This window comes from Scardinius erythrophthalmus, assembly GCF_964197995.2.
Source record: "Scardinius erythrophthalmus genome assembly, chromosome: 9".
Lineage (NCBI taxonomy): Eukaryota > Metazoa > Chordata > Actinopteri > Cypriniformes > Leuciscidae > Scardinius > Scardinius erythrophthalmus.
Window position 1 is genome coordinate 8,723,067 of NC_138229.1, and position 258,611 is coordinate 8,981,677.

Consider the following 258,611-nt stretch of genomic DNA (forward strand, 5'->3'; position numbering starts at 1 on the left):
TCAGAGTTGAGAAGAGAAGAAACCTTGTTAAACATTAAGACTTCAAGCCTTTGTTTAACTTAATTCAATACCATGATAAAAGCTACAGCAATTATCGCGATATGAAAATGAGATACCGTCACATGCCTAAGTGTGAACGTGGCCTATGTGAAGCATTATGTAGGCAATAACAGATGAAGAAGAAAATGTGGCAGTACTGTAGATGGAAGCTGTTTTCTGTGCAGCCGGGAAAAGGCTCGTCAGCTCTGTGATCTTCATTGGCCTCTTCATCATCATTGTCCTCCATGTTGTGTCTGACCGAGGAGATGCTGAAGACCGACTCCTGTAACATGACATGTTTTTTCATTCAGACCCAGCATCCACAAAACCTACCGCGGCCCAGTCATTTAGTTCTCACGTTACATAGCAAAACAACACATGCAAAAGGATATGAGGCACACAACAAAATCAGCTCCGCTGTGCGTGTCCACGTGAGCATTAATAATTGCTGACTCTTAACAGGAGAAGTTGTTTAAACAGAAATTGCATAAGCTAATTTTGACATGTTGTGTATGAATGAAGGAGGGAAAAGTGAAGGGTAATAATGTGGTCAGAGAGTGTCACTGACAATCAAGTACTGTCTAATGCCGTGAATTTTCATCCAAATGTCACCTAAAATGCAGATCACTTGTGTGTGTTACCTCATGCAGTGATGGATGGGATGATGAGAGAGGGATATTTTCACAAGGAGGAGGAGATGGAGTGGAGGATGACGACGGAGGATAGTAAACATGGCAGACGTTTCTGTCTATCTGCTCTTTTATGTCCTCCAGGTGCATGCCTATCCTGAAAATCTGCCCCTCGACCTCCCTTAAACACAAACGTGAATACACAACACTTGCAGGTTGACCCTTTGACCCATGACAGTTTCATTTCCTTGTTTAGACTTACAGGAATCAGTCTAAATACAATTACGCTACCTGTCAAATGATTGGACACACTTGAACGAGTTTGTTTCTGAAGGTTTTTGAAACCTTTTAATGTAAAGGCAAATGCAGACAGTATGACTGAAATTAGTTTTATAAACAAATATAAATTTTCCCTTTGTACAGTATGAAGTTTTAGTTTTAGTTTTAGAGACTCGTTTCAAACCATTGTTTATTGATTGGATTTTGAAATTGTTGCACTCAATGAAAATGAGCTTGTGGTTAATTGTGGAGGGTGGGGTTTAAGCAGACTAAATACATTCATCACAAAAACAAGTTATGATAATATGATTAAACATTACATGGCCTAACCTTTTTTTTTTAATAAAACTTACACAGATCGTTCACAATAACGTGTGTTTACTAAATAGGGGGAATTTTCATTTCTTGCCAATATTACGGTGGCCAAGCGAGCCCAAGCAAGAAAACATTTGGAAATAGAAAAAAACACCAACAAAATTAAGAAAACATCTTCATCAGTTTGACAACACATGTGCTGCAAATACTCACAACAACCACAGGGGGACCAAAGGAGACAAAACTGGGGTGCGTTTCCCGTACAACTATATAGCTCGCTGCTTAACTACCATAGTACGATGCATTGTTGGAGAAATCAACTAGCTAGTCACGACTGTTTCCCAAAACCATATGTCGCAAAGTATCGTTCAACCACGTTGGTTTATGATGTCTCGCACGTGGACTAATAACTTATTTTAATTAATCTGTTTGAGATCGAATTAACGCTAGATTTTGTCATATAAGTTACAGACATGGCATCTGAAGACCATTTCAAATTTTTCTCAGTTATTTTGCTTTATTACCAGACTCAATATTTGGCTCGTTCTTACATAGTAGAGCACCTTCGCACATGCGCATTAAATCTCTTGACAAACTAAAAGACGTAAATTACATTTGTATGCATTCTAAATAAATAACACGGGTTGCACTGAATGTCAGCTTGCTTATTTTGCTAAAGATAAGGATTTATTCAGTCTACATCTCATGTAAACTAGAAACTATGCTTCTAACCACAGCTCGAGAGCTGTCGTTCCAACCACACCAGTTGGCGATGCTGTTTGCGAACGTTCGTTGGAACTATGGTTTTGGGAAACACCAAATCGTTGAACTATGCTGATAACGACGGAACTTGCGACTATAGTTGGCTAACGATGCTTTTGGGAAACGCACCCCTGGCTGGGACATGCTTATTGTTCAATGTCTATTTGTCAGTGGTGTTGTCAGTGACCTGAAAGGTGAGTTTTTTTTTGTTTATTTTAACATCTGATTATATGCGAGTTGTGATTGTTTGCAGCGCATTTCTGTATTTGGTTGCGTTGTGAGTATTTGCATCACACACTAGATTTTATTAATTAGTCTTTTTCTATTTGCATGTGTTTTCTTCAATTGAGCTCTCTCTGCCACGGTACAATATCCATGACTTAAATGTAATAGAATTTACCATCACTTGCTTATAATTTGAAGTTTTCTTGATTATAACAAGAGTATTCTAGTTTTTTGAAGTTTCTAGATCATGCTGTGTGTTAGTAGTAAAACACAGTCCAATCACATGACATGTCTACCTGTCAGGGTCAAACTCTCCTGTGTTTCTGGCTAGACCCCTGTAGTTCTGCATCTCCAGAGCACGATGCTCCTCCCTCTTTGTGAGGTAATTCCTCTCCAGCTGATCCTGGGCCTCCATCATGCTCTTCAGCACCTGTGGTGATATCCAACAAACAAGATGAAAAGTTTACATTTTTCCCCATTTAAGGGCTATAAACCTAAAACTGCTTGATTTCGTTTTTTATCTTATGATAAAACAGTGTATTATAAAAATGGTTTTGTGCAATTCATGATTAAGTATGTACAGTTACCATCTGTTGCTCCTCCACATTCATTGACATGGTGGTGACACATGTTTTGAATTCATCCACCTGGAAAAGAAGAGAAATACAGATGCATCATGCAGCAATCAATGCAAAAGCTAAATGCATGTTAAAGAGAACTAAAAATATAAGGCACAGGGCAAATCTTTGAGGACAGGTCTTGCTAACTCATCTGTACCTTCTGCGTAAATGATCTGATGATGTCTCTGAGCTCAGAGGTTAGTCTTTCTCCATCTGTCGGGCTCTGTGATTCAGTCTGCACAGGTACAGAGTTGTGAAGACTAAACTGCTTCTCACTTGGACCTGTTGAACATATACTCAAGATGTGAGGACACAAATGTAAATGTAAGTGTAAAATATCTAAACACAAGTCATGCATCTTTTATCTTTTAGCACTTTTGATAATTTTGTACTTAAGTATAAACCACCTGATGATCTCTTAACAATGTTTCTTGATTCACTCTCTTAGGAGGAGGTCTGTTAAATGCTAGCTCAAATTTCCCTGGCAGGGGTTCTCTGCTGCCAGGGTTACACTGTACTACAGTATTCAGCTGGAGAAAGAAATACAATAGCTTCTTGCCTGCGGCTGGTGCTTGTGGGATATTTGCTATCAGTTTGGTGTTGTCATTGTTGCTAATTGCATCGTTCCAGTCGATGGATACAGACGGCTCACTGGAAGCATGAATCTGCTGCTTAAAAGAAAGCAACAATATAACACGCTCAAATTGGGCTGCAAATCAGATTAAAATGAGGACATGTTGAAATGCGGATCATATCTGTATACTATGTAAGAGCAGATATTATACAGGCATATTGTGTACTTTAGGTATTCTGCCTTTTGTTTGAGATTATAAAGACATATGTATATACATCTAAATGTTTCAACATTAATGGAAGATCCAACTTTAAAAAAAATCCTCTTGAGTCTCACCTGACCAATTAGGTTTTCAGCTTCTGAGTATTTAGCGAGCAATCTGTCATATTCAGCCTGTAAACAAATGAAAGAGTCACTTTTTTAAAAAAAGTTTTAACCTTTTGATGAATTTTTATTCATGCAATGAAAGTCAATTGGGTCCAAAACAACATTAGACTCCAATGACTTTCATTGTATGAACAAAAAACACTACTTTACTCGTTACATTAAAAAAGTAATCTGATTACATGTAACTCAAGTTACTTGTAATGCTTTACCCCCAACACTGCTATTTACACAGTTTACTTTATACACTTCTCACGTTCTTGTAAGATCACCTTTCTATCACACTTCAGCGCCTTTTATATTAAGGTCAAAACAGCTTGATGCCTGACTCGAATCATGTAAAAGATCTTCTATTCATCCTAAGGAGTGTAACATAGTGTTGTAAATATAGTCACCTGTAACTGATGCGCTACTTCCTTGTCTGTAAACACATTGTGCTTCTCCGGTGGCATGGAGTCCTCTAAAACCCTGCTGATGATATCTGCTGTAGCTTTACAAGAGGAGGTGGATTTACCCAGAATGCCTGGGGACGACTGGGCTCGGGCCATAGCTGGTGACTGACTGACGGGTTTAACGCTTCCATTACCTTTTGGTATTTTGACTTTAGGTGCCACTTTAGAGAAGTCAGGAAGGGGGTAATGCACCTTTCCCTGTCCGTATTTCAGCTCACTGTAAGACCTGGTCCTGCTGAAGGAGCACTTAGGATTCTGTGCATTTGCTTTAGATAGATCTAGAGAGTTGGCACTGCTGTTCTGCTTAGGACATTCATTATCATCATCATCAATGATGCGAGTCGTTCCAGGTTTCTTAGATGAGCTCGACTCAACTGGAATGTATATTTCAACCAGTCCATGACTTCCAGAAGTGCTGGGATCAGGTTCCTCCATCACATCCTGAATCTTCTCTCTCTCTCCTATGTCGATCTGTGGAGCCCGAGAAGCTTTACTCAGCACGGTTTCATCAATGCTGTCCATCAAAGACATCTCAGGTAGGGTCTCTGCTTCAATGATCCTGCTTGAGTTAAGCAGCTCCTCCTGGGAGAAGTGTCTGAGCAGGAAGTCAGTGATGTGGTTTGCAGGTTGAATAGGTGTGGCTAAGCGAGGAGCCATGTCCTCTATTGCTTTATGATTAGATAGAAGAGCATGAGTAAGATTAGACTGGCAGGCCTCTGTTTCTTTTGCATTACCAATTTGCCTACTAAACTTATCAAGTGTAGTGAAAGCCTGACTGGACATCACGGAAACCATTTCACATGGAGATGATTTTAAATTCATCTCTGTTTTGTTGTTGGTGTGCGTACCATCATACGGGAGCTCTTCATGTTCTTCATCACTGGTGTTGACAGCATCATCCTCATGTGTTCCAATGATTGGCTTTACTGCAGTTTTGAGTTTCTGCACTGGCCCCATGATTATGTTTCCCTTCTTGTTTCTGGTGTTTGAATGCTCTGTGCGTTCACTATTGACTGATTCGACACTCTCTGATGATCCCTCTTCAGTCTCACATGACTCTGACAGCTCTGCATTATCTGTACACAAAATAAAAAGACAGTGGTTTTGTTAAAAATTTTAATGTCTTGGTAAAATGTTATAATTTAAAGCCATTAGGAGACACTAAAACAGGATTTCACTTCTCAAGCAAATGAGTAGTGTTAAAGTGTTTTTGGCAAAACTGTATAAGGAGATCTAGCTGGCATTGGGTCATTATGACATCATTGCTGGCAATCAGGTTTTAAACGCATTCAGTCAGTCAGTGGGAGTTTTTATAACTTAAATCATAAATTCTGAATGATTACCATACTCATTCAATACCATTCAGAAGTTTATTGGGGTAAGTTTGTAAAATAAATAAATGAGTAATAATTTATGAGAACATATGTTACACTATATCTTACACTGTTTTAACTCATCAAAATAAGTTAAGAATTTTCAATTTCTTTAAATTTGTACAAGATTCAACTCATTTTTTTTAAAGTCAGCTTAATGTAATTTAAGTTGAAATGGCTGTGGTATTTACCTGATAGCCTCCATGGTACTGAAAACTAGGCTACTTGTTGGTAATTTTTTATCAGTGACAAAAAAACTGTTATTGCCATAGTGCATGTGCAAAAAGGTGGTATTATGGTAGGCTACTATGTGCAAAAACCATGGAAGTTCCATTGTTGTTAAAAATAAAATAAACCGTGGGGATTTCATACAGATCTAAGTATTTCTTACCAGTGAGTTGCGGGCTATCAGGTGCACCAGTGTCCTGTGAGAGGTGGACAGTGAAGGCGCCATGCATGTCGCTGAAATGCAGGCTGTCATCATCACTGATATCCACAAATATACTTTGCTCAATGTGTCTTTCCCACAGCACCGATGAAGGTCTGCTGTGAGCGTCATCTTCTCCGTCCATATCCTCTGCGTCTCCCGCTGACGCTCCATCAAACCTGCTCCGCGCTTCTCTATTCATTTCTTAGCAACAAGAATACACAAAAAGTAAACTGTTACAAATGCAAGTGCATTTGTGTTTTTCAATCACAGGATATATCTTGTAATTATATTTATATTATAATAAATGGTAATGACTGAATAATTTGCAACTATTTATGATGCTTTCTAAATAAAAAGGCCTATCAAGAAGAAAATTAACACTACACCGCTAGGTTCCTCTAATAATATGGCATTGCACTTACTTTTTATGCTTGTTCCGTGGGTTTCTAAGGGTCAAGTATTTGCGCACTCCTTTTGCTTGTGTTCGGCTGTCTTATAAATGGATGACATAACAGCTTATTGGGAAGCTACAATGAAGGCTCTGTCTAGTTTCTCAAGCCTTTGGCGCTGGATCATCTTGAGCATTTTAAATAATAAATGCCGTATCTGATGCTGATTCTTTGGGCAGGTGCTACACGCGCACGGGGGTGGGATGATGAACAGTGGTTGATATGGGAACGTGAAGACTCAAGATCAGCTGTCAGTCAGCCCTGCTGAAAAACTGTTTCGTTCATTTAAAGATAAAATAGCTAGATAATTTTTTATCTTGCCGTTTTATTATTTATTTAACACCTGTTGTCTTACTCGACAATTAAAGCTAAATAAAAACTGTCTATTCTCTTGTTGAATGAGTGGAGTTATATAAAAGTGTTTTTCGACAAAAAGTAGAACGATAAAACATTCAAATTTCATTGGCGATTCAAATGGGGAGTGGTTATATTTGAATCATGTGCTCTGATTGGCCAGTCGAGTTACAACCACGCATCGGCAGGTACGCCCCCTTTGTCCGGGTTTGTGTAAAGTTTTCTCCCTGAATCGCTTTGATGAGTCAGAACAGTATTAATTTAAACGTGAACACTTTTAGTTAATCGGCTCTTACATGTTCGGATTTAACTGATTTGTTTGTTGGTTGTAAGACGAGGGAACCGAGAGAAGGATTGGTGGGGAATCGGAGGAGTTTAAGTGAGTATGACTGAAGTTTGGCCCGTAACGGCCGTTAAGACAGAGCAGCACGTCACAACAAACTGATCATATCAAATGAAAAGCCGAAATTTAAACTTCAGCGCGCGCGGAGATCTTACATATTATGATTTCATTACAATGGAGCACGGGTTGTTTTATTTATTTAAAAAAATAATTTCTCCTGTGCCCTAAATCGATAACATGGTAATACGTTTGGATTATTCTACAAGCAATCTTGCAAAGTTTGTGCTTTTCCTCTCTGGTTTTGTTTAAGTTTGTACAGTACAGAAGTCAGTGTTACGCATGTTCAGGCTTGGTGTTTTTACGTGCTTTATACCTCCGGTATGGATTGTATAAATATTGTTCTTGCTTAATCCTGGGCTTTCTTTTGCTATTTGCTTTGGGAGTGAGACATGGGTGAGACTAACTGCTTTATGAATGACGACTGCCACCGTGTTATTGACTTTTTTTTTTGCTGTTGTTTTTCCAGAGTTATAGGTTTTGCTTAAGCATACAGTACAGTTTCTATTCATTATTAACTTTTAAACATCTGCCTGTCTATCCAAGTTATCTTTATTCAGACTATATTCTTATTCACAATGCTAACATGGCCAACATACCTATCCTCCTGGCACAATGCAATGGAAAACTCTGTTGAATTTGACGAATGTTTACGTGTAGCCTAACTGCTTACAAGTGTGTATAAAGGGTCTTTAAAAGCTACCTCAGTAACAGCTGTCAAGTGACCGTCATGCATAATGTGATAACAGTGCAGTCATCATAACTTCCTGTGTGTCATGGAAGGTGCAGCTTGTGTCTGTCTTCTTTCTAACCTTTATTCATGCCTCATCTTGTCAAGCTAACCTGCATCTGAGCCACACTGCTGTTTTTCTGTTAGAATTATGACACAACAAACCAGTTTTGTAACTGACTCTGTGTTTTGTTGTCATTTTGTTCTTCAGAATGAAGTAAGAGAATACAATGGATTTGAAGGTCTTTGGCACAAATGTTATGACATGTTTTAGCAGGCAGTTTATTAGTTCTCTTGATTGAGACTGAGTGTGTGTGTGTTTCTCTTTTGTTGTTGTTGTCGTCATCAAGAAAATGTTGCTCTTGCCCTAGGGTTATCTTCTTCTGATTTATGCTGTTTAGACTTAGGCTAAGTCTGGGAGTTTTTTTTTTATTATTACAGAGACCAGTGTTTCTGATCTAATAAATACATTTCTGATTGATTAAAAAATAAAAAAGAGAGTGCAAATGTGCCTGCCCACTTTTTTTGGTAGCCTTGATTCCAGAAGAATTTTTTCCATATGGATAAAAATAAATAAATAAATAAAAACTTTCCATTTAAAGAGTTATAAGCAATGAGGTGAATCTCAACTTTACAAACTTAAAAATATTTGAAAAAATGACTGTATACAATTGCTTTAATGAGGGAAAGAACTACAATTCCATGAAGCATTGCACACACATATTGAAGTAGTTTGAGAAAATAGGGAGGGAGACTATTACATAATTTGCAATTCTTCATGAGAATGGGTGGGTGAGTGTTAAAAATATATTTTTATTATGTGATTTACTTGTCTCAATTCTCAGATTGGTGGAGATTTCTCTGCAGAATCAGAGTTTCTTATCATTCTATACATATTTTAGTTTCTTATCAGCATTCTGTTGTTAAACACGATTATTTTAAAATAAGTTGAAGTAATGGGGGCAGATGGCTTCAACAAAAGCATATATCGACTAACAACCTTGTAGCTTATTTTATTTGACCTCGTAATTTTTAATTAAAATGTCATAACTTTTAAGGAAAATAACAGACTTCTTTCTGTGGTGACGTATGCCGGACAATTTTTCAATCTGCTTACACCTTGCCTCTCCACAATCTACTGTAAAGTGCGCATTCAATTTTGAGTGCAGCCAATGGATAGAAGCATGTCCTTACCCTAATTGTTTTCATTTACAATAATCTGTTACACTCAAAAGTATGTCACCTTAAAGATCTGTCGCAAGTTCCATTTCGTTGTGACTTTATGCATAAGAAAATATGACAGACCACAACAACATTGTGAATTATTTGCACAAATATAAGTATATAGACAATGTTTTAGTGAACATGTCTCTATGGTTCCTCAAGCTGATTATCTTGTTTCTGGATTAGTTTGTCAATGACAAACCAGCTTTCCCAAATGTCACAGAGGTGTAATATGTTTGAAAGTCACCGACACTCACCATTAGAGTTGAAAATGGTATTTCTTTAACTATAGGCTAATTCTTTTACGTCTGTGTGGATTTGTAAGAGAAGGGTGAACAAAACTCTTTTTACAAACAAGAAAATGTTTGTTCATGCTTTTGTACGGGTATACATGCATGGCAGATAATCAGCTGTGTTTATGGGCTGATTGCTCTTGCTTTCTCTCTTGTTGTTGGGTCCCCTTGGTTTAGCTTTCACATACACAACGCTGCTGTGCTGACACACACACACTTAATATCTGCCTCCCTTGCATGTGTCTGCCGCTCAGTGGGTGTTACCATGGCATTACGCACAGAATGAGGGTTCACACTCGACATGTTCTCTTCACAGAGAGCTCCGGAAGAACATCCTGGACAAAACACACAACAACACACACAAACACACACTTCCCAGACCCACTGCTTTGGTGAATATAAGTCTGGATAAACTCTTCTGTAGCGCACTGGACTCCACCACTGGAAAACTTCAGAGAGACTTCGGAAGTGTTCGCAAAATCTAAAGTTCCAAAAAAAAAATTTGGGGATTCGATTCACTATTCTTCTTTGATGGATTACTTTCTGGACTTGGCTGGGATCAGTACTTCATAATGCTCTTCAATGGCTGTGAGCAGTGCAGTGCTTAGCATGCAGAATGAGAACCAAACCTTTGTCCACTACAGGTAGGCATGCGACACTTGAATTACATTTTATTGTAGTTGTGATGCGCCTTTTAAGGTTTTTGTCCGGTATTAACTCATTTGTAAAGACACTTTTTCATGCTTAGGATCAGAAGTGGACCAAGATAGTATTTACATACCACTTAATCATTGAGTTTTTATTTTGCACTGTATTAGATTAACAGGCTACAAACATGTCATTTGTCTCCACCTGAAAAATATAAGGAAATTAAATTGTTCATTAATTCAATAAATCATTGCTAATTGCGTGCCTTAACTTCATCTAACTTCATTTTTGAAAATTAAGTTTTAATTGGGAATGTGTTTGACTGAACTTGAATCATCTGATATTGTGAAAGATCAAGTGGCGAAGTAAAACCAAATGTTGGATCTGAAACAAGGTTTTCGTTTTGACAATTTCAATGGTGGTTTAAATGTGGAATTTTATTGTCGTGTGTGTGTGTGTGAGAGAGAAAGAGAGAGAGAAAGCAAGTGTGCCTTAATTTGCTCAATATTTAATAACGGTTGAATAATTTACGATGATTGTCTATATTCTGTTCTGCAACCCTTGAGTTGGGTTGTTTTTTATCTTTTCGTCAGTCCATGGCAAACATCTGTCACTCATAGCAATTAAGCCAATTTTAGCCTAGGCCATCTCTAAGAGCATAGACTTACACTTATTTAGTTTGTGAATCCGTGGTACAAACTAAATTGATTTGAGTTTCGTCAAGTTTATAATAATAATAATACTAATTTGTATTAATTTTCATAGATCAGTTTGTAACTGCATTGACTGTTTCTGAGCGTCTTTTATGCAAATGATTATTTTTTTTATCTTCTAGATAAACGCACTTGACTCTAAATGGTGTAGTGTATTGATCAGTCCTGTGATGAAATGATCATTGCATTGCAAGTTTCATGACATCAGACGCGAACGCAGCGGGTCTAATCTCACTAGTGTTCCTCTCTCGGTGTGCGCTAATCACACACGACAGTGGAAAGCAGAAACACAATCAGATTAGCTGTGAAGTGCTGAGCATGACAGTTTTTGCCAAAGCCATCTTCAACCTCTGCCCTCAAAGACGTCCAATGTGACGTTGTATGATGGACAACTGCTGTGTAGAATATTCTATTTAAAATCATTTGAGTCTGTAGTTGTGCAATTCCTGCTTGAAGAATTTGGTTGATTGGCAGCCTCATCGTGATGTATGTATGTTTGGGACGGTTGGTTTTGGAGATTACAGCCCCATCAGAGGACTTTTTAAGGAGACAACAAAGCATTTTAGATGCCTTTCACATGTCCAGTTTTCTTTGGTTGTGTGAAGCGGGGAGGCACCAGGTAGGGCCTCTACAAACTCTAGCGGACTAGTTATTATGTGTAGGGATTAATCTACCGTAAAATAGTGGTTAAATATTTGCAAGGCCTCGTATATTGTGCAGTATCAGGTTGATTGTTGAAGGATTTTTCTGTTGAGTCTTCTTACCATTTAACTTGTTAGATTAGCCTAGAGTTTTAAGGACCCTATGCTGACCAGTATTAGATTAATAATACTAACATGAGAATAATCCATGAATGTGGGATTTTGACGTATATACCATAACATATCAGTGGCACGAATGAATTATGAAAAGCCTGAAATCAACCTGAAATGTGTGCAAAAAAAAACGTTGTTATTCTTTGATTATAATCTATCCTATTATAAGGCCACAATAATACTTTTTATATTTCCTTGGTTTACATAAGAAATGGAGAAAAAATTAAACCTTAGTCTCTCATTTGGAGTTTCAACTTTTTAATATATATTCAGAAACAGATCTTGCATGATGAGCACATTTCCCAGCATAAAGGAATCAATAGCTTGTCATGGCAGCCATTTCATGTCATCTTTAGTTGAATTTTCCCAGTGTTTGATTATGAATATGTCAGACTCATAAATGGAGTGTTGTCCTTTGCACTGTGTGGGTATTTTGTATGCTTCCATAATGACCACATCCTACCTTATTTTATTTCTACTGATGTTCATGCTGAGACATTAAAAAGCTTGTCAACAATAAACAATAGTTTGTGCTGCCCTCTGCAGGATGGAGGCATCCTGTTTGGACCTGGCTCTGGAGGGGGAGCGTCTGTGCAAGGTCGGGGATTACAACGCCGGCGTTTCTTTCTTCGAGGCCGCCATGCAGGTTGGCACAGAAGACCTGCAGGTTCTAAGTGCCATCTACAGTCAGCTGGGCAATGCCTACTTCCACTTGCAAGACTACAGTAGAGCTCTGGAGTTCCACCACCATGATCTTACACTAACTAGGTATACTCACACAACTTTTTAGCAGTTGATGTATCTAGAGACCCACAGTATACTACACTACTGTTCAACCGTTTGGGGCCAGTAAGATTACCAATTGTTTTGTTTAATTAACTGTATGAAGGCAAGGCACTGAGTTGTATAATGTCTGTTGCATATTTCAGTGTTTTTCTCTAGGTAAAATAATTAAATACTTGCCAAAACAAGATGAAACCTGTACAAAATATAGAAGGGCTCGACTGTCCTGTGCCCGCATGAACGACGCTCAGGACAATTGACGGAACTGTCACAGTCCCGATCGGGCCAGTGCTACATCGTCACGAAAGCCTTATCTTTTGCATGTTTTTAAGCCTTGCCAATTTAAATAATAAAGCACAAGAAGATGCGAAAGAGAACTAAATTTGGTACTCTGTGTGAAGTTTTGTGTGTGCGCCCGATTTCGACATCACAAATTCGGAATCGACCCCCAAATTATTGTTTTTAATGATAATTGTGTAATATTTGTATTGAACGATAATGATAGCACTAAGTACTGATTTGTTCTCTCAGGACCACCGGGGATCGGCTTGGTGAGGCCAAAGCCAGCGGTAACCTGGGGAACACATTAAAGGTTTTAGGACGCTTTGATGAGGCTGTGGTCTGCTGCCAGAGACATTTAGATATTGCCAGGGAATTGGGTGACAAGGTGAGTGATCTATTTAATCAACACAATAGACCATAGCTTACCATAATGGAATATATTACATTTTACATTTATTTATTTAGCATTATTCAATGATGCTTTCATCTAAAGCGACTTTGCAAATGAAAAACACTATGACTAACAATTCCTCCTGATGAGGCAATAATGTTAGTGCTGCAACAGAAAGCTCCGAAATTGTTTGGAAAAATGAACTTGCAAACTGACAAACAAATCAAATGTGTTAACAATCAGTAAATTAATAGATTCAGACAGGATCTGGTTAAAGGGATAGTTCACCCAAATGTGAATAAAAGCTTACATTTTATCTGTTCATCATATAAAGCGATCGAGTCTCATCCAAAAACAAATTGGACTAAACTGCTCAATTCATATGGATTCGTTTTACGATCTCTTTATGAACTTTTTAAAGCGTTGAAGTGGTAGTTGCAGAGCTGTCAATGGAGGGACAGAAAGCTCTCAGATTTCATCAAAAAGATCTTCATTTGTGTTTCGAAGATGAACAAAAGCCTTATGGGTTTGGAATGACATGAGGGTGAGTAATTAATGAAAGAATTTTTGGGTGAACTATCTCTTTAATGCTTTAATTATATAAAACTTGTTGTAAATGCAAAATAATAATCATTACTGAATATTTCAATCATACAGTTGTGTGAATCTCATGAATAAATGACTAAGTTGTGGTTTACCCTAAAGTCAAAGTAGTAAATTGTTAATGAGAAATTGATTTTTGTGAGCTTAATGCGAGCAAGGTCTGTGAAGTGCACCTGGGTACTTGGAGATGAACATCTAGGTTTCACATGCTTAGTAGTACGAAGGGTTTTTGTTTGTTTGTTTGTTTGTTTCTCTTATTTAATTTGCTTTTTTACTGCAGGTGGGGCAGGCCAGAGCACTTTATAATTTTGGAAATGTGTTCCATGCCAAGGGAAAGAGCGTCTGCTGGAGCGGAGCAGAACCTGGAGACTTCCCTGAGGAGGTCACGACAGCACTTCAAAAAGCAGCTGAATACTACGAGTAAATGTCCCACCAACACTCACATAAGTGGACATTGTTTGCATGTGTGGTACAGGGTTTTTACATCCTTTTTCCTTTCTTCAATTGTTTAGGGCGGACCTGTGTATTGTTAAGGAGCTTGGAGACCGAGCAGCACAGGGGAGAACTTACGGAAACCTGGGGAACACATACTATCTGCTAGGAAACTTCAGGAATGCAGTGGCCTCTCATGAACAGGTGTGTGTTCTGTGTCATAAATTAAACTGTGTAAGGCAGTGCAAAAGCACTCACTCTGCACTGTGTGTGAACTGTTTGTCTTCCAGCGTCTGCTTATCGCTAAAGAGTTTGGTGACCGGTCTGCAGAGAGGAGAGCCTACTGCAACCTTGGAAATGCTTGCATATTCCTTGGGGAGTTTGAGAGGGCTGCAGAACATTACAGGTGAGGGTGATATTTTTAAACTTTTTTTTTTTGAGAGAGAGAGAGAGCGCATTACAGGCCATTATAATCAGTGTCTACACTTGATGCGGTGCGACAAGATAAATTCCCCAACAGTAAACTCCAAGTGTTTGCGCTACGACGACTTTCGCTTCTGAGAAACCCGGAAATGTGAAAAGGATATGTTTCTCAGAAGCGAAAGTCGTCATAGTTGGGTAACCTTCTATAGCGGTGAAAAAGAGACTACAATAAAAATTAGAGAAAGATTGATAACGGCAATCAGAAGAGAAAGATTTCAAATTTACCATCACTCCCACAGCTGCTGTATTTAACACGCTTTAACACGTTTGATATATGTAGATTTTACTAGCGTCAGAACAATAACCTTTGAATTGTCTTTCTTTAAACACGTTATCATATTAGCAAAATACAATATTCAACCTCTCATTCATATATATTGATATACCAATTTCAATACATAGTATTCTGTATTGAATAAAACATGTCTTGAGTATTTTAAACTTGCGGTTACACAGTTTTGTAGTTGAATGTGTGCCCCAGCCTGTTTATTTAAGTTTAAGATATGTAAATTATTTTGAGATTGTATGGGTTTTTGTTTGAACATACAATATTATTGTTTTTGTGCAGGTCTTAAAATCTTATATTTGATTTTAAAAACCCTGTGCTGTGGTTGTGGCTGAGCTCTGACAGTGATAGTGTTCTGAGTGCAGGAAGGCTCTGCAGTTGGCTCGGCAGCTGAAGGATCTGGCGGTGGAGGCTCAGGCCTGCTACAGTCTGGGTAACACGTACACACTGCTGCAGGACTTTGAGAGAGCTATCGACTACCATCTCAAACATCTCATCATCGCTCAGGACCTCAACGACAGGTGCTTTCACGCATTAGTAGTGGTAGAAGAACTGAGAAATGTGTGCAATTATCTATTCTTGAGGTGTAATTATTTGCATACTAAGGATGGAGAATGTGTTTTTTTTGCAGGATCGGTGAAGGAAGGGCCTGCTGGAGTTTGGGAAACGCACATACAGCACTAGGGAATCATGACCAGGCCATGCACTTTGCAGAGAAGCACTTAGAAATCTCAAAAGAGGTACGTAAAGCTACAGACTCATTGGTAGCTAGACATTAGTATTTTTTGTCATTTAAAGGTGCTCTAAGCGATGTCACATGTTTTTTAGGCCAAAACATTTTTTGTCACTTACAGCAAACATCTCCTCACTATCCACTAGCTGCATGTCCCCTGAACACTGTAAGGAAACGCGGTCTCTGTAGACACAGACAGCCCTGGCTCCACAAATGGCACCAAAAACACACTGGCCCAGCCTGGACCACGAAACATAACAAACAGTGTTCCAGCCAATAACCGACAAGAATGATTTGGGGATGGGGGTTGGGGGGTTAGTGCGCGTGCACATGAAGGGGGGTGTGGGGAGTGGAGGAGAGAGAAGCATGAAGAGGGAAGTTAGCTAGAGGAGAGATGTCCTAGACAACGACTAACGTTAAAAATGTATATTCTTGAGAATTTTGATATGGCCGACACATGACCAAAGAGGCGACGTTCCGATGAACAAATAACAAAGAACAGGGAAAAGGAAAAGCAACGCGCAAAGTCCCGAATATACATCGGAAAAGCGTTCAAAACGTGGCGAGAACTCTACCGACAGAAGGGCCTCTAATCCGACATTCAGGTGGCTCTGTTTTTGCTGGACAGGTGTGTAAATCCAGTTTGGTTTTTCTGAATGGTTCATGACTGGTTCAGGAAGCACGGAAGGTAGTGGGGTGGGGGGACTGGATGAGGAGGAGGGAGGGTCTAGCAGCGCTTTGTTTGACAATACTTTGAACGTCAACAAGAAGTGACTTCACCCAACATCGCTTAGAGCACCTTTAACTACAGGCAAACACAATAGCTAAGGTTAGGGATGGGAATTGATAAGAATTTAACGATTCCGATTCCATTATCGATATTGCTTATCGATCCGATTCCTTATCGATTCTCTTATCGATTCTTATTGGGTGAGGGAATAAGTACAAATTTGTTTAATTTTCGCTTTAATATCTGATCAGAAGACACAGCACAGAGTATACACAAATTATGTGTAGCAACCTCAGAACAAACCTAAAAGTAGGTGAGCTACTTCTCAAAGTAAAGTCCAGGGACCTATAGCCTAGGGCAGTGTTTCTCAACCAGTATGCCATGCCACGCTAGTGTGTGCCTTGAAAGATTATCAAGAAGAGTGCCTTAGGATTAGGAAATTGATCATTTTCACATTCATTGGTCCGGACAAAAAAAATTAATAAAACTGCCATTTATGTGCCATAAAAACTAAAAACACAGACTGAAAACAGTTTAGGAAGAGCTTGTGCCTTTTGGAATATTAACAGTGCTCATGTGGATTAGGCTATTGAGTTACTAAAACAATCTTTGTCAAATAATACACAGGTTTTCATCACATTTTGAACGTTTTAGTTTCCATTTGTTTAATTTCAAGATCTGATGTGATGTGACTAATCCATTGTTGTTTTTACAGCTACAAAGCTGGGAGCACTAAATGATATTCAGTCACATTATACACTATTAAATAGTACCTGATATTATCATTGTCACACTTTGAGATTGTTGTTCCAGCGCGACGTCGCTGTAAAATAGGATCCGTTTCAAATAGGATCGTCGCGTGTCGCGGCTGGTTAAACTTCATTAACATGGAAATTAACATGGAAAATGATACTTTTTATCGCGTGTCGCGCCATATGTAGTTAGGACGCGGTCAGAGCGCTTCTGCCTCGATGCCATGTTTGCTCATAGTGTTTGCTACGTTCTGAACCAAAACAACGCAGCACGTGTGTGACGTCGTGTCACATTTGAACGAGCGGAACCGATAAGCGGAATCGTTAAGCAGGCATGCTAACGGTTCCAAGGAATCGATTCACTGGGCACCGGTTCTGAAGAAGAACCGGTTCTCGGTTCCCATCCCTAGCTAAGGTGATGGTTTTTTTTATAGAAATGCCCTTATTGTCTTTTATACAGACTGGAGATCGTAGCGGTGAGCTCACTGCTCGCATGAACGTCTCCGATCTTCAGATGGTCCTCGGCCTCAGTTACAGCACAAACAATTCAGTCCTTTCGGAGAACAAAGAGATCGACTACAACCTGCACGGTACAGCACTTCCTTCAGAAGTAGCATCTCAGTCTCTTCTGTATAGTTGTTCTCTACAATGAAGTTGTAATGAAGAATAAACAAGTTTTTGGCCATTGTCTTGAGTCAGTATTGTTGTTTTTTCCAGGAGCCAGACCCAGGATGAGCCGACGACACAGTATGGAGAACCTAGAGCTGATGAAACTCACACCTGACAAGATCAACATGAATGTGAGTGCAGATGAATGTTGAAATCCTTCTTGCGCTGTACCTTTATCAGTTCAATCAGTAGTGCGTTTATTTGATTCATAATCTATATGTATAGTCGTCATCATCAAGCATAAATCCATGTTTTCTGATCTCAGCATTCATAGAGTAATTGAATCTCTGTCCAGCAGGGTCAGAAGTGGACAAGTGACATCCTCTTCAAGCAGTCCAAATCCACAATGGCCAAGTCATCCTCAAAGCTCTCTTTTGTCAATCGTTTCCGAGGAAAAAAGCACAAGCTACAGAGCAGCTCCAGTAAAATCCTGCAGGATACCAGCAACACACGGGAAGCTCTGCAGAACAAAGTACTTTCAGCACATTTACTAAAACAAATAGAATACTCAAATTACGGTAACAATACATGTACAGCATTTATTAATCATAGTAAATGTTAATCTCAGCATTTACTGATATATTTTTAAGATCAAAAGTTCTATCTGTTAACAGACAACATGATCACGTTAACTAATAACCAAAGTCAACCACAAACTTGCATTCAAGTTAAGGTCTCCATACTGGTTTGTAACGGCCACTTTTCACAATTCATTCGACTACAGACATTTTTTGTCATATTGTCAGAGCCTTGTTGGGTAGTAGTGTTATTTAAGTATTGTTAATTTACTATTATTGTATTCATATTTAGAATTATTTTATTTTATGCATTTTGTTGTTCGTCATTTTTCCTAGTTTTTGTTTTTATTCTCTATTTAGCTTTAATTTATTTTATTTCAGTTAGTTGCCAATACAACATTTTATAATTTTCATTCAAGTATAAGTCTATTATTTATATTTTATTTCAGATTTATTTTAATTAACAAACAGATTGAGTGAACATAAATGAAAAACTTTAAAGGTAATTTTCTCAATGTTTAGATTTTTTTGCACCCTCAGATTCCAGTTTTTCAAATAGTTGTATATTATTCAGATTTTTCGTGATGTATAAAATCTCAATTTAAAAAACAATTACCCATGTGACTGGTTTTGTGGTCCCGGTAACATAAGAAAGAAAGAAATACGTCATATTATGATTTCTGTGGAGAGTAACTTGCTCTAATAATATTTCTTTGTGTTAAATTGTTAAAATTAGGGAACAGTTTGTTCTTGAGAACAGTTCATAAATCGAAAGTACTGGTTACAAAATTTCGCACGTGTTCTCACTTCTTCATAGAGGACTGAGAGGTAATTGTTTTTTTTTTTGTTTTTTGTTTTACCTTTGACCTTTCTGCCCTCAGCATGGAAGTACAGACATGTTAGGAGACGAGGGTTTCTTTGACTTACTGAGTCGTTTCCAGAGCAACAGGATGGATGACCAGCGGTGTGCCATACAGGATGGGAGGAGCCATCTGTCTGTCAATTCTAGCTCCTCCTCCACATCCACCACCCCTCCCACAACCACCACCCCTCCCACAACCATCAGGAAATGTTAGGCACTCTCTTTTCACATTATTTTCTTTAATTTGACAATCAAGTGGCAATAAAAATATAATTTTCTCTGTCTCTCGGTAGCGTTCTCAGAGTCAGCTGCAACTCCAGGTCAGGAGCCGTTTCTCAGACTGTTGGCGAGTGCTCAGGGCAGGAGGCTGGACGAGCAGAGGGCAGGAACAGGAAACAGTTTGCCCGGCCTGCGCACCCTATCCGAACACAGCAGCACTAGCAGCAGACGGATGATCCTCAGCCAGGTCATGGCCAGCACAGACGCCACCGAACCCGACGACCAGTTCTTTGACATGCTCGTCAAGTGTCAGGTGAGACGGTGTTTGTATTAACCAGAGACGGGCGTCTTGTAGGAAAATAAATGGGGAAAATTTGCTCTCATCTCATTATCTCTTTCTGTCTCTTTCAGGGGTCCCGTCTGGATGATCAGCGGTGTGCCCCTCCTCTGCCCTCCACCCGTGGCCCCACCGTCCCGGATGAAGACTTCTTCAGCCTCATCATGCGCTCACAGGCCAAGAGGATGGACGAGCAGAGAGTCACGCTGCCCTCCTGCCGCTGATCAAACATGCAATCCCTCTTTTGAACTTCATATGTAGAAATGAGCTCATTTTCATGAGTGCTACAAACCTCACGCTGGTAATATACAGTGATGGTCTGGTTACATGCCATCAATCTGAACTGTGTCCTGTCTGCTAAATGATTATGGGTGGCATTCCGTGTACAGCTGTAATGCGCAAAAAATACTTTTGTTGTAAATAACACATTTTAATTTTTTACTAGATTTAAACTCTTTGTACATTTGCATTTGTTTTAGTTTAGGATGTATTGCTTTGATTATGATCACCATAGTGAATCACACAAATGTATCTTTTGATACAACACTGCAGGTTTGTTTGTATTTATTGAATTAACATTGTTTCTACTAGTAGTTACCTTACAGTCAGTATGAGATGTGTAATTATGACACACATATTACTGTATTATTTTTTGTAGTTACATTTAGTTTATTAAAGAAGTGGTTAAACTAAAAATGTACCTAAAATGTCAAAGTATAATACAGTAAGATTAATTTACTACACAACTGTATAGAAATAAAACATGTACAGAAACATTTTTTGCATTCATTCACCTTATTCAATGTTGTTATCAGACAAGAATACATTGCAGCAATCTTAGTGATTTGGTTTTTTATCTCATTTTTACAGGCAAGGAGACCATTTGCATTTTCTTTAATCCCAACAATGAACATGTTTTGACTAAAATAGTCAAATACTCTGTAGTAATTTCTCCAGTTCATCACCTGTAGTTTTCATGTCATTTCACAAATCATGTAAAATACTACATGTACAGTCATCTAGAAAATGAGTTTAGTCTGATAAAGGCAGATGATTTAAAAGGTTGGGATTTTCTTCAAGAAGAACAGAGATTAAAATTTCCTTCACAGCAACACTGCCTTTACGCACAATGCTGCAGATCTTTCTCATGCTTTCTTCTTCGGTTGAAGTCGGATGTGTGATTTCAGAATATATTTCCTCATGAATGATTTGTTTCTGAAGCAGTTCGTCTGCAATGGTTTTCACATTCTTAACGCTTCTGATAAGACCACTCCAATTTCTATCAAAAAACTGAGCTTTATCAAAGTTGACTGCCACTTGTGGAGTCTTATGTTGTACATTTTGAAACCAACTAGACTCAGCTTTGTTTGGATCGATGTTGGTTAATTCTTTCCAAATTGTTGCAGTCCATACTGGTTTCTGATCATCCACTCGGCTGAGAGTCATATTGATGTCATCGACCAGAGTTTGTTTGACCTGAAAGAAGTTTGGCTCGATGTCACCTCTTAGCTTGATCTCTTTCGGTTGGACAGAAGCACCAGGAATCTCAAGACTGTGTTTTTTCATCATCTGCAGTGGGGTTTCAGGTCTTGAACACTTGATTTGATGACTTGGCTTTTCCTCTGTTTTAATTTTTTTTGCAAAAACAGAATCTGATGGAAAAAAATACACATGGAGAATGATGGGGTTCTTTTTTGTCATGAAGATAAGTAGATCACAGTGCACTTTCACTGCAATCCCTAGTTTCATAAGCACTGTTTTAGGAGAAAAATATGGTTGGAGTATTCTGACATGAAAACGGGTCAATTCCACTGATTCCAAGGTTATTCCCTCATTTTCAACACTGAGGAGCTTCACAGCATCTTTGAGAGAGGGGTCAGACTCTGCTAAACAGGCGTAATGAGGCAGATGGGCCTCCTCCAGTTTCCCTGAGATCACGGTCACATCGATCACTGGACCAATTCGCTCACACTGAAGCCTCTCCAGCTCTTCACTGAGGAAACGTCCATCCACTGCACAATACTGGAGAGTGACGTCACCAGCACAGACCCATCGCATTCTGGTCCTGCTGCACTCGAATCGACCCGCCTGAGTGCTGATCCTGAACTTTGACCCTCCTTCATCTGTACAGACTGACGGCTCCACCTGAACCCACTGATCACAGTCGACAATGTGAACACAAGACTGACAGTGAAGATTCATTTCAGAAGGTTCAGGCGCAGAGATGTTCAGCCTAGAGAACAGAGATGATAATGATAAATGAATTGACCAATGTATGAAAGATCGACATACAAAAAAATTTTTTTGTTTAAAATAATAATAAACTCACTCTTTCAGCTCTTCCAAAACCTTTGGTTTGAAGTGAATCTTCACTTTCTCGTTACAGCTGTGACTCCAGTCCTCTTCTGTGCACTGGTCAGTGAGTTTACTGCACTTCCTCCTTTATAGACATTGAGGAAACCAGAATAAATAAAAAGATGCTAAACTAGATGTACCGCATGGCGGTATAAAATATGACCGCCGCTCAGGCCTTCACTGGCTTTCCACAAAAATAAATGACGTGGAGCAATTTGGCTGTATTGCATGTTTATGTATACCTAAAAAAAGTAGTAGTATGTGCATGTCTGTCTGTGTGTGTGTGTTTGTGTATGTGTGTGTCTGTGTGTGTGTGTGTCTGTGCGTGTGTGTGTGTCTGTGCGTGTATGTATGCGTGCGTACATGTGTGTGCGCGTGTGTGTGTGTGTCTGTGCATGTGGATTTGTATGTGTGTGTATGGGTGTGTGTCTGTGCGTGTGGATGTCAGTGTCTGTGCATGCTTGCGTTTGTTTGTATTCCTGCATGTGTGTGTGTGTGTGTGTGTGACAGTATCATCCTAAACCAGCAACCCTTCGCTCAACACCACCATCTACAGGCCGATGAGTGTACAGTCACTAAATGTGCACATAAATGAATTTATTTTAGACCCCCCCCCCCCCCCCCATGGATAAAATTCTACGAAACTTAGCATACCCCCAGAGGATGTCAAGTTAATCATACACATGAAATATGGTGCAGTTCTGAACATCTCAACTGAAGATAGGGGTGATTAAAGCAGAATAATATTGCATTTTCATTTTTTATGGGAGGGGCGCAAATCACAAATGAGTGATTATGGGCTAGATTGATGTGGGCCCTTAAGACCAACATACCATAAAAATGTCTTCATCCTCGGTGCCACGGTTCAGGTAGTTATTTAGGAAAAACTGCATTTTTGGGGTTTCAGGGGGCCCAGTGCAGGGGGGAAGTGGCCCCCGGGGACCAAACAAAATTTTTCTGTAAAAGTCTAGTGGGGCTACATGCCCACCAAATTTCATGTTCCCCGGTGTTTCGGTGTCCCTGGTATCGTTGACGAAAAATTCACGGGGGGCCCAGCGCGGGGGGGGGGGGGTGTTGAGTGGCCCCCGGGACCAAACGAAATTTTTCCGTAAAAGTCTAGTGGGGCTACATGCCCACCAAATTTCATGTTCCCCGGTGTTTCGGTGTCCCTAGTATCGTTGACGAAAAATTCACGGGGGGCCCAGCGCGGGGGGGGGAGTGGCCCCCGGGGACCAAACGAAATTTTTCTGTAAAAGTCTAGTAGACCAACATACCATAAATATTTCTTCATCCTCGGTGCCACGGTTTAGGTAGTTATTTAGAAAAAAACTGCATTTTTTGGGTTTGGGGGGGCCCAGCGCGGGTGGGGGAGTGGCCCCTGGGGACCAAACGAAATTTTTCCGTAAAAGTCTAGTGGGGCTACATGCCCACCAAATTTCATGTTCCCCGGTGTTTCGGTGTCCCTGGTATCGTTGACGAAAAATTCAGTTAGATGATAAAAAAAAAAAAAAAAAAAATTGATAATCCCTATATGACCGCTTTCGCTAGCTACGCTAGCGGCGGTCATAATAAATTACAAATATAAAATACTGTAATATTGTACTATTTATTTAGGCACATATCTACTAAATGGAATAACATTTCAAAAATTAGATATTAGATATTCTCAGTAATGGAAGTTTCGTAGATTTTATACTCAATAATTAATAATCGATCTACTTTGTATAAGCAATTCACCTTTTTTGTGATTAAAATGAAATAAAGTGAGCTTCCTTATTCATCATTGGATAAAGTCAAATGCACAAACCCTTCAATGGTCACAGTGCAGTGTGGATCCATCAGTGATTTCTTCAGTAATACGAGTCCCTCCTCCAAAAGCAATCCAGTGACACTGACACTACAATATTGCAGTAACACAATAAGTAATAAGCAAAAATTCTCCACAATACATGCTATAATTTAGTTAATGACTTTTTAAAGTATTATGCGGGAGAGTTTAAAGTATTATTTATGATGAACAAATCTATAATGGCTACACAGATTTATAGTTTGTCCAATAAATAACATTCCGTTCAGTCAGTTATCATTTGCTCATGCAAATCCTCGTACCTGAGCTCCTGTAGACTGGTGCAGGTCTGGACGAGGGAAATGATCCCAGAAGCCCAGCTCTCATTCAGACTGAACGCCTTCAGATCCAACTTCTTCAAACCCACAGAGTGAAATGAAGACAGAAGCAAACTGACATGATCCTCAAGAGCTGAAGAGCTGCAAAAATATATTTTTCCACAACATGTTTGAATAACAGTAAAGCTACTGATGCGATATATAATGGCAAAGCGAATATTTTTCTTACTCTTGTGCCAGTTTTCCAGCCTTGCTGAGTGTCTGTAAGAAGAGTGTCCAGTCAGTGCCGGATATCTCTGAGTGTGAACATGTAAGACTGATGTTGAAGACTGCTGGAAATGATGGATTCTTCTCTGAGGAACTCAAAGACAACCTGAAACAGACAGAGGCACAGAGGAACATTTGATAACAGCATCATACACTCACCGTGAATATACTCTGAAATATAAATTATACCCCCCTCCTTGAACTGCCACCTTAACGAGTACCCGAATGACCCTAGGAGCTATGTTGTCCGGGGCTATATGCCCCTGGTAGGGTCTACCAAGGCAAACAGGTCCTAGTAGGCGACGGGTCAGACTAAAGGCGGGCGTACACGGTGCGATTTTTGCTGTTTTTACGAGCTCGCAGATGATTTTTTTCACTCGGGAGAAATCGAGTGGAATCGGTGATGCTCGCATGGTCGTGGCTCGCAGCGTGTAAGAGGAATTACGAGCCGCGCCGAGCACGTTATGAGCACCGCCCCGACCTCCCGATCATTTTTAAACATGTTTAAAAAATTCGGGGAGTCGGCCCGATTTTCACCAGCTGTCCCCTATTACCAAATCATACACAACCACGTGGGGATACCTCAGTGGCAGCAACCATACAGGTGCGCATACACTGTCTCTCTCTCTCTTTCTCTCTCTCTCTCTCTCTCTCTCTCTCTCTCTCTCTCTCTCTCTCTCTCTCTCTCTCTCTCTCTCACACACACACACACACACACCCACCCTCTCTCTCTCTCTCTCTCTCTCTCTCTCTCTCTCAAGTTTGTATGTTGAAAGGCTACTGTTCTCTGCTTTTCAAAAAATCATTTGCACACACATTTCTGTCATTTTTTTCTATCTGAAGCTTTGCCCGCATGCAACATTGACGGTCTCTGTGTTTAGCGCAAAAGCCCACATGATTGCTGACGGCTCGGGATAAAATTCGTGCAGGACAGTCGTGCCGTGTACCAGCTGCTTTGACGCGATTATGAGTTAAACTGACTCGCAACGTGTGCAATATCTCACAACCTCCCGAGTGTCCGATCCTGGTCCGAACTCGCACCGTGTACGCCTGCCTTAAGAGTGGTTTAAAAAAAAAAACTTTATGAGTAATAATAAATCGAGGACCGTGACGTCGCCCGGTATGGCGCAGCCGGGGCCCCACCCTGGAGCCAGGCCCGGGGTTGGGGTTCGTATGCGAGCGTCTGGTGGCCGGGCCTCCCCGGGGTCCGGCCGGGCTCAGCCCAAAGGAGCGACGTGGGGCCGCCTTCCCGTGGGCTCACCACCTACAGGAGGGACCGTAAGGGGCAGGTGCTTAGAGGATCGGGCGGCAGTCGAAGGCGGGGGCCTGGACAACCCGATCCCTGGACACGGAAACTAGCTCTAGGGACGTGGAACGTCACCTCGCTGGTGGGGAAGGAGCCTGAGATTGTGCGTGAGGTTGAGAGGTTCCAACTAGAGATAGTCGGGATCACCTCTACGCACAGCTTGCGGATGATGTTGTCGTGTTGGCCCCTTCAAGCCAGGCACTTCAGCATGCACTGGGACGGTTTGCAGCTGAGTGTGAAGTGGCTGGGATGAGAATCAGCACCTCCAAATCCGAGGCCATGGTCCTCAGTCGGAAAAGGGTGGTTTGCCCACTTCAGGTTGGTGGAGAGTTCCTGCCTCAAGTGGAGGAGTTTGAGCATCTTGGGGTTTTGTTCACGAGTGAGGGAAGGATGGAACGAGAGATTGACAGACGGATTGGTGCAGCTTCTGCAGTAATGCGGTCGATGTACCGGTCTGTCGTGGTAAAGAAAGAGCTGAGCCGCAAGGCGAAGCTCTCGATTTACCGGTCAATCTACATTCCTACTCTCACCTATGCTGCCCTACAAAGGCTAAGAGCAGTATCAGCAAAAACACCAAACTGAGAAAAACAGCTTTTTGTGTTTTTCTTACACCAAATATAAGCATCCAATTAAATTTAACAACAAAGGGTACAATTAGATAGATCAGAGGGAGGTGAATATTAAACATTTAGTTTTTTGACAGTCAGGCAAAAATTTGGTAGTTTTATAGGCTATACTGCGCTTTGCCTTTGCATTACTGCGTATACTTACATGGCCATACAATAACAAATAGCAGTAAGTGTAGCAAGTCATCATAATCACTTGCTTATATCATAAATCATAAATCATAAATCAAATAATTTTTTATTACCGTGAGTCTGGAGAGAAGGGGGTAGGGGAGACGACTCTCTCCAGTATTTTGAATTTGTACTGCAGTAACTATTTTAAACACTAGCTGTCAGTATTACAGATTAATTTTGACCTTTAAGGTTATTTCTCTAAGGTATTCCCCAAGGTATGGTTGCTATCCCAATGTTGTAAAAAAAGCTAATGCTAGCTAGAAAGAGCTAAACAGACAAAATTGACAACAATAAAAAGGTTAAGAGGTTTAAAACTTAACAATTTTTGGTGACTTGTTTAAGGCAAGTTTCACCAGCATTTTTCCACGTAAAAGTGAAGCCATTTTGACAGTTCCTTTCTTCTCTGAGAGAGGTTTTATAACATACTGTATGCTATAAAACCTGACTCATGCCACTTAGCTAGCTGCAACAATGTTCATGCTGACACAAAGGCAAACTGCAGTATCATAGTGAAACCAAGGCAGTACGGGCAGATACTGCATTCTGCCTTGGTTTCACCCTACTTTTCAATACAATACTGCAACTAAAAATGTCAATTTATATAAGAAATTTATTAGGTAGCCATATGAAATTTTAACAGATTGAAGAGCAGATCCTGCACTTTTTATTTGTGCAAAAAAATTTTTTTTGAAAAATTGAAGATACTGCTCTTAGCCTTTGTAGGGCAGTATGGTCATGAACTGTGGGATATGACCAAAAGGACAAGATCCCGGATACAGGCGGCCGAAATGAGCTTTCTCCGCAGGGTGGCTGGGCGATCCCTTAGAGATAGGGTGAGATGCTCGGTCACTCGGGAGGAGCTCAGAGTAGAGCCGCTGCTCCTCCACATCGAGAGGGGTCAGTTGAGGTGGCTCGGGCATCTGTGCCGGATGCCTCCTGGACGCCTTCCCGGGAAGGTGTTCCGGGCGCGTCCCACTGGGAGGAGACCCCGGGGGAAGACCTAGGACACGCTGGAGGGACTATGTCTCCCGGCTGGCCTGGGAACACCTCGGTGTCCCCCCGGAAGAGCTGGAGGAAGTGTCTAGGGAGAAGGAAATCTGGGCATCTCTGCTTAGACTGCTGCCCCCCGACCCGGCCCGGATAAGCAGAAGAAGATGGTATGGTATGGTATATAAATTATACCATCTTGATAAGAAAGATTACAGTATGTGCAATAGATTCTTACAAGACATCTCCACGAGTGACTGACAGGTCAAGCGTCCATCTGAGACTCTCAGCGCTGTATTCATCCTCTTGAACTCTACCAAGTCAGAAGAACAGATACCTTGTTTAAACAACTAGTCATTTAAAATGGCAATGATTATGAAAGTAATTTACTTCAGTTCTCTCAAGATTTTTGATTCCCCGAGAATCTGGATCAAATCTCCAACTTCTGACAAATGCTCCACTGAAAACCTGAAGTCAAAAACAAAAATCATTTATAATATTAAATGTGTTACATAATGTTTTATTAAAGTAAGCCTTGACATATTCGTGATATATGGGCCACATAAAAGTATGGCGAATATATGGCAATTAAAAGTGTCCATGAAGAAAGTGAAAAATTACAGAGCCCCGCACATGTTACAGAGCCCCGGCTAATTTGTGCGCACGATTTACTTTTTATTCTTGCATGTCATGGGCAGGGCTCCATACAAATGTTTTATAAAATGTAGTTAAAAATGCATGTGCAAAGAAATGTCATCACTCTATTCATGTTTATTTCATATGTTTTTTCATCAATTTGTCTGAATTAATTAATTATCCTTAAAAATGTCAAGTAAATTTTCTTGAATACAAGTGTGTGTACACTTGAATCCTAATCATTGAAAATGCTGTAAAATTAAACAATTTATCCAAATTAACAACAACAACAAAAACAATCATGCATCACACTGACCTCAGAGTCTGACACATACACAGTGCTGGCTGAAGAATCTTGAGTTTATCAGCTGTTAAATCACAGTACATGAGGTTCAGTTCTCTGATGTGTGGACAGAACTGTAGACAGTACAGCAGCGCCCAACAGTCTGTGCTCCTCAGGGAAATGTTAGACAGATCCATGAAGCTGTGAGTTTCCAGAGCTTTCCTGACAAACTCCTCATCCTGGAGCTCGAACAGACAGTGGAGAGCAAACAACTCAAATCCGTACTGGCGTGTCATTGCATGAATCCTTTTTATCAGCTTTTTCTTTAGTTCACTTTTCTTTAGTTTTATGTTGTGAGGAACAGTCCAATTTATCTTTTCAAAGAGTTGGCTGCTCACCTTCTCGTTATAGAGACCACAGAGAAACATCATGACTGAAGGGATGGGATTTGATAGTCTACCTCGGAAAATTGGAGATGATCTGTAAATTATAGTGTCTGATTCCATCAAGTTAAACAGCTCACTGACTTTCCAACAAGACTCTTCTTCATCCAGCAAGACATAATAAAGAGCAGTGAAGAACTCCTGAAAGCTGAAATGGATAAACTTGAAAAATGGTTCATGTTTTTCTTTTCCTTTAAGATCATCTTTATAAAAGAACAGAGCATTAGCAGGACCTTGGCCAGTCACAGCCACACTCTTTTCATCAAAAAAGACTTGCTGATTCTGTATTCCTCTCTCTGCCAGCTGACCCAGACTCCTCAGCATGGTGAGGACAGAATGACTCTGGCCATGATGCTTCAGTAGAGTGGACACAAAGTGAACATATATGGAGGTGGTTGTCTTTAGTTCTGCCATCACATGATCACCATCTGTAATGTGCTTCTTCAGACAAAAACAGACCATCCAACACAGCAAAGGCACAGAGCAAGTCGTCAGGAGGCCTTCATTTGCTTTCACACTTTCATATGTTTTCTTGAAGAGTTGCTCATCCTGAAAGAACTTGTGGAAGTACTCCTGCACCCCTCTCTCAGAGAAGCCCACAATCTCAGTGAAACGCTGAGGTCCTTTGAGGAGATTGCTTAATTCTGCAGCAGCTGTATATCTAGTGGTGGCAATCACAGATGACCCCAACAGTAAGAGATCCCTCAGTAAGCAATTAAGGATGTCCATAATTGGGGCTTTCTGGTATGGATGAGTAGGCGATAATATTTGAATGTGTGGATTAAATGAGAACTCATCCATTCCATCAATGAGGAAGAGGACCTTCTCTGGTGTTAACTCTAGTATCTGTGAGATCTGATCAGATGTTAAACTGCAACTCCAGCTCAAGAGCTCAATCAAGCTCATCTCCTCAGAAATACATTTCAGCTCGTCACTCTTCAACAGAAAAATTTGATAAAAGTGTTCAGAGTAAAGTTCTCCAGAAGCCCAGTCCAACATGATCTTCTGTAACGTGAAGGATTTACCTCTTCCAGAATCACCACAGAGAATCACAGATTTCGGTGTGTTTCCGTCACTGTCGGGACTGAACAGCTGGTCTATTCTGATGCTGTGATTCTTGTCATTTGATAACAGTTGAGATGATGTTTTTGTTCCAGAAGTGTGAGCAGACCTTACATAATCTTGACAGTATTTCTCAGTCTGCTCTTTGCTCCTCTGAATGATCACTGGTTCAGTGTAATGGGCGGCCAGTTCCACACGTTCAAAGTTAGATATTGTCACAAACTTAAATATGTTAAAGCTGTTCATGCTTTCATCAACAGCAAAATGGATTGTTGTCATGGGCTCCTCACTGGCCTTCCCAAAAAGACCATAAGACAGTTTCTGCAGAACGCTGCTGCCAAGATTCTGAGCAGAACCAGAAAATAGGAACATATCACACCAATCCTCAGGTCTTTACATTGAAAGTGAAAAGTGAAAGTGACATGTGATGGCCAAGTATGGTAACCCATTCACATTAGGATTGATTTTAAAGTATTATTACTGGAATTTAAATCACTCAATGGCCTATTGTAGATATGCTCGCTGAATATAAACAGATCACTCAGATCATTAGGATCACATCAGCTAGAAATACTAAGGGTTCACTCAAAGTCCATGTTTTATCCACTTGAGAAGTTTATATGCATCATCTTTTTACTCTTTTAATTCCTTAACTGTATCTTCTTTATATCTCTTTTAATTCCTTGTATAACTGTTTTAATTTTCCGTGCTTTATTTTGTGATTATTTTTATTCCTTTCTGTGTAATGTACTTTGAATTACCATAGTGTATGAAATGTGCTATATAAATAAACTTGCCTTAATGAATGAAGACTTGTCTTTTGGATCCACGATTTTATAAGCAACAGAAAACGTGAAACAAAAACAAGTTTAAATTAATAAAAACAGAAATTACAAACAAGGACCTGTAATCATGAAATGCATTAGAAGTTAAAATAACATGTGCTGAAAAATACCTTTAGGCTATCACTTTAATAAAAATATTAAAAACCAAAGGATTCTATAGGCATCGAGTCAAGGTAAAATATATGCATATGAACCAGTTTAAAATTGTAGTTTTGGTTATTTACAGGTCATAGAGTATGGGGCGCCGTTTGTAAAGCGGCTCACGCTGAAAATAACAGCAACATTTTGTCACATTTAGCTTCAAACAATGTTAAAAAAAACTGGTATGAATTTTTGATGGTCACTTTTTACCACATTTACAACAATATTTGTCAACTTAGAGATATTTTAAATAGTTAAATCTAAATATTAAATGTTACACCTAAATGTTAAATATTAAATCTAAATGCTAAATCTAAATCTAAATGTTAAATCTAAATCTAAATGTTAAATCTAAATCTAAATGTTAAATCTAAATGTTAAATGTTAAATCTAAATCTAAATGTTAAATCTAAATATTAAATCTAAATCTAAATGTTAAATCTAAATGTTAAATCTAAATGTTAAATCTAAATATTAAATCTAAATCTAAATGTTAAATCTAAATGTTAAATGTTAAATCTAAATCTAAATGTTAAATCTAAATATTAAATCTAAATCTAAATGTTAAATATAAATGTTAAATCTAAATCTAAATGTTAAATCTAAATCTAAATCTAAATGTTGAATCTAAATGTTTTGGGTGAAACTAAATATTTAACTAATATGCAAATTCAAAATGCCGGAAGTGGCAAAATAAAAGCTCGAGGTGGTCAGTGTGTGTTTATAGCATGGTTTAATAATGGTCAAATAATGAATAAAAACCATCTCATAATAATAACTATAATATAACGATAATAACTTCCTAAAATAATAAACACGTTTGGAGAAACTGTAGAGTTTCGTGATGAGAGTAATGACATGACATTCAGTCAAAGTGAGCCCCCTAGTGGCTGGCTATTATGGCTACAGGTCATAAGTCCCGCACTTTTCATAAAAGTGACACTAGCCAACTCTTCAAATACAGTTTCTCCAAACGTGTTTATTATTTTAGGTAGTTATTATCACGATAATCTATGTCCAAGAGTCCATTTCCTCGGATGAGATGGTTTTTATTCGTTATTTGACACTATAAACCATGCTATAAACACACACTGACCACCTCGAGCTTTTATTTTGGCACTTCCTGTTACCGGCTTTTTGAATTTGCATATTAGTTAAATATTTAGTTTCAACCCAAACATTTAGATTCAACATTTAGATTTAGATTTAACATTTAGATTTAGATTCAACATTTAGATTTAGATTTAGATTTAACATTTAGATTTAACATTTATATTTAGATTCAACATTTAGATTTAGATTTAGATTTAACATTTAGATTTAACATTTAGATTTAACATTTAGATTTAGATTTAACATTTAGATTTAACATTTAGATTTAGATTTAATATTTAGATTTAACATTTAGATTTAGATTTAACATTTAACATTTAGATTTAACATTTATATTTATATTTATATTTAACATTTAGATTTAGATTTAACATTTAGATTTAGATTTAGCATTTAGATTTAACATTTAACATTTAGGTGTAACATTTAATATTTAGATTTAACTATTTAAAATATCTCTAAGTTGACAAATATTATTGTAAATGTGGTAAAAAGTGACCGTCAAAAATTCATACCAGTTTTTTAAACATTGTTTGAAGCTAAATGTGACAAAATGTTGCTGTTATTTTCAGCGTGAGCCTCTTTACAAACGGCGCCCCATAATAGAGGACATGCATATAAAACTTGGAAAATGACTTTGTTGTGCATCTGTTGTATGATTTGTTGTATATCCCTTTTTACACTCCTGTTAATAAGCAAAATTCTCAATTAGTACAAAAACACTTTGTTAACAGGAACTTTTGACACAACAGTGGCACAACTAAATGACATGCTGTAAATAACACTTTCATCATTGGTTAATCGCGGTATAACTCTAAAAACAATCTGTAAAAATAGGGCAGAATGTACTGTATTAATTTGACAGAATTTTCCCTGTTTATTTTGTAGAGGTGTTTTACCTGTATTTTGAATTTTGAATTTCATTGCATTGTGGGTTTAAGGTTAACGTAAATGTCCGTAAAATTACTGGATAATGTCCTGGTAATTTTCTGCCAGGTATCTGTTATCCTTTTTTCTTTTTACAGTGTATGATGAACTGTAAATCCCTAATGTCATTTCTGTTTTCATACACTATTACATAATGCAAGACTCCTTTTGTAACAGTGAACATTATGTACCGCAATGTAACAGTAAGTAAAATGATCTCTTCTGTTTATTACCTGATACGTCACCATCCGATATATTTCTCAATGCATTTACTATTTCTTCAGTGTGCTGGTCTGCAGGTACCAGGTCTGCAGAGAGAGACTGGAAACATGAACATGAAGAAAAATATTTCAGAACAATTTCCTTTCTTTTTTAAATAAATGTTTTTCCAGAGATTAAAAACAGAACTTGGGATGGTTCATAAAGAGCACGTTTACACTGTGTCTGTTTAAATGCAGTGAAATTCACCATTATTTAATAAGAGCATCACAATACTCAGCATCGTCTCACAACATCCCTAACAACACTGAAAAGCTCTCATTTGTAGTCTTAGGGAACATAAGTAGTGTAAGAAAAAAATATGCAGACTTAATCTCAAAAATGAAGTTTATTACAGCATAGCAGTGGCAAGGTACGCGAAGCACCTTGGGTTCACAGGCGTCAGAATGAACCCAGAACATCCAAATCTCAAACCTTTTATCCCGTTACAGTTTTACCACTCTTAATGTAAATGAAGTTGCTCTTGTTGCAACAGCTGTGATCTGTATGTTAATGAAGTTGTGACACCCCATTGTCTGAGAAGGTTCTCTGTTTCCTACACCCATTCCCATTCTACAATTGATAATGACCATTTGCTCAGGATGTGATCAACCCAAATGGTAAAGAAACAATATAACTTGACTTTCTTTTATCTCTATGATAATTACGCCATTTTGGGGATGAGCTCATTCTAAAATATAGTTTGTAGTGGAATCTGGGTCGAGGGCGACTACAATTTCTTACAGTAGTTGATATAAGGGACCATGTGTCACTTTTGATTTATGACTTGATTTATAGTTTTATGGCATATGTTTATGACTGGATATGTCCAAATATGGGGGTTTTATGAAGCCCTATATGGTATGTGTGCAGACAGCATAACAGCATCTGTTCAAAACTTTACAATTTTAAAGCAAAAACTGTGCTTAGTCATCTTAGATCTTATTTATCCAAAGATATTCAAACAGTATTTTGTCCACCGACACACACCAGCATGATGTATTCGTGTGGGATGATTTTTGATTGCAGAATACTCTTTCACGTATGCTATCTTAGCATGTGGGGGGCGTGCGTATGTAACGTTATGTATTTGTATATGCGTGCGTGTATGAAAAAGTATCCTAAATGAAAACCGTGCAACCCAGTGTCAAAAAGAATACTTGCTGGCTATATATGCATTATAATTAGATTTTCCACTTTAAAGTGTTAGTTTCTTTTGATCGGGATTTTTTTTAAAGATTTTTTCTAAATGAAAATCTGTACATTTATTCACGTTTCTATTATTTTTGTCTATTTAAATTCTATTTACAAACTCACCACACACACACACTAATGGCCAATAACTGTAATTTTTTTTCTGAAAAAAAATGACACCTTACACTTGAAGAGAGCACATTGTTTTAGAATTTTACAGTCAAAAACAAATAATGTGAAAATCACCAATTGTAGCTTTAGGTTCTAAAGTGTTAATTCACTGTTCTCAAACCAAGCTCATGCTCCACTCGTCACAATGGTGGTAAAACCCATATAAACAAAATACCAGAAACTTTTCTAAACTAGCACAACAAAACATTAAACAATACTAAATCTCCCACTTAACATTAATCTGGTACAAAACAATTTTAACATTTACTCTCCCTTTTAAGTGTCATGGCAAAGCATGCGGGGGAATAGAGATCCCAGCCCAGTTTCAGTTAAATTTAAGTTTGTCTAAATTAGTTCATAGAACTCAAAACAATTAAACAATTCAACATAATTAAAATGTGTAAGTTTTGTGAACTCAAAAGAAAAGAAAGTTCTAGATACTCATAAAAGTTCATTTGATTGAACTAATTTGTATAATTTAAGTTGGCCCTGCTCAACCAATTAATTATTTTGAGCGTTATGGTTTACAGTGTATCTTTTAGAAAATCAGCACACATACGCCTCTGTAGTCCATGACGCAGCATAAGTAAAGTTGTCTTGAGTGGATATTTAATTGTACTCATTTTAAGGTCTTCAGAAGTCATAACTTCAGGGGTCCGTGGGGATCCCGAGAATATTTAATTTCCCTTAAAACCATAGATTAAGCTAAAAGACACAAGTTTCCAGTGTTCCCTACCAAAATCAAATAGTGTATACAGTTTGTATTACACTTTTTGTTGTGTTCTGACACAATGTCATTAATTACTTTTTCTTTTATAAAATGTACTTTTCTTATGTCTACAAAGTTTCAATTTTAATTCATTTCCTAGCAAATATAAAGTAAAAAATATGATAAATATGCATGACGCAATATTTTTAAGAAATAGCTGTTGCAATACTCCAAAAAGTTCCTCACACAATGACACCATTAAAGATGGTCAACGGCTCACGTCAATCGGTGAAAACACAGCGTATGTAAGTTTCCAAATATCCCCCCAAAACAAAGACTGTATGTTTTGTATTATACTTTTCAAATCTAGCTTTAAAGTTAGAGTAAAAAAGTTAAATACAATCATAGCTTCACTTGGTGTGTTCTGCCACAAAGCCATTAACAGGTTATTTTTGTGTTATAAATGTAGCCTACTTATAAATATAGAGTTAACACACGATGAAACAAGTGAATAATGCTACCAAATACGTCTGACACAATGTTTTTAAGAAAAGCAGTGTTTTAAAATACAGATGATTTTTCTTTTGACAAACATACATTTTAAATTATACCCCGTGGGGTTTAACATCCAATAAGTAGTAATTTATGCAAAGGCGAATTAATTTAAAAAACAAAAAACAAAACAAAAAAACAGCAACAATACAAATAGTTTGTGCTTCTTTAAGGGAAAAAAACAGTTTTGTCCCTCATCAGCAGAATACCAAATGATTATGTCAGTGAACTCGAGGTCTTCTCGTCTTCTATTTGTTCATATACGACAGTATTCACATTAATTTGCTTGATTTAATAACTCTGAATGCTGTGTATTATATCCATATATGTGTTACACAACGCCAACATGTATTGAAAAGACCATTGTGTTACAGCAAAACCACTATTTGTAGAATGATATTGTAATGTATCGAGTTTTGTCTCTGTTTTTGTGTTACTCGACATTATCTCGGTGTTTCTTGCAATATATGTTTATTTGTTTTTGTTTAACCGCGATCCAATTTTCACACCTCAAAGAATCTTACAGACGTAATATGGTTTATTCAGAATTTAGACTACCGTTAAACAAAAATCTAATATTTTAAAATAAATATCATACTGATGACATCACTCGATTTCCTTCTTCCAAATTCATGAATATCTATGAAGAAAGGCCCATGGCCTCTTTTCAGTTATCAAAAATCTTCTCATTTATCTCATGATTTCATATGAAGCTTTAGTTGAACTCACTGGTATGACCTACTTTACTGTTAGGGAGTTGTAAAAAATTAAAATAAAAAAATTAACTAGAATACTTATGGAATAAACAACTTCATTTAGTTAGTATACCATGATTGACAAGATGTGGTATTTTTCATGAAAATGGTCTTATGGGAAATGAAACTGGTGTTACTGTCACTGGTGTTTCTTTTCTTATGGGAGAACCCCCCGTGACACCCATTTATAGATAAACTTTATTCGAAGCTATTCATTTAGATTGTATACCAAATGTAACAATTTAGTCTCATCTACTTAGTTAAAGAATAATGATCTTTGGTCTTATGTGTGTTATTGGTGATTCATTGTGTCATTGGTGTCACTGTCTTAACGTGTCATGTTAAATAAAATGTCACATGTGATAAGATAACAATTTTACATCCATTTAATTCTGATGCACTCAACATTAAGATTTAAAGGAGTGCATCATTACTTGATTTTAACAGGTTTTTCAAATATTTTCATTGTTAAAGCAAACACATGGTAGCGCAGATGAACTAACATCATTCAAGCATATTTTTAACAAACCAGATTCAAATAAATAAAACATAATCTCCTTTTTTGTTGCACTATTATTATTATTTTCTGTAACTCTGACTACATGTGCTGAAAAAATTAGAAATAATATTTCATAAAAACCTTTAATATTGCCAAAGAAGTAAGGTAACACGTGTCAAAAATGGTAGGCCTACATGCAGTCTTCAAATAAATGCACAAAATATAAACAATCATTAAGCTGTCATTTTTGTGTATTCATAAAATCAAAGGGTGTTCTAATACTGTGCTCTAAGTTTAAATGTTAGAAAAAGAAATCTGATCTTCAAAAGGTGTCAGAATTGTGGTGTCATTTTTGTTGTCAAAAAATTGTGGTGTCAAAATATTTCTTGTTGTTTTGACGTGTTTAGGTGTTACTGTTATCATTAGCATAACCCCAACTGCTTACCTGGTTCTCACTCCTCTGCACTTCAGCTGATACAGTCTTGTGTTTTTTGTGCTTGCCCATTATACACAGGTAACAGATAAACTGCAGGTCAGTCCAACAGAAATATTCCAGTGGTTTATTATGTTGAGAGCAGATCATCTCCTGCAGTCGTTCATTGGCATCTGTTACTTCGTGTCTCTCATCTTGAAAGAAACGGTCATGTTCTTTGAGGTGAATTTGACAGTAAGATTTCAGACACACCAGACAAGACTTGATGGCTTTGTTTTTGTCCCCAGTACAGACGTTACACTCACACCAAACAGTACGAGTAGCTTGTAGTTTTGTCGTCTTGAGTTTCTCCAGCGCTTGCATGGTGTTTTCCCCTAAAACAGGTCTTGGAGTGAAGGTCTGTCTGCACTGAGGGCAGCTGTAGATTCTCTTCTGATCTTCTTTATTCCAGTAGTCTGTAATACAGCGCATACAGTAACTGTGTCCACAGGGAATGGTCACTGGTTCCTTCAGTAGATCCAGACAGATTGGACAGATGACCTGATCCTCAGCCACAGAAATACTGGCTTCTGCCATTTTTCTGCAAACACAAATACACACAACAGCCTAAACAGCGTAACAGTCAACCATTCCAGCTAACATGCTTTATTCTTAAATAAAAGTGAAAGTCCCAGTAAGGTCAGGGTATATTCTGGCAAACCGTTTGCCAATCACGTCTAGCAAACGGCAAAGCAAACTGTGATACACGCCAGAGACTATTTGGACTAGACCATGCAAATTTGTATATATTAAACTTGCATCTGTCTGCTAATTACCCATACCATTTAAATATGATTATATATGACATATCGCTCACAGTATTTATTTGAATGGAAGAAGCCAGATGTTGCAACTGACCCCAACCAAGGGGACAGTTGCAACACAACCCAGGGACGGTTGCAACATGTTAAAAATACCTTAAATTTCACTAATTAACTTGAGCTTTTTGTATCAATGAGCATAGAATTCTGAAAATATTAACTGTTTTAGGCCTACTATAATATTATAGTATTATTTATTTCAATAATATTATTGTAGCCTATAATTTATTTATTTAGTCATATTTATCAAATAACAGTTATTGAGTTTTGTTTGTTTATGTGTAGAACATAGGCCTACATAGATTCAGTGTGCAGGAATTACAGATGCTATTCAATCCCTCCATATTTCAATGTCAGACAGGAAGAATTGAACAATTTGCAATGCAACAAACTTTTATTAAACATGCAATTTATAACTTGTTGCAGCCGTCCCCAACCCTATCAGCCATGACAGAACATCATACGCCTGCTAGACACTCACTCTGACACATGACATGTCACTTAGAAGTCAACAAAACAATAATTCAAACTAAGTAAGTTTTGATTAATTCATACAAAATGTCAGGACAGTATGACAAAATATATCTCATGAAAAAAATTACTTTCATACCTCCACAACAAGTTTTGTTCAATAAATGCAGCAGATGTTGAATATGTCTACTGTCTTCTTGGTGGGGGGAGGGTCTAACTGTGCATGTACAGTATGAGTGTCATCACTCAGCTTGTTTCTGATTGGAGAACATTTTCATGTTGCAACCATCCCCTGTTGCAACTGTCCCCGGTCTCCCCTAACTCGCAAAGCACAATGTTCCTTCCTGATTTCCCAGCACGATAGCAGAGAACAGCATAAAGTAAGAGGGTTGAGAAGTAAGAGGCGGGGCACCAGTTGAAAAATGTCTATAATGCTGCGTCCCAATTCGCCTACTTATAGGCTACTACGCCCTAAAAGTATGTACTCTTTTTGTGAAGAAAAAGTACATACTTTTGAGTGTGTAGTTAAGAGTAGGCAAGCTTTGGGACATAGTTCTTAACGGACAAATCTGTCGCGTGCATCCTGTCACCAAAAACTGCCCTGTCAATCTTCTTGTCACAGTTAAAATCCTCCATTCAATCTAATTTAATTTCCTACCGTTTCGGAGAGAAATGTACGTTTATCTGCCAGTCGTGGGTCTTTCATGCCGAGAATCTCCTCATGTGCTTGCAATATGAATATAGCCTAATGATGCATTTAAAGGTTAATGGCTAAACGTAGCTTTACAAAAGTTCACAATGCATCTGCAGATGCAATACGATTGTTGTAAATTATCAGTTGTTTATTTGTGTGAATTTGCTAGCTCCCCGTTGTAAAAAGATCCAAGCAATCTAACTTACTTCCAATCACCACCTAGCGTTAACTATTAGGCCATTAGCGACTTACAATAATAAAGTTAATTTTAAATTACACCACATGAAAAGCGCTATCTCTACTGTATTATTCGGCGCGCTCCGCTCGTCTGTTTACTAGTGCAGTTGTCACTTTAAAAGGGTCCTAGTACTATGCACTTTTATGAAGTCATGATTTTGTTTTTGGAGTGTACTAAAATAGGTTTTCATTCTTGAATGTTCAATAAAACTCATTATTTTTTAACATATTGTACTTTTCTTTTTTTTTTTTAAGAATCAGACAAGTAGGCAAAAAGTACAATGCAAAAAGTAGGTAGCCTACAGTTCTGTATTGAACAGAGAATAACAGCAACTAAAAGAAAAATTAACATAGGGATACAAAAGTGCTATATAATATTAGGGCAGTTACATAATTTTGAAAAGCTACATTTTGTATTGTTTTTATAAGCTTTTTGTTTTGTGATCTCATGTTTGAAAGGGTTTCAAAGTATATGTGGGATTACAAAATTAATTTATGAGGGTTTCTTTTGAGTTTGGGTTTTTTTTTTGTCAACTTACCAACATAATTAAAAAATTAATAATGAACATTTTCTGAAAAATATGTTTTTTGAAAACAATGTAAAATGTCATAAGGTTCTAAATTAAGAGTTTTGTTAATTTTTTTGTCATGTCTATTTTAAAATCAATCCAAAAATAAATAGGAAAGTGTCATAAAAAATAATAGTTCAGTATCTTCAAATGATGTGTTACAAAAAGTAAATTTATCACAAACAGTATGAACATATCTGGCTGCATTTATAACATTAACATGAATCATTTTGTAAATTATTACACAAACCATGTTCCCGTTCACCATCTCAGAGTCAGACAGCTGCTCTCTAAAAATCAGCAACCTTAGAAACACTTTGAACAACTTAGAATGTCAGTGGAGAAGCATATAGGCTAGTTCATCATAACATCGTAATATACATCATAAACATAATTCACCGGCTATATTGCTAAATGTTGGCTACCTGATTTTTCATATCAACAGAAAAATATACCGGGATAACTTTGCTTCTCTTGAGACTCCACTGCTTTGCAGTTAATGATGTGTTAAAGCCCGACCACAAGTTGACGTGATTGGTGATTGGTTGCACATACTTTGTCTTTAAGCATATTAAAGACACCACATACACATATAAAACTTGATTTTGAGGGGGTCTTTAATATTTCTTTTCAGTTTACAAATCAGTTTATCTTGCATTCTAGCATTAAACAGTTAAATGATTTTATAATTTAGTTAGTTATTTTGCTGTCCATATGCAGGTGTTGTTCTAAAGCAATAAATTCTCTAAGAGATTCATTAAGAATCAGAATGCAGCAGTTCTTCAAAGAGGTAAGGCTCCTGTTTCTGAAGAATCACAATGAATTTAACTTTTGCAATCACACCACTTGAATGCACCGTGTAACAGATCTTTCTCACACTATCCTGACTGGTTAAATTAGTATGTGTGATTTCAGAATATAGTTCCTCATGAATTATTCTCTGCTCACGCAGTTTATCTGCAATGCTCTTCACGTTTTTAACCCTTTGAATGAGAGCCGATCTGTGTTTATCAAAAAACTGAGCTTTCTCAATCTCAGAATTCAGTTGCGGCTCATCTTGCCTTTGATTTAACTGTGCAAGTTTGGCTTTCCATATTGTGGCAGTCCACACAGATTTCTTGTCCTCTTCTCTGATAAGATTCATCTGTACGTCACCATCCTGATGTTGCATGATCTCAAAGAAGTTTGGATCGATATCTGTTCTAAATGAAATCCCCTCTACAGGATGAACAGAAGCACCAGGAACCTCAAGAAGGTGCGGCGTTTTCATCCGAAACGGTCTGTCAGGTCTGGGATGGCTGATCGGATGACTTGATTTTTCATTCTGCTCAACTTTCTCTTTTGAACAAGTGTCATTCACTGGAAAAAAGTAGATGTGAAGAATGAGAGGATCTTTACAGCACATGTAGAGAAGAAGGTTACAGTGTTCTTCCCACTGTGTGAACCAGCTCATGATTAGAGTTGTAAGAGAGAAGGATGGTTGGAGTATTTTGGCATGATAACGGGTCAACTCTACAGATTGTAAAGATATCCCTTCATCTCTTTTGCTGAGAAGCTTCACAGCATCTTTGAGAGAGGGGTCAGACTCTGCTAAACAGGCGTAATGAGGCAGATGGGCCTCCTCCAGTTTCCCTGAGATCACGGTCACATCGATCACTGGACCAATTCGCTCACACTGAAGCCTCTCCAGCTCTTCACTGAGGAAACGTCCATCCACTGCACGATACTGGAGAGTGACGTCACCAGCACAGACCCATCGCATTCTGGTCCTGCTGCACTCGAATCGACCCGCCTGAGTGCTGATCCTGAACTTTGACCCTCCTTCATCTGTACAGACTGACGGCTCCACCTGAACCCACTGATCACAGTCCACAATGTGAACACAAGACTGACACACTGGGAGCGGGTGAAGATCCAGTGCAGACGGTTCAGAGACGTTCAGCCTAGAGAACAGAGATCTTATGATAAAATGAGATGGAATGTCACATTTATTTTATAAACTAAATTAAAAAAAGACTTAATTAGCTCAATAGCCACTTAATGAAATAACAGATCAGAATGTCTTCAGATATTTTCAGCAATAAAAGTTCTGTACATTTTTTATTTATATCCTCATTCCTAATTAAGTAATTTATCATTTGTTTTGGGGTTTTAATCTGCTTTACAAAATAAGGCATTAGACTAAAAAAAGTTTCTCACAAGATTTCTCCAGGAGTGACTGACAGATCAAGCGTCCATCTTGGACTCTCAGCGCTGTATTCATCCTCTTGAACTCTAGTCACAGGAGAAGATAACTTTTCAAACTATTTATTTAAATTCAATCATTTATTAGTTGTTTAAAAATGTCATATGGCTGTATTGGAAGTAGGTGTTTTTGTTCAAATTACTTCAGCTCTTTCAAGATTTTTGATCCACCAAGAATATTGATCAAATCTTCAGCTTCTGGGAGGGTTTTCACTGACAAACTTGAGTCAAAAACAAAAGTCATTTAGAAATTAAATGTTTTGCTGAATAAAATATTTAAGCCATGACATAAATATGATATTTGGGTCAATGTCAAATAAGCATGTCCAAGATAAAGGAGAAATCTCTTAAACATCTATTTTAAAATACCTCTGTTTAGAGATCTCATTATTTGTTGATTTCATATGAGTTAGAAAATTTCAGCAAATTTTCTGATTTAATGTATAAAAAAGTAAATGATATTTCCTGTTTTATTATTGTTGTTGTTATGTCACTGACCCATATACCACAGACACACTTGCATGTACAAGTTATTTAGGTAAAAAATATTAATTATTTGTATTTTTAGAAGAGTTTCAATCAATCATGAATTACGTTTCAAGCCTTTCTCCATGCATCACACTGACCTCAGAGTCTCACACATACACAGTGCTGGCTGAAGAATCTTGAGTTTATCAGCTGTTAAATCACAGTACATGAGGTTCAGTTCTCTGATGTGTGGACAGAACTGAAGACAGTACAGCAGCGCCCAACAGTCTGTGCTCCTCAGGGAAATACAAGACAGATCCATGAAGCTGTGAGTTTCCAGAGCTTTCCTGACAAACTCCTCATCCTGGAGCTCGAACAGACAGTGGAAAACATATAGCTCACATCCATGCCATGTTGCCATTGTAAGAATTCTTTGCTTCAGTGTTTTCTTCAGTTTTCTTTTCCTCAGTTTTATGATGTGAGAAACAGTTAATTTGATTTTTTTAAAGAGTGAGCTGATCACCTCCTCATTTAAGAGACCATAGAAGAACAGCAGAAATGATGGGATGGGATTTGATCTTCTTTCTAGAGATAGCCATTCAACTATAGCTGAGCCCATCAACTTCAACAGATCACCGACTTTCAACCAAGACTCTTCTTCACCAAGCAAGATGCAATAAAGAGCAGCAAAGAACCATTGAAAGCTGAAGTGCATGAACTTGAACACTGGTTCCCGTTTCTGTTTTCCATTAAGATAATCTTTACACAAGAACAGACACGTGGCGGCATCTAAGCCAGTCTCGGCCACACTCTTTTCATCAAAAAAGACTTGCTGATTTTGTATTCCTCTCTCTGCCAGTTGGCCCAGACTCCTCAGCATGGTGAGGACAGACTGACTCTGGCCATGATGCTTCAGAAGAGTGGACACAAAGTGAACATATATGGAGGTGGTTGTCTTTAGTTTTTTCAACATAACCTCACCATCAGTTGAGTGTTTCTTTAGACAAAAACAGACCATCCAGCACAGCAAAGGCACAGAGCAAGTAGTCAAGAGGCCTTCATTGGCGTTCACACTCTCATATGTTATCTTGAAGAGTTGCTCATCCTGAAAGAACTTGTGGAAGTACTCCTGCACCCCTCTCTCAGAGAAGCCCACAATCTCAGTGAAACGCTGAGGTCCTTTGAGGAGATTCATCACTGCATCATCAGCTATAGATCTCATAGTTACAAGCATGAATGATTCAGGCAGCAAGACTCCCCTCAACAGGTTCCTAAGAATAACCATAGGTGGCGCTCTCTTGGATGGATTAGTGTGACGTAACATGAAATTAATTGGAGGATGAGATACATACTCATCCGATCCATCAATGAGGAAAAGGACTTTCTCTGGTGTTAACTCTAGTATCCGTGAGATCTGATCTGATGTTAAACTGCAACTCCAGCTCAAGAGCTCAATCAAGCTCATCTCCTCAGAAACACACTTCAGCTCGTCACTCTTCAACAGAAAAACTACATCAAAGTGTCCAGAGTAAAGTTCTCCAGATGCCCAGTCCAACACGATCTTCTGTAACGTGAAGGATTTACCTCTTCCAGAATCACCACAGAGAATCACAGTTTTCGGTGTGTTTCCGTCACTGTCGGGACTGAACAGCTGGTCTATTCTGATGCTGTGATTCTTGTCATTTGATAACAGTTGAGATGATGTTTCTATTCCAGAAGCGTGAGGAGACCTCACACGTCCACAATAGTATTTCTCAGTCTGCTCTTTGCTCCTCTGAATGATCACTGGTTCAGTGTAACGGGCGGCCAGTTCCACACGTTCATCATATAGAGGGTTATACTCTGTCACAAACTTGCATCTGTCAGTGACTGTTGTCCTGTACTGAAGATTCATGCTGCTCCAATCTACATGAAAAAAATACAACAGGGAAAATAGGTGTGCTGAACGCTGTTTCCCCTAAGGCATAATAAGTAGAACAAGGAAGTTGTTGAGTGCATATGTTGCACAATCCCTTTCTATGCAACAATCCTAAACATACTTTGTAAATAGAAAAATATGATTCAACAAAAATAAAAAATAAACGCTGTAACTGACACTTTCATGACTAGTTATTTGTGTAGTTATGTTGAGTTATATTTGTTAACTGTGAAGCCTTATTGTTTGTTTTAACATAGTATTGTACAAAACTCCTTTCTAAATGTATATAAACAATAACAACCCTAAATTTACCCTTTCCATAAATCTTCTCTTTTTGCCATCTATCTTGTTTCTCTTTCAGCTGAGAGGCAGATTTTTGTGCATCAAAAGAGAGGGGATAACTGACAGTGATGCTTGGTGAGTCTGGTCCAAAAGGGAAAAGGAGAGGCTGGACACTCTACATGAAGACAAAATAATTCACAGTTACAATCTGCTTCAGAGATACATTAATACATATAATATATATCATTATTTTGGAATATCATATATTAAACATAAATTAAATTTTTTAAATTATAATTTCACTTAGATCTTTCCAGTACCTCTGACTGACTAAAGTAGTTCTGCAACTGTTCTTTCAGCTCTTTTCAAAACTCACCAGGTCAGAATAAGCTCCTTGAAAACTCTCACACCCCGTCCTTTTGTACTCGATTCCCTCATGGAATTGTCTCTGTGTGGAACAATGTAGGTTTTAATCAGCTTTGATAAAATCACCCAAATTTATAGATAGTGAGCAAAAATATTCAGCCATAGATTACAGTTGGTTTTTACTTTCTAGAAATATGATAGAAGATCATAGTTTTAATAAAATAAAAATCATAAAAAATTATGTCAAACATCATGTTCAGGTGTTCAGGTCATATCCACATACCAGTTTCACATTCCTCTCTGCTTCAGCTGATACAGTCCTGTGGTTTTTGTGCTTGTCCATTATACACAGGTAACAGATATACAGCTGGTCAGTCTGACAGAAATATTCCAGCAGTTTATTATGTTGAGAGCAGATCATCTCCTGCAGTCGTCCTGTGACATCTGTCATAAAGTGTCTCTCATCTTGAAAGAACCTGTCATGTTGTTTGAGGTGATTTTGGCAAAAAGATATCCGACACTCCAGACAAGACTTGATGGCTTTGTTTTTGTCCCCAGTACAGACATCACACTCACACCAAACAGTACGAGTAGCTTGTAGTTTTGTCATCTTGAGTTTCTCCAGCACTTGCATGGTGATTTTACCTAAACGTCTTGGAGTGAAGGTCTGTCTGCACTGAGGGCAGCTGTAGACTCCCTTCTGATCTTTATTCCAGTAGTCTGTAATACAGTGCATACAGCAACTGTGTCCACATTGAATGATCACTGGTTTCTTCAGTAGATCCAGACAGATTGGACAGATGACCTGATCCTCCTCAACCCATGAAAAACTGGCTTCTGCCATTTTCCTGCAAATACAAATGCACACAACAGAACAACAACAGCCTAAACAGCGCAACAGTCAACCATTCCAGCTAACACAACGCTTTATTCTTAAATAAAGTAAAAGTTCCAGTAAGACACTCCCTGCAAAATGTGTTCAGTCACTGGGTGTTTCCAGAAATGGATTTCTTAAGACCTGGGCAAAATAGGTGTGTCCAATGACTGAAGGTTTGACATGTTAATTTCAGAAGATTGTCTCTGGTAGATGTCGTAACTCCATTCTTTCTCTATTGACAATTGATGATTTTGAATACATATATGTATGTATGTGTGTGTGTGTGTGTGTGTGTGTGTGTGTGTGTGTGTGTGTGTGTGTGTGTGTGTGTGTGTGTGTGTGAGACGTACATTGTATCCCACTCTTCACAAAAACATTTTTACAATGTACATCAACTTCTGATCTTTTCAGCATTATATAATGAAATATATATATATATATACATACCTATATATATATATATATAAATGTATTTCTCTCTGCACTTGTGGGTTTAAATCACATTTACTAGAGATTAAAGCTAAGAGTTGGATACATGCAAATCATTTAAAAGATTGGGCTCCTCTTCCCGAAGAATAGAGATTAAGAGGTTTTTCACAGCAACGCTGCCTTCACGCACGATGCTGCAGATCTTTCTCTTTGGTTGAAGTCGAATGTGTGATTTCAGAATATATTTCTTCATTAATAATTTGCTTCTGAAGCAGTTTGTCTGCAATGGCGTTCACATTCTTAAAGTTTTACCAATTTTAAACCACACCAATTTCTATAAAAAAATCTAAGTTTATCAAAGTTGACAGGCTAAACATGAACATGTTTCACAAATTTTGACAACCAGAAAGTGATTAAGACATTTTGTTATTATTTTAATAGTAATTTGTACGTATTTTACGAGTTGGCTAATTCGTACGGATGACCTACCCCTGACCCCGCCCCTAAACCTATCGCGGTTTACAAATCTTACCAATTGGTGCGACCTCACTCAGATAGCATTGGTCTAACACATTTTCTTCATATTAATGCTTGTATAAAGTCAGTTAAATAGCTTGTCAGTAATAGAAATCTCATGATGTACAAATACTCTTTAGATGAGGCAGTCTTGTGCTTCTCTTTATTTCGTGTTGTTGATAGCCTATAAAAACTACACATACAATAATAAAGATAATCTTAAATTAACTTTAAACTACACCAAATGTAAAGCACTAACTTATTCGATGCGCAGATTTAGTACAAATCACTTTATCTTGCATTCTAGCATTAAACAGTTAAATGATTTTATAATTTAGTTCGTTATTTTGCTGTCCATATGCAGGTGTTGTTCTAAAAGCAATATATTCAGTAAGAGAATCATAATCAGAATGCAACTGATTCTGTAATACAGCGCATACAGTAACTGTGTCCACAGGGAATGGTCACTGGTTCCTTCAGTAGATCCAGACAGATTGGACAGATGACCTGTTCCTCAGCCACACAAATACTGGCTTCTGCCATTTTTCGGCAAAGACAAATACACACAGCAGAACAGTCGACCAATCCATCCAACAGCATTTTTAGATAAAGTGAAGCTCCTAGAAAGACACTTAACATAAAAAGTGTGTCCTCTGGAAGTGGTCACTGGATATTTCCAGCCATTGTATCTGACTGGATCTCAAGACATACCTGCCTCAAAAACTGAGATACACATACAAAACGCAGGTTTCGGTTTCTCTCTCTCTGCTGAGAAACTGAAATAGCTTCCTGGTTCTGTATTTGAAAGAAGTGTGCAAAAAAGGCGTGTCCAAGGGTCTGTTCCCACCAGAGTTTCTAACTGTGAATATATAAGACCCAAGTTTACAAAAGCAGGATCACCCACCTCAAGGACCACAAGAAGTAACATTTCTCCCAAGACAACATCTGGCGACTATTGGGCATTTAAAATGAACAAAAATTACAGAAACTATTTTCTAAACACTATTTTTTAAACATCATACAGTACAGTAACACAGTAACTTGGGCTCCTCTACAGTTTACAGTAACTTCCCTTAAAACAGAATGTACATGGGTGCAGTTAATACTTGAGAAATACATTTAGGTCTACTGTATTTTAATCAGGAAGATATTTGCTGTAAAGTTTCAACAGGATGTGAGGATAAAAAAGTAGAAAATAAAAAAGACCACAGATCACACTGAATTCCGTTACCTGTACCAGTTCTGCACTTCTCTGGTCTCCTCTGTTGTTTTGCCTTTGCCCTGCAGCCTTCTGCAAAAATTGTGCACTGCGTCTTCCTAAAAAAAATATTCATTAGGGATGATTACTGATAAATTCTATAAAATTCTCAAAATTCTAACTGTTAAAATTGCTTTTATTCACATAGGGCCCTATCTTGCACCCAGCGCAATTGACTTTGTACACCGACGCATGTATCATTCCTATTTTGCACCCGCGCAAAGCGCGTTTTTTCCTCCACAGAAGCACGTCGCTAAACTAGGGAATGAACTTGCGCTCCCTGGGCGGTTCAGCGCAAAAAAGGAGGCGTGTTCCAGCGCAAACGTTCCTTCATGCTATTTTGCAGGTTTAGAAAACAGTTGCGCCACTAACCAGGAAAAAATGGTTTAAAGTCAGTGGCGCGTTGCGCATGTTATTCATATGCTATTTTAAGGGTGCATGCTTGGCCATAATCAGTGTAGCATGTGCACAACATACACTTTGATTCTCTCATCTACACAGAAGCAGCAGTTTTCATTTTTGCAAATCATACATTATTACGATAGATAGATAGATAGATAGATAGATAGATAGATAGATAGATAGATAGATAGATAGATAGATAGATAGATAGATAGATAGATAGATAGATATACAATTTATTATAAAAGCATACATCTAGCTTACACATTTACCCAAATTATCATATGCCTTTTTAACCGAAGTTAATTTGGGTGGGTCATCCCCAACGTCCCTGACGAGAGCGTTGCTCTCCTCGGCTGTCAACCGCTCCTGGTGTGCGTCTGGCAAATCCGCCGTTATAATAGGAATCCGCTTTAGAACAAGCGCGCCTGCTCTTAAAGGGAATGTGAGATGACGCTCTGATTGGTTTATTTCACGTTACGCCCAAACCACACCTATGAATAATGAAGCTACTTCAGACCAACCCATTTTAGATTTGCGCCTGGCGCAAGAGTCATTTATCCCGCCGGGAAAATAGCAACAGCGCCAAGACCCGCCCACAAAGTTACTTGTGCTTTGCGCTTTGACACTTGAGTTTCAGATCGTTAAAATAGGGCCCCTTGTCTCTTCCTTTCCAACTTGACACCAGCAAATTGACCCATCACCTTATAGGCGTTGTGTTTTTTGTTTGTTTTTTACGTTGCGGTTCAGGGCTTCCGCAGCCATTAAAAATATGTAGCCTACTGTAATTCAAATCTACAGACGCAAATATATAAAGTGCAAGAAAAAATACTTAAAAGTGTATTTTGGATGTTTCCTTTCCACCAGTCCGAAAAAACACTTTATGAAAAGCCAAAAATCTCATAAATCGACAGGTGCATGAAAAAAACTGTGTTTTTGCCTATACTGTCTCACCTAAAACAATTTATTAATTTAAGGCAGAAACAATGAGCTCAGTGAAGTAATGAATACATGTTGTTAACAGAATGATTTGGATATATATAAAAATGTAGCATTGGTGCATGTTGATTCAGAGTTTGCTTCATCTGAAGTCCTTGCAGGAGTTGGAGTCCTCTCTTCACAGGAGTTGGGGCATCTGAATCTTCACAAGAGTCTGGATTGTACTAGACAGAAATGAATGTGGAAAAAAATAATACAAAATACTCTGAACCTCAAATGAATTTACGAAAATGAAAATGAAGTTTGAAAATATTGATTTATAAAGAAAACATTTTCCTAATTCTGAGTATGTGAATTTTTGTGTTGTCCACTGGTACAATTTACTTCAAATCTGCTTATCTCTTTCCCAGCCATTGACAGAATTATTGGAATTTTCCAGCAATTTTCCAGGAAATAGTTAAAAGGTATATTTTAAGTATAAAAATGAATACCCACCTAAATAGGAACATAGTAGTATACTTAGTGCAAAAATACTATATAAATGGTAAACTATGTTTGATGTTAAATTCACATAAAGAAATCTTACAAGTATATTTGTAGCATAAAACCACTAAAAGTGTACTTTTTAGTTACAGTAAAAATGAAAACATAGTTGTCAACTAGTTGTATTTACTACTGTTACACTTAAACTTTACTTTAAAGTATATTTTGATAAACTAAAAAGTGGGCTAATTTAATACGAAGTATTTAAAGTAGTATTGAAATAGCACACTTACTAGTATACTAGTACATTGATATTAGTATATCAAGTATACTGTACTTAAAAATATACTTGAACTTTAGTATAAAGTATACTTAATAAAATAAACTTGAAGGATACTTATTTTTTGTAAGGGATAAAGCAGTGGTTCTCAACTCCAGTCCTCGGGACCCACTGCTCTGCACATTTTGTATGTCTCCCTTATTTAACACACCTGAACCAGATCATCAGCTCGTTAGGAGAGACTCCATGAACTGATTTGAGTGTGTCAGATAAGAGAGACATACAAAATGTGCAGAGCAGTGGGTCCCGAGGACTGAGAACCACTGGGATAAAGGACAAAACAGCCATGTTCATTTAGGCTGTGTGTTTTATCAAGGATTAAATATCACGATGATAATCTATAGTATTAGAAGTTTCCATAAACATGGTGCAATTCATTTTTTTCAACACACTGTCTGTAAATTTACAGTCAGCATCAAGAGGTTCAGCTAAATAGCCTATTATATGTGCTGTTTTAATGTCTGGTCATTTTCTGTTTGTTGCAGCCTTAATTTGAGACGTGTAAATAAAAAATAGCTTTGTTATTATTATTATTACTACTATTTTATAACAGCCTATACTCTATATATAATATAGTAATAGAGATATTATTATTTATGCATTTATTTGCAATGTCAAAATTCAGTTTACAAAAGAAGTGATTATTGGTTATTGGCATTTTGATACAGCAAAATTCATTTAGAACAAGAACGTATAGAAATAAAACCTGTAAAGTACAAAAATATATTCATTCAACTTATTCAATAAACTTATCAGACAACAAAATAAATTTCAGCAGTCTAGATGCTTTGTGCGTTTTTATAGTTGAGTGGACCATCTTGAGTGATGTCTTTGCAAATATACTTTTACTAAATTAGTAATCTGCAGTTAATCTGATCATGTACTTTTCAGTTAATCAGTTTTTCTTTGCAGTGCAGAAATCAATTTATCTTAGATTCTAGCATTAAACAGTTACATGATTTTATAATTTAGTAGATCCCAGCTGTCCATTTATGCATGTGCCAAACTAAACTATAATATATAGAGATCATTAAGAATCGGAAAGCACCAGATCTTCAAAGAGGCGAGGCTCTTCTTCCTGAAGAATCTCAACGAATTTAACTTTTGCAATCACACCACTTGAATGCACTGTGTCACAGATCTTTCTCACACTATCCTGACTGGTTAAATTAGTATGTGTGATTTCAGAATATAGTTCCTCATGAATTATTCGCTGCTCAAGCAGTTTATCTGCAATGCTCTTCACATTTTTAACCCTTTGAATGAGAGCCGATCTGTGTTTATCAAAAAACCGAGCTTTCTCAATCTCAGAATTCAGTTGCGGCTCATCTTGGACTTGCCTTTGATTTAACTGTGCAAGTTTGGCTTTCCATATTGTGGCAGTCCACACAGATTTCTTGTCCTCTTCTCTGATAAGATTCATCTGTACGTCACCATCCTGATGTTGCATGATCTCAAAGAAGTTTGGATCGATATCTGTTCTAAATGAAATCCCCTCTACAGGATGAACAGAAGCACCAGGAACCTCAAGAAGGTGCGGCGTTTTCATCCGAAACGGTCTGTCAGGTCTGGGATGGCTGATCGGATGACTTGATTTTTCATTCTGCTCAACTTTCTCTTTTAAAAAGTGTCATTCACTGGAAAAAAGTAGATGTGAAGAATGAGAGGATCTTTACAGCACATGTAGAGAAGAAGGTTACAGTGTTCTTCCCACTGTGTGAACCAGCTTATAATTAGAGTTGTAAGAGAGAAGGATGGTTGGAGTATTTTGGCATGATAACGGGTCAACTCTACAGATTGTAAAGATATTCCTTCATCTCTTTTGCTGAGAAGCTTCACAGCATCTTTGAGAGAGGGGTCAGACTCTGCTAAACAGGCGTAATGAGGCAGATGGGCCTCCTCCAGTTTCCCTGAGATCACGGTCACATCGATCACTGGACCAATTCGCTCACACTGAAGCCTCTCCAGCTCTTCACTGAGGAAACGTCCATCCACTGCACGATACTGGAAAGTGACGTCACCAGCACAGACCCATCGCATTCTGGTCCTGCTGCACTCGAATCGACCCGCCTGAGTGCTGATCCTGAACTTTGACCCTCCTTCATCTGTACAGACTGACGGCTCCACCTGAACCCACTGATCACAGTCGACAATGTGAACACAAGACTGACTGTGAAGATTCATTTCAGAAGGTTCAGCCGCAGAGATTTTCAGTCTAGAGAACAGAGATGATAATGATAAATGAGATGAAAGATGTATAAAAGAGAAAAATTTTAGTATTAAATTTTACTGCACTTTCTCCTTTAAAAGATGGAGGAAACAAAATAAATAAAGGTACAAGAGATATGAAATAATGATAAGAAAAGGAAACTGTTTTTCACTTGTATTGATAGTATTTCAAAATCAGTTATTGGAGACTAAAATGGGACTTGAGGGAGATTATGGTTTATTTTACAACAAATTTTAAATAAATATTTTATTCTTATTCTATGGGTTTTTATTGTTTTGGTTGTTTTATTAATTAAAGTCCCATGTAGTCAATACTTTTATCCCTTAAAGCTTATATCTTTGTTCACCAAAATGACATATTTAAAAAAAAAATCCCTGTGAAAATAATTTCTTCATGCCTTAAAATAGCTTGAATGTAACTACACCCTTGGTTCATTTAGTATACGCAGATCCATTTGCAAATTGTTCCTGCCTCCACTCACTCACACCAGTTTAGAGATCGACTTACTGTATCAGAATGGTAATGTGTTTTATGTGTCGCTCTCTACAACGTCGGACCCATAACACTAATTGATATGATTAGCCTTTGACTTGACTGTTATCAAACAGATAATAATTTGTTGCTTCACTTACTTGGGTCCTCGGGTCTTCCCTTTCTTGGGTGCTTGGATCTTCACTTTTTTGTTCATGATGGCAATATTGTTCATGTAAGTACACAAATCATATTTAAGTGGTGTCCACACAAATACATACACATTGTGTATGTAAAATTAAATAACAATAGATTAATTTTTTATCAAGATAAATTATGACAACAAAATTAATGTACTAAACAAAATACTGTTTATACATTACACTATACATTATATAAGCTTATGTACAGTTCATAAATTACGTTGGGTATTACGTTACCAAGCATAGTCCAAACTATCTTTTATCCCCCAAGCAATTACATTTTTAAGTTCTTCTTCTGGTGTTAATTGATGGTCAGCTTGTCTGGTTATTTAAATTAGATTTATTTGTATTAAAGTATTGTTTATGCCAACTGTGATTGTTTTCTACATGTCTATGTGAGTATGCTGCAAACTTACTTTCCCTGCAGGGATAAATAAACTGACTACTACTATAAAAGCAAGCATTCATGTTGTACATATTAAGGTATTATGAATGTAAATATGAATACTGTTGGACTTATACAATGTGATAACTGTCAAGTAAAAACAAGTCAACAAATATATAGCTTTAGACAGAACCATAAATGGAGTCTAATAGTGGTTTCCTTGTTCTCTAGCCTTTCAAAAAATTCAGATGTTTGAATATTGTTCCCAAAGGTAATTGATTTACATTTGTAAGCATTGAAAGTTGATAGAGAAGCAAGAGTACAGCTGTAACATCTTTTGCTTTTTGCTGTACTACTATACAAATCCTATACGATTATTTTCCCTGATGAGATGCGTTTATCTGTCCACTAATAAAAATGTTGTCCCCCATGTAACACTAGCCCAGGACGGGTAACACTCATTTTTAATGTGTTAAAAGATATTAGGCCTACATCCAGAAACATTTTACACTGATTGTTTTCAAATATTTTTAAAGTATGCATATATATCAGTTTCGTTTTTTTTTTTTTTACTTTATACTCTTAATCATTTTCACAATTGTGGTAGACATAATTGGTTCCACTACCAGTACAGTCAACATGGGACTGTATATATTATCACATGTTTTCTCATCATGCGAGCAAAAAGACATCGTATCAGTAATTACAACTGGCACAATTTAACAATTTATGGGGAGGAAGAAAATGTCTCTACCAATAAAAAGGTAAACTCACTTTTACATGGTACTGGTGATTCAGGATCAGAAAGATTGCGTTTTCCTGTTAAAATCAACCACAGTACAGGTCATAGATTACACCTGTAGCTGAATGTTGAGCTCATGAATCTCTTTCATAAATGATTGTTCTCTTACCCAGGTCTTCGAGGAGCTTTTTCAGCCGATTATTGATTTTGTCGGCTTCAGATTTTATTGATTCAATCAGCTTTCTCATTTCATCCAGGCTGTTTTCTTCAGCTTTGATCTCATCATATTTTTCTCCATGTAACACACCCTCCTTTATTAACTCATCTTCTATTGGCATCACTGAAGTAACCCGTTGAATAAGCGCTACAGGGTTATCATCCACAGACTTGGCCTCTGGGGACAAATGAATAAAATGTATTACACTGCAACCTTTGCTGACATTGTTTATACGTGTTTAATGAAAATTACAGTAACAGTTCATGTTAATATTAATAATAAAATGTAAAACACTGTATTACTGTATACATACAGAATTCTAAACATACAGTGGATAATCTATAAAATATGACAGATCACAAAAATACCCAGGACATGTACAGGACAGCTGCCCTCTCCCACACTCTTCTATTTAAATATCTTTTATGCAAATACTCTTTTGTTCAGATCAGCCACCTCAGGACTAATAGAACTAAGCATTAGAGGGAAGTATCTTATGTTTAGTGACATAATTATTTTAGTAAATTGGAGGAACATTCAGCATCTGAGACTCGTGCAGTCTAGGCTACATCAGCCATGTTGATGTTTCCAAATATTCTTCCCCGTAACAAATAAAAATACCTTGTTTTCTTCAGCAATCCTAAAGCATTATTGATAAGCACTTCCATTAGCCAATAGTTTTTGTTTGTTTGTTGTCAAATTTCTTTTTTTTTTTAAAACAAACAAACCATTTGTTAATTTACATACAAATTTAGTTTCTCTAAATAGATAGATACCTTTGCATCTCTCCCGCTGCTCTCCTTCAAGGTTGCTCTCGCTCATTTTTGTGGATAACCCCAAAAACACGAATTCAGATGATAATCTAGGGCTAGGCTATTGAAATATTTTAATTTGTAAACCTGTCGAGACTGTTTCAAAGTTTCGTTGTTCATTGGCACGGAAATGAAGTGGGGTTTAGTCGAATAAAACGAAAGTAATGTGTTCAAGGTAAAAGACAATATGATTGGTCCACGTAACTGAACCACGTTACTGAACCTCTAAATAAGATATTAGGCCTACCTCCAGAAACATTTTACACTGATTGTTTTCAAATATTTTTAAAGTATGCATATTTATACAGCTGGAACAGAGAGACATTAGGGGGGTGTGGAGTAGCTTGAAGACCATCTCAGGTTTTAAATCACCCCCCACACAGGTCGAGGGGGACCTTAACTGGCTGAATGATCTGAACCATCACTTCAATAGGTTTGATCAGCCAGTCACCCCTCCCCCACACCTTCCCCCACACAACTGCACCTCATCCCCACACCATCGGGACAAGTCACCTCCTCTGCCTTTCATACCTTTCACACCTCTCACACCTTCGGTTCATCTCATTTTTCACCCATTACTCCTCCAGATGGACTTTCTCACATCCCTAGCACTGATCCGCCCTGCCTACCCCTGTCTTTCACAGCAGTACAGGTGAGACAGGCGCTAAGGAAAATCAAGGGGAGGAAAGCAGCAGGTCCTGATGGCATCAGCTCCAGGCTCCTGAAGTCTAGTGCAGACCAGCTGAGTGGAGTAATGGAGAGGATCTTTAACCTGAGCCTGAAACTGGGAGTGGTACCACAGTTGTGGAAAACGTCCTGTGTGGTACCGGTGCCAAAAACATCGCACCCTAAAGATCTCAACAGCTACAGGCCAGTGGCTCTTACATCACACCTGATGAAGACGCTGGAGAGATTGGTTCTGCAACATCTCCGCTCCACAGTGGGCCCCTCCATGGACCCGCTACAGTTTGCCTACAGGCCCAACATCGGGGTGGAGGATGCGGTCATCTTCTTGCAGCATCATGCCCTCGCCCACCTGGAAAAGCCCGGCAGCACTGTAAGAATCATGTTTTTTGATTTCTCGAGCGCTTTTAATACCATCCAGCCGATGCTTCTGAAGGATAAGCTGGAGAGGACTGGTGTGGACCATCTGCTGTCACAGTGGGTTTTGAACTATCTCACGAACCGGCCACAGTTTGTGAGAGCACGTGACGGCGTGTCTGACCGTCTCATGTGTAGTACGGGTGTCCCCCAGGGAACTGTGCTGGCCCCCTTCCTCTTCACCCTCTATACGGCAGACTTCAGACACAACTCGGACAGATGTGTTCTGCAGAAGTTCTCTGATGACTCTGCCATTGTTGGCCTCATCACTGAGGATGTTGATGCAGAGTACAGAGGACTGATACAGAACTTTGTGGACTGGTGTCAGCGAAATCACCTCCGGATCAACGCGGGGAAGACCAGGGAGATGGTGGTCGACTTTCGCAGACGGCGGCCTGCTCTCCCCCCATTGGTGAACATCCAGGGAAGGGATATTGAGAGAGTGGATACTTATAAGTACCTGGGTGTTCACTTAAATAACAAGCTGGACTGGACTCACAACACTAATGCTCTGTACAAGAGGGGTCAGAGCAGGCTGTACTTCCTGAGGAGGTTGAGGTCCTTTGGAGTGACAGGGCCTCTCCTTAAGACTTTTTATGACTCTGTGGTGGCGTCAGCCATCCTCTATGCTGTGCCTTGCTGGAGCAGCAGCATTACTGAGAGGGACATGAAAAAGTTGGATAAGGTGATCAAGAAATCCAGCTCTGTCCTGGGCTGTCCGCTGGACTCAGTGAGGGAGGTAGGAGACAGTAGGATCTTGGCTAAATTGACAGGTATGCTGACCCATGAGTCCTACCCACTGCACTATACTCTGTCAGCCCTGGAGAGTAGCTTCAGTGACAGGCTGCGTCATCCCCGCTGTGTGAGGGAGAGGTACCGCAGATCTTTCCTACCAGCGGCCGTCAGACTGTACAACGAACACTGTTGACTTTGGACTACTTTATTTTATTTTATTATTTTGGATTTTTATATTTATATTTACATTACATATCCCATATAGTGTGCTATACCTGACTTATGTGCACTGATCTTCTAACTGTACATTTATTTATTTCTATCTATCCTGTTTTATTGTTGTAAACCGTAATTTCCCCACTGTGGGACAAATAAAGGTTTTTCTTATCTTATCTTATCTCTTATCAGTTTAGTTTTTTTTTTAAACTTTATACTCTTAATCATTTTCACAATTGTGGTAGATATAATTGGTTCGACTACCAGTACAGTCAACATGGAACTATATATATTATCACATGTTTTCTCATCATGCTAGCAAAAAGACATCCAGTATCAGTAATTACAACTGGCACAATTTAACAATTTATTCAAAAATAAAAGTGGAGGAAGAAAATGTCTCTACCAATAAAAAGGTAAACTCACTTTTACATGGCACTGGTGATTCAGGATCAGAAAGATTGCGATTTCCTGTTAAAATCAACCACAGTACAGGTCATAGATTACACCTGTAGCTGAATGTTGAGCTCATGAATCTCTTTCATAAATGACAATTGTTCTCTTACCCAGGTCTTCGAAGAGTTGTGGTTGATGCTTTTTCAGCCGATTATTGATTTTGTCGACTTCAGATTTTATTGATTCAAACAGCTTTCTCATTTCATCCTGGCTGTTTTCTTCAGCTTTGATCTCATCATATTTTTCTCCATGTAACACACCCTCCTTTATTAACTCATCTTCTATTGGCATCACTGAAGTAACCCGTTGAATAAGCGCTGCAGAGTTATCATCCACAGACTTGGCCTCTGGGGACAAATGAATAAAATGTATTACACTGCAACCTTTGCTGACATTGTTTTTATGTGTTTAATGAAAATTACAGTAACAGTTAATGTTAATATTAATAATAAAATGTAAAACACTGTGTTACTGTATACATATAGAATTCTAAACATACAGTGGATAATCTATAAAATATGACAGATCACAAAAATACCCAGGACATGTACAGGACAGCTGCCCTCTCCCACACTGGCTCTTCTATTTAAATATCTTTTATGCAAATACTCTTTTGTTCAGATCAGCCACCTCAGGACTAATAGAAGCATTAGAGGGAAGTATCTTATGTTTAGTGACATAATTATTTTAGTAAATTGGAGGAACATCCACCATCTGAGACTGGAGTCTACATCAGCCATGTTGATGTTTCCAAATATTCTTCCCCATAACAAATAAAAATACCTTGTTTTCTACAGCAATCCTAAACCATTATTGATAAGCACTTCCCTTAGCCAATAGTTTTTGTTTGTTTGTTGTCAAATTTCTTTAATTTACATACAAATTTAGTTCCCTTTCGAAAGGGAACTCTACACTATGTCATGTGACGCTTTGGGGAATGCCTCAGGCGTGACAGGTGTCTGAAATCAATATCAACTCACGGCAATCATGTTGACCGGCGACAGCCCGTGAATCATTAGCATGAATGATTAACGCGCGACCTGGATGTATATAAGGGTGCCTTGCAAACATCTTTTCGTCTTCAGGGACTGTTTTGTCTGGTTTAACGTCTAGCGAGTTAACGGCAATTGAGAGAAAATGAAGCACACATCTAAGCTAAAGAATTTCATTAAATGTGTCGACCCGTGCCCAAGGTTTTTGTCGCCGGGTGACACACATGAAATGTGTGTTTTCTGTCTGGGTGAAGAGCACGCACGGGATGTTCTCGAGGGAGCGTCCTGTGCAAACTGTGAGGGTTTCTCTATGAGAACGCTCCGCTCCTGTCTGGCTCTCTTTTCTCGAGGGAAGAGAGCTCAGCATCTGGACCTTGTGGTTCGGGTCCCGCTCGTTCCAAGGCAGAGCGGCGACTCGCTTCATGGGGCTCCCAGATAGAGCTCGTTGACAGTCTCGAGAGGTGTGTAAACCTCTCAGACGCGTCATCGACTGGCGAGAGCGAGCTGCAGGTGGATGACGGAGATGATTCTCCTACTGGTACTGCAGCGAGTGCTCTTCAGGACGGACAAGAGATGGCTGATGAGGATGAATTAGATCCAGAGCCTCGTCAGCCATCCTGCCCCGTGTATGCTGAGCTGGTGGACATTATGGGGTGCGCCGCCGACAAACTTCAGTTGCCATGGCAGCGCGCTCGGGGAGAGATTGCTTGCGGCAGGCTTGACGATCGATTTCTCCCTGAACATAGGCCACCAGCTCAGGTGAGCCTTCCCTTCCTTCCTGATCTCCACACTGAGATCGAGAGGGCTTGGAAGAACCCATACTCTGCCCGTATTCAGGCCGGCGCTGCTCTCCATACCATGGCAGTGCTGCAAGCATACCAGGCTGACCTGCTGCGGGATCTCGACCAGGGGGCGGGGCTGTCCCCTGAGATGGTTGCTGAGCTGCGCCGAACCACAGATCTGTCTCTCCGGGCCACTAAACAGACTGCTGCCGCGATCGGTCGATCGATGGCGGCAATGGTGGCCACGGAGAGGCATCTGTGGCTTAACATGGCTGATATCGGGGAGAAAGAAAAATCCTTTCTCCTCGATTCACCAGTTTCACCATCTAAACTTTTTGGCACCTCCGTGGAGGCGGTGGTTGGAACGTTTAGAGAGGCGAAGGCGCGCTCAGCTGCTTTTAAAACATGTATACCGCTGAGATCCGGGTCCAACCCCAGGCAGGTGGGAGGCCCTGATCCCTCTCGGTCCGAGGACCGTAGGCAGGACCAAAGGTCCAGTGTCGCCTCTCGTGCGCCCCCTCCATGGAGGAGTAGGACACAGAGAAGGCGAGCCACCCGCAAAAAGAGGGATCTTAGGGAGGTCATCCAGCGCAAACTGTTTAAGTAAGTGTTGATCTCCCTGGAGGGCTATTAGCCACCCAGGGGTAGAGTAGTTGGTCTTTCTTAAAAAAAAAAAATTAAAAAAGAGAAAAAAAGGGGATTTTTGCTTTTAAGTATAGACTGATGCAAGTGCTTCAGATAGGTCTTATATCCGACCTATCGGTTCGTTGACATTGGTATCCTAAGTATATCGCTCCCCTGAACTCTGTAAAAGAGCGAGTTTCAGTAGGTTGAGTGGTTTTGCAGCCCCCAACAAATTAGGCTGTGGCTCCTCTGAGCCCTCAGGTAGATCTATGCTTGTAGGCTAGCCCTCACCTGGGCCGCCTCTGTAGCTGGCCTAGGCTATGCTAGGGATAGATGGAGGCGTTCTGCTAAGCATAGCTGCCGCATTCCTATGTGTTTTTGGCTTCCTCCCCTAGATTTCAGCCTCCTCCCATAAATGGAGTTGTTGGACAAGGCCCGCCCCTGCATTCAGGGGTGATAGAGTAATGCAGGGTGGTAGTTGAGGTATGATCATTCGGGCAGGGTTAGGCCATCTTTCGCTCTGCGATGTGATAGCTTGCCGAACAGAGCTAACTTATGATTGGGCCTCTACAGCTGGCTCCACTCAGCCCGTTGAGCTAAACCGCTCAAACGATGGGTGGAAGTTGGTTGGCTTGCAAGCAAGCCCCCGCTCCCCTAGGCTGGGCGCAGGATAAATCCCTGTCACCCTTTAGAGCCACTTGCAGGCCCGCTCCCTGTATAAATTTTCAGGGGCATATGGTTGTTACTCCCCCGTTAACTCAGGGTAGTTTTGAGTACTCCTTTCTCAGCTCTGTATCTATCTACCTCACACCACGATGGCTTCGGTTGAGCGGGGAGTTCCAAACTCATTTCATTCGGGTTTTTGAATTCCGCTCCCTTGAAGCCAGAGCATTGCCATGAGCTGACGCCCATGCATATAGTAGGTAGGCCCTTAATGGGGCCTCCACTAGGCAGAGTGGCGTATGTTGTACTCCCCTGCTATAAGGGTATTGCATTTTGCTGAGTACACTGCCTTTGGCAATGTGATTAGGTACCAGGATGCTGTAAGCGCTGTAGTAACAGCTTTCTGCCACGAAGGCTGCATGGTTAGGTAGTAGGCCCCAGCAGGCCTCCTTGACTGGGTAGCCCCCAATAGGGCTCTTAGGCTAGCTCACCTTTGGTGGTTGGCCTTGGTAGTTCGGGCAGTAGGCTCACTGATGAGCCTTAACAGGCCTACTCTAAGGTGGGTCCCAAAATTGTGGAACATACACTAGGACAAAACTATAGGAACGTTTTTTTAAAAAAAATAGTATGGTTCCAGCAGTGTTCGTTAAAGTAGCAGAATAGACTCGCTTTCAGCTAGTAGGCCTGACCAGGCCTCCTTGTTAGGCGAGTCCCCAGCAGTAGTCACCATGTAGCCCAGTCTGGCGGGCCTTAGCAGGCCGCCCTGGGACTGTAAGCACCCGGATTTAGGGCTCTTAGCATCCAGATGTCAGACTGTTTTCAGGTAGTAGGCCTCTTCAGGCCTCCCTGAAGGTGGGCTCCCACTTTTTGTGGTGGTCAGGTAGTAGGCTTCACTAGGCCTCCCTGAGGGTTAATTCCCACATACTGTGGTTACTAGGTGGCAGGCCCCACATGCCTCCCTGAAGTTGAATTCCCGTTTTTTTAACTATCAACTAGTAGGCCTCACCAGGCCTCCCTGAAGTTGAGCTCCCACATGTCTTGGCTGTCAGATAGTAGGCCTCACCAGGCCTCTCTGGAGGTGAGCTCCCTCATACTGTGTGTTTTCACTTAGCATGGTTTTCAGTAGGGCTGAACGATATTCTGTTTTAACATCGACATCGCGATGTGCGAATGAGTGATAGTCACATCGCCGGAACATGCGATGTGAAGGGTAGTAGCACCCATGGTGTATTAAGAGAACGGTAGCACCAGGGTAGCACACAGTAAACACGAGTTTGTTGTATGGCTTGTTGCTGGGGTGACATACACGTTTTGCGTGCCTGCACAGTGATTTCGCTGTGCCGCTGCTCACCGCTCACAGCCAACATTCACTGGCAATCCTATAGCTAAAAATGGGCGACGAAGAGGCCGCCGCAAAAAAAATAAAAAATAAAAAAATAAATAAATGATTTCGTACCAAAAAGAAAGTCAAAATCAGCTATTTGGGACTATTTCGTCTACAAAAAGGAGGATGTTGAGCAAAAAGAGGTACTTTGCTGGAGTGTTATAAAGTTGTGGATGGTTGTCTTTTTTAAAAAGTCTTTTATTTTTCGTGTTCGCATTCATGAGGAAAAAACAATGTTACGTGACAGTTCTCCGTTACGGACGTGAGTGCTCTGAAAGCGGCACTAAAAGACTGCTTTAAAACTTTCACAGAGACCTCAAACAGAAAGCACAAAGCATTTCTTTAAAACGAATTTCGTTTTGTATTAATTGTATCTTAATTTTAATCAATGTTTCATCATCCAATTTCCTGGTAAAAGTAAATATAGCAGACAATCACGTCACAGAGGCGCCAGCGCCTGAACTGGAGCTTAAAGGAGAACTCCGGTCAATTTTAATATTGAGCTCATTTTTTTGTACATTTGGAGTGCTGTCAGTACAGAGAACAACGACAAAAATCGGTGTTGCCTACACCGAGTTATCCTCTTTTTAAAATTTGCACCCTGTTGACTTGTATTTTTGTTGTATTTTCTTCCTGTTTTCGGTCGAAGTCCACAGTAATCGATTGTCAAGTTCACGCGCGTGATCATAGGTACTAAACCTATGCGCGTGAACTCAACAATCGATTACTGTGGACTTCGACCGAAAACAGGAAGAAAATACAGGTATGTGCGCTAGCTTAATAAACATCATTTTTATTCATATCTTCACATCTACTGCAGTCAGATTAACCCGCATTCACCCCGAAGGAATCACTCACATGACCTGTGCACTTGTAATGACACATCAAGGATGTTAAGAGGCTAAAAGCAGGTTTAAAACTTGCCCCATTGAAGTCAACAGGGTGCAAATTTTAAAAAGAGGATAACACGGTGTAGGCAACACCGATTTTTGTCGTTTTTCTCTGTACTGACAGCACTCCAAATGTACAAAAAAATGAGCTCAATGTTAAAATTGACCGGAGTTCTCCTTTAAGCTATCATCCATGAACCGAAATCTCTACCTTTAAACGGAACCATTCAAAACAAAATAAAACTATGTAATCCGTATGAAAAGTGCATTTCTCTCCTGCGCGATCACTACTGCGAAGATCGCGAGTCAGTATCGTCAACTTCATCTTTACAGAAAACACTTGTTTTTTAATAAAGAATTAAAATGTCTCGTAATATTTTACATATTCATAATCATTACTTTTGCTGGTTCTTTGTGACAGCTTTTAGGTGCCGTTTACATGAACGCGTCACTGGATCAGCACCGAAAACAGAGAGAGAGAGAGAGAGAGAGAGAGAGAGAGAGAGAGAGAGAGAGAGAGAGAGAGAGAGAGAGAGAGAGAGAGAGAGAGAGAGAGAGAGAATAATATTTTTCTTTTTACTTATTTTGGGGAATTATAGCCTAATGAACAACAAACATCTGTTAAGAGCGCCGCCACGTTGGATTGCGTAGAACATTCACGAATTCTGACAGAAATATGTTCTAATTTTGGAATAAAAATATTAAGTGGCCTTTTTGTCACTTGTAATGAAGCTTGCTTATTAGTGAAATAATTAATATCATGGAATGGTAATTATTGACTTTAGCCTGGATTGATGGCTCGCAATATTGCAATATATATCGTTGGGGGAAAAAATCGCAATATAATTTTTTTTCCAATATCGTGCAGCCCTAGTTTTCAGGTAGTAGGCCTCTCCAGGCCTCCCTGAAAGTGAGCTCCCTCATGTCATAGTTGTCAGGTAGTAGGCCTCACCAGGCCTCCCTGGAGTTGAGTTCCAACATACTTTGAGTTTCAACTTAAGGTGGTTTTCTGGTAACAGGTAGTAAGCCTCTCCAGGTCTCTCTGTAAGTGAACTCCCATGTACTGTGGTTATCAGGTAGTAGGCCTCACCAGGCCTCCCTGAAGGTGAGCTCCCACATACTGTGGTTGTCAGGTAGTAGGCCTCACCAGGCCTCCCTGGAGGTGAGCTCCCACATACTGTGCGCTTCTACTTAGCATGGTTTTTCAGGTAGTAGGCCTCTCCAGGCCTCTCTGAAAGTGAGCTCCCACGTTTTGTGGTTGTCAGGTAGTAGGCCTCACCAGACATCCCTGGAGTTGAGTTCCAACTTACTTTGAGTTTCCACTTAAGGTGGTTATCTGGTAACAGGTAGTAGGCCTCTCTAGGCCTCTCTGTAGGTGAACTCCCACATATTGTGGTTGTCAGGTAGTAGGCCTCTCCAGGTCTCCCTGAGAGTAGTTTCACAGTGGTGCTGGGTTTTGTAAGCTAGTGGCTGCTTACTATCAGTTTAGCAGTCCTTATCAGACAGCTACCGAAGGTGAGCTTGCACCCTGTCTCGACTCCAATTTTTATTCTCTGCTACGGGTTCCCTCCTGGAACCTCTTTATCCTGCTACAGCCTGGTTGCCTACCAGGTAGATCTTATGCTCCCCTCCCTGAGGGTCAATATGATTATGTGGTCTCCTGAGTTTGGCCAGTCGGTCGTAGGCCTCTCATGAGGCCTCCCAGTTAGATCAGTCCTTAGGCCCTCACAGGCCTCCTCAGTGTTTTGAAACACAAACACTGGGTAGATCCGTGGATCGAGTAGAGAAATTCCCCTCGCTGGCAAGGGTTGTAAAGCACTATGCAGAGTCATACTCTCCAGGATATCCCGTCTCTGAGATCCGGGCCGAGTGGTTCACTGCCTGCTTCGAAGTCCTTCGGGTTGGATGCCTTACTTAAGGCAAGTGTCCAGAGGCTCTGTCTTCAGACAGACAGGAAGTGGCCAGACTGTAGTGTCATATGTAGTGACACCAGGTTAGGCCTGCCTGGTGACATTTCAGGTGGCACGTTCCCCTGAATAAGTGACTGGCTGGGGTTCCCTCGGGTTCCCTAGCCACATTCCCTAGAAGGGACCCCTTCTAAGAAGTTGAAGTTGTGGTCCTAGGCCCTTGAGCAGGCCCAGGTAGACCTTTCACTAAACTATGTTTATGGAGGTTGTCTGTGGTATCATATAGCTTGGGCTATGACCGTAGGGAGTGCTGTCACTGACAGCCCAGTGTGACCTGAGGGTGAGTTGTTCTAGCGTTCATTTGAATTGCTGGTTCTGACAGTTGTCACTGCCATTGGGCATGCACTCCCCTTAGCATGGCGGCGTGGGTATATCGTTCCCCAAAGCGTCATATGACGTAGTGTAGTTCCCTTTCGAAAGGGAACGTCTCAGGTTACGACTGTAACCTATGTTCCCTGAGAACAGGGAACGAGACACTATGTCTCCCTTCCATGCATCGGGGCCTGCCTACCAGACAGTCACTTCAGACGAAAGGATATTGTCATGTTTGCAAGGCGCCCTTATATACAACCAGGTTGCACGTTAATCATTCACGCTAATGATTCACGGGCTGTCGCCGGTCAACATGATTGCCGTGAGTTGATATTGATTTCAGACACCTGTCACGCCTGAGGCGTTCCCCAAAGCATCATATGACGTAGTGTCTCGTTCCCTGTTCTCAGGGAACATAGGTTACAGTCGTAACCTGAGACGTTTCTCTAAACAGATAGAGCTACCTTTGCATCTCTCCCGCTGCTCTCCTTCAAGGTTGCTCTTGCTCATTTTTGTGGATAACCCCAAAAACATAGCCTGGGAAAACCCAGACTACTTCCGGCGAATTTTAATTCTCTCTCCAGGATAGTCTGGAGAAGAGCCCATTCAAACTCATTTCTGTGCCGCCGAAATCGCGACACCAATCAGAAACGTTTGGGGAGGGATTTACATGATGACGACAGCGCAGCGACGCTGAAGGAGTTCTCACGCAGTGAAAAATACATTGCGGAGCAGAGAGGAGACTGACAACACGCTGGCAGACAGGACAGAGCAGGCTACTTTTTGGTTACGTTTGATATTAAACATATTAAACAAAGTCAAGTCAAGTCAAGTCAAGTTTATTTATATAGCGCTTTTCACAACATAGGTTGTATCAAAGCAGCTTCACAGTAATAAATTAAAACAATACATCAATGTTTGTTTCTAGTGGAACGTCCACGTTTGGTAATGCTGATCAATAGTATCGTTGATTGATTAATTAAATTAAATATTCCCAAATATCCCCAACTGAGCAAGCCAAAGGCAACGGTGACAAGGAACCGAAAAAACTCCATCAGGTGACCTAATGGAGAAAAAAAAAAAAACCTTGGGAGAACCCGGGCTCAGTCGGGGGCCAGTTCTTCTCTGGCGTTTATGAACTAGAAGTCGGATTTAACTGTAAGATTAAAAGTATTATATGAATGCCTGGCTGAAGAGATGCGTCTTTAATCTAGTTTTAAACTGGGAGAGCGAGTCTGAGCAACGAACAGTATCAGGAAGGCTATTCCAGAGTTTTAGTGCTAAATGTGAAAATGCTCTCCCTCCTTTGGTGGATCTGGATATCCTAGGTATGACCAAAAGCCTCGAATTTAGTGACCTTAAAGAGCGCGATGGACAAAGTCTCAGCTTTCAAATTTGGTAATTTTTTAAAAGAAATTTAAACAATAAATACCGTTTTGTTGCTCTTTAATGTGCCGTGACAGATCGCTGTAGAGCATCAGTTAAAGCTGTTCTTGTGAACCGATCATCTCTTCCTTCTAGTTAATTTATAGCCTCAAATAAACATGAACAAACATAAGAAGGAATGTTGTTTTAACCACGGAAAGGCGTCAGTACACTCCGTTTTTCAAGTTCAAATCCTCCTATGTTAATCTACTCTCCTGACTGCTTTGTCGGACAAAATGGCGGATGGCGAAGTATGATTGGTCAGATCACCTGTTAATCAAGCTCCCTGCGAAGGGTCGGAATTTGAGCTACGTCGGTTGGTGACGCCCCTTTGGAAATGATTTGTCTACATAGCTTCTCCAGACCCTACACTCAGTTTCAACTGAGAAGGGTCTGGTTTTAACCAGGCTACCAAAAACACAAATTCAGATGATAATCTAGGGCTAGGCTATTGAAATATTTTAATTTGTAAACCTGTCGAGACCATTTCACTGTTTCGTTGTTCAACGGCACGGAAATGAAGTGGGGTTTAGTCGAATAAAACGAAAGTAATGTGTTCAAGGTAAAAGACAATATGATTGGTCCACGTAACTGAACCACGTAACTGAACCTCTAAATAAGATATTAGGCCTACCTCCAGAAATATTTTGGTAGATATAATTGGTTCCACTACCAGTACAGTCAACATGGGACTGTATATATTATAAGATGTTTTCTCATCATGCTAGCAAAAAGACATCCTGTATCAGTAATTACAACTGGCACAATTTAACAATTTATTCAAAAATAAAAGTGGAGGAAGAAAATGTCTCTACCAATAAAAAGGTAAACTCACTTTTACATGGTACTGGTGATTCAGGATCAGAAAGATTGCGATTTCCTGTTAAAAATCAACCACAGTGCAGGTCATAGATTACACCTGTAGCTGAATGTTGAGCTCATGAATCTCTTTCATAAATGACAATTGTTCTCTTACCCAGGTCTTCGAAGAGTTGTGGTTGATGCTTTTTCAGCCGATTATTGATTTTGTCGGCTTCAGATTTTATTGATTCAAACAGCTTTCTCATTTCATCCTGGCTGTTTTCTTCAGCTTTGATCTCATCATATTTTTCTCCATGTAACATACCCTCCTTTATTAACTCATCTGCTATTGGCATCACTGAAGTAACCCGTTGAATAAGCGCTGCAGAGTTATCATCCACAGACTTGGCCTCTGGGGACAAATGAATAAAATGTATTACACTGCAACCTTTGCTGACATTGTTTTTATGTGTTTAATGAAAATTACAGTAAAGGTTAATGTTAATATTAATAATAAAATGTAAAACACTGTGTTACTGTATACATATAGAATTCTAAACATACAGTGGATAATCTATAAAATATGACAGATCACAAAAATACCCAGGACATGTACAGGACAGCTGCCCTCTCCCACACTGGCTCTTCTATTTAAATATATTTTATGCAAATACTCTTTTGTTCAGATCAGCCACCTCAGGACTAATAGAACTAAGCATTAGAGGGAAGTATCTTATGTTTAGTGACACATAATTATTTTAGTAAATTGGAGGAACATCCAGCATCTGAGACTGGTGTCTACATCAGCCATGTTGATGTTTCCAAATATTCTTCCCCATAACAAATAAAAAATATCTTGTTTTCTTCAGCAATCCTAAAGCATTATTGATAAGCACTTCCATTAGCCAATAGTTTTTGTTTGTTTGTTGTCAAATTTCTTAAAAAAAAACAAAAAAAAAAACATTTGTTAATTTACATACACATTTAGTTTCTCTAAATAGATAGATATCTTTGCATCTCTCCCGCTGCTCTCCTTCAAGGATGCTCTCGCTAATTTTTTTGGATGACCCAAAAACACGAATTCAGATGATAATCTAGGGCTAGGCTATTGAAATATTTTAATTTGTAAACCTGTCTAGACTGTTTCAAAGTTTCGTTGTTCAACGGCATGGAAATGAAGTGGGGTTTAGTCGAATAAAACGAAAGTAATGTGTTCAAGGTAAAAGACAATATGATTGGTCCACGTAACTGAACCACGTTACTGAACCTCTAAATAAGATATTAGGCCTACCTCCAGAAACATTACACTGTTTTCAAATATTTTTAAAGTATGCATATTTATCAGTTTAGTTTTTTTTTTAAACTTTATACTCTTAATCATTTCCACAATTGTGGTAGATATAATTGGTTCCACTACCAGTACAGTCAACATGGAACTATATATATTATCACATGTTTTCTCATCATGCGAGCAAAAAGACATCCTGTATCAGTAATTACAACTGGCACAATTTAACAATTTATTCAAAAATAAAAGTGGAGGAAGAAAATGTCTCTACCAATAAAAAGGAAAACTCACTTTTACATGGTACTGGTGATTCAGGTTCAGAAAGATTGCGTTTTCCTGTTAAAATCAACCACAGTACAGGTCATAGATTACACCTGTAGCTGAATGTTGAGCTCATGAATCTCTTTCATAAATGACAATTGTTCTCTTACCCAGGTCTTCGAAGAGTTGTGGTTGATGCTTTTTCAGCCGATTTTTGGATTTTGTCGACTTCAGATTTTATTGATTCAAACAGCTTTCTCATTTCATCCTGGCTGTTTTCTTCAGCTTTAAACTTATCATATTTTTCTCCATGTAACACACCCTCCTTTATTAACTCATCTGCTATTGGCATCACTGAAGTAACCCGTTGAATAAGCGCTGCAGGGTTATCATCCACAGACTTGGCCTCTGGGGACAAATGAATAAAATGTATTACACTGCAACCTTTGCTGACATTGTTTTTATGTGTTTAATGAAAATTACAGTAAAGGTTAATGTTAATATTAATAATAAAATGTAAAACACTGTGTTACTGTATACATATAGAATTCTAAACATACAGTGGATAATCTATAAAATATGACAGATCACAAAAATACCCAGGACATGTACAGGACAGCTGCCCTCTCCCACACTCTTCTATTTAAATATCTTTTATGCAAATACTCTTTTGTTCAGATCAGCCACCTCAAGACTAATAGAACTAAGCATTAGAGGGAAGTATCTTATGTTTAGTGACACATAATTATTTTAGTAAATTGGAGGAACATCCAGCATCTGAGACTGGTGCAGTCTAGGCTACATCAGCCATGTTGATGTCTCCAAATATTCTTCAACAAATAAGTAACAAATAAAAATACCTTGTTTTCTTCAGCAATCCTAAAGCATTATTGATAAGCACTTCCATTAGCCAATAGTTTTTGTTTGTTTGTTGTCAAATTTCTTTAAAAAAACAAAAAAAAAAAAAACATTTGTTAATTTACATACACATTTAGTTTCTCTAAATAGATAGATACCTTTGCATCTCTCCCGCTGCTCTCCTTCAAGGATGCTCTCGCTCATTTTTGTGGATAACCCCAAAAACACGAATTCAGATGATAATCTAGGGCTAGGCTATTGAAATATTTCAATTTGTAAACCTGTCGAGACCGTTTCAAAGTTTCGTTGTTCAACGGCACGGAAATGAAGTGGGGTTTAGTCGAATAAAACGAAAGTAATATGTGTTCAAGGCAAAAGACAATATGATTGGTCCATGTAACTGAACCGCGGGAGTATGATGAGGTCTCTGCGGAACAAAAAAGGGGCCGTTTTCAAACGGGGATAGGTGTTTTTTAACCGCTTTACCTTATTTGCTCAAATCGAGAGGGAGATTCCCGGAAAAAATATTTGTGTGAATTTGATAGCAACCTGTTGATCTAAGCAATCTAACTTCGACTCACAATCTAGCATTAACTATTAGCCTAGGCAATTAGTGACTTACAATAATAAAGAATAGCAACAGTGAGAGTTGTAGCCTACAAAAATACAAGATTTATCATTATAATACAAATATAATTTAAAATTAGGCCACATGTAAAGCGCACTCCGCTCGTCTAGTGCAGTTGTCTCTTTAAAGGGGTCCTATAATGCCCTTTTATGAAGTCATGATTTTGTTTTTGGAGTGCACTAGAATAGGATTTCATTCTTGATTGTTAAAAAAAACGCATATTTTACTCTTTTTTTTACATTATTATTATTATTTAAAAAAAGAATCATAGACAAGTAGGCTACAGTGCAAAAAGTACAGTTATGTACTATGTGAAACAGAATAACAGCAACTAAAAGAAAAAATAACATAGGGTAAATACCGGTAAGTGCTATATAATATTAGGGCAGTTACATAATTTTGAAAAGATTAACATTTTGTATTGTTTTAATAAGCTTTTTGTTTTGTGATCTCATGTTTGAAAGGGTTTCAAAGTATATGTGGGATTACAAAATTAATTTATGAGGGTTTCTTTTTTGTTATGAATATACAACTTACCAAAATAATTAAAAGATTAATAATTTTTCAGAGAAATGTGTTTTTTGAAAACAAAGTAAAATGTCATAAGGTTCTAAATTGAGAGTTTTGTTTAATTTTTTGTCATGTCTATTTTAAAATCAATCCAAAAATAAATAGGAAAGTGTCATGAAAATAACTGTTCAATATCTTCAAATGATGTGTGTCACGGTGCTGCGTGGGGCAAATTCAAAGGAGTTCACAAAGACAAAGAGATCCAAACAATAGTGGTTTATTCCAGAAGATGAAGGTACACATGCGCACACACAAGGTAACACATACAATCACTGACAGTGCACTGACTGGCTCGAAGCAGGTGGGAGAGGAGACCAGGGTGGAGCCGGAGAGCCGACGAGCCCAGGCGACACAGAGGATCCGGCGGGACATAGCGAAGCCGCTGGCTCTGGTGACTGAGGTGCAGGTGGGGACACAGAAGGGTGCAGTGGAGACAGAGGGAGTGAGGACAAAGGAGGAAGCGAAGGGAGTGAGGAGTCCAATGGAGCCGGGGGGGGGGGGGGGGGGGTTGGGGGGGGGTGAACTGATGACCTGATGGGCCACGGTGGAGTTGAAGGAGGTAGGAGCCAAGTTGACGTTAATGGACCATCGGGCTGAGGCGGAGTTCTGGTCGCGGAGGTCAGAGACAGAGACCGGGGATCCACCGACCAGGCTGGAGCTGTATGCTGACAGACCCATGGTGACTCCACCTCCCCAAAGGCGGTTAGAGCTGAGGGGCTGACAGGTAGTGGTGGAAGAAGGGTTGAGAGGAGGCAGATGAGAGGAGGTGGGAGAGGAAGGCTGGGTGGAAATTCAGACACCGATTCTGGCTCGGGGACAGACTCAGGTTCGGAGAGAGACTCAGGCTCGCGGACAGAAGACTCCTTAGAAACACTTTGAACAACTTAGAATGTCAGTGGAGAAAAGTATAGTTCATCATAACATCGTAATATACATCATATACACAATTCACTCGGTAAATTGCTAAAAGTACCTGATTTTTCATATCAACGGAAAAATATACGGGGATAACCTGGCTTCTCTTGAGACTCCCTTGCTTCACAGTTTCTTATTAGAAAATATTATTCATACATCTTAAGTCGGTTTCCTACTGCTCACTTATACAAAAAAAGTGTAGTTTATTTTAGCCACTTCCATACAACTTGCTAAATCAGTGATAGACAGAAATCAAAAGGTCTTCAGATGACATGCCTACTGCTCCGTTCATACATACGCCTTTAGTTTGACCTATAACTAACATTTCCAACGGGAAAACACTGACACAGCACTGTATGGGTTTTATTTTCTGGTTACAGGTTCCCAAAGACTGCTCTGCCCACTTACCCTTAAATGCCCAGACCAGAACAAAGGGTTATACCAATTTTTTTTTTTTTTGGTGTGGGGGGGGGGGGGGGTCAATTCATGTACCCCAGGGGGTAGCAACTGGTTTCTGAGGAGAGGGGAGATATCTTGAAGAGATGTCACACAAAGAGAACATTATAAGATAAATACTCCTAAGTTTTCAAACTTTCTCATAATACCAATGACTGCAATGAAATTGAGACCATTTTACCAATCACACTGAGACATTTAAAATGATACCAAGCATGAAAAGGAAAAAACAATAGATTCACAAAATACATCATATGTGATATATAGACATTCTTAGTGAACTTTCAGTGAACACTTGAATCAGGGGGAAAGGAAGGGAGAGGGGGGATGCATATATAAACAAAGAGATAAGTTTGGGAAAGACAATGTCCTCTGCTCTTTCTTTGCGATCTTCTGTCCAGGGTACATTTTATTGCTTTATTGCAGGATGAGTTTTATTTCTGCTATTTCGGCAATTTCAAACGGAGAAAATACTCAGCAAGGGTGTTAACTTTTTTGTGGAAAGCATTTGCATTTGCTTAATGGTGTAAAGCATATTAAAAACACCACATAGACATATAACAACATTAAAAATTAGATTTTCACCACAGGGGGTCTTTAATATTTATTTTATAGTTCCTCATGAATTATTCTCTGCTCACGCAGTTTATCTGCAATGCTCTTCAAATTTTTAACCCTTTGAATGAGAGCTGATCTGTGTTTATCAAAAAACTGAGCTTTCTCAATCTCAGAATTCAGTTTCGGCTCATCTTGGACTTGCCTTTGATTTAAAGGTGCCATATGTCATGTCTGGCAAAAAAAAATCAAGTCATACTCCACATTCCATACCAGATGGGGGCAGTATACCTCCAGAAAGTGAATTGGTCTATGCTCCGCCCCTACCTTCTTAGCTGCACATATACAAGTTAAAATAGGGACAACATCTATTTAGAGTGTTACGCTGCCCGCCTGAAGCTAATTTAGCAGCATATATCAAGTTTGATTTTCATTAGCAATACCACTTCTAGCTAAGTTATCATTAGTCACCAAAAAACATTCGGTCTCATTACACCTTGCAATGTTTTCCGTTACGTTTCGTGCGTCCAGGGTGTGTAAAGCAGAAGCAGCCTGGCCAGCGGCGGAGTATGCGCGATCCGTGAGTGCTGAAGACGTTCTGCACGGCTTTGATGGGTGCGCAGGAGGACACAAATGGGCGGCGACAGCTTCTTCCAGTGGCGGGAGCTTTTTCCTCAGCGCCGTCAACAGATAGAGCGTTACTAAAACTGTATACACCGCCGCCGACTTGAGCTGCAAAGAAGCTCTGGCCGCCCTGTCAAGGACGCTTGTCAAAAAGTACGGGGAAACTTGACCGCTCTGAATATAGTGAGTGAGTGCGCGCGCGCGCGGCCGGGGCTCGCTCTCTCTCTCTGCTAGTTCTTAGAGGCAGAAGAGCGCGTGCGCGCTTAAAATGTCATATTTTGGTATGATCGTTCACCCGCCAGTGTGGCGGATAGCTTTTTGAGATTTTATTTGTGCTTCAGAGCGCGGTTTTTTCCCTGCAGCGGGTGGTGGTAGGGGTCTCTCTTGCCAAGGGCTTCAGCCATCCTTCCGCTCTCTTCCCTGAACTGAAATGTAGTAGTGGGCTGTACTTTCCACATCAGGTTCAAGTACGCCCACAAGCCGTGCGAGTTATTCGTGTATTGCATGTTTGGCTGGTGGTTATGTTGCCCGTATACCGCCTCCCATGGCCGAAACTGGTATTACGACACCTGTCGGGCCGTGGCTAGTAATGCTAATGCTAATTAAGGTTGATATCTCTGCAGCACTATAACTTGACATTTTTTTAATGACATCATCGCCCTTATTTCTTCTCATTCTTTTGATGTGTGTAGCTCATTTTTGGGATATTTTTACCTCAATTGTTACATATGGCACCTTTAACTGTGCAAGTTTGGCTTTCCATATTGTGGCAGTCCACACAGATTTCTTGTCCTCTTCTCTGATAAGATTCATCTGTATGTCACCATCCTGATGTTGCATGATCTCAAAGAAGTTTGGATCGATATCTGTTCTAAACGAAATCCCCTCTACAGGATGAACAGAAGCACCAGGAACCTCAAGAAGGTGCGGCGTTTTCATCTGAAATGGTCTGTTAGGTCTGGGATGGCTGATCAGATGACTTGATTTTTCATTCTGCTCAACTTTCTCTTTTGAACAAGTGTCATTCACTGGAAAAAAGTAGATGTGAAGAATGAGAGGATCTTTACAGCACATGTAGAGAAGAAGGTTACAGTGTTCTTCCCACTGTGTGAACCAGCTTATAATTAGAGTTGTAAGAGAGAAGGATGGTTGGAGTATTTTGGCATGATAACGGGTCAACTCTACAGATTGTAAAGATATTCCTTCATCTCTTTTGCTGAGCAGCTTCACAGCATCTTTGAGAGAGGGGTCAGACTCTGCTAAACAGGCGTAATGAGGCAGATGGGCTTCCTCCAGTTTCCCTGAGATCACGGTGTAAGGACTGATTTTCCTGCTAAAACAAAACTCACCCTGCAATAAAGCCAAAAAATCCACCCTGGACAGCAGATAGCAAAGACAGAGCACAGAACCTTGTCCTGCCCAAACTTATCTCCTTGTCCCTTTGTTTGACTTCAACTCATCCCCCCTCTCCCTCCTCTTCTCCCTCCTCAAGTCACTGAAAGTTAAATTAAGAATGTCTATATATCGCATATGGTGTATCTTGTGAATGTGTTGTTTTTTCCTTTTCATGTTTGGTATCATTTTAAGTGTCTCAGTGCGATTGGTAAAATGGTCTTAATTTCATTGCAGTCATTGGTTTAATGAAAAAGATTGAAGAACTTAGGAGAATCCTGTATCTCCTCTCTGGCTGATATCTCTTTACGATATCTCAAGAAACCAGGTGCTACCCCCCTGGGGTACATGGATTGGCCCAACCAACTCTAAACAACATTTGTTTAACCCCTTTTGTTCTGGTCTGGTATTTAAGGTGAGGGGACAGAGCAATCATTGGGAATCTTTTACCAAGATCACTCCCCCACAGTAATGTTTCAGTATTTTCCTGTTGGAAAGTCCTGACACATTACTGTGTGTCTTTGTCAGGAAAACCTTACTTACTTTTAGAGTCATCTTTGAGTAAATGATGTCATGTATTTTTGAATTGGCTTTTAATAATTTACTTCTGTAATTGGCATGATACATTTTTACCTGACAAATAAATGTTAACCTTGATTTATTCTGCATTCTTCTGAAATCATTTCCAGTAGATTAATGTGTAGTCTGGTGTTTCCGCAAATCTTTGTCCAGGATAGATCAAACTGAAGGCACTATGAATGGAGCATGGAGCACATCTTAGATGACCTTCTGATTTCTGACTATCTCCTGACTTAGCATGTTGTACGCTGCAAATATTATAAAAAATTACACCTATGAGTCTGCAGTGAGCGGCTGCATAGGGTAAAATACTTGCACTGCACCCTCTGACTATTTCAGGACTGGCTAGTTTGTGATCGTGAGCGCGCAGTCGCGACGTGACGTCTCAAAGCGACACTAGGTCCATAATGAACGAATAATTGAAAGTATGGGATAATCAGAATAATCAAAGATCTAAATTAATTCATAATCAATATTAATGAGTATTTTCTAATCAGAAATACGATCTAAATTCGATTATCATTTGAAATTGGAGTCAGATTACGCATAGAGCTAAAGTAATACTAAAACTAAGTTCCAATAAATTAAGTGAACTTCACTGGATCGCTGAAAAGACATACACGCTTTAAACCTTCGCCAGGCCGTTGGATTCCGTCGTTGGGCCAATGGATGGTCCTTACAAAGTTCTGTAAGGGTGGAATTCCTGCAGTGGTTCAGGCTGCAAGAACTGCCGAATGACTAAAGAAACGTTATTGGCAAGATGGTAGAAAAATGCACATTTCTTGTCTTTAACCACCCACTGCCACTTATACCAACGACGGAAATAAGTGCAGTTACAATAGCTTAATATTTGTGGGAGAGCGTTGCTATAGATAGTGACGATATTCTATTGCAAAATGTAGCACTTCAAAGTCAATACCAAATCAAAACTAGTTAGCACATTAGTTGCAACTGAAAAGGTTTAATGACAAAATATGGTTATGTTACACTTAAAATAGTTACAAAATATATGTATGAGATGATGATAACTTATATTATTAATTGTACCCAGCATATGTGAAAAATGTTACCTGAGAGAGAGAGAGAGAGAGAGAGAGAGAGAGAGAGAGAGAGAGAGAGATAGAGAGAGACAAAGAAAAGAAGAGCCCCCAAGAAAGGGACCCAGAGAAGAAGATAGCCAGAGCATCAAAGAGACAGAGCAACAGTTACAATCTTCTTTTATCCTTTCCTTGACCATGTGACTAAAACCCAACTGTGAGACATTCAAACTGACCAATCAGATAATTACACTTCCACCACTGTACTAAAGGTGTGACAATTCATCGACCCCCCAAAGTACAAACATTTGGCCTGCATGCCTAGATCACTATCAGCCCTTCTGTGCCTTAGGAACTCCAAATGGTCATTGTCGTCGGAAGAGGGGGTAGAAAAACAGTCAAGCAAATGTCTTTGTTCATTTAAAATATCTTGGATTATTTTCAATTCTACAATTCCCCCCTTGGCACCGTTGGCCACACACATGGAGTCCAAAGGTGACACAATCCATAAAGACATGCTTTCTGTTGTGTGTAGTTGTATCTTCAGACTTTTCGTCCAAGCTTGTTGCAATCTCAGTTGGTCAGTGTTCAGTCTTTGTTCTCCTTCAGCCCTGCATGAGGAGGCTCCATCAAATGGTTTTGCACCGTTCATAGAAATGCAAATCATCCATCGAACACTTCACACCTCCACAAGAACAGGCACTGAATCTTTGCTTCAGTGTTTTCTTCAGTTTTCTTTTCCTCAGTTTTATGATGTGAGAAACAGTTAATTTGATTTTTTTTAAAGAGTGAGCTGATCACCTCCTCATTTAAGAGACCATAGAAGAACAGCAGAAATGATGGGATGGGATTTGATCTTCTTTCTAGAGATAGCCATTCAACTATAGCTGAGCCCATCAACTTCAACAGATCACCGACTTTCAACCAAGACTCTTCTTCACCAAGCAAGATGCAATAAAGAGCAGCAAAGAACCATTGAAAGCTGAAGTGCATGAACTTGAACACTGGTCTTTTTCATCAAAAAGACCAAAAAGAAAAAAACCTTTTTTATTAAAAAAGACTTGCTGATTTTGTATTCCTCTCTCTGCCAGTTGGCCCAGACTCCTCAGCATGGTGAGGACAGACTGACTCTGGCCATGATGCTTCAGAAGAGTGGACACAAAGTGAACATATATGGAGGTGGTTGTCTTTAGTTTTTTCAACATAACCTCACCATCAGTTGAGTGTTTCTTTAGACAAAAACAGACCATCCAGCACAGCAAAGGCACAGAGCAAGTAGTCAAGAGGCCTTCATTGGCGTTCACACTCTCATATGTTTTCTTGAAGAGTTGCTCATCCTGAAAGAACTTGTGGAAGTACTCCTGCACCCCTCTCTCAGAGAAGCCCACAATCTCAGTGAAACGCTGAGGTCCTTTGAGGAGATTCATCACTGCATCATCAGCTATAGATCTCATAGTTACAAGCATGAATGATTCAGGCAGCAAGACTCCCCTCAACAGGTTCCTAAGAATAACCATAGGTTGCGCTCTCTTGGATGGATTAGTGTGACGTAACATGAAATTAATTGGAGGATGAGATACATACTCATCCGATCCATCAATGAGGAAGAGGACTTTCTCTGGTGTTAACTCTAGTATCTGTGAGATCTGATCTGATGTTAAACTGCAACTCCAGCTCAAGAGCTCAATCAAGCTCATCTCCTCAGAAACACACTTCAGCTCGTCACTCTTCAACAGAAAAACTACATCAAAGTGTCCAGAGTAAAGTTCTCCAGATGCCCAGTCCAACACGATCTTCTGTAACGTGAAGGATTTACCTCTTCCAGAATCACCACAGAGAATCACAGTTTTCGGTGTGTTTCCGTCACTGTCGGGACTGAACAGCTGGTCTATTCTGACGCTGTGATTCTTGTCATTTGATAACAGTTGAAATGATGTTTCTATTCCAGAAGCGTGAGGAGACCTCACACGTCCACGATAGTATTTCTCAGTCTGCTCTTTGCTCCTCTGAATGATCACTGGTTCAGTGTAACGGGCGGCCAGTTCCACACGTTCATCATATAGAGGTTTATACTCTGTCACAAACTTGAATCTGTCAGTGACTGTTGTCCTGTACTGAAGATTCATGCTGCTCCAATCTACATGAAAAAAAATTCAACAGGGAAAATAGGTGTGCTGAACGCTGTTTCCCCTAAGGCATAATAAGTAGAACAAGGAAGTTGTTGAGTGCATATGTTGCACAATCCCTTTCCATGCAACAATCCTAAACACACTTTGTAAATAGAAAAATATGATGCAACAAAAATAAAAAATAAACACTGTAACTGACACTTTCATGACTAGTTATTTGTGTAGTTATGCTGAGTTATATTTGTTAACTGTGAAGCCTTATTGTGTGTTTCAACATATTGTGCAATTCAAAACTCCTTTCTAAATGTAAATAAACAATAGCAACTTTACCCTTTCCATAAATCTTCTCTTTTTGCCATCTATCTTGTTTCTCTTTCAGCTGAGAGGCAGATTTTTGTGCATCAAAAGAGAGGGGATAACTGACAGTGATGCTTGGTGAGTCTGGTCCAAAAGGGAAAAGGAGAGGCTGGACACTCTACATGAAGACAAAATAATTCACAGTTACAATCTGCTTCAGAGATACATTAATACATATAATACATATCATTATTTTGGAATATCATATATTAAACATAAATAATTTTTTTAAATTATAATTTCACTTAGATCTTTCCAGTACCTCTGACTGACTGAAGTAGTTCTGCAATTGTTCTTTCAGCTCTTTTCAAAACTCACCAGGTCAGAATAAGCTCCTTGAAAACGATGCCGCCTCGTCCTTTTGTCCTCGATTCCCTCATAGAATTATCTCTGTGTGGAACAATGTAGGTTTTAATCAGCTATGACAAAATCGCCCAAATTTATGGACAGTGAGCAAAAAAAATTCAGCCATAGATTACAGTTGGTTTTTACTTTCTAGAAATATGATAGAAGATCAAAGTTTTAATATAATAAAAGTCATCAAAAATAATGTCAAACATCATGTTTAGGTGTTCAGGTCATATCCACATACCAGTTTCGCACTCCTCTCTGCTTCAGCTGATCCAATCTTATGGTTTTTGTGCTTGTCCATTATACACAGGTAACAGATATACAGCTGGTCAGTCTGACAGAAATATTCCAGCAGTTTATTATGTTGAGGACAGATCATCTCCTGCAGTCGTCCTGTGACATCTGTCATAAAGTGTCTCTCATCTTGAAAGAACCTGTCATGTTCTTTGAGGTGATTTTGGCAAAAAGATATCCGACACTCTAGACAAGACTTGATGGCTTTGTTTTTGTCCCCAGTACAGACGTCACACTCACGCCAAACAGTACACACCAGCTTGGTGTTTGTACCTAAACGTCTTGGAGTGAAGGTCTGTCTGCACTGAGGGCAGCTGTAGATTCTCTTCTGATCTTTTCTATTCCAGTATGTAATACAGTGCATACAGTAACTGTGTCCACAGGGAATGGTCACTGGTTCCTTCAGTAGATCCAGACAGATTGGACAGATGACCTGATCCTCCTCAGCCCATGAAAAACTGGCTTTTGCCATTTTCCTGCAAACACAAATACACACAACAGAACAACAACAGCCTAAACAGCGCAACAGTCAACCATTCCAGCTAACAGACTTTATTCTTAAATAAAGTAAAAGTTCCAGTGAGACACTCCCTGCAAAATGTGTTCAGTCACTGGGTGTTTCCAGAAATGGATTTCTTAAGACCTGGGCAAAATAGGTGTGTCCAATGACTGAAGGTTTGACATGTTAATTTCAGAAGATTGTCTCTGGTAGATGTCGTAACTCCATTCTTTCTCAACTGACAATTGATGATTTTGAATATGTGTGTGTGTGAGTATCCCCCTCTTCACATAAACATTCTTACAATGTAAATCAACTTCTGATCTTTTCAGCATTATATAATGAAATATATAAATATATACATGCATTTCTCTGCACTTGTGGGTTTAAATCACATTCACCTGGAGATTAAAGCTAAGAGTTGGATACATGCAAATCATTTAAAAGATTGGGCTCCTCTTCCTGAAGAATAGAGATTAAGAGGTTTTTCACAGCAACACTGCCTTCACGCACGACGCTGCAGATCTCGGAAGTCGGATGTGTGATTTCAGAATATAAAAATATATATAAAGTTTTACCAATTTTAAACCACACCAATTTCTATCAAAAATCTTAACTTTATCAAAGTTGAAAGGCTAAACATGAACATTTTGTGATGTTTCACAAATTTTGACAACCAGAAAGTGATTAAGACATTTTGTTAGCATTTTGAAAGTAATTCGTACGTATTTTACGAGGTGGCTAATTCGTACGGATGACCTACCCCTGACCCCGCCCCTAAACCTATACCTATCGCGGTTTACAAATCTTACCAATTGGTGCGACCTCACTCAGATAGCATTGGTCTAACACATTTTCTTTATATTAATGCTTGTATAAAGTCAGTTAAATAGCTTGTCAGTAATAGAAATCTCATGATGTACAAATACTCTTTAGATGAGGCAGTTTTTTGCTTCTCTGTACGTCGTGTTGTTGATAGCCTATTAAAACTACACATACAATAATAAAGTTCATTTTAAATTACACCAAATGTAAAGCACTAACTTATTCGATGCACAGAACAAATCAGTTTATCTTGCATTCTAGCATTAAACAATTAAATGATTGTATAATTTAGTTAGTTATTTTGCTGTCCATATGCAGGTGTTGTTCTAAAGCAATATATTCTCTAAGAGAATCATTAAGAATCAGAACGCAACAGTTCTTCAAAGAGGTAAGGCTCCTGTTTCTGAAGAATCTCAACGAATTTAACTTTTGCAATCACACCACTTGAATGCACTGTGTCACAGATCTTTCTTATACTATCCTGACTGGTTAACCCTCTGAGGTCTGAGCTGTTTTCTGGGCCCTGGAGGTGTTCTGACATGCTCTGACATTTCTGGTTATTTCTGTTACTTGTGACATTTTCATGGCTAAAGTCTAATTACACTGTATTCAGCACAAACTCTGCTACAAAAATATATCAACAGCATGTATGTAAAAGTTTGTAGTTTTGAGATAATGACATTTATGCGTGGTTTGTGAAAATACCAAAAACAATTCTCACTGAAATAAGGTCATGAAACCCCTACTGATTATTTCTTCACAAGACTTTTGAAAATTGTATGACGTAGCCTAGAATATTTGCTGCAAAACTATGTGAAAATCACCCTGACTGCTCATTCAGAGAAGACAATATATTGATTTAAAATTTTTACGACGTGTTTTGTGTGAATAAGCCTTATGCGAAGGGGCGGATCACCTCATTAATATGTAAGGCTTTTCTCACCTGAGAAAGACAAAGAACCTCCCCTAACGGCCCTATTAGGAGCTATCAGGCCCCTTTCATTTTGAGCAACCTTGCACAATACTGTGAATGAGGAGATTTAAAAAAGAATGGCTTTTAAATTGTTTGGATTTATTTACACAACATAATCCAAATAGATACAACAAATGGAAAAAAAGCACTTATTGAAAGACAGAGACCTTTGTGCCATTCCTAAAAACATTGTACATACCTTCAATTTCCAAGGTGTTTGATTTTCACTTTACCATGTTCATGTTCCAGAGACTCATGTGAATGTTGAAGTCGGCAGGACTCATCTGGGCCCTGAAAAAAAAGTGAACATACTGATATCAAGAGAAAGGTCTGCACAATTTTGGAAATAAATATTCGATTTTTCTGGTTAAAATTGCTTTTTAAAGTTCACAAAATACACACACACACACACACACACACACACACACACACACACACACACACACACACACACACACAATGTTTCCAACAATATATAGTAAATGAACACCAGGTTTGTTGTGCCTTGTAGGCATAGGCTATGCGCAGTGCTGGGTAAAATAATAATAAAAATATTTCAGTAACAACCAAGCTAGAGAAAAATATATTGATTATCATGTTACTTCAAATGTTTCCATTCATTATGATGATATGAAATGAGATAATAGTAAAAACATGAAGCCGTTTGGTGTGTTTTGCTTTTCAAATTTTCAAATGATACATTCAAACGCGATCGCGCTGCAAAATCTGATACATTCAAACGCGATCGCGCTCAAATATAAAACATTATGGTTACCATATACATATCTACGTTTGACCAGATATCCACAAACACAGTAGGCCTAACAGTAAACACGGGTCTAAATATTACAATATTCCCCATATATCTAGCAACAGTTCAACTGCAACGTGACATATGCAACAATAACAAACATGTAAGAATTTCTTACCTTAAATCTTTCTTGTCTTCAAATTGCGTTCTTCTTCTTCTGAGGTAGCCTAAATCCAATGTAAGCTCAGGCGCGTCTTTCAAACTCGACGAAAAGTGAAGTGAAGTGTTTTGGTGTTTTGTTGTTGAGGTAACGAGCGCGTTCGCGTTCCATGTGGAGATTTGCATGTGAATATCTTTTGCGCGAGTGGGCGTGGCCAAATTAACTGTAATGAGCAAGCGTTTGAGAAGCTGGACATCTTGTTGGTTTTATACAAATTACTTAAACAGAAAATATTTGTTTTCGTTTTGAACCCGATCATTTAAAAGTACACACTTAAATGTTTATAAAGGTGTATGGCTCATAAATGTGTGACAAGTATTCGCTGAGTTTTGTTTCAGTTTATAGACGTGCTCAAGAAAAAAAAGTTCACCGCGACGGAGAGGCAGAACGCACACCCTGTTTATATTCTTTATTTTACAAAAGCACAATGTTTTGATTTGATTGTAAGTGGACACATACAAAAGTAGAAATATCACAGATTCTTTTTTTATATTTCTTTTTTCTGTATGACCATAAATGACGGAGTAATTTAAGTTTATAGTGCTACAATGTGGAGAAAATCCAGCAAAACGCGCCGGCGCGTTTGCCGACCTCAGAGGGTTTTAAATTAGTATGTGTGATTTCAGAATATAGTTCCTCATGAATTATTCTCTGCTCACGCAGTTTATCTGCAATGCTCTTCACATTTTTAACCCTTTGAATGAGAGCTGATCTGTGTTTATCAAAAAACCGAGCTTTCTCAATCTCAGAATTCAGTTTCGGCTCATCTTGGACTTGCCTTTGATTTAACTGGACAAGTTCGTCTTTCCATATTATGGCAGTCCACACAGATTTCTTGTCCTCTTCTCTGACAAGATTCATCTGTAGCCTACGTCACCAAGATGAACAGAAGCACCAGGAACCTCAAGAAGGTGCAGCGTTTTCATCCGAAATGGTCTGTCAGGTCTGGGATGGCTGATCGGATGACTTGATTTTTCATTCTGCTCAACTTTCTCTTTTGAACAAGTGTCATTCACTGGAAAAAAGTAGATGTGAAGAATGAGAGGATCTTTACAGCACATGTAGAGAAGAAGGTTACAGTGTTCTTCCCACTGTGTGAACCAGCTCATAATTAGAGTTGTAAGAGAGAAGGATGGTTGCAGTATTTTGGCATGATAACGGGTCAACTCTGCAGATTGTAAAGATATTCCTTCATCTCTTTTGCTGAGGAGCTTCACAGCATCTTTGAGAGAGGGGTCAGACTCTGCTAAACAGGCGTAATGAGGCAGATGGGCCTCCTCCAGTTTCCCTGAGATCACGGTCACATCGATCACTGGACCAATTCGCTCACACTGAAGCCTCTCCAGCTCTTCACTGAGGAAACGTCCATCCACTGCACGATACTGGAGAGTGACGTCACCAGCACAGACCCATCGCATTCTGGTCCTGCTGCACTCGAATCGACCCGCCTGAGTGCTGATCCTGAACTTTGACCCTCCTTCATCTGTACAGACTGACGGCTCCACCTGAACCCACTGATCACAGTCGACAATGTGAACACAAGACTGACAGTGAAGATCCATTTCAGAAGGTTCAGGCGCAGAGATGTTCAGCCTAGAGAACAGAGATGATAATGATAAATGAAATGACCAATGTATGAAAGATAAACATATACAAAGGTTTTTTTTAGAAAATAAAAATGATCTCACTCTTTCAGGTCTCCTAAAACCTTTGAAGAGAATCTACATATTTTCGTTACAGCTGTGTCTCCAGTCCTCTTCTGTGCACTGGTCAGTGGGTTTACTGCATGTGCTCATTTATAAAAATGGAGGAAGCCAGAATAAATTATAAAAAATGCTTAATATATCACCAATATGCTTTTCAAGCTTTTGAAACATCTTGTTTTTGTTAGATTTGTAGTTTAATAAAAAAGTGGTTAAATAAAAAATGTACTTAAAATGTCAAAGTATAATACAGTAAGATTAATTTACTACACAACTGTATAGAAATAAAACCTGTACAGAACCTTTGCATTCATTCACCTTATTCAATGTTCTTATCAGACAAGAATATATATTGCAGCAATCTTAGTGATTTGGTTTTTCATCTAATTTTTACAGGCAAGCAGACAATTAGCATTTTCTTTAATTACAACAATGAACATGTTTTGACTAAAATAGTCAAATACTCTGTAGTAATTTCTCCAGTTCATCACATGTAGTTTTCATGCCATTTTACAAATCATGTAAAATACAGTCATCTAGAAAATGAGTTTAAGAGTTCGATAAGGGCAGATGAATTAAAAGATTGGGATTTTCTTCCAGAAGAACAGAGATTAAAATTTCCTTCACAGCAACACTGCCTTTACGCACAATGCTGCAGATCTTTCTCATGCTTGCTTCTTCGGTTGAAGTCGGATGTGTGATTTCAGAATATATTTCCTCATGGATGATTTGTTTCTGAAGCAGTTCGTCTGCAATGGTTTTCACATTCTTAACGCTTCTGATAAGACCACTCCAATTTCTATCAAAAAATTTAGCTTTATCAAAGTTCACAGCCACTTGTGGAGTCTTATGTTGTTGTACATTTTGAAACCAACTAGACTCAGCTTTGTTTGGATCGATGTTGGTTAATTCTTTCCAAATTGTTGCAGTCCATACTGGTTTCTGATCATCCACTCGACTGAGAGTCATATTGATGTCATCGACCAGAGTTTGTTTGACCTGAAAGAAGTTTGGCTCAATGTCACCTCTTAGCTTGATCTCTTTCGGTTGGACAGAAGCTTCAGGAACCTCAAGACTGTGTTTTTTCATCATCTGCAGTGGGGTTTCAGGTCTTGAACACTTGATTTGATGACTTGGCTTTTCCTCTGTTTTAATTTTTTTTGCAAAAACAGAATCTGACGGAAAAAAATACACATGGAGAATGATGGGGTTCTTTTTTGTCATGAAGATAAGTAGATCACAGTGCACTTTCACTGCAATCCCTAGTTTCATAAGCACTGTTTCAGGAGAAAAATATGGTTGGAGTATTCTGGCATGAAAACGGGTCAACTCCACTGATTCCAAGGTTATTCCCTCATTTTCAACACTGAGGAGCTTCACAGCATCTTTGAGAGAGGGGTCAGACTCTGCTAAACAGGCGTAATGAGGCAGATGGGCTTCCTCCAGTTTCCCTGAGATCACGGTCACATCGATCACTGGACCAATTCGCTCACACTGAAGCCTCCCCAGCTCTTCACTGAGGAAACGTCCATCCACTGCACGATACTGGAGAGTGACGTCACCAGCGCAGACCCATCGCATTCTGGTCCTGCTGCACTCGAATCGACCCGCCTGAGTGCTGATCCTGAACTTTGACCCTCCTTCATCTGTACAGACTGACGGCTCCACCTGAACCCACTGATCACAGTCGACAATGCGAACACAAGACTGACACACTGGGAGCGGGTGAAGATCCAGTGCAGACATTTCAGAGACGTTCAGCCTAGAGAACAGAGACGTTTATGATAAATGAGATGATAAATGTATAAAACAGAAACATACAAAATTATAAGATGGTCTCACTCTTTCAGCTTATCCAAAACCTTTGGTTTGAAGTGAATCTTCACATTCTCATTACAGCTGTGACTCCAGTCCTGTTCTCTGCACTGATCAGTGAGTTTACTGCACTTCCTCCTTGATAGACATGGAGGAAACCAGAATAAATAAAAATGATAACCAATATGCTAGTGAATCCTTTGTAAGAAACCATAATATTGTCCAATATGGTGATTGTATTTCAAAATATGCAATTGGAGACCCTAAAATGGAGACTCCATTTACACTAGAGCTAATAAATCGCTGGTGGTGTGTGTAACCTCATCCTTAACCTATAACATCAGGAAAATTTACAAACTAAATGAAAACAATATTTAATTAGCTCAATACCCACTAATGTAATAACATTTTCGAAATTATTTCAGATATTTTCAATTGATAAAAGTTATGTAGATTTTTTATTTACTATCCTCATTTAATATTTTTGTGGTTTGAATCTAATTAAAATGCATCTAAACCAGGCATTACACAAATGCATGCTGAACACACATACCCTTCAATAATCACAGTGCAGTGTGGATCCATCAGTGATTTGTTCAGTAACTTCAATCCCTCCTCAAGCAGCAATCCAGTGACTCGGACACTACAATATTTGTTACACAAACATAAATAAGCAAAGAACCATCATAATATCATGCTATTAAAATGTGTTTTGCACTGCTTTCATACAACCCCAAATCAGAAAAAGTTGGGACACTGTACAAATTGTGAATAAAAACAGAAAGAAATGATGTGGAAGTTTCAAATTTCAATATTTTATTCAGAATACAACATAGATGACATATCAAATGTTTAAACTGAGAAAATGTATCATTGAAAAATAAGTTGATTTTAAATTTCATGGCATCAACACATTTAAAAAAAGATGGGACAAGGCCATGTTTACCACTGTGTGGCATCCCCTCTTCTTTTTATAACAGTCTGCAAACGTCTGGGGACTGAGGAGACAAGTTGCTCAAGTTTAGGAATAGGAATGTTGTCCCATTCTTGTCTAATACAGGCTTCTAGTTGCTCAACTGTCTTAGGTCTTCTTTGTTGCATCTTCCTCTTTATGATGCACCAAATGTTTTCTATGGGTGAAAGATCTGGACTGCAGGCTGGCCATTTCAGTACCCGGATCCTTCTACGCAGCCATGATATTGTAATTGATGCAGTATATGGTCTGGCATTGTCATGTTGGAAAATGTAAGGTCTTCCCTGAAAGAGACGACGTCTGGATGGGAGCATATGTTGTTCTAGAACTTGGATATACCTTTCAGCATTGATGGTGCCTTTCCAGATGTGTAAGCTGCCCATGGCACACGCACTCATGCAACCCCATACCATCAGAGATGCAGGCTTCTGAACTGAGCGCTGATAACAACTTGGGTTGTCCTTGTCCTCTTTAGTCCGGATGACATGGCGTCCCAGTTTTCCAAAAAGAACTTCAAATTTTGATTCGTCTGACCACAGAACAGTTTTCCACTTTGCCACAGTCCATTTTTAATGAGCCTTGGCCCAGAGAAAACACCTGCGCTTCTAGATCCTGTTTAAATATGGCTTCTTTTTTGACCTATAGAGTTTTAGCCGGCAACAGCGAATGGCACGGTGGATTGTGTTCACCGACAATGTTTTCTGGAAGTATTCCTGAGCCCATGTTGTGATTTCTATTACAGTAGCCTTCCTGTATGTGATGCAGTGCCGTCTAAGTGCCCGAAGATCACGGGCATCCAATACGGTTTACTGGCCTTAACCCTTACGCACAGAGATTGTTCCAGATTCTCTGAATCTTTGGATGATATTATGCACTGTAGATGATGATAACTTTAAACTCTTTGCAATTTTTCTCTGAGAAACTCCTTTCTGATATTGCTCCACTATTTTTCACCACAGCATTGGGGGAATTGGTGATCCTCTGCCCATCTTGACTTCTGAGAGACACTGCCACTCTGAGAGGCTCTTTTTATACCCAATCATGTTGCCAAATGACCTAAGTTGCAAATTGGTCCTCCAACTGTTCCTTATATGTACATTTAACTTTTCCGGCCTCTTATTGCTACCTGTCCCAACTTTTTTGGAATGTGTAGCTCTCATGAAATCCAAAATGAGACAATATTTGGCATGACATTTCAAAATGTCTCACTTTCAACATTTGATATGTTATCTATATTCTATTGTGAATAAAATATAAGTTTATGAGATTTGTAAATTATTTCATTCCTTTTTTACTCACAATTTGTACAGTGTCCCAACTTTTTCTGATTTGGGGTTGTAGCAAAAAATTTAATTATTTATAATAAGTGAGCATAGTTTGCCTGTAGCACACATTTAGCAGGCAGAGAGAGTTTAAACTATTAATTATGATAAACAAATATATAATTTGGATTGGTGGCATATTGATTCGTAGTTTCCAATGTTTCTGACTTTCCTTGAAACAAAAGAACATGTACTGAAGAAAATAGTTACTGGTTATATTACAATAAAAGAAGACTGGAGATTCTTAAATATGATGCAAAAATACCATAAAATCATCATAAAATTTTGTCCATATTATTTGGCCCCTATATTGCAAGTCATCTGAAGTCATACGATATATTTAAGCCCTATAAACTAAAGCCCTCACTTAAACATCTGCACCAGGTCTTGGGTGAGCTTATGAAAGTTTGCTACGTGAAGATGCCTTGGTTTGATATTAAATGCAAACACAGCTGTCAACTAAGCATTCAATAACTTTGTAGGGCCACTGTACCTGGTATCAGAGGACAAAAATCAATTTCATAAATAACAGCAAATCCTCGTACCTGAGCTCCTGTAGACTGGGGCAGGTCTGGATGAGGGAAATGATCCCAGAAGCCCAGCTCTCATTCAGACTGAACAACTTCAGATCCATTGTCTTCAAACCCACAGAGTGAAATGAAGACAGAAGCAAACTGACATGATCCTCAAGAGCTGAAGAGCTGCAAAAATATATTTGACCACAACATGTATAAATAACAGTAAAGCCACTGATGAGATAAATAAAGTCAATATTAAATTAATACTTTTCTTACTCTTCTGATAATTTTCCTGCCTTGCTGAGTGTCTGTAAGAAGAGTGTCCAGTCAGTGCTGGATATCTCGGAGTGTGAACATGTAAGACTGATATTGAAGACTGCTGGAAATGATGGATTCTTCTCTGAGGAACTCAAAGACAACCTGAAACAGACAGAGACGCAGAAGAACATTTGATAACAGCACCGTACAATGCTATGAATGACATCTGCTGTGTTCTGAAACATAAATTATTCTATAATTATGCTATGAATTATTCTTGATAAGAAATATTACAGTATGTGCAATAGTTTCTTACAAGATTTCTCCAGGAGTGACTGACAGATCAAGCGTCCATCTGGGACTCTCAGCGCTGTATTCATCCTCTTGAACTCTACCAAGTCATAGGACCAGATAACTTTTCAAACATTTCTTTTGAATGCAATAATTTATTAGTTGTCTTAATATTTCAAATAGCTTTATTGGAAGAAGGATGTTTGTTAAAATTACTTCAGTATTTTCAAGATTTTTGATTCACCAAGAATCTGGATCAAATCTCCAACTTCTGAAAGGTGTTTCACTGACAACCTTGAGTCAAAACAAATCATTTAAAAATTCAATGTTTTACTGAATAAAACATTTCAGCCATGACATAAATATAATATTTGGGTCAATGTCAAATAAGCATGTCCAAGATTAAGGAAAGGAGAAATCTCTTTAAAATCTAGTTTCACGGGTTTGTGTGCCCATATAATCTTAGCGTAAGTAGTAAACGGATTTGGCTTGCTGTCTGCTATAGAGGGGCTCAGAGAGGATATTCTACTCGAGCTCCGATTGCCCCCTATTACACAGGCAAAATATGGTACAAAAGGAGGAGAAGGGGAGGAGGAGGGATGCCGAAAGAACTAATGACGAGAAGTGGTAAGAGGCTGGTTTTTATACCCTGGTATTAATTAGAAGATTAGATGGGTGTACTCTTCCCGAAATTACGTTAATAACTTCACTTAAACTTCGGGGCATAGAGATCTCATCTTTCTACTTCTGTCACGACAACTCTCTGAGAGATTGGCATGGTAATGGTAAATATTGCGATGTTAATGTATTTGGACTTGGCGGAATAGATCTGCTACACTGCTGCTGCTGCAGAGCAAGTACTGAGACTTGCTACTTCCAATAAATTCACAGACATTGCTGTGAGCATGTAAGACATTCTGCTGCTGCTGCTATCATTTACTGTTTTATTATTATGTCACTGACAGTTTCGATAAATAATTACATTTCATTCTACAGGTGTTTCTCCACACAAACACACTGACCTCAGAGTCTCACACATACACAGTGCTGGCTGAAGAATCTTGAGTTTATCAGCTGTTAAATCACAGTACATGAGGTTCAGGTCTCTGATGTATGGACAGAACTGAAGACAGTACAGCAGCACCCAACAGTCTGTGCTCCTCAGGAAAATGTTAGACAGATCCATGGATTCCCAATCTGCCAAAGCTCTCCTCACAAACACCTCATCATGGAGCTCATACAGACAGGTGAGGACAAGAAGCTCATAACCATGCTGTCTTCTCAATGTAAGAATACTTTCCTGCAGGCTTTTCTTCAGTGTCATGTTGTGAGGAACAGTCCACTTTTCAAAGAGTGAGCTGCACACCTTCTCATTAAAGAGACCACAGAGAAACATCATGACTGAAGGAATGGGATTTGATCTTTCTGGAGATGGTCTGCCAATTCTATTCTCCGATTTCAGTAAGTTCAACAGCGCACTGGTTATCCAGTAGGACTTTTTTTTATCCAGTAAAACATAATAAAGAGCAGTGAAGAACTCCTGAAAGCTGAAATGCATAAATTTGATTTTTATTTTCAAACTATCTCTAGTCAAGAACAGACTAGTAGCAGTATCTAGGCCAGTCTCGGCCACACTCTTTTTATCAAAAAGGACTTGCTGCTCCTTCACCCCTCTCTCTGCCAGTTGGCCCAGACTCCTCAGCATGGTGAGGACAGACTGACTCTGGCCATGATGCTCCAGTAGAGTGGACACAAAGTGAACATATATGGAGGTGGTTGTCTTTAGTTCTGCCATCACATGATCACCATCTGTAATGTGCTTCTTCAGACAAAAACAGACCATCCAACACAGCAAAGGCACAGAGCAAGTCGTCAGGAGACCTTCATTTGCTTTCACACTCTCATATGTTTTCTTGAAGAGTTGCTCATCCTGAAAAGACTTGCGGAAGTACTCCTGCACCCCTCTCTCAGAGAAGCCCACAATCTCAGTGAAACGCTGAGGTCCTTTGAGGAGATTCATCACTGCATCATCAGCTATAGATCTCGTAGTTACAAGCACAAATGATTCAGGCAGCAAGACTCCCCTCAACAGGTTCCTAAGAATAACCATAGGTTGCGCTCTCGTGGATGTATTAGTGTGTGGTGTGAAATGAATGGGTGAATTATATACATAATCATCCAATCCATCAATGAGGAAGAGGACTTTCTCTGGTGTTAACTCTAGTATCCGTGATATCTGATTTGCTGGTAAACTGCAACTCCAGCTCAAGAGCTCAAACAAGTTCATCGTCTTAGAAATACACTTCAGCTCTTCACTCTTCAACAGAAAAACCACATCAAAGTGTTCAGAGTAAAGTTCTCCAGAAGCCCAGTCCAACATGATCTTCTGTAACGTGAAGGATTTACCTCTTCCAGAATCACCACTGAGAATCACAGTTTTCGGTGTGTTTCCGTCACTGTCGGGACTGAACAGCTGGTCTATTCTGATGCTGTGATTCTTGTCATTTGATAACAGTTGAGATGATGTTTTTGTACCAGAAGTGTGAGCAGACCTCACATGTTTACGATAGTATTTCTCATTCTGCTCTTTGCTTCTCTGAATGATCACTGGTTCAGTGTAATGGGCGGCCAGTTCCACACGTTCATCAGATGGATGGTTATACTTGGGAACAAAGCTACATTTATCAATGACTGAAGACTTGTACTGAAGAATCATGTCACTCCAATCTACAGAAAAACACAAATGATTGACTTATCAATGGTTATTAATGGTTAAAATAACATTTTCACAAAACAGTCAGTATTAAGCTGCTGTCACATTAGCATGATTTTGTGGAAAAAAGGTATATTGTGTATTGTCAATAGTCTAGTAATGTAAGCTAAGCTCACACAGAAGTCACTTTCAAAACAAACATCTTTCCATTCTTCAATGCAGGTAATTCACGTGACCAACTTGGAATAGAGTTAAATCTGTGTGGGGAATATATAGACCATTTGGGTGTTTGCAAACAGCAATGACATGTTTTGTGGGCGGAGGCCTACCTGGTGGAAGAAAATTACAGTTCTGTAGCAGCCGTTTGTGGAAACCACGGAATAAAAAAATAAAAAGTAATTTCGAGGTTATACCACACTTCTGCTACCTTTTTTCCTCGCAATTCCGAGTTTATATCTCAAATTTCTGACTTTTTATCACAAATTTCAAGTTTATATCTCTTATTTAATCTAAGAAAAAAAGGGAAGGTGAGACATATTACAGTCCCTACTTCACTGTACCCAAGAAAGGCGGTGGGTTATGACTGATCTTGGACCTGCGAGTTTTAAATCAGAGTCTCCACAAGCTACTATTCAAAATGCTCACACAGAAACGCATTTTCGAATGCATCCGTCCCCGAGATTGGTTTGCAGCGATCTGAAGGATGCATATTTTCTCTCGATTTTCTCGGTGTCACGATTCTTCCTCGACACAGGCCGTTTCTGCACTTTGCGTTCGAGGGTCAAGCATAGCAGTACAAGGTCCTGCCCTTTGGGCTGTCCCTGTCTCCCCCTGTCTTCACAAAAGTCACGGAGGGGGCCCTTCTTCCCATTCCCTTGTTCGCATCCTCAACTATCTCGACGACTGGCTCATACTAGCACACTCTCGAGATCAGTTATACGAATACAGGGACCTCGTGCTCAGGCACCTCAGCCAATTGGGTCTTCAGGTCAACTGGGAAAAGAGTAAACTTTCCCCCGTGCAGAGAATCTATTTTCTCGGTATGGATTTGGATTCGGTCGCACGGTCGTACAGAGGAATGTGCTCAGTCGGTGCTGAACTGCTTGAACACGTTCAAAGGCAGGGTGGCGGTCCCACTGAGATTTTTTCAGAGGCTCCTGGGGCATATGGCAGCAGCAACAGCGGTAACTCTGCTCGGGCTGCTCCATATGAGATCGCTTCAGCACTGGCTTCACGGCCGAGTCCTGAGATGGGCGTGGCATCACGGCACTTACCGGGTGACAATCACACCGGCGTGCCTCCAGACCTTTTACCAGTGGTCAGACCCCTCGTTCCTGCGGGCAGGAGTGCCCTTGGAACAGGTGTCCAGGCATACTGTGGTGTCCACAGATGCCTCTGCCACCGACTGAGGAGCCACGTACAACGGGCTTGCAGTGTCAGGGGTGTGGACGGGCCCCCAACTGTTTAACACCATCACTTCAGAGCGGACGGTGCCTACGAGACATGCGTACGCCTTGAAGTGGATCCTGTTCGTTGAGTGGTGTTCTTCTCACCGAGAGGACCCCCGAAAATGTTCGATAGGGTCCGTTATTTATTTCTTGCAGCAAGGGTTGGAGTGGAGGCTGTCTCCCTCCACCCTCAAAGTACATGCTGCCGCTATTTCAGCATATCACGACCACATAGATGGCAAAATAGTTGGAAAGCACAACCTGACGGTTAAATCCTCCTCGACCCACCTCTATACCCTCTTGGGACCTTTCCCTGGTGCTTCGAGGACTCCAGGATGCTCCCTTTGAGCCTTTGCAATCAGCAGACTTAAATCTTCTCTCCATGAAGACTTCGCTGCTGGTTCCACTGGCCTCTATCAAGAGGGTAGGGACAAATCAAAGGCCAAGAGTTCGGGCCGGGTGACAACCATGTTGTACGGAGACCCCGGCCTGGCTATGTGCCCAAGGTTCCTAGCACTCCATGCTCACTCCACGAGAGGCGTTGCATCTTCCTGGGCACTGGCACGTGGCTCCTCGCTAACAGATATCTGTAGAGCTGAGGCTGGACGACACCTAACACGTTCCGTAGATATTATAGCCTACATGTAGAGCTGGTCTCCTCCCGTGTTCTCAGCCTAAACAGGTAGAAGCACTGAGAGGCCTGGCTCTGTCGGCTTACTGTGCCTTACTGCGACGGATTATCTGTTGAATCCTTGAGAACTGGGTCTAGGCTGGGACCCATATGTGTGACCCTGCATATGTGAATTCTTCCATGGCTGCTCCTAAACGGAAGCCCTTGTCTTTCCCTTGGGCTAAGTCACCCAGTATTTCATATGCAGTACAACCTTTGGGTTAGTCCATATGTATATCTCTACATAACTCCTTCGGGGAAGAATGTGGGTTCAGCAGAGTTCTCCTTCCTAACAGAAAGGGCACGCATTCCCAGTGTTATCCAATAATCTCACTGTATGGTTTATCACAGAACAACAGTGACATATATACTCTGTGTAAGCCCTCTCCTATCCTCCTATTTTGTGGAGGTGTACAACTTTGTCTCTAGTGTCTTTGGACAGCTCTTTGGTCTTGGCCATGTTAGTAGTTGGATTCTTACTGATTGTATGGGGTGGACAGGTGTCTTTATGCAGCTAACGACCTCAAACAGGTGCATCTAATTTAGGATAATAAATGGAGTGGAGGTGGACATTTTAAAGGCAGACTAACAGGTCTTTGAGGGTCAGAATTCTAGCTGATAGACAGGTGTTCAAATACTTATTTGCAGCTGTATCATACAAATAAATAGTCAAAAAATCATACATTGTGATTTCTGGATTTTTTTTAGATTATGTCTCTCACAGTGGAGATGCACCTACGATGACAATTTCAGACCCCTCCATGATTTCTAAGTGGGAGAACTTGCAAAATAGCAGGGTGTTCAAATACTTATTTTCCTCACTGTATATATATAAAACTGTTATTTTAAATTGTAATTATATTTCATAATATTACAGCGCATGTGCAAGTGACTTTAGCACTTGAAAGCAAAGTCCCCTAGATAGTGTGCATGTACCGAACGCATCTTTACATGCTCACGGCCAAAAGGGTATACTTTGAAAGGCTTGTGCACTCAACTGTGCAAGTGATTGAGTGGAATGTGAAAAATTAAGTATACCCGGGCATATCGCGTTACAAAATTGTTACATCCCACAAAGGTACTAACTATGTTACTTAATTACTTTTTATGGAAAGTAATGTTACATTACATTTTTTTACCTGAGACTTAAAAAGTAACTCAAATATTAATGTGTAAATTTATAAAGTAATGTGTTACTAATCTGATTATGTAACTCTAGCAAAGCACCAAACTGAGCCACTGACATCCTGAAGTAAACTATGAATTGCTCTGTATAACCCCGCAGCTCCTTGATAAGGAGGTGGAACTCTTTTTCCTTTCTACGCAATCTCAGGATTGGATGATGGACCCAATATTTCCTCTATCTTTTTCTCTTTTTAAGAAGAGAGAGGACAACTAAATCATCCTCACTGCTTGTAGACTCCATTTTTTTTCACAACGGATTAATATGCATCAGACTCAGAGTGCAAGGTTAATGTTTGTCGAATTTTTAGGATGACAAATATCCCTTGGCTGAAATTGCTTTTGGGGAAGGAGAATTCCCTACCTTTGCATGGCTTCTGCTTCTCTCCTTTATGGTTGTGCTTGCTGCTTTTTGGCTTCTGCTTTTCTCCTTTATGTTCAAGCTCACTCCTTTTTGTGGACAACCTGTCAAAACCCACAAATTCAAGAAAGATTCATATATATATTTGCAGTCTTGTTACTACAATTTTGGGAAAAAATATAATATAAGTAATATGTCGACTGGCATGGGTTAAAAATTAACAAAGACTTTTTTTTTCTGTTCCAAATCCATTCTTTTTATTTCCCCGTCTCCTCCATCTCTCAGGTAACATTCTGGGCTCAATTAACTGTACATGTTTCATCATTTCAGACATCTATTCTGTAATAGTTGCAAGTGTAACCATAAGTTATTATGACTTATGTCTTTAGGTCTTGCCACACACTGTACATTGTACACATTATTGAGAAATAACTGACAGATTCTGTAAAATATTGGCTACTACTCATGTGCTGGACAAAAGTATTTATTCTTCTTTAAATCCAAATATAAAAAAGTCACTAAAAGTAGAAAAAATATATTTAAAAGTAAAAATTTCGTCAGAATTCATAATAAAATAATACCCCTTATTTTTTAACTTCAACATTTCTCTGATATAGGCTATATGGAATATAGAATCACTAAATGTCCCAGCTAGAGGAAGCAATATTAAGGCCATCAGTATTTTTGTTTTATTCACGTCTGCAAAATATTACAACCATTCAAACACAATTGCACACATAGCTTGAGGTAAACCTCGCTCATAAGTAAAAGGTCATTCTACTTAGCTGTGCTCATTCATGCAAGTGAGGAGAAAGACAGAAATCTCCCAGATCAAGAGCCCGCTGCTTCATTCAGATGTATGTATACCTTGGGCATCGATGTGCTGTAACACACCAGACACCTTTCAACCTTCTAGAAATCAGAGTCTAGAATAATCACATTTAGCCATTTATTTGACAGGTAAGAATAATGCCATTTACAAAATGAAGAAATAAAAAAGAACAATGTAAACCAATTCACAAAGTGATACCTTTATCAAGGAGAAGAGAATCCTTATGGAATGTAAAAACGGATGCACAATAATTATGTCAATGTGTTGTGAAAGGAAATGAACAGTAAAGGCAATCAAAGGCATAAAGGCAGCTCTAATGACATGAAGGTGAATATATGACACTATTGTGACATCATCACTGATGTAAGTCAATGGAGGATTTTCAAAAAATAATCTCAAATTCATTTACTTTGCAAGCACTGTAAAATCATTCCTTATTTCTTTTTCTTTTTTAAAATCATCTTATTAATATAAAGGCTTTTTCATTTGAATATATTCAAGTCGAATACCTATAGATGATGATGTATAAAATGTTGACTTTATAGTATTAAAAGAGCAGCATAAAAATGATTATGGCTTTAAAATGTTCACCTAAAAAATAAAGCTTTTCTTCCATGTAACACAAGGTCAAATGTTCCAAAAAAGACAAACTTTACTTTCATACATTTCAAATGTGTAACACAGCCTACAAATTCTGGTATATTAAATCAAGACAATTAGAATTTTTTTTTCATGACAAAGTTGAACTGTTCCTTTCGTTTTTAACCTTCTTTCATGTTCACGTGGCTGAATCTTCTCTCTTTTTTCACATTAGGTCTGTAAAGTCTTGCACAGTACTGTCTGTTGTTGAGCATCAAGAATATCAGCAATCTGTAAACATAACATTAAAAGTTTGCTTTGCTCTCCAGTAAGAATATTCCTATTGTTTGATTTCAGAGCATAAGAATTTGACATGTGTATTAATACAGTAGGCCTACATAACATGCAATTGATATACTCACTGTTCAGTTCACTGTAGCTGCATTCTCTCCTGCAGGTTCTGCTCACTGCTGTCCACCTCACATGTGTTTTCAGTAACACCACCTGTTACCATCAACCACAGGACAGGACAGGTCATATTAGACTACCTGGTTTGAGTTTATCTCAAATAATAGCAACTGTAGATTCTCTCACCCAGGTCTTTGAAGAGGAATTTTTCATGAATTTTCAGCGCATAATAAAAATCATGTTTCACTCTGTCTCCTCCGGCTTCTAGTGCTTCATAGAGCTTTCTCATTTTTTCTGGATTGATTTTTTCTGCTCCGATCTCTAAATATTTTTCATCATGTATCATGTCTTTATTTTTTAGCTCATCTGCTATTGGCATCACTGATGTAACCCTTTGAATAAGCGCTGCACGGTTCCTATTCACAAACTGGGCCTCTGTGGATAAAAGAATGAATTAGCTATCACTGAAACAAAGGCTATTATTTAAAAGTTTTCGTAACTCAGTGTTATAAAAATAAACCGGTTAATCGTCTAATTGTACAAAATAAAGATTTGGATTAGTTTCAAACTATTTTGAGTTTGGCAACTAATCAAATCGCGCCGTTTCTCTCACTTACCAAAGCTGCTCATCCTGTTGAATAACTTGATCCGCGAATTAAAATATGCCGAACAGCCACGTAGGCTACTACTTAGGTTAGGCTATAACTCTTAAATAAAATAAAAAAAAACTTTTTTTAATCTGCCGCGTTGGCAAAATGAAGCCTATTTTCAACTGAACTAGTTTGATGTAAAGAAAGGGTTGCAGTTCCTGTTTAAAAACGAAAGCACTTCAATATAACATATAGGCTGGGCGTAGCCTATGACATTACGTCAATCACCCTTAGTACACTGTATATCTAGGCTATCTATGGTATTTGATAAAATAAGAGACTGGATGATTTACGTTTGGTCTACAACGTTTTTTTAAATAATTTCCACCCATAGCGGAGTTTCTGCATTGTGTAGCAACATCTGTCTGCATTTTTATTAACATAGGCTTTATTTCGTTTCTACAGGCAATAAGGAATTATTTAACTAAAAAAAATAGCCTATCGCATTTGGCGTGGAGAGTTTTGGACCGATACAGATACTTAATTAACGCGTAGGCTATCATACGTAGGCTATACGCGGTATAATTGTTGTCTATCACACAAGAGTAGCCTAGTAACTTAACTTGATTGTTCTTCTCGTACAGATAGGCCTAGTCAAGCAACAAAACTATTCCGGATATGGTTTGGTCACTGCCAACCTGACAGTCCAAACTCATTCCTGTGAAGCAGAATGCACATAAATGTTTGAATGTGCTTTCAGTCTTCTCACGTCTTTTCCACGCGTCCACTTGAAAGGGATATTGCGTCACTCAACACTCATATAACGACACATTTCATCCTCACATTTGTGTTTTTTATTAAAATACACTTTGCCTTAATATATAGTGATTTTTTGTCACAAATATTTGAACATATAACTAACAATTTCTTTAAAATAAACACTTTCTTGTGGGGAAAACAAAGACATTAATTGACATGCTTTAAACATGCTTTTTAAATGGCACATGAGTTTCGTTAACAGGACAGAGAAAACATGCGTCCATCTTCTGCTTAGAAACCTTGTAAAAAAAAAAATAATAAAGTTGCCTGAGATTGACCAATACACATTTTGATTAGTTAAATATTTGAGTATTAGATTCAGTGTTGAAAAACATGTTCAATAAGAGTTAAAACGAGCAAATGTCACCCATTCGGTGGAATTGCCCATATGTGAATATAATGCTGGCAGTGGCAGGTCGTAGCGCCACTTCCGGTGGCATCGCCAGATGCCGTGGCAGCTGCCAGTCGTTTCTGGCAGCTGCCAGATTTCTCGCGGCAGATGCCATGGTTTTTCTCGCTGTTTTTGCTGTTTGCTCGGTAAAAACTACACTGTTCTCAGTGGCGTGCGGTGGTGTTTTTTGTTGTAGTTGTTGTATTATTATTATACATTTTTATGGATCAGCTGCCAGAGTTAGTGCCAAGAGTCACAATCGTTTGTCGCCTTTTATTTTATTTGCAAGGGAGGTAGAGACCCTTTAGAGAAAAAAAATGGATGAAAAAATGATCGATATTACAAAAAAATCAATGCAAGTATTACAAAATATGACACTGAAAGCCTAAAAGTCACTATGTATAAAGTAATTGTCCAACATCGACACCCGCTGGTAAAGTTAAAAAGAACAGCTGAACATCAGTTGACAAAAAAAAAAAAAAATGTTTGTATTGTTACTGCCTTTTGTTATTATTTTGGAATAAATGTAAAAATACGTAAAAACACTAACTTGATGACATTTATTGGTTATGATAAACAGAACATTACACAGTGTAAAAATACAAAATATAATTGTATTTGGCCTTTTTAGTGTATTGTTTATTTAAGGGAAATGTGACAACATATACACATACACGAAGCCGGAGGGCTTAGAAAGTGCAAGACAGACTCATATTGAAGTAGGCCCAGAGCCCGTCTATTAGACATTCTCTGGTAGGCCTAATAACTTACAAAGTACCAGGAAATCCCTAATATGGACAAAAGCATCTAGCTATCACTGTATCTGAATAAAAGGCAGAAACCTTTGGAAACATGAAGGCATTAAACACACGATTGCGACCATATGGTTTATTTGTACTTTTTTTCAATCATCTCCAGGTCATTTTATGGTAAATTACAAAGTGTTTGTAGTACATTAACAAATCATTTATTGGTTATTGTCCAACAGTGTATCTGATTTCTAAGCCAATTAGAAGAAAGACATAAGAGAAAAAAAAAAGTTTCTATATTCTTATAAACAGTATAACATTTTTGTCCCACTCACTTCTGAAATGTTGGCTATGCACCATAGTAGGCTATACACGTGCACATTGATACAGCTAAGCACTCCTTATGTGTTCTTTATGGGAAAATGCTGTTTAGCTTATTGGGTTCATTCTGATCGCATCTGCTTGCTGGTATGTAATATGCATCATCAAATCTTTCATTTAAAAATAAAACTCTGTCGTTTACAGCAGAAAAACGGCGATAAACGATTGTGACTCCTGATACGAACTCTGGCAGCTGATAGGCTACATAGAAATGTATAATAATAATTAAAAAAAACATAATAACACACCTGTGGGAACTTTGCATTATTAAAACAAAATCGATCGCCACTATGAACAGTGTAGTTTTAAACAGCTCCAAAAACGGCGAGAAAAAACCGTGGCATCTGTCACGAAATCTGACAGCTGCCAGGAGAAACGTTTGGCAGTGGCGCTATGACCTGCCACTGCCAGGGAGAGCGCCAGGCCCTGCAGGAGAACTGTTTTCATCAAATTCACGTTTTAATAGGGTAATCGTCTAGTCAGTCTGTTTAATAGCTTGCATCCATAAAAGTCTGCGTTTAGCTTCAAAGGGCGTCTTTGATGACGGTATTCTATAAAAAATGAAGACCATCTTTTTTGCATTCCGATTCCGACATCCAGAATCATTTCGTCCGTCTTCTTCCTCCACTTGTTACCAGGGAGACCTAGGATTGTGACAATTTTGACCTTTCTGTCTATAGCTTGAAGTACTTTGAAGTCAGTGTGTTCAAAATGTGATCCAAACTAGTTACAAGTGACTGCTATTAAATGACATAGCTATTATCTTTGCAACACAAACAGAAAATGCATGGTTTAGTTTGTGAAATGTTACAATTCACCCCATAGTCAGGGTTAGTTGTAACATACCCTGGGGTGAGATGTAACATTATGATATCCACCGGGATGATATGTAACATAATGAAATAAGGATTTTGACAAAAAATATTTTGAAAGGTTTTTATTCAACACTGACTTTTCAGTATAACTGATGTGTGCATCACTCTTAGTCTCAGTGTGTTTGTCACTCTCAATCATAGTAATTGACCATTATAAATTGAACTTGAACACAAACATTGCTTGTTTGTAAGCATGTTTGTTACTGCCAGTGTTAGTAATGGCCATAATAAAATTTAACACTTGAACATTGTGTGTGTGTGTGTGTGTGTGTGTGTGTGCGCGTGCGTGACTCTGTTGTTTCTCTGTCATAGTAATTGACCATAATAAAATGAACTTGAACATTCTATTTGTGTAAGCATGGTTGTTACTGTAAGTCTATAGTATTGGCCATAATAAAATTTTGTTTCATTGTTGTTACAACTAACCCAGAGTCATGTAGCCATGAACTAGCTCACCTTACAGCTAACAGGGAATATATATGCACTAACAACTTGCATGGAAAATATCTACACAGACACACAATAACCATAATAAAAGTTTGAGGAGTTTAACTACAAAGCAGAAATTCCCATAACAAAAACAAAAAAAGTAAAAAAAGTAACTTTCTTATCTCAAAATTGTTTTTTCCACTCTAACATGTGCTGTGTCTGCCACAGGGCTCTACTTTATCACATGTGGAATAAGAACTAAACTGAGGATGTGCGAAGTGAATCAGGTGATTTGTAACTAGTTCCTGATTGGACAGATTGGAATTGTTACAACTGACCCGTGTTACAACCATCCCCGGTCTCCCCTACCACTGTTTTTCTTCCATCACTTTACGTCACTGCATTACTTTGTAACTGCATTCTCTCATTATGACTTCTGCTCCCAAATGGTCAGTTGACCAATGATGGTTCTAAAATGAATAATCTCAGTGGTGTGACAAAACAATCTAATATTTTCACTGTTAAAGTGAATCGATCAAGATCAAGAAGCTGAAAAAGTGTTCGACCCACTAGTGCTTAATGCAAATGAACAGAGCCATAGTTGAGAATAGGGTTATTTATTCAGACACAACAGCAGCAGACTTGTCCCATGAGCCTTTATGTAGTCACTGATGTCCAAATATCATTTAAGAAAGGAACACAGGAACAACACAATATTTCACTACATGACTTCAAGTGAGGGCTGCTTATTAGCATAAACGTGTCAAAATGTTAGTTTGGCTTCGATTTAAAATGAATAACATTAATAACAAAAATCTAATAAGATTAAATAATAAAATCTATATCATTAGAAAATATACAACATAAACAACCCAAAGAAAAAAAGTGCAAGATCATAGTATCAAACTATTTCACTTGTTAATTGAAGTTTAACAAGCCTATGTGCCAATGCCAATGTTTCTTTCAGCACTACATATAGACTGAAGTTTAGATTCCCTTCATAAATCTACATTTAAAAACTCAATACTTTGATCCATGCCATCAATTCAGAGGCACTCAAAAGGGCTGCAAACTCGTTCAAGCAAAAACAGTGAAATTCAAACATTAACCACTTTAAATGACGGACTTACTTGACAGCATTTACAAAGGCAGTTTACATTGACTTGGTTTTGATATTTGCACGAGCAGCTGAATTTCGATACAGTATTTGCAGCAGGCCATAAAAATATCCATATTTCAGCCAAGCATTGGACTGCATGTACATCTCACTCGAACATGTTCCACTCTTACAGTTTTCACTCAGCAGTTTGCAATGATACATCAGAAATGACTTAAATAAAGAAAACTGCATATATTTCCAGAGGCTAGATTCAAACAGGCAAGTACAGACGCACTGTGATTGTGGAAAGCGGACACTATATGCTATAAAATCTCAGGAAGGCCACAGAATAGATCACATGACACGTTTTTCCAATTATGTGTGGTGTGGTTCAGTGTTTGATAAAGGTTACTGAATGGAAGCGCATATGTAGCCAAGCACACACTACAGCAAAGCATCACATCCCAATACGGCTCAGGATCATGAGACACACAGACACATGGCACCGGCAGTCAAACAGTTACTATGTACATAAAAAGGGTTTGCATTTATCTCAGCCATACACTGTGAATCAGAACTCAAGGTCCAGAAACAAAATAAATACACAATCATACCAATAAAACAGAAGGGACAGCACAGCGCCACACATATGTAAATGCATGTGTTGTTTCCCTCTTGTGGCCAGAGCTGGCTCTACGTGGCCTGTGTCCAGAGTGTGACAGTGCGGTCAGCGGAGGAGGACAAGAAGGAGAGGTGGTGTGTGTGCCACCTGCACTGGATAACCTTATCCGCATGCTCTCCCGCTACAGTCAACGGCAGCGGCTTCGTCAGGTCACCTGTGCACACATACAGTACAATGATCAAAAACTCACTTCATTGCTTTAAACGTTTCAGAAACGTTAAAATACATATTTACACTGCATCATCCGGAGTGTAGCTGACACTTCCACAACCTATAAAACAGGTTCCCAACACCTTTTGACCATTGAACTTATTTTATATTTTACAGATAAAAAAATATATATAAATAAATAAATTATACATATATATATATATATATTTGATTGAGATTAAACTCACAAAGAGCAAACTGATTACTGTAAATATTGTACAGAACAGCATAACTAGAAAAATATATATTCACTATTATAATATTTTTCCTTTTTTTTTTTCTTTGACTGTGGAAACCTTAAATTGATAGTTAATAATTTGATAATTAATTTTGTGTGTGTGTGTGTGTGTGTGTGTGTTAACCATTTGGCACACACAGAATAAGTGTGTGGGGGGGGGGGGATACAGTATTAATAGTAAATACTTTTATTGTTTTTTCCATTTAAATTATTTTCCATTATTCACTCTTAACACTCTCTCAACTCCATGTAATCTGGATTTAAATACACTGATCATTTAAATAATTCAAATTCATTTCTATACTTTAGATAACTGGCCTGCAGTCTATGGATGTGTAAAATGTAGAAAAATAAATAAAAATGTAATAAATGAATATAAAATTAAGTTTAATGCAGGGTTATTATAGTTAACTAATAAATCTAAAACCATAAAAAATGTGTTACTTGAAATAAAATAAAACATTATTTTATATAAAATATAAACTTTTTATTTGAAATGTCTCATTTTCATTTCATTTAACTTGATGTACTAAAATAAAATTAAAATAAAATAAACTAAATCTATACAGACATAAAAAAAACACAACAAAAGTACTAAAACTGGTAAATAAAATTAAAATATAAATATAAATATATACTGTATATAAAATTAGAAAACTGATTCAAAATATTAATAACAGTATGTCAATGATACTAAAATAACACTGGTTTGATATATTCAGTTCAATGACACTGAACTGAGGGGCATCTGCGATCTCACCTTGTAGGTCAGTGACGATGACCTTGGTGTCGTAGGATCCAGTGAGCAGGTAATGTGCCCCGGGGGAGAAGCGCACCGATCGGACATCGCTGGAGTGAGGTTGGTACGTCTGAACCATGCGCCCGCCTCTGATGTCATACAGCATACAGGAACTGTCCTCCTGCCCTGTTGCCAGCAGACGCCCGCTCGGGTCCACCGCCACCGACGCCACAGGACTGCCTGAGACACACACACACCAGATATACACCACATCAACAATCACAAACTTAACATTACAATTCAACAACACTGACCAAAACTAATTACCTAGAGTGTAAATGTGGAGACAAGATTTATATTCATTTTATTTAGTCAAAAACTTCTCACAATATTTCTGAGTGGGGCATAAAGAGGCAATATAATGTCATACACTGTTGTAATTATTGCTTTAATTGTCCAACACACAATTTTGAAACAGGGTTTTTATAGAGGGTTTATTATAGTTAACTAAAACTAACTTTATTACTCAAAATAAAATAAACTTTAACTGTAATAACATTTTATTTCAGCTGGTGGCTGAGGCAACTTTGTCATTTTCATTTAATTTAACCTCATGTACTACAATAACCAAACCAGAAATAAAAAGTAATAAAAACTATAGAAACATATTTTAGAAAATAAAAAATATATATATATATAAAAAAAAATAAAAAATTACCAACACTTATATAAATAAAAACTGATTCAAAATATTAATAAAAACTATATAATCTCAATGATGCTAAAATAGCACTGGTCTGAAAGTGACTTAAATCTTGTAACATAATATCCAAAATTGCAAAGCACATTAGTATGTGATATGGCATGATGTTCCCAGTGAATCAGGTCAGATATACAGTTTCAGTGCTGGAAAAAACAGGTCAAGTGTTTTGTTTTTTATGTGATACTGTAGCTGTTTTGTTACCATTTCTAAATAGCTTGACCAAAATGGTCTACCAAGAAGATTTCAGCACCACCAGCATCTAATGAACCATCTAGACCAGTTTGAAGTAGCTAATGACCAGCGTAGACCAGCTAGAAACCATGTAAAACCAAAGACCATCAGAAACTGCTACTGGGTCATTTCGTGTCAAATCAACAACATTTTGGAAACTTCCCTGGCCTAAATTTGTTAAAAAAATTCTGAAGAAGGACAACATAGTGATGAAAACCAAAATATTATCTCTTTTCCCTCCATTGACAGAATTTCCCGGCTTTCTTTGTTTTCACTGTTATAAGGTAGGGGGCGCTATTGTGTTCAAATTGTCGAATTTTACTCTAACTTTGGGGGGGAAAAAACAAAAGTAATTTTTCCCAGTTTTGAACAGTCAACATTGGCATATAATGCAACAATGATTGCTTAAGTCAACAGATTTAACTTATAGGCCAACCAATATCTGTGTAAAAATAAAATAATGATTCTGCCATCTTTATCTTTATCTGAAGTAATTTTTACCCCCCTGTAATTTGGCAGATACAGATCTCAAGTGAAAATTGGCATTTTCACCCCCTCTACAAAAATATATTAGATTATTTAGTAAATATCAATCCATGATATTTAATATTTTGGCTTTCTTTTTCATTTATGTATGTCTTTCACCAGAAAAGATTTTTTTAGCCGGGGACCTCTGGTTGAGTTGACATGGAATGACATTTTAATTATGTGCATTTTTCAGCAGGCAAGGTGCTAAAAGAGTAAAATCTTAGGTAAAGAGTAAAGAAGGGAGTGAAGGAGGTGAAGCCCACCTGAGCCTTGGAAGGAAGTCCCCACCACTCTCACACAGCTGGGAACACGCAGGTCCCAAAAACGTACGGTCTTATCCTGAGAGCCAGACGCGATCATCCAGCCCCCCCATGTGTACAGAGACAGAATATGACCTGAGGAGAGAAAACACACACATCACATAAGACGGAAAATATTTATGAGGATCTGCGTGTATTTATAATATAAGGTTGTACCTGTGTGTCCGCTCAGTGCATGCAGTCCCTGTCCTCTCTGGCAGTCGGTGGTGTAGATGTTACAGTCTCCAGCTCCAGCACTGATTAAAATGGCCCCTCCGCTCTCAGGACCCTCCATAAACGCCAGATCTCTGATAGTCCCATCATGCATACTGAACTCCAGATCAGGACCTAAATTTAAATATATAAAGTACAAGTCATTCAACCAAACTACATTATGAATGTTGGTTTGCAATCTTTCTCCCCTCACCTGTAGCATTGCAGGTTTCAGGGTTGAAGGGCAGCACTTTGACGTATTTGTCGTTGGAGCCGGTGGCCAGTAACTGTCCACAGGGGCTCCAGGCCACACAATATATGGAGCCTTTGTGATGCTTGTTCCTCTTGAAGCGGATTGCAGGAGGTTTATTCGTGCCCGAGCCACTGAGAGAAACAACAATACAACTATATAAAGGTTCTAGTTCCCTACAAATTAACTGTCACACTTTGTTGATTCAGCCAGAACAAGTTACATTTGTATGAAAAATTACAAGGACAATTTTTTTTCTTTGGAATAACATGCACTGATGAATCGTTCACAATAAGACTGGGATAGGGTGATCGATATTGACAAAAAATGTCTCCATTTTCAGGGGTTTTGTTGATGAGATGATATTATTAAGTTAGATTAATAAGACACTTTAGGCTGTTACCAATCAAATGAAATAAGTATCAACAAAATCCATGTTTGCACTGCAGAATTGGCATAGAAGCTGCATCTAAAGCGGCATTAAATGTATTACACTGCAATTATGATTGCATTAATAATGCATTAATGTTTAAAAAATATATATTTTAAGTATTCAACTGATACTTTCCAAGCAATACTTTACACATGAAACTAAAACAGCCAGTAGGTGGCGGCAAGTAACTGTGAGTCACTGAGTCATTCATTCAAACAGCTTATTAATTCAGGGACAAAGCAAGTGGCTGTCTTTATTAATGGATCATTGAATCGTTCAATCATTTGGCAAAAACAGCACTCTTGCTCGTTTCTCAGACACTTCATAGTGTTTTTCATTTTCTAGTTTTTTAAATTAAAGTTGGGTGGCTGAAATGAGGATTTCAGGCCCTTGCTTGTATCCCATCATCTATAATGTATCTGATTCAGATCTTTTAAGCAGGTTTTAATTCAGTGTGTGGGCGGCTGACCTCGTGTCCAGTGTGTCGGGGTAGGCACACACGCGCAGAGTTTTAGAGTTGGACCCGACCGCATATAATGTTCCTGTGGGGTGGAAGGCCACGGCGCGGACCGCCTGCGTATCCTCCAGGGTGTTGACCATCACAAACTTGGCTTTAGGCGTCTCTTTCTGGAACATGCGCATATAAACACACATTTTGCATGTGAGAAGATTTATTTGAAGATTATGTTCATTTAATCTCAAATAATCCCTGAACATTCCCTAATCTGTTTTTGATCTGAGAAGTTTTAGAGCTGTAATTAAACCAACACTAAAGCCTTCAGTGGGAGAATGTTTTATTCAGTGAATATTAACCCTGTAAAGCCTGACATTAGAAACAAAAAAACTAATTTGTTTGGCATATTTGTTTTTTGTTGAGTATCTAATTAGACTTTTGAGCTCATACTCAAAGAGGGAAACAAATTTAATTCAAAATATGCAATTTGGGGCAGCTGTTATTTATATGGCCAAAAATATGTATGAAATTCTGATAGCTTGTAAATAATGAGCTCTTTATAACAGTGTAGCAAATTACTTTACACAAAATGCCTATAAATATCAGTTGCCACTCCACAACTCCCAATAATAGGTTCTAGTAAGATGATATTTATATGATTAGTTTTATGATCAATTAGTTTTCGTTTTAATTGTTTTGGGGCAAAACATATAATGCGTTCTAAAATGCTCAATTCTAAAATGCTCAATTCTAAAATGTTTTTACGCGTTCTATAATGGATAAAAACATACAAAACAATGATGATTGAAAGATAACAAATAAAAGTTCCTTAAAACCCATGCCATATTTGATGCTCTCATTTTAACATGATTGTACTAAAGAGTTGCATCAGTTGCATTATTAATATTTACATAATTATTTATATAATATTTACTTTATAAAAATCATTTTTCACAGCAAACGTGGACCACAACCTGAAAGGGGACATTTTTAGAATTACATTAAAAAGCCTTTTACTTGATATAAAGTAAGAGCTATCAATCAGACAAGAGAAGGCATGTAAACAGGTTTTTCAACAATGTTTTGATCATGTTGATATTTTTGAAGTAGGTTATAAATTTGTAAATATGACACAGTAGGCTTTATATGGTTAACTATGTTGAGCTGTAGGGGACGCTGTACCTCTGGGCCTTTAGAGCGGGTCAAACTGCTGTCATTCAGTCCAGTTTTGTCTTCAGTTTGGGCACTGCAGATGAAAACAAAACCTTTTTAGAACCCTAAACATTGGTAAATCACTAAAAACATTACCAAGCAAATTTCACGAGTTTGCTATGACAAAAAGCTAATATTTTTCTCGAAAAACAATCTTATGTTCCGGATTCACTAGGATCATTTATTTTTGAAACTCTTTGAATTATTTTGATGAATCTATTAAGTGTGACTTGAAAGAGTTAAAGAACTGGTGTCTTCTCACCTCTGGGGCAGTACAGGAGACTGGCTGGGCGGAGGGACGGCTGCTTGACCTGCTGACCTCTGAGGAGTGCTGGTGACCACATCGCTGGCTCCTCCAACCCCTTCCTGTGTCTGTGGCGTGGCTGAGGCATCTATCGCCTCGCTGTTGTTGTTACTGCCTCCATTACACTGCTGAGACAGAGCCTGCACCTCTTCTCCCAAATCATCCATTCCCACATTCAGCTCCTCCAGTCTTTGAATAGACCTGCACACATACATACAAAAACATGAAGCTTTAGAGCCAACTTGGTGCCCACAGACTGTTCACTGACCATGCAAATGCACAAAAAAAGAGCTTTCTCAAAATCACAAGATCCTGACAAAATACAATTTGGCTTTATGGAGTGTGTAAGTCAGTAACTAACAAAATAATTTTTTCAGTTGAATTTTAAAATGAACTTTATATCATTATTAGCTAGTAAACTGAGACCATTTGCGATGCATAAATGTGTCTTACAAGCCATGAAACCGTATTTTGCACTATTTTTACATGCTCTGAACCCTGGTTGCAAGTGGACCCAGGGTTTCATCTGAGACATTAACAATTACACTGTAGAGATATATGTAAACTGTACGTGATTATGACCACTGGTCATTTTACATGTCGCTCATACAGTTGCTTCCTGTCAAAGTGACCAGAATGAACTAATACTAATAGTTAAATGCCTGGCTAAATGGGACAAACTTTGAGCTTGCTCAAAAGATTTTATTTTTAAGTTCACATTACTGATGATCACAGTTGCTTTTTTAATAACACACACATCAAAGTGCATATAGCTTATGAAATGTATTAGTGTTTTCTTTGGGGATTTCTCCACCCACTTCAAGTTCCACCATCTGCAGAAGCCTGAGGTTCATCTCATTAGCCTTTCATTTGATATTCATCTTAATCTCTGCCAAACACAAACCACGATTAACACAGTTGGTCATTTCCCTGTGGTCAAGGGGGGTTTCCCCCTCAAAATCCCCTGAAGCAGATGGCATGAGGCCAGTGTGACCAGAATAGGTTTTTATTCGTCCTAATATAGCTATAATATACTTATAGTATAGTTATAGCTAGTATACTTATAGCTATACTTGTATTATATATATTCCAATTAACATCCTAAATTTCTTTAATAACTCACGACCAGTACGGCTTCTGTAGACAGAACAATGAATGTTTCTTGTGCCCTGCCCTCCCCTCTGACACACTGCATTATTTATGGTTGTGGCCTTTAATGATGACATCAGCAGTGGAACGGTACGGCATGGTTCTAAAACCTCCCTTTGTTATGTTTCTGTGTTACAATTGTGCCGTAACCACAGCAACAGAACTAGAGAGGTATCAAAGCCAAACAAGAGAACAGGGTTCTAAAATGACGTCAGTGTTTGTCAGATCCCTCTCTGATTGCATCGTTACATTTAACTAGTTTTCCTGTAGGGTTTCTTGAGGGGTCTGTAATTTGAGTGACTCTTGCAACATCAGTAAATAATTAATACAGTTCCTAAAAAATCCTTCAACATATTTATAGACTCTGAGAGAGAATTACTGACACATTTGGAGTCTGTTTTGTAAAATGGGAGTGATTTATTAAAATCTATTTTAAAAAAATAATCTAAAATCATTGTGTTTAGTCTATCACCTCTTCTTAATCTTTATGAATCCCTCATCTCTTGATGGGGGGGGGGGGTAGAATTCAAAATATAACTTGAAGGGATAGTTCACCCAAAAATGAAAATTCTTTCATAATTTACTCACCCTCATGTCATTCCAAACCCATAAGACTTTCATTCATCTTTGAAACACAAATGAAGATCTTTTTAATGAAATCTGAGAGATTTCTGTGCCTCCATTGAAAGTATATTCACCAAAAAATCTGACACTTCAAACCGTTTATAAATAGATCGTAAAATAAAGCCATATTAATCACGCAGTTCAATCCAAGGCTTCTGAAGAGACGATCGCTTTATAGCTTGCGGCCTTTTTTCACATATAAACATTGATCAGCGAACATACATAGAGCACATCAAACATGGTAAATGGAAACTCAACCATACTTGTTTGATGTGCAACAACAACTAGACTTGAAAAGTTGGATTAAACTGCTCAATTCCTATGGATTTCTTTTACAATCTCTTTATGAACATTTTGGGTGAAAAAACTTTCAGTTTTCATTAAAATATTTTCATTTGTGTTCCAAAGATGTTTGGAACGACATGAAGGTGAGTAATTAATGACAGAATTAAACATTTTTGGGAGAACTAGAAAAGATTTTGGGAAAAAAAGAAGAAGAAAAAAAACAAGCTTCAATGTCACAATTTCAATGAAGCAAAAGAAGTAAACCAAATATAAAATTCAAATATTTTATATTTTTCATACAAATTGTTATGCTGACAATAAAATTATTGTATTATATTAAAGATATTGACTATTTCAGGTATTAGAAAAAAGAAAAAAAAAGGTTGGGTCATGGATGGCATTGCCTACTTGTCAGACTGGAGGAGCAGGGCCACCCATTAAATTTGCCCTGGGAACTATGAATACAAGCTACTACCCTGTCTGGTACTAAATAAAACACTATGTAAATGTGAGTTGAAGGCACACAAATGTAAAACAGGTCATGTGTGTGTATATGTGTTTGTATTCCTTAGAGAATTCTCCACCCACTTCGAGTTCTGTGGCTGCTCGCTGCACCATCTGTAAAACCCTGAGGTCATTCTCATCTACATCTCATTAGTCTTTCATTTGATATTGAACATGCCATGCCTTTTTCTCTGCATCCCACCCTCTTGCTTCTAGCAGCATCAGATTTCACCTTGCGTCTTTGTGTTTGTACACTTCAGCTGGTTTTCTGTACATCAGTGCAGCTCTCAACACAAACGCTGACCTTTGGATGTGATGTTAGCGGTGACGTGGAGCTTGGCTGACCTGGTAAGGAAGGCTTCTGTGAGGTTGTGCTTGGCGGTGGGCGGAGCCTCGTGCTGCTGGACTCCGCCCTCTCGCAGCATCTGCTGGTAGAGTTCCCGCTGCTGCTGCTTCTGTTCCAGATGTTGCTGGACACGCATACGCTGGCGGTAGTACTCCTGAAACTGCTCCGTGGAGTCCCACAACTACACAGAAACAGAGGGGACAAAGATGAGATGAGATGTAACAGAGAGAGAATCTTAAAGTCACCATGAAGTCAAAATGGACAATTCTTATTTTTAGCGCAATTTTCCAACGGACAAAATTGCTAATTTGTTAACTCATGATTTCTGTTCTGTCTGTGCGCACCAATCTTGCACTTCTATCTCCTCCTCAACCAGACCACCTAGAGACTTCGGGTTTTCAGCATTATGTTAAGGAAGGTCTAATCTCAGGAACGCACACAAAAAAAAAAAAAAAAAAAAAAAACATAAAAAGATTTACTATCTCTTAGTGTTGTGATCCCATGACGTCAGAAAATTGCACTAAAACACTCACTGAGTTTTTATTACTTGTTTTATGGAATATAACAGTGTTTATTATAAATGGTTTATTCGTGGACATCATTATTTTTGTTTAATTTACGCCCTATAGTAATCTTTAACCAAAATAACTTCTCCTCCCTCTCGCAGCGACATCTCTTCTCTGATGACATGTTTACTGACACAAGGGCAGGACAAACCTGTCACTCACATGACATCTCAGCAATAGCAAGGCAATTTTGTCTTTTGAGACAATTATGTCTCACCCTAAATTTTTTCTTGTTCATGAAGCCCATTCACTCGGATATACAGTACATCACAATTGATACTTTGCAGTCACGTGATATCTGGCGGGCAACAAACGCGGTTAGTGCATCCAATCGCACAACAACTATCTGGCATGTCGTGTACACCTCAAAACACCAACTTTTGTGTATTAAAACTGGCAACGTCCTGGCAAGATCCTTGATTAGCTTACTGGTTTTCGTTGCTAGAGAATGACGTTCTTGCCCGCCAGCCAGTACAACTGACGTCACGTGCAAAGTATCAATAGAGAAGAAAAGACTATCACAATTTTCTATTTCTGAATTTAAAGCCTAATGCTGAAAAGTTACTCCCATTTCACCCTCAAAGCTTATGAGCAGACAGACACTTTCTGGTCTGGTGAACAGATTTAATACATCACAGCTCTACAGTGATTACTAGCACAGATTAAAAACCCAGACAGGAAATAAACTGTGTTTGTTGTCACAGAGCTCAGAGCCTCTGCAATCAGAGCTATCAATACATTGGCTGTTTCTCAATTCTAAGAACGCAAAGAACGGACTTGCGTTCTCCTGAAGACCGGTCTTGCCAGGCTACCTTAAAAGAACGAACTTGGAAGGACATGAGGAGATGTGCCGTGATCTTGTTTTAGATTTCCTTGTGCAGAGAACACAGTAGGTTAAAGTAAATGGCTGTCTTTCTGAATGTGTCCTCTCTCCTTTATTATTTACTTTGTATACAAATGATTGTAAAGAATTTTAAAAATAGACATATTATAAAATTTGCAGACAACTCTGTAATTGTTTAGTTTATTCAGTGAGGAGGACACAACACATGGACCTGAGTTTGATGATTTCTTTACCTGGTGTCAGGATGCTTAATGTTAAAGAACTTAATGTTCTTTAAACCAAAGAGATGATTATTGACTTTAGCTCTCGGAAGCAATCGATTCAGTATAACCAAACAGCTATAAATGGAATGGGTGTTGAGAGTGTTGAGCAGTAGAAGTATTTCGGCACTATTTTAGATAATAAATCTCCTAGCTGTTGCGGCACGGTGCAATGCGACAACGGTCGTGTGTAGACACGTTGTAACAGTCTCTTAACGATACTAAAACAACACTGTTCTAGCACGACATTCCAGTTAACTTTTTTATTTTCAGAACCCTTCGTACAACAGACTAATGCTGAACAATCTAGAACTCTTTTCATCACAACCTCTGACAGTCAACATTCTAGAACCCTTCACAAAAGAGAGATCTATAAAGGTCAACATTCTAGAACATTCTAGAATTTTTGCTCATACAGTCCCCTCACAAACTCATGCCTAGCCACTGTAGCTTGGAAACAGCCAATCCAAGCCCTCTGCTACTAACAGTGATACAGTACAGTGATAAATTGCAAGTGGTAACTGAGCTTGCCTGCACAGGGCTACAGGCTGTTTATGAGAGAGAAGAGAGTGCACACGCAAACTTCTACTGCTCACAGACAATTACAAGGCATGTTAATAACAACAGCTGGCGCTAATAAATCAGAAAGTCACTAAAGATTAACTTGAATTTGAATGCTAAATTAAAGTTTTACAACATTTACATCAATGCATTTAGCAGATTTTTTATCCAGAGAGACTTGAACAAAGCAATTCGTCAAGGAGCCAACAATATTTGTAAAATACAATGCCAGGTTTATTTGAAAACTAGATTAGGAAGCAAGCTAGAGAAGATGAGATTTTTTGTGTGTGGGAGTTATACTCACATAACTGAATTATTAAGCATGTTGCTTTTCCAATTATTAGTTAAGTAGCCAAGTATCGTTTTATCTAATTTTCAGGAGATATCAATGGATTTATTGACTGACAAAATACCTCATTCTTCTCTGCAGAACCAGGTGCTGGAGCATCTTGACCCGGGGCAGAGGCCGGGCGTGAGTTTTGAGGACCAGGTGAGCTCAACATTTTATCAGATGGAGTTTCAGTTCTGGAGCTGCAAGACCAGAGAGTCCACATTACTGTTTCAGACACACACCTTACACACCTTTGTAATGACTATGTTCTGGAAAGATTCTGCTTTCAAGTCATTCTTCTCTACCACACCCATCAAAGTTTCTCTGAATTGAAAAAGCCTTGAATATGCAACAAACATTGCCATTTTTTTTCACAGGGTGTTTTAAACAATAACAAAAAATTGGAATAATCAAGATTATATAATGCTTATGAAAGAAGTCTCTTATGTTCACCAAGGCTGCATTTATATACAGACATACAGATATACACGTGTATCAGATGATGTTTACCTCTCTGGTGACTCCTCAAAGATGCTGTGACATCCTGAATTCTCCATCATCACACTGCGGTTCAGGTGTTGAAAATTAGCAAACGAGTGTGACATGGGAGAGGTTTTCCCTCCGTCTGTTCCCGTACCTCTCTTCTCTTGGCCAGAGAGACCGTAGGACAGGCCGTCCAGTGCTGGGTTCAGAGAGCGGGTCATGTAGGTGTCTGCAGACTGCGGGCGCCGGAGAGGGGAAGCGGGATACGGGGAGAGCTTGCTGATGAGCGGGGTGAGGAGGTCGGCGTAAGTGGCCTTGGCAGGTTTAACAAGCCGATCCACGTGGATATTGAGCATCTTCTGCTCAAAGGCGCAAGAGAAGACGTTGGGCGACAGGTTCTGAAGCCAAGAAAGCAAGCTCAGGTCGAGATCATCGCAGCCGTTCCCGCACAGCATGTCTATTCCCAGAAGAACCTCACTCTCTGTGATCTCCTCTCCGGTGGCTTTGCTCTGGCAGAACTCCACGCAGCATTCGTACAGTACGCCTTTAATCAGAAGCTGGAATAGACGGTTGGCGCTTGCGCGGAACCCCGCCTCGCTCAGCTTTCGGTCAGCGGGAATAAACTCCGCCACCATGACACAGGCCTCCTCAAAACACTGCACGCGTGCCGTACTCGGATTCCAGTCCTTGAACTCGGCATGGTTGGTGAGGCGGGGCAGCGTCAAGAGAAGGCAAAGCTTGCTGTAGTCATCTTTAGTTGGACAAAACTCTTCCAGAGCATGCAGACACTTCACAGCCTCTTGCATGGTTAGCTCCAACTGAACATAGACAGATAGAATGAGAGAGAGAAGCTTAAGAAAGTTGGTCAGAGCCATTTGAAAACAAGCCCTAAGCAGTTTCTCACATGGTGTTACCATAGTTTTTTGGACATGAAAATCTCTCAAGATTTACATTCTAGTAAAATAAGCGGTTTCACTGTATTTTGATGGTCCCTTTAACACATTCTGTTGTCTAGAAGTAACATTGTACCTACATGTCTACTAACTCTCATTAGAGTATTAGTAGACTGGTAGGGTTAGGGTTAGAATAAGTTGACATGTAGTTGCAAAGTTACTTATAGTCAACAGAATGTTCAAAAGGGACCATCAAAATAAAGTGTTACCAAATAAGCTTAGCAGAAACAAAATAAAGTAAAATGACTTTACATACATGTTCCTTTATCTTCTATATAATATATTATATGATATATATTTATATTTTATATAATATAATATAATATAATATAATATAATATAATATAATATAATATAATATAATATAATATAATATAATATAGATTGGTATAGTTTAAGTTTTATTATAAAGATTATTATTATACATAAACTACAGTTCAAAACTTTAAGGTCGGTGAGGTTTTTAAATATTTTTGAAACTCTCATGCTCACCAAAACTGCATTTATTTTAATGAGAAATATCGTAAACACAGTAATATTGTAAAATATTATTACAATTTAAAATAACTGTCTTCTGTTTGAATATATTTTAAAATGTATTTTCTTCCTGTGATGGTAAAGCTGAATTTTCAGCATCATTACTCCAGTCTTCAGTGTCACATGATCCTTCAGAAATCATTCTAATATGCCAATTTGGTGCACAAAAAAACAAAAACAAAAACATTTATTCTTATTACCAATAATGAAAACAGTTGTGCTGCTTCATATTTTAGTGGAAACTGTGATACTTTTTTTTCAGAATCTTTGATGAATAGATGTTACTCACATGCTGTGGCTCATCCTCAGCAGACATGGCGTTGTTCACACACAAAGCTTCCAGAAACTTCTGTTTCAAAACAATGTAGCGGAACCTGAGAGGCCATGGAAAAATGCACATACAGTATATGTGAAGTTAAACCAGCAGTGTCTGATTTGATTAAAATGTTCATATACATAATTTACATTAAATGTAATATTCAGTGAACCCCTAATCAGAGTTCATGTACAAAATGATACAATTCTAAAGGGTAAAAGATGCCTTATTAATTTATTTTAAGCACAAGTGAGCTCCTATTATTTGGGTTGCAATTCTGGAAAGATTCTGAGCTGATCTCTCACCTTTTCCTGTCAAATTTATCCAGACACTCAAGAGGCTGAATAAACTGTAACACTTCATCCCACTGTCCATCCAGAATGAGCTGCCTGCAGGGGGAGAATGAATATTACCAGTTTCAAACTAAGAACATAAACAAGTTTAGACTATATTTAAAGGAAAATTTAAAATTTTTACCATCTGAATTGATGTTGTTTTACAATGTCTCAAATAGTGATAGTCTCTAGAGACAAACTACATGCAAATTCTTGCTGGTAAAACTCTGGAGTTGTCTTATCAGTCAGACTGTGGCCCTGTTTAGACCTGCTTTTAAGATGCGTATTGGTCGATCGGACCAAATCCATAAAGTTTTTGCTAATTTAATTGCGAATATATTCATGAATAACAAAACATGTAAGTATCATAAACGTTTGCTGGTCACAGAGCTTATTTTCTGCAATAATCCAAAAGCCAATGGAAAAATCCAAATGGGTTTATGTCGATGAAACCAGTGTGATGCTAACTTCTGGGTTGGCCTACAAAAATGTGTCCTCACTGCAGCACTCTAATAAAACAAATGCTTGATTTTCTAGCTTCAATGCAGAGTAAAACTGCTGTAAATTGGCAAAAATATAAGCATTATATTATTGGCTCATGTTAACGCCACATTAGGTGTCACATATATGCCAGTGGTCTTTTTGATTTGAATTCTGCCTGAGGTGTGTTTAGATCATACCTGAGGAAGAGCATGTCGTCTGAGTAGAGGCCATTGATGATCCCGCTCTCCTTCTCCAGGGCCAACATGCTAATGTGCAGCTTGCGTGAGTTTAGGAAGTCCAGCATCACCTTGATGATCTCCACTTCCTTTACATTTATGATCTCCTCAGCCGTCATGGTGGCAAGCTTTCACAGAAAGAATGAGAGAATGAACACTTCGTGTAGAATATGGTTTTATCCAAAAACAGTTATAGTTCACATTTGCTCAAGCGACCAGTGGTGCTCAGGCCTCGTGGGCTTAAACCAGGACCCACTACTAAGGGACGTGAAATTTTTTTTAAGGCAATCGTAATGTAACAGAAGTAGTACTGTAACTTTATTGTGACATACAATATTGTGACAACATCAGAGTTGTTGGGTGTGGTCTTGGTTCTATCCATCAGTTGTTGATTGGATGGAGGCAGATCTAAATGCAAGCTTGTGGTTAATTGTTAAAAAAAGGGGCGGAGTTTCAACGGGTTAAATGATTGGAGAAGATTTGATTAAATATTACAAGGTCCAAAAAACAACAACATTAAACACATGGATGAATCATTCATAATAAGATATAACATGCAAATGAACAGAAATTTGCAATAATTTAGATTGAAAAAAAAAAAACATCTGGCATGGATACTATTATTAATAATTAATTACTAAATTATTTATAATTATATTATATTTAGTTTTTTATTGTTGTAACATTAACAATAAAAAAATAAGTTTAAAGCATTTATTTTTATTATGTTAATTTTAACATTTATTAGACTATTGCATTATTAATATCAAAACTTATGTTAATATTATTTAATGGACCTGAGCTAACAACTAGTTGTATAACCTAATGTTAACAATGATTAATAAATACTGTAATAAATGTATTGCTTATTGTTAGTTAATGTCAGTCGTTGCATTAACTAACACTGACTAGCCTAATTGAAAAATATTGTAAAGTGTTACCAATAGCCTAATTATTTATTATTTCAGTGTATAAAGTCCTCTGATGTAGCAACTGTATAAAACACTGTATTGCTCGAAGACTGCAAGTGAAAAAGTGACAACAACCTTCTAATTAAAATACCAAACATGTTGTGACAAAGAAGAGACAGAAATTGCAGATGTAAACACACAAGCATGGGAGGTGACAGTGACATTCCACCCAAAACAAAACAAAACAGCCTGTTCCTCAAAACTATTCTCTTCACAGCAGATGTTTTCACATCCAAACCTGTTATAAATCACACATAAGAAACATGAGGAACACGTGAAGAAGAAAAATACAGTTCTGCAACAAGCACAATGGTAGTAGCTCACGAATTGGTCTTTTTTGGGGAACTTTAAACCCTTTAGTTTGAACCACTAAGCCACACCACCGGGCCCCAACCTTGCACTCTGGGAAACGCAGATTTGCTTTCTCATGCTTTCCCACCGCTGGATCAGGACGAGATCATTGCAATGTATTTATCTGACCGCTTACATTAATTATATCTTAGATAAGCCACATTACATCCTATGAAGCACCAGTGAGAGGGGACATCCACCCATATCTACATTATTCTGAAGCTGCGGGGGGAGAGTGTTTCATCCAGGCGGAGCAGGAGCAGGAGCAGCAGCCTCTCCGGCCTCGCCTATCCTCAAAACAACAGCGATAAGCGTCGCGAAGAGCGATTTAAATCTCACCTGATGAACTCTACATATACGCGAAGTGCAGAAATCCTCTGTGGGTCCACCGAGGGTGTGTCGACACGCGCTGTCTGGTGTTTTTTTCCTCCGTGTTTCGGGGAGAGAGGATCTTGTTGTCTCTGGCGCTCGCTGGTTGTCAAGCACAAGCTTCCTCTGCGCGCTCCACCAATCCGCGCTCACGCACACAAACCCCCGCAAAACCCGCCCCGGCCTGCGTGTTATTCAACAAACTGAGGCTTAATGCGGATTTGTGATTAGCAGCATTATATACGCATTATACTATGTGTGTAAACCTATACTAAGCCGAGAAAGTAGCGGTTTTTAGAGACTGTTTGGGCTTTGTATGATGTCAGGATTATTTTGTTCTTTTAATGAATTGTAAATTATTACGAACAATTCTCTGAAATAACACGCAAAAAAATAAAAAAGTAAGAAAATACAAGTTACAGAAGTTAAATACCGATATTTGATTCCAAATTCATTGTTCATGGGTTTAAACATTGTCATTTTTTTATGTGGTAATTTTATACAATTCATTTCAAGTTCAACTGACGAATCCAAAACCATAGTTTGATAAAAATTGAAAGAAAATTCTTTCTTTTTTTAGTGAATCTAAAGTAGTCCGACTCCCTAATGAGTCATTCTTGTGAAAAATCTGAATGCATACCATAGACTGTAAAAAATGATGCATACAGCACGGTCACTGTAATCTGACTCTTGAACGTATGACTCTTATGAACCGGTTCTTTTTAGTGAATCAAGCGCGACCGGTGAAGTCTGACTCTCTAATATTCATAATATTAGCTGGTTCTTTTTAGTGAATCAAACACAAGTCAAACGCTTTCAAATAAATTCGAGACGTATATAACTGTTATTATGGAATTTTCATGCTTTTCAGTCATTTTTATAGCCTAAATAACCTTTTCGGTTCCCTTCTATACCCATAATTACTCACAAAGTCATGAATGATGTTATAATAAATAAGTAGACAACAATATTGGATCATAACACAAGGGAAAAATGGGTCAAATAGGTCAATATTTTGGATGTAAATCTGTATTTATGTTAAGGTTAACATTCAAATACAAACAGACAAAGCATATGATGAACAAACACAGCGGACATGACCTGAAAAAAGATTAGACAGCGTGTGGAAATGAACATCTCTCAGAACAACTTTTTATCACTGACCCATACTTGCACCTGTTAAACATCATCTTTTTCATATGAAAAATATCAGTAATATTCAATGGCTTAAAAAATATGCTTAGTATGTAAAACTATATCTGTACAGCATCAATAAATTCAAACGATGATTTACTTCACTTAGTAAAAATAACAAATATCTTTCGATTCTTTTTGCACCAGAAGACAAAATGTCTTACTAGACAACAGCCTGACCAAATATCCCAGCTCTTTAAAATGCACTTCATAATTAAAAATGAGTAACAACATCATTTAGCATTAATACTCACCATCTCTTTGAAAGCTTCATTATATGATATTCAATATTTCAGTTTTTCCTCTGTATTATTTATATGGATTTTTACACTACTCAGTTAACTGATCTGTCTCTCTAAAAGGTATGTTTTAAACATACATGGCACACAGATATTCTGGGCCGTGACACGAGTGATGGCAACATGTCTAGGGACGTATAATTCTAAAGCTACAATGTGTAGTTTTGGTCCTCAACTTCATCAGTTGAAGACCCCATCATTACTTTTACATGACAGATATAGAGCAACACAAGTGTGTTCATTTTGTAGAAAGAGTCTTGAGCGAACCACTCTTACTGTAGCTAATTTTACACGAGTTCTTCTGGAGTAGCAGGTGTGCAACAAGAATTACGAATCCAACCCAAAATATAAAAACACAGACATTAAATAAAGCAAAAAAAGTCAGTTTCTGAGGTTCCAGTACATTAAATGCTTCAACTGCATGACCTTCTGAAAAGTTAGGCTTCAAGTGTAGTATGTCCCTAATATTCTTTTACACCTGCATTTCCACAAACACAAAAGAAGCAGATTGTGTACGATGAAATGACTTGTTCATAAACTCAGTCACTGTGCGTTAAGCATTGCATAAAAGACACGACAAGACAAGCATAAGGCCACAAAATTGAACATGTTTGAAATTAAAATTGGGTAAAAGCGCATCCGTCAAAGACTGTAGAACAGAGGGTCTCAAATTCGCCACAAATGACCATCCAACAAAGCCTGCAAAAGAGTTTTCGTTACATTCAGGATGTGCATTATAATGTCCGATGGGCAAGAACACTCAGTGAGCTGTGAACTTATTTGAGGAGTTTTTTGGGTGTGATTTGTTTCTTGTTCTGCCAGAGGTGGCTGTAGATGGTGATGGCATCCACACTAGCCGACATGGTCTTGGCGGGGATTTTGCTGAACTGTTTCTTATCCGAGCTGTATTTGTAAAGGTTCTCGATCATTTTGGGCGTGATGGTCTTGGGCCCGATGCCAGCTAGCTTGTTGATCTCCTCCGCTTCTGGATAATACGAGTACAGAGAGCGAAACTGGCAGCCAGAGTCTCGGAACAGAATTAGAAAGCTGTTGGCTTCGGTTTTCTCCATTTCCTGGGAAAAAATAAAGCAAATATTTAAAAATATGAAATGATTATTTTTTTCCCTTCAGGTTTAAAATGATAATCTAGACCTCTATACCAAGTAAATCAAGAATTAATTAAAACGGACTGATGTGATTTCTATATATTCCACAGTTCCAGGTGGAATATAAAAAAAAAAAAAAATTCATGAAAAACTATAAAATAAATAAATATTATAATAAAATGAAATAAATAACTAAATAAATATAATTAAATTTCATGTAAAGAATGATAAATAAAAAAATTCACATCAATTAAACTAAAATACAATTGGGCTCCTCAAAAGATTACTGTTTTTATATTAGCATTACACTGCACGCAGATCAAAACGCAGATAGAAAAAAAATATTTTCAACAGCAATGTAAAAAAAATAACATTTTCCCCCTCACCTCCAGGATTTTGTTCTTCTGTCCTTCATTGACGCGGCCCGCGAGGCAGCAGTGAGCCAGTGCGTTCTGGATGATGTATTTGTTTGATTTAGCACTGGGCTCCTTGTACAACTTTGGCCCTAGAGAGGAAGAGAAATAAGAATTAGAGGAGGCGATCAACATTTGTGAGAAGACTACTGTTGAGGTCAAAGTTATGCCATTTATAAGGGTCAGTACATTTATATATGTAATTCCATCCATTTTAAATGCCAAAGTTCAGTGTATTTAGTTTAATGTTGGAGTAAATGGTATATTACTGCATAAAATCTGTTTGTAGCTGATAAAATACAGTAAACACGTTCTTTCTTCTGCATCAAAATGTTTGTTTAAATGTTATTATTCAAACATTTTAATGTTTTTGCAGTTCATTAAAAACAAATTAAGTTAAAACAAATTAATTTAAAAATGTACAAACACTACTGTATATTACTGTTCTAAAGTTTAGGGTCAGTAATGCCCCCCCTTGAAATGAGGCTTTCCCATTACAGGAATAAATTACATTTAATGTATTGTGCATATAATGCATTAAATGCATTAAAGAAGAAAAAAAGTTATTTTGAAGTGCAATGATATTTAATATTAATAATATTTCACAATATTACAGTTTTTTTTATCAAATAAATGCTTTGAAAAAAATTACAAAATCTTACTGACGGCAAAGTTTTCAACAGTGGTGTAGTATCTGAATGAGCAAGTCATACAAAGTGCATGCATGCATAGTAATGAAAAAAGGCCCACCTGTGTATTCTGTGTTAGATGCTGCAGATGATGTTGATTCGAGCTCCCAGTTCTCCCCGTTTCCACTTACTGATGGACACGGTGACAAAAAGCCCTCTGCAGACTCCGGCCTGAGAATAAACAAACATAAACACTGAAAACATCTCTTTAATAAAGACTGAGGTACTAATTTAACAGGTGGGCCCTAATTGAAGGCTGGAAAATCACAGAAGCGAAGCATGGATGCAGCAGAGATATGCTACTCATTGCACTATGTTCTAACTAGGTGCAAGTTTCCGACGACTAATAAAGCCCAAAGTAAAAGCAAAAATGCTGCATGACTTGTCATAGAAGTCATAGCCAATCAGAACATAGGCTATGTGATGTTTTTATACAATGATGCTGAGCATGCTTCTGTTGCACTGAGATGTCAACCAAATGGATAAACAAATCCATGTTGCTTGTAATTTTTTCAGTTGCGGCAGGATTGGATATAAACTAACATGGAGGAGACAGAATTTACAGTCTCACTTGTTGCTTTATGACACTGCACCTGGTTAATACACAATGTTACACTGAGGACCTGTTTACATCTGGCATTCAGATGCATTTTGGTCGGATCACAAGTGCACGACACTACTGTAAATACAGGTGTAAACGGGGTCTTAAGTGCTTTGAGCTTGTTCACTTTCAACCACTTCCAGAGGTAGTCGAAAACACATTTGAACGGATTGCTTTTGTAGTGTAAAAAACACTCAAGTGGTCGAATGGATGCATTCAAACAGCCACAAAAGTGGACTTGCAGCTGTCAGAGCAGAAATGAAAGCTGCTGCAATCCATATGTTTTTCCGTAGTCTCCTATCGCGTTCATGTGTAAATTGCTTTAGCTTCTTTTGTCCATTAGATTGAAAGATCTGAAAAAAATATACACCCGCCCATAGACCCTCCCCTCAAAGAAATCAGGAGAGAAGTGGTTATAAGTGTACAAAAGAGATGGATTAAAATACCAGGTTAAATGGGAATGAGTCTCCCTCGACTACTTGTGATCCGATCGACCAAACAGCATCTTAATACCATGGCGTAAACAGGGTCTGAGTCTAATAACCAATTGCTTAAAAGATGAGCCATTTTCTGTCGCTGCAATGATAAAGTAGCTGATAAATAAACACCATTGCAAAGAAACATGAGAATCACAAGAAAATCAAGTAAACTAAAAATATTGATTGTTCTATAACATATATGGTTATAGTTCAAAGATGATAATTATATAACCGTTTATTATGTTCCACCAATGTGCTGATGAACCAGTGAACTGATCTGTCCAAGCGAATGAGTTTGTTCAGCTGAAATGACCGTCAGCACTGTGAGGTAATGACATGTTTGTGATGCTGTCTGCAGACTGACCTTCCCTTTCTCCCTTTAGGGGAGCTCAGAAAGAAACACAGATTGCCAGGAGACAGTCTGCTGCCTCTGAGCAACCAGCACAGAGAAAAGACAGAGATACCAAAGACAGAGGGAGGACAGAAGGTTATGAACACGACCCGTCTCACAGCAATAGAGATGTGTGCCAGTGTTGATTAACACAAGAACGTGTCGTTTGTGATCACGACAATAACTCATTATTTTCTCTGCTTTTGAATAATCTTTTACAGGGAAGGTAATGGTGAATTGGACATGGTCTCACCTAGAGGTCCTCTTGTCTGATTGGACGCTCTCATTGTCTGCCAAGTTAAGGGAGGCGAGTGATAAGCTGGACACGGAATATCCACGAGGCCGTGACCCTGGACACACAAATACACATATTTGCATATGCATACACGTAATTTGCATACATTTTCTGTAGCCAGTTTGAAAAGCTCTGTAGATATCACAACAGCAAATTAAATGTGGAATTTTAATATCATTAAAAATATAAATATCTGATTACAAAATAAAAAACATAGGTATATTATTAATTAATAATATTTTAACAAATAAAATAGAATTAATTTAAGAATTGTATTAAAATCACATATATTATTAAAACATAAATACTTTACAAAAATCAAAATATATTAATAACTATTAATAATATACAATAATTAGAATTAATACATTTTTACATACAAAATTTAAAATATAGATATACTATTAATATTCTTAATATTGTAAATTTAATTAGAATATTATTATTAAAATGATTTTCAATGATTAAATTAATATATTGAAGTTTAATAAGCAGAAACAAAAAGTAAGCCATTCATAGGTTCATATCTCTATAAAGTGTAACTGCTGTGGCTCTGTCACAGCAACACTGATTTCCCCTCGTACCTGTGGCTGTCCGTGCTGGAGGTTTCGGAGACTCCATGATGTCTCTGTGCATAGATTTGGGGCGTGGCTTCTTTTGCTTGACACCAGGGGGGCGGGGCTTAACGACACTGTCCATGTCATCCATCAGTTTCAGCTGCTTCTTCCTCATATATTCATTTCTTATGAACTCTCGTCTTGCCTTCTCTTCTTCCTTCTTCACAAGATCCTCTTCCGCTTTCAATCTGATCAAGGAAGCAGAGATTTCATGCATTTCAAGCAAGTCTACAAATATAATGACTTTTACAAACCATTTAAGATTAATTTAAATACAGAAGTAAAACAGGTGAATGTTGCATGGAGTTTTAGTAAAAAATATAGGTAATTGTTACATTATATTACTACGTATACAGCTGCATGTAAATGAAAAAAAAAATAGTTCCCCTACTTTAAAAAAAAAACCTTTTGGTGCCATTTTAGCACAAATAAATAGAGTTATATATAATATTTTTAATAGTTACAACTATAATTTATATTGTATTTTAAATAACTCTAGTGTATATTGATTTCTGTGAACATGACATGTTGAATTAGTTGTGCTGTCTTTGATTGTGTGGCTTTGTTTTCTGTGATCGTGTCATTTTCTATTATTGTGTTGTGTTTTGTGTTTGTGGTGTTTTTCGTACCGTGCTGCTTCTTTCTTCTGTTCTATCTCGGCCTCCTGTTGCTGTTTCTTCATCTGCATCTCTTTCTCCCTCCGCAGCCTTTTCTCCATTAGAGCTACTTTCTTCTGTGCAACATCCTCCTCTCCCTTCAGGTCGTCCTGAGTCACAGCAACACAAACAAACAATTATCCAGTCTGACACAGAAGCTCATGTGCAGCTGGCTGGATGAGACAATGTCTCTCACAGAACATTGTGATGTGCTTCATGAAGAAAAAAACAACACATTTTTAAAACACAAAATGTTCAGTTCAATGGAGTGTTTACTTGAGATGAATTAAAAAGAATAACAAAGACACTTGTTGAAGCCCCTGAACAGAGAAACATAGGCTGTCACAACCATTTATATCAATATATAGGCTACACATTATATGGACCCTTTTCACAGACTGTGATGACAAGAGTTATCAACATCGCAAATCGAGTAAAGATTTATATACAGTGCTATGCATAAGTTTAGACACCCATACTAAAGTTGACTAAAAAGAGGAATAAAAAATCATCTTTTGGAAACTGAACTTAATGCCTTAATTTAAATAATTAGGAAAAATCCAACCTTTAAGGTCACCAATTTTCTTTGTGAATGAATAATGTATCGTAAATAAATAAATATTCTTCCTTAAAATACAGGGTGCACAAGTTTGGACACCCCTATGTTAAATTCCCATAGAGACAGGCAGATTTTTATTTTTAAAGGCCAGTTACTTCATGGATCCAGGATACTATGCATCCTGATAAATAAGATTGGCATGGTTTTATTTCAGTTAGCCTAATAGCTAGTTTGATTTGCATTGAGAGATGATCTTATGGAAAGTACTCCATGCCAATCTCTAGGTATGGTGAAGGCTATGTGATGATGTGGGGCTATTTTAGCTCCAAAGGCCAAGGGAACTTTATCAGGATGCATAGTATCCTGAATCCATGAAGTAACTGGCCTTTAAAAATACAAATCTGCCTGCCTCTATGGGAATTAAGGAAGAACATTTATTTATTTATGATACATTATTCATTCACAAAGAAAATTGGTGTCCTTAAAGGTTGGATTTTTCCTATTTTTTTTTTATTAAAGCATTAAGTTCAATTTCCAAAAGATGATTTTTTATTCCTCTTTTTAGTCAACTTTAGCATGGGTGTCTAAACTTATGCATAGCACTGTATATATATATATATATTTTTTTTTTTTAAATGAACACAAGTTTATAATGCTATACTTTGTTTGATATTACTTTGGCAGTAAATGACAAAAAAATATATTATAGTTGATTTTTTATTATATAAAATGATTAATGCTGCGCCAAGGGTGTTTATAATACAACGTCTGAGGGAGTGACGGCAAATATGACATCTTTCTCTCCTCTAACCAATGTAATCAGTCTCTCTATATTTTTTCCTCTCTTTTGGAAAGTCTGCTATTGGAGACATTGGGAATACAAATATTATATTTGCCGTCGTCTCGTGTTCACTATTATAGAATTTTACCCAACTATGATGAGTTCCGCTTCTGATAACCCCTGAAATGTGAAATGGGTCTATTATTTGGTCTGAACCGTGGTGCATTTGCATCATCAAAGCTGCAGCTGTTTACCCCTGTTGCTTGGTAATGATGATGCAGGAGAAGGCAGCAAAATGCATTGCATTGCTCACCTCACTTTTATATTTTTGTTTTTGAACCTTTGGTTTTGTTTTCAAAGTGTTAACACATCACGGCACTTGCATCTATCCACCTCGAATGTACTGAAAATGTTATAAAAAAGTCCATTCCTGTTAAAGGCGAGCAGAAATAACATACATTCTCTCTGCTCACACTGCATCAGTCACGCTTGTCAATCAAAATTAAAGTACCCTTAGAGAAAAAATAAATAAATAAATAAATGATCTGTATATTCTCATCCCTTTGATATGTCTCAAGCCTAAAGCATACATTGGTTTTTACTAGGGATGTCCCAAGCCTATCTCAAGGATCGGTATTGGGGCCGATTAAGTGTTTTTTGTACTGATCGGTATTGGCTTTCCTAAGCCTGATCCTTCATTTTATGTCAGCTGTCATGCACAGTAGGTGGCGGTATGCACCTTCAATTGGGTTTGCCAACCACCATTAAAGGCAAAAAAGAAGCTAGAATGTGTGTGCTTGACGCCCGAGAACCAATGAGGTCTGTTCTAGCGTGTCACACGCGCATCTTCGACTTTCCGTGTTTAGCATATCTGACTCGCACTTTTGTAACAAATCACTCTAAAGCTATGGGTTGCGTCCAGCCTCGGACTTGAGTGACAGACAGGCATTCTGACATCGCAAACTTCATGCTTTCTAAACCTTAAATCCACTTATTTTTCTTTTTGTTGCAATTATTCAGCTTACTGTACATATAAAATTCAAGAAGTTATATAAGTAGTAACATATTTAGAATTGTGACCACACAGTCTGTTTACATCAGATTACATCTACCAATGTCCTTATACAGTATATATATATATATATATATATATATATATATATATATATATATAGAGAGAGAGAGAGAGAGAGAGAGAGAGAGAGAGAATTACTGTAGTAATTATTATATTGGAATTAAAATATAAAAAGGATGCCCCTTTTTTACATTTGAGCACCTAGGAAACTCTGCACATCCCTGAATTCATTGGATTGATTTTAATAAATTTATTGTACTTTTAAGTGGGCACCAAGCACTGGGAAAACACAAGTATCGGATCAGGACTCTGTATCGGCAGATACTCAATTTTCAATTACTCGGATCGGATTGGAGGCACAAAAAACTTGATCGGAACATCCCTAGTTTTTACGCATACAATAAGGGTAAGAGTACAGTGACAATTTCATCATCAGCATAGTATGTGCATACTGTACGTGAACTCAATTTTTTCTAACTGGACATTTTCCAAATACGCAAAGTATTTGGGCCAAAACTTAAGTATACTTTGAGCTTCAGTTATGTAGGCAGCTTTTCTCTATATGTGTGTGCTTTCTGCTCTCCCTACTTTGTATGTAAATATCTAAGTCTCACCTTGTAGAAGAAGCCACAGCACATCTTCTGGTCTGGTCCAGTCTCTGTTTCTTTGTTGCTCTCCAGGTCATACCCATCTAGAGGCTTTAGAATAGAGAGAGGAACCTCAATCAGATCCTTCTTCTTTTGCGACTCTTCTTCATTTATGTTCCCACTTGCCGTTTCCGTCGAACGGTCCATTGTCGGCTGAGACAGAACCTCAGATGTTGGTGCATTCATGTTTCTATCATGTTTTGCGTCTTCCTGCTTTGCGTCACCTTGAGCAGTCTGTGCATTTGCAGCAATTTTTTGTGCGTCCTCACTTGAAGGTCCCTCGTCATGTCCCAAGTATGCAAATGAGCTGGTCTGCATCTGGCTGGGCAAGAAACGTCTAAGTCGAGGCAGGCTGTCCACCGACTGCTGCGTGTTGAGTATGCGGCTGAAGGGCGTCACCTTCAGGTCGTTGGGCCTTGGCGTTCGTGGCGTCCTTGCATGGAAAGACGCGGACTTTCTTTTGATCAGAGAGGGCGAACGGTGTGATGTGCGTGGCGAGCCGGTGGATGACAAAATGGGGGAGAGCGACCCCACCGAACCTCGACCCACTACACTGCTGCTGCGCAACTCACGCAGCTGTTTGCGTGGCGCCGGGTCCGGCGGCGAAATCACCCAACTCTGGTGATCGCGCATCTGCATGATGCGTTCCTGCTGCTGTGCCAAACGCTGCATCTCCGACTGTAGGAAGCTCAAAGACGTGTTCAGGCGCTCGATGGATCGATTGTACTCTGCCAAGTCCACCTCCACGGCTGCTTCCTCCAGGGGGGATTTCGGCGGGGCACCATCTGGTCGACATCTCTCCAGTCTGGAATTGGAGTCATTCAAATTCAAGGGTGTCTTCAGAGGTTGAGAGTCACTGATCTCTTTTTCCTGACCATCTGGTCCTTTGCTGTCACCCCCTAGTGGCGACACGACTCCTTTACGCCTGACCACGTTGAGGAAGGCGGTCCTGCCCATGCGCTGCCGGTGACGTGTGAAAGCCGCTTCGACTTTCTTCTTCTGCGCCTCAATGGCTCTGCGTTTCTCTTCCAGTTTCATCTTCAACTGCACCATCTCCGACGCCAACAGTTGTGAGGGATCACGAGGGGAGGTGATGCGAGCAGGGCTGCGTGCGTCAGGAGTAATCGAGCGAACCGTTCCTGTCGCTCCTGGGGTTGAGACGTTCAGCTCGCCACTCTCAGGCGTGTTACCGCCACTACTGCTGCTACGCCCATCGCCGTGGTTCAGTTTACGAAATTTCTGTTCGGCGAAGCTGGTCATGCGAACTGCAGAACCCAACGAGGAGGCCATGCTGGTGGCCAGGGAACGCATTCCTAAAAGGCTTGGGCACGGGCTGCCGACAGTCTCCGGAAGTGGACAGGAACGAGCTTCATGATCTTGGTCCATGTCCGAGTAGTCCTTCAGGGACGAATCCTCATCCTGTCCATCCTGGATGTCCTCGGTACGGACATGGATTCCAGTGTCCATGTCAGTAGAGGTGGAATTTAGGTCCGCATCGTCTGCTCTGACCTTGGAAAGCGAGTCCTCAGAATTGTTTGAGTCAGTGCCGGAGTTGTGGGAAGATGGGTTGTGCAGGAAAAAGGCGCTGTCTCCAGATGGGGGCTGCAAGCTGCTGTGGGGTTGTTCAGAGTCATGGATGATCTTCAGGGCTTCTTCTATACTAGGAGTGTTGGGCTGAGGGTCATACGAAGGGCTGAGGTTATCTGCTGACACGCCATTTGAGTACCTGAAACATGGGATATTCATTCAATTATAGTGAACTCTCAAGATTTAGATAACTTACTTCAAAATAAAACAGCTTGACAATGAACATGATAAAAACTAACATTTCTTTAATGTTTATTGTTGACCATAAAAATGTAACAATCTTTTTTAAAGATTAATATCATTAAAGGAATAGATAAGTGAAAAATGTTAATGGTTAACTGAAAATTCTGTCATTATTTCTCTCCCTTATGACTTTCTTTCTTCCAAGAAATACAAAAGTTTAATAGAATTTTTAGAAAACATATGATGACAAAAATGACAAAAAAGGCACCATAAAAGTAGTTCAAATGACTGTTGTTAAAATGAAACAATATTTCATGTCTTCTGGAGACATTTGAGCATATGAGACATGAGCATCCAACATCCATCCCTGTTCACATTTATTTTACATTCACCCAAACCTCTCTTTTTGAGGGTGAAACAACATCAGGGTGAGTAAATGCTACATAAAGGGCAAAGAAAAAAGAAAAAAGAACAAACAAATAAATAAAAATAAAAGATATACCCAGTGTAGTTTCCCAGACGATGTCTGCTGGATTTCTCATCATCCTCCTCATGTATTTTGCTGTTGGCGTTCCCGTTAACGGGCTGGAACGAAAGGTTCCTCCGCATTCCTCGGGTGGCATGGTGGACTTTAAAACACAAACCTTCTGTGCTTGCCGATCGGTTCAGTCCACGTCTTGAAGATGGACTTGAGCTGTCATCAAGTGGAATCTCAAATGATATCCCATGAGCTGAAGACCTGAGGTGAAGACAAAGGATTATATATCTGGAGCACGTAAAGACAGAGTAAGAGAGTGAAAGGGATAGAGAGTTAGTATAGGGCGCAGACCGTTTCTCTTTCGGCCATGTCCCCACACATCCGTCCACATATGACATGGATGATGACTGCCTGATAACTGCTGGGAAAGAAAGAAATACCCATTTACTTTCCAACAACAGCAAGTAAATGTTTACAATGAAATAAAAGCTTAATCTACATTTATTCCATGCATTCAAGCTACAAATTGTATCAGTATGTGTGTGATCGCTGTGAATGGAACCTATTGCTAGAGCCATGTTGTACCAGTTGAGCTACAGTATCCAACTAAAGAGGGATGCAAAATCTCTTTTTAGCTTTATGAAGGAATGACTAATTTTTTTAAGTCTTACCTGAATTGTCATTTTCATTTTCAGGTTGTGACCTATAGGACGAAATTGTTTGAAATATAAATTCTTGCATAAAATCATGATAAATTAAAACTCAAACTTGCATTGTAATAAAGACAAACCTAGACTGCTCTGGACTGCCTGGTCTTTGGATCAGTTTTTGTTTGGTTATGGGAGCCAGATTATTGGACTGGGATGGGTCAAAAGCTAAAAAAGAAAATATATGAAACTTAGCGTTAACCAAATACATAGCATGAACACCAAACATAACACCCGATGAGAGGAACCTTACCTTTGGTATTGACTGTGCGGGGCTGAACAAAAGATGGTTTCACAACTTCACACCACCAGAATAGCTCTGCCATAAACACAAGGTAGTTACTCTGAAACAAATAAACAGATGATAATATTAATTAGGAGAATAAGATACAGCTCAAAGAAAGAGGAGAACTGAAGATACCTACATGGATGAATTTTGGACAATCATTTGAATCTTGCAAAAAGAAAGAAATGAAGGGTCTGATGTGTGTGTGAAGTGCTGCTCATATAATGTTGTTCTGTAACCACAAGGTGCCACTGTTCTCCTTTAAATAGAGATTGAGCCTTTACAGACCTTTACTAACTTCATGAATAGTGTATTCAAAATGAAATTATAGCATACTGCTTACTATGGGTATAAAATATATATTGTTTTCTATTTCAAAAATGTAAAAACATTGTCCCATGATCTTTTTACATTGCATATTGAGTTCAACAAATGGCGTCCAGCTATTAATTCAGAAAAAAGCTTTCTTTAATCCAGGTTTGTGTAAATGATGCATCAGTTTAGAGGGTCATCTGTTGATGTATTCATCTGACATCAACACATTCTGTTGTGAAGGAAACAGAATTGTGCAAGTTTAAGCTATTGAAATACTATAATAACTGTGCAAAATGCACTTTAAATAGTGTATAGTCTATTAGAGTGTATTTATTGAAAGAAACAGCACAGCAGCCATGAGAGGAACAAAGCAACCGGGGCAGCCTGACACGAACAGAACAGACCCAGAACTCTCTGCAGATTTATTCAGTCCAGACACATTTATTTCTGCACAGATAAGGACTGTTAGCCTCATGAAAAAGGCCTCATTTAGTGTAATCACAACATTTAAGGCCTAAATGACCAAAGAAATCAGATGTACCTTTGTTTTACTGGAGAGTATGTGATTGGCTGAAACAGCCGACAAGCATTTTAACTGACCACAGACTCATCTGACATAACGGCAAACCCACGGCTGCCGGATTGGAAAATGTAACACATTTTGCTCAAAGCTTTTAACTGGCTGGTGTCATGATGGTGGCTATGTGAGGTAAAGGCTACACATGGAGTGTGTTTATCTAGACAAACTGCTTCACTAACATAACTGTCTGAGGCGATCCACATGGCAGCGCTCTCCCACTCACAAACTATGACTCAGTCATTCCAAACGGTCAGATTTAAAACACGCACTGGTCGGTTTTCCCATCCTGCATCAGCCCTGCTGAAATTCCCTGTAATACTCCAGTTATCACTCATTCATGGTCTCAAACTAAAAAAGGATATTCAGTGGAAAATCACCACAGAAAGTGCCCAGATTCCGTATCCTAGAAACCATACAAAGTTTGCAACACTGAACCAAATAGGAAACACGCATCCTACTCATTGTTGAAACATCTGAGAAACTTCAGATGCTAAATCATACCAGGAAAAACAAGCAATACAATTTTCCACTGGTTAGTCAACTTACATTGTCTTCAGTAATATGGTGATATAAAATCAGCACACAAAACTAAATTGTCATGCAACACACCATCATGGTCACCCAAAATTAAAACTGTCATCATTTACTTATCCTCATGTTGCTTCAAACCTGTATGACTTTCTTTCTTTTGTGGAATACAAAAGAAGATATTTTGAAGAATGTCGGTAACCAAACAGTTTTGGTGACCACTGACTTCCAGTGGACAAAACAACAACAACAACAACAACGACAACAACAACAACAACAACGAGACATTTCAAAAAATATCTTTGTTTCACAAAAGAAAGAAAGTCATACAGGTTTGGAATGAAATAAGGATAAGTAAATGATGACAACATTTTTGAGTGAACTATCCCTTTAAGAAAGCACAGATCTCCTCAATAAGCCACACAATTTGAGGTTCATAAACAATGTGCGCCAAGAAGTTTCACATTTAGAGTTAGGGGTTTGTTCAAATCCATACCTCTTAGTATGTTAAACAGTAATAGTGATGTAACATTAAATATGTGCAAAAACAAATGCAAGAGATATGAAAACATCAGTCATCAAAACATGTCAAGATGATCTATAAATCAAAATAAATTTATCAATCAATCTTTCGGTAAAATGGTATCAGTAAAGAGAAGTGAAGTGAAGTGAAGAAGTGCTGCACGTGGACGTCAGGCTTTACCTTGATGGTGCTGGAGGCGTACAGCATATCCTCCAGGGTGAAGTGACAGCAGTTGCTGAGGTTTTCCCTGCAGAACTCCTGGATCAGCTGGAGATTGTACAGACTGTCAGCCAATGACATTGTTTCTTTGATACAGATATCTGGATGGGGAGGGAACAAACCACATAACAGCCAATGACGTTATGAATTAATCTGAGGGGGCGGAGACAGAACACAAGTAGAAGCCAATGGAGTCTTTGAGGGCGGGAACAGAATGCGTGATGTAATGAACAGAATCCTCCGAGTCACGGGGTGGGGATGTGTTTATGTTTGAATAACTGCTCCTCTGTTCTCTCTCAAACTTTCATTCACACACTCCTACTCGCTGTTTATTCCTTTCACTCATTTCTTCTTCCACCCTCATGTACCCACATTCGTATAAAGAAACGGTAACACTTTGTTTTACTGCATCCTTGATACATATGTTACATGTACTTACCATAGTAATAACAGTAAATTGTGCATAATTACATGCAACTAACCCTCAACCAAACTCTAATCCTTCCCTAACCCTATAATAAGTACATGTAGTTACTTATTATTACTCAGCACTTAAATATATAATTACACTGTAACAATGGCACCTTAAAATAAAGAGTAACCCGAGAAATTAAAACTTTTATTCAGCAAGGATGCATTTAATTGATCAAAAGTGACAGAAAAGATTTCAATGTTATCTTTTTATTCATCAAAGAATCCTGAAAAAAATGTATCACGGTTTTCACTAAAATATTTCACTTTAGTATAATCAACACAACTGTTTTCAACACTGATAATAATAAGAAATATTTCTTGAGCACCAAATCAACATATTAAAATTATTTCTGAAGGATCATGTGAATTTTTTAGGCTTTTGTAGTACAACTTATTTTCTTTTAAGCAGAGTGTAAAATAAAATAAAAAACCCTGCCATTATTTCAATAAGTCACTTTTAAAGAGACACAGAGACAGTGTCCTTCAGCTGACCCTGAATATTTGAACGTTGTTATGCTCCTATCATGAGGGTCTTCAGAGAGAGTTTAGTGGATAATGTAGTTTTCCTGATGCTGTTTGTGTGTGTACGTCTGTTATCTACAGGACCAGATTAGGGGCAGAGTATTTTGTTGAGGGTTTATCTGTATAGGCCTCTGTTCAACAACAACACCTCTCAATGAAACTAAATGAAGACACACTTCTTTCTGACTAAAATAGTGTAGTCTTATAGGCCAATTTCCAGGAAAAGTCTAGTCTAAAACACAAGAAACTTTAGCAGTATTAGTTAAGATTAGAAAATCATTCCTTATTGTGCAGTTTAATGTCAGAGATGTGGTCTAGCAGTGTCATGTATGGTTTAGGCAAAGATACCAATAAACAGGATTTAAGTGCAGCAGTCCAGTGTTTAAAAACAAAGTTGACAAAATACTCAGAGAACGCTTGACTAGAGACATGGGAACAGAACAACCAAACTTCGTAAGACGAGATCGGACAAAGAAATGAAACACCGTGCTTAAATAACAGAGTGAACTAATCAAGCAAAACAACATAAGGTGCACACTAATCAATCAGTAACCATGGAGACAGATGACATGAAAAAAACAACTCATAGTAACACAAATGCAGATAACACATATCAGAACCCTGACAAGCAGTTAAAACACATTCTATGACACAAAAAGCTTTGGTGCTCATGCGGCTGACACAAATTTGAGTCCAACTCATGGCACTTCCCAATCCTGTCATTCTCCTCCAAAAATAAAATAAAATAAAATAAAATAAAAATGAGCAGTTTAATATAAAAAATGTATTAAAAGTTTGCCCAAAAAATGCACAATCTGTTATCATTAACTCCATATAGATTGATGTCTGTTCAAGACCTGAAATGCAGAGCATACATTATATGGACTACTTTTTTGTCCTTTTTAGAAAAATGACAGCCCCTGGTCACGGCAAAAAGCAACGTAATTTTTTCCCCGAAACGTTTGTGTTCTACAGAAGAAACTAATTAACATCAGGGTGGATAAATACTGACAGATTTTTTATTTTTTTTTGGATGAGCTATACCTTTAATTTAGAGAGAAAGTCTACAATAAAACCAACTGATTATGGCCCCAGAACCACTCAATGAGTTAAGGCCCTTTCCTGACATGCCATCATTACATATCAATGCCACTCTATAAAGCAACTTATCTCTCTCTCTCTCTCTCTCTCTCTCTCTCTCTCTCTATATATATATATATATATATATATATACACTGTATATACATACAGTACCTATATAGTCTCTTATGCTCACTAAGGCTGCATTTATTTATTTTTTAAATTCCTTCAGAAATCATTCTAATTTGCTGTTTTGTTGCTCAAGAAACCTTCATTATTATTATTATTATTATTATTATCATCAATGTTGAAAACAGTTTTTGCTGCTTAACAGACGAAGGTTGAAACTTGTTAGGAGAAACAGATCGATATTTCTCACATCACTAAGAAGAGTTTCCAGCAGCAGTACCTTCCAGTGGCACAGCATCAGGACAGTAGAAGTGCAGCAGTGCAGCCAGTGCGCAGCCGTCTGTGTTGTCCTTCAGGAGATTATCCACCAGGGGGAGACAAAGAGCCGGACGTGCTTTAGAGTCTTCTTTCCTGTACCGCCCCTGTGGATTACACACACACAGAATGGTTGCCATGACAGCAAGATTGTTAAAATGCATAATAATCAGACATGAGATCACTAAAGAATTCTGATATCTTCTTGTTATTTGATTTGTATAAGCAAACCTACTTAACCTAGCATCTCTCAAACTTAGCATTTCATCTCTAGTTTATACAGTCTTGACTTTCTGATATTTGTGTTACTTGTGAATATTTTATGGGTTGTGGGTGTGTTTGAGTTTGCTGTGTGTGTTTAGGTGTGTCAAGTTACAAAGGCAGGTAAACAAAACCGGTCTTTGGACAATTGAATGCAGTTTATAGGCACTGCGCATGTTTATACGGAAGTGTTCCTCATCCCTTCCTTCACTGTGACTTTATGCATATTTTTAGTAAGAACAACCTGCAAAGCAGTACCCTGTCTTGCATTAACTCAAAAAGAATATTTCCAGGGTAAGTACTGCTGAAATTTTTATTGATTCTCAAGCTGTAGAATGATGTACTAATTGTTTAGTAGCTATGTTACATTTTTAACTACTTTCTAGACTTAATTGTCATTTACAAATCAAATATTTCTGTAAGATGAAAGTAAATGAAGACTCAATAGATGGCATTTATCATCATTTATCACTTAATGCCATTTAATGAGATTAATTTATCACTGTAGTCAGTCTTCAATAGAATCTAAATGTAAAGACCCCCTGTGGTGAAAATCAAGTTTTTAATTATTTTATATGTCTGTGTCGTGTTTTAATACGCCAAACCATGTACGCATTCATCATTCAACACCATTGCTGTGTATTTTCTCCTTAAAAACGGTAGTGTACCAGTGTATTCTCTCCTACTGTCACACATTTTTAACCAATCTTGTCAATGTGTGGGCAGGGCTTTTCCTATCATTATTTCTAAGGATACTGATTTTTAGAAGGGAGCTGTCTGACTCTGAAATGGTCAATGGGAACATGGTTTGTGTAACATTAGCAACACATTATTAGCTGTTTGATAACGTAGTCAAGCCAAAGGTTAATCATATCAATTACCATAATGTGTCGACTAGGGATGTCAATTTACACAAATTCCCACTATCGATCGTCGTTTAAATTAACAATACTGCAATATGCGTCTACTGCTGTAACATAAAGCCAACAGCATGACAGTGTGCGCAAATGCTGCTCAAAACGCCATGTTCCTCACCAAATGAATGAGAAGGGTTTTTAATCTAAAAAGTGCTTATAGTTATATAAATATAAATATATTGCAAATATAACACGTCTAAATAATACAACGCGTCACCAACGCCGCCTCTGATGCGTGCTTGTCAGAATGTGTGCTCCTGTTGTGGACACGCTCTTCCTAGAACAACATGCTGAATTTATTACAATATCTTTACAATGTTATGTAATATGACAGTCCCAATAATAGTCATTATTGGTTGTCCATTTCTGTTTGAGCTGCATGCGCTGAAGCTGATCTCTGGCATGCTTTACTAAGTTAATTCCTAACCAAATGCATCCTATATGAGATAAGTCAGATATAGATAGGCTTACACAAAATAAACACAATATTACAACTTAAATTTGGACAAAACAAAAGGCTGCGAAAAATGCTCATGCAAACTTATAGTCATGATGAATATGCAACTCTAGCTGTAAAATGGTCCCAAACAAAACTACGGCGGCACGCTCGCTTCATTTTTCTGCTTTACATGTTTTTGCAGAGTGTTTTTGTGGTTGGGTGTGTTTAAGTTTGCTCTGGTTTAGGTGTGTCAAATTACAAAGGCAGCCAGGTAAACAATAAAAACTGGTCTTGGTCTTTGGAAAGCAGTATATAGGCACAGTGAATGTTTTTACGGAAGTGTTCTTCAACACTACCTTCACTGTGATATGCCTTTTAGTAAAAACAACCTGCAAAGCAGTACCCAGTCTTGCATTAACTCAAAAAGAAGATTTAGAGTGATTTCTCAAGATCCGCATACTAAATTAAGCAATGGTGTAGAGTTACATTTAAGCTATTTTAAGGCATGAAGAAATTATTTTCACAAGAAAAAACATTTATGTTTTTTGATTATCAAAGATAAGTTTAAGGAATAAAATTATTGACTGCAGGGGGACTTTACAGAAAAAATTGTTGTTTCAGACTCAAAATATTCTGAATATCTCCTCACCTTTTGAACTGCGCAGGGTTCTCCTATATCTCGGACTCTCTGTCCTTGAGCCAAAAGGTCACTAAGATTTTCATTTACCTGCATTGGAAAATGAACACATGCAATAAGCATGTAGCATACATAGGGACACACAAGAACAAAACAAAAAAACAGATTCATACACAATTTTTTTCTGTGTATTCTGCTAACAGGTTAATTTACACACATTTTAGAAATAAACTGCCCATTCATATTTTTATTTACATTAAATCTATGATCTAAAGTAAAAAAAAAAATAGGTTAAATGGTTAAAGAATGGCTTTCAAGAAAACTTTCAAGATACCTGGGCAAGGCATACAGTTGATTTAAGGAAACAAAGCAAAGATGTGTGCAATTCTGTGCAATTATGAATGATCCTGTAGAGTAATGGGCCTCTGAAACAGTGAATAACTGTGTGGATTTAATTTTAAATATATCTTTGTCTTATTTTGTCTTGTCAGCTGCATGCTTGGTAACACAAGGTGAGAAAAAAACAGGGATGAACAGAGCTTAGAGTGTTTTCATACTCCAAAAGAGGTAAGATAAACAACAGAACACACTATTTTGATATTCTACTTCCTACAAAAGGAAAGTTTTAGTTTTATTTTAGTTAAAAGCATAATGCTAAACACCATAATCACACATTTAATTATGTCTGTCATATCAAAATGAGTGGACAAACTAATGGAAAAATGTGTTTGAATGTCAAAAAATGTACCTGATTCAAAAATACATCACTTTAAGAGTTCAAGTAAGTTCACAAAGAATTTTATCTTACAAATAGGAACCCTCCAATGAGTTCCTAGTTTAGCTTAAAACCTATGCACAAAAACACTTAAGAACAAGTTTTACAAAGGAACTCTTAAAGGGGTCATATAATGCCATTTTTGTACAAGCTAATATGATTCTTTAGGGTCTAAATTAAAAGTTTGTAATATACTTTAATTAAAAATTCTCATTAGTATTGTAAGAAAACACTAATTTTACCTGGTCAAAAACAGCTCTGTTTTCAGCACGCCGTTTCAGTGCATGTGTTTTTAAATGATAATGAGCTTTGCTCACCCCGCCCCTCTGTTCTGTGGGTACACCGTATTAGACATTCTCTGACCGTATCTAACACAATAACCACGTGTTATTCGTTATAAACGTGTGATTATGAATTATATTGAGAACGTCGTACATAGAAAACATGCCGTAATGTACCCTGAGTGTAAACCTTAGACGCATTCATTGTGAAGCCTGCAGCAAGGTTTGCAAATTTCGCAAAGATTAATATAAATGCTAATATAAAGGTTAATAAAACATTACACTCACATCTTCTGGAGGTTCAGCAGGAACACGTTGGTACCGATCCGTTTTTTCTCGTTTGTAAAGCTGTCTGGTGTGAAATGATTCGCGTAAACATGAAAACATGGACGATTGTGGGGAATCCCCGTGAGGGAATCCCCGCGTCAATCCTTTGGGCATATCGCTTCAAAAACAAAACTCAGCCACTGCGTCTTCAACGGCTCGGATTTAGGAACATCAAAATGACTGCTGTGTTCCTTATTACATCTAAGAACAGAACACCACAATCGCTTAGACGCCATTCTACTCCAGCATATCAACAATGGCGGACTACTATGACGACAGCTGTCACAGCTCGCTCAGGGCGGGTCTTGTGTTGAAACACGGCTGTCAATCACAATAGCGGGAGGGGCGTACGATCTTATGACGTCACAATATCGAACGGCTTGATTTCATAGATGGTCAAACATATAAGGAGATTAAAACAAAACCACTGGATGGATTTTAATCATGATAGGATGGTTGTGTACAGGCACTGCCAACAGACATTTCAGTGCAATCAACTTGTAAAAGTGCATGTACCATTATATGACCCCTTTAAAGGGTCATGAAACCCTAAACCAATTTTTCTGAGATTTTAACAGAGGTAGGTGTGTTGAACACCATAGAAGACAATGTTATAATCTGTAAAATTTAATAATAGGATATAAATGGTTAAATTTGAGTTTGTATCGGCTATTTTCGTCTTCCGGGTTTGAAATCTTCATCGAGTCCACGTCACAGGATGTGACGTTTTTCTGTACGGATCGTCCGGTGATGACTCATTGTTCTCTCACAATTATTAATGAGGCTGAGCCTTCATATCCAATGAGAAGACACTTCACTGAATTAATCATGATACCACGTGGATCTTTCCAAAGACAGACATGTCAAACTGTGATATCGCGTAGTAGATGAGAGAGGCAATGATGGGACGCGCGTTTGTTTTCATGGTGCAAAAGTTCCAGTGCATCTTTCCCCGCGATGCTGCCAGGGCTGGACTCTGACTGCGGGCGGTTGGTTGGCCATCAACCACGGGCACATCTAAACTATGTGTGTGTAGCAACCATTCAACTGGAGAATGGTGGACTTCAGCCTTGTACACCAATGCAGGTTTCGTCTTGCTAGTGATGCGGTCCCGAGGACTTTTCTATCGCTTCAGAGGTGTGTGTGTGTGTGTGTGTGTGTGTGTGTGTGTGTGTGTGTGTCTAAATGTAACCCTGACCGTTTTTACTTGCCTTTTGTTAAATAATCACTCGTTATTAAAAGGTAGATATTTCGATAATACATCAACGCATGCTTAGTTTGTGCAAATTTATGTCACATTCATTGTCCATCTTGAGTGGGTTTAGGGGGCGCGTAGTCTAGGCTATTTACGGAACGTTTTTTTTTTTTTTTTTAAGCGGAAAATTTATTATTTTCAAATATATGCATTTATAGTGTTAGTGTATATAAACAAATATATATTTTATAATGGCCGATATGCATGTACATGTATATGTTTTAAATAGAATGATTACTGTAGTAGGCTAATATGTGTAGCAGGGCATTCAGTTACTTTTTAAGGACAAAAATAAGGTGTCAGTGTATTTCATTAGACTTTAACTTTGCCAGCTATAAAAAATCTAGCATTTCCTCACGTTTTACCACTGACAGTGACGGTCGATATGCATTGGCCACTGGCTTTGACCACACCAACTCCCCCTCCCTTCTTCTCACAGCCACCACGCCCATTTAAGTTGCATTTTTCAAAAAGATTTTGAGCTAGACTTGAGCTGAAAGAGGGGGGTTTCATGACCCTTTAATATAATAGTAAGGCAGGGTTGATCTCATTGCTGGATGTCATTTTTTATTGCTATGACATGATGTTACACACACTCTTTTAAATCGCACATATAGAAGCATGGCAGGCAGGCAGGCAGCGGGAAGGAGAAATATATAAAAATAGAAATATATAACTATATGAAAAACAAAGCTACATCTGAACTGGTATTTGGATATAGTTACAGACCTGGGCTGGATTTCCCGAAACCTTCTTAACGCTACGTCGTTCTTAAGTTATACCTTAAAGGGTAACTAAACCCCAGGTCAGAGCCTGACTCCACCCACTGGCAATATTTAAAAAATGCTGGAAAAGTGGGCAGACCCCAGCGGAGATAGACGTGTCTTCATGCAAAGAATAAAATTGTCATTACACTGCTTGTTGTTAGCTTTTTAATTATATTATCCAAAGGTACATCAGCTGGCAAACCATTAGGCAGTAAAGGCTTTAGAGTCAGTGTGTTTAAAGGGAATGATTGTGGTGGGGAGTTTGCTCAAACTATGGCAGCAATACAGCGAATAGTTGTTCTAAAAGACGGTGCCATCCGCGGAGCGCTTTCAAAGGCCAGTGAAAGCATACTGTAGTGGCCGTTTGTCAACAAAGTAACAAAAATCTCAACTCAAAGTTCAAATCAAACAAAATCAAAAAGCCACTGATGCACCGTGGGTTTTGGTGTCGCGGGTGGGAAAAACATCAGGTCCAAACAAGTATTAAAATTCAACAAAACGTGGTTTATTTTTTGACTGAAGTCGAGCAAACACAGAACAAAACAAATTTCCTGTGCCTCTCCCGCTCCGGTAAAAAATCATATGCCTAACCTGGTGCATACTAGTCCCTGCCGTGCGCTTACCTAAATAACCTATAGTGCCCTCTAGCGTGCATGAAACAAACAAAACAAATAATAAACTAACAAAACACTAACAGAAATTTAATCATAATTAAATCAAAAAATGAATAAATTTATCATAATGAAATCTAAACACAACACTAAATCGCTCCAACACTCCAGCCCCTAATTGTGCATTAAATCACAATTACGTCGATCTTTCAAAGGAGCTATTCACTCAACCCTAACCTACAACTAGATATAGCATATCATACATCAGCTTCGGTTTCCGGTCTTCCTTGTGGTGAACCTAAAACAAAACCAAAGATAGATAGAGACAAAAAGGGAGAGAAAAAGCAAGAAAGAGAGAGAGAGTCCATGGAGTCACACCCCTGCTTCCAGCAGCAGACAGAGCTTGGTCACTGGCCTCTCCAGAATGCTGGTTCTTGTCCGAAGGCGCACAGAACGCACCAGGCCCCTTGCATCTGCTCTCACGTCCAAAATTTTCCCCATCAGCCAAGATCCTCTTGGGGCGGTGGCATCTGCAATGAGGACGATGTCTCCAGGAGTGAGACTTCTCCTTGGTCTTATCCACTTTTGTCTCTCTTGCATCATTGGTAAGTATTCAGCAATCCATCTTTTCCAAAAAAGTTCTGCCATATATTGTGCTTGCCTCCACCTCTTCCTGATGTACAGGTCACTGTGGTCAAATAATCCTGGTGGCATGACTGGCTTGCCTTTTAACGTCAGAATGTGACTAGGTGTGAGTGCCTCCAGGTCATCTGGGTCATCAGAGACCTTTGTAATTGGTCTGTCATTTAATATGGCCTCAGCCTCACAGAACACAGTATGGAGTCCTTCATCGTCCAGAACTTGTTGTTTGAGAACTGAAGTGAGAACACTCTTCACCGAACGAATCAAGCACTCCCACACACCGCCGTGATGGGAAGCTGCAGCTGTGTTGAAGTTCCACTTTATGCCATCCTCAACAAAGGCTCTCTGAATGTTTCCATGATTTAACCCAGCCAGACTTTCTTTCAACTCCCTATTGGCTCCGACAAAGTTTGTACCATTGTCAGACCTGATAGAGGAAACTGGGCCTCGTCTACAGATGAACCTCCGGACAGCATTTATACAGGAATCTGTATCCAGCGTATGTGCCACCTCCAAATGCACAGCACGGCTGGTGAAACATGTGAATAACACTCCATACCTTTTAAGAAGACTCCTGCCTCTTTTAACGTCGATAGGCCCAAAATAGTCAACTCCTACGCCCGTAAAAGGGGCTCTATCAGGCAACACCCTTTCCTCAGGCAAGTCTGCCATCTTCTGTTCAAGAAGCTTTCCTCTATTGCGTCTGCAGACCACACATTCAGATATCACCTTCCTGGCAGCGGAATTTGCATTAATAATCCAATACTTCTGACGCAGCTTAGCCAGAATGTGATTTCTTCCGGCATGCCCCAGTTGATGATGAATATGGCGCAGAATCAGTATGGATACATGCAGATCGTTGGACAGAATGACAGGATGTTTGGATTCTGCTGGCATTGCTGCTCGACCCAGCCGACCACCTACTCTGAGGATTCCATCATCCATCACAGGATCTAGTCTGTACAGCGGACTTCCCTTGGAAACACTTTTGCAGCCACTCTTCAATAATGCAATTTCAGCTTTAAACTTATGTTCTTGTACATACTGAATAATTGCATGTTCTGCTTTCACAAAATCTTCAGGAATCAGACTCTGTCCTTTGAGCATGGCTTTAAAGCTCTGAAATTTCCTTTCCACTGCAGGTCCTTGAGTCTCCAGCTCGTCCTTGTTGAAGTCTGCAGAGGCACACAACTCCTTCCTCTTATGTCCCAATAACACAAGAGCTCTCTTAACCCTCAGCAACCAAGCAACAGACCTTTTTAGTTTTTTCCAAGATGAAAAAGTAACAAAGCAGGCGATCTGTGGCACACTCAAAATCCACAACAACACAGTTTGCTATCAAATCCCTTTTGACCTCTGGGTCATTTACAGGAATCGCATCGAGCTCAGCATCCAACTTAGGCCAAACCTCCTCTGGCTCAAAAAGAAACTCTAGACCATTTATCCATCTCCTGCCTTTCAGGAAAGTCTCTGCCCTCATTCCTCTTGATGCATCATCTGCGGGATTCTCCTTTGATCCAACATATCTCCACTGATGAACACTTGCTGCATCTCTGATGAAGGAAACTCTGTTTGCGACAAAAGTGTGAAATCTCCTGGTTTCATTACAGATGTATTTAAGAACAGTTGCGCTGTCTGTCCAGAAAACTGACTTCTCCAGTTTCAGTTGCAACTCCTTTTGAAGCATTTTATCAACTCGGACTGCAAGAACCGCCGCTGTAAGTTCCAGTCGAGGAATCGTTGTCTGTTTTAGTGGAGCAACTCTGGCCTTTCCAAACAGAAATGCAACCTGAACTCTGTCATTCCTTTTCAGTCTCAAATACGACACTGTTCCATATCCAAATTGGCTGGCGTCAGAAAAGTGGTGAAGCTGTGCTGTGTCAGGGTCTTTAAAATCTCTGGATTTAATACAGCGATCCACATTGAACTCAGCCATCTTCTGGAGATCCTCCAACCATTCAAACCACCTTTTAGAGAGGGAATGAGGAATGGCTTCATCCCACCCCAAGCCTCTTCTACAAAGCTCCTGTAACAACAGTTTGGCTGGAATAGTAAATGGGGCTAAAAATCCTAAGGGGTCATACAGTGAGCTGACCACTGACAAAATACCTCTTCTGGTCTGTGGCTGTTCCTGTAATGAGGTCCTAAACTTGAATTTGTCGGTTTCAATGCACCACTGTAGTCCCAATGCTCGCTCCATTGGAAGTTGATCCGTGTCCAAATCCAGCTCCATCACTTCCTTTGCTCTACAGTCTTCAGCAATTGACAGCAACACTGTTCGGCTGTTGCTGATCCATTTGGAAAGATTAAATCCTCCTTTGTGACAAAGTGCAGTCAGATCCTTAACCAGTTGCACTGCTTCCTCCTCTGAGGCCACTGATTTCAAGCAGTCGTCAACATAAAAATTGCTTTTGACTGTATTTACCACTTCATGAGGGAAATGTTGGGCATTATCAACTGCAGTTCTCCTCAATGCATAATTTGCACAACTTGGTGAAGATACTGCTCCAAACAAATGTGCTTTCATGCGATGTTCCTCTGGAGAATGTGAAGTATCTCCACCAGGCCACCAGAGAAAGCAGAGAAAGTTGATATGCTTTCCAGAAACATGAACTTGGTGATACATTGCTTGAATGTCGGCCATCACTGCAACAGGCTGTCTGAATCGAACAAGGACCCCGATTAAAGAGTTTGTTAAATCAGGGCCCTGCAACAGCTGACAGTTCAGTGATGTCCCTCTGTATGCTGCTCCACAGTCAAAAACAACTCGCAGCTTGCCCTTTCTGGGATGATAACCCCCATGATGAGGAAGATACCAAACATTTCCATCAGTCTGCTTTAGTTGATCAGAAGGCACAAGCTCAGCATATCCTTGCTTCACCATGTCATTTACAAATGTGATGTATTGTTCCTTGAACTGACCATTCTTGACAAACTTTCTTTTCAAGCTCTGGAGGCGCTGTTCTGCAACGCGACGATTGTTTGGCAGCAGGGGATTTTCCTCCTTGAAAGGTAAGTCAATGCAATAATGGTCTCCAATTAACTTTGTGGTGTTGTTCATGACGTTCATAAACTTTACATCCTCTCTGGACATTTCAAGCTGCTCATCCGATGACCTCTCATTAAAGTCATAGTTAAACTGTTTAACCAGCATTTCCTAAAGATGTTCAACAGAGATTCTGTTTGATGTTACAGCAGAGTAGTCACTTTTATTCCTGTTGCTCCCACCACGAAGTGGACCATTATTGACCCAACCAACTCTGGTTCTGACAGCATAAGGTCCCTCATCCTGGCTGTTGATTAGCTCCCAGGGCTCCATCACTTTTGGTGCATCCGTTCCAATGAGCAAATCAATGCCTTCATCAATGTCATGAAGCTTAACAGCCTTGAGATAAGACCACTGTTCCAAATCTTCTTGTCGTGGAATATTGAGTGTGGAAACAGGCATATCCTTTTGCGTTAAGACGCCAGGTAACTCAATAAAATCATTCATATTTATCCAAGAACTTCAAGACCGGACAGCATATGAGCATTTACAATCTTCTTTTGACCCATTGTTCTTAACAGAATACTTGTTCTTTTACCCTTTACATTCAATCTTCTTGCCAAACTATCTGTACAAAACGTTCCTGAACTCCCGGGATCCAAGAAAGCATATGTCTGCACAGTTTTGTTGCTCCTCTGGCTCTTGACTTTGACTGCAACAATAGAAAAAATTGAGGCATCTTTGTGACCAGCCCCAATATGGCCACAAGTCTGAGACACTGAAGGTGAAGCATTGGTTGAGCTCACAGACTGTTGATTGGAGGATGTTCCTTTATCCTGCCGCTCTATATGAAGGACACTTGGGTGATTTTGGTGACAAGCATTGCAGTCCAAACATTTTCTACAATCTTTACTCATGTGGCCCACTTTCAGACATCCAAAGCAGATTCCTTTTTCTTTAATGAAATTAATCTTATCCCTGTGTACTTTCATTTTGAACTGTGAACATTGATCCAATGAATGATTACCTTGTGTACAAAACAGGCAATTAAGAGGAAAGTGTCTGGCATTGTTTCCTGTATGTTGAGTTATAACTCCTTCTTTGACTGCAGTGACATTGGTGGCAAAACTGCTCCCTCTTTTCCTTTGTTTGAAGTGACTGGCATTGGATGTTTTGGAGTTGGTGAGCAGTAGGTCTTGGATGTTACCAAAGACTGGATCAGAAGCAATCTTGACTTGTCTTTCTATAAATCCTACCAGATCAGTGAACGTTGCTCTATCACCTCTTCGTTCTTGCAGATCACAAGCAACATTTCTCCACTTTTCCCTTAATTTGTAGGGAAGTTTCAAGATGATACTCCTCGTGTTTGATGGTAAATCCAGCTCTTTCATGTGCATCAAGTGTTCTGTTAAATTTGCACATCCACGCAGAAACAAAGAAAATGATTGCAACCCTTTAATATCCTCGCTTTTAACAGGTGTCCAGTTAAGTATCTTTTCCATATATGCAGCAGCAATTTTGTGTTCATTTCCAAAGTGCTCTGCAAGAAGACTTTTGGCTCTGTGGTATCCCTGCTCTGATGGTAAATGCTGACAACTGTGCACCAGGTCCTGTGGCTGCCCCCTGGTGTACTGTTCAAGAAAATGTAAACGATCACTCCATTTATCTGTTTTAGCCTCCACCCCATTTTCAAAAGCTCTGATAAAAGATCTGTATTGGAGAGGGTCTCCATCAAACACAGAGATATTCCTAGATGGGAGGACAGCACACAGATTTTGTTAGACAAGCAAAGCAGCGATGTCATTTTGTTTTTGCATAATGTTTAAAACATCATTTTGATAGTTGTCAGTCAAAGCTTGGGTCTGATGGTAAGCATGTCCCATGTGCACTTCGTTTACAGTTTGCATCACATGAACTGGAGCATCAGCCTTTAATGTCATTTCATCCATTTGTTTACTTTGTCTTTGTTTAGGCTTAACAACTGGTGGTTGGAGTCCAGAAGCAGACAAACCAAGAGCATGATCATTGCCATTCATGATATCTGGGACAAAAGTGTTGGCGTCGGCATTTAAATCACTCACTCCTCGTGGCTTATTCCTTTTATAATAAGAATTCATGCCGTCTAAACATTTTGAGCCACACTGTGACCTGGTTTCCAAAACATGAAGCTTTGCGTTTGTTGCTGCCAATTCCGTTTCAAGCTCAAGTTGCTCCATTTCTCTCCTTAGTTTTTCCTGTTGCGCTTCAATTTGATGTTTCCTTTTCTGCGCAGCGATGCGCTCCTCGAGAGCTGCCTTGTCGGCCTCCGCTTTAATGCGCGCAGATGACGTCGAAGAAGTCCGTGATAGTTGAGAGTGTGCCTTTTCAAAGCTCGATTTTACACTTGAAACGTTTGAGACACTATCTTCAGGATTTATTTCATCAGCATTACATTGATCATCAGGAGTATCTTTATTTTGCTCAGCACGTAAATCATGCACGTCAGAGAGCCATTTTTTTACCTTCTTTGTGAAATCACGATATTCTGTCATTTTGTCCGTGAAATATTTACTTTGTCTTTCAACTTCATCTTTGGGCAAAGGTAGACTCATAAAAGATTTATGGACATCATGTGCGTCTTCGCAACACCTTACAAACACAGAAAGCTCATTCTTTATTGAATCAACATTTTCCTTTGATGTCATTAACTCATTCATGTGTTTCATACACTTTTTGGCCTGTTTGCATTTTTCACTCCTTTTTTCCTGGAGTGTCATCACACTATATTCTATACCTTTAGCAGACATTTTAACAGTTCTTTTAGGCTTTTCAGTATCGTTTGCACCAACGTCGGACATTTCCGTTTCTTTTATTTATTTTCCTTTTTTGTTTGCAAACAAATCACACAGTTCATTGACGCACAAGAGAGCAGGTTTGCAAAACACACGATGATTATTGATCATCAGATCCTCTTCGTTAAACAAACACACACTGCCGGACTTTTTATGCATGAATGAAAGCACGTGGCCATGCGTAAAGGTAGACGTGTGACATTCAACCAATTCCTTGTGAAATACTGTCAAACTCCACTCGTTTGGCCGTTTTCCATTACGGCTCTAAACAGTTGTATCACTGACTTACCGGTGTCTTTGAGAAGGTTAAACGTCTTGTGTGATCTGGGGCAGAATGCGCCTTGTCGCCACCTCAGCTGAATCTTAGACTGCTTAATATCTTTTGTCCATAAATCCACATCCAAGCGATCCGATAAGTCCAATTTTGAAGAGTTCAAAGGCGGGTTTTTTACTTGATTGTAGTGGCCGTTTGTCAACGAAGTAACAAAAATCTCAAGTCAAAGTTCAAATCAAACAAAATCAAAAAGCCACTGATGCACCGTGGGTTTTGGTGTACGCGCAGGGGCGGATTAAGGTGGTCAGGGGCCCCTAGGCTGCTCTTTGTGTGAGGCCCCCCCTAAAAATTTATTTAGTGCCATGCATGGTCCACACGCAACTACGGTGAACTGGCACACATTGGCCCTCATTTATCATTCTTGCGTAGAAACGGGCATATAGGCTATGTTGGCGTAAGAGAGCCAACACTACAATGTTTCCTTTACATTCCTTCAAGTGGTGGCCAATTCACATCTACCCTACTTGTTTTTTTATCTTGTTTTTTTTTGTTTTTTTTTCTTATGGGCTAGTTAGGGTCTTTTTTTGTTCGCAGCGCGGTTGTTTGTTTTTCTTCACAAAAACAAACTTTTAATATATTCTCATTTGTCAAGAATTATAAAAAATCGTTAATAAGCTCATAATTTGTGCTAAAATATAGTCTAAATGTTTAGTTTTAAGAACAATTTTAAAAAGCTGGTTATGTCCATTTTGATGTTTCTGTGCAAGTTCAGCAGACAGTGAGGTTCGGGTTTGTTCCGATCAGAGCTCGTGAGCGGAGACGGAGAGCGCATTTCTGAATATTCCGCAGGTTCACACGCTCAACACAGAAGAATGGCCTGCTGCCTGGCTCGGAAATATGTGGAATAAGGGCTGCTTCCGACAAAAATTTTTTCTAGTCGACTAGTAGTTGTTCATTTAAGCCATTCGTGGACAAATCGCCCCTTTATATTAATTTAATTACTTAGGCTATATACCCTAAGAGCGTTTATAGCCGCATTCAAGCGCACGAACACACGCATAAAGCTTGCCACAAAGAACCGGTAAAAGTAATGATTATGAATGTGTCTAAAAAGCAAGGAGACATTTAATTATTTATTAATATACTGGTGTTTTCTGTGTCGCTGCAAAGATGACGATGCTGACTCGCCATGATCGCCAGAGAGAAATGCAAATTTCAGATGACATATTCAGAGAGTAGCCTATTTCTTTTGGTTATGAATATTTTCGTTTGCAAGTAGACATTTCAAGCTTTCTATAATAGCCTATATTTCTCAAATCTGTGAGGCACAAGCTGAGTTTCGGCGCCCTCCAGTTCACGTGCAATGCAAGTGATCCTGCCGGCGCCTTATTACATTGTCTGCTATATATTTTCTTCTTATCTATTAAATACAGGCAATTGGTTGATAAAACATTGATCAAAATTAAGATACAATTTATACAAAACGATATCTTTTAAAAAGAGACTTTCTACAAAACAAGACTCAATGAAGTGGTCAAAATCATGTTTTACCCACTCCATGTCTCCAGACATTGCGCATCTCATGGTGTATAATATCTTTCTCATGCTGCATGCTCACTTTCATAATCAACATTGATTAAATTAAAAAACATAATGACGTCAAATATTTTCTAACCCAGCCCTTGGCCCTGTTGCAACAGTCGTTGTTTAGGTAGGCTACCTTAAACGCGCACACAGTCTCGGAGTCATCGCTGCAACCAGGAGATGAAGAGAGCTGAGATCCACATCACCTAGCACATCTTCGTCTCTGCCACCCCAGGATGATAGCGCGGCCGTTGCTAGGAGGGCGCCAGCGCCTCTGCCTCGCGAGTGGATGATAGCCCTGAAGACGCCTAGTAATGGTATACCTTTAGTGGTAGACTAGTATACCTTTAGTTACCTTATGAGTCTTCGTTGCGCGCTAAGAGACAACATTATCGGGAAACGCAGCCCAGGTATGATGCGTAGGCTATGATGTGTAATGGAGATTCCAAAGCGCTCTTCTTTGGTCAGAACCATGGAGAGCGATCGCGGATAGGTCCGTCCTATGCACCGAAACATTTTACAATGCAACAAAATATTTAAAGGTCATCAAGCTATTAAAATCTATATTATGTATACGCACAGATAATATAACAGTATAGGCCTATTAGTCAGTAATTTTTATTAGGTTAAACAGTGATTCGATAAGGTTTTTAATTTAAGGCCCACCCACAATTGGTCTGGCCCATTCAAAACTGGAATCCTGGCGCCGTGCCTTTGCGCTTCAGTAAAAAAAAAAAAAAAAAAAAAATTGTCTGGCCAATCCGAGGCCCCTGCACACGTGGGGCCCCTAAGCTGCAGCCTAGGCAAGCCTGTGCATTAATCCGCGCCAGTGTACGCGGGTGGGAAAAACATCAGGTCCAAACAAGTATTAATATTCAACAAAACGTGGTTTATTTTTTGACTGAAGTCGAGCAAACACAGAACAAAACAAATTTCCTGTGCCTCTCCCGCTCCGGTAAAAAACCATATGCCTAACCTGGTGCATACTAGTCCCTGCCGTGCGCTTACCTAAATAACCTATAGTGCCCCCTAGCGTGCATGAAACAAACAAAACAAATAATAAACTAACAAAACACTAACAGAAATTTAATCATAATTAAATAAAAAAATGAATAAATTTATCATAATGAAATCTAAACACAACACTAAATAGCTCCAACACATACTGTCAGTTAAGTCCTATTCGGACGCTAATGTTTCTTATGGGCTTGTACGATAATTTCCACATTTACAGGGGTCAGTTGGTTATTTTTTATTGCCGTCTGTTATACCTTAACCCCTTAAACCCGGACACCCTTGATTGGTACCTTGGTAGGTTTAGGACTGCTGTGGACAGCTGACTCCTAAAGTTTTTTGATGTTCTTCATATTCTGTGTTGGTCAGTTCGCAGCAGTGATAGGAATGATCTTTTCCAACAAGTATAAAATGATTTTTACCTTTTATGGGCATTTTTACCTTCACAAAGCCATTTATTGTTAACCTAATTAAATGTATACATCATCTTGTGTGTCAAATTCTTACATTTAATTAGAATATTAAGACACTATTGAGCTGTTACTAATCAAATGAAATCAGTATCAACAAAATGTATCTTTGAAATGCAGAGGAAACAGAAGCTGCATCTTAAGTGGCATTCAGATGCATTTACTTTAGATGACTGTTAAATGCAGCTCAGAGTTGATATGAATGCATTTAACCTGCAGTTATAAGTGCATAAATAATGTTTTGATATTTTAAACATAAAACGTTGAATATTGATATTTTTAAAAATGTAAAAAAATGAAAAGATACTTTAAATGTGAAATTAAAACTGCATCATTAAAAGTCATTGTTAATGAGTAAGTCATTCATTCAAAAGGCTGATTCATTCAGGAACGAAGCATTCATTAAAGCTACTTAATGAGTGAGTCATTGAGTCATTCATTCATTCACCTAAGGCCCTGTCCCAAATAGCACCCTAAGCACTCGCGGTCTTCATCTGAGTTTGCACTTTTGTGAAGTAACGCCGCTTTGACTGTCGGGAAGAAGTCTGCTGTGGAGCTTGCATCAGTGTGGGCTAGCAAAAGTGCACATCGTGGGCGCATATCAACCGCAAAGGGGGCGCTCGCGAGCACCCTTCTGACACCTAAAATGAAAAATGGGACAGCCTATGATTTCAGGTTTTGGACTTAACAGACACACACACGCACCAGCCATTGTAAGTCCACAAGACCAAAAGTGCATATGAGGTGTGCTATTTGGGACAGGGCCTAAGTGTGTTGCTCAGATATGCAAACAGGTCAGTGGCTTTGCTTGGAACTATTTTTATTGGCAAAATAGAACAAAAGCAGGTAATCTTATGTCTAAAATGTAAGTCACTTAAAAGGTGAAGTAGGTGATCTCAAGATTAAATGCTTGAAAGAACACGTCTGTCTGTAGTGTACTCTTTTTTCTTTTTATTCTTATTTTTCTTTTTTTCTTATTTATTTTAAGCAAATTTACACACAACATAGGCATTGAACAAACAATATTAACAATTTACAATTCTCAAAGGGCAGACATAGTTGCAAATTACAATAAGTAACAGTCTCAAATCAAATATACAATCATAAGGGGCAAGGAAGAGAAAATAAATTAATAAAATCAATAAAAAATAAAAAAGCCTAAATAAAAAATTATATTAAATAATTGAAAGAACAACATTTCTAGAAAAGTAGGATATTGCAAGGTGTTGCAAGGAGCTATAGGGTACATAGCTCACTGAAGAAACTGGCTACTGTAGTAGCTTTTATTCCTTTGAAAGGGTACGTCTGCCTGTACTCTGTATAGCATGAAATGTGCTAATGACGTGTAATGTGTGCACGAGGGTGTGTAAAAACATAGGTTGACAGACAGGTAGGACATTGTATTAATTTATTCGGACCGAATATAATGATTGGATTTACATTTTATGGTCCTACGCCTTCCACAGATTATAAAAATACATTTAGATCGTTTAACATAGTGATTGCTATCATGATATGAGGAGACTTTCAACCAGTATAACAAAAAATGGTTCTGTAGAGAATCACCTATTGCACTTTTAACTTATTGTACTTATTTTATTATTGTTTATTGAACTGTTGTATTAAATAAAATTCACATTTGTAATCATCATGCTAATTCTTCATATGATATTGATTAACTTGACTAAAATCTATATAAAAGACATACAGGTATTTTTGCCCCCTATCTTAAATATATGAGGCATTCTAAATGCATTTTATTAGACTAAATCACATAGTGAAAGCATGCACACTAAATTTGCCCGGAAAAGAGTCTAACCTACTATACTACATCACGTAGTGTAAGTGTGCGATCTCTATTTAGACACTATAGGTTGAACTGCCCTAGTTCCAAACTCATAAAACTTTCGTTCATCTTCGAAACACATTTAAGATATATTTTTTAAAACTAAGAGATTTTTGTCCCTCCATTGTAAAAATGATCATAATGAATCAAGCCATTTAATCCAAGTCTTCTGCAGAGACATGATTACCCTATAATTTATGCTTTATTCACATATAAACAAAACATTGATTAATGTACATGCATGCACACAGATCAAGTATGGTAAACGGAAGTTCAAATGCTCTTGTTTCTTATACTGTACAGTGGTCTGTGCATTTGATTGTTGTTTACGGCGTATAAATCACTTTTTTCTTTTTTTTTCTATTTTCAGTATGGCTACAACGTGTCAACATACACAACTTCCTCTTCGAGTAGAGGAGTGGACAAGAGAGCAAGTTTATTACTGGCTTACTGAGGTGATTAAAGTGGATAAAAAACATGCAGACAAGCTGCTTGAGGAAGAAGTATCAGGGAAAGAATTAGTTTGTTACCAGCCCAAACATCTGAAGGAACTTGGTATTAAGCATGGTCCAGCTGTTCTGATTATCACCCAGTTAGAGAAGTTAAACGTGGAAGAACAAGGATCATATTCCCACATACAGCACAGCGAAGCCAAGCTAGACACAACAGTGGAAAACAGAGACACCATTTCAACAGATCAAACATCTAAAAAATCTAAAAAATCTAAAAAATCAAAGAGAAAATCACCTAAAACAGAACCCAGAAATCATAATTCCATGGACAATTTGGTAATTTTTTCAATGGATAACACCTCTCCAAAAACCACTCCAACAGAAGAACCTTTAAAGGCACCCTCTTCACAAAACAAAAATATTCAGCTTTCAGGAACTTCTAGTTGTACATCTTCCAAAGAAATCGAACCAACAGAGTTAGTTGACCCTAAAACACCGGACATGAATGCTGATAAAGTAGCTGAAAAAGAAAAGCATATGAGGAAGTCTGGATCCTTATACCACCCATGTTCTCTCTACCCATTTGATCAGAATTCTGCTTCTCATCGATACATTCAAAATTACACTTTACCACCAGAGACAGGACCAGGTAATCTGACCGATCCAGTTCATGAGTACAAGTTTATGGGCAGAACAGATGATATGAATGTGATGAAGAAAAAATTTAATAAAGAGGTGTTTAGGTTTGCTGCTGGGTGTATGAATAGCCGCACAAATGGAACCATCCACTTTGGTGTAGCAGACTCCAAAGACTCTCAATACGCTCATGCTGAGATCATTGGGGTCAGTGTTGACAACAAGGACACTATCATTGATCATTTTAATCAGGGCATTAAATCATACTTTGAAGAGCACACAGATGAAGCAAAGGCATGCATCAGGCAGCCACGCTTTGTAGAAGTACTCTGCCCTGACGGCACTCTATCTGGCAAATATGTCATAGAGGTGGATGTTGTTCCATCCCACAGCATAGTTCATGGTAAGCTGTTTTATACCCAGACTCTGGATGAGGACAATCAATGGAAAAAGAGCAAAGGAAAATCACTCCTCATCAGAGATGGAGCGGCAACACGAGATATATTTAAAATTGGGAATCCAAAAGACATACAAGACGAACTAACCCGAATAAATGCCCAAATAAATGTTCTGGATGACATGAGGAAGGAGGCAGAAAAGAGGCCTGAAAGCAAAGGAACATCAAACCAGGGGGAAAAGCTGAATAATCTGCTGACATGTGGAGGAAGCAGACTGGATCATTATGAATACTTCATCATAGTAACAAACAAAAGTCACCCTGAACAACTCCAGCATCTTCAGTTCATGACAACATTGAAATTGTTCTGTGTGTTGGACTTTGACCCAAACTCTGTAGTAAATGGGTCCTGCCAGAGATACAGAGAAGGTCGAATTGCAAATCTTCACAACCCAAGCCAGTTCCATGGGGACCCAGGAACAATTGTGAAAAATCTCAACCTGTACAAACAAACTAGTTGGGTATTTTGTAATGGCAGAGAAGACCTGAACACTGAACCTGACAGGCCACTCAGATCAAGCGAATGGTTAAAACATAAAGCAGGAGAAGTACAGGATATGATCTCATTCCTCTGCAACCCATACACTCTTCCAAGAGGACGATTCTTAGTCATATTCCTTCTACTCTCCACTGTGGAGGCCATGAATGACCCAATTTTTGACACTTTCATGTCATTTTATAAAAACCTTGTGGGTACAGAAAACACATTAAATATTTGCACTTCGAAAGCTTCCTTTCAAAAATGGAGGGATTTCATTCAAGCCAGATGCGAACATGACATCAGTCAGCAGAGTGTATATGACCTGGAGCTCAGTGAAATCAATGGGACAATACTGAAACTGGGACAGAACAAGCAAAATGCTCAGAGACTTCTTCCATCTGCTGAGGGAAGTTTGGTGATTCTCCAAAATAAAGATGAGGACCTCATGACATCACTTGATATCCTGTGTGAAAATGAATGTGTAAACGAATTTGATGAGAGCTCTACAGAATTTGAAGAGTTCAAAATAAAAACGGAATCTGAGTTCTATAGAGGAGGCAAAGTGAAATGGTGGAACTTCTACTTCTCAGAGCAGCCAGCAGCAAAGCCATTCATAAAACGTGACAAACTCTCAAAACTAGAGAACAGTATCAGATCTCAGACCAAAAATACCAAAAGTACTTGTGTCATGGTGAATCTCTTTCATCACCCGGGGTGTGGCGGCACCACCATGGCCATGCATGTGATGTGGAACCTTAGAAAAGAATACAGATGTGCAGTGCTAAAAGACAACACTGTTTCAAAGGAAGAAGTAGCACGACATGTTGCTCATCTGATAAAGTGTGGAAAAAGTGAGAACACATTAAAAACACCAGTCCTGCTATTAGTGGAAGACTCAGAGGAAACAGAAAACACACAAGTACTCAAGCACTTATTGAGGACGATCACAGGAGAAACAGGGGCAAGTGTCATCATCTTAAACTGCATACGAACAAAAAACCCAAAAGAAAGAAACAACAAAAGTGTTGATCAGAGTGAGTTTATCACAGCAAAACTTTCTGACACGGAAAAACGTGCTTTTGAAATGAAGCTTAATGAACTTCAAGAAATAGAGTCTTTCACAACTGAGAACTTCTACAGTTTCATGATCATGAAAACTAATTTTGACCCTGTGTATGTTGAAAATGTTGCAACTAACATACTAAAAGATTTCAGAGTTGAAAGCAAACAATCACGGCTCTTCTGCATACTGGCTTTGCTGAATTCATATGTGGCTGAACCAGCTGTCTCAAGATCTTTATGCGAAGATTTTCTGGGCATCAAAAGTGCATTGTGGGGAAGAGAATCCGTGTTGGAGAAAATGGAGCCTTATTCCTGTTTGCTGATTGAATTTGGAGCAGAAGAATATGGGGGATTCAAAGCAATTCGCTTTGTTCATCAGCATCTTGCCACAGAATGTGTCAAACAACTAGAGGAGAACCATAACTGCTCCAGAGCAGACATAGTCCTTGACATGTTGCATTGCGATGCCTTTTTCAAAACTTTTGCAGTGAAGAACATTCTTGTTCAATCAATGAAAAGCATGCTGATCACTCGTCAACGCAAGACAGAAGGCGATGAGAAAGACACTCTGTTTTCACCACTGATAGAAGACATAAACTCAGGAGAAGGTGGTCTTAATAAAATACAAGAAATTTTTATTGCAGCTTCGGAAAGGTTTGATAAAGACTTCACAATTCCCCAAGCTCTAGCAAGACACTTGTACCTGAAAGCAAAGAACTTTGCTGAAGCTAAAAAGTGGGCAGACAGTGCTAAAGCCATCAAAGAAAATTCTTACACTGTAGATACAGTTGGACAAGTTGCAAAAAGTGAATTAAAGCACAAACTTGAATGTAAAAAGCAAGGAAAGAAACAATGCACAGCTGAAGACTTGAGGGAATATCTTGAGTTAGCAAGCACAGCAACCAACGCTTTCAGAAGAGCTCAAACCTTAGCGAAGACAGATGATGCCCAAGAAAATGAACAGGAACTTCACAGAAGGTTAAGCCCGTATAATATATCTGGATACATGGGTGAAATTGACACAGCCATCACTGTTTTTGATATAATCAGAAAACTGCCATTGTTTGAGCATGGCGATCCAATGAAAGATCATTACATAAAGAGCTTTCTCAGAGGAAATCTTCCCTGCTCAAACATCCCAGATTTGAAAGACAAATCCAATCTTGAATTTGTTGCTGTTCTTCAAGGCTATGATTCTTTCATTACATCTTTAAAATCACAGGTGAAAGAGGCATTTGACTTTCTTGAAATTTACTTCACTTACTTGAAAGAAAAAGGATCTGACGGCACGAAAGAAGCAAAGATTCGCAAGAGGATCTCAGAATACTATCAACACTACATCTCATTATTTTGCACCTCTGTAGACGACAAACAAAAAGAGAAAAAGCAGAAACCAACACTGAGTTTGAACATGGAGATTGAAGAGTGTCGAATGTTCCTGGAGGAAAACAGGGCAGATACATTCCCAGGCCTTCTCCAATTTTTGGAGCACAATAAAGATGCAGTACAAAATATTGCTGAAAAATACTCATTCATTTATGAGAATTCTCCCATCAAAAGTACCAAGGACAAAACAAATCATCTGCTTGCACATATAATACTTAAGTTGATTTGGCCAAAATCAAAGTTATCAAAATCTCCCGAGGACCTCAATGAGCTATTAAATGACATTCTGCAAGATGTTGGTACACAGCACCCATACCCAGAGCCTTTCTATCTTGCCATACTGTTGCTCTGGCCAGGAAGATGTGTCAACAGTACTGGCATTAAGACCTATGTTGATAAAATCAGAAGCTCAGCAAGAAAGAATCTCTCTTATATGTACAGAACAAGGTCAACCATTGCACACTTCTTCTTGGGAAAATCTGATGGAATACAGAGGCTGGTGACGAAAGTTTCCCTAGACCGATCTGAGACTGTCAGTAGTGTGAAGCATCGCAACATTCTCTGGCAAACAGGAGAAATGTTTAAGGAAATCCCAATAAACAGCAAGCTCCTCAGAGTAAGTGGCACTATTGAGCAAGGTGAGGTCTTCACAGAGTATGGAAATCTTAAGATCCCATTGCGTCCTGCATTTCTGGGTGGAGTGAGAAGCGGCTACAGCACTGAGAAAGTGTCCTTCTACATTGGCTTTGCCATGGATGGACCACTTGCTTATGATATTCAGTACGAAGATGACAGATAGATAATGTATGACAACTGTATGTCTATTTCTCGTTATTTAGATCTTGATCTAAAAGCCATTTTTTTATTACAGAAAACTTCTAAAATTAATCGGATTTAATCTGTTGTACTTTGCTTAACTATAGTTACCACATTATAAGAAACAAAATGTGAATAGGATTTTTGCATACCCAATGAGAAAATCAAAATGTTAATATAGTTTAAAATTATCTCAAATAAACATGTTCAGAGCAACATAAATTAAGAAATGCCACTCTCTCACAGATGCGCTAGATCTCTTTTTAGTAAGTTTCTTGTCTCCCTCACTGCGCGTGCATGTCAATGTCGATGTTTAAATAAATGTTTCAGGGTAGAAACACATCAGCTGATAATACTGTATATGTCACTTCGTGTCATCCACACCAATTACAAAAAACAACTGTAACAAATTATGTAGCCTTTGTTGCATCAAAGAAACAGAATGCCTTGTTGAATTCATCTTACAATAAAATGAGGTTGATCGCGAATAAAAGAGCTCTATATCTGCTGCTCACTCCCATTTGTTTAGTTGGCATGAATGCGTTTCGTCAACAGTTCATATTTAGATAATGCCAGATTGTTGACAATCATACAGTGTGCTCAAACATTCTAAAACTCTACAAAACCAGTTGAAACAACTGGATTGAACATTTCAATTGATTTTTTTAATGAAAAACCTTTAAATAGCCTATATTAGCTACAATATAATTTAATAAGATAGGGCCTATATTTGGACACATCGAGAGATTTATCCTGAAAGTAATTTTGCCTTTGCCTGCTCTGTATCATCAGGCTGGCTATCCAACACTCTCTATTTGAAAGAGGGGCGATTAACACCTATATTGTCCTGCACCCCACGATAAAGCCACTGAACTGCCCCTCCCTCAGGCTACCTGAGAGGAAAGGAACGTCTGAGACAAAGAAAAGCCGCAATTCAGACTAAAATTCTAGACATTAGCATTTCTCGCTATTCTAGACATTAGCATTATTAAAGTGTTGATATTGAAGGAATTAGATGATTTAGGCAACATGTAGTAATATTTCTGTCATAAAAGTTTATTAACTTAAGTTATTTATTGAAGTTATTTATTTATCTAATTATTGAAGAATTAAAACGCTACTTCGGTTTAGTCCAGCTTTTTCCAAGCAAAACTAAATACAAACTTCAAACTCATATTCATTTGTTGTCATGAAAAAAATGTTCAACTCAATATTAAATTCCACAGGGATCTTTGGATCCTTACAACCAGGGTGAGATTTGTGAATAAAGCAGAGGGAGGTTATTTTTTATAATTATTCAAATAAATTTCGAACCACAGTGGGTATTTCGTGCTGATGTTAAACTAAATAACATTTATAGAATAATTATGAACTTAAATGAAACAATACCACAACATTTCGACAAAGACATTATTTGATCTGTTTTTACGTTTTAATTAATTTAAAGCTTTAGACATATTTCTTATCGTGACTTAGCTGCGGCAAGTGGCTTTCGGTTAATTTTTGTGACACACAGTTCCCGGAGACAGAGACGACAGATAACGTTTTGTCGTTAGCCTATTGTGAGTGTAGGCTACATGACTAAAAGTATACAGTTTTGAATCATGTACTCTCTTACTCTTACCAAAAAATTACTGAGAATATTACGTTCTTTTAGCTGTTACGAGAAAAATAATTCAACATGCCAGAATAAAGAAGGATAAAAATAATTCAGGAGAAGCAGGGATATTTAGACCAGAGGGAAATCCCCGCCAAAAACTAGATTTTAACCCGTGTCATCTAAATTATTGAAACCTAAGTTCTACCACTCGACCACAGATTTACTCACTGAGCAATGCCCAGAAGTTCAGTTGTCCAGCAGTCAGTGTGTCCGCGCACACGAGAGAGAAGCGCTCTTCATTCGTCTCATTCCTCAATAGAATAGTAAAAATAATAAGCGTCATTGCACCTAATTTATTTTCACTGACTGCGAGATAGGCCATTGATGGTCTGTTATTTTTTGTTTGTTTGTTTGTTATCGCACTTGCTCCTCCGAGGAATAGGCTTCTGTTGCCCACCGACATCTACAGTATAAAATATAGGCTATTGTTGTTGTCTCTATTTTTAACTTTTGATTCTATTTTTATGTTCTAAAAGTTTGTTCTATTCTGTTTAAAATTTACTTTTACATATGTAATTTTTGCTTTTGTTAAATTTTACCAATTCTGTTGTAGCCTAATATAAAAAGGCATATTTAAAAAAAGTATTATTTTTTTTGTTCTAAAAGTTTGTTCTATTCTGTTTGTTTTTTGTTTTTTTTATATTCAATCAGTCTCATTCTTGTTGAAATAATGAAAAACATTTTTTACAAGACCTTGTGCTGTGTGTTTTTTTAATAAACAGATAGCCTACAAACAGAGATATATACTGTAATAGTTCACTGTTCCTACAAATAATAGTCTATATGTTTGTATAGTGTGTAGACTATGACTTGTGTATGATCGTTTGTTTAAATAACATTAACCAAATTTTCTTAATTTATTTAATGTAGCTCAAACAGTAGAGAGTTGGTGCTTGCAATGCAAAGTTCATGGGTTGCCAGAGAATGTGTCAAACAACTAGAGGAGAACCATTCTTTCCAGGGAAAGCAAGAACTGATAAGAATGTGAAAATGTGTACTTTGAAATGCAATGCAAGTTGCTTTGGATAAAAGCATCTGCCAAATGTAAATGTAAAATTATTACATATAATAATAAATATGCGCTTGTTTTGATTTTTCATGTTTGTTCTAGGCTTATTTGAAAAATTACCATAGTTGTATCATCCTTAGTGTTAACTGACATTAGCCCCACTTACGTTTCAAAATGCGGCAATTGTTGCTGTTTTGCAAAATGTCCCTTTGCCCCACCTTGAGGTAATTTCGCAAATGACTTTAAAATGCGACTGGTTTATTTTTGCCACCGCGGTGGTAATAGGCATTCTGGTTGACCACCAACTGTATGCTGATTTGACCTGCTGGTATTGAGTGGTGTTATATGTATCTGGCTAAAATTCTGGTCTAAGGTCCACAACACAAGAAGGTTCCATGACATAAGCCCTTTGCCTGTCTGCTCTAAGCATGGAAAATGTATCACAATGTAATGCTATTGTACAAATTTAAGACATTTTAGCTAATCTGAATTCAGCTAAAAAAAAAATCAGAAATTCACAAAAAATCACATGCAATCAATGTTTACATATTGATATGTGAGCTGCAGGGATCTCACCTTGTTGATCCATGTTGTCACTGCCTCTTCAGCATCATAAGGGAAGTCTTCCTCAGGAAGGAAAGGAGTAAACTTCTGTATGCAGGTCAGCACCCTCTCCACGCTGACCATTTCAACTGTGTACGCCATCATTAAAGTGTCAATCACTGCCAGATGAGAACTCTGAAATGACAAGAGGAAAAAAAAGAAAGCACAAAACATAAGCACTCTGTTTCTTTCTATAAATCCTCAACAAATGAACACAAATTTGTCTAAAAGTTATGTATTAGTTAAGTTAGATTGAGAAAGCCAATATATCAATAATGTGTTTTTTTACATATCTTAGCACAGGGGTTTTGAATGAATGAATGAATTTATATGAAGTTATAATGCATTTATATAGCGCTTTCAAATGTACTACTGTACACCCAAAACGCTTTACAATCATATCAGGGGATCTCTCCTCAACCACCACCAGTGTGCAGCATCCACTTGGATATTGGTTGAAACAAACCACTTGGTTTTCAATCAAATATGATCCTCGTGTGATTAAAAAAAAAAAAAAAAGCCTTTATCTTTTATAAACAACCAATGTATACACTGAAAAAAAATATTATTAATCTAATCATTTTTATTTTAATCACATTTTTATCCACATTTTAATATTAATTTTAATAAAATATATTATCTTTTATTTATTTATTTACAGTTTTTCTCTAGACTTTTCCAATGACCCCCTGTGGCGTGTCATTTCTTTGACTACTGTTAAACAAAACATGGTCATTTCCAGTCTGCTTAGTCAGTTTCTCACCTCTAGAGGGTGCTATTGAAATTGTGTTGATCAGAAATTGAGGAGTGACAACATTTAAAGAACCCCTGAAATGGATGACAAGTGCAGTTCACTTTTCAGCATTGGTGTATTTCCTTATTAAACATGAAGTTTGGGCGAGAAATACTGAAGGGCTAGTAGCCTTTAGTTTGTCACAGCAATGATTAACAATGATTTACAACTTGCTATTGCTAGTCAGAATATATGTTAAAGAATGCAAACCTACTATAAACAAATAATTATGTATTTTAAAAATGATTTGAGTAAATCTAGCAGGAGTCAAATGACTCAATGCCATTTAACTCTATAAACTGCATCTATAGAGCCTTAAATAGCTCTAAAAGTAAAGACAGGATTTATTTTGAGTACTTTCAGTCATTTGAAAGCATTTGAAAGTTTCGCCAAATTCCAAATCTTATATTCAGATAAATGAGATTCCATTAAATCCCCTGAAATTAGAAATACTGTGCAAAAAACAATTGGCACAATCAGAGTCCTGCCCTGAAATCAACTCAACCTTTTACCTTAACCCATTAACCCAAGACATTTTCCAGTATTTCTGGAAACAATATACCAATACTGTTCAGCATGATAAAAAAAAATTATATATATATATATATATATATATATATATATATATATATATATATATATATATATATATATATATATATATATATATATATATACACACACAAATTTGCTAATACTTGTTTAAATACACTAAAGCTACTTTAAGAGCTATGAATGGAAAAGAGAAAATGGAACAGCAACTTCTGGTCTCTGGGGCCCTCATGTTTTATATTAGTAAATGGGGTTAAAGGGTTACTTCAGGATTTAGCATTAAGCTTTGTATTAGTAGAAAACCTGTAGTATTTTCGAATTACCATGCTTTCCCCCCTCATATCCCCCTGAGAGGAGAGATTTGTGTATTTTTTGTCTGGAAAAAATCCTCCGATGACGCAAAAATCGTCATTTTGCGTCATCGGAGGATTTTCTGTCCAGAGGCTAAAGACTACAGCCAGTAGATGGCGTTGTTCCGCATGTTTTCAACCCGCCCATACAGGGTGGGATCTCACTCACAGAATGTACACAGTATCAGCCGTCTTTCTTTGGAAGCTAAGCTAGCATGCTCTTGTTCTGTGGAGAAAGCTGAATAATAGGAGAAAGCTGAGTAAGTAGGGGTTACCATCTTCCTTTTCCCGGACTTGTCCGGCGGGCGAGACTGTTAAAAATGTCCGGGATTCGGCTTTTGCGTTCTGCGGTCGCCATTCATTGTTTACATGCACACCTCTCGTTTCAATCTAACTGAATTAATTCCGGTCGGTGAATCTGACTGTAGTGTTTACATGAACGCTAAACAAGTGATCGGTTGATGTGCGTTTTAACATTGCTAAGAAAATTCCCGCTCCTCCGTGAGAGATGCGAGACCCGGCGCGTCTCAGTAATGAAGCCACCGGCCTCGCGCCGTTCTCCCGCGGCCGTCAGCCTCGTCCTGCTCGCCACAGTAAACATGATGAATGGCGACTGTAGAACGCAAAAGCCGAATCCCGGACATTTTGGGTCTCTAAATCCCTGGCAAACTCATCACTTACTTAGGCTAGCCTTGTTGTTTTCAACTGTGCTCTCTAACCGGTAGGCGTGGCCTCCTAAGGCAGCGAAGCAAGTGCATTCTGGGAGTTGTTGTCTTTCATCCACATAAGCCAAAAATACATTTTCTGGCTTTTCTCAGTCTAGAAAGCTCCAAATTCAAAAATTTCTCCACATTTCTTCTACTTAAATGACCTATTTTAAATACACATTCATCTCCCCAGAGGTGAAGTATCCCTTTAAGGAGAATACAATATGGAGTTCTGGTCTCTGGGCCTCTCATGTGGAAGTGGTGTCCTGGAGGAATGCCTGACCAAAACTCCATATTGTACTCTCCTTAACCCCATTTACCAATATAAAACTCTTAATTACTATAGCAGACCTATCTTCAGACAGTGCATTTACTGGACAAATCCCACGTGATTGTGCTTTGCCATTTGAAATTATGTTTTTTCTATTATGTGTTGTTTACTCAACCTTGATACAACATCATGCAAAGTGACAAAAAATACAAGTCAGGGTTCCCAGACCTTGATTAACTTCAAATTCAAGGACCTTTCAAGAACTTTCCAGGTCCAATACCCTCAAATTCAAGGACTTAATGTGGGAACACTTTTATTGTGTCCAACAACAAACATTGAGGTACCATCGTAGTAGTTCCATGTGCGCGTGAACGCATTGCAACGTACAACACAAAGTACCTCATGCAGGAAACACTCAACATAACGTGCATAACTGACATAAATAGCATAACTAATGTAAATCATAACTAAGCATAACTAACGTAAATCAAGCAAGCTAGTATGCATAGGCCACGAAGTGTTGGCGAAATAACACATTAGAGGCGGGAGGGAATAATATGGAATTTTTTCCCAGAAAAATTCTTGCACAATATAAATTCAAGTACTTTCAAGGACCTGTATCTATGTAGGTTTATTTTCAAAAACTTTCCAGGGCCTTGAACTATTTATTTTCTTTTTCAGATTCACAAACTTTTTTCAAAAGGATTTCAAGGACCCGTATGAACCCTGACAATTAAATGTGTAGGCTGTGTCTGGCATAAAATCTCTTTGACCAGCTTTAAAGAAAGTGTAACTTTCTGATTAAAATTATAAAAAGGACAAGTTACTTAACCAAACAAATTTTCAAGCAACTAAAATGAAGAAATAACAGTTAAATCCATGGGGATCAACAACCCTAGGCTTTTCACCATCCCTAAATAAAGGGAATCCCTTTCACCAAATTTTCACCATCCCTTAAAATGCAAACATGCCTTAAAAATTTATTTCAAAAGAAACGTGCTATCAAGGGTGTGCTCATATTTTGCCAGTAAGAGACAGTTTGCTTGATAAAAACTAATTCAATACGCAAATGTTGAGCTCTTCTAATGAATACTAAAAGATGAGAGAAGTGTTTTAAGTTTTAAGTTTCTTCTTATTTTAAGTCTGAGAAGCTTACCAAGCATTTATCGTAAGCATCCAAAAATCTCTCTGGATTCCACCCAAACACTCTGATTTGGTGTGGTCTGCCACACACAACTGACGCAGTCATGACAGGCCATGCAACGTGTGTATATGTTGAGATTCTGTATCTGCATGATTCAGATAATGATGTAGGAAACTCTCAAACAAAGATAAAAGTTTTAATTAACCCTAAAACCAAAACAAAAAATACACATTAAAATAAATTTGATTGTTAAATAATCAAAACACTGTGAGGGACAGACTTAACAGTCTTTACAATGGCAAAGCACAACTCACAACTTGGCTCGGGAGTTTTCGTCTACCACATTTCTTTTCTTCCAGAAAGACATTTGGTCAACTGAACAATGTATGTTGTTAAACAACAGTACAATCCATTGAACGCACTGTATTTCTATCCCTCATAGTCATATCGTCATATTCATTCCTGTCAAAACTCAATTGAGGTCTATGGACACTGGATTGCTTTCCTGGGGTAAATGTAACGTTACTTGACAGTTACATGCTGTTTTACAGACATCTTTCTGCAGTTCTACACTTATTGAGTGTTAACATTTATTACACGGTTCGTGTGTGCTCTGAGGTGGCTACAGATTAAAGCATGTTAGTAAAGTGATTTCTGAGAAATGCTATTGAAATTGGATCGGACCGAGCACCACAACACACTTTTAGCCAATCAGCATGAGGGGGCGTGTTATTTTTTGCCTGTAGCTCATCTAAACAGTGCTGTTTAGAGATACCAGAGGATTCTCAGGCCCTACCAGATTGAATCTGACAAGTTTGTCTGTACACTGCAGACTGTGTATCAAACACAGAGGACAAATCACTGAACATTTCTATAAATAAGCACTAAACATGGCTTGGTATGAATAAAACACTGAATTCAAACATCGGCACATTATTTAAACACAGTACGTATATTATTAAAGAGGTTTTCACATTTCTCTATTATATACTTTCAGCTGTTATTTTAAAAAACAATAATGTCCAGTCCTTGCACACTGAGTCCGAAATTTTCGCATGCGTTTTTTCGTATTCGTGATTCGGTGGCTCTGAAATGTCAAAACACCATTCAAAATGCTTGCTACGGATGTGAAAAACGCAGAAAATCGAACCTGATCCGAATTTTTTTATGACGGATGAAAGTTTTGGAGGAATTATGCAAGCGTGATTGTCATAACGTGAGGTCGTATTTATTTTTTAACGTGCGGAAGTTTCGGATACGAATTTCGGACTAAGTGTGCAAGGGCATTTATCACAGAAAAAAAGTGGAGCATTGTACGCTCTAGTATTACTAATGCTGTTTAACGCACATCCACTGGGTAATTAACAGTCTAAATGTGAAGTAGAAATTTAAAGAAGTGCTCATGAACCAGGTGCTGAAAATTGTCCTGGTACAGTGTGTAATATCAACAGGAAGTGCTTTCACATCATCAAAGGCTGAGAGCGGCAGGTCTGAAACTGATTCTGAGAGCTCAGGTATCTCACACTGACAAACATAATGTGTTGATGTGTGTGGTGCCATTTTCAGAGGGTTCATGCTTCGCTGTGCAAACATGCTTTTCTTCTCTCTTTCTCTCTCTGCATAAAGACCAGTTGTGTTTGTCCTCCCTCCTGCTAACAGAGTGACTGAAGGGTGGAGCACTGCCAACCAAAGAAGGTGAAGAGTAAAGTCTAGCAACTATTCTTCATGGAGTTTTTATCCTGTTCACATGACTTTCATCCTCACCTACAATAACACTACAACTATTAACATGCTCACACATAAACATACATTTAGCAGTTTACAGAAGATTCAATATGTAACCCATTCAAGACTGGATGGTACAATTTGCAAACAAATTGTAAGTGCATTACAAATTGCCACCATGGGTAAATTGAGGAAGAGGTTTAACGTCAAATTAGATAAATGTGACCCTGAACCACAAAAACAGTCACATGGGTAAAATTTTTTAAATTAAGATTTATAAATCATCTGAAAGCTGAATAAATAAGCTTTACATTGATGTATGGTTTGTTAGGATAGGACAATATTTGGCCGATGTACAACTATTTGAAAACCTGGAATCTGAGGGTGCAAAAAAATCGAAACATTGAGAAAATCGCCTGTAAAGTTGTCCATTTATGTTAGCGATTGTGCTGCATTCACTCACAAAAATATATTTTTTAATGTATTTATGGTAGGAAATGTACAAAATATCTATCGATAATTTTGACCCATACAATGTATTGTTGGAAATTGCCACAAATATACCCATGCGACTTATGACTGGTTTTGTGATCCAGGGTCACAAATGTGTTAACTGTGTTAGAAACAGTATACAATGGCCCCAAAAAGAATTTGGACATCACTTCACAAGTCAAATATGAAAGCATCAAAGATATGGCATCTTCAAAAATTATGCTAGAGATTTTCTCAGAACAAACTTTTTTGAACAACTTTGTAACTGGTCTCAAGGTCATTTTTAGCAATAGTCTAACATTTTGTTTGACAACCAGAAAGGGTCCAAGACTTTGCGTCTTAATTTTGGGCAATATATTTATTATTTCATATTTGAAACCTAACAAACTTTTTTTAAGAAATGTTTTGATTGAAATGTGTGCTTGTAGGAACCGGGAACACTTCCCATAAATCCTGATGTACTCGTTACATCATGAGAAGAATGGCATCTACGCTAATTTTAGTGTCTGTGTTTATCCCGAGGTTTTCCTGCAGCCTGCCGGATCCAGGCCGTATCCAGATCTGACGAAGGACCTTCGCCTGGACTGATGACAACGCAGTGCTGAAGTGCCAACTAGTCTCTCCCTATGGAGGATCCCTCTACCACTATACAGATAAGGCGTTGTCGGGAAAATTCGTTTCACGTTCCTACCCCAAAGCAACAAAATAAAATAAAATTCTTTATCAAAATTTATAAGGAAAGACAAGTACTTTTTTTAGGCTTGGCTTGTAGGGAATTCCAAACCTGCGTATTTTCAAACGCACATAACTATAGAACCCATTCTAAATGCGCATGTGAACGCCATCAGCGTTTCTCACAGGTTCGCGTTTAAAGTCTGTGTAGAGGGAATGGTGTCGTCTTAGCGGCCCCTAATTTAATAACAAACAATCGTTGCGACGGAAGAAAATCAATCAAAACTAACTTTAGATGGAAAATAACTTAACTCTGCTATAAAGCCAAAACAATCTCTGTTACGTTAAATTATACGCTTATCTCTGTAAAGCTGTTTTGAAACAATCTACATTGTTAAAAGCGCTATATAAATGAAGATGACTTGACATGACTTGTGCTAAATTCCTTTAAAGTAATTGCCACTTGGTTTGATAATTTGCTGTTAATGCAAAGACAAACATTTTTAATTGAGAATAAGTGTCCACGTACTTTTTAAGGCCACTGTATAGAGTGGGGTCCCAAAAGTCTAAAACCACTTTGAAAATATAATATTTTTTAATATTTAATATTTAAATGGGGGGATTAAAACAAAGGAACATCATGACGTTTGATGAAAAAACATTCTGCACATTTTCTAGGTGAAATATCAAACAATTAAAGGGATAGTTCGCTCAAAAATTAAACTGCTGTCATCATTTACTCGCCCTCAAGTTGTCCTAAGCCTGTATGAGTTGCTGGTCCCCACTGACTTCCATAGTATGAAAAAAAAAAAAACTGACATTCTTCAAAATATCTTCTTTTGTGTTCAACAGAAGAAAGAAACTCGTAAAGGTTTAGAACAACTTTATGTGGCCCACAACTAATGTGACTGCACCTTAAAGGGATAGTTCACCCAAAAGTGAAAAATCAAAAATCAAATATTTTTTTTCCCATACTATGGAAGTCAATGGGGCCCATCAACTGTTTGGTAACCCGCATTCTTCAAAAATCTTCTTTTGTGTTCAGCAGAAAAAATCAATTTATACAGGTTTAGAACAAGTTGAGGGTGAGGAAATGATGAGTTTTAATTTTTAATGTTTTTAATTTTTTTCTCCTATTGTGACGTATATCCGAGTGAAAAAATGTAGATCGGAACTTGATTTTGTCCATGGGGAATTCATTGGATGCAAAATGATGAATCAAATAGAAAAGAATGCAAAAGACCTTTCAGACCTTTAGTCTCCACTGTACATATACAGTTTAAACCATTACCTTCTGTGTTTAACCTGCCACATTGTCGAGTGAGAGCATATGTGCAGTCAACACTTTTGCTCCCAAATATGCTGATTAAAGGGAATATCATCAATGCAGTTTCACAGCAGTGCAGACCTCTCCTCCCCAATTGAGTCAAACACACCTCGACACACTGCCGCAGTGCTAATCGCCATGCCAACAGGCAAACCCACCCATGTGCACATATTACAGTGAACTCCTACAGAGACAGGAGAATGACCTGTGTTTGTAGACATGGTAAGGTGTATCTGTGTATCAGTGGGAGAGATTTGCACACTGTGAGACAAAACGAAGGTCAGATAAGACATGCACTTCTCACATGTGCACATCTTATCTGAACAACCCTACCAATCATAAACACACACGCTGTGGCTGATGCAAAGACAAATTTGATTGCATGTGGAGATGTGTTTTCATTTTGAAGCTTATTGTACGTAGGGAGACTGCAAGATTGTGGATGTGTCGGTGTTCGCGACTTAATGTGCCTGTAGTGTCTGGGTTAAAACAGATGGACTAGACTGGGTGCAGTGCTCTTGGAGAGGTAAATGCACCTAAATTGAATACTGAAAGGAAACTGACTGTTACTGCAGAGAGAGTGAGGGAGAGAAAGGGAATACTGCATTGCAGACATCAGCAGTTCCTAATATGGCAGTGTCCAGTTCTCCTCCTCATCCACCCTACACTTTACACCTTACAACACCCTTAAATCAAGTGCACACTGCAGCCTACATAGCGACCAAAAGCAGCACAGTATGCATTACCAGTCCACTACCAGCAGATTCATGTTATCACTGCCTTACTTATGATAGTAACAGCAAGGAAAACCTGAAGAAAATAATGCACTCCAAAATAATTTCCACATATTAAGCTTGTTCTATGAAACTCACAATGAAGGCATTACGACAGACTGATGAAAGCTTTAGTCGGTAGTAAGGATGCACTGATATTAAAATGTTGGTCAATACCAATAAGCAATTATTATGGCCAATTCTTAGCTGATATTACAATTATTTACTATTTAATCAAAATAATTAATAATAAAAAATACAAAAAAAAACTACAACTCCCTGTTCACTTGTCGCCTGTCAATGATGTAACATCCGTGTTATCCCTGGTTTCCGCTCGTACTGCCATTGTAACCATGACGCCAGACGTGGACAACTGTGTAGTGCGTAACGGCTAGCGGCACGCTGTTGTTCTCTCGTTCAAACATTATGGACCATGACAAACAGACTTTGGGACAAAAGGAGAAATAAAACGAGGATCAATATCGGCATTTTCGAGCATTTGCTTTATTAGACAGGTGAGCAAATGTACATAAAACGAATCAATGTTATATAGCTAAACGTGATGAAATGTTAGAATATGATCAGTATGTTATTCTCATGTTGATCTAGCGTACTGCTAGTCTCATACAGCCAACAAACTAACACATAGAATAACATTATAACTTTCAATACACTCTCATGCAGTTTAGTGTGATAGTGTGTAGACCAAGTGAAATAGCACTGCATTACCTCACAATTTTTATTTGTTACAAAAACTGAAAAGTTTGAATATTAATTCAACACTTGCGAGTAACTTTAGTTTGGTAGAATGAAATGTCCTCATTCCTTTATATCCGCGGGATTCGCGTGTGGCGCTGATATCTGTCTCTCATTAGCAATTGTGCCCTGCTTCATACCACAGTCATGTTAAAAAAACATCAATGTATTCACTCATCCATAAACATTATTTCCCATAAACATTATTAGATCCATCCGTCGGCATGGCGACAATTTCCATGATTCCGCTTCACTGCGTCATCAATCTACGCCTTTGTTATTGTAAGAGGTTAGCGACTCCTAGCGGCGAAAAAAATTACATATTGTAGCTTTAAAATGTATAGTATGAAAAACAGATATTCATGTTGATATTTGCAAAAGATTACATTTAACACTTTTAGCTTCAGTTGGTACTAGGGATGCACTGATATTAAAATTCTGATTGATACCTTTAGGCCGATAGTAGTTAGCCCGTTAAGGTTATTGTTGCTCGTTACCACGGCAACCACTTGCATGTTCAGGTTTGAACCCGCTTCACGTGTATGAAAAGTATCTGTACACGTGACAGCCAGCAAAATCGCAAGGAAAGCCTGACGTGTACTGACAACTATACATTATTCAAGCGTATTCTCTTCGTTAGGATGTTGATACAGCTACTGTTCCAAGTGTCAAATAAGCTTCATTCATGCCGTTTCTCCTTTAATTTGATATAAAAATTTCATACTGTATTGTCCCTTATAACTGGCTGTATAATAAGCCTATAAGCAAGCTTAAAGGGTTAGTTCAAAAATTTTAATTATCCCATAATTTACTCACCCTCAAGCCATTAAGTTATATTAAAAAAATATCCTGGCTCTTCCAATCTTTACAATGGGAGTGAATGGTAACAGATTTTGAAGCCCAAAAAAGCACATCCATCCATCATAAAAGTAATCCATAAAGACTCCAAGGGGTTATAAAGTCTTCTGAAGTGAAGCAATGCGTTTTTGTAAAAAGAATATCCATATTTATAACTTTATAAACTATAAAAACAGTAACGACCGCATGCGAGTCGAGTGGAAAAGTAAGTAAATTATAGGATCATTTTCATTTTTGGGTGAACTAACCCTTTAATTGTGATATACTAGATTGACTAGTTTTGTGCAGGCTGTCAAAATACTACCTCACCTTGCTCATCTTCCGAGTGGACATTTCTCTAAACCCGCCAACACAGAGAAAACCAACGCATGCAAAATCTGAGGTAAAATTACATGATTTTGTTTTCCGCTACAGATATACACTTTTCAAAATAACATATTAATTTTAAAATGTAACATTAACATAACGGTAATTTAAACATAGTATTTGTAAAAATATAAAGCAAAAGATTAATTGTGTAAAAAAAAAAGACTAGTATTTCCAAGTCGACAAGCAGCAGCATTATCGTTTAATCCACTAATCGAATAGTCTCGCACATCTGAAACCCTTACACTCTCAATCTGAAATGTCAGTTCTGCAACAGAAATAAATAAAGGTGTAGTGCTAAATCACTTGCCATCTGTATGGGGGTCTTGCAGAGGTCTCTCTCAGTCACGAGTCTCTCCTGGTCAGTGACGTAGAGGCCTTTCTGAGCGAGGGCCTGGATGATGGCGTTATGACCCAGCAGAGGTTTAGCGGCGTCACTCCTGAGGATCAGACTCCCCGCGCGGCAATACAACTCCGCGGACAGCAGCAGAGACACAACCGGTGGCTTCACATGCTCCTGATCATACTGGTCCCGGTAAAACGGATCGTCCAACTCCACGGGTACACAGTCTAAAGAGAGAAAGAGAGAGACTGTGATTCATTACACAACCAAAAGTGTCCAAGAATTCGGAGGGTAATGAGAAAAAGTGATTACTTCAGCTAGTCATGTGAGGTGGGTAAAACAAATTTGTCAAAAACCAGTTCTATTCAACTCTTCAGGTGGAAAAAAAAAAGAACTTAATGTGCCTTTAAATCTGATTCAGGATCAATGCTTGGTCGGACAGACTGATGTGAGGTCAATGAGTGGAATCTGAAAAGAAAGACACACTGTTTTCAGACTAATCCCATTATGGCTCTCATTTAATCTGATTTACTGAAGCTCTTCAGAATAGCACCATAGATCCAAACACACACAAACAGACATGTACAGGCATGCATGAATCCAGTCACACACACACAGACTGCAATCACTGGGCTGACACAATTACACACACACACATGTAAACGCCCAGGTACAGGCCAGTAAAAACTGAGTCACGAGCACTTGCCCACACACACACACACACACACACACACACAAAAAAAACAGTTGTGTGATGCACGTAAACAGAAATTATCAGCATCAGGATGAAAACATCTGCAAACAGACTGACAATTCGGCTCTGTTTCTGACGCTTAAGTGCGACTGCAAATAGCTGTGTCTAGAAGGCCAAGGAAATTCCTGGCATCCCATAATGCTTCAGCGTGAGTCAGACTACAGGCAATGCAGATTCCTGCTCTTCCCGGGTCATTTCCTTTCAGTATTTCTTGTGTGAGCGTGTTCTTTTTCTTTTTCAGCAGCAGGAAATGTGTCTTAAAGGTGCAGTACAGTTCCTGATTAAAAATAAACATTACAAATAACAAAATGATGGGGAAAAAAACTTTTAAGATTAAAATAAATAGAGAGATAGATCAATAAAAATGTCTATTAATCAGCTAAGTCTGTGTGCTTGTTGATTTTCTTTTTCGGCATCAGGAAAAGTATCTTAAAGGAGCAGTACAGTTTCTGTTACTGTGCGTTCACACCGCCGGCGGCGAGAGCGTCAAAGTGGCCGGAAGCCATTCATTTTCAATGAGAGCCGGCGGCGAGCTCCGGCGAGGGCGGCGCGGCGCGTCTTGGACGGCGAGAGCGGCGAGAAGAGTTGAAATCAAGTCAACTTTATGGTAATAAGCTATGACGCGGTTCGGCGGCAACGGCGGCAACCAGTCGGAATGTAGAAGTCCTCCGCCTGAGGGAATACGAGAGAACACAATTCTGTAAACTTTGGTTCCCACCACATTAGTTCCTAAGCAAAATGGAGGAAAAATTTATAATTTCTGTTGCGGGTTTCCCGTTATTGTACGACTTGTCATCCATGGTGTTGTCAGTTTGATTAGAAAAAGCTGCGCAACACTATTTATAGGCAACATTTTCGCGCTAGAACTTCTTTGAACTAAAAACGCTTGTTTTTTAAGCAGGAATGCAATTCATTTGCTCAAAATAATAATGATTTTGACCAATTGCAGCAACGGTTTTTGCGGCCCCTTTAAATAAAGTTTTTTATAAAATCACGCATTCTAATCTACGTCAGAGCGTCAGAGCGTCCCCGAATCTTTCTACGGCGTCGGTGACAGGGCGGCGAGAGCGAATTTTGCCGCTCTCGCCGGCGGCGGTGTGAACGTACAGTTAGATTATCTAAAACATGCATTATTGTATTTGTTTTTAATGCCTGATACAGACTGTGTGATTTCAGCAATCTTGTAAATCTACAGGATTACCTATAATCCTACAAATCAGACTGTACGACGTGGATCTAATAAACTTGGGTACGCCATGTATGTAGATTGTAAGATGATGACACCTTTTGAATCATAGGCTACAACGCAAGTTAGTATGGAAGAGTAAAATGTCATCCGCATGTGCCAGTGGTAAACAAATAGAGCAAGATGAATCACACTTTGGCAAAAAAGAGGAGGAAGAGGAGTAAGCGAAAGGGAGAATATGGATGCGGTCATGGCTGGGAAAAAGAGGCTAACTTAGCATGCCTATTTTGTAAACAGAGCTTGAGGTAAGTAGTTTTATGTTTTAGCACCATTTCACGTTGATCAATACACCATTTCATGCTGCATTTTTATTGGGTAGTCAGTAGATTTAGGTCGTAGCAGCAAACACACTGTGAGATGATCATGCTGAATTTCTGACAGTCTAAAAATTATCACAGGCTATCTTTGGTCGCAAGACCGTGTCAACGACCGTCTTTGAACCTCTCTCACTGTACGACGTAGGACCACCGTTCAGGAGCCACATCCAGAGAAAATGCCACTATTGGTCATCTTTTGTCCGAGTGGGACATCCCAAAATCGTACAATGTGTACCGGGCATTCGTGATTTTTACAGGTTTCTTAAGTGTGAATTCCCTAAACAGCTGTACTACGTTTGAACTGTATCTTAAAGGTGGTATCAGTGATTTCAGGCCCAAAAATATTTTTATCACATTCATCTAATCTTTCCTAACGATCCGCTAGCTGCCCGCCCCATAAGCATGCCGTCAAAAAAAACGTGTCTCTGTAGGCAGCCTAGGCTCTGAGATCTGCACACAAAAACAAATGGTTTAGCCAAACACTCAAAACCAAAACAAATAGTGTTCCAACCAATCACCGACAGGGGGAGGGTGTTGTGAGGTTTTGTGCTCGTGCACGGCTGCACGCGAAGTCAGAACTGAAGAAAAAGCTGGCTCAAAACCTCACAACACTCCCCCTGTCGGTGATTGGTTGGAACACTATTTGTTTTGATTTTGAGTGTTTGGCTAAACCATTTGTTTTTGTGAGCAGATCTCAGAGCCTAGGCTGCCTACAGAGACGCGTTTTTTTGACGGCATGCTTATGGGGCGGGCAGCTAGCGGATCGTTAGGAAAGATTAGATGAATGTGATAAAAATATTTTTGGGCCTGAAATCACTGATACCACCTTTAAGCACCTGCTATCCAGCTTAACCAGGCACTAAAAGCACTGTAAAAGCATATAGCGTATGCAAATAACTGATTCAAAAAAGTCTAGTATAATTGGGATAGCTTTGATTTCACCGGTCTCTAATTGGACAAGTTTCTTATGGGGCGTTTACATAAGATGCATTTTAAAAAATATAAAAATTAAATAAAAAATTTAATCTTTCACACTAATGATCTATTTAGTTGTTGAATGACTAGCTGACCATCATTATCCATCCCTTATTTCCTTCATTAGCATTAACTGCAGGGAACAGTCATTGTGTTTCCAATATTTACAGAGGCATCCGAAAACTCTTAAAATCATTCCCCCTAACCTTTATGAAAAGCTGCTGCGTCAATGGAAACCCTTTCCCTGCCAGTCTTCGCTAGTTCAGAGCCAAAAACATAAAACACACACACACTACTTCTTTAAAGCTCACAGTTTTTCCTGGACATGCTCATAAAGAGCTGCCTGATTATGGAAAGGTTTTTCCCCAGCGTTTCATCCCAACTCGGACAGAGGCAGGAAGCGGCTCTCGAAGGCATGACAAACACAGGGAGGAAGTGAGGGGTCAGAGAGAGAAAAGCCTGAGGCAGCAAGTCACCACGACCCACAAAAGCCTTTCAAACGTCCAACTCTGCTTTTGTTTAAATGTTACTGTAAGAAAACATAACTCTTAAGGTCAATTCAAAAGGTTTTTACTTCAGATAATATACTACATTCTGTAGGATTTTAAAGTAAATTCTGTCATGATTTACTAAAAGCATTATAAAATAATCATAAAAATGCTCCCTAATACTTGTGTATTATAGTATAAGTTAACTCTATGTTTTCATGTATAAAAGAGACCAAAATTAAAGTAATAATTCACTGATAATCTTCCCCTCCAGTTGTTCTCAACTAGTTTAAACTGAAGAACTGGTTCAACTTGTAAATTAATCATTAGACCAATTTCTTGAACAGGGTCGAATAATAATTTATTAAACATATCTGATTCAAAACAACACTTTACAAATCAGGCAATGCCCTTTCTCGTATAAACTCTCCTGAACACTGAAAGGAGAGCTGGGCATACATTTATTATACTAAAAAATTAAATGAAAGAAAAAAAAAACAGACCAAATATTCAAAAGTGTCGACTTTTGTGGACGAAAATAAGTCATTCAGGGCTTGGTGAGTTAATGATGACAACATTTTGTTAATATTTCTAGTGGCAGACTCGCCAGTTGCGATATATACATTTCTCATAACATAGGAAAACATTTCAGTCACATAATCAGTCTCATTTAAAAAGCTGCCGACACTATCATCTTAAGAAGCACATTCAGCACTATTTATTTCTCATATGTAACATGGACATTGAATAGAGTGCGTTAAGGGAGAATAACAGTGCACACAGTCACATGTGAGCATCACACACTCCCATCACCCCTCAGGCTTCAGTGATGTAACAGGAACGAATGCTCTCTGTCGTGGTATGTGCAGTATGCCACAGATGTAAGGCTGGGGGTAAAGACAGCATGAACAACGCAGCCGTGAAGGCCTACAGGCACTCAAAACATCTGTTTGTGACCTTGTTTATTTTTCATTTCTGAGCAAAGTATCTGAATGAACAGACATCCACCAGACTCTCTTTTCAATCTAAGGATGCTTTGCAATGGTGGGGCTCATTTTCCTGTGTTTGTTTCTCATGCAGATCAGCAGTTTCATTCTGCTGTGAAGAGCAGAGACTGATGGGGAGATGTTATCACCCTTACAAAAACAGTACCATGGTACTCTAACTCTTGGTATTTACATGGCACTGTATATACCAAAATAGGATTATCAAGGTAAATACATGTTATTTTCACATCCCTCCCTTGTGAAAACTAGTACACTTTAGCATTCTTAAAAAAAAAGGTGAACTTTTTTTGAATTCCTATTAGATGCAATTAGTGCTTTTTTGACCCACTTAAGAAGGACATTTCTGTATGTAATTTTATAATTACTTCTATTGTCCTTGAAATATGGTTACTGTCGAATGTACTGACAAGAATTCCCGGCAACTAAAATATACTTTGTCATTTCTATTGAAACGTGTTTAAATATATTTGTAATTACACATTTGAAATGATGAATTTGCAATTTAGTACATTTAAAGTATATTAAATTCAAATGTAATACTGAGTTAAAATCAGTACTACTACTACTACAGTTAAACTACTACAGTTAAAATGATAATAAAGTGCATGTGCTTTAGTATGTTAGTCAACTAGTACACTAATAAGTGTACTTATTTAAAGCATGACAAATGATTATTATCATAAATGTACTTTAAATTAAAACTTTTTATTTTTAATTATTACAAAGTGCACTCTTTGAAAGTGTACTTAAGTGTGTTAAGAAAAACAGCCATGAAGGTGTAAGTATACTTAAGTAGACTAATATTACTTATTTCAGTAATATGTTGTATGTGAGGGATTATCCATGGCTAGCTGTGCATTGAACAATTTTATGCATGAAAAAGAAACACCCTACGTGAAGCAGAAATTGTTTAATGCGCTGTTAGCCTTGGATTATCCTGCTTATACCATGGTCATTTACCAGCATATAACAAGTGTTATTGATGTTTTCAGTGCAATATTTGACTGGAAGGGTCAAAATGATGGTTATTTTGTCAGTTTAGGCTCGTTAGATCTAACATTCTGCCACCTTTAATTTAGACAGAGATAAAGTAGTGCTGTAAGATTACATTTATTTGAATTAATGAATTATAGCATTTATTTGAATCAGAGAGAGAGAGAGAGAGAGAGAGAGAGAGAGAGAGAGAGAGAGAGAGAGAGAGAGAGAGATGCATGTGTGAATTACCTGCATCTGTGCAGCATCTTTTATACTAGTTTTAAAGACTTCAAAAACATCAATGTTACCCCTCTTTTCTGAGAAATAGGCCTATAATGTAGCGATTCAGTAACTAAATCATTTTTATTTCTATAAGAAAATACGATAAAAAATGATAGTGGGGGGCGGTGCCGTGGTGGGCAAGTGATGTGTTGCAGCTGAACACTGTAACACCGACTATTGTAGCTAACCTATCAGTCACGTACACGCGCATGGTGCACTGATGATGAAACGCGCAAATAAGTAATTTGGGAAATTTAGGAATTAAGTTGTCTAAAAATGAAGAGGTCAATAGCTGATTACCTTAAAAAAACTAAGTGTGGAGGGTGAGGACGCTGGTTGAAAGGACGAGCCAACAAGCCAGCATACAGACTCAGACACAACTGATGACGAAAGCACAGGTGCGCACAGGTTGATTTGATTTGTTTTTAATCAAACATTAAAAAACATACATTTTTTTTATAGTTTCTTTATGGTTTTCATTTGATAGTTAAAAGATTAAAACATTTCGCCAACATGAGGTCTTGTCACTGTCAGTCTTTTTACATCAGTGCAAAACTAGGGTATGCAGATTAAGACAACTATCAGCATGCATTGATTAATCCCATGTAGCAAAAGGAGGGGGGGGGTGCAACCAAATCATGCGACCAACTGAGAACTGAGTGGAAAGTTACGCTGGAACACTGTGGGAGTGTTGCACTAAGATTGGTCCTGAGAGGCATTTAACTTTTCAGGAGGAAGATGGCCTTTTAAAGGGGTGGTTGATTATGATTTCACTTTTCTAACTTTAGTTAGTGTGTAAAGCTGCTGTTTGAGCATAAACAACATCTGCAAAGTTACGACGCTGAAAGTTCAATGCAAAGGGAGACCACAACAAACGGATGGTAAGGACTTACGTTACACAACATTCCTCCCGGGTTTGTGACATCACCGATACAGAATATGCTAATCAATGACTAGAACAGGGGTGTCCAAACTCAGTCCTGGAGGGCCACTGCCCAGCAGAGTTTAGCTCTAGCCTGCCTCAACACACCTTCCTGGAAGTTTCTAGAATGCCTAGTAAGACCTTGATTATCTGGTTCAGGTGTGTTTAATTGGGGTTGGAGCTAAACTCTGCAGGACAGTGGCCCTCCAGGAGCAGGATTGAACATCCCTGGACTAGAAGATAACCAAACATACGCTACATAAATTCATCAACTAACCATTCAGAAATGTTGTCTACATGTTGTCACTTCTTCTTGAGTCTCTCCATCTTTGTCTGACTCCGGTTTGAACATAAAAGGCTAAAAGTTTTTAAAGTTTTCAGTGTGTGTCTGTGTGAGGTAATAGGCCTATGTCACACTTCCTGCTTCCGGAACGCGGAGTAGGGATTCAGAACTTCCGGTCAACAGTGTTTCTCGATAAGGATTTAGATTATCAGCCATAATGTCTAAACCATCCGAGGTAGACTGACCACACAAGCTATGAGTTTGTGAAACGAAGGTTTTTGCTCCTGTAGAAGCTATAAGTTCGTATGAAATCAACATTGTTTTAAGAAAAACATGTTTTAACCGCGATCTTATGAAAAAAAACTATACTACCCACAATCCTAAGCGTAGCAGCAAGCTGATTGGTCCAACTCGCTGTTACCATAGAAACGTTTACCTTACTGGCGAACGGCCCGCCGCTGTTGTTGTAGTGCACCGGGTTGCTCTGCGTTTGGACGTAGACAGCCACACCTCAACTTTCACGCTTTTCCACTTGAGAGTTTTCATTTACCATCCGAATCACATCGTCATATGTGACTTCAGGCAGGTTGCGGAGAGATTTGGTCCAGCAGTATCTATCGCTAACCGGAAGAGCCGTATCCCTACTAAAAGACGTACTTCCGGTCTTCAATTTTTTCGTGACATAGGCCTATAGGAGCTGCTAACACAGGAGCTCTTGAAGCTCTGCCCTCTGTGCTGGGAGCAGCAGCTCATTTGCATTTAAAGGGACAGACACAAAAACAGTGCGTTTTTGCTCACCCTCAAAAAGTGACAATTTTAACATGCTATATAAAAATATATGTGGGGTATTTTGAGCTAAAACTTCACATAGACACTCTGGGGACATCAGAGACTTATTTTACATTTTGTGAAAATGGCATTATCTGAAGTATACTACTGAATGAAGTGTACATTCAATACAATTAAGCACACTTCTTTTTCACAAGGGCTGCTATGTCCAAAAACAATGATAGTAGGCTACCAGAGTAGTTTTAGTTAATGTCACTGTCAGCACTAAAATAGGGGATTCAGAGACATCTGCAATAGAGATCATAGTAAATCCATGCTTTATCAACCACATTAGAGTTCATGTACACAAGCAAAAAAGCTTTTTACACACATACACACACTTCTGTCAGGGGCAGTCTTCATCTTGGCCCTGTTGCATTGCACTCCACAGGCGTCTCTGTTGTGGGCGCTCTAGCAATAAAAGCCACATTACTTTATGTCCAGTTGATTGTCTGTGTTTATGTTAATTCCAGAATCCTCCATAGGGAGTTATTTTGGAAAATTCAATCCTATTACAGTGTGCAGAAGCGGGGAATCTGCTTTGAGCATTTATTATGGACTGTGGGGACGGACACAGAGCCATAAGCCATTCTGTGGCCTTTCATGAGTCTATGCAGGGATCTAGGCTAATGATTTCTGCAGACTTGGAAACAGTTACCACCATGTAGATTTTTGTCAAATTCACTATTTTTAACCTCTGTTTACTGCACTCAAAATACCTTAAAATTACAGATTTTGGCCTGATTTCACAGACAGGGCTTAGATTAAGCCAGGATTAGGCCTTAGTTCAATCAGGACATTTAAGTATTTTTTTTAAACATGCATTAGAAAGAAAAAAAAACATGACTGGTGTGCATCTTGAGACAACTCAATGACAATGACATGTTTTAATTTATGCCAGTGCAAGATGCTTTAGTTAAAACAGTTTAAACATGCATTTTAGTCTGGGACTAGCTAAGCCTTGTCTGTGAAACAGGGGGTTAAACTTTTAATCTTGTTTATGACTCCTAAGAGAACAACATTGTTTAAGTAAATTAGTTAATCAATTCTCTCCTCAAAATTTTGTAACCCATTAACAAAATCGCTCCAATAAACGTATGTTGTCACTTCTTTACTCCAGTCAACAATTCTCAAGGTAGATTTATTTTTAAAGTCAATTTCGATATAGGCCTATACATACTTTAAAGATAAAAAAAAAAATAAAAAAAAAAAAATTTTACTGCCAAGCAGAAAAAAAGATGGTTGATTGAATGCATGGTAAGCAATAGCGAGGCATGTTGTCATTCTATACGGGCGGGGTAAGTTGTCACAATGTGGAAACTGCCATTCAGATAATGTTAACAGTAACATAGTTAGGAAAGACCAAACAATTACTGAAAGGGTATATTAAACATGGGGATTTCAACCTTTTAAATGCTAGGTGCAAGGGACCCATCCTAAAAATGTAAAAGACATCTATAAAGTATTTATCCAGTGAAAAATTAATACTAGAAATATCTAAAATAGGCTATTATTTTGAAAATGTTTAGTTAATTTTAATTAGTATTTACAATATACTCATTATAATAATGTATTTATTTACACATTTAATTATTTATTTTATACACATTGATATAGTTATTTACTTTAATCTATTTAAATATAATATTTTATTATTTTTATCTTTTTTCCCCTGTAAAGATTTACAGGAACCCACTTAGGGCCCCAATTTAAAAACCAGTGTATCTAAGCAATTAAGATGTATTGCCCTTATTGTGACAACTTTTGCCAGCACTAAAAATATAGATTTTCAAACCTTCAAGCGCCACCTACCAGATCCAAAGGCTTTGGCGATGAGCCACGTCAAACTGCAGGATATCTTGGCCCTTGTGAAATCATAGTGATCCACAGATTTGATGGTCGGCACGATGAACATCCTCTTGCTCTCCTTGATCTCTGCGGCATCACCCATCTTGACATCTACGCGTGGCTGCATCACGTCCCACGGGACTATGAGATCACAGCGGTGGACGACATTCCCATGCTCAAATATGATGAGAAATATAACGGATCGGCCCAAACGCTCGTGCAGTCCAATAATCCTCCTCTCATATATTGATTATACACACGAAAACAATCCCAACTGCATCCCCCAGCGCCGGATTCAATATCCAACAAGCGATTCCAAGCGTCTGCGGTAGTTCTCATCCGTTTCCCGGCATTATATCCTTAAGTTCGTGTAACGTTAGATGACAAAAATCAATATTTCATAGGTGACACATGCGCCATGATGAGGGATGTCACGTTTAATGGCGAGGAGAGGCGGTCGATGAGTTCACTGTTTTGTGTCATGATTTCTCCTCTTCTTTAACTTTTGTAACTGTCCTTAAAATCTCTTCTTCTCCCTGCGGTCCGCCTGCCGCACTGGCCTGGAAAAAAAATGGGAAAGAAGAGTGCGCATGCGCGAAACGCCCAGACGCAGACAAGCACTGCTGGCTGAGGTAGATTCATGCAGCTGTTAAATAAAACGAGTTTTTACACACCTCATCTGTTTTATTACTTATCTACACTATTTTCTATTTTACGCATCTATCCTTTTAGCTCTGTAAATATAATCAAACTGATAAGCTATGTATGTAGGCTAGGCTGAATAAAAGAAAATCTGATCATATTTTGTTTTTGTTTTTTACTGTAGGCTAATGTTGCTACAATTTTTTGCGTTTAACTTGCTGTGAATTTTAAAAATGGAGATTTCAGATACATTTAGACTAATAAATAGTGCCTCAATTTACCCGAATTGTGTGTGTGTGTGTGTGTGGGGGGGGGGGGGGGGGTATGTTTAGGATTGAAGAAAGATTTCCTTTGAAACTCATTTTCACTCAAATTGCTAATAAACTTAATTACAAAAAATGGCAAGTATCATGAAAAATGAAATTTGAAATGGTATTTTCTTGTAAAACATTCTCCTATTATCTGTTTTATTTACAACAGTTGTTGTGCACGCTATTCATTATAGCAAATATAAATTTGTCTAGCCTATATTTATAAATGTTGTAGTATCTGTTGGTGTTGACTCACATTGAGTGATATGAAAAGAAGAAATGGAAAGAGACTGCATCCAAACAGACGAATACCTCTGAACTTGTCAATCAAATAATCAAAAATGATTTTTGATACAAAACCTTCAGTTGTTTTTCTAAATGTATTAGCATGTTCAATCAATAAAATAAAATAAAAACTAATTATATGAATATCCTTTGAGAATGATAAGGTGGAGTAGCCTATTAACTGTGACATTTACAGAGTAGAGTCCAAACTGTGTGATGTTGAGGCAGATGTAAGTCTTGTATTAGCAGCAGGAGTCATGGATCGGCTCTCTCAGACAGGAAGGGGTGTGACTGTGGCGGCTTCTGACTATCAGCTCTGAAGAATAGCTGTAATTACTGCCCTCTACCCACACACACACACACACACACACACACAACCCTTTCATCAAACACACACTCACACTAGCCTTTCATATGTGAGGGAGCGAGGCTCCTAGTTCTCAAGCAAGAATGGAAGTCAATTATTGAGAGAGAGAGAGAGAGAGAGAGAGAGAGAGAGAGAGAGAGAGAGAGTTCCAGATGTGACTGAAATCTCTCAGCTAATTTTAGCAGTTGGCTTCTACTCATTGTTAAAGCTCCTGACCCTGTTTGAATGATATTACACCCAGTATGTGCACTAATTCAATTGTTAAAAGACGTCTTGACTAAAAATAGTTAACTGATAATTAATATATTCACTCTCACTAAACTGATGATGACCACGTGTTTGTGTTTTTCCATTTCAATGTCAAATCTGTGCCAACTGTCCACACCACAGGGTCCACACAGAGTAATGTCGCCCTCTATCGGATTTATACAGCTCGTAAACATTAGCTGGAAAAGACGAGAGGAGCTTTTCTTGAATTATCTGCAATCTAAACATGTTTAGGGACAGCTAGGCTAAGTGTTTTTTGCCTCGTGGCTTTCCCTTTTAGGGTATGCTATAAAAACAAGAACAACGAAAACTAATGAAATAACTAATAAATAACAAACATTTATAACATTAGATTTAAATTCTAATAAACTAGGCTACTAATTCGCTTATCCTGACACTTATATCGCATTATGACGCGTTATATTACATCAACAGCAGTAGGTTGAGCTGCGTTGTTGTATTTCTACCACTAGATGACAGCATTCATTTATTCTAATCATGCAAAGGTTTTTTTTCTTTATTGTTTGACTACAAAATTAAATATAGTGAACGCCCTATCACCCCTCCATCCATCTATCCATCCATCTATCTATCTATCTATCTATCTATCTATCTATCTATCTATCTATCTATCTATCTATCTATCTATCTATCTATCTATCTATCTATCTATCTATCTATCTATCTGTCTGTCTGTCTGTCTGTCTGTCTGTCTATGACCGTCTAGTTTACATATGTGTGTGTGTGTGTGTGTGTGTGTGTGTGTGTGTGTGTGTGTGTGTGTGTGTGTGTACCATGATCACACACACACACACACACACACACACACACACACACACACACACACACACACAGTGATCATGGTGAAATAAAACCAAAACAAAGCAAAATCAGCCATCTGATTATATAAAACATGAAAAAGGTGAAATAATAATTGACCTGTTGAACTGAAGCTGTTTTTCCAGATATAATGACGTAAAATCTTTTTTTTTCTTCTTGTATTTAAATGATGGTGTTTCAAGTAATTGAAGACAACCAGTCCCTCATAAACATTCAGGAATGTGATATGATTGCGAACATCAGAACCTTTGATTATTCACATGACGTTCAATTCAAAGTGTGCGCCATTATCATGCTAAATGCTACCAGCCTCATCCAACCCCCCAAAACCACACACACATAATGTGCTGCATATTTCATACAAAGATGCCTTCACGCAAAAACACAACACAGGCTGTGTGTTTCCCACTGCATACATTCACTGACCCCCATCCCGACAGGCCCTACACCCACCCATACACAGATGAGCCCCGTCCTTCATGAAGCAGCACACAAAAGGACAGTTCAGGCCGTCGCTGCTGTCTGTATGTGTGTGTGTATGCAGTGCAGTGTGTGCTTTTTGCTCTAAGCTGCCAAACTGCTTCCAGATACGACCCAGCTGACGTCAACGCCCTGTTATCGCAGATACTCCCTCTGTTTGCCCACAGTATGTAGCTGTATATTTCTATAAGCCCTGTTAACATTCACAAGAGAGAACTGTTTCATTTGAAGCATTTGAGGGAGGCTGTTATTGAAGTGCACAAGTCATAACCTTATCTTTTACTTATTTTGGGGCATACATTGATATATTGACATAAACCCTTGAATTTCTGTCAAGCCAAAAGTATTAAATAATATAAATATATCAAGTTTATTATAAATATATAAGTATATTAATATACAAAATAATATATTATTTAAATAGTAATTCCTGTTTTGGCAAAGCTGAATTTTCAGTGTCACATGATCCTTCAGAAATCATTATAAATTTGCTGCTCAAGAAACATTTCTTATTATTATCAATGTTGAAAAAAAAAAAGTTGTGCTGCTTAATATTTTTTCATGATACCATCATTTTATTCAGGATTCATAAAGTTGAAAAGCATTTATTTAAAAATAGAAATCTTTTGTAACATTATAAATATCTTTACTGCCACTTTGATCAATTTAATGCATCCTTGCTGAATAAAAGTATTTATTAAAAAATTATATTTTACTGACCCCATATATTGGGACACTTTTTCCATTGAGATGACTGGGAAAAAGTGTCCCAATCAAACTGAATTCACCCCATTTACACACACTGTACTGTAGTAATTTTTATTAGAATAAGAATTAAGCATTGAGCATAATGGGAATTATTTCACACACAAAAAAATATCCAGATGTATTACAGTAATGACAATTTAGAGGGAAAGATGTTTATTTCTCATGAAAAATTAAGTCATAAAGAAAAATAAATCAATAGGCTATTCAACATATTTTTTTTAAATATTATTCTTGTTTCTTTGTTTTTTTTTCATCTATATATGTTTTAATATTCTGATCTGCAAAGCACTTTGATTTGCATTTAATAAAAAGTGCTATACATTTTAATAGATATGCATCCTATGGTAGACAAACAATGCATTGCATTTTTTGTGCAGAAAGTGAAGAGAATAAAAAGGAGGCAGAGTGAGTATGGCGGACGGGATCACTCTTGTGCTTGGGTCACTGTGAGGTATTTTTAACACACACAGACCTCAAGGCTGTAGTTAGAGGGTGGGGTCACGTCGGCCTGTGCTTCCCCCACTGGCAGCACAAACCTGTATTTATCTGAATAAAATCCAGAGGGGAGTCTGGACCGTATGCCCTGAGTTTATCTTCTCTTAAACGCAGTGACTTTGCAGTAGTGACGCAGAAACCGCACTGAATCTGGCTTGTTTTTTGTAATAAAACAATAAGAGATTCCACCATACTCCACACACCGTCATAAGCTCCACCATCTTGAAGGTTTAGCAATTTAAAACGTGCAGGAAAACAAGTAATGCACTTCAATCCAGCTTTTCTATTACAGTACTATAAAATGAAGAGTTCAAATAGGCTTTTTGTGTTTCTACCCCATTTACCCTCTTCCGAGATATAATAAATATGGTTAAAATTCAGATAAACACTTTTTTTTTTTTTTTTTTTTAGCTGGAGTTTCCATTTTAGAATCTTCTTAAAGTAATTAATAATTAACCTCATATTTTAAGTTCAGTCAAGAAATTTACAAAAGAAGTTGCAGCATATACGTTCACTGGGGGGGGGGACGTGCCTCTGCATAATTTAAACTTATACAATTCACTGCAGTTTCCAGCTGAAATGAACACTAGTGGCAGTAAAACACCAACAAATTTTATTCCTTTTCAAACAAATGATAATTACAGGGGCCGTTTATCGAATAATTAAGACTTAATACCGCAGTTCCTTGCAAAATACTATTTTCAGTAGCTAACCTAGCTTTGTACTTGTGATGCTTATAGTTCGGGTACGAGTTCAGTGAAACGCTAGTCACGATAAAAGAGCAGATACTTGTAGAAACAAGTTGAAATTACATGGCTACTTCAGCAAATGTGTTCTCTTACGAGAGGTTCTCTCGTATTGCGTAGTTGCTTACGATACGGGAAAACCTTTCTTTATCGAGATACTGAAGCCAAAAATTATCCTTAATTTTTATAATCTTGTCAACGCAGTGCGGCAGCCTGCAGACCTAGGGCAAGCTAACTAGCGTGCCCATTGGCTGCCCTGCGGCAACTGCAGCAGCCTACCGCTGAGCCCTTGGCGTGACGTCACGACCAATGAGCGCGCTTGGCGCGCTTAATGCGTCACAGCCCGCGAAAAAGGGGTGTGGCTTAGCGTATATAAACAGGGCTCGGAGGCTGCTTCTCTGATTTCTGTCTTTTCAGCGAAGCTCTTCGCATCGCTGCTCTCTGAGGAAGCCGCCGTCGAAACAAGCGACCAGCACGCCGAGGATCTCAGCCTGAGGACGCCGGCCGCCTTCGCCGCCTTCAGCTTTCCCTGCCTGCTTCGCTATCCGGCGATCATATCCTTTACTGCTCTGTGTTGTATGTGTTTGTGTGTTCGCCCCGCGACACACTTTTGCATCTAAAAGAGCGCGTTGTTGCAAATGCCTCGCTCATCCTGTGGCTCGTGCAGAGCCCCGCTCAGCGATGGAGACCGCCACGTGGTTTGCGCTCTCTGCCTGGGCTTCGACCACGCAGCCCGCGTCCTCTCCTCGGGCGGCTGCGAACAGTGTGAGGACTTGCCGATGTCGACCCTGCGGGCTCGACTCGCCATGTTTGACGATCCTCCACCTTCCCCGGCTGCCTCTTCAGGGCCGCGTAAGAAGAAACGCCGCTCTCAAAGGCCTCCCGAGCCGGTGGTTATAGCTGAGCGCTCACCGGAGCCCCTCCCGCGAGCCTCGCTTTCTCCTTCTCCCCCGCCCTTCACCGACGCGCAGCGGCCGGCTACTACCCGCACTGCCGTCGCCTCAGGGGATGAAGCAGATGACGCCGCTGACAGCTGCTCTCTGCTTGCTTCGGACAGCGAGGAGTGGTCGGGCTCTCACCGCTCCGCCTCCTCGACTCCTGAGTCTGGCAGGTCCCGCTCCAGTGTCGACGCGGAGCTTATCCGCCTCCTCACCAAAGCGGTCGACCGACTGGGATTGGACTGGTCCCCACCCAAGGAGCCCGCGCCTAACCGACTCGACGGGTGTTTTCTGCCTAGCCGCCGCCAAGCGCCAGCCTCTAGGTCAGCACCCTTCCTGCCTGAGCTCCACCAGGAGCTATCGAAGTCGTGGAACGCGCCCTTCTCCGCTAGACTCCGCTCGTCTGTCTCCTCGGCTCTCTCCCAGGTGGACGGGGCCGCCGAGAAAGGCTATACCGGCATCCCTTCCGTTGAGGAAGCGGTGGCAACGCACCTTTGCCCGCCGTCTGCTAGATGGCGCTCAAAGTCTGCCCTGCCGTCTAAAGCCTGCAGGACCACATCAGCTATCGCCGGCCGCGCATTCGCCGCCTCCGGCCAAGCTGCTTCTGCCCTGCACTCGATGGCTGTTCTTCAGATCCTGCAAGCCGACCTCCGCGAATTGGACGAGAAGGGCTCGGATCATACAGCCTTAACAGATCTGCGCAGCGCGACGGACCTTTCGCTCCGTGCTACCAAGACCGCTGCACAAGCCATCGGCAGATCTATGGCCGCGCTCACCGTCATCGACAGACACTTATGGTTGACGCTGGCGGATATGAGTGAGTCAGAACGCGCTGTTTTCCTCAACGCCCCGCTCTCGCCCACCGGCCTCTTCGGCCCTGCGGTCAGCGGGATTGTGGACCGCTTCTCTGAAGTGCAGAAGGCGTCGCAGGCTATGAATCTCTTCCTGCCTCGCCGCTCGAGCCCAGCCGCAGGCCGCTCTCAAGCTCAGCCTCCTGCGCGCAGCTCCACACAGCGCTCGTCTCGGCCACCAACCACTTCGCAGCGACGCCAGGGCGGCCGCCCTAGGTCGCGCTCGACCAGCCGTCACAGACCGCCGCCCCCCCGGGGTCCGCGTCCCAAGATAACGCTGAAGTCTGAGCCCGCGAAGTCCTCCTAGCACCCGCAGGGAGGAAGAGATGGCTGAGTCCCGCTGCGGCCGGACCGCCATCAAAACGCCCAGCTCTGTCAGTCCCCTCAGTGCAGGCTACTGCAGCAGCTTACACCGCAGCCAACGAGCCAGTAATACCACTCGCTCGCCTGCACACAAACGCCGTTTTTACGGCGGCCCAAATAAATCTCAGAAAGAGTGTAAATTCGGGCTTTCCGGCTCCGGCCGAAGGTGTTGTAAGTGTAGAAAATGTGCCCACTCCCACGTGCTCACTGCTTCACACAAACACGGTCCCCATGGTAACGCGTTCAGAGCGCTCTCTCATAAAGCGGTCACACGCCGCTCGAGTAATAAGTGTAGTAAATGTGCCCACAACTCTGTGCTCACATCTACCTGTAACTCGCTCTGCCACTCGGTTACCCCGGGCAACAGCGGCTCAAGCCGAGGGTGTTATAAGTGTAGAAAATGTGCCCACTCCCATGTGCTCACTGCTTCACACGAACAGGGTCCCCATGGTAACGCGTACAGAGCGCTCTCTCATGAAGCGGTCGCAAGCCGCTCGAGTATTAAATGTAGGAAATGTGCCCACAACCTTGTGCTCACACCTACCCGCTGCTCGCTCTGCCAGCCAGTTACCTTGGGTCACGGACCCTCTAAAGCTCCCAAACACTGGCCGTGTCATAAGTGTAAACCCTGCGCCCGCTCACGAGCACGCGCACTCACTTGTAGACATTATAATCCCCACGCCACTCTCGCGCCTGGGATGTTTGACAGCAAATCACGCTCCATCCGATGGGACCGAGCTACTGAACGCTGTACAGTCGGCCAATACTGTTTACCAGCCCCCGTGTTCGAGCACCAGCGGTGCGCGCGCCGCGCCTTTCTCTCTGATACAGGCTCCCCATCCCGCGCAGCGCGGCGATCTGAGCCCAGAGACCATTCGACCCCTAGCTATGCATGCGGAAGCATGGGAAGCGATTCAGGGCGCGTCAGAATGGGTGCTGAAAACTATAAAACACGGCTATTCGCTTCAATTCGCTCGTCGCCCTCCGCGCTATACAGCACAGACGGAGACGAGAGTGAGTTCAGAAGCTGCGCACTTGCTTCAAGCAGAAATAGCGAAGCTGCTGCGCAAAGGGGCTATAGAACAGGTTCATCCTTCTTTGAGCGAGTCGGGCTTTTACAGCCGCTACTTCCTCGTGCCCAAGAAGGACGGAGCGTTCAGACCTATTTTAGATCTGAGACATCTGAACAAAGCCCTCATGAGACGGCCGTTCAAAATGATCACAACCAGAAAAATCCTCGCGCAGATTCGCCCAGGAGACTGGTTTATCTCTCTCGATCTAAAAGACGCATACTTTCAGATCCAGATAACTCCCCGTCACAGGCCATTCTTGAGATTCGCCTTCGAGGGTCGAGTATATCAGTACACAGTCCTGCCGTTCGGCCTGTCTTTGGCACCCCGTACATTTACGAAATGCATGGACACGGCCCTCGCTCCCCTGAGGAAACAGGGAATGCGGATACTGAATTATCTGGATGATTGGCTTATTCTAGCGCAGTCAGAGACGGAACTTGTGTCTCACAGAACAGCGCTTCTCAGCCATCTGGAGGAGCTGGGTCTCTCGGTCAACTGGACCAAGAGCTCGCTATCACCCCGTCAGTCAATTTCCTTTCTTGGAATAGAACTGGACTCGGTGGCTATGACGGCCAGACTGTCGGAGCAGCGCGCGCGCCGCATCCGCCTCCTCGCCGCATCCCTCCAAATAGGCAGCCGGGTTCCGCTGAGGACATTCCAGCGTATCCTGGGGCATATGGCCTCAGCTGCAGCAGTGCTCCAGCTGGGTTTACTGCGCATGCGCCCGCTCCAACGCTGGCTGAAAATGCGCGTGCCCCACCGAGCCTGGGCGGCCGGCGGCTTGCGAGTCAGAGTGAATCAGGGATGCATTTCAGCCCTGCAGCCCTGGCTGGCAGCCGAATGGTATCACACAGGAGTGACTATGGGAGTGATTTCACACCGGAAAGTTGTCTCGACAGACGCTTCCAACCTAGGTTGGGGAGCGCTCTTCGAAGGCAGACCGGTCTATGGCCGCTGGTCAGACCAGGAGAATCTCCTACACATAAACTGTCTAGAGATGCTCGCGGTCGAGAAAGCGCTCAAACACTTCCTCCCATTCCTCCACGGTCACCATGTTCTAGTCCGCACGGACAATACATCGGTAGTGGCCTACGTGAATCACCAGGGCGGTGTCAGATCAAAGATGCTCTGCACCCTGGCGGAACGCCTCCTCGTGTGGGCTCAGCACTCTCTGCGCTCGCTGAGAGCCGCGCATGTGCCTGGCCACCTGAACGAGGGCCCCGACAGACTGTCCAGGGACAACGTTCCCCCTGGGGAGTGGTCTCTACACCCCCAAACAGTCCAGTCACTGTGGCGACGGTTCGGCAAAGCGAAAGTCGACCTTTTTGCGTCAAAAGACAACGCTCACTGCCCAGAGTTCTTCTCGAAGAACGAGGACGCGCTGGCCCAGATCTGGCCCAGCGGCCCGTTGTACGCTTTTCCCCCGGTCTCTCTGCTGCCTCAGGTCATCGAGAGAATCAGGGAAGCACGCCACTCAGTGCTCCTCATAGCCCCATGCTGGGAGAACCAAGCTTGGTTCCCGGATCTAATACAGCTGGCAGACTCAGCCCCCTGGCCGATACCGGTGAGGAGAGACCTTCTCTCTCAAGCACGCGGATCGATATGGCATCCCCATCCAGAGCGCTGGTCTCTGCATGCGTGGAGCCTCAACGATTACACGCTAATCTGCCAGACGGGGTCATGAACACGATCATACAATCTAGAGTCCCCTCTACGAGGCGGCTCTACATGTCGCCAGACGGGGTCATGAACACGATCATACAATCTAGAGTCCCCTCTACGAGGCGGCTCTACATGTCGAAATGGTCAGTGTTTAACACATGGTGCACTGCTAAGGGGCTCGATCCACAGACATGTGGGGTATCGCGAGTACTGTGTTTCCTTCAAGAGCTACTGGACGTGGGCAGGTCCCCCTCCACGCTCAAAGTCTATGTTGCGGCCATTTCAGCGCTCTCGGTTTCTGAGCAGGGCCGCGCATTAGGAAGGAACGAGCTTGTCATCCGCTTCCTTAGGGGAGCCAGGAGGATGAACCCCCCACGACCCCCCTCGGTTCCTATGTGGGATCTCTCTCTGGTCTTGGAGGCCCTGAGAGCGCATCCCTTCGAACCCTTGGAAACTGTGGATATGAAATACCTCACGCTCAAAACCGTTTTTCTGATAGCTCTGTCGTCAGTCAAACGAGTGGGAGACCTTCACGCGTTATCTGTTAACGCCGCGTGCCTCGAGTTCGGACCTAATGACTCCAAAGTCATTCTCAGACCGAGGCATGGGTACATTCCAAAAATTTTGGGCACTCCCTTCAGAGCACAGGTCATTTCCCTCTCAGCCCTGCCGACGCACGGCAGCGAGGCCGATAGTAATCTCCTCTGCCCGGTCAGGGCGTTGAGAAACTACATTTCACGGTCCGCCGCTTTCAGGCGCTCGGATCAGCTCTTTGTTTCGTTTGGTGGGCGCACCAAGGGTCTCGCCGCCTCGAAACACAGCCTGTCCAGATGGATAGTGGACGCTATTGCTGCTGCTTATGCGTCTAAAGACCTGCAGTGCCCATTGGGCATTCGAGCTCATTCCACTAGAGGCATGGCCTCGTCGTGGGCATGGTCCAGCGGGATTCCCATTCATGACATTTGTGCAGCGGCAGGCTGGGCCTCCCCCTCCACATTTGTTAGGTTTTACAACCTGGATGTTCCCGCCTTGCAGGCGAAAGTGTTATCAGTCTAAGTCTCGCGTATGCCAGCCCACTATCTGTGCGCGGGCTACGTTGTGTGATTTAGCTCTACTGGTTGAGCTGCACTATGCAGGGAATTGTCAGTTAGGACCGGCCGTGCCGCTCCTAACCCCCTAGTGTGTGCTTATGTACGGCGCTAGCCCTCTTCGGGCTGCCCGGCTCTCCGCTATCACGTTCCCCGGGCTCTCCCTGGGACTCATTCAGTGGATGCTGGGCGCGCACGGCGTTGACAAGGGCGTTCCCGTAGCGTAAGCAACTACGCAATACGAGAGAACCTCTCGTAAGAGAACGTTTCGGTTACTCACGTAACCTCTGTTCTCTCTAGAAGAGGGAACGAGTATTGCGTAGCCCGCCGTGCTCGCGCCACGAGCTCATTTCGCTTCATGCGACAGAAACCAGAGAAGCAGCCTCCGAGCCCTGTTTATATACGCTAAGCCACACCCCTTTTTCGCGGGCTGTGACGCATTAAGCGCGCCAAGCGCGCTCATTGGTCGTGACGTCACGCCAAGGGCTCAGCGGTAGGCTGCTGCAGTTGCCGCAGGGCAGCCAATGGGCACGCTAGTTAGCTTGCCCTAGGTCTGCAGGCTGCCGCACTGCGTTGACAAGATTATAAAAATTAAGGATAATTTTTGGCTTCAGTATCTCGAGAAAGAAAGGCTTTCCCGTAGCGTAAGCAACTACGCAATACTCGTTCCCTCTTCTAGATAGAACAGAGGTTACGTGAGTAACCGAAACGTTTTATCTCACATTTGTTTTTAACACTGTCGGTTCGTTTTAGCGTAATGTCTGAACACAATACGGACAACAACCAATGGAAAGCATAGCGAAACGTCCAAACATATTATTTTGCATAAATGTCGCCACAGGTAGGCCTACTTTTTTCCACAATCAACAACAATAACAACAAAAAAGCCTATTGCCTTTATTTTATTTTATTAAAAAAGTAATAAAAAAGGGCCTGAAACAAATCCTCTAAAAGAGAGAGAAAAATAGATTATGAAGAAATATGCCGAGTGAGAGAACGAGAGAGACTGACATGAACTGCAAGAGAAAGAGAGAACATCCCTTAGGAGTTCTGTCGACCCTTTTTCTGCATGCGTGAACAGTAAATGTATTTTCACTTGCTAATTAAAAGTTCTGTTGTGTTTATTTTCATTTGTGCTGCTCCAGTTCTGCTTACACATTTTTATGCGGCCTACATTTTCCATGAATATCTCTTTGCTCTTTTTGAAAAAAATCACTGCAACAACAGCTAGCGTGAGACAAGAATAGACTATTTTCTGAAACAAATGACAATACAGACGGGTCCTCAGCATCAATACTGACTGAACAATTGCTGCTAAATTGCTTTAAAGTTAAAGACATCATCATATCATGAAAGATCATATTTACATTGATCTTTTGAAATTAAGCAGTTTGATGTACTTACTTCATCCATAAAATGAACACCAGTTTAAACTAAACAGCAAAGACTTGACAAGCAGCAGTGTCTATCTGGTATCGGGTATTAAAGAGGAAGTTGAATAGTTACCATTAGTATCCCTAAAAAACAAAAGACAATACTATTTTTCCAGCTGGTATTTAACAATAAGAGTAAGATATAAAACAACCATTTATTGTATTGCTCTTGACTATTTTAGAAGCAAGAAGCTGACATAGGATCCTTTAGCCTTATGAATCTGTGCCTTATGAATGTAATGAGGCTTTGAGAGCTTGTTATTGAAGCATGGGCACCGCCAACTAAATTGGACCAGACAGACACAACTTATAACTATGCATTGTTACTCATTTCACATGAAAGAGGGTGTTTGCAGGGCAGTCTTAAAAATACAGTAGAAAAGAAAAACTGTTCCCTTTCGTTGTCACTCCGAGTTACGTCGGATGGCGACGAATGGGGTTTCGCTTAGAAATCCTATCATCTTCGAGTATTAAAACACGAGCCAATGGCAAAGAAATGCCATGGGTCTGCGGAATTTGCATAGCGTAACTCCGCCCCACCCTGGGGGTATATAAGGAAGTGCGCGAGCAGAATGCAGATATGTTTTCGCTTCGGAGCCAAGTTGATGTACTTCACTCCACAGCCAAATTCTGAGTTATCTCTTCATCTCTTCGAGACGAGCCTCTCTCCAGGTGTTGGTGTGACAGCGAGTTCCAGCGAGTGCACATTCCCTGCTGATCTGTGCAGTGATTTGCCAGAGTTTGTGTGTTCTCTCCCTGGTCGCTTCAACACTCTGCGGAGAAATCTCCTTTCACAAAAGAGCATTGCACGCGGCACGTCTTTTTAAAGATGCCTCGCCCGTGCACTTCTGGTTGCGGTCTATTCGTGTCTGACTCTGATGGGCACAATCGCTGTCTTGTGTGTCTGGGTGTTGAGCACGCTAAGGCAGCGTTTGTGGATGAGTCATGTTCCCATTGCGGGAACATGCCCATCGCACGGTTAAGATCGAGACTCAATGATCTTAATGTGAGAGTCCCCTCATCCGCACCCCGATCTACTGGTCCCGAGAGGGCTGGTACTTCGGCTGGCGGCCAGGGTATCTGAGGGTTACAGTGTGGAACAAAGCGCCGACTATTCCACGCTCCACACTTCCCTCTGTTCCCGTGCAACCCGCGAGTGTCCGCGTGGAAACCGCTGTACAGTCTTCGGACTTGCCGCGAGTTTCATTCGGCGCTCCAGAGGATGACGTGATGTCGATCGCTGCATCACAAGGTGGGCAGGAGTCCTCGGGAAGTGAGGATTCGGCTGTGCTGCCACCCTCGGGTGTCCCAGCATTGTCCGAGTCTGATCCCGAGATGACGGCCATGCTTTCCCGGGCAGCCGCGGCGATCGGTCTTGAGTGGTCCCCGCCACCTGGGCCGGTTCGTTCGCGGCTGGACGATTGGTTTTTGGGTGCGGCTGCTGATCCGCGTCGGCGGCCAACCCCAATGCCTTTTTTCCCGGATGTGCATGAGGAGGTCACGAGGTCCTGGAAGGCACCATTGTCTTCCCGTGATCGTTCGGCGACCGCCTCCGCCTTGCCTCCCCTCGATCAGGCGGCCGCCAAAGGGTACACTGGGGTTCCCCAGGTTGAACGCTCTGTTGCGATGCAGCTGTGTCCTCAGAGTGCTTCTTCCCGCGGGGACCCAAAGCACCCCTCCAAGGCCTGTAGGTTCTCTTCCACCCTGGTGGCGAAGGCCTACAGAGCTGCGGGGCTGGCGGCCTCCTCACTGCATGCCATGGCGACTCTGCAGGTCTACCAGGCCCAGATGTTGCGTGATATGCACGAGGGGAGGTCTGACCCAGCACTCTTTGATGAGTTGCGTGCCGCCACCGACCTTGCTCTCCGAGCGACGAAGGTGACCGCACGCTCGCTGGGTCAGGTGATGGCCACTTCGGTGGTCCAGGAGCGACACCTATGGCTAAACCTGGCTGATATGCGGGAGGCCGAGCGGACCCGGTTCCTCGACACCCCCATATCCCAGGCTGGCCTGTTCGGCGGTGCAGTCGAGGACTTTGCCCAGCAGTTCTCGACTGCCCAGAAGCAGACTGAGGCTCTAAAACACGTCCTGCCCCGGCGGCCCGCTGCTCCGGCAGCGCAGTCGTCGGCACAGGTGCCTCAGCCCGCTCGCCGCCGAGGGCGCCCTCCTGCGGTTCCCGCCCCTCCCGATCGGCCCCAGCAGTCCGCTGCTCCCGGGTCGCGTCGGAGAGGAAGCCGTAGGAAGGCGCCACAGCCCTCTCCCGCCCCGCGCCCCGCTAAACGCCAGGCTAAGCGGCGCTCCTGAGACGGGCTGCTCAGAGATGGTGGTGAGTTCTGTTCAGGAGCCGGTAGCAGGGCCGCTCCTTCCCCCGGTGGAGGGCCGGGGGAGAATCCTTGGTTTTCCCATCCCCGCTGCTCGTCCCACGACGGGCAGCACCCTAAAATGGTTAAAGAAAGAACTCACTATCCCATCTCTGAGCACACGGAGTGTGCGGATGAGAGCACGCGCCGCCCACGGGCCACGCTCCTCTCATCCCCCTCTGTCGCCAGACCCCTGCCAGAGCACGCCCCCGTGGGACGCTGGTCCTCCCCTGGCCTTCTCTGGCAGGACGCGGCTAATGACCGTGCCCCCGCACCGGGCCGCTATGCCACCCACGCCTGGGCCGGTCATTCCGCCTTGCTGCACCCCCGACGGTACGTCTGTGGTTCGTATGACCCCGCTGGTGCACTTTCTGGAAGCCTGGCTAGAGCTTCCCAGACTGTCCCGCTGGGTCGCGAGAACCATCAGGCTCGGCTAAGCGATTCAGTTCGCGCGATCTCCTCCCCGCTACAGCGGAGTCCGCTTCACTATGGTCGGTGGCAATGCCCCTGTCATGAGAGCGGAGGTCGCCACCCTACTGGCGAAGGGTGCGATCGAGATTGTCCCTCCAGCCGAAATGAGGTCCGGCTTCTACAGCCCTTACTTCATTGTTCCGAAGAAATCGGGTGGGTTACGACCGATCCTGGACCTGCGCGTCCTGAACCGCTCCCTTCACAGGCTGCCGTTCAAGATGCTCACGGCCAAACGCATTTTCGAGTGTGTGCGGCCACAGGATTGGTTTGCAGCGATCGACCTGAAGGACGCCTACTTCCATGTCTCCATTTTACCTCGACACAGACCGTTTCTACGGTTTGCTTTCGAGGGGCAGGCATACCAGTACGCGGTTCTCCCTTTCGGGCTAGCCCTGTCTCCTCGCGTCTTCACGAAGGTCGTCGAGGCAGCCCTTGTTCCCCTACGCGAACACGGGGTTCGCATCCTGAACTATCTCGACGACTGGCTGATCCTAGCTCACTCTCGAGACCAGGTTTGCGAACACAGGGATCTTGTGCTCCGGCACCTAGCTCGTCTGGGCCTTCGGGTCAACTGGGAGAAGAGCAAACTCTGCCCAGTGCAGAGGACCTCTTTTTTCGGTATGGAGATCGACTCGGTCGCCATGTGCGCGCAGCTTACGAGCGAGCGCGCGCAATCACTGCTGACTTGTCTTCGCCAGTTCGAGGGCAAGAGTGCGGTCCCACTGAAACTTTTTCAGAGGCTCCTGGGGCATATGGCATCCGCAGCCGCAGTAACGCCGCTCGGATTGCTTCATATGAGACCGCTTCAGCTTTGGCTTCGCGATCGAGTCCCGAGGTGGGCATGGCAACACGGCAAGCTCCAGGTCCCAGTGACTCCGGCCTGCCGTCAGACCTTCACCCCGTGGTCGAACCTCAGCTTTCTACGGGCCGGAGTGCCCCTGGAACGAGTTTCCCGGCATGTTGTTGTCTCAACAGATGCCTCCACCACGGGCTGGGGCGCCATGTGCAATGGACATGCTGCCGCGGGCTCCTGGACAGGACCCCAGCGCCTATGGCATGTCAATTGCCTCGAGTTGCTGGCTGTACGTCTCGCCCTGCACCGCTTCCATGCGTTGCTCAGGGGTCAGCACGTACTAGTCCGATCAGACAATACCGCAACAGTAGCGTACATCAACCATCAAGGTGGTCTACGCTCCCGCCGTATGTCGCAACTCGCTCGCCACCTCCACATATGGAGTCAGAAGCATCTGAGGTCGCTTCGAGCCATTTATATCCCGGGACACCTGAACCAGGCGGCCGACGAGCTGTCTCGAGTTCGGCCTCTCGCTGGAGAATGGCGGCTCCATCCCCAGACGGTCCAGCTGATTTGGGATCAGTTCGGCGACGCACAGGTAGACCTGTTTGCCTCCCACGACTCGTCCCATTGCGACCTGTTTTATTCCCTGACCGAGGGCACGCTCGGCACGGATGCACTGGCGCACAGCTGGCCGCGGGGCCTACGCAAGTATGCGTTTCCCCCAGTGAGCCTTCTTGCGCGGATCCTGCGCAAGATCAGGGAGGACAAGGAGCAGGTTATATTGGTTCCCCCATACTGGCCCAACCACACCTGGTTCTCAGAACTCATACTCCTTGCGACAGCACCTCCCTGGCCAATTCCTCTGAGGAAGGACCTCCTTTCTCAGGGACGGGGCACCCTTTGGCACCCTCGTCCCGGTCATTGGAACCTCCACGTGTGGCTTCTGGACGGGACGAGGCAGGTTTGAGTACCCTACCCCCAGCGGTGGTGGCTACCATCACTTCCGCTAGAGCATCGTCCACGAGACATGTCTATGCGTTGAAGTGGAACCTCTTCGTCACCTGGTGTTCTTCTAAAAATCTTGAACCCACGAAATGCCCCATCAGTGTCGTGCTTTCCTTCCTGCAAGAAGGGTTGGAGCGAAGGCTGTCTCCCTCCACCCTGAAAGTGTATGTTGCCGCCATTGCCGCACATCACGACGCAGTTGATGGTAAGTCCTTGGGAAAGCACGACCTGATTGTCAGGTTCCTGAGGGGAGCCAGGAGACTAAATCCTCCTCGTCCTCCCCTCGTACCCTCTTGGGACCTCTCAGTGGTTTTAACTGCCCTGCAGAGTGCTCCATTTGAGCCTTTACAATCAGTGGAGCTTAAGTTCCTGTCAATGAAGACAGCGCTCCTGGTTGCATTGGCCTCCATCAAGAGGGTAGGGGACCTGCAGGCATTTTCGGTTGACGAAGCGTGCCTGGAATTCGGGCCGGCTAACTCTCACGTGATCCTGAGACCCCGGCTTGGATATGTGCCCAAGGTTCCTACCACACCCTTTCGAGACCAGGTAGTGAACCTGCAAGCGCTGCCCTTGGAGGAGGCAGACCCAGCCTTGGCACTGCTCTGTCCAGTACGCGCCCTTCGTGCTTACGTAGACAGAACGCGGTGTTTCAGGACCTCAGACCAGCTCTTTGTCTGTTATGGTGGGAAGCTGAAGGGAAAGGCTCTCTCCAAGCAAAGGTTGTCTCACTGGATAGTGGACGCCATTGCTTTGGCTTACCAGCAGCAAGGTCGACCATGCCCCCTTGGTGTGACGGCCCACTCCACTCGGAGTGTGGCATCCTCTTGGGCTCTAGCGCATGGCGCCTCGCTAACAGACATCTGCAGAGCTGCAGGCTGGGCGACACCTAACACATTCGCGAGATTCTACAATCTCCGAGTAGAGCCAGTTTCTTCTCATGTACTCGCTTCAACTAGCCGGTGCTAGATTCTGCTCAGGTGTCTTCGCTTGCTCGCCATTCCTCTCCACGGACGGGATACGTGCGATTTTCCTCAGGTGAGCCTCATAAGCCCTGAGTCTCCTCCAGCACTGACGACGTCAACGCCAGAGTTATGCCACTGGCAGCTTTCGCGCTTGGCTAGGTGTCTCCATGTGCATGGTTCCCTTCGGGCGACCCCCACATGTGTATTTCCACTGTAAGCCTCTTTGAGCATGTGTCTTTCCCTTGGCAAGCCACCTTGCCACCCCTGGGGTTGAAATATTCCACCTGCGGCTGGACACCCCAGTGTTACTCCGTATGCAGCCCTTCGGGGTCATATGTGTATTCCAAGTCCCCCCCTTCGGGTTGGGCATAATTGCATATTTCCACTGGATATGCTTCCCAGTGTACCTTGGTATTCCTGTGTTAAGTAGGACTCCTTCGTCCGTGCTAGTCTCACGACAGGGAGCTCAGACTTACGCAGGGCACTGGAAGACAGTCGAGAGGTGGCGTGATTATACGGGAACCCCATTCGTCGTCATCCGACGTAACTCGGAGTGACAACGAAAGGGAACGTCTCGGTTACGTATGTAACCCTCGTTCCCTGAGTAGGGAATGGAGACGTTACGTCTCCCTGCCACTTCCGCTGTACCGCTGGAACGCCTGAGTTCAGTCTCGGCTCCTCAGCGAAGACATATCTGCATTCTGCTCGCGCACTTCCTGATATACCCCCAGGGTGGGGCGGAGTTACGCTATGCAAATTCCGCAGACCCATGGCATTTCTTTGCCATTGGCTCGTGTTTTAATACTCGAAGATGATAGGATTTCTAAGCGAAACCCCATTCGTCGTCATCCGACGTAACGTCTCCGTTCCCTACTCAGGTAACGAGGGTTACATACGTAACCGAGACGTTTTTGATACAGGAAATTTTGACTAACTTTATAAATGGATCTGAGGGGGGAAAAATAAAATGATTTTTTTTTTTTTTTTTAAAACACATGATATGACCCCATTTACGCCATGTAAATCATCAGTGAAAGCGTCTTACATATGCTTCCCATTTAAACTGCACACAGGAAGTGAGTATGGCCTCAGTTTTTTATACTTGTTTAGGAAAGATTCATTATCATTTCTAATGACTGAGTCTACTATGCGTTTAAGTGGCACTTGAGTTTAATGAAAATGTTTACTCACACATAAACATGCATTGATTTTGTTGTTATAATTGGTTGAGTCAGGATGTAGGGTTTGGTCTCAGGCCTGCATGGCAGATAGCTTGTTAAAGGAGAATGATGAGCAGCTTTGTGTAAATTCTCACCCTCGCACTGGAAATGCACTATATTGCGACAACATCTAAGAAAGCCACAATGATCATATACGAGAGACCCACAACTCAACTAACTGACATGTAATATCAGCTCTTTCAATAACCCTGGACAATCACAGAGATTCGCTCAACATCTGTCCTGTCCCATTTTCCCCTTACTCATATTTTTTACTCATAGTACAGACTAAAGAATAAACTGGGAAACTCAAAGATGACACACTGTTTTTATAACGTTTTATAAAATCTTATTACTCAGTGGTTGCATTTCATGGAGTTCTCAGTTCTTTGAAATTTCAGCTTCAACTACTTTAATAAAAAAAAAAAAAGAAGAAGCAATTATACCTACAAGGCTTACCAGGAGGTATTGTACGTGTATAGAGCTATAAATGAATGATTAAAGGAGAACTCCGGTCAATTTTAACATTGAGCTAATTTTTTTGTAAATTTGGAGTGCTGTCAATACAGAGAACAACGACAAAAATCTGTGTTGTCTACACAGTGTTATCCTCTTTTTAAAATTTGCACCCTGTTGACTTCAATGGGGCACGTTTTAAACCTGCTTTTAGCCTCTTAACATCCTTGATGTGTCATTACAAGTGCACAGCTAATGTGAGTGATTCCTTCTGAGTGATCACGGGTGAATCTGACTGCAGTAGATGTGAAAGATATTAATAAAAATGATGTTTATTCAGCCAGCGCGCATACCTGTATTTACATCCTGTTTTCGGTCGAAGTCCATAGTAATCGATTGTCGAGTTCACACGCATAGGTTTAGTTACCCATGATCACGCGTGTGAACTCGACAATCGACTACTGTGGACTTCGACCGAAAACGGGAAGAAAATACATGTATGTGCGCTGGCTGAAATAACATAATTTTTATTAATATCTTTCACATCTACTGCAGTCAGATTCACCCGTGATCACTCTGAAGGAATCACTCACAATGGCTGTGCACTTGTAATGACACATCAAGGATGTTAAGAGGCTAAAAGCTGGTTTAAAACTTGCCCCATTGAAGTCAACAGGGTGCAAATTTTAAAAAGAGGATAACACTGTGTAGGCAACACCGATTTTTGTCGTTGTTCTCTGTATTGACAGCACTCCAAATTTACAAAAAAATGAGCTCAATGTTAAAATTGACCGGAGTTCTCCTTTAAATAGAATAACTAATATAGGTTACACTTTATTTTGATGGTCCACTTTAGACTAGTCTACTAACTATAAGTTACTTAGCAAGTTAGCTGTCTGCTAATACTATTACAGGGTTAAGGTAACTCATAGTTAGTAGAATGTCTAAAGTGGACCATCAAAATAAAATGATACTAAAATAAATCCCATGTGGCCACAAGACGAAGACAGGAGTCATCATATTTATAAATGGCAAAGGACAGTGACACACTGAGATTATATAAAGAAAAGGAAAATGGGAAAAGCAAGAGATCTAAAATGTCACCATTTGCTCTTAAAAGTTTGGGGTCGGTCGGTAACATTTTTTTAATGCTTCTGAAAAAAAGTCTCTTATGCCCACCAGGGCTGCATTATATAAAATAAAAAATACAGTAATATTGTGAAATATTATTACAATTTAAAATAACTGTTTTCAATTTTAATATATTTTTAAAATGCAATTTATTTTTGTGATGGCAAAGCTGCATTTTCAGCATCATTACTCCAGTCTTCAGTGTCACATGATCCTTCAGAAATCATTGTAATATGCTGATTTGCTGTTCAAGAAACATTTCTTATTATCATGAATATAGATAATAATAAGAACAGCATTTATTTGAAATAGAAATCCTTTGGACCATTTTAAAATGTATTTATTGTCTTTTGATTGGAATAAAATAATTTTCTTTTTTTTAAAAAACACTTACTGAACCCAAACTTTTCAACAACAACAAAAAAATTATATTAAAGAGAACTCAACATCATCCTGTAAACAACATCCTGCTAAAGCAACTGCTACACAATACAGAGTCCAAATATACATTGCCCTCACTTTATTTAGGCATTAGGGCTTTAACAATACTGCTAAGATGCTGTTTATGAGATTGTATTGTTGACACCTCATGCCGGGTTCAGGTGTGTGACTTTAGTTTGTCCGCTATGAAACGGCGTGTGTAAAACGCTGAAGCCAGCGCGCAGATCTGCTCTCAATGCAAAGCCACCATCAGCAGCAAACCACCAATACATACAGTACGCTCACTTATACACCAATGAAAAGAGTTAACCTGAGCATTCAGTAAATACCACAGCAAATCCTCATCCTCCTGCTTGCGTGTGTGCGTTTTCACCACTGATAAAGCCGGCGGTTGTGCTTACGTCCTCTCATCCTCAGCATTATTCTTCATACGTTTTTTTGCCTTGAATAGTCAGATGTGTAGGAGTGCTGAGCCAGAGTCTGTTTATTTCACTGAGATTGTGCCAGGAAAGGGGAAAAATCTGATTCTAGATCAGCACTTTAACTGCGAGATGTTATGTACAGAGATGAGAAGAAATTAAGACGGTGTGGATAATGTGTTTATCAAAACAGTAAGAAAGGCAGTGTTGCTTGCATAAGCAGAGCTGGAGACACTTGTGTGTTTCAACATTAAAGAAAGTGGACATTGATGCATACATGCATGTGCACATATTCACTTATAAAGTCACATATGTTGCTTCAGGATGGTCTTCAGGCCTGCTGACTGTTTTGAGCCACTTATATAAGCGCAAACTGTCCGTTATGATTAGGGTCAGTCCACACAGGCACAGAACACGCACACAATCGTGTCACTTCCTGTTTGCCCACCTCTCAGCCTCCCCATGGGCTTCACAGTTCCTGAAGTAAACAACAACACACACACACACACACACACACACACACACACACACACACACACACACACACACACACACAATGCAGCATTGCTGCAGATGTCATCTCATTACTAGAGAAATCATTTTGATTTCCCAGCATCTGAGCATTTAATAAATGTGATCATGTGTTTAACAATCAGATGAATTTAGGTTACGGCAGACTGTAATGTTGGTTTGAATTAAAATGTGCATTGCATTCAGATTCAAGTTTTGAAATAGTTGGCTTTGGTGTTTATTAACATCTTGCCATTATAAAGGACAACTGAAGCAAGGGTCATAACAAGCGACAACTATTCATAAAAGATTAATTTTCCAATATGGCATCCATGCATCTTGAAAAAAAAATCTTGCACACAAACATTAAATAGTGCAACCAATGACATATGTAAATCAACTTGTCAGTGCAATATTAATTCCAAAATACTGTTTAAAAGACATGTGGCAAACATTATTTTGGTACTGCAATACACTTTTTTTCTAAAGTAACCAAAAACACAAATTATATATTGCACAAAGTATCACAGCTTGTATTCTAACAGAAGCCAGCAAGAGAGAATTCTGGGATTGCTGCACAGGCCACCTGGCATTTACTGTAGGATTGGATTTAAATTGCATTATGCCTTTTTGTTAAAAAATAAATAAAAATAGTCCCCTTCAATCGAGTAAATCTAGCGCCTGATGAAAAATGTTTCAATCTGCATCTTTATATGTTGTGTAAGTAACATCTGGAAGTCTGTTTCACTGGAAATCTGCCAGGAACGCTTGGAAAAAAAAAAAAAGGAAACAAAACATTTGACTTAAAACAATACTCTAAATCTCATTTAAATCTCATTTAAACCTGATTAAATAATCATTTCTCTGAATCTGTATGAGGTCTTTACATGATATTTGTAAACCTAAACTTTAAAGCACAACAGCAAAGTAATATATGCCAAAAATTAGCTTTGAACTGATATGTATTTAAGCTTTTTAGGCCAAAACTCTGAGACTTTGACTTGACTAGCTGTCCTTTTGTAGTAGCTTTTGATGACAGGGACACTTGGCAGGAAATATTGTGTTTTTGTGACATTGTGACTTTTGACGTGCATCATATCCCATAATTCTGTGGAATAAACACAGAGACCAAAAGGCCATGTGATTTACAGGCCCCGGGCGAACTGTGATTCACATTCCTTGTTATTCGTAATGTCTAAACTCTGTTATTGTAACTCTGTAACACAGAAGTATTTTTAGGGAGTAACGCAATATTGTAATGCATTACTTTTATAACTTTCTCCAACACTGATTACACGTATCCATTTGGAAGACACTTTTATACAAAAAATATATATTTCATTGGGTGGTGTTTTCCTTGGGAATCAAACCCAAAACCTTCCCCCTCTACACACAACACATTTTTGATTGTTGTAACATCTGCAAACATATCTTGCATTTCCTTCTATTCATCCACCATTTTAAAAAAAACACACTGATGAGAACAGATACGTCATTTGTGTGTCAGCTTTTGATTTAAATGTTGGATAAAAATGAAGAAAGCTGAACTATTTTGATTCAACATTACTTTTTTTATTTAATAATTATGTCTTGTGGAACAATGTCTAAGTCCTTACCTTATTTTTAAAAGTCGCTATTTGAAAGCAGATAATCAATGCAAATGGATGCAGAAAAAAAAAAACGAGTTGAAATCAGCGGGTTATTTCTGATTTTTATACAGATTTATAATATCATTGAAGGTCTGAGAACAGCAGAGACTTACCATCTTTCTTGCTGTCACGACTTATTAGTAACACATCCAATCAATGTCACTCTGCTCAATCCTGATTGGCTAACACCCTGTCAATCAAGCCCAAACCCTGTTGAAAGCTGCTTTAGAGTTGTGTGCTTCTAAATACCTGCTCTGTGACCTTTTGAACTTTAAGATTAAATTTATTTCAGCGGCTTGTACCTCTCGGCTCAGTACCAGGAAAACCAATGTTAGAAATGCTTTTAATGCTTATGACAGTTACACGTCCTAAAAAATTAAAGCTGAAGTAAAACTGACAAATGTTTAAATATATGCAAAATAGGAAGGGTTTTGAAGTGGAGGATTTAAAAAAAAAAAAAAAATGTTCAACTGAACAACTGAAATACAGTGCTTTTCCACAGTGTGACACACACACACCAAAAGACTACCCACATTTACCCATATGCAACACGCACAATTCGTACAGCGTACATAACAATGATGAACAATTCATGAAACCTGCATGTGTGTCCATCTGGAGTGGTGAGGAATAGTGACAGAGTAAAATGCAGCCAAATAAGTGATTGTCATATTTTTGGCCACATTACGTTGCAGACGATGACTGTCCTGATATACATCCAATATTAATAAGATGCTAATGTGTTTTTAAAAAAAAAACTTTTCAGATGGCTAAAGAAATGCATCAGTGCCAATGTTACAAAACCAACTTAATATGCGTGTTTTAGACCAGGGCAGAGCTATATGGACACAATACTGCCATTTATTTTTAAAACAGTCTTAAATTATGCAGCAACAACATGGCATTAGCCAGAGCGTGATCGTCATTATAATGCCTGTTGGCAGCATCCTTAATCATGAGACGTTGATTCGAACGAGAGTGAATAGAGACGGAGAAGAAAGATGATGCACAGAGAGATGCATCAGTGATGTTAGATGTGTGTCTGCAGTAAGAGAATATGCTTGGCTGAGCATGTAGGCCAAGCCAACAACAATGCAGAATAACCCCCACAGCAGACCTCCAGCCATCCAACTGCCTGCATCTTGTCCACACGTCATGCCGCGCTTTCACATCAGTGCGACAGGCCCGGCGCCCCAGGGAACATCGTAATGCTCACTGCCTAATTCTGCCATCAGCACCTATCCCAAGTGGCATGGACTTTAAGAAAGGGCCTGTAAGGCTTGAATTGAAATTAATTACAAGGTGTTTATTGAGAGTGTGGTGAATTCAATTTGAATTTAAATCAGGCTGTTGGAACAAGTAGAAGAACAAACTCACTTTCACAGACGTGCATTTATGGAGGTGAATGTTAGATAAGAAGAGTTACTATAGCACTTTAGCAGCCTGATGTGAGTGGCTTTTGGTGCTTTGTGAGGTGTCAATGTTTAGTTAAAGGAATAGTTCACATAAAAAGAAAATTCTGCCATCATTTACTCACTCTCATTTAATTTCAAATCCATTTGCCACCACCAAATGAATGATAACAAAATGCAATGATAAAAAAAACATTTGCTTGCATTTTTACGGTGCCGATTTACTAAATGAATTAGTAAATCGTGCACACGGTTTGTTTCTTGCATGACATGACATGCAAGAAACAAACTGTGTGCACGATTTACTAATTCATTCCCTCGATTTACTAAATCATGCAGACAATTTACAAATTTGTTACCTCGATTTATAATCGTGTGCACGATTTAGCCTATTTTTCCTGCATGTCATGTGTGGGGCTCTGTACATATTAAGTGTTGAATGAGATACTTCAGTCTTCACTGTAAAAAGTGAACAGTTGTATCAACTTAAAAAATTACTTCAATTGGTAACACCTAAAGAAATTAAGTTTTCTCAACTTAAATTATCACGTTTTATTGTGAAAAATGTGATAATTTAAGTTGAGAAAACTTAATTTCTTTAGGTGTTACCGATTGAAGTAATTTTTTTAAGTTGATCCAACTGTTCACTTTTTACAGTGTTCAGTGTCACATGATCCTTCAGAAATCATTCAAAAATGATGATTTGCTGCTCAAGAAACATTTTTTACTATTATCAATGTTAAAAACTGTTGTGTTGTTATTGTAATGTAGAAATATTGTAGGAACTGTAATTTATTTGAATCTTTAATGAACAGTAATTTCAAAGGAACTGCATTTATTCGGCATATTTTTATAACAAATTTCATTACCGTCCCTTTTGATCAATGTAAAGCAATTTCTTGCAGAATAAAAATATAGAAAAAAAAAACATAATGACCCCAAATTTGGATGGATGGGTGGATGGATGGATGAGATGGTCAAAATGATCAAAATCAACCAGACACAACTATTGTTGCTAACTGACCAGAGTGTATACCCATATAATCGTTGGCAGTAGAGCATGTGAGAGTGAAATGAATGTTATAAATGGAAGTTGTGTGGCTAAATCTGGTTCTATCTGGACACAAGTGTAAAACAAAATCCAGACAGATCTGATTCAGGATTAGAGGAAGAAGGATTGTTTTTCAAAAAACGGGCCCTTACGTAGTTTCACAGCCACTTCCTCTTGGTGGATCAGAACGTCCTTCCTCCATTTACACTCCAAGTGAACAGCCACAGTTGCGTAACGGCGTCAGAAGTAACCGCCAGTCACCCCGAAACCCAGACATGTTACTCAGCATCTCCCTCTGTATCAGACACACAACACAACACTGTTCAGCCCAGGTCATGAAGACACCAAATCAACTGACATTCAGAGGGAGATAGGACCACAAAAACTCACAATAAGGGTTAAATATTAAGCCCGGTTGAGTTTCATAAGCAGTTCCAGTGAAAATCGTCATGTTTTCTTTTCCCTTAGATCAAGAAAGAAGCGAGTTGTGGGCATTACTACAGAGAGACTCACATGCTTTTAATTATCGTAGAAAGCATGCAAAGAATTCAGTACATGTACAGACAAGTGTGTTGTCTGTGTGTACTGATTTGAAATAAAAATTCATACACTACCAAATGTTTTCTGTTTTAAACATATGAACATCGAGAGCAATTAGAATTCCAAAATGAATCCTGACGCTTTGATCTCTTTAGTTTATCGTCTGAGGGGTTTTGTAGCGCTCGTTACCAGCAGCTGAGCTGACATGAGCAACGTGTTATTGGCTAAAACAGTGGGTGCCCAGTTAAGGACCTTTCCCCTCATTAAGACCTAATCACTCCGATTAGCAAACATCTGCCCTCACTCAAGGCATGTCAGCAATCAACCAGACATTCTGAGATCTGACACGAAGCTCCTCCAGCCCCCTCATCCACATAGAAAAGTTGTGTGCCCAGTATTGTACAACTTTGGGATGTCCCAGATGAAAGATGGCCAATCGTGGCGATTTCTGTGGTCATGGCTCCTAAACGGTGGTTATACGTCGTACGGTGAGAGAGGTTCAAAGTTGTCCGTTGACACGGTCAAAGATAGCCTGTGATAATTATCTGAAAGTGTCAGAAATTTAGCATGATCATCTCACGGTTTGCTACTGCTACGACCTACTTCTGACTAGCCAATAAAAATGCAACATGAAATGACATATTGATTAACGTGACTTACCTCAAGCTCCATTTGCAAAATTGGCATGCCACGTCCGGATTACATACACACATTCATACTATATAGAACTATATATTTTCAAAATAAGTACCTTTTCAAGAGAGTATACACAATTTTGGATGCAGCTTGTCTTCTTTTGTAAACTATAAAGCATGTACTTGATAAATAATTTTTTTTTTTTTTACATTTTTGAACATGTTTACTGATTTTCTTTATAATTCACTTCTGGCTAAAGCTGATTGATAGGCTTTTGTCAAAGCTCACATTGAAATGTGCCTAGTGTTTGGCACTGATATTCCTAAATCCCTGGCTTTGGTAGGTTGCCATGGTAATCAAGTATAGCAGATCAGATTTCCACACGTGATGACAGTGACAAAAGGTGGAACAATCATTCTGATCACACACAAACAGTGTTTTGGTATGACCTCGGTTATAAAATTACGTGCCATCCTAATTTAAATTGATTTACAAAGCAGCGTCAGGGTTTATCCAACAGTAATTTAAAAAAATTTGCTTGTAATGATATAATATAAGTTTTTCTTCATAACACTCTGCCAAACACAATTTATAATGCGGTCTCTACACTGCGGTGTCAGCCAGATAACTGTGAAAATGTCCTGCCTAAATTTAGCAATAAATTCCAGCACTGAATACCATCCCAGTGAAATGTTTTTACCCACATGTGAACATCTATTTCAAATCACCATGGAGACGACAGAAACTAGCCTCTGCTGCACAAACCTGCAACACTTTCATTATGGATTATCCTTTAGCAGGAGCGAATTTATCAACCCTGCAAATAACTACTGAGCACATGAATGTGTGTGTGTGTGTGTGTGTGTGTGTGTGTGTGTGTGTGTGTGTGTGTGTGTGTGTGTGTGTGTGTGTGTGTGTGTGTGTGTGTGTGTGTGTGTGTGTGTGTGTGTGTGTGTGTGCGAAAAGGAAAAAGATTAATTTTCCTTCACACTGTCTACCACATCCTTATAAATTGCGGTTTCAACAGACAACATAATAGACAGAAATGAGTGCAGAATTATGCAAAACCCTGTGAGCATATGGGGACAGAATGTTAGAAGAGCTCAAATTTAAGAATGAATCTTTTTCATTAAAGTTCTTTTTCCAAAATGATTAACATAAATTTGTTGCTTTCTGATTGTTCAAAGATGAATACATAGCCTGTGTTCAAATCAAATACCATCTTTTTAGCCTATATTAACGGGCTGTTTACACCACAGTGTTTTCAACTTAAAACGGAAACGTTTTTATGCGTTTGGCCGTTCATTTACACGACAACGGTGTTTTGGAGGCCTGAAAAATTTAACTTTTGAAATTAACGAGACTCAAAGTGCAAGTTTTTGAAACCGATACTGAAAATTACGTGTTCAGTTGGCACAGTTTTTCTTTACAAAATGACATCGCCATCTACTGGCCTGGTGCATAATACAGCGTTTTTAATCGTTTTCGTGGATCCGTGTGAACAGGGATCATTTTGACAACTTTTCCATTTTTAGCACATAGTTGTCTTGTAAACGTTTACCTTTAAAGAATTAGGGTACACGACAATGTAATACGCACACGCATGATGTCACCATTGTCACTAATTTGCATTTTTGCAAATTAGTGTTCCAAAACACATACTGTGAGTTTTCTGTTTTTAGTTGAAAATGGTGTCATAACAACCCCTTAGTTTGAAACACACACCCAAATTATCATTTACGCACCCTCATGTCATTCCAGTCCTATACGATTTTCTACTATGAAACACAAAAGGTTACATTCTGAAAATTATCCATAAAAGTGTTCAAAGCGACTCCTGTCTTCTAAGTCCCTTTTGTCTTCCATGGAAGGAAGAAAATCATATGGTTGGAAACAACGTGATGGTGAGTAAATGATGATGACTGTCATTTTTACAGATCTGTTTTACAATCTATTTGGCCTGATAGCTTTGAGGAGTGAAGCTCATTGCTCATATAAGGAGGACTGAATCCTATTTTGAGTTTGTCTTTTGTAAATAATTCACTGAAATGTGTCATAGAGCTCTGTGGTTCAGCAGAAACAGCACAGAGGAGAGAAGAAGCACTGTAAGACTTAATGTTTTTTTTTCTCTCTCTCATTTCTCTTTGTTGTTTTATAGATCTCTGGGAACTAATTGTCAATTAAAATTGAATCTGTTCCAGATGATGGTCAAAAACATACCTCAATGGAACTGTTTAAGGATGCTTTAATGAATTCCTTCTGCTGCCCAAAAGGAAGACAAATGTGTCTGTTTAAAAGTGCAGCAATACTCTTTCTCTTCTAAGCCAAGCAAATTCATTCAGATCTGTGGTTTGTGGAGTAAACAGGAAGTCTACAGGTAGAGAAAAGAGCAAATCAAGTAACACAGCTATTGCAAGCACACTAAAAAGACTCATTGCAAAAACCAAAAACCAAAGCGTTCAGAGATCAAATTAAGTGTAAAATGTGATTGCTCTACAATTCTTCAGTATGTTGATCCGGGAACTAGTGATCTAACATTTATAAGATACAATAAAAAAAATGTATATGAATATTCTTTCACAAAAATATATTTGTGTTTTATTTCAAATATTGTAAAATCTTTTTCTCACACATTTTTGTTTGAATACATTCCTTTCATGGTCAGTATACGTTTTAAGCATCTTTAAGCTGGAAATCTCGACACTGACAGACTCGCAGAAAATATGGGCCTTGCTGCTTCTTTCTTTTTTTTTTCTGAAGGACCCCACCCACCCACACTTATTCACCCCCCTTCACCAAATTCTTAACACATATCGAGCTCAACGTCAAATAGCTTCACACTCAACCAATCACAAGCAACAGCATTGTGTCAACCTACATCACAGTGGCCAATCAAATGTTTTGTAGTCTGTCATGTGACACAAAGCTCCGCCCCATTTGTGGAATCATTCAGAGTGCTAGTGGAACTACAGCGATTCAGCGGTGACTGACCGGCGCAGATCCAACCAGCTGGAGGATCCGAGGACATTTCCGAAGCGATACAAATGCTCCTTACGTGGAATGTCTTCCTTCACGTCTTCTTAAGATTATAAAGGAGGTATGTAAACCTTCACTTTGCTCTCACAATGCAAAAGTTGAAGATATTGGTCATGAATTAAGGGTAAAAGCTGTAGGTGGCAGCTGCGCATGAAATAGGAACTGTGTCACCAATAACTTATTCATAAAAGTGCTATATCTGCTGTTTGATTGAGCAATTTTGCAAGACTTTTAAAAAATATATTGCTATTTATTCAGATGTTTTATGTATTTGATTTAGGTTATTTATCAGAATAAATTACTACATTTATATATAAGTTACATATAAATCAGAAGCTTCTGTTTATATAATGCTGAAACAAGATATAGCTACACAGATGCAAATTTCTTTATTAAAAGACACTTTTTACCTCTATGGGTGGTTATTCTTGACCCTTCCCGATTATATTTAATCATTCTCTTCATATTTGATTGTTTTTTATATATATTTATTTGCACCAACACCACTGGAATATTTACATTTTATTGCAATAATCTCGGCTACATGATCATTAAAAAAAAAGATAGGAAATAAATGATTTTGTTGTATTGAAGTAAAAAGAAAAAAATATATATTTTTTTCAGTTTCTGGGGGGTTTAAAGCTGATATGTATTTTGCACTATGTGTCTCAATTTTTGATATAATATTCCTGAATCTGTCTGAAACAAATTAAAGTAGTTTAAAAATGCTGTGTAACAATATACCTGTGTATATTGCTGTGTGCAGTCTATACCATTACCAGAGTGGGCTGCAATACCAATTGAATGATATTTTAAATGATGCATTAATTTATGGCAACGAAACTGACTTGTCTGTTGTGACTTGTATAAATAATTGAAAAAGTGTATAGGAAGCATTTCGACTCAAAACTGCAAATAAAATGGGAAACAAATGCACTGCCACATTTCGTGCAATCTTTAGCTAGAAGTAAATTGGAAAGTGTTACAACCTTCCCCGTCTGCTCAGACATGATATTTCTAGTTTTCTAAACGTCTTGATCCAGATCACCTGGATTTCACCTCTTGTGTTTGACTGCTTTCCGTTGTCGGTACACAGACTGGTGTGAGTTATTATCTCAGCATCCGAACTCTCATTATCACCGCTGCATCATTAGATTAAATTGGTAAACTGATGCGTGTATGTGGGCTGAAGATAAACTTGGCCTAGTGACAAGTTAAATGTGCATAATTACCTTTAATCTGGGTTTCAGTTTCATTGTTCTCTGCACTTTTTTCTGTTATACAGTACAGTAAATGGTACTTATTAACTACAGCAGTTTATGTATTTTGTGTAGACAAGTCACTGTTTAAAAGAAAAAGTATAAAAGCCCAGTTCAGACAGAAGTACACTGGAAATAGAAGTACACAGCTGATCAGTGAAATCTGTCTGGTGTTTCTGACAGGATCCAGATGTGTCTAATTGCAATATATGAAATCTGTTTGTTGCCGTTCTGGTCTGCAGTGAGATAAAGTAAGGTCACGGAAAGCCGCAACAGACCGAGAGAGAGACGACTGTTAAATATATTACAGGCTGTGATTATATCTGTACCGGAAAGTAAACCCCCAACCCCCCCAACACACACACACAAACACACACACATATACACTCTACCTTCTTTGTCTGTCTCCCGGGTTATCTCCACCTACTGCCACCCTCAAAGACACCTGAACACAGACATAATGATCAACAGCAACGGGCGTCTGGAGACAACACCCCCTCCTCTCTTCCACTGTCTCTCTTTCTCTTTCTCTCACTCACAAGCAAGCAGGCCCAAACAGACAGAAAGAATACTAAAAGGGCACACGCACAAAATAAGACACTCAAATCAAGATATTTTTAATGCCAGGTATATCTGCTGGGTAAGATACACGGGCCTAAGAAAATATTTGAACATTTAATGATTGTATGAATGTCATTGCATTAGACAACAAAATGTCAAGTGCAACTATTTAAATGTATTAATTTTAAATAACGCAGCTCAAACACACAACATTTCACAATTTTTTCTTTCTTTTTTTAAATAAGAAAACAATAGATATATTTGAATTTATATATCAACATTGGAATTTCAGAAGCTAAAAGTAAATTGTAAAAAAAGATCTTTTCGACAGTATTGGAGCATGTTTTACAAGAAAATTAAAATTTTTGCAAAAATTTTTGCAAAGTTTTTTTACTTCAAAATTGTTTAATCCTTGCCGTTTCTTTGTAATTCTTTGTTAATTTTACTCAATTTCCGAGTGAAAATAGTTACAAAGCTATTTTTTATGTTTAACTGCAAAAATATTTCTGAAAAGTAAAGTTAGTTCTGAGAGAAACCCATTTGGTTGCTAATGCCACTTGGTTTAATGTTTTATGTCTAATGCATTGAAAGAAACGTGTATAAAATATAAGACACCATTTCCATTTTTTTAGAGCTTGTTAGATATAATTTGTTAGAATTTGTGAGTTTGTTCGTTTTTAACAAACCCTAACGTTGTACCTGGATATCTGCTCTGAATTTCATGTCTTCTCAGTATTTATATAATGTGATTGATGAAACATGTTCAATTCATTTGGCATTATATCATCCTCAGACTTCCAGTCTGCCACTGTTGCTACGATCTCTTGCTTTCTTCATCTCAAGTGAAAATATGGGTGGCATATTTTTCTGTTATTTCTGTGTTAAGCGGCTCCTACATGCTTTGTGTTGAGCTGCATGTCTTAATTTTTCTTTGAAACTGCCTACATAATTGTGGAATAGTAGATTTGGAAGCTCAAACAAGACATGATAAAACATCTCAAACACAAACAACACCGTTTAAAAATTTGGGTGCAGAACATTGTTGTTTTTTCAGCAAGATGTATAAAATGGATAAAAAATGAGAGTAAAGACACTTATAATGTTACAAACGATTTTTATTTTAAATAAATCCTTTTCTTTTGAACTCTCCATTAATCAAAGAAGCCAGAAAAATGTATCACGGTTTCCACAAAAAAAAAATTAAGCTGCTGAATTCTTTTCAAGAAATGAAAAGAGAAGAAATTCTTTTCAAGAAATACGAAATGTTTCTTGAGCACCAAATCAGCATATTAGAATGAAGGATTGTGACATTGAAGACTGGAGTAATGGTTGTTGAAAATTCAGCCTTGCAACACTACCATCTGAAATCTGAAAGATTACTATTACTAACAATATTATAAAGTCAATAGTTTGAGCGCAGCTTTTTTATAAATCTCCCAGAAATCAAAGAACCCTTGCAGAAGGTAAGCACAGTGACTGCTTTTCAAGTGAAAACTGAAAGACGAGGTTTTGTTCAAAGGGTGTGTGTTGTTCGGTGGCATAAATGTGGGCATTCATTGCAAACAGTGAAAAGCAGTCACCATTCAACAATCATTTTCAGACGTACAGTACAGATGTCAAGGCAGCTCTAAAATCCGGAGAATGTTAGGGGTGTCTTGAGGGAAGCCACGCCCATTCCAAGTCTCAACAAAACCCGCAAACACACACACACATACATACAGACAATGTACCTCCATGTGTGGTTGTGGTGCTTTGAAAGAAATATCCCAGAATGGGCCACACTTCAAAGAGATGTTCATCCATTCTGTCTGAGGAACTAAAATTAACGGAAACACCTCAGGGGGAATGTGACACCAGCTGCTAAGACGCCTTCTTTTCTTTTTTTTTTGTTCTAACACTTTTTCTGGGTGCGCTTGAGCATGTGCGCTCGCATATGTAGACTCCATCTTGAACCATCGTTATTTCCAGGGCTAGGGTTTGTGGCATCCACACTGTAATCTGTTGTGTGGAGAGGATGTTGAGATGGATTATTGAAGCCCCATCATGCTGCGTGCGCCATTACTGTGGAGAGATCAGCACAGTGAGGTTAATGAGCCAATCTGCATAAACTTTGTCCCCATCTGGAGCATTTGGGTGGTGTGGGGCAATGTAGAGCGTAAGTGCATCTACATCACCAACAACCCTTAACGTAGCGAATGATTCATTCTAACGATCTCTCTACTCTTCACTGAAAACTTACAACACAAGCGTAGGCTCCCTGGAGCATGACTGCGGTTGGTTGGGGAAAAAATTGCACTGAAACGGCATGGTTTCGGCTGTAGTGACATTTACATACAGTTAAAATATGAGATAGTATGTACAATTTCCACTAGCCTACCTGCTGCTCAGTCATAGTGTGTGATTTTATACTTTATGTATTTTTTCTTTTAAATAAGTTTGGTGCTAAAACTGTCATTTTCTTCTTTCAGTGTTAAAATACCATATCTTATCCCTGCTTAATATTACCAAGTAAGCTGTTTGCAAACATTTCCACGAAAACTCTAAATATCTTGTGTCTTTGTGCTTTTGTTTTTGAGTAGCAGCATTGGCTCAGCCAATGGCACGAGTTTGGGGTGGGACAATCTGTTTGTTCGAACAATGGAAAATGAGGGGAAACTGTCCTGCATGGAAACCCTCGTTCCATTTAGTGCCACTAGTGGCGTAGGAAATACATACAGCGGTTTCAATTGGCATTAAAGTAGTCATTTTGGAATTTGAGTGGAACGCACCCTAACCCAACGTGCAGCCTTTGGTGACTTAGAGAAAGCTGGGTGTGTTTAGGGCTTAAGCGTCTGAATTAAATATAACAGTAGTTTGAGAATGGAAAAACACTGCATTTTTACTGCCCTACAAGAGAAAAACACTAACTACACATTTTGCCAATTTAATTATGACTGAAAACAAGTCTCTTAAACTATGATTGACTGTAACAGATGGGCTTGGTTCGACTATGCTTAGAGAAATATTTTTGAAAATTGATATCAAATCAAAGTCAATCAAAAACCTGAGCCAATCTGCTCAGTTCCACTATTTTGTTGATGTAGTTACTGCACTTTTTTTTTCTAGGGCAATTTAAAGATAGTCCGTTTTTTTAATGTTTGATGTTATGTAGTGTTGAAAATTCAGTGACACTTCTAGTGACAAAATTAAGAGGAATCTGAGCGTGAAAAGTGATATCAAAGTTAATCAAAAAGACTGAGCCAATCTGCTCAGATTCAGTGTTGGTGTGTTAGTTACTGCATTTCCAGGGAATATTAAAGGTTGACAGCTGTTAAAGTCCTCATTTTGGCTTCCATTCACAGTTTTTTTTAACCATTTGATTTTGGTGTGTTAAAAATTCAGCGGCACTTCTAGTGACAAATGACATTCTGCTTTATCATGTGGTAGCTGGAGATAGTTTGGAAATTGTAGGCGTTTGTAAGTGTGCATTCACAAATTAGCTCTAAAGAATCGTCTCAAAAACAACCTAAATCAGTCTTATAGACATTCATTTGACTGGTGAAAACAGCTCGTTTGATAGTTATGTCATAATTGTGATGAAATAATGTGAAATTCAGTTTTTTTTTAAGGCTTGGTTATGCTTAATTTATCTTTGATGCCAAACTCAAAGGAAAACAATATTTATTTAACGAAAGACCATTTTTGATATGGACTTTGCATTTATACACTACATTTTCCTTACAATCTGAATTGAAGAACAGTATATGAAATGGATTTTAACTTCCTATTTCCATTGGAAACTAAAAGCTGTCTTGAGAACATTTTCTGAAGGTGCTGACTGTAGAATGTGCCACGTGTTTATGACTGAGGATTTAACCACAAACATCTTAAACAGCAGTTTCCCAAGAGAACACCTCTGATTAAGAAATTAAGAAAAAAACATAAATGCCACCAAAGAAATGCAAGATAACAAAACATCCAAATGGCTAAAAATGAAACCGCAATTTTTGCTTTTTATATCTGTTTGCATGAAACCTCAGTATTGTTGGCTGTAATCTGCGATCTGTAGACTCAATAAGTTGGAACCTTTTGAAGAGCCAACACACACATACAGTACAGTTAAAGAAAGAACACTGTGTTCTACTGAGTGTCTATGGCATAAACAGAAAGTGACTATTCCTCTTTTTTTCTCACTTCCAAAAGACAACCACCCAGCTAGTCTAAACCATTAGATCATTTAGTTTTTTTTCCCCTTTCATTACCCATAATGCTGTAAACCCCACTGGGCGCAGTGTGGGACCCCACTGCAGGATGCACAAGCAATGAGCCGTTCATTTCTCTTATTTCATTTTCCTCTTCTTTCTCGCCCCTTTTTTTTTTTACTTGTTACCCCTCTCTGTGTGAAAAATGAGCGAGGACTGTTTGAGAGTTTAATTCATTTTGATTAAGTCAAGGGGAAAGAAAAAGAGGCTGTTTTGTTCATTTAATCAGCTTGGAGATGAAATGACGGAACTGAATATTTAGATACATTGTTTTCTTTATGTTAACGATTGTGGTGGTGTGATGGTTTGCCAACATATATATTTTTTTTACTTATTTCTTACGTTTCACTCCCAAATGTAGTAAAGAGAAAACATATTTAACAATCTTTCCACATAAACAGAACCAGTCTGTTCCAATGCAAAACCCTGGTGGGAATGTCATTTCACTTTTAGTGTATCATATAGAGTTAGTGTTAGTCTTGATGTCACATGACCACATAAAATCTGATATACGGTTCTGAATTGGTCTCAGTTCAAACAGGTTTTGGCATAAAAATGATTTTCTTTTTATTATTTCTTATTTTTTCCTCATTAAAGCATGCTCTTTTTATAGACTTCTCAATTTGTCTTCAGTGGAAGCCACCAAGTTGTCTTGTTTCAGCAGATGCCAAAGCAGATGCTGCTTTAAGTACGAAAAACTACATAATGACTCAAATTTTGAGTCACTAGAGTGTGCCCAAACTTTTGGGTGCCTTTTCTGTAGTTTTGTGAGGATGCAAAAATGGTTTGATTCTCTTAACATGATTTTAATTACTTTTTGAATTTCCGTAGTCTCTGCCTAAAGGGCCACTCACACCAAGGAGGACGATAACTATAATGATAACAATAACTTTAAATAATCAGTATCATTCTATGAGAATAGGGAAGTCCGCACCGCAGCTATAACAATCATGAAAGAAAAACGATGTTGTTGCTCGTATCATTGCCTAATATCTCTTTCATATCTCTTTCAATATCTCTTTTAGCATTTCCAGCTGATGAACGATAAAAGCATTGACAGCCAATCAGAATCCACCTCACTTTAAAAAGCTCGGGCATTTAAAGCGGCAGGCAACAAAACGGCAGTGTGTGCTTAGAATATAATTTTTTTGTCTCTTGATGTGGATGATAATATAGTTATTGTTATAGTTATCATTTTTTGTGTGAACAGTCCTTTAAACAGTCCAATCTTATCGCCTCGTGTTTACAGTTAGGCCAGAATACTGAGGTTTTTATAGAACCCAAATTTCGCACTTGATGTGTACATGCAGCCTATAAGTGTCATGTAGCATGTCATTCAATATATTATATATGAAAATAGGTTCAATATATTCTATATTTTATTCTATACCCTATAGGGCACTTAACTAAATTTTAAAGAACTCTTTATGCCGAAAAGGTTCTATATAAAGAGAAATGTCTTACATGATTTCATAATACATTCATGTTTAATGGGTTATTTAAATTTGCTCTAGTGATAAAGTATGTTTACAAGCTACTTAATTCATAAAAATTTGATCAGGATTAAAAAAGAATTAAAACTAAATGGATTAAAACTAAATTCATAAAATTCGCCCATGATGGAAACCCATAAAAGTTTATATATGTATAAGAGCCTGACAGAACCCTTGAAGTTTCTATATAGAACCTTCTCTTCTAAGAGTGTTCTTCTTGACCAGGTGGCATTTGGGACAGGGCGAGCTTAGGGTGGCACAGGACCGTTTTGGGACCGTTTGGGTCAGAACCATTGCCAGCAGTCAAAGAATACAGAAAATGTTACTTTTGAACTAGTACTTGGCTCACAAATGATTTTGCTTCTGTTTTTGAGTGTTTTGCTGAAAGAAGAAAATTCATTTGTGTGCCATTGTTCATGGATACTGTTATAGTCTACATTTTCCCATATCTGAAAAGGCCAAAACTTCATACTTTATAATTTTGGACTGTTTTATATTGGATGTCTGAATCTCAGTGTTTGCCAGAGTGGAAAAGACGCCCTTATTGTTTTATATTTGGAGTCTGATGAGCTAATATTGGAGCTTATAATGGCAGCCTGACTCTTGAATCGTGGAAAAACCCTTCTATTAGACCTGTGCATTTCTTCATATGTCCATATGGAGACGGCATGAACAGGAAATGGCATGCATTCCTTTTGTCCGATTCAAAAATAAACTTGAGTGTGCACTTCCTGCAGAGGCGTTGAGAAGAGAGAAAAGAGGTGAAGTGGGAAAAGAACAGAAGCAGAGGAAATAAAGAGTGTAGTGTTGTTAAACTTAAACGGGCTTCGTTACACTCAAGGATCTGCTGTGATTCGTTGAATCCTTGTGCGATAGAGTTGGCTTGTAAATCACACACCATGCTTCCTTCTTTTGTAAGGAAGATTAAAGCTCTTTGTGTTGCCACATACATCCCTGTAGTTTTTCACTTCCTGTCAGCAAGACATGTGATTGTTTGACCAGTGTGTGAGGTTGCCATTTGTCATAGGGTGTGTCTCAATCAGCTCCCTAGCTCCCTAGGTTGTGAATCAGTATGTGTACTCAAATTCCCTGTACGGTCCCTGGCTCACTACACATTGGGACCCAGATGGTGACATGACAGCGTCCTCGTTAAACAATAGCTGCATTTCCATTACCCTTCAAATTTGCACAATTTAAAATTGAACATTTAAAATATACCCAATGGAAACTCCCATGTATTGTGAAAAAGTTTTCACGCTCATGTGTGAGGTGTTTTTTTCAGGCAGTTCGAAAAAGGACTATTTCACATTTCATTCTTTATTTCTTGATCATTCTTTAAAGATGGCACGAAATGTTTGGACAAGACGAGACAGAGTTCTTTTGTTAACTCGTAAAAGACAAATTAATTACGGGAATACTACATTCTACACCACAAAGAAATGCCACAATTTATCAAGACCACAAAGCAGAGATGAGGGAGAAGCACCCAGAAACACCTCATCCCTGTCCACTCCCAAGTATAAAGGGCTTTCCTTGCCATTAATGCTTGGATAACACGCCTACGTCTCCTTCCATTAAAAATAATGCCTAGCGCAGTGGCTGTGATATACGTAAACCTACCAACATCTGTTGCCATGATTTTTGGAATGGCTTATCGCGAGAGGAAAAAATTACGTTTAGTCGCATAACATCGGTTAATGGATTTCGAATAAGTTTTTTATCGACATTTAGAAAATATTACAAAAGTTTTGTGCAAATCTGTAATGGAAACCAGGCTATTGTCATTACTGGTATTTATGAACAACAGCAGAACTGATCATTTTCTGACATTCATTTTACATGATTGAGACAGCCCTTAAAATGGCCGACTCCCTGATCAGTGCCCTGACTACCGAACAAGGGAGCGGATTGAGACGCAACCTTTGTGATGTTTTTGAAATGGCCCTGCTTTCACTTTACCTTCTGGAAAGATCACTCGTGTCCTGCCATGAGATTTGTATATTGAATATTAAATATTTAAGTTTTACAGATGAGACAGTCATTATATAGTTCCTATATGTAATGCTTATAAATCAGTTAATTTGCTGGATAAGCTTTCAAACCTAATGTGCTTTTTGTTCAATTCCAGTGTCCTCTCTGTTTGTAGTACTAGAATGCATGTTATGTGAACAACCCCTTTTTTTCTCAAGCTTTAAGACATCTTTCTAATATTCATACCTTTTTTGCAATTGTATGTGTATTAAATGGTGTAAATATGCATCGTCTTAGAGTAAGATAATTAGGGCTACACAATATATTCACAATTATTTTTCTGATGATATAAAATCAAAATGATATAAAATTAAGCAGAAAAATCTGTCATGGTTAAACATGGTTAGTAACAAATACAGTATGGTATTGAGTTGGAGAATTTGATTCATCTCTGAACAAACTGTCTTTTTCAGTGACTAATGCAAATGCATGCAGTGATAGTGTATTGCAATTGCAAATTAATCAGTGAATGAAAGATTTTCATTGAAGTGCCCATATTTTTCATATATTGAATTGTTTTTGTAAAAAATATATCAGTGTTTTTATTGTTAACTGAAACTTATTTTTTTTTTTTCTGATAAAACTGAAGTTAAAGTCCTAAAATGACTAAATCAAATCTGGAAGAAAAAAAATTATTAAAAGCTAAATAATAATAACAAAAAGAAGAAAGAAAATGACTAAAACTTAAAATAATATTAAAATGAAAATTCCAAACATAAAATGTTTATATTAAAAATAATAAGAACAATAATAAAATATAAATAGTATGAAAATGATACAATAAATACGATAAAATATAAAACATAAATAAAAACAATAAAGTATATTGCTTTTAATTAGTTAACAGCTGTGTGAAAAACGAGCCTTTCTTTTTTTCGTCCCTTAGTGTAATAAATAACAAAATCTATATAAATTTACTGATAATATTTTTATCTATATATAGATTTGAAAACATCAAGATGCATTTTGCACAGCCCTTATTATGAGTGCATGTTTTACGAGGTTGCTGAATAAGTCCAGGCTGTTTTGTATCAGTCATATGGTTTTCTGCAGTACTAATCCAGGGTTTTCATCTTTTGTGGATGTGGCTCTGGTGCCCGACGGTCTGTCCCCGTCCTTTTGTTTCAGCCAACCATAGCTGTGCACTTTCTCTTTTATGACCGTATTGTGTGGCGGGGAAGCCATGTGATATTCTTTTTACTGTTTCAGCTGCTCGGGGGCCAAGAAGTTCGAGCATGATCATGTAAGTGTGTGACTTTTTGTGTTTTTCAGAGGCTGTGCTGGTCGGTAGGAGCTGTTGAAGTTTTGACTGTGGGTTTGCGCTCCCTCTCACCCACGCTCTCTGTCTCCAAGAAGCTGCAGGGTTTTCGCTGAGTTGGCAAAAATGCGTCGCGACGCAGGAACAGAAATAAACTGTCGGCCTTCAAGAACTACAACACACGCACATCTTGTCCTCATCGGACCTCCAAGTAAGCTGTGAGGATAAAATACTACAGTGTTGAATAAGAAAAACAGCAAAATGATGGACTCTCCGAAACCTGACATGCTGTAGATATATTTTATGTAAATGATTGTTTGGGTTTTGGCTCCCAGCCCTTCATATAAGGGATTTATTGCAGTTTGTGCGTTCCAAGAAAAATTAGGCTATGTCGCATATAAGGGCTCCATACATCCGTACATTTATTTAAAAACGACTGCACAATGGTTTTCCATGTGCAAGTGACGTCTGTGGAACAGCCTCTAATAAACCGTGAATCAAAAATGAGAGAAGAGGGAACGATGAAAACCATTCTTGACCATAAAAGCAAGGTAAAAGTTGTTCTTTCAACACACACGGAGACATCATCACATCTGCAGGGCTTTGGTTTCTCTGACTGACATCAGGTTTATTTTCTTTAATACGCTCATGCACATTCTTGCATGTCCACTCCCACAGATTTATGTCCTTTTAATGTAGTTGCCGCGCTGTGAGGGAGGCAGGGTGAAAGCTTTATGTCTGTCTGCTGTGATCCGTGGCGTAAACAGTCTCACTGTACTCTGGAATCTCGCCACTCCTACAGGCTTCAGAAAAAGGGGCATTCAGGGTGAAAGGAAGGGGCAACATTTGGATGTGTTTTAAGGAGAACAGTTTGAGCTGTTTGATTGATTTATGTTTTAAGGTGGGGCTGTTTAATTGGTGCTTCCAGATTGGTAGCTGGTTTTATAGTGGAATTGTTGAGCTGGTTTGAGGTTTTGAGTGGTTGTAGGGCTGTTTGTTTCGTTGTTTTATTCAAGAAGAGCTACTGTGTGATACTTGAATTCATCCTAATGGGAGTTTCTCATCTGGTGCATAACCCCTACTGGCGTACACTACTGCTCAAAAGATTGGGGTCAGTAAGATTAATTTTTTCAAAGGATGCAGCAAGGATGCATTAAATCCATCAAATGTGACAAATAGACATTTTATAAGTTTACAAAAGATTTATATATATATAAAAAAAAAACTGTTCTTTGACCTTTCAAGTTGTTTAAAGAACCAATGCATCACAGTTTCCGCAAACATATTAAGCAGCACAACTGTTTACTTTTTCAGCACCAAATCAGCATTAGTATGATTTCTGAAGGATTATGCAACACTGAGAACTAATAATGCTGAAAATTCAACTTTGCATCACAGGAATAAATTACATTTTTTATTTTATTTTAAATTGTAGTAATATTTTACAATATTACAGTTTTTACTGTAATTTTGATTAAATAAATGAAGCATTGGTGAGCAGAAAACACTTCAAAAACATAAAAAATACTACCAACCTTTGAACTCTGTAGTGCATGTGATTCAGATTATGCCATTGTTGCTCATGGCCAATTCATATTACACTATTTAAACCTTTACAATTACTTACATGTACAATACTGAAAGATTTATTTAAATATTACTAGAAGATTACAGTGCTTCTTTTGAAAGCCCATTCATGGAAAAAAACAGAATGATGTAGTTCTGGCATCTACCAGCAGAGGCAAACATGCCCATGTTAACCAGCCAAACCTTTATCCATTGGTTTATTAGTTTAGGTTGGTTTTGGTGTTTTGATTGGTTGCTGGCTTTAAGATGGGGAAGTTTGATTGATTGTGGAGATGTAAGCCCAAAGTATACTTCAGTTTAGTTTAGTTATGTCCCCAAACAATTTTTTTTTATCGCCAATAGATATGATTTGATATCAGACAATCTAATTTAAAGATAGTAAGAAACATATGCATAACAATTGCTGAACAATTGCTGAATTTAGTAAACATTATTTTACATAATATTTACTAAATTTTAAATAAATAATTTGAAAATGAATATAAAAAGATTATAAAAAAAAAACAGATTTATATTTTAGATTGCAAGCTCTTGATTCTGTAATCAATTTATAGTGTTTTTTACAAATAGAGAAAGAGTTAAAAATATGAATGAAAAGATAACCCTATAATAGTTTTTCGTATATACCGTTTACTTTTTTGTTTAACAGCTCTGTCTAATACTTTATTAGACAGAACTGTTAAACAAATGCCGTAAATTCATGAAGACAGAAAATGGGAGCTCGGACGTTCAGGCTCTGGAATTCTCAGTGCTTTCAAAATAAAAGTCCTACATACTGTTAAAAAAAATAGAAGTCCTGCTTCCGACACATCTACCAAACAGAAAAACTTATCGGTCAAGACGGATAATTAAAAAATGCCAAATATCAACTGATATATATCGACCTTGGTGATATATATATTTTGACAGCAAGTTTAAAACTTTTAGAAATGTACAAGTCATGTGATGTCTTCCTCTCGCTGTCTTCTTTCATCTCTCTGTGTCTTGCTGTGTGAGGGTTTTGAATGAACTCTGTGGTGATTATCATCAGGGAAGTGAGTGTCTGCGTGGTGATTTGCCAGAGATTGAATGGGTTGTCCAGTTACTGTTTTTTACAATAGGAAACATTGTGCATAGGCATGTCTGACAAACATCCTTTTGTCTGCAGTGTAGAAAACATCTGTGTGCGTGCGTGTAAATCAGTGTTTGGGTGTGTGTGTGTTGGGGGGAGAGTCACAGTTCCAGACGGTCTCTGAGTTCAGGTCTGTAGCAGGTAACCCGTAGAAAGCCTTCAGGCTGATATCAGAGACAAACTCTCACTCAAAGCCTGACAGCACTCTAAATGCCTCTTGTAGGCGCGCACACTGATGCGTTCATACACACTCTTTCCTTTCGGGGGTTATTGGAACAATGCAACCAGCGACTCGGTGCTGCATTCCTACAAGGTTTAGGGTCAAAGGTTAAACTGGGGTTTACCTTTTTGTGCCTCAAATTAAAACAAGCTTCAGAGTCGGTGAACTATCCCTGAGCACTTGAACTGTTTTCCTCAAGGTTAAATGCCTATGTGACACATTTACTGTCTACCTGACACACTTGTGGTTAAACGCTCCGGGAACCCCCTTAAACCGTCAGGTACAATACCATTCAAAAGATTGGGGTCAGTAAGATATTATTATTATTATTATATTTTGAAAGATATTAATACATATTGATCAAAAGTGACAGCAAAGACATTTATCATGTAGTTACAAAAGATCTCTATTTGGAATAAAGGATGTTCTGAACTTTCCATTCATCAAAATACACTGTACATGTTTCCACAAAAACATTAGGCAGCACATTATTATCAACAATAATAATAATATGAAATGTTTCTTGAGCACCAAAATCAGCATATTAGAATGATTTCTGAAGGATCTTGTGACACTGAAGACTGTAGTAATGATGCAAAATTTAAATATATAAAGTAGTGGTCCTTATAAAAAAAAAAAATTGCCTGCTCAATGCGTTAATTGACCTATTCATTTTGAAGAATGTCGGTAACCAAACAGTTGATATGTACCCCATTGACTTCCATAGTATTTTTTTTTTCCTTCTGTAGAAGTCATTGGTGTACATATCAACTGTTTGGTTACAGACATTCTTCAAAATATCTTCTTTTGTGTTCAGCAGAAGAAAGAAATTCATAAAGGTTTGAAACAACTTGAAGGTGGGCAAATGATGACAGAATTTTCATTTTGAAGTGAACTATCCCTTTAAGTGTTTTGAAAACAGTTGAACTAATGTCCCGCTACTAAAAATTGAGTACCTAGCATTGCTGCTTTAATTAGTTAGTCTTCAGCTCTGGCATGAAGTCATATTTTGCATAGCAAAAAGGAAATCCTAGGACATCATCTACCTTTCCTCTCTCACGGTAAAGACACGTCCACATCGGTGGAAACCACAGGTGGCTGTAGAGGACGGAAGCGTTTTGCAGACACATCAGGGGTGAACGTGTTCCTGATTGCCTCCTGTCCGCAGCACCAGCGACTTGTAATCAGCGCTGATAGACGAGCTGCTCGACCACGGCTTGATCCAGGGTATTTTAAGAGCTAAAACGGGGCCCCCTCCCAACCCCCCACTTCCCCCCCAAATTCTGTGGAAGACCACAAGGAGACGCGCTGAAAAAGGCCACATCCACAGTCCACGTTAAGATCAGACCACCATGTCTGAAAGCCATTACGGGGTGTATATTAGATACATGCGTGTGTATATATAGGAAGGCACGCTCTTTCTCTCTCTCACTTTGTGAAGTTGGACCACTTCGGACCACCCTAAGTACTGTTAGGACAAATAAGGAATGAAAGCTACACTACAGGCTCTGGTGTTCTTGATATACGCTATAGGACTGACTGCTGTGGGACTAAGGGTGAGTTTGGAGTGAGTGTGTATTTTAAAGGACAGTACACTACCGGTCAAAAGATTGGAATAATTAAGATTTATAATGTTTTTTAAAAAATGTTCACCAAGGCTGCATTTATTTGATCAGAAATACAAACAAAAATAGTCATATTGAATTATATCTAAACATCTAAAATAACTGCTTTCTATGTTACAATTTTAAAATGTAATGTATTCCTGCGATGGCAAAGCTGCATTTTTAGCATCATTAATCCAGTCTTCAGTGTCACATGATCCTTCAGAAATCATTCTAATATGCTGATTTAGTGCTCAGTTATTATCAGTTGCTCTTATTGGTGCTCAATGATTAATATGGGTTCAGTGTTAAATTCTAAATAGATTTGAATTGTATAGGTCAAAACTATCATTTTTTCCGCCTACGTGAACATTAAATGTAAGCAAATCATTTACACTGACCATGTTATTATCAATCTGAGCGATAAATGTATAGACTACTTTAATGGCAAGTGTTGCATATGTTTTACTTAACTGATTATAGAGTGATCACATAAATGTAATTCATACAAATTTCCTGATATATATCTGATAATATCCAAAGATTGCAGAGGTGTGACAGAATCCTCCAAACTGATATGAGAACACCAGCAGAACATGGTTTTGGTGATACAGGATAAACTGGACTACCTAATACTATTTCATTTTGGGTACTGTGTGTGAAGTCTGTGTTCTGTCTCGTGAAAATGTAATGCTGAGTGTCTGGATTCACAGGAGACCCCTGTACACCCACAATCCCCCTGGATTAGCACATCCCTCCCTCATACTGCTGTTGCCATAGGAAACCCTTTCACCCCCCATGGTCATCTGAAGAGGTGAATTCATCATGCATTGTGTTTGAAATGGTAGAGCGATTCGGGTGAAAAGTTTGGTTTTGGGACAAATCAGATCTCGATCTTTTGTCTGAGAAGAAAGAATGTGTGTGTGAGAGGTCAACGTGGATTTCTTTTTTTTTTTTTATTACAAAATTACTGAAATTATATGAAACACGATCTGCAGCGACGTCACTTTTTATTCTTTTATGATGAGATTTTATTTGACTTGCAGAGCATTTTCCCCATAGATTTTGGTTATGTGTGGGAAGGTTCTTCAACAGTAGTTCATCCAGTGTTTTATTAGGATTTTAGTGCCATGCAAATATGATGGAATTTTGTTCTGTTTAGTATTCTATTGTTTTTTTTATTATTTATTCAATTTTCTTCTTTTGGGCTTTTATTAGACACAGCTTTTATTAGGGTTGTTCACACAGACTGAAAAAAAAAAAAAAAGATATAAGAACTGTAATAGTGTAAAATATTATTACCATTTAAAATAACTTTTTCTGTGATTCAAAGCTGAATTTTCAGCATCATTACTCCAGTCTTCAGTCACGTGATCTTTCAGAAATCATTTTAATATGCTGCTTTGGTGCTCAAGTAACATATCTTATTGTTTTTAATGTTAAAAACAGTTGTGCTGCCTAATGTTTTTGTGGAAACCATGATACATTTTTTTCAGGATTCTTTGATGAATGGGAAGTTCAAAAGAACAGCATTCTTTTGAAATCATTTGTAACATTATACATGTCTACTGTCACTTTTGATCAATTTAATGCATCCTTGCATAATGCATCCTTCCTAAATAGAAGTTGTAATAAAAAATCTTACTGACCCTAAACATTTTAACAACTTTATTTTATTTTATTAATTAATTACCCCCCCCCCCTCCATTCAATCCAATCCAATCCAATCGATGCATCCAGGTGGCAAGAAATATTATAGTCTTTTTTTTTAATGTCTCTGTCTTCCTAATCAAATTGTGCTAATAGTTTTTCTTATTTTGAATTCTTCACTCATATTCTCATTTTGTCTGCCAGCAGGTGCTCGGCTCGGCGTGGAGAAAGTTCTTCTCAAAGGTTCTGGAGGACACGGAAGTCCACTTGACAAGGTTTGGGTAAAATATTTTGGTCATTCTCACACTCTTGCTGGTCTTGTTGAACATTCAACGCTGTCGGTGAGTTTTTGACAATGGAAAACCATCGACCGTTGACTGTGCCCTGAGGCCACGCCCTCTTCAGCCCAACTGACCTCACTTGGACACGCCCACCTCCATAGATGCATAATCTTCAAAGGTCATAATCAACATTCATTGCTGTCGGTGGGTTTAGTTTTGTAACAGCTCTCTGAACAATGAATGTAACTATGGCCCAGATTCCTGCCTGTCATGCCAGCGTACATCACACTCTGTGCCAGTACAGCGGAGATCAGCTTTTCTGTTCCTTTCTTCTCCCGCTCTCATCCTCACGGATCTGGAGTTCTTCAAGGAAGACGCAAATAGAAGCAGCCGCGCTGACTGCTTCTTCCTGCATCTAATTGGTGGTTGTGTATATATGTGTGTGTGTGTGTGTGTGTGTGTAGCGGGTAGAAGGAAATGGAGGATGAATGTGTAATCATTCAGATGTTCTTCTCATTTGGCTGTTTTGTCCCCAAATTATATACTGTGTTCACTGCAGCCTGAAATGAGCCTAAAATGGCACCTGCTGCTGAATACTGTGTCCTCTCTATCAGATGTGTGTCTGTTTTGTGTGCACTTGCAAGTGTGTGAGGTGTGAGTTCGTGTTTGTGCAACTTTTTAGTCTATGTACATATGTAGTAGGGGTGGTTAATCTGTCTGATTTCCCGATTCGATTCGATTACGATTATTGAAGTCCCGATTCGATTACAGTCGATTTTCGATTATTAACGATTTTCGATTAGCGATTATTGATTTTCCAGTTCACAACAGTAAACAAAAATACACTAAGTGATTGCAGTATTAAAAAAAGTCAGCTGCTGAATTACTTAACTCTTTTATTGAGTAACAACTCAAAGCACTTTCTGTGTCGTGTAGTTATAACTTCAGAATTATTTGTATGTAGCTTATGTTCTGTAGAACACAGAAATGAATACATCACATTGTGTTGTGACTCATCAAGTTGAACCAAACTAGCTTTTAATACAATGTTGGTATGAGCCACCACAGTATTTTACAAATATAAAAAATAACACAAAGTGAAAATAAAGTGGCATTTTGGCGTTAATATTGAAACGACAGTTACCATGGTGAATACACAATACTAACAAGAACTGTTAATGAAACATGGAAACTGCTCCTGGTGAATAGAATGAAAATCATGCCTGCATGCAAATCCTTCTCAGCTAACACACGACGTACCAGTAACGTGATTTATTGGTATTTTACTTTTATTTCATGACTTACTAATTTACAACGTAACAACGTTGCATGCTCGTAGTTTCCTTTGCACTTTGCACTATACAGTGAAGCGATACACGGCGCGCCCCTCCGCATTTGCGCGTGCAATTGAAGAGTGTGCGCTACGAGTACAGTATAACGGCTGACAGGACAGGAACGTCCGTTTTTCTGAGGTGAAATACTTTTTATTTCAGCGTACACATACGTCACTGCCTGGTAGTTCCTATACTGTGCTGGGTTTTCTGAAGTAGTTGTGATTCGCCTCTCATAACATAACATGCTCTAAATGCACGCAGAGTGGATTTTTTTTTTTTTTTTTTTTTTATAAAAAATCGATTTTTGAAAATTTGATAATCGATTCATACTCGTCCATAACATACTCGCGATTAATCAATAATCGATTTTTTTCACCACCCCTAATATGTAGCGTGAGACTGCGCGACTCTGTCACAGACATCAAAGGAAAACAGCTTCAGTCTTTAAATCTCCAGATACTGAAACACAACAACACAGTCATTGTCTAATCCTGTCTGTTTTCTGTTGCTTTCTTTGACTAGCTTTCATTCCTCCGTGTTCTCAGCGGAACATTATCTGAATAAAATGCCTGAATAATAAAATCTCAGTGGTGCATTGTGTCTCTGTCCTGGTTTTGAGTGTTTGTTGTTATGGAGAAGATGCTCTTTTTAAAACCGGTGCTTTAACAGCAGGGAGCGACAAAATCCATTCATTTTCTCCATAGGGGAACTGATTTTGAGTAATAACTTCTAAACCTTTAAAGACAGACCTCCTATGAGCTACGAGGTTGTTAATAAATGTTATATGCTTTTGTTGAAGCCATCAGCCTGCATTATTTGAACTTCTGTTTAAAACAATCCTGTTTAACAGTGGAATTCCTGGTGGAAAGTACATGATTCTTTGAAGAAATCTCCACCAATTAATCGAAACAAGAAAATTGTGCCAAAACAATAAGCTTAACATATATTTTTTATGTAAACCCCAGGGCTGTTGAATGCAATTATTTTCCAGGAAACGCACAGCTAAAGTAGTTCCTGACCTTAACCACATTACAGTTCCACTGTGCCAAATTATTGAAGTTATTTCAAAGGTCCTTTCTCTGTTTGACTCCTGGCCGTTGAATTATTTTAAAAACTAATGCACAATTTTTAATGCACTTTTTCCTTACAGGCCTATGTATACTATATATAAAATAAGATCCTTAATCAATGGCTTAACAAAGAGTTATATGTCAATGCAAATACCATGTGAATATGATGAATATTCAAAACCATGAGTACTATGGTGTTGTATGGTATATAGGCTACTGGTTGAAATTAATGTTGTTTCAGGCCACAATCTGAGCTCTACCCCTATAATTTAAACTCCGTGATTGATTTACCTCAGCATAGGATGTTGATCCAGCAATTTTCCCTACTTGAATAAATTTTCAAGAGCAAAATCTTAAACCTCGTAAGCTGAGTGAACCAAGGGATTCCCTGAGAATTGACGCTCATAATTGGTTGTTACTGCATGATCTTCAATGCTATAAAGATAAAGATGTATAGGAACCTATACTGTAATAAATAACTGTTGTCGTGAGTTCAATAAACCCAGCAATTGCGGTTTTATGGTTGTTTTGGAGCCCTAAAGGAGTCCGTTTCTCGCACAGCTCTGTTTGAACACAGATCCGCAGCGCCAGGATCTCACCTCCTTGCCTGGAGCTGTAAATGTAATAATCAAAAGTAATGCAGAATGACATTGTCTGTCTGAGTTATTCTCAGCGCTAGTGTATTTTTAAGGGCCCCAATAAATGGCTTGATGAATGCAGTTTTCTTTATTTCTTATTTAAATAGGATGAGGGTTTGACATATCGATGGGCTTATCCCATATGACCATATGCTTTATTCACATTGCATGTAACAAGATGTGAACTCTGAAACTCTGAAATGTCAATCATATAGGATATGAATGCTTAGCTCTAAAAGAGTTTTGGCTAATATGGACAGCAAACATGTGAATGAGTTCATGTGACGGGGAAAGTTTGCTGTTCACTGTTGCATAAAAGGAAAGATTAGAGCTGGGCAGTGGAGCTGTTTTGTTGCCGTGTTCCTGTTTGTGTGTGTGGGTGTTTTGGAATGTGTGTGTTTCTCCATTATTCAGCAGGAAGTCCTCTGTGTGTGCAGCCGTGCAGAGAGGACCGAGGCAATGATGTCATCGCCAGTCATGAGAGCATCGCTGGTAATTAAACAACTCAGCTGCAGGAAGTGTGTGTGTGTGTGTGTGTGTGTGTGTGTGTGTGTGTGTGTGTGTGTGTGTGTGTGTGTGTGTGTGTGTGTGTGTGTGTGTGTGTGTGTGTGTGATGTACTTTTGGGGGCAAAATTCTCTAGAAGCAGCCAATTATGAATAATTCCCTTTAATTGAAATAGAAATAGCTCTGAAATAGAAAAATGGTCCATAAAAAGAGTAAATAGTGCGCTGTTCAATTTTAATAGCAGTTGAATTTTAGATTTTAGTCTTTAGTGTTATTTATGTAGCATACTTATACTGCTGTAGCCTATATATAATGTATGTAGCCTAAGATATACTGCTGGGGAAAGTTACATTTAAAACTATTGTGTTACAATATTGTGTTACTCCCTAAAAAAACTAACTAATTGCATACTTTTAATGGAAAGTAATGCATTACGTATGTTTTTTTTTTTTTACGTTACTTTTCTAGCCTCGTCTGGGCTTGCTTTTTTAATTAATAATAAAAAAAAAAAGTTCTAATTTTGGCAAATGTAAAGGCCCTTTTATACCAAAAGTGAAATGAATAAGCCTCAGGGCTCAGGCTTAAAGAAAAATGTAAATTCACGTCTGTACAGTAGAGGGCGCTGCTCAAACAAACCTTTCAGCTGTCCTGCCTTTCTGGATTGCAGAAGAATGTCAGCAATAAAAATAATTGTGATGTTTAACTAAAGTAATTTTTGCTTATTGGTTTGGTTGAACTGTATCATTGAATATAATCCGCAAAGACATTGGTTAATAAAGTGAGATTAAATACATAAAGTAGGCTATATTTGTGTTATTTAATTATTGCAGGTTTGCGTATTCGGATTACGGATTACGTAGTAATCGGATTACGTACCTCACGTTACTTGTAATGCTTACCTCAATACTGCACATGAAAAAGTGGAAAATAAAAAGATTTTCATAGTTTTTTCTCCAATAATCAGAAGGATATTCGGTTAAAATCAATGACGTTTTGGCTGTGTGAGGTTCCATATTCACCTTAAACGTCAAAGTGTTAATCTAGTGAAGTTGGAAATATAAGCCTACTTTCATAGAACATGCGTCTTAAATTAGGCTATATTTTTGGATGTTGGCCTATATTTTTTATGTTGGCTTCCGTATACATTCAGTGTAATCTTTAATCTGCTTTTAAATCATAGATCATCGTGCGGGTGAGTAGCCTAAATGGTGACAGAATTTTCATTTTTGAGTTAAATAGTCTGTCTCTTTATTCTTTAGTTTATGTTTTCTCGTGTATTTCTGTATATTCGCATAGGCCTATATCTTCTTATCAGTATGAGATAAACTGTAGCCTGATTTACTCTCACTCCGGTCAACAATGAAGTTTGCAGGGGAATTGTCTTTCCTCCTCGTTCTCATTTACTTGGATTTTTTATTTACATTAGACACAATTTGTTGAACCTTCACTTCATAATCAGATAAATAAGATTATAATATTTTTTTAAAGATCCGAGTCATTTATTATGAGCACCTTGTATATATGTTAGTTTCTCTCATACTGTCACGTGACATGAGAAAGAAAGGAAGAAATGCCTCATAAACACTGCAGGTTTGATAGAAGATTGAATTAACAACTGAGTTTATTAATATATCTGTTGTTATTGTTGATTGTCTGACGATGAGAGGCTACAGTCGCTGGTCTAGGACAATTTTAAATCAAAATGTTTTATTTCATAGAGTAGGGCGACACCATGTGGATCTTCGGTCTGATTATTATTTCTTTTTCTTTGTAGGCCTGTGTGTAAAGTTCGTCACGCAAGAGAAGAACAATGCGTGTAACTAAGCAGTCACTTGACAGCTTATCTTTCTAGGTTTGTTTGTTTAACCCAGAGAGAAGTTGTTCTGCATTCCAGCGCTTCCTCTTAGATGATCATAGCCAATCTTTAAGGTTATTTCCCTGAAGCATGTAGAGTATGGGGAATTTTTCACCTAAGCCTTTAATCAACTTTCTGTCATCTCGTTCATGCTCTCGTTCTCTGTCCAGTCACAGGACATTATTCAAATTAATTCCTCTCCTTTATTCAATCACAGCATAAATTCATCTGCACTTTCAATATGCCCTGGTGAAAAAAATAAATAAATAAATAATAAGTATACTTGCAGCCAGACTAATACAGTATGCTTCAAGCGTGTTAATGATTAGTTAACTTAGTTAACAAGTAAGTTAAAGTAGGCCAATATGCCTGTGTAGGGACTAATTACATGCTTGATTAGTGATATTAAAGTGTGCTTTATTTGTATTACATTACAAATTTATTACGAGTGTCTTCGAAACAAGCAATATACCATAAGTGTATTATATTTGAGTAAAAAGTATTTGCTCAGTAATACCTTTGGCTTATTCAAATACTACAAATTGCACACTTTGTCTTCAATAACAAACGCACATTGATAAACAAAGCTATACTTTGTACAATAAGCTAGTGTATACATAATGTATTTTGAAAGTATACTTTCAATGCATTGTTACAAAGATCATTTTCAGCACACCGTAAAAAAAACATCCCTAAAATATATTTTTAAGTAAAGTGCAAATAATACACCTTTAAAAAAATAAACAGAAATTTCACTTCAAGTATAATTTTCTAATATATATTTTTAGAAAATATACTAAAGTACAATTATTTTAAAGTGTGTTAAAAGTTGTGTTGTTAAAATAGGTAAAAGCATGATGCTAATATACTTTATTTAATATTTGCAATGTACTATTGAAAAAGGGAATATATTTCAAATACAATAAAGTGTACTTTTTTCACTAGGGTGCACTTTGTCTGTGTCATATGTAAACTATTCAAATTCAAGTTATGGTGTCTTACATCTTCTAATGTGCATTTATTTTACTGCTATGTGTATCTTATTAAAATTATTGTTATTATTTTTTGTACAGTTTAATTGTTTAAGTTTAGCTACAAGAACCGCAATTTATTATACTGCTGTTATTCTGAAACTCATATATGTATCTAGTTAAAATTATTTAAATTAGGCTATTATTATTCATTTTCGTTCAATTTTATTAAGTTTGAGCTACAAGAACCACAATTAAATACAAAACACAAGTTTTCAATTTACTTAAAAAAATAATTTTAATGCATTGAATTAAACAAGCAAGCAAATAGTATAAAATAACATGCATATACAAATATGCAGAGTACATATGCAGATTTCATAAAGAAAAATAGATCCTCCTCCATGAAGAATTATTCTTGTAGCAACATCTGTTCAGATGTGGTCAAATTAGACTTTTGAATGTTTTTTGTTGATTGCTTGTGCTTTTTCCCTAAAATCAGAAAATAAATGACAGAATTATTAGCTTCAATTCAATGTTGTTCAATTAATTTGTGCTTATGCATCCACAGCAATCACAACTCTGCAAGTTTACCTCAGTTTACGGATGTTTTCCATCACCCAGCCTTTGGAGGGGTCTGTGCAAATGTTCTTGCCTCCGTTTGTGTGGAATCTGTGGGGTAAGGAAGCATCTTTTAGTTTTCTTTTTTCCTTAGGAATCGGTAATTTAATGAATAATCCTCTATGAATAGTATGCATCCCATACTTACATTACAGCATCAATGTGGCAGTGTCTTGTGATGGTCTGAATGGAATATCCTTTGATATATGTCATTTTTATCATTCCTTTGGTGTACTTTCTGCAACACGCTGTAAACACAACAATACGAGCATGTTAACACCTACTGAGTTTTTAAATAATAATAATTACAAAAACATTTTTACATTTATAAATGGATTTTAAACACATTTACCACGTCATTGTCCCTAAAAAACAAAACGCTTATTCCAGTAAAGGAGTAAAAATTAAAAAATGTATCCATGACTGTGCAAATAGCTTGATTATGAATCCACTAATGGAAAAAAAGGAAAGAAAGATGTACTTACACAAAGGTGAGGCATCTGTATAAAGTACACTGAGAGCCACAACCATCAGCACGAGCACGCTGGCTGAAACCCGAGTCATCCTCTCTGTTTCTGTGTGTGTGTGTGTTTGTGTGAGATCCTCAAAGCAAGAGTCAGATGTGAAATGGGGCAAGAGAGTGTGGTGCCTTTATAGGTCGGACATGGAAACTACCGACAGGGTTTTCCGTTCCTACGTATACAGATGTACATGTGTACAGAAAATAATACAAAAATTTAACCACAATGAGAGCTTATCTGGCCTGTCAGTCAAACAGGTGCAACAAGGAAGAACACAGAGGAAAAAATGGCCTGTGGGAAATAACAGAGGTGTTTTTAGTTTACTTCCTGAAAGAGAGAGTGATCCACCAACATATTTGAATGGTTTCCTCCTGGTAAATTAATAATGTTGGAAACTCCGAGATGCCTTTAGTTAAAAAATGTAAGGTCACTGGAACAAAGGCAAAAATCCAGGACCAGATATCTGCCTAAAATAAACCTGAATGTCTACTTTAGTCTAGGGTGTTGTAGCATAAATAGATTTATGTAATAGTAAATTAATGAAAACACTGTATAATTAGACCTAAAGGGTGTGTGGCATTTAGTGCTTTGGCCGTATGCAAAATGACTTCTTAAATCTTAACAATGACTTTTATCAACAATTCATTGAATATATTTTTTCTTTCTTTTGTATTGTGGTAAAAATAATAATAATAATAATAATAATATTAAATAAATAAAAAACTAACATCTAAACGACCTGGTTTTATTCAAGTCAAACATATTATTTAATATTGCAGAATGTTTTTTTTTTTTTTGCATTTACATGTCACAGGAATTCGAATGTTAATTAAATATTAAATATATATATAAACATTTAAACCAATCAAACACTATGGTACAGCAAATCACTTTAATTAAACAGTCTTACAGCAGATGAACGGAAAGACTTAATATATCTCACTTTTGAGCAACGCGCTACACATATCCCACACGGTTTCATAGAGGGGGGAAGATTATGAAATAATGGAAGACAGCTTCCTTACCATCCTTTCTTGCCCAATTTCATCTGCAGAAGGCAGTGGGCACCCCAGCACTGAACTAGCCCTCCTAATCAGTTTGTAAAGTCTTTTTCCCCCCCCATACCCTCTCAGAAATCCCACCACCCCAACATACTACACAGTATTAAGAAGATACCACAGTCTCATAAAAAGTCTTCAAAAGTCTGGCACACACCAAACGATCTCGGTCGACTCAGCAAATGCATATGGCTCTGACCCTCTTTATATAAGTAAATCATGTGATCACAACAATCCAGCTTATTGTTTAAGTAGATTTAAAAAAAAAAAATGAGATTCCACAATTTCAGTATCCACCCCTTGAATATTTACAGTGACAATTTGATGTGTTTTCTTTTGGAAATATAAAGTAAATATGTATTTATATATTTGTGGTAACTTGATATAAAAAAACACACAAGAGAGAGGAATGCAGGAGGGTCGGTTAACTAATAACTGAGCGTATTTTACAGGATTATACCAGCATGACCTGATATCTAAAGGACAGAACATTCTACAGCAACGGGTAATTCCCACACAACACAAGCATACACCCCTAGTGATAACAACCGGAACGGATAGAACTGCACTCAGTCTACTACAATACTATACACAAATACATTCACTTAAACCTAAAAAATGTTAAAAGAGTTAAATCAAGTTAAATAGCATGTTAGCACTTTTTACAGTGCATGGCACTTTAAATTTGAACAACAGTTATTGATTAAGTAACCTTGTAAAAGTGGTGGGGGAATTTATTTTTAGAAAGGCTTAAGACTATTCTTTGTACTGATGACCACACATTACGATCTGATTTCCAGTTGTTGCCCCTACCCAGACAGCAACATAGCGTCGGCCCAGATCCGGCCCACATCTGGGCCGTGTGGAATCCACGTGTACCAGATGTGGGCCGGATCTGGGCCGACACTATGTTGTTGTCTGGGTAGGTCGTGCATTTTAAAGTACTAAAAATAAAGAATCGTTTGTGTGGCTATTGAATTGTTCTTGCCCCGATGAGAGTTAATGAAATTCATAATAATATTTAGAAATGAAGCTGGTATTTATACACTCTTAGAAGAAAAGGTTGTATAGAAGAAGGTTCTGTCAGGTGCTTCATACAAGACAACCTTTTATGGGTGCCCATTATGGATTTAGTTTTAAATAAATATATATTTTTTTAATTATTATTTTTTATTTTGATTTAGTTTTATGAATTAACAGCTTGTAAACTTCAATGCATTGCAAACTTCAACCCCCCCCCCCCCCCCCACCACACACACACACACACACACACACACACACACACACACACACACTTTTTCAAAAAAAAAAAAAAAATTACACTTAATTTGAACCTTTATTCACCTTATCCAGTCCTATGCAATGTTTGCTGGTAACTAGAAATCCACTGTCCAATTTCTAAAGTTATCAAGACTCTAAAGTTTCATTAAGTTAGGACTACTGCAACTTGTTTAGTTTTTCACCAATTAATGCAGAATTTTGAGTTTAAATTACAACATTAAGTTAATGTAATCATCAACTTTATTATGTCAATATATATAATGTTTGCCATTTAAAAGTTTTAATTAAGTCGGTAAATTCGAATTTTTAACTTGGATACCATGCATTTATGTAACTTGTGGTAAAAGGGTCCCCTAAATTTTTATATTTTTTTATATTTAAAGTGTTATTGACCAACATTGGTTCTCCAAAACGCAACAGCACATGGAATATTTTACATACTGTCAAACCGCTTGGAAACGCCAGATCAGATGGAGCGATAATGATTGGCTAAAGAGTGTCACGGTCCCTTTGACCTGGGACTTTTGAAACAAAGAACCTTTTAGCAGCTGGGAATATCCACCTGGACAGAGACTCAAACCTTAACCTTTTGGTTATAGAGTGAATGCATTATGGATTTATGATTGTATTGTGTCTTATGATTATATAACTAGATAAAACCACACACATGCACACATATGGATCGTTCTGAACTACGTACATTAAGCGGCGTCCTAATTTCCACATGCTAAACGTGTGGTTTCTTATGCGGGTGTAGCTGACTTTCATGTTTTTTCTAGGTCATAATGTTTTATGTAACTCGTCCTAAAATCAGAAAGTGAAATAGGTCATAAGAGTGAGAACAAAGCCTTACAGTGCTCTTTTAGCAATGAATCACTTCCCTTCAAACCCACAGCCGTCCTGTTGCACGACTTTAAACAACAATTTTAATGTCACTTAAAAGCATTGCTCTCCGTAGTGGTTTTACTAAAACATTCTTAGATTCTTTTATTTACACCTCCAGGTTTAGAGAAGTGTCATGCTGCTTGACATTTTGACTTTATTTTCTATGAAAGACACTTATGATGTTATAAAACAGGGGAGAAAAAGGAGTTAGATCATTGGATCCTACTGTTTCTTCTCTGATCTAAACTGATCTAAAGCTGCGATAAGAGAATGTGATGAGTGTTAGATTTCCTGGACTCAATGTTAGTCTAAATGTTTAAATTATATGTGTTATTTATATTGTTTTGGCTCACACATTATATTAAGTGTTTTTAGATGCTATGTAAGATTTAAATTAATCAATTGATCCAACGCACTTATTGTGTAGGTACGTTTTTACATTGTGCATATATTTTTATAAGCAATTATAATTAATTACATCTGTCATTTTTTTTAATACATCAATAATTGCATTGTTGACCCTACACCAGTGTTATTTGAGTTTTATTATAGTTTTATTCATATTTTAAAATGGCTTTTATTGTTATATTTTTAGCTCTCATGTTGTTGTTTTTTTAAACGCTTTTGTAATTTTTTATTGTTTTTGATTTTTAAATATTGCTATTTAGGTGTAATTTGTTTTTATTTCAAAAAGTAAGTTTTATTTTTATTTTTATTTATTTTTTAATTAATTTTAGTGCTTCAACTTAAACTTCTTTCAGTTTATTGCTAAGGCAACATTTCAAATTTTCTAAATTTAGTTAAATTTAACTAATATTTATATTTATTTTATGTCTGGTTTAATCAGGTGGGTTTAGTTTTGGTTAAAGATAATAACCCTGCAATACACCAACCCCTTAACCCACCCTTAAACCACACAATGACCTAACCTTACCCTTATCTCACCTCAAGATTTCTTTTTTATGCAAGTACGTATTTTAGTAGTTAAAGACACCTAATATAAAGCATGACCTCATTTGATCTTGAAAGTCTCATTTGATCTTGGGAATTTTAACTCGAGTAACTCAGCTGCCATCAAAGAATGACTGTTTCCTTCCTCAAAAAGTTTCAATTGAAATAGAGAATAATTCATGAAAAACTGAGCTAATGATTCTTTGGTGTGTTCCCCGTTTAATGTTTAATGAACATTTGCATGACTTTGTTTAGAATATATTGGGAAGGAATTTAATGTGTCCCCATTACAGTGTAATTAGACATTTAAATACTGAGTAATAGTAAGGTTACACTTAATTTTAAGGTGTAATTGTTACAGTGTAATTATACATTTAAGTACTGAGTACTGTAATTTTAAGCAACTACATGTACGTATTTACTATACACTCTCAGAAAAAAGGTACAAAAGCTGTCACTGTGGCGGTACCTTTTCAAAAGGTACACCTTTGTACCTAAAGAGGTACATATTGGTACCAAATGTGTACATATTAGAACCTAAATGGTACATAAGAACCCTTTTGAAGGGTACCATCCCAGAGACAGCTTTTGTACCTTTTTTTCTGAGATATAGTAAGTACGTGTAGTTGCTTAAAATTACTCAGTACTTAAATGTAGAACTACACTGTAACAATTACACCTTAAAATGAATGGTTATTGTAGGATTAGGATTTGGTTGAGGGTTAGTTGCATGCAGAATTTACTTTTATTACTATGGTAACATGTAACATATGTAACAAGGACACTGTAAAAAATAAAGTGTTACCTTATGTACTTACTATAGGGTTTGAGTTAGGAATAAGGGTTAGTTTAGGGTAAGTTGCATGTAATTATGCCTATTTTATAGTTATTACTATAGATGGTAAAAAAATTTAACATGTATAACAAGGACACTTTAAATAAAGTGTTACCATATTTGTTTTGTTTTATTTTATTAGTATATATAAAAATATATATCATTACAAATAAAAACAGTACATCATATATTTTTAAAGTGCTGTCTTTCTGCAGGCCAAGTATAAAATATTTAAAATAACCAGAATTGAGTTTAAAAATTACCCTTTTTTTTCCCCACATTGCTCTAATTTCAATTTTTTGTGTGCTAAATAAACATTTATATACATCATGAGCTGTACATTTGTTAAATTTTTATACTGTATAATTACATTTTATCATTGGTCTCTGATCTTTTTGATGTTTATTTTTTTTTCTAAGCATTTATGTTGAGGGAAAAAGTCCATCTACATGTTTACCTAGGTACCGTTTTTTTTTAACTAATCTAACTTTTTAAATTTCCAGTTATTTAAAGAATTATAATAAAGAAAGTCTATTCTTAAAATAGTATTTCAAATGTTCAATATTAAAATGAGGCAACTGCCTTTTTTAATATTTGTGGCAGTCAGTGACTATGATAATACTTTTTGCATTCAATTCATTATATACCAGCTCTAATTATGATTAGTGTCTAAATTGGCAATTTCGTTGATGACACAATGATTACTTTAAAAAAGAAAGAAATAAATAAAGGACAGTGATTATGTCACAAATTGATATATTTAGAGGGATGGAACATCCCACTTTATGGCATATGAATTTAGCCGACCTACTAATATTTAACACCGTAATTTTCCCCTGTCTTCCACCCCTATGATGTGGTCTTCAAATTCCCCTGATGAACAGCTATATAATGTTGATTTTGGGGGTGCCCTTCATCATCACCATCCTCAACATTGCTGCTATCCACTAACTAACACTTTCAAATACTTTTGATCACTTTTTATTTAATTTTTCACCGATAAGCGTCTTGTTTCCCTGCATGATGAGCAGACTGGTCCTGACGTCATCGACGCTGCTGCTGCTGCTGTGTTTCTGGGTCACTTTGAGTCAAAGCAGTGAGTAAAACTGACTTCTGTCAGACATTCTCTTTGATTTAAAGTGTTTTTTCAGGGCTTTGAATTCACAAGGCTGTTCTTGAAATGAAGCCATATGCATTTTTAGATATTTTACACCTTTAGGACGAACACGTTTACCAGAGCTGAGACACTGCCATGCTTGACAATCCGGGCTATTGCAATTGATTTGTGATGAATTTACATCTTAAGTCAGTGGTGAATTGAATAGGCAAAACAATTTAACATCTCTAACTTATCAGAGCATCACTGGCTTGATATGGTTCTGTTTTTGCAGTTTAATAACCTAAGAAATAAAATTCAGTCGTTATTTACACCACTTTATGTCTGTTTTTTTTTTTTTTCTGTGGAACAAAAAATTAGAAATATTAAAGAATACTTAATAAGAATACTTTTCCTCAAAATGATCATCTTTGGCCTTTTTCATATAACTCCAAGATGCCATTGGTTCTAGCATTGTTAAATGGGTTTCACAAATATGTTACTGTACATATACAGATTCAAAGGCATTATTTTATAGTTAAGGTTTAAGACGAGACACTACATGCATCAATTTTGAGATTTTGGCTTTTTTGGCTTTTCATTAAGTTTTTTTTTTCAGACTTGTGGAAAGAAAATATCCAAAATACACTTTTAACTGTATCTTTTAGAGCACTTTATCTATTTGCGTCTGTAGATTTAAATTACAGTACATATCTTTAAAGGCCGTTTTATTCTTATCTACAGTATATTCTAAAGGTTTTTTTTACTGAGGGGTTTGTTCAAATATAATCTTCCTGATTTTATACAACATTTTATTCCTAAAGAAATGGTGAAAATGTATTTATTTTTGGCTGTTGGCATTTTCTGATTTGTGGAGTGATAAATAGAGATATCCAAAATCCCCTCTGTAAAAACCTTTGACTCTAATATATCAAACAAAATAAATAAAAAATGAAACAAGAATTTTGAACCTGACTTAATCCAATGCCAAGTTTACCAGGAAAGTGTATTAATGTGGATTAATGAATCTTTGAATAAACCTGTGGGACAGGTTAGTTGGTCAGGTATCATGATACCACATGAACTGAGAGTGTGTCTTGTGTTAAGGTCCGATGAGGTGCTGTACCAAGTATTCACCGCATCCTTTACCTGTTCACCGGCTGCAAGACTTCACTCGACAGGACGTCACCACGACCTGCAACATAGAGGCTGTCATGTGAGTCACAACGCGGGTTCTGTCTTAAAATTACATGTCTCTGATATTAATGTTCTTACATAACAATGTGAAAGAATAATCTGTGATATCTACTTAATCTTGAACATTCTCTTTCCTGCAGTTTTACTACGGTAAAGGACAGACTGATCTGTGCTAAACCTGATGATCTATGGGTTCAGAAAGCAATCGCACATATCCAGTGAGTTCAGCATTACACACACTTACATTTATGTTTCTTAAAAACAGTGTATATATTGAATGGTAGTGAGCACAAAATGTAACCTTAGCTGTGAATATGACTAAACTGGCAAACGTAGTCCTGACCCAGGTCAAGGTTTTGTAATGTGCAAATGTAATTTTTTGATGTCTTTTTTGATGTGCTGGTAAATGAGCTGAAGTTAAGTCTTGAGAAGCCTCTCTTAACGGTTTTATTTTGTTTCTCGCAGGGAGAAAAAAAGGAACTCAGCATAACGTGGACACCATCAAATCGGTCTAAAGTTGCCTTAAATAGAACAAATCAACAGTAACATGAAACACATTGATTACAATTTATTTTTATAATTAATTAATAAATAAGTTGTTTTGACAGCAGCAATGTGTCTTTTTGTTTTGTCTGCTATTGTTTCATCTGCAATATTTCTGATAAGGTCAAGTCAAGTCAAGTCAAGTTTATTTATATAGCGCTTTTCACAACACAGGTTGTATCAAAGCAGCTTCACAGTAATAAATTAGAACAATACATCAATGTTTGTTTCTAGTGGAACGTCTACGTTCGGTAATGCTGATCAATAGTATCGTTGATTGATTAATTCAATTAAATATCCCCAAATATCCCCAACTGAGCAAGCCAAAGGCAACAGTGGCAAGGAACCGAAAAACTCCATCAGGTGACCTAATGGAGAAAAAAAAAACCTTGGGAGAACCCGGGCTCAGTCGGGGGCCAGTTCTCCTCTGGCGTTTATGAACTAGAGGTCGGATTTAACTGTAGGATTAAAAGTATTATATGAATGCCTGGCTGAAGAGATGCGTCTTTAATCTAGTTTTAAACTGGGAGAGTGAGTCTGAGCAACGAACAGTATCCGGAAGACTATTCCAGAGTTTTGGTGCTAAATGTGAAAATGCTCTCCCTCCTTTGGTGGATCTGGATATCCTAGGTATGACCAGAAGCCTCGAATTTAGTGATCTTAAAGAGCGCGATGGATTATAGGGCGATAGAAGATCGGTTAAATAGACTGGAGCTAAGCCGTTTAGGGCTTTATAAGTCAGTAGCAATACCTTGTAATTAATACGGGACTTTATAGGTAACCAATGTAGGGATGATAAAATCGGTGTTATATGATCATATTTTCTTGATCTAGTTAGAACTCTAGCGGCGGCATTTTGGACTAACTGTAGCTTGTTTATTAAGGATGCAGGACAACCGGCTAATAACGCATTACAGTAATCTAGTCTCGAGGTCATGAATGCATGAACTAACTTTTCTGCGTCAGAAACTGATAGCATATTACGTAGCTTAGCAATGTTTCTAAGGTGGAAAAAGGCTGTTCTTGTAACATATGAAATATGATTTTCAAAAGACAGGTTGCAGTCTAATATAACACCCAGGTTTTTTACTGTAGAGGATGAAGTAACAGGACATCCTACTATGTTAAAGTTGTATTGTGAGAGGTTTTGTGGGTGGTTTTTTGAACCAATAAGTAGTACCTCTGTCTTGTCTGGATTTAATAAAAGAAAATTATGCGTCATCCAATCTTTTATATCTTTAACACACTCTGTCAATTTGGATAATTTAGCGTTTTCATCTGGCCGTGATGAAATATAGATTTGAGTGTCATCAGCATAACAATGGAAACTAATTCCATGTTTCCTTATAATATTTCCAAGTGGCAGCATATATATTGAGAATAATAGAGGGCCTAACACAGATCCTTGCGGCACTCCATAGTTTACTGGAGTTATGATAGATTTTTCTCCATTTAAATAAACAAAATGGTAGCGGTCAGATAAATACGATCTAAACCAGCTTAATGCTTGTCCTTGAACACCAGTATAATTTTGTAGTCGATCTAAGAGTATTGTATGATCTATAGTATCGAACGCAGCACTAAGATCAAGTAAAACTAATATTGAGATACAGCCTTGGTCAGAAGCTAAAAGTAAATCATTTGTGATTTTAACGAGCGCAGTTTCAGTGCTATGATGCGGCCTGAATCCAGACTGAAACTTTTCATAGGTGTCATTTTCTTGTAAGAAAGAGCCCAGTTGAGCGGACACAACTTTTTCTAGTATTTTAGACATAAAAGGTAGATTTGAAATGGGTCTATAATTTACTAGATTATTCGGATCTAATTGTGGTTTCTTAATGAGAGGTTTTATAACTGCCAATTTAAATGTTCTTGGAACATGACCTAAAGATAAAGACGAGTTAATAATATTGAGGAGAGGCTCTTCCACTACAGGTAACACTTCTTTCAATAGTTTAGTTGGTATGGGATCTAATAAACATGTTGTTGTTTTAGAGGAAATGATAAATTTATTTAACTCTTTTTGTTCTATAGTTGAAAAGCACTGTAATTGTTCTTGCGGCGTGATAATTGAGGCTGAATTATAAGGCGCGATTGAGGATTGAACGTTTACAATTGTGGTTCTGATGTTTTCTATTTTCTCAGTGAAGAACTTCATGAAATCATTACTACTAAACTGTAATGGAATACTTTGTTCAGGAGACATCTGTTTATTTGTTAGTCTCGCCACGGTGTTAAATAAGAACTTAGGATTGTTATGGTTGTTTTCTATTAGTTTGCGTAGATGCTCAGCCCTGGCCGCTTTTAGGGCCTTTTTATAACGTGACATACTGTCTTTCCATGCGATTCTAAAGACCTCTAAGTTGGTTTGTTTCCATTTACGCTCTAAATTACGGGTTTCTCTCTTTAGAACACGCGTAGTACTGTTGTACCATGGTGCTTTACTTTTCTCTCTGACCTTTTTTAATCTAATGGGCGCAACAATATCCAATGATCCAGAGAGAATGGTGCTCATAGTGCTAGTTAATTCCTCAAGTTCATCTGTTTGTTTGGGTTCACTGAGCAATAAGGTTGACTTAGTTTGAAGTATTTTCACAATATGCTCACAAGGTTGCTCTGGGATTTCAAGACTCTAAATAAATCTTTATAGCAGTACACCTGGGCAAGATAGAAATATGTTTAAACTTTATGGGTTACACATGAATGTTTGGAAGGACACAAAGTAGACAATAGGTGGCAGTATGTGTCCACTTGCCAGCAGCCCAAAATGAATCATTGAAGTTTGGTGCTAGCAAAAGCATCAATGTCCAGCTTAGTAGTAATTACTTTGGACTTTTTAACCAACCGTTCCCAGAATGTCAGACTAGGAAAATTCACTTCTTCAGGTCTTACCCTGAATACTGGTGGATGTGTGTTGAGTCCCCTGCTATATGCACTCTTCACTCATGACGGTCTACGTGCCCATGTAACAAACAAAATTTTTAGATGATATTGGCTTTATCATGAACAATGATGAGTATGCATAGGCACGAACTACAAAATCTGACAGCCTAGTGCTCCAACAATAATCTCATTCTGAATACCAAGAAAAAAGAGAGAGAGAGAAATAAATGGAGTGGCTGTGGAGAGAGTTCCCCGTTTTAAATGATTGGGGTTGAACATTACAGAGGATTTTTTCTTGTACTACACACACCTCAACTGTCATTGGAAAAGCACAACAACGTCTTTATTTTCTGAGAAGATTAAAGAAAGTAAGATTGCCTCAGAACTTTTATCGATGTGCAGTGGAGAGTGAACTGACATATTGCATCACATCCTGGTACGGTAGTTGTACAAGAGAGGAACAGAGGGGCTGTGCAACGAGTTACCAAAATGGCACAAAATATCATTGGCACACAGTTACCAATTAACTCATGTCAGAGCAGAACCTCCAGATTGATTTGAGATCATCCCACTCACCCTGCACACTACCTCTTTAATCTCCCTCCTCACAGGACAATTTACTCTCGTAGTACAAGACTGAAAAATAGATTTTTTTGCTTGAAAATAGCAACTATTGAACACTTCCTGACTGGTTTCCCGTCTATAAATTATATTTGTAATTGCACTGCAAATTACACTTTAAACAGTCGTTTGTTGCTTTTTACTAGGGATGCACTGATATGAAAATTTGGCCGATACGATAATTCTTCATATTTGAAAGCTCTAAATTTAAGTAAAAATAAGTTTTTATATACATTTTGAGAGCATGATTGCAAAAACATAAGTCTCACTATTAAAAGCCATGTCCCAAGCACACAATTTTAATATTCTCAGTGTCATTTTATGTAGTCTATAACAGACTTGCACTGCACATGTTGCACTAAACTATTTTCCTTTTTTGAAGTGATTTCAATCATATTTCAAGCAATTCAAAACCATCATGGCAAACAGTGCGCATCTGAAGTGTCGCAGCTAAAGGCTTTAAACTATATGGCAAATTTTCTTATCGGTCCGATAACAATAACATTAAAATGATCATATATCGGCCGATACCGATATGGTGGCAGAAATATCTTGCATCCCTACTTTTTACTGTACTAATAATTTTTTTATCTTATGTATCTTTTTTATAAGGACAGAATGTTGTTGTTTTGCATAGCAGTATAATGACAATGAAGTCTTGAACTTTAGCAGTAATTAATCCAATGCATCCTCCTTTTACATTAAGTAGGGGGGAGTTTTGCAATTCTCTTGTCATGAGCTTACAACAGAACCGCATCACATAGCAACCATATATTTATTCAGGCCACAGTGGGCACAGGGCCGGTGTGGTGCCGAAAAATGACATGGTTCCCCAGCATGGTTAGGTGTGGGGTTAGGATTAGGCAATCAAGTAGACTTCAACAAGGGGGTGATAATTTGGTATTGAATCGAAATGTGGGAATTATTATACTTTTACAGTTTATCTGTGCAAATATAAGTGATTAATGTAAACAGAGAATCATTGAGATTCTACAGTAAAATGCTGCTATCTATCAGTCTTTTCCTGGTCATGTTTCAAGCAACTCTGAAATCACAGTATGCAGTTGCCATTAAAATTGTATATTATTCAAATTATTACAATGAAAATTATAGCAACTAGTAGATACTGTTGTTTTTTTTTTTTTTTTTACTTTCCTGTCTATAGTTTAAAGGGGGGGGGGGTGGAATGCTATTTCATGCATACTGAGTTTTTTACACTGTTAAAGAGTTGGAAGTTTCAAAAATTAACGTTTGAAGGAGTATTTCTGTTTCAAAAATGCTCCTTCTGGTTTGTCACAAGTTTTGGAAAGTTTTTTTCGAGTATGGGCCTGTGTGACGTCAGATGTAGCGGAATTTCCTTATACGGGTCCTAAGGGCACTTCTCCTGGAAGGATGCGGGCGCGCGCGCACCCGTAGACCAGAGCGAGAGAGCGAAAGCAGTACGCCCATCAAAGCGCTGTGCTCGGCTTTAGGGAAGTCAATGTCACCAAAGAAGTGGGTTTTTGGTTGCCAGGGCAAGACAACCCTGCACAGATTCCCAAAGAACCCAGCGTTAAGGGACCAGTGGATGGAGTTTGTTTTTCCAGAGCATCAACAGAGGTTGTGCAAGACTGTTTGTTCCCTGCATTTCGACGATGATTGTTTTATATACAAAGCCCAGATCGATGTATTTGCAGATCATCTTATGCTTAAGGATCGAGCAGTCACAATGATAAAGGTTCTCGGTCGTGCGTTGGAACCGCAGGCGGTGAGTAAAACTGCTTCAAATGTCTCTGTGTGTTGTTAGCTCGGCGCGTTAGCACAGCTTTAGCTCCGCCCACACGGCCCGCCCCCAGCCGCTCGTTTTTTTCCGGAAAGACTCGGTACAGCCTATCTTTCTTTTATAAATATAATAAAACTAAAGACTTTTTGGAGATATGAAGGATGCAATACTACCCTATAGGTACTCAAGATTAACAGGAGATTGAGTGAAAATGAGCATTTCACCCCCCCCTTTAAATCTCCAGACTTGCATCAAACCTCTGTATTCTGGTTAGAATAATTTTTTTGGCTCTAGTCCATTAAATGATTATGTGAAATGTGAAAGGGACATGTGAAGGCCAAGTATGGTAACCCATACTCGGAATTTGTCCTCTGCATTTAACCCATTTAAGTTAGTGAACACACATTAGGAGCAGTAAGTAGTGAACACACACACACACACACACACACACACACTGCAAACCATGGACACAAACACAGAGCTGTGGCAGCCATTTTCATGGGTTACCAGTCTGACTCTCTAACCATTAGGGCACGACCCCCAGTCAAATGTGATTAGAACCAAGATTCAACATGTCATCATAATTTGATTGTGATGTGCTTGGGTTTTTAAGCTAATTTCCATAATGCAAATTTCCATAATGACCAACGCAGTCTAGCAAGAGCAGCACAAATAAAAAATAACGTGGCTTGGCAAACGTTATGTTCAGTAAATTGACGAGTGAATTGCATAATTCATTTAACTCTCCTCCCATTCATTTGTGTCTAAAAGGGAAACTCCTACAAATGCATATGCAATAAGGTGTCCACACCTGTGCATCACCAGTTTTTTCTCACTGCGTTTCTTAGTAAATCCTGAAATAGTTTTTTAATGCCAAAAGAGGGTTTGTGCTTGCGCAAGCTGACAAATAGATTTAAAATAGCTTACTGTTGACATCTTGTGAGCTGTAAAAACCCACCCGCTATCTAAGTTGGGACGGACTGACGATTAACTCTTTTCCCTGAACTTGGGGCATTGAGAACTGCCAAAGTCATCATGTTTGCAAACAGTCATAACCTTTCATTTCATTTCCTCAGTATTGAGGTATTTTTTTTACCTCATTATTGTTCGTTGGTGACTGGGAAACAGTGAATTAAAGAGTAGCCCATGTCAGTGTTTTTAATGTCAAAAAGGGCAATGGCCTTAAAACAGATACGGGTCTTACTCTTCCCACAGTGGGGCTGAACATGACCTGCAGGGTAACAGGTCCAAACTGGAGAACTGTTGTCAGCATTTTCATAAAAAATATCCAACATCCTTGTTTTATGAAAGAGGAACTTGCATGGATGAGCATGTCAAAAAACTCTGCACCGAATGATTTGTAAGAGATATGTCCAGTCAGCAGATTAGTTTAAACTATTAAGAATTAAATAAATATCTGTGAGATATTCCAACTAAGAGCGTTTTTTAAACTCTTTTAAAAAGGACAAAAATAACACATAATTACATATGCTGTGAAAAAGATGGAGGACGGGAACCAAAATCCATTTTGGCCATTGCACCACATCTGTTTCCTGATAGACAAAGTTAATATGATAATAGGCCTACATTAGTGCAAACAGAGCTCTAGTCTAGAAGAGTGTTTAAAAATTCTCCATAAATTCGATTATACAAATTATTAACAAGTTTAACACTGTTTGTGTCCAGATAAGCACTGTTAATTTGTTATTAATAAAATAATTAATAGCAAATTTAAAAAGAGTTCTGCGTACTTTTGCCATGTGACAGGCTACGATAAGGAACAATAAATGAGTAGGCTAGTTAATGTCCTGAGTTTGGGAGCTTGTTTTCCTCAGCTAGCAGTTAGTGAAGTCTTTTTAATCAGTCTTTTTGGATTCAAATCAGACCAATCTACGTTTTTATGTAAGCCTAACTGACTTAAAGAAAAAGAAGTTATGACCATTCTTGATGCACTTTTATGATGGATAGACACACTTTTATGATGGATAGACACACTTTTATGATGGATAGGTGCACTTTTATGATGGATAGACACATTTATGATGGATAGGTGCACTTTTATGACGGATAGACACTTTTATGATGGATAGATGCACTTTAATGATGATAGATGCACTTTTATGATGGATAAATGCACTTTTATGATGATAGGTGCACTTTAATGATGGATAGATGCACTTTTATGATGGATAGATGCACTTTAATGATGATAGATGCACTTTTATGATGGATAGATGCACTTTAATGATGGATAGATGCACTTTTATGATGGATAGATGCACTTTTATGATGGATAAATGCACTTTTATGATGATAGGTGCACTTTAATGATGGATAGATGCACTTTTATGATGGATAGATGCACTTTAATGATGATAGATGCACTTTTATGATGGATAAATGCACTTTAATGATGGATAGATGCACTTTTATGATGGATAGATGCACTTTTATGATGGATAAATGCACTTTTATGATGGATAGATGCACTTTTATGATGGATAAATGCACTTTAATGATGGATAGATGCACTTTTATGATGGATAGATGCACTTTTATGATGGATAGATGCACTTTAATGATGGATAGATGCACTTTTATGACGGATAGACACTTTTATGATGGATAAATGCACTTTTATGATGATAGGTGCACTTTAATGATGGATAGATGCACTTTTATGATGGATAGATGCACTTTAATGATGATAGATGCACTTTTATGATGGATAAATGCACTTTAATGATGGATAGATGCACTTTTATGATGGATAGATGCACTTTTATGATGGATAAATGCACTTTTATGATGGATAGATGCACTTTTATGATGGATAAATGCACTTTAATGATGGATAGATGCACTTTTATGATGGATAAATGCACTTTTATGATGGATAGATGCACTTTAATGATGATAGATGCACTTTTATGATGGATAAATGCACTTTAATGATGGATAGATGCACTTTTATGATGGATAGATGCACTTTTATGATGGATAAATGCACTTTTATGATGGATAGACGCACTTTGATGAAAAATATACCCATTGACTTTCATTATAAAGCTTGGAAGAGCCAGGAGGACACTTTTTATTATAACTCTGATTGCTGACTCCAATTTGCTCACATTGCAAAAGAAAAACGCCACAACAGCGTTTTCACAACTTTCAAAAAGAGTAAAAAAATAGATAATGGCAGTCGGAAGAGAGAAAGCTGTCAACTTTGTCACAGCCGAGCTATTAGAAACACCCTCACAGCAGCGTTAACTACTTTTTTTGTAAT

General features: G+C 38.9%; 11 protein-coding genes, 2 long non-coding RNA genes and 1 pseudogene across 20 annotated transcripts; 4 read left to right on the top strand and 10 right to left on the bottom strand.

The window, feature by feature from the left end:
* The first annotated feature begins 7,031 nt into the window (after nt 1-7,031).
* On the top strand, nt 7,032-20,626 carry gpsm2 (G protein signaling modulator 2). Of its 4 annotated transcripts, XM_081373669.1 has the most exons (15): nt 7,087-7,264; nt 9,849-10,176; nt 12,255-12,476; nt 13,023-13,158; nt 14,048-14,187; nt 14,280-14,403; nt 14,490-14,605; nt 15,334-15,489; nt 15,600-15,708; nt 17,644-17,773; nt 17,901-17,983; nt 18,151-18,324; nt 19,252-19,441; nt 19,526-19,764; nt 19,863-20,566. In XM_081373669.1, exons 2-15 carry the CDS (start codon nt 10,115-10,117, stop codon nt 20,010-20,012), a joined length of 2,031 nt encoding a protein of 676 aa, XP_081229795.1. In that variant the 5' UTR covers nt 7,087-7,264; nt 9,849-10,114; the 3' UTR covers nt 20,013-20,566. The 4 variants fall into 4 exon arrangements, with proteins under 4 accessions (XP_081229797.1, XP_081229798.1, XP_081229795.1 ...); XM_081373671.1 differs by lacking the exon at nt 9,849-10,176 and having other exon boundaries at nt 7,032-7,264; nt 19,863-20,626; XM_081373672.1 differs by lacking the exons at nt 7,087-7,264; nt 9,849-10,176 and adding an exon at nt 7,053-7,073 and having other exon boundaries at nt 19,863-20,560.
* A 194-nt stretch (nt 20,627-20,820) lies between these two features.
* nlrp1 (NLR family pyrin domain containing 1) lies at nt 20,821-38,224 on the bottom strand (the record flags this gene model as incomplete). Its single annotated transcript, XM_081375602.1, has 9 exons — nt 20,821-22,021; nt 22,118-22,228; nt 23,951-24,040; nt 24,253-24,408; nt 24,497-24,640; nt 27,866-27,940; nt 28,018-28,095; nt 28,580-30,396; nt 37,661-38,224. 9 exons carry the CDS (start codon nt 38,222-38,224, stop codon nt 20,821-20,823), a joined length of 4,236 nt encoding a protein of 1,411 aa, XP_081231728.1.
* A 2,966-nt stretch (nt 38,225-41,190) lies between these two features.
* Nucleotides 41,191-46,205, bottom strand: LOC308696709 (NACHT, LRR and PYD domains-containing protein 1 homolog). The gene is made up of 7 exons (XM_081375603.1): nt 46,041-46,205; nt 45,768-45,839; nt 45,422-45,566; nt 43,350-45,096; nt 42,867-42,944; nt 42,679-42,753; nt 41,191-42,422 (listed from the first exon to the last, which is right to left on the bottom strand). The coding sequence occupies exons 1-7, from the start codon at nt 46,176-46,178 to the stop codon at nt 41,237-41,239; spliced, it is 3,441 nt and encodes a 1,146-aa protein (XP_081231729.1). The 5' UTR covers nt 46,179-46,205; the 3' UTR covers nt 41,191-41,236.
* Nucleotides 46,206-51,590: 5,385 nt separating this feature from the next.
* Nucleotides 51,591-71,178, bottom strand: LOC308696181 (NACHT, LRR and PYD domains-containing protein 1 homolog). 2 transcript variants are annotated; one of them, XM_081374625.1, is made up of 11 exons: nt 70,975-71,178; nt 70,129-70,366; nt 69,989-70,033; nt 68,585-68,821; nt 68,444-68,488; nt 58,680-58,916; nt 58,540-58,584; nt 55,202-55,426; nt 55,065-55,109; nt 53,864-53,906; nt 51,591-53,216 (listed from the first exon to the last, which is right to left on the bottom strand). In XM_081374625.1, exons 4-11 carry the CDS (start codon nt 68,763-68,765, stop codon nt 52,622-52,624), a joined length of 1,416 nt encoding a protein of 471 aa, XP_081230751.1. In that variant the 5' UTR covers nt 68,766-68,821; nt 69,989-70,033; nt 70,129-70,366; nt 70,975-71,178; the 3' UTR covers nt 51,591-52,621. The 2 variants fall into 2 exon arrangements, with proteins under 2 accessions (XP_081230751.1, XP_081230752.1); XM_081374626.1 differs by having other exon boundaries at nt 51,598-53,216; nt 67,616-68,488; nt 70,975-71,128.
* Nucleotides 71,179-73,994: 2,816 nt separating this feature from the next.
* Nucleotides 73,995-79,698, bottom strand: LOC308696710 (NACHT, LRR and PYD domains-containing protein 1 homolog; annotated as a pseudogene). The gene is made up of 3 exons: nt 78,374-79,698; nt 75,300-75,914; nt 73,995-74,150 (listed from the first exon to the last, which is right to left on the bottom strand). The product of its transcript is annotated as an NACHT, LRR and PYD domains-containing protein 1 homolog (transcript).
* A 120-nt stretch (nt 79,699-79,818) lies between these two features.
* On the bottom strand, nt 79,819-80,775 carry LOC308695503. The gene is made up of 3 exons (XR_014030714.1): nt 80,651-80,775; nt 80,377-80,448; nt 79,819-80,176 (listed from the first exon to the last, which is right to left on the bottom strand). It is a non-coding gene; the product is annotated as an uncharacterized lncRNA (long non-coding RNA).
* Nucleotides 80,776-84,387: 3,612 nt separating this feature from the next.
* Nucleotides 84,388-97,621, bottom strand: LOC308696657 (NACHT, LRR and PYD domains-containing protein 1 homolog). The gene is made up of 10 exons (XM_081375545.1): nt 97,229-97,621; nt 91,874-93,578; nt 91,068-91,145; nt 90,877-90,951; nt 90,579-90,722; nt 90,330-90,485; nt 88,043-88,132; nt 87,517-87,627; nt 85,660-87,436; nt 84,388-85,564 (listed from the first exon to the last, which is right to left on the bottom strand). The coding sequence occupies exons 2-9, from the start codon at nt 93,565-93,567 to the stop codon at nt 86,224-86,226; spliced, it is 3,561 nt and encodes a 1,186-aa protein (XP_081231671.1). The 5' UTR covers nt 93,568-93,578; nt 97,229-97,621; the 3' UTR covers nt 84,388-85,564; nt 85,660-86,223.
* On the bottom strand, nt 97,463-99,875 carry LOC308696658 (apoptosis-associated speck-like protein containing a CARD). Of its 2 annotated transcripts, XR_014030859.1 has the most exons (5): nt 99,662-99,875; nt 99,231-99,479; nt 99,059-99,140; nt 98,824-98,927; nt 97,463-98,108 (listed from the first exon to the last, which is right to left on the bottom strand). XR_014030859.1 is itself a non-coding variant. In XM_081375546.1 (4 exons), the coding sequence occupies exons 1-3, from the start codon at nt 99,672-99,674 to the stop codon at nt 99,067-99,069; spliced, it is 336 nt and encodes a 111-aa protein (XP_081231672.1). In that variant the 5' UTR covers nt 99,675-99,853; the 3' UTR covers nt 98,801-98,927; nt 99,059-99,066. The 2 variants fall into 2 exon arrangements, 1 of the variants encoding a protein (XP_081231672.1); XM_081375546.1 differs by lacking the exon at nt 97,463-98,108 and having other exon boundaries at nt 98,801-98,927; nt 99,662-99,853.
* A 4,006-nt stretch (nt 99,876-103,881) lies between these two features.
* On the bottom strand, nt 103,882-121,596 carry wdr47a (WD repeat domain 47a). The gene is made up of 15 exons (XM_081373340.1): nt 121,408-121,596; nt 119,708-119,874; nt 118,998-119,081; nt 118,666-118,750; nt 116,914-117,704; nt 116,486-116,603; nt 113,841-114,022; nt 110,892-111,134; nt 110,600-110,663; nt 109,433-109,590; nt 108,495-108,664; nt 108,245-108,415; nt 108,032-108,163; nt 106,268-106,486; nt 103,882-105,213 (listed from the first exon to the last, which is right to left on the bottom strand). Exons 2-15 carry the CDS (start codon nt 119,863-119,865, stop codon nt 105,071-105,073), a joined length of 2,718 nt encoding a protein of 905 aa, XP_081229466.1. The 5' UTR covers nt 119,866-119,874; nt 121,408-121,596; the 3' UTR covers nt 103,882-105,070.
* Nucleotides 121,597-122,445: 849 nt separating this feature from the next.
* camsap2b (calmodulin regulated spectrin-associated protein family, member 2b) lies at nt 122,446-187,260 on the bottom strand. 2 transcript variants are annotated; one of them, XM_081375470.1, is made up of 18 exons: nt 186,663-187,260; nt 176,741-177,000; nt 165,618-165,779; nt 141,432-141,509; nt 139,131-139,272; nt 136,607-136,746; nt 134,448-134,538; nt 134,278-134,362; nt 134,159-134,190; nt 133,839-133,905; nt 133,512-133,748; nt 131,207-132,965; nt 128,151-128,287; nt 127,489-127,709; nt 126,863-126,959; nt 125,200-125,309; nt 124,423-124,541; nt 122,446-124,003 (listed from the first exon to the last, which is right to left on the bottom strand). In XM_081375470.1, the coding sequence occupies exons 1-18, from the start codon at nt 186,823-186,825 to the stop codon at nt 123,707-123,709; spliced, it is 4,197 nt and encodes a 1,398-aa protein (XP_081231596.1). In that variant the 5' UTR covers nt 186,826-187,260; the 3' UTR covers nt 122,446-123,706. The 2 variants fall into 2 exon arrangements, with proteins under 2 accessions (XP_081231596.1, XP_081231595.1); XM_081375469.1 differs by having other exon boundaries at nt 133,839-133,908.
* Nucleotides 139,664-162,369, top strand: LOC308696614 (sterile alpha motif domain-containing protein 9). The gene is made up of 3 exons (XM_081375468.1): nt 139,664-139,720; nt 141,911-141,986; nt 157,453-162,369. The coding sequence occupies exon 3, from the start codon at nt 157,454-157,456 to the stop codon at nt 162,353-162,355; it is 4,902 nt and encodes a 1,633-aa protein (XP_081231594.1). The 5' UTR covers nt 139,664-139,720; nt 141,911-141,986; nt 157,453; the 3' UTR covers nt 162,356-162,369.
* A 50,783-nt stretch (nt 187,261-238,043) lies between the features above and the next one.
* LOC308695566 lies at nt 238,044-241,730 on the top strand. The gene is made up of 3 exons (XR_014030723.1): nt 238,044-238,232; nt 240,020-240,097; nt 241,643-241,730. It is a non-coding gene; the product is annotated as an uncharacterized lncRNA (long non-coding RNA).
* ccl20a.3 (chemokine (C-C motif) ligand 20a, duplicate 3) lies at nt 241,442-242,555 on the bottom strand. The gene is made up of 4 exons (XM_081373747.1): nt 242,178-242,555; nt 241,841-241,940; nt 241,666-241,743; nt 241,442-241,563 (listed from the first exon to the last, which is right to left on the bottom strand). The coding sequence occupies exons 1-4, from the start codon at nt 242,254-242,256 to the stop codon at nt 241,521-241,523; spliced, it is 300 nt and encodes a 99-aa protein (XP_081229873.1). The 5' UTR covers nt 242,257-242,555; the 3' UTR covers nt 241,442-241,520.
* A 4,289-nt stretch (nt 242,556-246,844) lies between these two features.
* Nucleotides 246,845-250,125, top strand: ccl20a.4 (chemokine (C-C motif) ligand 20a, duplicate 4). Its single transcript, XM_081373748.1, has 4 exons — nt 246,845-248,319; nt 249,427-249,535; nt 249,657-249,734; nt 249,982-250,125. Exons 1-4 carry the CDS (start codon nt 248,244-248,246, stop codon nt 250,004-250,006), a joined length of 288 nt encoding a protein of 95 aa, XP_081229874.1. The 5' UTR covers nt 246,845-248,243; the 3' UTR covers nt 250,007-250,125.
* Nucleotides 250,126-258,611: the final 8,486 nt, after the last annotated feature.

Excerpts from the sequence above, each read along its gene's own strand:
- gpsm2 (XM_081373669.1), top strand. The coding sequence starts at position 10,115 with ATGGCTGTGAGCAGTGCAGTGCTTAGCATGCAGAATGAGAACCAAACC. Across the intron at positions 14,404-14,489 it reads CAGTGGCCTCTCATGAACAG|CGTCTGCTTATCGCTAAAGA; the intron begins GTGTGTGTTCTG and ends TTTGTCTTCCAG. Across the intron at positions 19,442-19,525 it reads TCCCACAACCATCAGGAAAT|CGTTCTCAGAGTCAGCTGCA; the intron begins GTTAGGCACTCT and ends GTCTCTCGGTAG.
- LOC308696709 (XM_081375603.1), bottom strand. The coding sequence starts at position 46,178 with ATGATCTGCTCTCAACATAATAAACTGCTGGAATATTTCTGTCAGACT. Across the intron at positions 45,840-46,040 it reads CAGAGAGGAATGTGAAACTG|AGACAATTCCATGAGGGAAT; the intron begins GTATGTGGATAT and ends TGTTCCACACAG. Across the intron at positions 45,567-45,767 it reads AAGGAGCTTATTCTGACCTG|AGTGTCCAGCCTCTCCTTTT; the intron begins GTGAGTTTTGAA and ends GTCTTCATGTAG.
- LOC308696181 (XM_081374625.1), bottom strand. The coding sequence starts at position 68,765 with ATGCCAATAGCAGATGAGTTAATAAAGGAGGGTATGTTACATGGAGAA. Across the intron at positions 58,917-68,443 it reads ATCACCAGTACCATGTAAAA|AGGCCAAGTCTGTGGATGAT; the intron begins GTGAGTTTACCT and ends ATTTGTCCCCAG. Across the intron at positions 53,907-55,064 it reads ATCACCAGTACCATGTAAAA|TGAAGATCCAAGCACCCAAG; the intron begins GTGAGTTTACCT and ends TGAACAAAAAAG.
- LOC308696657 (XM_081375545.1), bottom strand. The coding sequence starts at position 93,567 with ATGATTCTTCAGTACAAGTCTTCAGTCATTGATAAATGTAGCTTTGTT. Across the intron at positions 91,146-91,873 it reads TGTATGTGTGAGACTCTGAG|GTTGTCAGTGAAACACCTTT; the intron begins GTCAGTGTGTTT and ends TTTTGACTCAAG. Across the intron at positions 90,952-91,067 it reads AAAATCTTGAAAATACTGAA|AGTTCAAGAGGATGAATACA; the intron begins GTAATTTTAACA and ends ATGACTTGGTAG.
- LOC308696658 (XM_081375546.1), bottom strand. Across the intron at positions 99,141-99,230 it reads ATTCCTCTTCAAAGACCTGG|GTGGTGTTACTGAAAACACA; the intron begins GTGAGAGAATCT and ends TGATGGTAACAG.
- wdr47a (XM_081373340.1), bottom strand. The coding sequence starts at position 119,865 with ATGACGGCTGAGGAGATCATAAATGTAAAGGAAGTGGAGATCATCAAG. Across the intron at positions 108,665-109,432 it reads CCCGACACACTGGACACGAG|TGGCTCGGGCACGAATAAAC; the intron begins GTCAGCCGCCCA and ends TGTTTCTCTCAG. Across the intron at positions 108,164-108,244 it reads TGCACTGAGCGGACACACAG|GTCATATTCTGTCTCTGTAC; the intron begins GTACAACCTTAT and ends TTCTCTCCTCAG.
- LOC308696614 (XM_081375468.1), top strand. The coding sequence starts at position 157,454 with ATGGCTACAACGTGTCAACATACACAACTTCCTCTTCGAGTAGAGGAG.
- camsap2b (XM_081375469.1), bottom strand. The coding sequence starts at position 186,825 with ATGCAGCCACGCGTAGATGTCAAGATGGGTGATGCCGCAGAGATCAAG. Across the intron at positions 165,780-176,740 it reads GCAAGACCCCCATACAGATG|AGTTCTCATCTGGCAGTGAT; the intron begins GCAAGTGATTTA and ends TTGTCATTTCAG. Across the intron at positions 127,710-128,150 it reads CAGAAGAAAGAAGCAGCACG|ATTGAAAGCGGAAGAGGATC; the intron begins GTACGAAAAACA and ends TTCCTTGATCAG.
- ccl20a.3 (XM_081373747.1), bottom strand. The coding sequence starts at position 242,256 with ATGACTCGGGTTTCAGCCAGCGTGCTCGTGCTGATGGTTGTGGCTCTC. Across the intron at positions 241,941-242,177 it reads TACAGATGCCTCACCTTTGT|CGTGTTGCAGAAAGTACACC; the intron begins GTAAGTACATCT and ends TTGTGTTTACAG. Across the intron at positions 241,744-241,840 it reads TGCCACATTGATGCTGTAAT|ATTCCACACAAACGGAGGCA; the intron begins GTAAGTATGGGA and ends CTTACCCCACAG.
- ccl20a.4 (XM_081373748.1), top strand. The coding sequence starts at position 248,244 with ATGATGAGCAGACTGGTCCTGACGTCATCGACGCTGCTGCTGCTGCTG. Across the intron at positions 248,320-249,426 it reads GGTCACTTTGAGTCAAAGCA|GTCCGATGAGGTGCTGTACC; the intron begins GTGAGTAAAACT and ends TCTTGTGTTAAG. Across the intron at positions 249,735-249,981 it reads AAAGCAATCGCACATATCCA|GGAGAAAAAAAGGAACTCAG; the intron begins GTGAGTTCAGCA and ends TGTTTCTCGCAG.